The 288,358-nt window shown below is 43.1% G+C and overlaps 1 protein-coding gene across 1 annotated transcript; it reads right to left on the bottom strand.

Moving 5' to 3' along the window:
* Positions 1-192,680: 192,680 nt before the first annotated feature.
* Positions 192,681-196,215, bottom strand: LOC144791364 (zinc finger BED domain-containing protein 6-like). Its single transcript, XM_078666039.1, has 2 exons — positions 193,025-196,215; positions 192,681-192,748 (listed from the first exon to the last, which is right to left on the bottom strand). The coding sequence occupies exon 1, from the start codon at positions 196,131-196,133 to the stop codon at positions 193,353-193,355; it is 2,781 nt and encodes a 926-aa protein (XP_078522165.1). The 5' UTR covers positions 196,134-196,215; the 3' UTR covers positions 192,681-192,748; positions 193,025-193,352.
* Between the last annotated feature and the right edge of the window lie 92,143 nt (positions 196,216-288,358).

Genomic DNA, 288,358 nt, shown 5'->3' with positions numbered 1-288,358 from the left:
GCGTACCTGACGCGTAACGGAACTTCGCGTAGCGAAGCTGATTGGCTCTCCGGTGTCTGTCAACATTCTAAACAGTCCGGAGCGGCCGCCATCTTGTCTCTCGGTAGGATCGAGAGACAAGAGGAGGCCAAAACAAAGGGGGAAATGACCATAAGGGGGCATAGTAGATCCTCCCTGACCCCCTAGGTTTGATGTGGAGGCTTTAAAAGGGCCCCGCAGTGCAAAAAAAAAAAAAAAAAACATTTTTTGCGTGGGGAGCGCCCGGTCCGCGAACCGGGAAGCGTTCTGGGGAGCGTACTATAAGGAAAAAAGAATGATAGACTTTTCAAATACTGTATGTTAATTGATTGTTGGTTTTGTTGATTATTTTTTAATTTCTTTATTTTTTAAGCAATTATTTATTATTGTGATTGTGTTTCAAAATTTAATAACATTTCTAACATTTCACTGTCTGAAATGTCATCATTTTCATTGAACATAGCTTGTAATCTCTGAGTGTGTAAAATGTCCTCATTTTGAAGGAGGTCATCTACTGCTTGCACACATTGCAGTAGTTCTTGGTCCCAAGTTTCATCCATAAATTCTATATAATTTGGATCAATTAATTCTTGGCTGCTCTCTTGCAGGACAATTTGAAATGAAACTTTCTGTTCGCTTTCCATGTTGCCTGAAATTTGGATAAAAAAAATATATATTAGTAGAGATAGGGCACTGTTGGGATTAATTTTAGATAGGCAGTTTTTATCTGTGAATTTATCTTTGGGCAGTGTATAGTATCAGAGTGGAAGTAGAAATATAAAAAAGTGTATGTGATTTAACGTAAGTAAATTCATAATTATACAAGAGAAACCTAACTCTATCCATAACTATAACAGAGAAGTCTATCTAAATCTATAACTACTACAGAGGGATAGTATATAACTATCAGAAAAAGTTTACCATATTAACTGATAGTGCACAATATACTTCAGTTTTTAAAATAACAACTTACCTTTACAAAGAAGTTGAAGTGATTAGTGAAAATCCAATTGAAATGTACACCAGGAAGTAGTAGTCAAAATGGCTGTGTTTCCTTCTCTTCCTTTATATATATTCAGGTATATAACCAATCAAATGTCAGGTAAAAAAAGTAGAAAATGAAAGTAATATTTTCATTGGTTGTCAATTCCAACACTTCAGATGTGTTTTGTGAAGTAATTTACCTCACGGTATTTAGAGAGGTCTACAGGCTAAATGGCTAAATGGAATTTCAATCAAATTTGTGAAAATGATAGGGATTGGTATGTAGTATGAGCTAATCTATATTTGGTGAAAGTGTCTCCAGTCGTTTTTCTGTAAATTACTTTCCCACCTTTTTTGATGGAGCGCTTCCCGGGGAGCGCCCCGGTACGCGAACTGGCGAGCGCCCCGGTACGCGAACCTGAAGCGTTACGGGAGTCCACCATTTTGTGTTTCGGTCGAATTAAGATACAAGATGGAGGGCAACTAATGTTCAGAATGGGTAGAAGGGGGCACGGTAGACTTATCTTGACCCCCTAGGTTTTCTGAGGGTGGCTGAGGAGGCCCATATGTGCGGAAAAAAACATTTTTTTAAAAATTTCGCGAGGTTAGCTTCCGGTCCGCGTACCGGGTAGCGCCCCGTGGAGCGTACTTTGTTGAAAATTTGTGAAAAAAGTTAGAGTAAAATAATAATTGTGAGTGATCAGATGTAGGGTAGCTCTGAGAAGAGCTTTTGGGTTTATGGTACATTTAGGTACTTATAAGTAGGTACCAATGCACAGTCTTAAATTCAGAATGAAAATTCTGTTGCCCTCATCGGAGAAGTGAACTCCATCTCCTCTGTAGATATCTTGCATGTAGTAACGCAAGTTATTGTTGTACACGGAGCCCATTCCATGGTCTCTCATGTAAGCTGAAACAGATTTGTTTACATGCTTCCTCGACTTCTCAATTTGTGGACAAAATTGGTTTGACCACCTCCATTTCTGTCTTTGGCATATATTTGAATATACCAATGCAGTCTGAGGAAAAAGTGCCATTAATTGCTCAAAGGTGTCCTTTAAAAGCATTTCCAGACCTACCCCAGTCAAAGTGCCCAAGTCATTACCGCCACAGAGCACAATTAACAGGTCAGGTTTTGGCAAATGCATAAAGGTTTTCACCAATGGTATCAATTGGTGACATTTTAATCCTCTGTGGCCAAACCACTTAATTTCCACATCTTGTAAATTGAGGTTACGTAAATTTCTGTTATCAGCATACCTCTGAGCCCAGTAGATGTAACTATGTCCAACAATCCAGACAGAAAACATGGTGAGAGAAGGTTCTGCTGCAGTCAGATGAAGTGTGGCAATGAAATGGCAGTTGAAAAAATAAGAGTTTAAAATGAAAAAAACTGTGGAGTTTCTGTGTTAATGAAGCAGTAACAGTGATTGGTGGATTTTGATTGCTGAAAACAGAAAGTTAGGGTGCATGGATGAGTTCTTTGAAAGATGTATTTTGAATGGTCAAGAAAAAATCATTAAATGAAAGATTGCACTGGATATGCAGGTGCACTGAGAGTTCAGAGTTCAATTGAAACATTGTTGTGTGAACTTGCAAACACCAGAGGTCTTCCAAGAGGTGGTTGCTATGCAAAAAAGGCAGAGAGGGCAGAGGGGGGAAGGGTTTTGATTTGAAAAAAGTGAGGGAAGAGTTTTGATTGGGTGACATGAGAGATATGTGTGAAGAATTACAGCATTTCTGTGCTTTTGATAGCTGCAGACTCTGGAGTGCATACATTTTGCTCTGCTAAAGACAAAGTGGTGTGTTTCTGAGACTGTTTTGAAACTCATAAAGTATTTGCTAAGGTGAGAAAAGATTTATTTAATTTAGATAGAGAATAGTGTGCTTTAAGGAGAAAATTATGAAGAAAGTTGTGTTTTTAAAATGTTGCTTTGCCTCAAGTGTTTTACAAATAGATTTTGTTTCTTTGAGAAATTGTAATTGGAGAAAATGTGAAGTATTAGTACTGATAGGGTGTTTTTGTGCATAGGAGCTGTGCAGTGTTTTCAAATTATGACTTGAAAATCGTTTTTGAGGAAAAGGAATGCTTTTAACATTTATGAGAAGGACATAATGGTGTCTGCTTCTTTATAAGGCATTGGAGTGTCTCTGATGTTATTTTTCCCATTTTAATGTAAGACCTTTCCCCGTGGTGCAAATTCCTTGTAAATATGCTCCCACCTGTGCTTGGCAAATTTAGATTTTGAATGTTTGAGTTACATAGCCATGTTAAAAGTGACCCTAAAATGCTGCAAAGGCAATCAAAAAACGCTTCCATGTGTCTTAAGGACATTTTAAGTCATTTCCCCATGTGCAGTGTTTTCAAATTATGACTTGAAAATCGTTTTTGAGGTAAAGGAATGCTTTTAACATTTATGAGAAGGACATAATGGTGTCTGCTTCTTTATAAGGCATTGGAGTGTCTCTGATGTTATTTTTCCCATTTTAATGTAAGACCTTTCCCCGTGGTGCAAATTCCTTGTAAATATGCTCCCACCTGTGCTTGGCAAATTTAGATTTTGAATGTTTGAGTTACATAGCCATGTTAAAAGTGACCCTAAAATGCTGCAAAGGCAATCAAAAAACGCTTCCATGTGTCTTAAGGACATTTTAAGTCATTTCCCCATGTGCAGTGTTTTCAAATTATGACTTGAAAATCGTTTTTGAGGTAAAGGAATGCTTTTAACATTTATGAGAAGGACATAATGGTGTCTGCTTCTTTATAAGGCATTGGAGTGTCTCTGATGTTATTTTCCCATTTTAATGTAAGACCTTTCCCCGTGGTGCAAATTCCTTGAAAATATGCTCCCACCAGTGCTTGGCAAATTTAGATTTTGAATGTTTGAGTTACATAGCCATGTTAAAAGTGACCCTAAAATGCTGCAAAGGCAATCAAAAAACGCTTCCATGTGTCTTAAGGACATTTTAAGTCATTTCCCCATGTGCAGTGTTTTCAAATTATGACTTGAAAATCGTTTTTGAGGTAAAGGAATGCTTTTACCATTTATGAGAAGGACATAATGGTGTCTGCTTCTTTATAAGGCATTGGAGTATCTCTGATGTTATTTTTCCCATTTTAATGTAAGACCTTTCCCCGTGGTGCAAATTCCTTGTAAATATGCTCCCACCTGTGCTTGGCAAATTTACATTTTGATAGTTTGAGTTACATAGCCATGTTAAAAGTGACCCAAAAATGCTGCAAAGGCAATCAAAAAACGCTTTCATGTGTCTTAAGGACATTTTAAGTCATTTCCCCATGTGCAGTGTTTTCAAATTAGGACTTGAAAATCGTTTTTGAGGAAAAGGAATGCTTTTAACATTTATGACTAGGACATAATGGTGTATGCTTCTTTATAAGGCATTTGAGTGTCTCTGATGTTGTTTTTCCATTTTAATGTAAGACCTTTCCCCGTGGTGCAAATTCCTTGTAAATATGCTCCCACCTGTGCTTGGCAAATTTAGATTTTGATTGTTTAAGTTACATAGCCATGTTAAAAGTGACCCAAAAATGCTGCAAAGGCTTTAAAAAAACGCTTTCATGTGTCTTAAGGACATTTTAATTCATTTCCCCATGAATGTAGGTAGGCCTCACCTTAAACAAACCTCTGGATAGGCCACACCTTATCGTCATCCTGAATTATTCATTTAAAATGCTAGGGACAGATTTATGATAGGTGTATGCCTCTTTTGCGCCACTGTGCGTCACTTTTGTGATGCAGTGGCGGTGCAAAAGATTTGCTATGTGGCGACAAAATTACAAATTGATGCATCTAGGCAGATGTGTCATGCTGTAAAAAAACCGTGCCACATGAAACCGATGCAGCAGTGATGCAAAAGATGGACCATGTTGCAAGACAGGCCTCACTTCATCTCCAACAAGATAAGAAGCTTAGGGATAGATTTATGATGACTGGTGCATCCCCAGGGATGTGCCAGTCATCCTGCGCCGCTGTTCCGCCACCCATGGTGCGCTGCATTTACAATGCGGCGCACCATGGGGCAAAAACAGCACAGATGCATGACGCATCTGTGCCGTAAAGGTGGCGCATTGCTGGAGCTGCATCGCAAGTGCCATGCAGCTCCAGCAAGGCTCAGGGGTGCCCCATCTCCATTTAATCTGCAACCCTGAGTAGGCCTCACCTTAAACAAACCTCTGGATAGGCCACACCTTATCGTCATCCTGAATCAATCATTTAACATGTTAGGGACAGATTTATGATAGCCGTGTGCCTCTTTTGTGCCGCTGTGCGTCACTTTTGTGACGCAGCGGCGGTGCAAAAGATTTGCTATGTGGCGACATATTTAAAAATTGATGCATCTAGGCAGATGTATCATGCTGTAAAGTCCTGTGCCACATGAAACCTGCGTCAGTTTTCATATAGGTGTTTTGTTGCAAGGTATGCATTAATTTGCAAGAAAGCCCTGTAAAACTAACACAGTGAAATTTAGAAGATTTCACTGACTCAGCTTTATAGCATTGCTGAATGAAATCATTACGCCTGTTTGAAACAGGCATAAGGAGTGATGCACCATGCAATGTGTGGCTTGCTCCTGTGCATTGCAGTAGACATGTTGCGCTTACGACGTGATTCCTGCAATGTGCTGCTTTTGCGGCACAGATGCGTGACGCATCTGTGCTGTTTTCACTCAATGGTGCTCCACATTGTAAATGCGGCACACCATGGGTGGCAGAGCAGCGGTGCACATTAACTGGTGCATCCCTGGGAATGCGTCAGTTAACATAAATCTGCCACTTTACATTTAAGTATGAGCAGGGGACACAGAGTTGGTGAGGCTTATCCAAGGTTAAGAAGAGATGAGTCCTGTTCACTGAAAACTTGGACATAGGCCTTACCTCCTCAGCATCGCTGGTCATGGCTAAATAATAGCTGCAAAATGTTACTCTTGTTAAACAATTTTACTATTATAGTCTCTGAGATTTGTGCCTTACTCTGCAACATCTCATTGTTGTTCTCTTTCTTTAAAGATAACGACAACATCAACATGAGCGACAATCAGCAATCAGTTGATCTCGACCTCATAATTGAACTCGTAATTGAAACATCAGTGGAAGTAGATCCCTTGGATGATTTAAATCCTGAGGATGAAGAAGAACATGATGAGGATGCAGATTTGTCAGAATTGTATGACATAGGGTGGGAAGCTGACGTGCTTGAGCCTATGGAACTATAAACATTTATTTTTAAAAATTTATAATAAATGAAAAGTAAAAATGTAAACCGTTTCATTTAAAAATAAAGACACCTTCAAAAACAGGTTATGTGTAGTGTCTTCAATAAAATATTAAAATATGCTCATAAAATTAGATCAGATTCACATATAAAACAGCAAAGGTAAAATGAATATGAATTCCATTTCTTTTCTGCTATTTCTGTATTCTAAATTTGCCAAGCACTAAAAATGTCAAGTAGTGTGTTAAGTTTTTGATGACTGTTATTGATTTACTGTTTGGTAATAGTGGTTAATAACATTTTTTCATTATATTTTACCACAGATTCAACTGCAGATCATTTCAAGATTTCAGCATGCCAACTAAAGAAAGACTTAGAAAGGCTGCAAAACGTCAAAGACAGCAGGTAAATGATATAATGCAGCAGTCCTCTAAGAAAAAAACTTGTCAAGTCACCAAGAAAGCACCGGGTAAGAGCACAAAAACATTTATAAGAAATATTTGTAGTAAAAAAAATATTACTACAGAAAATGTTTCAGTCCAGAAAAAGAGAAGCATTTTAAACGGAAAGGAAAGGCCAATCAAAAATGTTACTGCTAAAGCAAGAGATAACTCTGTGCATGATAGTAGAAGGAAACAACAGTTTAGGGACATTCGTAAACGAATGTTCCGCAACAGGATAATTGGCAATTTGTTAAAAAATATTAAGAAAGGTCAACAGAAAGTGGTTTTTTATAAGAGAAAAAAAAAAGTTGAGAAAGTTATTGATCAGGCATTTGAAATTAAACGTAAGTTATTTATTTTGATAATCAATAGAATTAGGAAGCTAAAACAAGGCAATTTATGATTTCAAAAGAAATAGTAGATGGAAGAGAATAGTTAATCGTAGTAATTTTTGTGAAGTTTTTTCAGGAGAATGGATGCATAGTTCAAGTTGTGAGGCATTTTTTAATGAGGAGAGTTATTTCCAGGATAATGATTTGTTGCATGCAGTTGACACCAGTGGTCGAGCTTATGAAGTGAAAGATGGTTGTCCAGTTGAAAAAGAAAAACTTGTGACAACAGAGACAGAAGAGGTGTTAGGTAATGAGGTTTTAGGAAGACGTCCTAAGGGTCCTGTGTACACCTGGAAGTGTAGTAGTATTTGCAGTGTGCGACAGGATTCCATCAATTTGCTTTGTGATTTTGTACGGACATTTAATAAGAAAAGTTTGAAGCAGAAAATGAAGTTGTTGCAAGAATTAGATCCTTGCAGAGTGAGAGAAGTGACAGGTTTGCATGGTCATTCACTGGCTTGTCTTTCCAGGAGAGTATGCCAGAGTGTTTTTCATCATTTCAGGATGCTAGCAGTGCATCATAATAAAGTGAGGAAATTAGTTAGAATGTTGTATTATGCTAAGAGTCCAGCAATTATGCTTAAACAATTATGCGCTGCTCTTTTGCATGGTTCAGAAGTAGATGTAAAGAATATTTGTGCAGAAATTGAGTTTGGTTACTTTGGAAGTAAAGAGGAGAATGTTGAAATTGACCAAGAAGAAGAGGGTAATGTGGAAGATAGTGTACAGGTTTCCAGTACAGATAATTTTCAGAGGGAAATTTCGACGTTTCAGGTGAAATCAAGTGAGAGGCCTAATTTCACTTGTGTGTGTTGTCGACGCACTTATTATAAGAATCAGACTAAGTAAGTGGATTTATATGCAAAAAGTGAAAGGGAAAATAATAGTGAATGGAAGGATTTCACAACATATTTGATGGTAGAAAATTGTTTTGATTTGGGATCGGATCAACGTGTGTGTACTTATTGTTGTAGCAAATTAAATGAAAACCAGATGCCTGCTAGAGCAGTTCATAATAATCTGGAATTGGTTGAGATTCCTTCTGAATTGAAGGATTTAAATACTTATGAATCTATTTTGATTCAAAGTATCCATCCCTTTCAGGCTATTGTAAGAATGGAGCCAAAGACAGGGAAATTGCCTCTATCAGATTTACAGAGAGGATTAAAGGGAAGAGTTGTTTATTTGCCTCTAGATTTGAAGAAAAACATTAACACAATTGGAGTAGAAAAAGTGGAAGAGGAACCTCTGGTTATCTTAGTTAATGGGGTTCCGACAAAGAATAAGAAAATATGGCAAGATTTAGTGGATGTTAGGAAAGTCAAAAAGGCAACATTGTATTTGAAAAAAAATAATAAGTACTATAAGAATGTTTATGTTGCAGAAGAGGAAGTAAGTGAGGAAGAGGATAGCGATTTGTGTGCTGGTCAAATTGAGAAAGTAGAACCCTCTACTAGTGAAGAAATATATGAACATTATAGTGTTCATCCTTTGCATTCCAAGGAAGTCATGGGGAATGCTATTGAGTTGTTTCAAATGAAACAAGCCAAAGGGAGTCCCATTAGTGTTTGGGAGGAAAGTTTGGAAGCTCGGTGTTTCCCACAGCTTTTTCCAACAGGTCAGGGAGGAAGATATGATGAGCGACCTCATCAAATTCCTGCTTCTGAATACCGGACTTTGCGATTGTATGCAGGAGATGCTAGGTTTCGACAATGTATTCCCTATTTGTTTCATCTCCTGTTTGAAAGCGATCTGTCTGGACTGTCATATGCAGTGAACCACATCTTTAAAAGTGGTATACACATGCAAAACATCTCGGCAAGTGACTTTATGGATAAAGTCAATGTCCAAGACAGTATTTTAGATTCTCACCTGATTAATCTCATGGCATGTCAGCGTGGTACTAATGAGTACTGGTACCGTCGTCATGGTGATTTAAAATGTATGCTGAGGAACTTAGGAACTCCCACATGGTTCCTCACTCTGAGCTGGGCCGAGTATGGCTGGGAAGACTTACTTGAATTTCTACGAGAGGCAAATGGAAACATCGAAAACATCGAATTCAAGACACCCGGACAACTGTGCTCTTTGGATCCAGTCAATGTATGCCGGTACTTCAATCATAGATTTGAAGCTATGATGTCTTTCATCATGAATAAGAAGAATCCACCTCTTGGAGAGGTGTTGGATTTCTTCTGGAGAAAGGAGTACCAAGCAAGAGGTGCTCCTCACATACATATGCTGTTGTGGATCAAGGATGCACCTAAATTTGGAACAGATCCAGAAGACTCAGTGATGAGTTTCATACAACAGTATTCTACGTGTGCTGTTCCAAACGCAAAGGAGAAGAAAAGCCTAAGAGAAAAAGTTCTACGTTTCCAAAGCCATCGTTGTGGAAAGTACTGTCGTCGTAAATTCCGAAACAAGGACAAGTTCTACACCAAATGTCGTTTCGGCTTTCCACGAACGGTGATTTCTAAAGGAAGAGTAAACAGTTTGATGTCTTCGCTGCGACATAATGTGATGAAGAAATCACCTAAAAACACATACAATTTGAAGAGGAACGAAGAGTCCAAGTACATCAACGACTACAACTTGGTGATTTTGTCCATGTGGAATGCTAACATGGATATACAGTTTGTGGCTGATAACTGTATGGCTGTGGCTCGGTATGTGACATCTTACATCACCAAAAAAGAGAAGACAGAATTGAAGGATATGTGGGAGGACATTTCCCATGAAAAGAGCCTCAGCAAGAAGTTGTACAGTTTCAGTCTGAAGATGTTGTCGCATCGAGAAATCGGAGCTTACGAATGTTCTGACCGGTTGTCTTCAGCAAGTCTCTATGCCAAATCCAGGAGTATCGTTTGGGCGAGTCTTGGTCTTGCTGCAACGCGTAATCGAGTTCTGAAACCTGTGCGGGAAATTGAGTATTTGGCGGAAAAGGAGCCAAACAGTAACGACATTTTGAAGACCAACATGTTGGATACATATTATCCAAATCGAAGCAGTCACCTCGAGAATGTTTGTCTGTATGAGGTTCTTCAAAATTACATATTCAAGAGGAATATCAAAGAAGATACTGAGAAAGGAGTGTATGCTGTAATTGGAAGTGAGGGATGTCTGGTCAAGCAAAGAAAATGCCACTTGGTAAACCATCGAAAATTGAGTGGCGAATCTCCTGAAAAAAAGGAGTTTTTCTATTTAGCACTTTTACAACTTTTCAAGCCTTGGCGTGCAGAAGAGGAACTGCTTGGAGATTTCCTCTGTTACGAAGACTCTTTCACTGCCGCCAAGGAGACCATAGAATGTCCTGCTTTTCCCAAATATGTAGAAATGTTGAATGTGGAAATCGAGCAGGAAGCAATGATTGCAGCCGAGATTGCCAGAGACAGTTCTCAGGACAGTCAGAGTTCTGCTTCATTGAGTCAGGATCCACTAGGAGGACCTGTTATCGAAAATGAAGCTGCCACTGCTATGAATGAAGTGGAAAGAGCCATGGCACATGCTCAGGAGGATGCGGTTAACTTAGAAGAGTTGGAAAGACAACTCAACGTTGAGCAGAGGAAAATATATGACGAAGTTACCATGGAAATTGATCATGGATTAAGTCATGAGAAGAAAGAGTGCTCATGTACGTCGTTGAAGCCAGTCCGACTCTACGTGAGTGGAGAAGCGGAACTGGAAAAAGTTTCCTTATTAAAGCAATTTCATGTTATTTGCAGGAAAGGACTGAGTCATCGCTGTCTTGTGTTGTCACCGCTCCAACTGGACTGGCAGCACATAACATTAAAGGGATTACTTTACATCGTTTACTGATGCTGCCAGTGGAGCATGACAACAAATTACAATATCACAAGCTATCTGGAGATGCTTGTTGTGAAGTTTCAAGAATCTTGAGGAAAATGAAACTTCTTATCATTGACGAAGTAAGCATGGTTTCCAATGTCATGCTTGCCTTTGTGCATTTGAGAATGCAAGAAGTTCTCAAAACAGAGTATGATGTGTTATTTGGTGGCAAACACATCATTGTTTTCGGAGATCTTCTGCAGCTGACACCAGTGAAAGGGCAACCTGTGTTCAAAATGCTCACGCATGAAGATACCAGGAAGTGCCTAGGGAGCATTGGCAACGTCAATATATGGTTAAACTTCAATTATGCTGAACTGCATGAAAATATGCGTCAGGCGAAGGATGAAGTTTACAAGAATATTCTACAAGATGTTAGAATTGGAAAAGTGACCGAGCATGGGAAAGAAGCTTTACATGCACGATTACTGTCAAATTTATATCCAGAACAAGATGTGCCTGAGAATATTTTTCAGAAAATTACTGAGAAGAAATCTGGAATATGTTTGATGCCAACTCTTGCAGAATGTGCCATCTTCAACAACAAAATGTTGCATTTAGAAAAGCAAGAGATTGTGAAACTGGAAGCTATTGACAGAGTAGAGCATATGGGATCAACAATTATTTTGTCTGCGAATTTGAAATCAAAATTGGATTCATTAGAGAAGACTATATCTAAAACTGCAGGTTTTGAAAAGAGTCTGAATGTGTGCTTGAACTGCTGTATAATTTTAAGAAGGAATTTACATGTTGAAAGAGGTCTGGTAAATGGATCAATGGGTAATGTTGTTGATTTTGTGAAATACAGAAATAGAGATGGAATAGAATTTTTAAAAATTAAATTTGATGGCATTGAGGAAGTACAGCTAATTGGTCGTTGTTCTGCTAGATTTTTGCTTGTAAAAGACTTATATGTTCGCCGTAAGCAGTTTCCTGTTTGCTTGGCATATGCGGTGACAATCCATAAATCGCAAGGTTTAAGTGTAGACAGTGCATTGGTGAATATTGGCAGTTCTGTGTTCAAGGAGGGTATGGCATATGTGGCATTGTCAAGAGTTAGAACTTTATCGGGATTGTACTTGATTGAGTGTGATGTCACAAACATTTGTGCGGATCTAGATTGTGTTAAGGAATACAATAGGTTGAGAAGAGAGTGTGCGCCACATTTGCCTCAATATCCTTTGTTTGAGAAACGTGTGGTAGGCCGGAAACGAAGAAATGTGACCAATACTGGGGAGGTTGTAGCAAAAAGACGAAAAGTCGATGAACCTGAAATTATAAGCAGAAACAAAAAGGATTCTGTTGAAGATGTTGTTGGTTTTCAATTTGAAAACACTTCTGGTGTCAACTGCTATGCTAATGTAGTGGTTAATGTTTTGTTTTCTCTAGAAAATGTAAAAGAAGAGATTGTGGTCAATTCTGATCAAAGATTATGCAGTTTGTTAAATTCTGTGTTAGAGAAATGTAGCACTGATAGAACAAAAATAGAAAGTGTGTCTGAAATTCGAAATCTGTTAGACAGATGTTCAGGCCAAACACAATTCTCTCAAAATATTCAGCAAGATTGTCAGGAGTTTTTATTGTATATGCTTGATGTATTGCATGCTGAAGGTGTAGATGTAGATCACCTGTTTGGGCTTTCTTATCAATGGCAGCATGACTGCGAGAACTGTAGGGTATCAAGTACTACTAGTGTAGACTCAGAAAGATTTATATATTTAACTTTGCCAGACAGTAAATCAGTCTCCTTTAATAAGCTAGTAAAAGCAGCTGATCACAACATGGAATGTAGCCAATGTAAATCTGAAATGATGTCAACCTCATTTATACGAACATATGGCCAGTATGTCATTTTAATGTTCCAACGATGTAGGTCTGATGGAACAAAATTGACAACTTTAATTAAAAATGTTGTGGCTTCACAGTTGTCAATATCAGGAAGGACTTTTGTAACTGTAGCAATTATATATCATGACGGTCCTTCAATAACATCAGGACATTACACAGCTTATTTAAAGTCTAGAAATGGCTGGTCATTCTGCAACGATTCTGTTTTAATTTTAAAAAAAAAATTGCCGTATGACCTTAAGAATTCTTACCTTGTGTTTTTAAAACCAACATTTTAGGGAAAGAATCTCGGGATGCGCTCTGAGGAATTTCAAGAAGTTCTAATGGCTCCTACACGATTTGGCCTTGAGGATAAGTGTAGTACAGAGACATAACTTCTTACCATAACACTGGACGTCATGGAAAAATAAGTGCACTTTGAATGAGTTCAGAAAAACTATTTCTTTTTATAAGCTAATTCAAGCAGCCAATCAAAACATGGAGTAGAGGGAATGTAAGTCTGCAATGCTGTCTACTGTTTTATATTGCTTTGTGATTAAAAGTGATGTAGAGAATTAAATAATTGTAGTAGTCATAGAGGTAGTGTAAGTCTGCTTCATAGTAAGCAGTATCAGTGTCATAGGAAATGTAGAACATGAGTGAGCAAGAAGGGTAAGATATTAGTAATCCAGGATTGTGAAATACAACATGACGGGATCGGCTTACAAGAATTCCAAGAGTTATAAATGGCTCTGACATGATTTGGCCTTGTGGAAACGTGTGGTAGAGAGCGAGAAGTCATTTATTGTATGTAACATATTTTTCAAAACGATGGAGGTTTTCTTTCAGAAAGTGGCGGGCTGAAAGTAATAACAGCACGACAGAGTGTAAGCTGTTCATAGGACATCCTTCGACGTCATGGAAAGTAAGTTAACTTTAAGGAGTTCTGAATTCTGATTTGTTATGTTGTATGGGTTTTTTAAACACAATCATTTTGATTGTGTTTTTTTTCCCCGCTGTTATATGATGAATACCTTCAAGTCACTGTTTTTAGTGAAATTTGATACATTCTGAGAACAGCAAAAATAAACCATTTAACATGTATAATTAATTCTGTACTGTTTGCATTTATGATGTACATGTAGAACTGTGTAGGAGGCATGGAGAAGGTGAGGCTTCTGTAAGTGTCAAAGTTGTTGCATACAGTGCTGCACTTCTGGGTACTGTTTCATATGCTGGACTACATCTGCACTATGAGATACCTAAGCAAAGGCAACACAGGTGATGTGATTGTGAAATGAGGAAAAGAAACTCCACATTTTTCAATTACATCACCTGTGTTTCCTATGTTTACGAATGACATTGTGCAGATGAAGTTTAGGTCTGTCCACGGACACAGAAGAGGTCTGGCCCTTGTTCAAGAGTGAAGTGGATATGACTTACTTCATTGGTAGGCCTTCAGATGTATTATGTCCTCTGTTCTCTTCAACAACTCGAAATTTCATTTGGAACCCTGAGTAGGCCTCACCTCAAACAAACCTCTGGATAGGACACAACCTTTTGGCATCCTGAAACAATCATTTAAAATGTTAGTGTCTTGCGACACTTTTGTGAGACAACAGCAGTGCAAAAGATGCACCATGTTTTAAGATAGGCCTCACTTCATCTGCATCAAGATACTGTTAGTTTAAAATGTATATCTTTAGGACTGTGTAGGGGGCCTGGAGAAGCAGAAGCTTCTGTAAGTGTCAAAGTTGTTGAAAAACTGTTTGTCCTTCAATCTTTTCCCTTGTCTTTTCTAATTTTTAAATACATGTTTTAATATTTTTCAAATGTTTGTTCTCTCTTTCACAGATTGAAAGTATAAAAATAAAAAGTGAGTAAGTTAACGACAATTATAAGGTAAATGTTTTGTACTCTTTTTGTTACATTTCTATCACATTCACCTACTATTAGTTCCACAGCTTCATTTCTTTAACCCTCAGTTTCCTGCCTTTGCTACTTTCCTCATTCCTTTCTCTATTACCTACTTACTCAACTCCTTCCACTCTTTTTCTCAGTCCCTCTCTTCTCATAGTTCCTCACTCTTGTTCACTCACTCCGTCTCTATTACTCTTAGTGTCTTTGACTGATCACTCTTTCACTACTTGTTCATAATGCTTTCTCTGTGTAGTTGAAGCACACTAAGGAGCATATTATGAACACAGCCAATAAAATTATTGCTGTTTTTATTGGCAGAAAACTGCTTCAAAAGTGGTTTTAGCTGCAGTTTTCTGCCGCAAAAGCGGCTTTAGCGACACATTTCTGCCGATAAAAGCTGCAAAACGTTTATTGGCTATGTTGATGATATGGCTCTATGTTATTTACATTTCTTTGCTGTTTCAAATAATCTTTTTCTGTTATTTTTTCTTTTCTGTTTTCTGTTTTTTCTCTCTATTATTCCACATGTTTTAATCTTATTTTGAACATTCACTCACATTCTCCAAGAAACTCTTCTTTGTTATTGTTCTACTCTCTTTTTTTCTTTCACTTCCTTTTTTATTTTGTTTTTCACAATTATACCCTCTTCCATCTTTTCTTCGGTAAATAGATCTATTAAACAGTATCTCTGGTTTAATCCCTATAGCTGTCTTTCTTTTAACATTACTCTCTGTTTACTTCCCTTATACTAACTCTTCTTTTTTTTTTTTTTTTTTGGTTCGCTCCCGGTTCGCGAACCGGGAAGCGAACGGGGAAGCGAACCAAAAGAAATAGAGCTTGCCAGAGTGCTAAACATTCTAGCAATTTTTTTTGAAAGGGGAGGTAGTTCTGAAAAGAACTGTTTTTTTAATGTTTTTGTTGTTTTATATTTTTTTTTATTTTTCTGAACATTTTTTGTTTTTTTTGTATTTTTTGAACAGTTTTATGTTTTTTTTTGTTTTTGATGGAGGGGAAACAACAAAAAACAGGCATTGGAAACGGCTCAACAGGAGCAAAAAAAAAATTACTGTCTGGGGCGTTTAGGGCAATTATGATTTTCATAAGCTCGGTTGATTAAGGTAATACTCATATTACCACAAGACAATAATGCACCACAATACAAGCAGGTAAACTTCATATGGACAAAGTTGTCCTGAATGTTTGGCACGGTTTCCCGTGCCTCTGCTGGTGTCAAAGATATCTGTGATGATCTGGCCACAGGAGTTGTTGGGTTGTCCTGCTGGTCACGTATCTCTGCCCGGCTGTAGTTTAAAGGATGCCACCTGCTCATATGACGATGCATGGTGTAGTTACCGAAGCTGTATTTTTTTAAGGTGCCTCTAGATAACTTCTCCTTACATATGAGGCAGGTGACATATCTGGCATTTACTTTCTTCTGCCCTTCAGGGATCGAAAAAAACTGCCAAATAAAACTGGTTTTCCGATGAGAAACCCGGGGCTGCTCTTCTAAAAACTGTGGTCCTTCTGTCTCCTCTTCCTCTTGCTCATCCTCTTCCTCCTCTGTGTTGCTGATGAACTGGGGAGGTGGTCCTCTCTTCCCATGAGGAGGTGGTGGTGGTGGTGGGGGTGGTGGGGGTCCACCAGCTGAAGCTACCAATGAAGGCATTGCTGAACTATCAAAAAAGGTCTTCCTCTCACAAAGATGAAAGTCAGAGTGAGGAAAGAAGGAGGGGTTTTCATCATTTGGGAAAAACAATAGTTCTAAACCAATGAAAAGTGTTATTTTTAGGTCACCTGACCTAGCCTTACATCATTATGAAACCAAAAGTGAAATGAACCAATGAAAAGTTTTATTAACAAGTCACATGACCTGTTACGCTTATGTTACGCGCTGCGGAACGCGCCCCGGATTGCTTCCGGGTCGCTGCGCTTCGCGCCTCGGTTCGCGCTCCGGAGCACTTCCGGGTGCGCTAACGCGGCGCGTCATAAGACGCATTACGCGGCAACGTGATACGTCACGCTTTCGCAACGCACCCCTGATCGCTTCCGGGGAGCTGCGCTTTGCGTCTCTTTTCGCGTACCGGAGCACTTCCGGGTGCGCTAACGCGGCGCGTCATAAGACGCATTACGCGACAACGCGATACGTCGCGCTTCCGCGACGTGTCACGATGTTGATTTCTAACGCGGCAGTTGCGCAAACGGAACGTTTACCGGTTCGCGGACCGGGTCGCGGCATCAAATTGAGCTAACGGGAAGCTTCCCGGTTCGCGAACCGGGAGCGAAGAAAAAAATATATAAAAAAAAAAATTATTAATAAACATATAACATATATTTTTGGATTTAAAGAAGAATACATTTTACAGCTACAGATATTAGCTTTTAAAAAACCAATGAAATTCACTGAAAAAAACATAGGTTATAGACCATATATAGTTAGGAATTAGCATTTACAAAACCTTGAAAATTCACTGAAAAAACCATAGGTTATAGACCATATATAGTTAGGAATTAACATTTAAAAAACCTTATTTTACTCACACAAAACCATTGAAATTCCATATATAGTTAGTTGTACTAACTATATATCGCGCACCCGCAATCCACTGCTGATCATGTCACATATTACATCATTCATGACATGGTCAGTGACATCACTGATGACATCACTGATGACATCTCAAATGACATCACTGATGACATCACTGATGACATCTCAAATGACATCACTGATGACATCACTGATGACTACATCCAGTGACTGTATAATTCTGTAAAGTTAAAATATGTCTTACATATTGAAGAATGAGTGGATGTATAAGTGTCTTGATGAAGGATTTAGTAGGGGCATGACTGACTGTATGAGTGACTGATTAAATGTGTCTCACTGAGTGCATGGGTTAGTGACTAAACTGTCTTAATTTGTGCATCATTATGTCTGTTGTTCTGTAAACTGCTGCATGTGTTGATCAGTAGCTATATGATTAACTATATGGGTTATTGATTGGTTGCCCAAGCATTTGTATGGGAGACTGAGTGTGTGTGTGGGTGGCTGGGAGGTGTATGACTCTCTGCATAGATGTGTGAGCAGTTGATTCACTAGATGTATGGGTTCAAAAGTGCATGTGGACACAGCTGTATGGGCGGTTGACTGTGTGCATGAGTGTATTGGTGAGTGAATGGATATCTCAGTGCTACATGTCAAAGTAAGTACATATGTAAAATACAGTACATGTGAGAGTTGACATATATAAATAACTGTGCATAAGAGCCAGTGAATGTGTGAGTGGCTGTATGGATCATTGTGAACTTGTATCCAGGATTGTATAAGTGAGTAAATATGTTTTCGTATATGTTTGAATAAGTAAGGTGTGTATAACTGTATAGTTGAGGAAATGGAGGTGTGATTGATTCTTTGCATGACTGACTAAGTGTCTGAGTAACTCCATGGATGAGTGACAGTCTGTGAGTGTCTGTTTACACTGAGTGTATCTAAGGTTATATTAGAGTCTGAAGAGGTTCATCGTATTATCACATGAATGATGTCATCAGTGATGTGATCAGTAATGCCAAATGAGATGTCATCACTGATGTCATCAGTGATGTCATTTGAGATGTCATCAGTGATGTCATTTGAGATGTCATCAGTGATGTCATCAGTGATGTCATTTGAGATGTCATCAGTGATGTCATCAGTGATGTCACTGACCATGTCATGAATGATGTAATATGTGACATGATCAGCAGTGGATTGCGGGTGCGCGATATATAGTTAGTACAACTAACTATATATGGAATTTCAATGGTTTTGTGTGAGTAAAATAAGGTTTATTAAATGCTAATTCCTAACTATATATGGTCTATAACCTATGGTTTTTTCAGTGAATATATATATATATATATATATATATATATATATGTCATCCAAACCTTCATTTCGGAAATACAAAAAAAGGCGCTGACTCCATGGGATTCTGTCAAAGAGGAGTTTTTATTCACCCAACGATGATGGTTAACGCGTTTCGGCAGTACAACCGCCTTGGTCACAACAACTTCGAAGTGAAAGCTGCAAGAATATATATATAAGTTTATCGGAGCCTCCTGGTGACGTACATCGGTTGCTATGGTTACCCTCCCCATTGACATAGACATGGAAGAGGTGAGTTGCATTTGGCTGACCAGAACATTCATATTACGAGTAGTCTTTTCTCTTATCAATGAATGCATGACGAACTGCAATACATGATTTATATGATAGTAAATGAAACATAATGCATTCAATTAAAGACTTGGCAGTTTGTAAATGATTATACTTCATAATAGCTACCATTACTTTTTATATTCACTAACGCATCTATCGTCAATTCCCAATGCAACAACAATACATGTATACGCGACCATTTAACAAAAGTGCTGAAGAATAATATGTGCTGAACAGTGAAAAACAAGGAATGTGCAGTGAAATATGAAAACAACGTGACTTTTTCACAGTACTAAATCACAATGTAACCTACATTGTACCACCGTATTACAGTTTCAATAGACCATTTGGCATCATATCTCCATCAATTTCACAAAAAGTATTATGCCCCAGTGGGCTTTTGAACAATTGTGGACCATTGTTATACATTCATATGTACATGATAGTAATTTTAACCTCAAATATCTCACTGATATTGGATAATTTAGTACTGTGACTTGTGAAATGACTTATGTGAATTTTCTAAAAAGTTTGATTTACCCTATGTGCTCCAAATAACGAATTATCTCGCTATGAAAAATTAAATTCAATCCAAAGTATTAATACTGTGGTTTTTTACCAGTATCTTCACTACGAAGTTTCAGAGGAGTGAGATACGTGGCTTTGCATGGAGCAAACTATTGATAAAATTTACAGATGTAATTTCAGATACAGGGCTAGTCTTTGGTATATTGGGTTACAAGTGCACGCTTAAAGCTTCGTCAGAGTTTAAGCCATTAGGAGTCTTGATGTCGAGAAGAATAATATATCTCGATTCCAACCTCCTAAGTGCTAGGAGTCTATTACCTCCTCTTATATTCTTGTTGATGCTATCGATAACAAAGTATTGCAGATCTTCTATTCTCCCTCCATGAAAAGCATTAATGTGGTGTGCCACAGGGTAACTTTGATCATCATTGGCCACAGCTCTTAGATGCTGTAAGATCCTTACATGTAGTGGATGTAAGGTACTTCCGACGTAACGCTTCTTGCAAGTACATTGTAAAACGTAAATAGCATAATCTGTTTTACAATTGAAGTTCCCCCTCAGCTCCAATGGTGTCTTTCTGAGTGGGAGGTGTACTTTGCTGAGGTTAATGCCATGCTGACAAGCTTTGCACTTTGTGCACTTGAAAAATCCCTTCTTACTCAGAAGCCAATTAGTATTACTTGGTTGACTCGGAATGTTAGATACCAATTCCTGCTTCATTGACTTAGCCCTTCTGTATTTAATCTGCGGCAACTTGGCACATAATGTTCTTAACATGGGGTCACTGCGTACTACGGGCCAGTGCCTGTACAAAATTCTGCGTACATGGGTGTGATAGGCATTGTACCCTGTGATGATTCGTGGTGTCTCAGTCTTTTTGTTCGGTGTTACAGTTGTGGTATTCTTGAGTAACAGATTCTCTCTACTCTTGGTCATACATTTATTTTCTGCAGTTTTTAGAATTTTCTTAGAGTAGCCTCGAGAGCGCAATCTTTTGAACAACTGTTCTTTTGATGTTTCAAAACTATCTTGTGTACTACAGTATATATATATAAAATCTAGCAAGTTGCCGAATGAAATAAAGTTTGGAACACACAAGGGTGAATGTGATGCCTCTCCTTTGTTTGAAGACCCCATGAAGAAGAGTCGTACAAGCCTCGAAACGCGTCGGGTGCATGGCATAAATGGCGCATGGCATTAATAAAGGAGAAGCGAAAGGTCAGAGCTTACGAGGCGAGAAATGTCGGAAGACTAGGAGCGTTTGAGGTTGCCTGCTGAGAGCACAAGAGCCCTTTGCTAGATTATATATATATATATTACCTACTGGCGGTCGCCAGTAGGTATATATAGTTAGGATTTTTTCTCTATGGGATTTTTGAAAATTCTATGTCTAATAACTTTGGCGTTTGTGGACGGAATTGGCTGAAATTTTCAGGAAAATGGAACATTTTGTTTCTGAGCAGCCCCTAAAAATTTGGGGGGGGTTCGTCAAGGGGGGGCCGAGAAAAAAGGGGGGTCCCAAAACGTGTTTTTCCCATGTTAATTTCCATAGGGCGGTTGGCCTCACTTTTAGCCCGAACGGCTGAATGGATTTGCATGAAACTTGGCAAAATTGTAGGGACTGTTAGCCCGATGTGCCTTTGCTAGGTCTCAATATATGTGCTCCAGTGGATTTTGATAAATAAACGTTCAAAAAAATATATATATCTGTAACAGCGCTCCGGGTAGCGCTCCGGTTCGCGTACTTGACGCGTAACGGAACTTCGCGAAGTGAAGCTGATTGGCTCTCCGGTGTCTGTCAACATTCTAAACAGTCCGGAGCGGCCGCCATCTTGTCTCTCGGTAGGATCGAGAGACAAGAGGAGGCCAAAACAAAGGGGGAAATGACCATAAGGGGGCATAGTAGATCCTCCCTCACCCTCTAGGTTTGATGTGGAGGCTTTAAAAGGGCCCCGCAGGGCAAAAAAAAAATATATATATATTTTTTTTGCGTGGGGAGTGCCCGGTACGCTTTTGTGCAATGGGCGGTGGTAATCTAAATGATGCGGGGGGCAGCGTTTAAAGCACATCAGCGTGCATAAACACGAAAATGTTTTTATCTACCACGTACTTGACTTATCTCTAGCTTTATTAATACAATAATCAATAATGAAAAATCGACATCAATAGGGTTGTCCGTATTCCCAGTCAGTACCCTTCCCCGCCCGCCATGTGCACAAAGACCGCATACATCCCCCTTAACGTCAAGGCTAAGTAACTAGAACGTCATAAGGAGTTGCAAGTCGCTCCCATACTGGCGCCATTTTGGTTGAGGCCAGGCAGGTCCAGAGTATAGTTCAATGTCTCCAATAAGTAGCGGCAGGACCAGAATCCCTTTCGGCAGTTCTGGCTTCGTCATTACGAGCACTAGAAAACAAGACATTCTGGGCAATACCACTCTTGACGCATCCCTTTATTCTACAAGATGGTGTCTTTCAAAAGCCAGGGGTATAGGAGTATGTAACAAGCGAGCCCTTTAATTGAAAAAAATAAACGTGACAAACGGTTGCAGAATCAGTGAAGGTTGATTTTTTTATTGAAAGTATAACAGGATCAGTTACAATAAAATCGTCCATACGCACACCATGGGCGAGTATCATGGGTAACATTACTTCGAAGCTTTATTAATACAATAATCAATAATGAAAAATCGACATCAATAGGGTTGTCCGTATTCCCAGTCAGTACCCTACCCCGCCCGCCATGAGCACAAAGACCGCATACATCCCCCATAACGTGAAGGCTAAGTAACTAGAACGTCATAAGGAGTTGCAAGTCGCTCCCATACTGGCACCATTTTGGTCGAGGCCAGGCAGGTCCAGAGTATAGTTCAATGTCTCCAATAAGTAGCGGCAGGACCAGAATCCCTTTCGGCAGTTCTGGCTTCGTCATTACGAGCACTAGAAAACAAGACATTCTGGGCAATACCACCCTTGACGCAGCCCTTTATGCTACAAGATGGTGTCTTCCATTCAGAAAATATTGTTGGCAGCATTTTGAAAGGAAAGATAAACGGCCGTTCTCCTAGTGAGTCTCACATTGTTACATTTATGAAGAATGTTGAAGAGTAGTATGTTGAAAATCTGAAGCCATCGTTCTACAAACTCTCAACCAGCCTTGGATGGAAAAATCCTGAAGAATGTACAAACTGAAAACCAGTTTTTGTCTGCATAGCAGCAGCAGCAACACTTGAGTCAGCTTTGTGTGAAGCCGCCATCTTGATCCAATCAATACCGTCCCCCTGCACACATTCAGGGACCAGGCCGCATTGCGAGGGCACTGCAAGACGTGTCTTCAGGTCAAACGGATTGTGGGACAAGGTCCAGAATGAAGAGTCACCAAAAGGCAAAAAGTTCCGCCGGACCCCGGGAGCTGGCCGCCTATGTCGGGGGCGATCTCAGGCCACACCAGGGCAACAAGACTTGGGGAGGGGGCAGGAGCCAAGCGCCCCCTCCCAGTCCGTGCCACCACACCGCCCCTCGGGGGCCTCCGTCAAGCGGTTCAGGGAGGCACCGCAGGCAGCGGTTCTTCAGATCAGTGGCTCTCACCGGCAAGGCTCCCCTCCGTCAGCAGCGATCGTTGGCGCTGTGGTTGCGGCCGGAGGCCCCGCCTAGTCAACGCCCCGGCCTCTCCATGTCGTAGGCCGCAAGAGTGGGCGCAACTCAGCTGGATGGCGGTGAGACGCTGTAGCCGCAAGAGTAGGCGAAACTCAACCGGCCGAGTGAGGCACTGTGCCGCAAGAGCGGGCGGAACTAAGCTGGTCGAGCAAGGCACTGTGCCGCAAGAGTGGGCGGAACTCAGCTGGCCGAGTGAGGCACTGTGCCGCAAGAGCGGGCGGAACTCAGCTGGCCGAGCGAGGCACTGTGCCGCAAGAGTGGGCGGAACTCAGCTGGCCGAGCGAGGCACTGTGCCGCAACAGTGGGCGCAACTCAGCTGGCCGAGCGAGGCACTGTGCCGCAAGAGCGGGCGTAACTCAGGTGGCCGAGCGAGGCACTGTAGGTCTTCCTCTCACAAAGATGAAAGTCAGAGTGAGGAAACAAGGAGGGGTTTTCATCATTTGGGACAAAAAAATTGTTCTAAACCAATGAAAAGTGTCATTTTTAGGTCACATGACCTAGCCTTACATCATTAGGAAACCAAAAGTGAAATGAACCAATGAAAATGTTTATTAACAAGTCACATGACCTGTTATGCTTACGTTACGCGCTCCGTGCTGTGCCCCGGATTGCTTCCGGGAAGCTGCGCTTCGCGCCTCGCTTCGCGCATCGGGTGCGCTAACGCGGCGCGTCATATGACGCATTACGCGACAACACGATACTACAGTGTTTCTGGATGTTTCAGACTGAAGCTGGCATCAGCATGAGAGCACCCCGTGGCTACGTGGTGACCGTTCCGCGAGTAATCATGGCAGTCCCTCCCCACCGGAAGTCTGCGGGAGTCGGGGACCCCGGTGACTCTTGTAGAATCTTCAAGGCTGAGGGGACGCTTTTGGGAATGGGGCCCATGCCCTAGCAGTCAAGCGTCCGAGTTCCAGGGTTGCCCAGAGCCATCCTTGCAGGCCAGGCCCAAGTCTGTGGAGCCGACCGCCATTTCGTGAGCTCCGTGGCAGCCGCCTGTCGCTGTACCGCAAGAGTGGGTGCAATTCAGCCGGATGGCGGGTGAGACGCTGTAATAGCAAGAGCAGGCGCAACTCAGCTGGCCGAGAGAGGCACTGTACCGCAAGAGTGGGCGTAACTCAGCTGCCGAGTGAAGAGCTGGGGTGCAGCTGAGAAACCTCCACCTGGGGAGGTGGGGGAGGCTCGTTCGCGCCGCCTCTCCCGTTCAGTGCACCCCACGCCGTCTCCTGGCGCAGGTATATGTGATGGTCGGACCAGGGCACCGCAGGACGTGTCTTCAGGTCAAACGGATTGTGGGACAAGGTCCAGAATGGAAGAGTCACCAAAAGGCTAAAAGTTCCGCCGGACCCCGGGAGCCGGCCGCCTACGTCGAGTGAAGCGCTGGGGTGCAGCTGTGAAACCTCCACCTGGGGAGGTGGGGGAGGCTCGTTCGCGCCGCCTCTCCCGTCCAGTGCACCCCACGCCGTCTCCTGGCGCAGGTATATGTGATGGTCGGACCAGGGCACCGCAGGACGTGTCTTCAGGTCAAACGGATTGTGGGACAAGGTCCAGAATGGAAGAGTCACCAAAAGGCAAAAAGTTCCGCCGGACCCCGGGAGCCGGCCGCCTATGTCGGGGGCGATCTCAAGCCACACCAGGGCAACAAGACTTGGGGAGGGGGCAGTAGCCAAGCGCCCCCTCCGAGTCCACGCCACCACACCGCCCCTCGGGGGCCTCCGTCAAGCGGCTCAGGGAGGCACCGCAGGCAGCGGTTCTTCAGATCAGTGGTCTCACCGGCAAGGCTCCCCTCCGTCAGCAGCGATCGTTGGCGCTGTGGTTGCGGCCGGAGGCCCCGCCTAGTCAACGCCCCGGCCTCTCCATCTCGTAGGCCGCGGAGTAGTCGGGGAGAAATCCCAGGAACGGCGGCATGTATTTGGATCGATGTTGCAGCAGGCTGCCATGTAAATAGTTATTTAATAAAAACGTTTTACCCTGTTACTTTGCTGGTGTGTTGTATATATTTATAATATTTGCATAGGGTTTGTCGTTATTTTGGGCGGGGTGGGCGGCGGAGCCGAGCTGTCTTGCAGCCATCATGGCGTCGAGCTCGGTTCCTCTCACTAGTTTCATATTTCTCATGAGGGGTTGTTCCTAATGTTTCTATTTTAGCGAGGTCAAAAAGAGATCCCATTAGTGGCCTACTGATTTTGCTTGATTCCTTTTGTTTTTTCTAACAATTTTTCACTATCTGCAAAGACTAAACAGAGTATTGCGACTCTGTGCTTGTTTGTAAATAGAGAATGAACCAAAGAGAAGCAATTCCAAAACAGTAAATGCTTGGATAACAATCAATCAAATGGAGAGGGAAGCAGGCATGACGGATTACAACAGGGGCAAAGGCCTGCGTTACCTACCCTTCACAATCTGCAAAGAGAGAATACTCCTAAAAGAAAAGAGGGGGGGGGCAGCGTTCAAAGCACATCAGCGTGCATAAACACGAAAATGTTTTTACCTACCACGTACTTGACATTTTAAAGCTTTTGATATTTGCTAATAAAAAAACATTGAAATTCACTGAAAAAACCATAGGTTATAGACCATATATAGTTAGGAATTAGCATTTACAAAACCTTGAAAATTCACTGAAAAAAACATGGGTTATAGACCATATATAGTTAGGAATTAGCATTTACAAAACCTTATTTTACTCACACAAAACCATTGAAATTCCATATATAGTTAGTTGCACTAACTATATATCGCGCACCCGCAATCCACTGCTGATGATGTCACATATTACATCATTCATGACATGGTCTGTGACATCACTGATGACATCACTGATGACATCTCAAATGACATCACTGATGACATCACTGATGACATCTCAAATGACATCACTGATGACATCACTGATGACATCTCAAATGACATCACTGATAACATCCCAAATGACATCACTGATGACATCTCATTTGACATCAATGGTCACATCACTGATGATATCATTCATGTGACAATAGAATGCATCTCCTCACACTTTAATATAACCTCTGTTACACCCAGTGTTAAATGCAGAATATAATTTTTTAAACCATTGACACACCAATACTAGTTACTACATACGCACTCACTGATTCCTACGTCTACACACACATTCACTCATTCACCCATACAATCATTCATACATACAATCACTCATCTTTACAACACTATCATATGCACTCATACACCTATACAGACACTCACACTCTGCCACTCATCCATGAAGTTACTCACACACCTAGTCAGTCCTGTAAAGAATCAATCACACTTCCATTTTCTAATCTATACAGTTAAACATAGAGTACCTTACATTTTCAAACATATACTAACACATACTTACTCTCTTATACAATCATTGATACAAGAACACATTGCTCTGCACAGAGTCACACATCTCCCAGCCAGCCACACACACACTCAGTCTCCCATACAAATACTTGGACAATCAATCAATAACCCATATAGTTACTCATATAGCTACTGATCAACACATGCAGCAGTTTACAGAACAACAGACATAATGATGCACAAATTAAGACAGTTTAGTCACTAACCCATGCATTCAGTGAGACACATTTAATCACTCACTCATACAGTCAGTCACGCACCTACTAAATACTTCATCCAGACACTTCTACATCTACTCATTCTTCAATATGTAAAACATATTTAAACTTTACAGAAACACACAGTCGCTGGATGATGTCATCAGTGATGTCATCAGTGATGTCATTTGAGATGTTATCAGTGATGTCATCAGTGATGTCATTTGAGATGTCATCAGTGATGTCATCAGTGATGTCACTTACCATGTCATGAATGATGTAATATGTGACATCATCAGCAGTGGATTGCGGGTGCGCGATATATAGTTAGTGCAACTAACTATATATGGAATTTCAATGGTTATGTGTGAGTAAAATAAGGTTTTGTAAATGCTAATTCCTAACTATATATGGTCTATAAACCATAGGTTATAGACCATATATAGTTAGGAATTAGCATTTACAAAACCTTGAAAATTCACTGAAAAAACCATAGGTTATAGACCATATATAGTTAGGAATTAGCATTTACAAAACCTTATTTTACTCACACAAAACCATTGAAATTCCATATATAGTTAGTTGCACTAACTATATATCGCGCACCCGCAATCCACTGCTGATGATGTCACATATTACATCATTCATGACATGGTCAGTGACATCACTGATGACATCACTGATGACATCTCAAATGACATCACTGATGACATCACTGATGACAACATCCAGTGACTGTATGTTTCTGTAAAGTTAAAATGTGTCTTACATATTGAAGAATGAGTGGAAGTATAAGTGTCTGGACAAAGGATTTAGTAGGTGCATGACTGAATGTATGAGTGAGTGATTAAATGTGTCTCACTGAGTGCATGGGTTAGTGACTAAACTGTCTTAATTTGTGCATCATTATGTCTGTTGTTCTGTAAACTGCTGCATGTGTTGATCAGTAGCTATATGATTAACTATATGGGTTACTGATTGATTGTCCAAGTATTTGTATGGGAGACTGAGTGTGTGTGTGGCTGGGTGGGAGGTGATTGACGCTGTGCATATCAATGTGTACTTGTATCAGTGATTGTATAAGAGAGTAAGTATGTGTTAGTATATGTGTGAAAAGTATGGTGTTCTGTGTTTAACTATAGATGAGGAAATCGAAGTGTGATTGATTCTTCACAGGACTGACTAGGTGTATGAGTGCATATCATAGTGTTCTAATAATAACTGACTGTATGTATGAGTAATTGTATGGGTGAATGAGTGAATGTGTGTGTAGACGTACGAATCAGTGAGTGCGTATGTAGTAACTGGTATTGGTGTGTCATGATGTCATCAGTGATGTCATTTGAGATGTCATCAGTGATGTCATTTCAGATGTCATTAGTGATCTCATCAGTGATGTCACTGAAGTATGGTGTTCTGTGTTTAACTGTATAGATGAAGAAATGGAAGTGTGATTGATTCTTTACAGGACTGACTTGGTGTGTGAGTAACTCCATGGATGAGTGGCAGTGTGTGACTGTCTGCAAAGGTGTATGAGTGCATATGATAGTGTTGTAATAATGAGTGACTGTATGTATGAGTGATTGTATGGGTGAATGAGTGAATGTGTGTGTAGACGTAGGAATCAGTGAGTGCGTATGTAGTAACTGGTATTGGTGTGTCATGATGTCATCAGTGATGTCATTTGAGATGTCATCAGTGATGTCATCAGTGATGTCATTTGAGATGTCATCAGTGATGTCATCAGTGATGTCACTGACCATGTCATGAATGATGTAATATGTGACATCATCAGCAGTGGATTGCGGGTGCGCGATATATAGTTAGTGCAACTAACTATATATGGAATTTCAATGGTTTTGTGTGAGTAAAATAAGGTTTTGTAAATGCTAATTCCTAACTATATATGGTCTATAACCTATGGTTTTTTCAGTGAATTTCATTGGTTTTTTAACAGCTAATATCTGTAGCTGTAAAATGTATTCTTCTTTCAATCCAAAAATATATTTTATATGTTTATTAATAACTTTTTTTTTTAATATTTTTTTTTCTTCGTTCCCGCTTCGCGAATCGGGAAGCTTCCCGTTAGCTGACCTTGATGCCGCGAAATAGACCGCGAGCCGGTAAACGTTTCTTTACCGCAACTGCCGCGTTAGAAAACAACATCGTGACGCCTCCCGTCCGCATGACGTTTCGCGTTGTCGCGTGATACGTCATATGACGTGCTACGTTAGCGAACTCGTACGCTTACCGAGTCGCAAAGCACAGGTTTCTGGAAGCAAACCGGGAGGCCCTGCAAAGCGCGTAACGTAAACACAGCAGGTCATGTGACTTGGTAATAACACTTTTCATTGGTTCATTTCACTTTCGGTTTCCTAATGATGTAAGACTAGGTCATATGATCTAAAATGAACACTTTTCATTGGTTGAGAACTATTTTTTTTCCCAAATGGTGAAAATCCCTCCTTCTTTCCTCACTCTGACTTTCATCATTGTGAGAGAAAGACCCTTTGTTACCAGTGAGCAATGGCTTCTTTACTAGCTTCAGCTGGTGCTTCCCCACCACCTCCACCACATCCAAGGAAGAGTGGACCACCTGCTAAAGTTATAATTCAGCAAGAAGAGGAAGAAGAGGAACAGGACGACCTAGATAATCTCCCTATTATGGCCAGAAGATCTGTTGTACCGGAAGTAACGGGACCAGAGGGCAGGGAGATGGTGCCAAATATACAAACGAGATTTCGTGAAGTAAAACAAGTCTGCGTACATTGCAGTGGATTCATTTGCTACGGAGAAAGTAGCATCACTCTGATCAACAGAGCTATTGACAATCATGCTCATGTTTGTCCGAAACTCCCCAAACAATAAATTCTTTTTTTTTGTTTTCTTGCTCCTGTTGAGCCCTTTACAATGAATCGTTTTCGTTGCCCCCTCCGAAAAAAAAACAAAAAAAATATAAAACTGTTCAGAAAAATTCAAAAAAAGTAAAAAAATGTTCAGAAAAATAATAAAAAAAATATAAAACAACAAAAACAATTTAAAAAAAAGTTCTTTTCAGAACTACCTCCCCGTTATTAAAAAATTGGTACAATATTTGCAACTTTGCCAACCTCTATTTCTCTTAGTTCGCTTCCCAGTTCGCTCCCCGGTACGCGAACCGGAAGCGAACCAAAAATTTTTTTTTAAAAAAAGAACAGTCAGTATAAGGGAAGGAAACAGACAGTTATGTTAAAAGAAAGACAGCTATAGGGGAGTAAACTAGAGATACTATTACCCGTAATCCACTGCTGATGATGTCACATATTACATCATTCATGACATGCTCAGTGACATCATCAGCAGAGGATTGCGGGTAACAGTATCCCTAGTTTATTCCCTATAGCTGTGTTTCTTTTAACATAACTGTCTGTTTCCTTCCCTTATACTTACTGTTCTTTTTAAAAAAAATTTTTTAGATCAGTCAGAAACAGTGAAAGTAATGAAATATAAAAGACTACGTAGAATATGAGCACTGTATGCAACAACTTTGACACTTACAGAAGCCTCACCTTCTCCATGCTTCCTACACAGTTCTACATGTACATCATAAATGCAAACAGAACAGAATTAATTATACATGTTAAATGGTTTATTTTTGCTGTTCTCAGAATGTATCAAATTTCACTAAAACAGTGACTTGAAGGTATTCATCATATAACAGCGGGGGAAAAAAAACACAATCAAAATGATTGTGTTTAAAAAACCCATACAACATTACAAATCAGAATTCAGAACTCCTTAAAGTTAACTTACTTTCCATGACGGCCAAGGATGTCTTATGAACAGCTTACACTCTGTTGTGCTGTTATTACTTTCAACCCGCCACTTTCTGAAAGAAAACCTCCATCATTTTCAAAAACATGTTACATACAATAAATGACTTCTTGCTCTCTACCACAAGTTTCAACAAGGCCAAATCTTGTCAGAGCCATGTATAACTCTTGGATTTCTTGTTAGCCAATCCCGTCTTTTCGCATTTCCGCAACTTTCAGAATTAAAATGTTGAAGATCATTTACACAATCCTGGACTAGTAATATCTTCCCCTTCTTGCTCAATCATGTTCTACATTTCCTATCACACTGATACTGCTTACTATGAAGCAGACTTACACTACCTTTATGACTAGTACAATTATTTAATTCTCTACATCACTTTTAATCACAAAGCAATGTAAAACAGTAGACAGCATTGCAGACTTACATTCCCTCTACTCCATGTTTTGATTGGCTGCTTCAATTAGCTTATAAAAAGAAATAGTTTTTCTGAACTCATTCAAAGTGCACGTATTTCTCAATAACGTCCAGTGTTATGGTAAAAAGTTATGTCTCTGTACTACACTTATCCTCAAGGCCAAATAGTGTAGGAGCCATGAGAACTTCTTGAAATTCCTCAGAGCACATCCCGAGATTCTTTCCCTAAAATTTTGGTTTTAAAAACACCAGGTAAGAGTTTTTAAGGTCATATGGCAATTTTTTTTTGAAAATTAAAACAGAATCATTGCAGAATGACCAGCCATTTCTACACTTTAAATAAGCTGTATAATGTCCTGATGTTATTGAAGGACCATCATGATATATAATTGCTACAGTTACAAAAGTCCTTCCTGATATTGACAACTGTGAAGCCACAAAATTTTTAATTAAAGTTGTCAATTTTGTTCCATCAGGCCTACATCGTTGGAACATTAAAATGACATACTGGCCATATGTTCGTATAAATAATGTGGACATCATTTCAGATTTACATTGCCTACACTCCATATTGTGATCAGCTGCTTTTACTAGCTTATTAAAAGAGACTGATTTACTGTCTGGCAAAGTTAAATATATAAATCTTTCTGAGTCTACACTAGTACTACTTGATACCCTACAGTTCTCGCAGTCATGCTGCCATTGATAAGAAAGCCCAAACAGGTGATCTACATCTACACCTTCAGCATGCAATACATCAAGCATATACATTAAAAACTCCTGACAATCTTGCTGACTATTTTGAGAGAATTGTGTTTGGCCTGAACATCTGTCTAACAGATTTCGAATTTCAGACACACTTTCTATGTTTGTTCTATCAGTGCTACATTTCTCTAACACAGAATTTAACAAACTGCAAAATCTTTGATCAGAATTGACCACAATCTCTTCTTTTACATTTTGTAGAGAAAACAAAACATTAACCACTACATTAGCATAGCAGTTGACACCAGAACTGTTTTCAAATTGAAAACCAACAACATCTTCAACAGAATCCTTTTTGTTTCTGCTTATAATTTCAGGTTCATCGACTTTTCGTCTTTTTGCTACAACCTCCCCAGTATTGGTCACATTTCTTCGTTTCCGGCCTACCACACGTTTCTCAAACAAAGGATACTGAGGCAAATGTGGCGCATACTCTCTTCTCAACCTATTGTATTCCTTAACACAATCTAGATCCGCACAAATGTTTGTGACATCACACTCAATCAAGTACAATCCCGATAAAGTCCTAACTCGTGACAATGCCACATATGCCATACCCTCCTTGAACACAGAACTGCCAATATTCACCAATGCACAGTCTACACTTAAACCTTGCGATTTATGGATTGTCACCGCATATGCCAAGCAAACAGGAAACTGCTTACGACGAACATATAAGTCTTTTACAAGCAAAAATCTAGCAGAACAACGAGCAATTAGCTGTACTTCCTCAATGCCATCAAATTTAATTTTTAAAAATTCAATTCCATCTCTATTTCTGTATTTCACAAAATCAACAACATTACCCATTGATCCATTTACCAGACCTCTTTCAACATGTAAATTCCTTCTTAAAATTATACGGCAGTTCAAGCACACATTCAGAGTCTTTTCAAAACCCGCAGTTTTAGATATACTCTTCTCTAATGAATCCAATTTTGTTTTCAGATTCTCAGACAAAATAATTGTTGATCCCATATGCTCTACTCTGTCAATAGCTTCCAATTTCACAATCTCTTGCTTTTCTAAATGCAACATTTTGTTGTTGAATTTGGCACATTCTGCAAGAGTTGGCATCAAACATATTCCAGATTTTTTCTCAGTAACTTTCTGAAAAATATTCTCAGGCACAACATCTTCGTCTGGATATAAATTTGTCAGTAATCGTGCATGTAAAGCTTCTTTCCCATGCTCGGTCACTTTTCCAATTCTAACATCTTGTAGAATAGTCTTGTAAACTTCATCCTTTGCCTGACGTATATTTTCATGCAGTTCAGCATAATTGAAGTTTAACCATATATTGACGTTGCCAATACTCCCTAAGCACTTCCTGGTATCTTCATGCGTGAGCATTTTGAACACAGGTTGCCCTTTCACTGGTGTCAGCTGCAGAAGATCTCCGAAAACAATGATGTGTTTGCCACCAAATAACACATCATACTCTGTTTTGAGAACTTCTTGCATTCTCAAATGCACAAAGGCAAGCATGACATTGGAAACCATGCTTACTTCGTCAATGATAAGAAGTTTCATTTTCCTCAAGACTCTTGAAACTTCAAAACAAGCATCTCCAGATAGCTTGTGATATTCTAATTTGTTGTCATGCTCCACTGGCAGCATCAGTAAACGATGTAAAGTAATCCCTTTAATGTTATGTGCTGCCAGTCCAGTTGGAGCGGTGACAACACAAGACAGCGATGACTCTGTCCTTTCCTGCAAATAACAGGAAATTGCTTTAATAAGGAAACTTTTTCCAGTTCCCGCTTCTCCACTCACGTACAGTCGGACTGGCTTCAACGACGTACATGAGCACTCTTTCTTGTCATGACTTAATCCATGATCAATTTGCATGGTAAGTTCGTCATATATTTTCCTCTGCTCAACGTTGAGTTGTCTTTCCAACTCTTCTAAGTTAACCGCATCCTCCTGAGCATGTGCCATGGCTCTTTCCACTTCATTCATAGCAGTGGCAGCTTCATTTTCGATAAGAGGTCCTCCTAGTGGATCCTGACTCAATGAAGCAGAACTCTGACTGTCCTGAGAACTGTCTCTGGCAATCTTGGCTGCAATCGTTGCTTCCTGCTCCATTTCCACATTCAACATTTCTACATATTTGGGAAAAGCAGGACATTCTATGGTCTCCTTGGCAGCATTGAATGAGTCTTCGTAACAAAGGAAATCTCCAAGCAGTTCCTCTTCTGCACGCCAAGGCTTAAAAAGTTGCAAAAGTGCTAAATAGAAAAACTCCTTTTTTTCAGGAGATTCGCCACTCAATTTTCGATGGTTTATCAAGTGGCATTTTCTTTGCTTGACCAGACATCCCTCACTTCCTATTACAGCATACACTCCTTTCTCAGTATCTTCTTTGATGTTCCTCTTGAATATGTAATTTTGCAGAACCTCATACAGACAAACATTCTCGAGGTGACTGCTTCGATTTGGATAATATGTATCCAACATGTTGCTCTTCAAAATGTCGGTACTGTTTGGCTCCTTTTCCGCCAAATACTCAATTTCCCGCACAGGTTTCAGAACTCGATTACGCGTTGCAGCAAGACCAACACTCGCCCAAAGATACTCCTGGACTTGGCATAGAGACTTGCTGAAGACAACCGGTCAGAACATTCGTAAGCTCCGATTTCTCGATGCGACAACATCTTCAGACTGAAACTGTACAACTTCTTGCTGAGGCTCTTTTCATGGGAAATGTCCTCCCACATATCCTTCAATTCTGTCTTCTCTTTTTTGGTGATGTAAGATGTCACATACCGAGCCACAGCCATACAGTTATCAGCCACAAACTGTATATCCATGTTAGCATTCCACATGGACAAAATCACCGGGTTGTAGTCGTTGATGTACTTAGACTCTTCGTTCCTCTTCAAATTGTATGTGTTTTTAGGTGATTTCTTCATCACATTATGTCGCAGCGAAGACATCAAACTGTTCACTCTTCCTTTAGAAATCACCGATCGTGGAAAGCCGAAACGACATTTGGTGTAGAACTTGTCTTTGTTCCGGAATTTACGACGACAGTACTTTCCACATCGATGGCTTTGGAAACATAGAACTTTTTCTCTTAGGCTTTTTTTCTCCTTTGCGTTTGGAACAGCACACGTAGAATACTGTTCTATGAAACTCATCACTGAGTCGTCTGCATCCGTTCCAAATTTAGGTGCATCCTTGATCCACAGCAACATATGTATATGAGGAGCACCTCTTGCTTGGTACTCCTTCCTCCAGAAGAAATCCAACACCTCTCCAAGAGGTGGATTCTTCTTATTCATGATGAAAGACATCATACCTTCAAATCTATGATTGAAGTACCTACATACATTGACTGGATCCAAAGAGCACAGTTCTCCGGGTGTCTTGAATTCGATGTTTTCTACGTTAGCATTTGCCTCTCGTAGAAATTCAAGTAAGTCTTCCCAGCCATACTCAGCACAGCTCAAAGTGAGGAACCATGTGGGAGTTCCTAAGTTCCTCAGCATACATTTTAAATCACCATGACGACGGTACCAGTACTCATTAGTACCACGCTGACACGCCATGAGATTAATCAGGTGAGAATCCAAAATACTGTCTTGGACATTGACTTTATCCATAAAGTCACTTGCCGAGATGTTTTGCATGTGTATACCACTTTTCAAGATGTGGTTCACTGCATATGACAGTCCAGACAGATCGCTTTCAAACAGGAGATGAAACAAATAAGGAATGCATTGTCGAAACCTAGGATCTCCTGCATACAATCGCAAAGTCCGGTATTCAGAAGCAGGAATTTGATGAGGTCGCTCATCATATCTTCCTCCCTGACCTGTTGGAAAAAGCTGTGGGAAACACCGAGCTTCCAAACTTTCCTCCCAAACACTAATGGGACTCCCTTTCGCTTGTTTCATTTGAAACAACTCAATAGCATTCCCCATGACTTCCTTGGAATGCAAAGGATGAACACTATAATGTTCATATATTTCTTCACTAGTACAGGGTTCTACTTTCTCAATTTGACCAGCACACAAATCGCTATCCTCTTCCTCACTTACTTCCTCTTCTGCAACATATACATTTTTATAGTATTTATTATATTTTTTCAAATACAATGTTGCCCTTTTGAATTTCCTAACATCTACTAAATCTTGCCATATTTTCTTATTCTTTGTCGGAACCCCATTAACTAAGATAACAAGAGGTTCCTCTTCCACTTTTTCTACTCCAATTGTGTTAATGTTTTTCTTCAAATCTAGGGGCAAATAAACAACTCTTCCCTTTAATCCTCTCTGTAAATCTGATGGAGGCAATTTCCCTGTCTTTGGCTCCATTCTTACAATAGCCTGAAAGGGATGGATACTTTGAATCAAAATAGATTCATAAGTATTTAAATCCTTCAATTCAGAAGGAATCTCAACCAATTCCAGATTATTATGAACTGCTCTAGCAGGCATCTGGTTTTGATTTAATTTGTTACAACAATAAGTACACACACGTTGATCCAATCCCAAATCAAAACAATTTTCTACCATCAAGTATGTTGTAAAATCCTTCCATTCACTATTATTTTCCCTTTCACTTTTTCCATATAAATCCACTAACTTAGTCTGATTCTTATAATAAGTGCGTCGACAACACACACAAGTGAAATTTGGCCTCTCACTTGATTTCCCCTCAAACGTCGCAATTTCCCTCTGGAAATTATCTGTACTGGAAACCTGTACACTATCTTCCACATTACTCTCTTCTTCTTGGTCAATTTCAACATTCTCCTCTTTACTTCCAAAGTAACAAAACTCAATTTCTTCACATATATTCTTCACATCTATTTCAGAACCATGCAAAAGAGCAGCGCATAATTGTTTAAGCATAATTGCTGGACTCTTAGCATAATACAACATTCTAACTAATTTCCTCACTTTATTATGATGCACTGCTAGCATCCTGAAATGATGAAAAACACTCTGGCATACTCTCCTGGAAAGACAAGCCAGTGAATGACCATGCAAACCTATCACTTCTCTCACTCTGCAAGGATCTAATTCTTGCAACAACTTCATTTTCTGCTTCAAACTTTTCTTACTAAATGACCGTATAAAATCACAAAGCAAATTGATGGAATCCTGTCGTACACTGCAAATACTACTACACTTCCAGGTGTACACAGGACCCTTAGGACGTCTCCCTAAAACCTCATTACCTAACACCTCTTCTATCTCTGTTCTCACAAGTTTTTCTTTTTCAACTGGACAACCATCTTTCACTTCATAAGCTCGACCACTGGTGTCAACTGCATGCACCAAATCATTATCCTGGAAATAACTCTCCTCATTAAAAAATGCCTCAGAGCTTGAACTATGCATCCATTCTCCAGAAAAAACTTCACAAAAATTACTACGATTAACTATTCTCTTCCATCTACTATTTCTTTTGAAATCATAAATTACCTTGTTTAGCTTCCTAATTCTATTGATTGTCAAAATAAATAACTTACGTTTAATTTCAAATGCCTGATCAATAACTTTCTCAACTATTTTTTTTCTCTTATAAAAAACCACTTTCTGCTGACCTTTCTTAATATTTTTTAACAAATTCCCAATTATCCTGTTGCGGAACATTCGTTTACGAATATCCCTAAACTGTTGTTTCCTTCTACTTTCATGCATAGAGTTATCTCTTACTCTAGCAGTAACATTTCTCATTGGCCTTTCCTTACCATTTGAATTCTTTCTCCTTTTCTGGACTGAAACATTTTCTGTAGTAATATTTTTTTTACTACACATATTTCTTATGACTGTTTTTCGACTCTTACCCGGTGCTTTCTTGGTGACTTGACAAATCTTTTTGTTAGAGGACTGCTGCATTATTCCATGGTCCTGCTGTCTTTGACGTTTTGCAGCCTTTCATACTCTTTCTTTGCTAGGCATCCTAAAATCTTGAAATAATCTGCAGTAGAATCTGTGGTAAAATATAATAAAAAATGTTATTAACCACTATTACCCAACAGTAAATTAATAACAGTCATCAAAAACTTAACACACTACTTAAGTATATAATATACTGAAGCCTATCTCCAATTTTTCACTGAACAGGACTCATCTCTTCTTAACCTTGGATAAACCTCACCTACTCTGTGTCCCCTGCACATAATTAAATGTAAAGGGGCAGATTTATATTAACTAGCACATCCCCAGGGATGCACCAGTTAACGTGCACCGCTGCTCTGCCACCCACGGTGTGCCGCATTTACAATCAGATAGGACAAAGCTACATCAAAACCCTGCGCCTGCTTGAAGCAGGCATAGATCTTGACGCAGGTAGGCTGAAAGCTAAAGCAACAACTAAGTGTCGTGTGCAGAAGTTACAAAAAAGGAAAAATGGCGTTTAAACCAGTAATGAGACCATGCTAACGTAATACAGAGTAAAAATATCCAGGATCTACATCAGTTTGGGGTTCACAAACCTGGCAGGTACAAGGCACTGAGGCTTTCCACCGTGCATGTCTCATCCCAAAACATATGTTGTTTGTGAATGAAACAATTTCCCAGACCAAATGCTTTGGATTGGCTACTTCTAAAAAATTAAACACCCCTACTATCCCGGAGTTAGAGGAATATGATGGTTGGAGTAATTTTACTCGTTGTCTATTAAAGATTTACAGGCCCTACTCCGTAATTCTTCCTTTAACATTTCCAGTATAAATCCAAAAGGTTGACTGCTTTGGCAACGTGCCTTATCCACGGTTTAATAACGCTGCCTTTTGCTTTATATAAGTTTTCAAATTGTATGAAATATATACCAATAGGTCGTTATTAACCTTTAGGTAGTGGTTTTCTTCATGAAGTCTGGTCGCTTCCATACACATACAGATTTTCAAAGATGATCAAGAACTTTATCTGAATGGAGAGGAATGCACTGAGACGCCAGATCATTCACTAATGTGTAGGCACATACAGTTACACGGTTCATGCAACAAACACCGACCAAATATGGCTTGCGTGTTGCAAGGCACACCAGTTCCTGCTATCATCCCCACGTTCAAGTTCTTGGAAAATGGTAGTTATTTGATGCTCAATAATGAAGATTGTTCTGGGTTAATTAAAAGTATTCATTTTATCGTAACAGTAAATGAACGGGTTATTTGCTGCAGAAATGTTCTATTTCCTCCCACACATGAACATAGGGAGTTTTCAATCTGGCCACAAATACCAACCTTGGGAGCACATTTCAACGGCATGGCAAGAATAAGAGCTATTTTGTCTCAGAGAGAGGTGGCCTTGAGTTCGGCCCGTGAAACTTTCGTGCTTCACACAGCGAACACCCGTACAGAGGTGCAGACCCTTTTAAATACAGATTCGCCTTTCCATTTCAGCAAGATGGTTCGGACTATCTCTAACGCGTCCTCCACAAAGGGCCTGGCGCACTTTTTTAAAGTTGTTACCAGTGGTCTCGTGACTTCATTTGAGAAAATCTTTGGAGTCATCCCTGCTTTCTTACATTCTATTTTTTCCACTCTGCTTCGTGGATTCCCATTTTTACTTGCATTACCAGCGGACGCTCTTGTGCTTTTTTACATTTTTAAATATGGATGTCCCTCCTGTGCAAGCTCCCGCCCTGCAGCTGCTGACACTGTTCCGCAATCGCATGCTAGAATATTATGGCACAATGCCGTTGGCGATATTAAGCACGGCATATGGATTATCTTTTCTATGCTGATGTGATTCCTTCAAATCTAAGACACTAAAGTATCGGCACGCCCTAAACCAACACAAAGAGACCTTCTTAGCAAATAATATATTATGTGTATTAGGGAGGGTGAGATATAAGCAGCCGCGGGCCGTGGAGGGAGTTACGGTGGGGCAGGGATGCGGGGAGGGGGAGGGGCAGGGTGGAGCCCTCTCCACCCTGCCCCTCCCCCTCCCCGCCTCCCTGCCCCACCGTAACTCCCTCCACGGCCCGCGGCTGCTTATAAGTGTTGCTAACTCTTATTCATTTACAGCATGTTAACATACTGTCACCATTCGCTTTTTATGTACTAGTAACTATGCTGGTAATTTTGCTACTGATAATATGTGTACTTGTATTCTCCACCCTGCTTCTCCCCCTCCCCGCCTCCCTGCCTCACCGTAACTCCCTCCACGGCCCGCGGCTGCTTATAAGTGTTGCTAACTCTTATTCATTTACAGCATGTTAACATACTATCACCATTCGCTTTTTATGTACTAGTAACTATGCTGGTAATTTTGCTACTGATAATATGTGTACTTGTATAATCTAAGATACTACGCCTGAGAAGATGGCATTAGTAAATAAACATTTCAAATACACATGTGTTCTTCTTAACTCCATGTTCTGGTTTCTAAGAAATATATAACGACCGACTGTTCATGAGTTCCACGTATCCTGAGGTACTATAAGTTCATATTCTGGATTGTCTAAACATTGAGAGTTTGTTATATCCAATGTGACACTGTACCTAGCTTGCTAAGGGGTTTTGATTACTAAGGTGAGTTTTGGGACACCCTAATTCGCCGAGGTTCCAATCCTCTGTCCACAGTTCTGTGTCAGAACAGAAACCCTGCGACAGGGGCACCCCTCAACCTTACTGGAGCTTCATCACACTTGCGATACAACTCCAGCAATGCGCCAACTTTACGGCACAAATACGTCACGCATCTGTGCTGTTTTTGCCCCATGATGCGCCGCATTGTAAATGCAGCACACCATAGGTGACGGAACAGCGGCACAGAATGACTAACACATCCCTGGTGATGCGCCAGTCATCATAAATCTATCCCTATGCTTCTTATCTTGTTAGAGATAAACCGCCATATGTATCATCAAAGTTTTTTGCATTTCCTAAATAGCGAACTTTAAGGAATAAATAGCGATTCTTTACCATTCCTAGTTTGCGATGACCTATTTGCTAATTACTAATTACCCATTCATTTCCATGCAGCAGGAGGCCCATAGGAATGAAGGTGCAATTTGCGATTAGCAATTACCTCATCGCAAATTACGAATTTTTCCGACGGTGCAGGGGTGTCTCAAGAACACCCTGCTGCACCCCTGAAAAAGAAATTTGGGGTCATATGGCGCACATAAATTTTGAAAACATTCCTTTACCTCAAAAACGATTTTCAACTCATAATTTGAAAACACTGCACATGGGGAAATGACTTAAAATGTCCTTAAGACACATAAAAGCATTTTTTGATTGCCTTTGCAGCATGTTTCAGTCACCTTTAACATGCCTATGTAACGGAAACATTCAAAATCTAAATTTGCCATGCACAGGTGGGAGCATATTTACAAGCAATTTGCTCCACAGACAAACTTCTTACATTGAAATGGGAAAAATAACATCAGAGACTCTCAATTACCTTATAAAAAAGCAGACACCATTATGTCCTTCTCATCAATATTAAAACCATTGCTTTTTCTCAAAAACGATTTACAAGTCATAATTTGAAAACACTCCACAGCTCCTATGCACATAAAAGCCCTGTCAGTACTAATACTTCACATTTTCTCCAATTACAATTTCTCAAAGAAACAAAATCTATTTGTGAAACACTTGAGACAAAGCAACATTTGAAAAACACAACTTTCTTCATAATTTTCTCCTTAAAGCACACTATTTTCTATCTAAATTAAAGAAATCTTTTCTCACCTTAGCAAATACTTTGAGTTTCAAAACAGTCTCAGAAACACACCAATTTGTCTTCAGCAGAGCAAAAGGTATGCACTCCAGAGTCTGCAGCTATAAAAAGCACAGAAATGTTGTAATTCCTCACACATATCTCTCATGTCACCCAATCAAAACTCTTCCCTCACTTTTTTTCAAAGCAAAACCCTTCCCCCCTCTGCCCCCTCTCTGCTTTTTCTGCATAGCAACCACCTCTTGCAAGACCTCTCACACAACAATGTTGCAATTGAACTCTGAACTCTCAGTGCACCTGCATATCCAGAGCATTCTTTCATTTAATGATTTTTTCTTCGCCACTCAAAATACATCTTTCAACGAACTCATCCATGCACACTAACTTTCTGTTTTCAGCAATCAAAATCCACCAATCACTCTTACTGCTTCATTAACACAGAAACTCCTCAGTTTTTTTCATTTTACACTCTCATTTTTTCAACTGCCATTTCATTGCCACACTTCATCTGACTGCAGCAGAACCTTCTCTCACCATGTTTTCTGTCTGGATTGTTGGACATAGTTACATCTATTGGGCTCAAAGGTACGCTGAAAACAGGAATTTACCTAACCTCAATTTACAAGATGTGGAAATTAAGTGGTTTGGCCACAGAGGATTAAAATGTCACCAATTGATACCATTGGTGAAAACCTTTATGCATTTGCCAAAACCTGACCTGTTAATTGTGCACTGTGGAGGTAATGATTTGGGCACTTTGACTGGGGTAGGTCTGGAAATGCTTTTAAAGGACACCTTTGAGCAATTGATGGCACTTTTTCCTCAGACTGCCTTGGTATATTCAAATATATGCCAAAGACAGAAATGGAGGTGGTCGAACCAATTTTGTCCACAAATTGAGAAATCGAGGAAGCATGTAAACAAATCTGTTTCAGCTTACATGAGAGACCATGGAATGGGCTCCCTGTACAACAATAACTTGCGTTACTACATGCAAGATATCTACAGAGGAGATGGAGTTCACTTCTCAGATGAGGGCAACAGAGTTTTCACTCTGAATTTAAGACTGTGCATTGGTACCTACTTATAAGTACCTAAATGTACCATAAACCCAAAAGCTCTTCTCAGAGCTACCCTACATCTGATCACTCACAATTATTATTTTACTCTAACTTTTTTCACTAATTTTCAAGAAAGTACGCTCCCCAGAACGCTTCCCGGTTCGCGAACCGGGCGCACTCCACGCAAAAAAACTAAAAAAACAGTATATTTTTTTTTGCCCTGCGAGACCCTTTCAAAGCCTCCACATCAAACCTAGGGGGTCAGGGACGATCTACTATGCCCCCTTATGGTCATTTGCCCCTTCGCTTTGGCCTCCTCTTGTCTCTCGATCCTACCGAGAGACAAGATGGCGGCCGCTACGGACTGTTTGGAATGTTTACAGACGCCGAAAAACCAATCAGCTTCGCAAACCTCCGTAACGCGAAAAGTACGCGAAGCGGAGCGCTGTTACAGATATATATCTTTTTTTGAACGTTAATTTCTCAAAATCCACTGGAGCACATATATTGAGACCTAGCAAAGGCACATCGGGCTACCAGTCCCTACAATTTTGCCAAGTTTCGTGCAAATCCATTCAGCCGTTCGATTATTATTATTTTTTTTTTTTTTGCCCCGCGGGGCCCTTTTAAAACCTCCACATCAAACGTAGGGGGTCAGCGAGGATCTACTATTCCCCCTTATGGTCATTTGCCCCTTCGCTTTGGCCTCCTCTTGTCTCTCGATCCTACCGAGAGACAAGATGGCGGCCACTACGGACTGTTTGGAATGTTGACAGACGCCGGAGAACCAATCAGCTTCGCTTCACAAAGCTCCGTTGCGCGAAAAGTACGCGTCCTGGGACGCTGCCCGGTCCGCTGTTACAGATATATATCTTTTTTTAAACGTTAATTTCTCAAAATCCACTGGAGCACATATATTGAGACCTACAAAAGGCACATCGGGCTACCAGTCCCTACAATTTTGCCAAGTTTCGTGCAAATCCATTCAGCCGTTCGGGCTAAAAGTGAGGCCAACCGCCCTATGGAAATTAACATGGGAAAAACGCGTTTTGGGACCCCCCTTTTTTCTCGGCCCCCCCTTGACGAACCCCCCCAAAATTTTCAGGGGCTGCTTAGAAACAAAATGTGCCATTTTCCTGAAAATTTCAGCCAATTCCGTCCACAAACGCCAAAGTTATTAGACATAGAATTTTCAAAAATCCCATAGAGAAAAAATCCTAACTATATATACCTACTGGCGACCGCCAGTAGGTAATATGTATATGCACAGCTGTAGCCTCCCAGAGCTCCGTTTCACACGACCATGGAAAACCACACGAATCCAGCATAATTGAAGGCACAAAGGTTTATTTAAAAGCTGAGCCTCACAAAATCTGACGCGTTTCAGGCATCCGCTCTTGCTCACAGACAGTCAGTAAGTAAAACAACCACAGTTAAATACCCGGTGCTCCATAGTTTTTTTCAAGTTACATTTTTTTCTTTCTCTTGCATTACACCATGTGATCATAGAGAGTGAGGACATACTACATTTATAGTACTACGTAGTCTGTTTTCCAAACAATTTCTGCCAGATTCTTTTTCAAACAGTACAAAAATGGTTAAAATCCACATTTTGATGGTCCTTACATTCATCCTTATAAAAAACATTGTGTAACCAAAATATATTGAATTGGACACTTAATACTCCAAACCAAGCAAAGTGACTATATATGATGCTGAAATAGTCCATCTCTGTTGTACTTTGCTGAAATTAACATTAATCCAATGCAATATTGTGGATTAAACCTTACTTATGTGCAAATAAGCAATAAAGTGCAATTTGCCCTAATCTATAGAAAATATGGGTTACCAAGTTTAAGCAAATGATAAAAATCATGTATAAATATATATATATTTTTACGGTAAGATGGTGATATAATTTGTGAAAACTCTTGCCATTGTACAGGTAATATCCTAAAAATGAACCCAAGTAATAGAATTTAGATAAGTAAGATTAGATTTTGATTTTAAGTACCCTTATAAAGTGCCAATGCAAAGTGCAAATTACGCGACTATCTTTATAGTCAAACAAAGTGACAAATGCATTTTGGTGCACATTACGCAATAATGTAAACAGTAAATGCGATGCAGCAAAAAGAAAAGGGGAAGGATCTTTAGTAATCAAACGTAATACAGCAACAACATTATTTGTGCCTAAAATGCAAGTGAGGACAGTAGTCGAAAGCCAATTTGGAATAACTGACAAATTGTGGAGAGAGACCACTGTTGAATCTTATCAGAGCAGTTGTGGGTAAGGAAACAGAAATTCACATATAGTACCCAATGTCTATGTCCAAAAATTGAATAAGATAAAGTGCTACCCAAATTATAATTAAAATAAAGGGAAGCTTGTATGGTAAGTAAACGAAATTCTTTTAAAAATCAACATGGAGGTGCTTGAAGGCTCGCACTCCATCTAACCTGTAATAGTAAGTGAAAGTGTCTACAGGAAAACATACAAATCCTCCGTAGTATTAAGCCCATTGGGGAATCTGCTATCTAGTTCCAAAATAAATTGAGACTCCAATCTCCTCAGCATCCTGTCTCTATCCCCACCCCTCAGAGGCTTGTCCACTGAGGCGATGACGAAATAGTTTAGGCATTGTAGATCATTTTTGTGATTGATTTTAAAATGCCGGGCCACCGGGTATGAAGAATCGTTATTTACGATGGCTCGCAGGTGCTGGAGGATCCTGACATGCACCGGCTGTCATGTGATCCCGACATATCTAAGGCCACATGTGCATGTCAGGACATAGATAGCGAAATCAGTCTTGCAAGTGAACTGACCCTTGATGTTAACTGGGTCTGGGCTCAAAGGTGTATAATACTGGGTGGTTGTTTTACCAAATTCGCACGCCCTACAGGAGGTGCAGCGTTTGAACCCAAACCGGGATTTCATCCACTCCTCTTTTTTCCTAAGTTCAGGGAAATCATGACAAATGTGTGTCCTCAGGGAAGGGCCCTTCCGAAAGGTCACAGTTGGACCGTTAGGCAATCGTGTTTTAACACCCAATCTGTTTTCAAAACCGACCATCTCCGTGTTACAATGGACCTGATTTGTCTGGCTTGTCTACTGTAGGAAGTTATTAGTCTCGGTGCCTGGGTATTATCATCAAGAACGCTCACTGACTCTTTGTGGTGGGCTGGGTCAAGCAGGGAATCATGGGTTCTATTTTTACTTTTCTGCACTGCCAATTTCAGGACAGATTCACGATAACCCCTCTGTCTGAACCTATCCAGGGCTTCCATGGTGCAGTCTTCAAGATCTTTTTCAGTACTGCATATTCTTTTGATCCTAAGTAGCTCGCCAAAAGGGATGTTATCTACTACATGTCGTGGATGCGCACTGCTGGCTTGGAGGATACTATTGCCAGCAGTGCTTTTTCTATGTAGTTTAGTAGCCAAATGCCCATTGAGCACAAATATTTTAACATCGAGAAACTCTGCCTCACAGTTACTGATAGATTTGGTGAATTTCAGATTTTCAAGATTGGTATTTAAACTAGTAACAAAATTGTCTGCACTGTTCAAATCCCCGCGCCATAAAACAAAAACATCATCAATATAACGAAACCACAACAAAACATGTTCATCAAAAATGTACGCGTGTTGTCGCCTGAGGACCTGCTCCTCCCACCAGCCTACGTGTAAACACGCATAGCTGGGGGAAAAGCAGGCCCCCATAGCCACTCCACGCTTCTGGATATATAGCTCATTCCCAAATAGAAAGAAATTATTGTTGAGACACCAGGTGGTCAACTCCATCAATACTTTGTTATGACGATAACAATTCATGGGCCTTTTACCAAGAAACAATTCGAGCGCTTTAAGCCCAGATGTATGCTCTATGCTCGTATAGAGCGATTCTATGTCCAAAGTAATCATTTTTTTTTTTTTTAAATCTGTTTATTAGCATAGTAAGTAGAGCAGTTACATATATATTCGAGCGCAGTAGTAATGAGGGCGGTACATGCATGTGCTTGCCCAGAACATATAAATACATATTATCACTGATTTTACGTTTTGTTGTTTTCTGTAACCATATCAACTGAACAAACCCAAGTCGTTCCCGAACCCTCCCTCCACCCACGAGAAACCCTCCCGACACTCTCTCAATATGCACATATCCGTAGTGTTTGCAACTGGGTCACCCATGACACTGCAACAGGCAACGTTATCTACACACACAGGTAGTTTGAGGTAGTATGGTCGATGGTTCGGGATTCCCCGTACCCCATCACAGTGCACCACAGTCAGTGATGGTGCATGAAGGACTAGATCAGGACGCATCTATCTCGCGAGTGGCGAGTCATGTGTATCCCCATCGTCACTGTCATCCCCAGCTTCAAACGTTCCCATCACGGCAAACCAATCCAGCGAGATCTGAGTATTTCGGAGACCTCTGCGTTCCTCTCGCTGCAGTGCTTCGCCTTCTGCCTTACCCCACCGTATTACCTCTGCTTTCCATAATTCAGGGTTGGGAGGTTTGGGTGACTTCCATCGCATCGTGATGGCACGCTTTGCTATTAACAGGGCCAAGTCTGTAAAGCGTGACGCCACGGTTCTAGTGCGTGTTGGTGGTCCCAGCCCTAACAGTGTATGTTCTAGTGTAGGTGACCGGGACAGAATACCAGACCTCTCAAGCGAGTCATGGACCGTGGTCCAGTAATACCCCAACTTAGGGCATTGCCATAGCATGTGTATTAGCGATGCGTCGTCAGCGTCACATCGGGGGCAGTTGCTATTCGCGTCAGGGAACATCACGTGTATGCGGTGTGGGGTCAGGTAGGCTCTATGTAGCAACATCAATTGTATAAACTTGAACTTGGGGTTCCTAGCTACCTTTTTGGGAAACTGAAGGATACGCTCCCACTCTTTGTCTCGCAGAGGCCTACCGATATCTTCCTCCCATGCCGCCCGGAGTGGCGACAGTGTGAGTGCCCTCCCCATTTTGATGCTAGCAGTGAGCCATTTGGTCAGATGGCCGCCTGTGCCCATGAGGTAGTGCATAGTTATTAGAGGGTTTGTAACAGTTTCTTGGCCCTCAGGTGACCACTTGTGTGTTATATAATGGCGAAGGCCAGCATGTAAAAGGAATGAGCCCCTGGGAACGCCGTGTGTGGCTCTAAAGTCCTCAAAGGATAATAGGTGCCCTTCTGCAAACAGGTCACCCACGTGTGACACTCCTGCGTTGTGCCAGGGCACCAGTGTGTTTGTCGTAAGTGCTCCCGATCCCAGCGGGATATCCAAGAGTGGGATCGTGGGGGCATAAGACGTCTTGGGGGACGTGTATTTCAATGCCTTCCGCCAGTATGTTATCGCCAGCCTGAGGAGTGGCGGGCGCCTCTCGGTAAATCTGAGCTGGGTAAAAGTAATGTGTGTACTCTCCCTTTTGCATGTTCATCCTCCGACACATTGATCTCATGAAGATTGCGACCCGCCACCCAGTAGGCCAGCCACTGTAGCTGACACGCATAGTTGTAAGCCCTAAAGTCCGGTAGGCCCATTCCACCGGAGTCGGAGGGGAGCTGCAGCTTGGCGAGGCATATGCGTCTGCGGCCGTGTCCCCATATAAGTTCAGTGAGTAGTGTGTCAAGGGTCTTAAATATCGCTGCTGGGATCAGGAACGGCAGATTGGTGAAGTGGTAGATGAGACGGGGGAGCATCACCATCTTAGAGATTGCCGCTCTGCCGGCTATTGAGAGGGGCAGTGTTAGCCAGAATTGAGTTTGCGATTTCAGAGTTCCGATGGCCCTCCCAAGGTTGCCGGCTATCATCATGTCAGCCTCCCTGTAGATGTGCATCCCGAGGTATCGGAAAGTGGTTTCCGCCATCTGGAATTCGTGAGGGGCGAAGGGTAGGGGGGTAGAGAGGCCCGTAGCTGCAAAGGTGAACCCATAGGACTTGGATTCGATTATAGTGAGGCCGGAGATCGCCCTAAAGTCCTCGAATACTTGGGGTATAGGGCCCAGGTCACCCCGCAGGTCACGGAGATATAATATGATATCATCCGCATAAGCGGACACAACGTGCGCCGTCCCATGCCTCCGTACACCATAGCGGGGGGCCATCATCCTGAGATTACTGAGCAGTGGTTCAAGGGCGAGGATAAAGAGGAGGGGGGAGAGTGGGCAGCCCTGCCGGGTACCCCTCGCTATATCTATGGGTCCTGAGATGTGGGCGGAGGAGCGCACTCTAGCTGTGGGGAGGGTGTACAGTAATCTGACCCAGGCAATAAATTCGGGTGGTATCCCGAATTTTAGCAGCGTGGCAAACATATAGTCCCACCTGATGGAATCGAACGCTTGCCTCGGATCCAGAGATATGCAGCCTTCAGAGCTCGCGTCTGCTTGGTCGCCGAGCATCAGCTGGGCTAAGCGCCTGAGATTCATGGCCGTATTGCGGCCCGGTACAAAGCCACATTGGTCTGGATGGATCAGCTGTGGTATGTATTGCACGAGTCTCGACGCCAGCACTTTGCTCAAGATCTTGGAGTCAGTATTGAGGAGGGACAGGGGTCTGTAGTCGGCCATCCGTAGTCCGTCTTTGCCAGGCTTTAAAAAGGATGTGATTAACGCTTGCATGGATGATTGTGGTAGAGAGGCTGTCCGTAGAGCTTCCAAATAAACAGTGTGTAATCGTGGGGCCAGGAGGTCAGTGAATGTTGCATAGAATTCGGCCGGCAGGCCATGTGTTCCGGGGGCTTTGCTCTTCGGGAGAGCTCGTATTGCCTGCCTGATTTCCGCTACTGAGACGTTGCGCTTCAGTTCTTTGCATTGCCCGTCCGTGAGTTGGGGCAGGTCTAGATCTGTCATGAAGGCCTCGAACGCAGTCTCTGATAGGGGCTGTGGGGGGCTATACAGCGTGGTATAATAGTCCTTGAACGCCGAATTAATCCCTACTTGGGTGGAAATCGGGCTGCCTGTCTGGTCTAATATTTCCAGGATCGGGTGGCAAATTGGGGAATCACGTAGGAGGCGGGCTAGTAGGGGACCGGCTCTATCTGCCTGTGTATGCTGCCTATTCGTGTATTCTCTATAGTCTAGAAGCCTCAGGTCTTCCAGCAGCTCCGCATGTCTAATGTGAGCCTCCTGTAGTGGCGTGAAAGGTGCATTTGTGCCCGCTGCCTCATTCTCTAGAGACGCTAGTGAACCCTCCACTTCCTTCAGTTGACTGATTACCTCCCGTTTCCTGCCCACTCGAGTGGTCATAGCCGTCCCCCTGAGACAGACTTTGAAGGCGTCCCATTCTATCAGACGGGTGCTGGCTGTGTTCACATTAGTGGAGAAGTAGGTTTCTATAGTGTCAGACAGGGACGACCGGAAGACCGAGTCTTCAAGGAGTTCTGGAGACAGCCTCCAAGTTGGGATGGGGCCAGCCGCTTGCCCCACTGCCAAGTGAGTTCTACGGGGTTGTGGTCGGATAGGGTTTTCCCCATATGTTGTGTCTGAACAATTGAGTCTGTGAGGGAGTGGCAGCCGAAAAACCAATCAGCTTCGCAAACCTCCGTAACGCGAAAAGTACGCGAAGCGGAGCGCTGTTACAGATATATATCTTTTTTTGAACGTTAATTTCTCAAAATCCACTGGAGCACATATATTGAGACCTAGCAAAGGCACATCGGGCTACCAGTCCCTACAATTTTGCCAAGTTTCGTGCAAATCCATTCAGCCGTTCGATTATTATTATTTTTTTTTTTTTTGCCCCGCGGGGCCCTTTTAAAACCTCCACATCAAACGTAGGGGGTCAGCGAGGATCTACTATTCCCCCTTATGGTCATTTGCCCCTTCGCTTTGGCCTCCTCTTGTCTCTCGATCCTACCGAGAGACAAGATGGCGGCCACTACGGACTGTTTGGAATGTTGACAGACGCCGGAGAACCAATCAGCTTCGCTTCACAAAGCTCCGTTGCGCGAAAAGTACGCGTCCTGGGACGCTGCCCGGTCCGCTGTTACAGATATATATCTTTTTTTAAACGTTAATTTCTCAAAATCCACTGGAGCACATATATTGAGACCTACAAAAGGCACATCGGGCTACCAGTCCCTACAATTTTGCCAAGTTTCGTGCAAATCCATTCAGCCGTTCGGGCTAAAAGTGAGGCCAACCGCCCTATGGAAATTAACATGGGAAAAACGCGTTTTGGGACCCCCCTTTTTTCTCGGCCCCCCCTTGACGAACCCCCCCAAAATTTTCAGGGGCTGCTTAGAAACAAAATGTGCCATTTTCCTGAAAATTTCAGCCAATTCCGTCCACAAACGCCAAAGTTATTAGACATAGAATTTTCAAAAATCCCATAGAGAAAAAATCCTAACTATATATACCTACTGGCGACCGCCAGTAGGTAATATGTATATGCACAGCTGTAGCCTCCCAGAGCTCCGTTTCACACGACCATGGAAAACCACACGAATCCAGCATAATTGAAGGCACAAAGGTTTATTTAAAAGCTGAGCCTCACAAAATCTGACGCGTTTCAGGCATCCGCTCTTGCTCACAGACAGTCAGTAAGTAAAACAACCACAGTTAAATACCCGGTGCTCCATAGTTTTTTTCAAGTTACATTTTTTTCTTTCTCTTGCATTACACCATGTGATCATAGAGAGTGAGGACATACTACATTTATAGTACTACGTAGTCTGTTTTCCAAACAATTTCTGCCAGATTCTTTTTCAAACAGTACAAAAATGGTTAAAATCCACATTTTGATGGTCCTTACATTCATCCTTATAAAAAACATTGTGTAACCAAAATATATTGAATTGGACACTTAATACTCCAAACCAAGCAAAGTGACTATATATGATGCTGAAATAGTCCATCTCTGTTGTACTTTGCTGAAATTAACATTAATCCAATGCAATATTGTGGATTAAACCTTACTTATGTGCAAATAAGCAATAAAGTGCAATTTGCCCTAATCTATAGAAAATATGGGTTACCAAGTTTAAGCAAATGATAAAAATCATGTATAAATATATATATATTTTTACGGTAAGATGGTGATATAATTTGTGAAAACTCTTGCCATTGTACAGGTAATATCCTAAAAATGAACCCAAGTAATAGAATTTAGATAAGTAAGATTAGATTTTGATTTTAAGTACCCTTATAAAGTGCCAATGCAAAGTGCAAATTACGCGACTATCTTTATAGTCAAACAAAGTGACAAATGCATTTTGGTGCACATTACGCAATAATGTAAACAGTAAATGCGATGCAGCAAAAAGAAAAGGGGAAGGATCTTTAGTAATCAAACGTAATACAGCAACAACATTATTTGTGCCTAAAATGCAAGTGAGGACAGTAGTCGAAAGCCAATTTGGAATAACTGACAAATTGTGGAGAGAGACCACTGTTGAATCTTATCAGAGCAGTTGTGGGTAAGGAAACAGAAATTCACATATAGTACCCAATGTCTATGTCCAAAAATTGAATAAGATAAAGTGCTACCCAAATTATAATTAAAATAAAGGGAAGCTTGTATGGTAAGTAAACGAAATTCTTTTAAAAATCAACATGGAGGTGCTTGAAGGCTCGCACTCCATCTAACCTGTAATAGTAAGTGAAAGTGTCTACAGGAAAACATACAAATCCTCCGTAGTATTAAGCCCATTGGGGAATCTGCTATCTAGTTCCAAAATAAATTGAGACTCCAATCTCCTCAGCATCCTGTCTCTATCCCCACCCCTCAGAGGCTTGTCCACTGAGGCGATGACGAAATAGTTTAGGCATTGTAGATCATTTTTGTGATTGATTTTAAAATGCCGGGCCACCGGGTATGAAGAATCGTTATTTACGATGGCTCGCAGGTGCTGGAGGATCCTGACATGCACCGGCTGTCATGTGATCCCGACATATCTAAGGCCACATGTGCATGTCAGGACATAGATAGCGAAATCAGTCTTGCAAGTGAACTGACCCTTGATGTTAACTGGGTCTGGGCTCAAAGGTGTATAATACTGGGTGGTTGTTTTACCAAATTCGCACGCCCTACAGGAGGTGCAGCGTTTGAACCCAAACCGGGATTTCATCCACTCCTCTTTTTTCCTAAGTTCAGGGAAATCATGACAAATGTGTGTCCTCAGGGAAGGGCCCTTCCGAAAGGTCACAGTTGGACCGTTAGGCAATCGTGTTTTAACACCCAATCTGTTTTCAAAACCGACCATCTCCGTGTTACAATGGACCTGATTTGTCTGGCTTGTCTACTGTAGGAAGTTATTAGTCTCGGTGCCTGGGTATTATCATCAAGAACGCTCACTGACTCTTTGTGGTGGGCTGGGTCAAGCAGGGAATCATGGGTTCTATTTTTACTTTTCTGCACTGCCAATTTCAGGACAGATTCACGATAACCCCTCTGTCTGAACCTATCCAGGGCTTCCATGGTGCAGTCTTCAAGATCTTTTTCAGTACTGCATATTCTTTTGATCCTAAGTAGCTCGCCAAAAGGGATGTTATCTACTACATGTCGTGGATGCGCACTGCTGGCTTGGAGGATACTATTGCCAGCAGTGCTTTTTCTATGTAGTTTAGTAGCCAAATGCCCATTGAGCACAAATATTTTAACATCGAGAAACTCTGCCTCACAGTTACTGATAGATTTGGTGAATTTCAGATTTTCAAGATTGGTATTTAAACTAGTAACAAAATTGTCTGCACTGTTCAAATCCCCGCGCCATAAAACAAAAACATCATCAATATAACGAAACCACAACAAAACATGTTCATCAAAAATGTACGCGTGTTGTCGCCTGAGGACCTGCTCCTCCCACCAGCCTACGTGTAAACACGCATAGCTGGGGGAAAAGCAGGCCCCCATAGCCACTCCACGCTTCTGGATATATAGCTCATTCCCAAATAGAAAGAAATTATTGTTGAGACACCAGGTGGTCAACTCCATCAATACTTTGTTATGACGATAACAATTCATGGGCCTTTTACCAAGAAACAATTCGAGCGCTTTAAGCCCAGATGTATGCTCTATGCTCGTATAGAGCGATTCTATGTCCAAAGTAATCATTTTTTTTTTTTTTAAATCTGTTTATTAGCATAGTAAGTAGAGCAGTTACATATATATTCGAGCGCAGTAGTAATGAGGGCGGTACATGCATGTGCTTGCCCAGAACATATAAATACATATTATCACTGATTTTACGTTTTGTTGTTTTCTGTAACCATATCAACTGAACAAACCCAAGTCGTTCCCGAACCCTCCCTCCACCCACGAGAAACCCTCCCGACACTCTCTCAATATGCACATATCCGTAGTGTTTGCAACTGGGTCACCCATGACACTGCAACAGGCAACGTTATCTACACACACAGGTAGTTTGAGGTAGTATGGTCGATGGTTCGGGATTCCCCGTACCCCATCACAGTGCACCACAGTCAGTGATGGTGCATGAAGGACTAGATCAGGACGCATCTATCTCGCGAGTGGCGAGTCATGTGTATCCCCATCGTCACTGTCATCCCCAGCTTCAAACGTTCCCATCACGGCAAACCAATCCAGCGAGATCTGAGTATTTCGGAGACCTCTGCGTTCCTCTCGCTGCAGTGCTTCGCCTTCTGCCTTACCCCACCGTATTACCTCTGCTTTCCATAATTCAGGGTTGGGAGGTTTGGGTGACTTCCATCGCATCGTGATGGCACGCTTTGCTATTAACAGGGCCAAGTCTGTAAAGCGTGACGCCACGGTTCTAGTGCGTGTTGGTGGTCCCAGCCCTAACAGTGTATGTTCTAGTGTAGGTGACCGGGACAGAATACCAGACCTCTCAAGCGAGTCATGGACCGTGGTCCAGTAATACCCCAACTTAGGGCATTGCCATAGCATGTGTATTAGCGATGCGTCGTCAGCGTCACATCGGGGGCAGTTGCTATTCGCGTCAGGGAACATCACGTGTATGCGGTGTGGGGTCAGGTAGGCTCTATGTAGCAACATCAATTGTATAAACTTGAACTTGGGGTTCCTAGCTACCTTTTTGGGAAACTGAAGGATACGCTCCCACTCTTTGTCTCGCAGAGGCCTACCGATATCTTCCTCCCATGCCGCCCGGAGTGGCGACAGTGTGAGTGCCCTCCCCATTTTGATGCTAGCAGTGAGCCATTTGGTCAGATGGCCGCCTGTGCCCATGAGGTAGTGCATAGTTATTAGAGGGTTTGTAACAGTTTCTTGGCCCTCAGGTGACCACTTGTGTGTTATATAATGGCGAAGGCCAGCATGTAAAAGGAATGAGCCCCTGGGAACGCCGTGTGTGGCTCTAAAGTCCTCAAAGGATAATAGGTGCCCTTCTGCAAACAGGTCACCCACGTGTGACACTCCTGCGTTGTGCCAGGGCACCAGTGTGTTTGTCGTAAGTGCTCCCGATCCCAGCGGGATATCCAAGAGTGGGATCGTGGGGGCATAAGACGTCTTGGGGGACGTGTATTTCAATGCCTTCCGCCAGTATGTTATCGCCAGCCTGAGGAGTGGCGGGCGCCTCTCGGTAAATCTGAGCTGGGTAAAAGTAATGTGTGTACTCTCCCTTTTGCATGTTCATCCTCCGACACATTGATCTCATGAAGATTGCGACCCGCCACCCAGTAGGCCAGCCACTGTAGCTGACACGCATAGTTGTAAGCCCTAAAGTCCGGTAGGCCCATTCCACCGGAGTCGGAGGGGAGCTGCAGCTTGGCGAGGCATATGCGTCTGCGGCCGTGTCCCCATATAAGTTCAGTGAGTAGTGTGTCAAGGGTCTTAAATATCGCTGCTGGGATCAGGAACGGCAGATTGGTGAAGTGGTAGATGAGACGGGGGAGCATCACCATCTTAGAGATTGCCGCTCTGCCGGCTATTGAGAGGGGCAGTGTTAGCCAGAATTGAGTTTGCGATTTCAGAGTTCCGATGGCCCTCCCAAGGTTGCCGGCTATCATCATGTCAGCCTCCCTGTAGATGTGCATCCCGAGGTATCGGAAAGTGGTTTCCGCCATCTGGAATTCGTGAGGGGCGAAGGGTAGGGGGGTAGAGAGGCCCGTAGCTGCAAAGGTGAACCCATAGGACTTGGATTCGATTATAGTGAGGCCGGAGATCGCCCTAAAGTCCTCGAATACTTGGGGTATAGGGCCCAGGTCACCCCGCAGGTCACGGAGATATAATATGATATCATCCGCATAAGCGGACACAACGTGCGCCGTCCCATGCCTCCGTACACCATAGCGGGGGGCCATCATCCTGAGATTACTGAGCAGTGGTTCAAGGGCGAGGATAAAGAGGAGGGGGGAGAGTGGGCAGCCCTGCCGGGTACCCCTCGCTATATCTATGGGTCCTGAGATGTGGGCGGAGGAGCGCACTCTAGCTGTGGGGAGGGTGTACAGTAATCTGACCCAGGCAATAAATTCGGGTGGTATCCCGAATTTTAGCAGCGTGGCAAACATATAGTCCCACCTGATGGAATCGAACGCTTGCCTCGGATCCAGAGATATGCAGCCTTCAGAGCTCGCGTCTGCTTGGTCGCCGAGCATCAGCTGGGCTAAGCGCCTGAGATTCATGGCCGTATTGCGGCCCGGTACAAAGCCACATTGGTCTGGATGGATCAGCTGTGGTATGTATTGCACGAGTCTCGACGCCAGCACTTTGCTCAAGATCTTGGAGTCAGTATTGAGGAGGGACAGGGGTCTGTAGTCGGCCATCCGTAGTCCGTCTTTGCCAGGCTTTAAAAAGGATGTGATTAACGCTTGCATGGATGATTGTGGTAGAGAGGCTGTCCGTAGAGCTTCCAAATAAACAGTGTGTAATCGTGGGGCCAGGAGGTCAGTGAATGTTGCATAGAATTCGGCCGGCAGGCCATGTGTTCCGGGGGCTTTGCTCTTCGGGAGAGCTCGTATTGCCTGCCTGATTTCCGCTACTGAGACGTTGCGCTTCAGTTCTTTGCATTGCCCGTCCGTGAGTTGGGGCAGGTCTAGATCTGTCATGAAGGCCTCGAACGCAGTCTCTGATAGGGGCTGTGGGGGGCTATACAGCGTGGTATAATAGTCCTTGAACGCCGAATTAATCCCTACTTGGGTGGAAATCGGGCTGCCTGTCTGGTCTAATATTTCCAGGATCGGGTGGCAAATTGGGGAATCACGTAGGAGGCGGGCTAGTAGGGGACCGGCTCTATCTGCCTGTGTATGCTGCCTATTCGTGTATTCTCTATAGTCTAGAAGCCTCAGGTCTTCCAGCAGCTCCGCATGTCTAATGTGAGCCTCCTGTAGTGGCGTGAAAGGTGCATTTGTGCCCGCTGCCTCATTCTCTAGAGACGCTAGTGAACCCTCCACTTCCTTCAGTTGACTGATTACCTCCCGTTTCCTGCCCACTCGAGTGGTCATAGCCGTCCCCCTGAGACAGACTTTGAAGGCGTCCCATTCTATCAGACGGGTGCTGGCTGTGTTCACATTAGTGGAGAAGTAGGTTTCTATAGTGTCAGACAGGGACGACCGGAAGACCGAGTCTTCAAGGAGTTCTGGAGACAGCCTCCAAGTTGGGATGGGGCCAGCCGCTTGCCCCACTGCCAAGTGAGTTCTACGGGGTTGTGGTCGGATAGGGTTTTCCCCATATGTTGTGTCTGAACAATTGAGTCTGTGAGGGAGTGGCAGCAGAAAACATGGTCGATTCTGGTGTGGAGCTGGTGGGGTGGGGAGAAAAAAGTATATTCCCTCTCCTGTGAGTGTGTGCCGCGCCATGCGTCTGCCAATTCCCAGCCGTCGGCCCACCGTGTTAGAGCGTCTGCCTGTTTCTTGCTCTCAGCGGCCTGTAAAGGGGGATGTGACCTATCCAGTGTAACATCGAGCACAGCATTGAAATCCCCCCCAATTATCCAGCGGTGATCAGCCCAATCTGCAAGTACCCCGTTCACAGTTAACAAAAACTCCGATTGACCAGAGTTCGGTGAGTACACACAACCAAATACAATAGCATCCCCGTCCAACAGTCCCCGCACAAATACATAACGCCCTTCCTGGTCAATTCTCTGCTCCAACACCCGGAAGGGAACAGAGCCTCAAAGCCAAATTGCCGCACCTCTAGAGTACGCAGAATAGGAGGTAGCAAAGAGTTGCCCTCTCCATTTCTTGCGTAGTTTCACATTCTCAGCAGCGTTCAAATGAGTCTCTTGCAGGCAAGCAATCTGCGTCCCCCTGCGGTTGAGTTGAGCCAAAATTCTATGGCGTTTGTGTACTGATCCCATGCCACGTACGTTCCAGGTGTACAATTGGTAGTAGTGTAAGAGGCCCCATAACTATCTGTGTGGTGCGGCAAAGTGAAACACCCGGGTGACCATGTCAGTTCTGTTTTGCTATAAGGTGAGAGTGTCTTGCGAACATGTAACCCCTGAACAATAAGGTCCCCTGGCCAACGTGCCCGGGAGCCAAACCATGGTGCCCAACGTGGGCACAAGTCAGTTAAGTTTGTGTGCATACTGGTGGTAGTAGGCCTCTGGTGACTGTCACTTGACGGCCTGCATGGGCATGATAGCCCTCGACAGGGTGGGCCCCTGTGCAACCCACCTTACATGAAGAAGGGGAGCAGTTATACGTTACCACCCGGAGGGGATCAATCGTGTCGCCGCTCAGAACTCCGCCGCCATCTGGGCTGTGATCTTTGGAAATAGTTGTAGGCTGTCCACTGATCCGAATACCTCCGTGTGGGTGTCGGTGGCAACGGTGAGTCTGTCTCCGGATGCTCCCGCGAGGTGAGCGGCCAGTGCCTCCTCCGTTAACCGCAACTGTGGTGATGAGTGGCCCGCCGTCTGATCTTCGGAAGGGTGCGCCTTTGCCGGTGTTCCACGGGAAGGGTGATGCCTGGGGCTGGAAGTGTTGTTCCGACGGTCCGGTGGGCTCCTGTGGCTGCAGCTGCGATGGTGCTCGAATGGGTCCTGCGAGGTCGGCGGGGTCAGTGTGACTTCCATCCATTCTTCCGCCTCTTCCGGCGAGTCAAAGAAGTGAGATTTGTTGTCATGCAGTATTTTGAGCCGAGCGGTGAACAGAAGCGCATATTTCATATTTCTGTCTCTCAATTTGCGTTTCACTCCCAGGAAGGTGGACCTGGCTCGCTGCACAGTGGGCGTGAAATATCCAAGTATATAATCTAGATAGTAAAAAATATCGTTTTTTAAATAATATTTAATTATTTATAGTGTTTTTATGTTATAATATGTGTGAAAAGTGTCATTTTATGTTATAATTATTTTTAATTAATGATTTTTTTAAAATTATTGTGTCATTTTATTCTGTAGTGGGTTGTGGGTTTATAGGGGAATAGGGTGGGAAGTAATTTAATTATAATTAATTAAATACGTAAATTTATTAATTGGTAGTAATAATTAATTAATTGGTAATTAAATAATATTTGTTAATGATTTAAAATGTAATTGGTAATTAATTTAGTTTAATTGATTAATTGCTAATTATGTAAATTAAAATAATTTATTTCCTGTAGCGGGTTGTGGGTTTATAGGGGAATAGGGTGGGAAGTAATTTAATTATAATTAATTAAATATGTAAATGTATTAATTGGTAGTAATATTTAATTAATTGGTAATTAAATAATATTTGTTAATTATTTAAAATTTAATTGGTAATTAATTTAATTTAATTGATCAATTGCTAATTGTGTAAATTTTAATAATTCATTTCCTGTAGCGGGTTGTGGGTTTATAGGGGAATAGGGTGGGAACTAATTTATTTATAATTAATTAAATATGTAAATTTAATAATTGGTAGTAATATTTAATGAATTGTTAATTAAAAAATATTTGTTAATTAATTAAAATGTAATTGGTAATTCATTTAATTTAATTGATTAATTGCTAATTATGTTAAATTAAAGGGGTATTTTTAGGGTTCAGGGTCAGTTTTTGGTTTTTGGGTAAAGGGGTATTTTTAGGGTTCAGGGTCAGTTTTTAGTTTTTGGGTAAAGGGGTATTTTTTGGGTTCTGGGTCAGTTTTTAGTTTTTGGGTAAAGGGGTATTTTTAGGGTTCAGGGTCAGTTTTTAGTTTTTGGGTAAAGGGGTATTTTTAGGGTTCAGGGTCAGTTTTGGGGTTTTAGGTAAAGGGTTTTTTTTAGGGTTCAGGGTCAGTTTTGGGTTTTTGGGGTACAGGGGTACAGTGTAAAAATAAAGTAAAATTAAATTTACATTAATTTAATTTAATTAAATTAAATTAAATTATATTAAATTAATTTTAAATAATTTAAATTATAAAAATTATTATATACTTACCAATACTTACGTTGTAATGGTAGTGCGTTGTAAAAGTTGCGTTGTAACGTCATATATCCACTGTTGCACTCCTTGGAGTGGGAATAGTAATTTTAACCCCTACGCTATCCAACGCTTTCCCTACTGTTGCACCCACTGGAGTGGGAATAGTAATTTTTACTCTTTTGTATTTGTACGTTAATAATATTGGCTATTATTTAATTAAATTTTGTTACTATATATATATATGTTTTAAGAAATATGATTAAAAAAATATTATTTTTTTACTTTCATTAATTATTTAATTATTAAAAGTTATTTTAAGTATTGTTAAGTATATTTTAGTAATTAATTTTTTATATTAATGTAATTAAACATTGCTTTTATTAAAGTCGATATTTTTTACAACTATATTTTTGTAAACGATATTTTTAACTCGATATTTTTGTACTTACCTGTTTGTAGATAGAAACTCGATATTTTGTCTCTCGATATTTTGTCAACGATATTTTTGTTGGTCGATATTCTGTCCCTCGATATTATTTCAGTGATCCAGGGCACCCCTCCGCACTCCGGTGCCTCGGCCGATGTCGCGGCTTACTTCTGGTCCGGGGTTCCGACTGGATCGCGATAGCGGCTCGGGGGCAGGTCGGGCAGGCTACGCAATTTAGGCCGAGGCTTTACGCTGCCCCGTAGGCTGCAACAGGTGCCGCGGCCGTGATGCCTCTACGGTGCGGTTCGGGGGGAGTCACACTACACCGCTGCACGCCGCTCACTCCTGGAGGTGTCATGCACAGGATTCAGGTGGGCTGCAGGTAGGGATTACAGGATAAATCGCTGGTATGCAGGGCTAAGGACGGAGCTTGGAGACTACACGTCCACCATAATCGGCTCTCGGCCACGCCCCCATTCCAAAGTAATCATTAACATGTCACTGCTCCATGTGATATTTTTAATTTTAGCAATAAAAACACCAGTGTCCTTAACATAAGTAGGTAGATCTTTAACCAAGTCCTGCAGGAAATAGTCAATATATTGTGTGACATGTTCTGCCACCCCCGCATTGGCCGAGATGATAGGCCGGCCAGGGACAGGTGCCACCTGCTTATGGATCTTTGGGAGTAGGTATAGCTTGGGCAATACTGGGAACTCAACATGGAGAAATTCAAATTCCTGGGAGGAGATCATGCCATCTCTCTTGCATTTGTACAACAACTTTTTTAATGCGTCCTTTGCATCATTAAAATGTTTAATATTGGTTTTAGAGTAGCATGTTGGGCCATTCAGCTGTCTCCTCGCCTCCTCAATATAAGCTTCTTGGGGCCAAATAACTACATTGCCTCCCTTGTCTGCAGTAGTAACAATGATTTTATAGTCATTGCCCAGTTTTTTGATGAGTGATAGGTAATCTCTTTCATGCTTACCTTTGTATCGTTTTTTGTGTTTAATCTTGTGATGTAGTTGTTTAAGGTCCTCAACCACCACACATCAATTGAGTCCCTAGGCATAGTGGGATTAAATTTCGACTTAGGTTTAAATGGGCTGATGTTGGCTCCCACTTGTGGAATGGACGCAGCTCTAAGTTCATCCTGAGTAGATATTGCATCCAGATATTGTGTGTCGTCAGAAGCCAAGTGGTGCAGCGCCAGAAATGTTTTGGTGTCTTTAGCCGGCAATGCCGGAGAAAATATTGGCAATCTCCATGTTGCCTGGCAATTCTTTCTTATTCAAGCCTTCCTTAATGTTGAAGAATTTCTTGATTTTTAGTTTTCTGATGAATAGGTAAACATCAACACGGTTTTTAGCGTAATTAAGTCAGATGCTGGACAATAAGTTAACCCCAGGCTCAACAGTTGTTTTTCCGCCTCAGTCAGGGTAACAGTTGATAAATTAATAACAGTGTTGTCACTTATCTTTTTTTGCGCCAATATTGTCGCTTTGGTTTTTTTGGCGATTTTCCGCTTTTTCCGGCGCTCGCCCCTCCTTTTGTTGCATCTGGCTCGTTTTGCTGCTGTTGCTGCCCCTTTTGTTGATGTTTGGTCCGAGGCCTTAATGTCTGCAGCCGGTCTGAGACTAAAAAATCTACTTCCTAGCCGAGGTCAAGGATCAGAGAGTTTGCATCCCACGGAGTATTACCATCCTCATCTGATGTGAGGCCACTTGTTAGCGATTCATTATCGCTTATTTCCTGATTGTCGCGCATTGTAGAGGGTGCCTGAGCTGAGGTGGAGGCTCCCGCCTGATTCGAAGTCTTGACTTGTTTTGCCTGCTGAGCTTGTTGCGCAAATTTCGTACGTTTGGCACTGTCGAATTTGCACGCGAAAGTGTAAATTCGGCCTTGGGCATAGTCCTCCTTGTCTCGGGCAAACTTATAGATTTTTCTTGCTTTAATTTTCTCCTCTTGTTTAAGCAACCGATGATCAATTTCCTTACGGGTCTTGGTAATAATCTCGTGGGGTTCAAATTTAAGTAACAACTCATTGATTTCCTCGATCTCCTTCATTAGCATTTCTCTGTCAATGGAAGCATATTTCACCAGGATTTGTATTAGCTTGGTGGAAGATTCTAAGTCTGTTTGGCCCCACTCTTTCAACATATTGGGGTTCGGCCTGTCGTAACTAGGCGCTAATAGAATGCGCAATCCACGTGGCACACGATTTTCCTCTAGATACATTGTTAGGGATTTGTGCTCCCACCATTTTGACATCTCTTGGTACATACATTTCTCTAGTCTTTTAAGAGCCACTCGTATTTGACTCTCTGATGTATTGTCATTACCCGTTGGGTCCGCTTTGTCGCTTGCTCCCGAGCTTGGTGTCACTTTTGGCAGGTTAGAATAAACTGCAGCAGCCGCCACCTCTCTGCCACGAAGAACTTCGGCTGACTTGACGGTAGACTCAAAATTATATATATATACTAGCAGCCCGTCCCGACGTTGTCCGGGAGCAATTAGGCTTCAGGGCCCCCGCCCTCACCGACGTTGTCCGTGGGTCCCCCGGAGCCTTCCTCCATATATTGCAGTCTTATACCTCTATGTTTACTTTGTACGCTTTTGTAACCTGGCACACGTAACTTTTTCCTCCTGTAATGCACCGTTTGGCTCACTTTTTTAAAGCTCCGTTTGCTTCCTCTTGCTACCTGCACACGTCACTTTTTCCTCCTATACCTCTATGTTTACTTTCTACGCTTTTGTAACCTGCACACGTAACTTTTTCCTCCTGTAATGCACCGTTTAGCTCACTTTTGTAATGCTCCGTTTGCTTCCTCTTGCTCACGATGTACGCTTTTGCTTCATTTTTCCGCCGCTCACCGCTCCTAAATAAATACCCTACCTCATCCGCCGCTCACTGCTCCTCCCCGCCGCTCCTCACCGCCTGTCCGCCGCTCCTCACCGCTCCTCCCCGCGCCATGTTCGCCGGTCCTCCTCGCGCTCCTGGACGCCGCTCCTCCCCGTGCTCCTCACGTCGGGCACGCACGTCGCGGCCGGCGCTTCTTCCAAGGGACTACTTTTTTTCTGTAAATTTTTAAATAACGTATATTTATTACGCTTATATAGCCTATGTCCATCTGCACACCCTGACGATTACAACGATGTATCGGGTGTGTGGATGGGCGCTGTGGTTCCCGAGTTTACCCGCCTCAAAGGTTCAAAGTTCTTCCTTTATAATAGTAGTATAGATATATGTATCTAGCACCAGAGGAGCAAGCAATGAATTAAATATTCATGTCCAATAATTCAGGATCAGATAAAGAACAAATTATACAAAAGAAGAATAATAAGAGAGTGGCGATCCTCTTTTAAATAACAGGTAACAAAAGTAGAAACATAAATCATATAGTAAGATCTAGTGAGAAGATTTAAAAGAGAATTGTTGTTAAATTGTGTGTCCCAGTTTCCGAATTTGATCGCCCTGGACTTACCGGGCTAATCCTGCCGTCAGCGAGCCTTCCTTTTTTGGGGATAACGCGCAGGAAGTGCAGCACCTGTACCACCCATGACTGTCAGTACCCCTCGCCGCCGCTCTCTGACATCGAGCTGCCGCCGAGTAGGGGGACTACAGCCTCCACAATTCCTGCGCTGTCCTGCCACGCCCACCAACCAGCACTTCCGTGCCCGGAGGCACAAAACACAGCTGCCCCCTCCGCGTCGTGGGACGAGCCGGGCGAAGCCCGGGCAAAGGGCGGGCCCTCTGTGGCCCTCGGAGGCCAGAGGAGACCAGGCCGGGCCCGGTCTCTTTCACCTTTGAAATGGACTACCAGAATCATCATCAAAGAAGGTACATTGACCATCGGAACCATTATCTTGTGCCCCGTTCACCATTTTGTCCCTGGCTGCTTATACTAGCATTGTGTATGATCCCACATTGTATTTTAGTGCCAGAGTATTATTGACCATGTCTCCAAGGGGTGCCAAGGGCGCGAAGGGAAGGAAATCCCTAGCTGGAGGGTCCTTGAGGGGCACTATTGACCAGTATATAACAAAGGCGGCTACAGCGCTGGAACAGGAAATCGCAAACGCTGAACGCCGCCTTTCCACCGAACTCCAGTATAGGCGCTCCTCGCTAGGGGTAATATAACAAGCTACCACTCCAAACTCGACAAATGGAAAAGAAACATTAATAAATACTGACATTAGTATCCCCTCCATATTCCTTGAATCTACAACAATATCTGAGCCCAATAGAGGTGACATCAGCAGGGACACCAGCTTAGATCTTGCGCTGGAAATAATTCCTGAAGAATCACTGATGCTTCACCGCTTAATGGCTAATTCTAAAGAAAAACCCCAGACCCCATTACCATCCAAAAGGCCTACATTAAAGAGAAAAAGGGGGGGAAACAGTCAAAAGGGGAGGCAGGCCAAAATACCCAATACCTCTTGGCTTCAGCCGATTACTCACACTATAGGAACTGAGATTATAACTGCAGGTCAGCCATCGACCATTCCCCCCATACAGCAACATCCAAGTCTAGATCTAATGGGGAATATTGAGATCCTAGTAAGATCCTTATTATTGCCCCTAGTTGAAAGGGTTAAAAGGCTAGCAGCTCACTTGGGATCAATAGAGGAAGCTATTACTACTAACACAACTTTATTAAAGGAACTAGCAGAAGACAACAGAAAATTAATATTAACAGCAAACTCTGGCCCGCATAATCCAAGTAAAGGGAATAAAACATCAAAAGCGGCACTCCCGCAAACACACTCACTAATAGAAAATCCACCGATTGTAACGAAGACAATAAGTGACCTGAAAACATCCAAGACACTCACGACGAAAGGAACTGTTGAACATCAAAGTAATCCAATGGATACAAATAGAAAAATTGAGAGGGAGAAGGGAAATAGCAGGAACTTAAATGGTTCCAACTTAAATGGTTCCAATGTACGGATAGACCTCCCTCCAGAAGCAGCCACCTATGTTGCAATACTGACAGGGGTTCCAGAATTGAAAACAGGGAAAGTTGAAGGGTATTCGGACCTTAAAAATAAAGCAATATGCTGGCTAGGGCATAACAGACCCTTACCGCCTGACATCAATGGGGAAATTTTAAATGTTAGAAGGCTTGGCTGGGTAGGACAGAGGCCCAAAGACACGAAGGGCGACGCAATAATAATCAATTTTAGAGACCGTAGGGTCATCTCGTTTATCAATGATTGGTACCATGAGAGCGGAGGGGAAGGGATTAGGATACATGACCTTAGCTATTTCTACCCCAGGTCATTACTACCCCAGCAACAAAGATCAATCAACCCACATCACAACTTTCCGGGGGGCCCAATCTTTGACATCCAGACCTCAAATAGGTTTGCTGCCCTTACCAACTTGGATGGGGTTGACTGACTTACTGATGCATACCCCACGCCCATATGTGTATTAAATAAAATGGATACACTAAACCACCACAAGGGCCCACTATCAAGTTCCCTGGACTTAACAAGCCCAAGGACTACTGGAGATAATGGAGGCATATCAGATCGAACAAACCCACATAATCAGTACACCCAAGATAGTACCTGAATCAATGAACAGAGGGAACATTACACAATATAATTGCCCTACAGGAAACATGGCTAAGTACCCCAGTTCATTTGCTGGGCTACAAAACCTTTTTTTCTAAAGCCATTCCGTCAACATCTGGAAGAGCCAAGGGGGGCTTGATAATATTTATATCAAACACCCTCCCAGTTGAGAAAATTGAAGTTATAAGGCTGGGCTCCAATTATCAAGTTTTAATATTAGTCCATAAAACCTCTATTATCTCTCTTATCATAACTTTTTATAATAACTTGAACACGCTAGAATTAACTGATGTTTTAAACGAGATTTCCTGTCTAATTCAGAATCTTTTGCAGAAACACATTAAGAAATCGGTAACATTAATATGGAGCGGTAATTTTAATTTGACCTTGTGCAAAGACAGTGGCTACAAAAAATGTGGGATTAAGGACGAGGATGGTAAAAACCAGACACACTTTTCACATACGATTGTCGGAGACCACATGAATGAAATAATGGCAGCTACAAATCTGGGCTTTGCAAATGAAATAGTTTACCCACCTGTACCATTTAGTGCCAATAGTGTAATTGATTTTATACTCACCTCAAAAGACATCATGCCAAGCTTGGGCAAGTTTGAAACAATAACGAATGCAGTTAGTTACCACTTTCCAAATACACTCTCAATGACCATCCGCTCCATTATGGCAGAGAAATCTTATTGGAGTATCTTAGATCAGCAATCTCTCCACTTAGATAAATTAAATGGTTTTTCATTAAAATGGGGAAAGATTGACAAAAACAAAATAATGACCAATGTATTAAGAAAAGCTCTCCCTTGTCTGTTTAGATTTATCTACTACCCCTGAGTTGGTATTGTCTAATTATGATACCATCACTAAAACCATAAGAGATGAATTGCTATGTAAAAAGAAATCAAAAGGGTCCGTAAGTGAGGGTTGGTTTAACACAGACTGTACAAAAGCCTATACAAAATTAAAGGTAGCTCTAACGGGGGAAACAAGTTCCAGAAATGAAATAGTGGAGTTAAGAAAAAGATACAAGCTAGCCATAAAAACTCGCAAAAAAGAGATCAAGGACAATTTATGGAAGCAACTACATGAGAGCTGCTCCTTGGATGATAATATCACATTTTGGAGGAAAGTTCAATCTCCTTTTCTTTGTGATGGACATGAGTCACCGAAGTTGGAAGTGGCGATAGACGCAACCAAGTGGGTTGAACACTTCTCAAACATTTTTAGAAAGGATGATGACAGCCTAGTAGGTTCTGGAGAGCCCTTGAAGCAAGTCAGCTATCCATTACAACTAAAAATTACACACAAGGAAGTCAGTAATGCCCTTAAAAAATCAAAAAACGGTTAAAGCACCAGGCCCGGACGGTGTTCCGGTTGACCTTTTTATATATAACTTAGATCTGTGGTCCCTGATTTTAAGAAGGGTTTTGGCAACTAGCATAGGACTGGTTGAGCCATGGTCTACGTCCATTTTGGTGCCAATTTTTAAAATGGGCAATCGTGAAAGTCCGGCCTGTTACCGGCCCATATCTCTTTTGGATTCCCTCGGTAAAACTGTTGGACGAATCGTTTTAGACCTTCTCCAGATCTGGGCCTCTAACAACAAGATATTATCGAATTTACAGTACAGGTTCTGAGAAGGCCTGGGCACGGTCGACCAGGCTTTCAACCTAGCCTTATTAACAGGGAAGTTCTTTTCAGGGAAGGGAGGATATCTGCACATGGTCTATGTAGATCTAACTGCAGCTTTTGACTGCGTTAGTCACTCAAAGCTGTGGGCAATAATCTTAGATATGGGGGTAGATCCACAGTTGGTGAATTTCCTAAGAGAGCTCTACTCAGATGCATTAGCAAGGGTAAGATACGGGGTAGATGGAGAGCTGACCAAGCCATTTAGTATAGGAAGGGGGGTCAGACAGGATTGTGTTCTGGCCCCCTTTCTTTTTACACTCTATACTAATGGGTTGGAGCAGGAGATGGTCAGAGAGAGCCAAGATATACCATCAATATGGCCAGACCCCTCGTACAGCTACAGCGCTTGCTAAACATATATTGTAAATTCATGCATTCTCTGAATCTCAAAATTAACATAAAAAGACATTCACAATGCACATTGGTTCGGGAAGAAATACAACTAAAAGTAAAGCTTTATTTGTCAATAACTCAAGTTTAGAGACCACCACTTCTTACCCCCACTTCTAACCCTTAGTTAGGGATCTTAATCGATAATAAGATAAACTGGGTAAAGGCAATTCAAGTTAGGAAGCTATCATTCCTAAGAACCACGAAAGCGCTGGTGGCTTTTGCCCAAAAGTTAGGCAAAAGATCGCCCGAAGAGATGCTAAAGATATACCAGTCCAAATGTATCAGTGTGGCAACCTATGGTTCAGGGCTATGGGGTTACTCAAACATTGAAGCGCTACAGAAAGTAGAGAACTTTTTTATTAGATACCTTTTGTCAGTTTCCCAGAGCACAACGACGTATGGCTGTCACCTAGAATTAGGACTGGACTACCTAGCTGATATTATAAAGATCCAGCCCATAATGTTATGGCGTCGCATCTGGACTACTGAACAATGTGTTTTAACCCGCTCTCTCATAGAGGAATGCATGCAACTTGATAATAGCAATAAGATCAAATGTGTAGTTTACATAAAGTCCTTTTTCAAAGATTTAGGTCTTCAAAGATTTAGGTCTGCAAAGATATTTCCTTCATCCGGCCGCTATCACTGAAATATCGAGAAAAGACCTAAAAAGGATCTCTCTTCATCACTTGGGTAATCTTCGATTGGCTGACGAGATAGGAAAGTGTTCAGTTCAACATCTACTAACCATCCAAACCACCTTCTCAATTCAGTCATATCTAAAGTACAAATTAACCCAATATGAGAAATTCCTGCTTACTCGCCTCAGATTAACCATATTTCACAGGTTGATCTTGTTTCCTAAGCAGAATGATTAGACTAAAAACTTGCCACCATGTCCATGTGACAATAACTCGCTAGAATCCTCAATTCACGTCACCCTGTTCTGCAAATTCTATGAGGCTCCACGTAGACGATGGATTCTCCCATTATTGAGACAATTGGGAATTTGAACTTGTCGACCAGCATTTCTAGCACTCTTGATGTTAGAAAATGAACTATATGCTAAATCCATCGCCTGTTTTTTAAAGTTCTGTATAAACCACCGCCCTAATCTTAATTAATTTAATGTGTGTTTTACCTTAAATTATAAATGAAATACTTATTTTTAACTGGAATGATGTTCAATCTGTACGTTTATGGGTTTTTTCGAATAATGAAAACCGAATAAAGATTTTGAATGAATGTGTCCCTATTAAATTGTGCTAATCTGTTGTAGGTGCTCCATAAACCCTCCAGAGAGCAGTGTCGAGGGAAGATACAAGAAGCACCTGACAGGAGGAGTCTCTCTTTAAATCCCAATTGCCCTTTCCCCTGAGTTAGAGTTTCAGACCTATATTATAAATACAAAGATCGGCTGATAGTGCTGACAAGGGGGACTGGAGAAAGAATCTTCTGCTCCTGAGGAAGTCGAACTTAGTTATATGACACAAACACATATGACTACCCAGAAGTCCATGTTTTGAAACCACTTGTGGAACAGGGCTCAACAATCTACATAAAATGCATGCACTGCACCTTCTTGTAGGAATCAATTTTAAAGGCAAGGATTCCCTAAAATTATGAGTAGGAAATCTCTGAATCACCCTTTTCTGGGAAATGAGCGTGAAAGCGGTGCAGTCTCCATTTTAAAAAATGGTTTCGTTTATAACAATGTCCCCATAAAAGTGAACTTAGTTATCTGACAGATTGATGTGCCAAAACAAAAAATTAGACTTTCGCCTGAGAGTATAGATTTAAAAACTCTAACCACCATATTGGAGAACATGCAGAAACAATTAAATAAGGCAGTAGAAGAAAATAAAGTCTTAAGAGAAGAAATATATAGATCTAGTTAGGAATCTTTACAAATTAAACAAAGGATGGAGGAGTTGGTAGGTTCTGCAGGGTGTTCTTCGGGTGGGACTGTAATTGTTTCTAGTTCCTCTCAATCTGTAGCAATTTCCACTCATGTCATACATGCAGTTTCCCCAATCATACCCTTAGCTCAACCAGAGCTGTTCGCAGGTGACCCACACAAGGCCCAAATCTTCCTTACCCAATGTTCTTTACATCTTTTGTGTCGACCAGTAATATTTTCTGAGGACCAATCAAAGGTTGCCTTCATATTGTTGTATCAGACTGGTGATGCCGCACCATGGTCAATGCCCATAGTCAATAGAAATGATCCAATGTTATATAACTTTCAGAATTTTACAAGAGAATTTTTGAGGATATTTGATCATCGCACAGCAGCTCAGGTAATGAGTTATTGGAGCTTCAACAGAGATACCGGAATTTGGTGGCATATATTGCTCATTTTAATAAATTAATAGTAGAGACAAATTGGCCCGGTGAAAAAAGAGCAGCTATCTTTTATCGTGGATTAAAGGAAGATCTAAAGGATGCTTGAGCACGCGTCCATAGACGTCCTTCTGAGATTTCAGAACTAATAGATCTGGTCTTGCAGATAGATCATCGTCAAAATGAACATAGATCAGAAAAAAGGAGATATTTTCGACCACTTCCTCCGAGGTTTGACAGGGTCAAGATTGAAGTCCATAAAATCTCTGATAATATTCAAAATGAGGAGCCAATTTTGAATTTGAATGATTCATGGCCCTTTGTGTAAGAAAAAAAAGGAGAAGAGAAGAAATAATCAATTGAGTCTGTATTGTGGAGGCTCAGGACATTTTGTCAAGGAATACCTAAAGAAACCCAAAATTGGTGCACTGGCAAAAGGCAAGCTCCATCAGTCGAAGGAGTTGCTCTGGTGGAAGTTAAAGGTAAGTCAACTCCAAGCTTGCAACAGGTGGCAAATACTTTGCGATCTGACACTCCACATTTAATTTTGCCATTCACAATTCATTTTCAAGACTCAAGAGTATCAGGGGTGTCTGTAATGATAGATTCCGGGCATCTTTTGTGACATCAATTATGCAAAGAGACTGGGAATCTGATTTCTTAAAAAGACAATTTTAGAAGCTGTCAGAGCAGTGGATGGGACTAATTTGTCTTCAGGCCCCATAACACATGAAACTGAATCATTGCTCCTTATGGTATTGAATGGTCATAGACAACAAATCACCTTTAGTTTAATTGATGCACCACAATTTCAATTTATCTTGGGTATACCCTGGCTGACTGAGCATGATCCCCAAATAAATTGGAGTCAAAGGACCGTTGTGATGAACTCAGTGTACTGTCTAGAAAATTGTTTTCATGAAAATCCCAAGAGCATTGAGAAAATGCAAACAGCTTGTTTGGCGTCAGTTTCTCTTAGTATCTGCACTGCTGAAACTAAGGAAATTCCTTGTTAATATCAAGATTTGGCTAAAGTCTTTGACAAACAAGAAGCTGTGAAGTTACCCCCGCACAGGCCATATGATTGTCGGATAGAACTAGAACCAGGAGCAAATCTTCCTTGTAGTCGAGTATATGCGTTAACTGAAGCAGAGAACGCTCATTTGAAAGAGTACTTGACCAGTATTTGGCTAATGGTTTTGTGAGCCCTTCTAAATCTCCAGTTTCCTCACCTCTTTTCTTCATCCCCAAGAAATCTGGTGAACTTCGCTCTTGCATTTATTATGGTACAATCAATCGAGTAACAATAAAATATTGTTACCCTTTGCCCTTGATATCTGAAATGTTGGATCACGTCAAAGAGGCAAAAATGTATACTAAGCTAGATCTCTGAGGTGCTTATCACTTGGTTAGAGTGGCTTCAGGTGTTGAGTGGAAAACGGCATTTCGAACTTGTTATGAGCTGTTTGAATATCAGTTGATGCCCTTTGGATTGTGCAATGCCCCAGCGGCATTTCAGCACTCTGTAAAGGATGTGTTGCGTGAATTTTTGGACAGATTTGCTGTATTATACATAGAACATATTTTGATTCTTTCAAAAAATCAAGAAGAAGACGTGTCCCAAGTGCGAACTATTTTGCAAAGGTTATTGGAAAACAACTTTTATATCAAACTTTAGAAGTGCGCTTTTCATGTGAACAGGGTGCAGTTTCTGGGATTCATATTGTCTCCGGAAGGAGTTAGTATGGATTCAGCAAAGGTGAGAGCAGTTCAAGAATGGCCAGCACTGAAAAGTGATAAAGAAATTCAATGTTTCTTAGGGCTCGCAAATTTCTACAGAAGTTTAATTTCCAATTTTTCATCCACTGTCAGTCCAATTACACGTCTTTTAAAGAAAGGGGTCAAATTGATTGCTCCTGAGGCGCGAGCCGGGAGTTGCTCAGAACAATACCAAATTGCCACCGTTTCTGCTAAATTTTGCACAGGATATGTTTGCTGCTATTTAGAGGAGATAATTCACTGTTTTTACTCGTTTTTAAAAATGTTGCTTAACTTGTTGCTTTTGGCTCCTAATTGAGGACATAAGTAGTCCTAAAGTCCGGTCGCTATTTTTTAGGATTTTGAAGTTCCAGATGGGAGGGAAACGCGATAAGACACTCACCTGGATGGCCGCCATTTTGAGTGGGCCAAGGTGAGCGATCTAGTCTTTTCCCTTCCAGGCCTTCAAAAAGTGGGCTGGGGCGACCGCACAGCCTTGATTGCTCCTGAGGCGCGAGCCGGGAGTTGCTCAGAACAATACCAAATTGCCACCCTTTCTGCTAAATTTTGCACAGGATATGTTTGCTGCTATTTAGAGGAGATAATTCACTGTTTTTATTCGTTTTTAAAAATGTTGTGTAACTTGTTGCTTTTGGCTCCTAATTGAGGACATAAGTAGTCCTAAAGTCAGGTCGCTATTTTTTAGGATTTTGAAGGTCCAGAAGGGAGGGAAACGTGATCAGACACTCACCTGGACGGCCGCCATTTTGAGTGGGCCAAGGTGAGCGCTCTAGTCTTTTCCCTGCCAGACCTTCAAAAAGCGGGCTGGCGTGACCGCGCAGCAGACGCGGCAGCGGGCGCGCCGCTGGCTTGCCGAAGGCGTGACAAAGGCAAGCCTGTCTGCGCCCGTCTGCGCTAAGGCAGCGCCTGCCACGCTGCCCGTTATGTTGAGGGAAGGGCCTCTTCTCTAAAAACGGAGTCCAGACATTACTCTAGAGAGACCTTGCTTAATATTGGGGAATGCCATGCCAACAAGGGTAATCTTGCCTTTGCTGATTCAGCTCTCCCCTTGAGCGATTTCCTTGCTGAAAGTCTCCTATCGTGCGGACTTCTTAATGTAAGGTCTCTGCCAAAACATTGTGTTGAAATTCAATTGTTAGTAGATTCTCATCAGCTCGATGTTTTATTTATGACGGAGACCTGGACTCGCCCTGACTGTGAGATCGAGCCAGGTTGGGCCTGCCCGGCAGGTTGTAAAATTTTACACTTCCCCAGACCTAACGGTAGGGGAGGCAGAGTGGGGGTCATCTATAGGGCCTCCTGGCAAATCGGGACCATTGATATGGATCCGGTTAATAGTGTGGAGCTACTTGGCCTGGCTATAAAAAATGTCTCTGAGCTTATCTTTACTGGGGTAATCTGTTATAGACCCCCTGGGGCCTTTACTGTAATCGCTGTTAGCCACTCTCACTAACAATGCAGTCACTCACACCAAATTGATTATTAGTCTTTACTGGACTTTAATCTTTGGCTAAATGGTTCCCTTGACGCGGGGTTCCGTAATTTACTCCACTCGTGCAAAGGCCTCGGCCTTTTTCAGCATGTTATGGGTGCTACTCATAAGGGGGGACATAGCCTTGACCTTCTCATTTCGGGTCCTCATCTGCTGCACATGAGGGAAATCTCACCCATGGACTGGACAGACCATTTCCTTATTAAAGTTTATGTTAATTTTAATGTTGCCCAGACCCGGCCTGCGTGTACCACCACTGAAACTTTGTGTAGGGATTGGAAGTCCCTTGCACGACTGAGATCTTCAGACTCGGTGTTTAAGGTCGGAGACTGTTTTCCCCGGGACAAACAGGTTGACGAGAATTTTGCCTCGTTATGCCTTAGGATTACCGCGACGGTAGACTCTCATGCCCCTCTAAAAAAACTCAGCTGTAAGGGCAGAGCCTCCGCCCCTTGGTTTAATGATACTCTGAAATCCATTAAATTAGCATGTAAACAGGCAGAGAGGAAATGGAGGTGGGGCTACAAGCACTCAGACAGGCTGCTTTGGAAGCTCAAAATTGTTGAGTGTAAGACCTTGATTCATAAATCCAAAGCAGAATATTTTTGCTCCACGATCTGCAATGCTTCAAACAGCTCTAGGAGCATTTTTAACATCCTGAACAGCCTTACCAGTCCTGATTGTTCCAAGAACTCGATACCCCCTTCGCAGGAGCTCTGTGAGAACTTGGCTAAGTTCTTCAGAGAGAAAATTGAGATAATTATCAACGATCTCAAAGTTCCCACTGATTCCAGTCGCTCCCATACACTGAGAGATCGGGCCTTGGAGGGTGGGGATAATGGCCCCTTTTGGCAGCCTGCTGATCAACTATCAGAGTTTCCTCCCCTAGGGGAGGAGGACTTCAGTAGGCTGGCACGGGGCATTTCATCTGGCTCGTCCCTGGACCCCATCCCACACAAGATCTGGAAAGAGTATGAGGTGGAATTATTTCCTACTCTTCACCTGATTTGCAACCAATCTCTCGCCAGCGGTATAGTACCCGCTCGCTGGAACAAAGCTCTGGTATCCCCGCTGCTGAAAAAACCATCATTGGATCCAGAATGCTCTAAGAACTACAGACCAATCTCTCTGCTACCTTTTCCTGCAAAGATTGTCGAACGCAGGGTCAGTGTATCACTCTCTAAACATCTGGAGCAACATCAGCAGCTTGAGGAATTGCAATTTGGCTTTCGCCCTGCCCATGGGACGGAGACGGCACTGGTTACTGCCATGGATGAGCTGCAAATGCGTGCAGACAGTGGACAGGCAGCAGCTCTGATTCTGCTTGACCTGTCTGCCGCATTTGATACGGTCAACCATGAGACCCTTCTGAGCAGACTGCGTGAGGCTGGGGTGAGAGGCTGTGCCTTACGCTGGTTTCAGTCCTTTCTGGAGGACAGACAGCAGGCTGTGTCCCATCCCCCTTTCATATCCGCGTTTTTCCCTGTGCTGCATGGGGTCCCTCAGGGTTCGGCAATCATCCCCATTCTGTTCAATCTTTATTTAAAACCCTTGATATCTTTGATCAAATCATATAAGATCAATACGATTAACTATGCAGACGACACTCAACTGATCCTCTCCTTTGAGGGTGAGGATTAGACACCGGTGGAGGTGTTTCATGAGTGTCTGCGGAATATTGCCAGCTGGTTACAGGCAACTCCCTTCAATTTAATGCTGGCAAAACTGAGGTGCTTTTCTATGCGGAGAACAGGATCCCGTATCCCTTTCCTGACAATTTCCGGCCTCCAGAAACATTGATTACGGTTCTGCCAGTTAAAACGGTGCGTAACCTAGGCATTATGCTAGATAATAAGTTGACTATGGAGGCTCAGGTTGCGAAAACCATGTCCAGTTGTTATGCCTTGATTAGGTCCCTTTGCAAGATTATGCCATTATTACCTACCCACGCTTGTGCTTTGGTGGCTAGATGTACAATCCTGAGCAGACTCGATTACTGCAATGCCCTCCTACTTGAGTTCCCCAGCTTTCTGTTAGACAGACTTCAAAGAATTCAATCAGCGGCTGCCAGAATGGCCTTGGGATGGCCTAGAAGAGCGTCTGCATCTGCTGCTCTGGTCGAACTCCACTGGCTTCCCCTCAGGCAGAGTCTCTCTGCCTTGTGTTTAAAGCCCTTTATGGGCTAGGCCCTAGAGCATTGCAATCTAAATTTGCTTGGTACACTCTCACCAGGGCGCTTCGTTCTACTTCGGCCCGACTGGTGAGAGTACCTAGATTCAAGAAAGTCAGGGCAGGGGGTAGATCCTTTGAGGTGGCTGCAGCCAAACTTTGGAACAGTCTACCTAGGGAGATTAGACAAGTTGAGAAACTTCTCCTGTTCAGAAAATGTGTTCTTTGGTACCTTCTGGACACCTCTCTTCCTCACTTCAAATGGAGCTCCAGCGCCAGGATGCCTGCAAGGCGACAGTGCGCTTTATAGGACTTATAAATAAATAAAATAATAAATAAATAAATTTGATTGGACAAAAGAAGCAGATTCGGCCTTCCAATCTTTAAAGCAATCATGTGTCACTGCACCCATTTCATTGCATGCCAATTCTGAAGAACCCTATTTTGTTGAGACAGCTGCCTCAGATTTAGCTTCAGGAGGGATTCTATCACAGACGCACAAAGATACAGGTCAGTAACATCCAGTGGCCTTCTATTCTAGGAATTTTACTCCTGCTGAAATAAATTATTCTATCGCTGATAAGGAGCTTTTGGCAGTAAGGGAAGCATTTGGAGAATGGAGACATTATCTGATGGGAGCACGTCATAAGATTACAGTGTTCACAGATCATAGAAACTTACAGTTCTTAAAATCAGCACGAACCTTAACTGCACGACAGTTAAGATGGTCACTGTATTTTGCAGATTATGACTTTGTAATTACTTATCGTCATGGAATGGTCAATGGAAAAGCTGACGCTCTTTCTAGAATTGACACTGAACCAATGGAGAAAATTACCAGTAAGGAACCAGTTATTCCAACAGAAAAATTCATTTTGGCAGTTGAATACAATGATTTAGAGGCTGAAATAAAGAAGAACATCACTTCTAAAGAAATGGAGACATGGGTTAAAGAAGATCCCGGAAGAATCATTAAGGATGGTGTACCATATCATCAAGGATAGCTTTTTGTTCCAACAAAAGAAATTCAAGAAAGGATTTTGCATGCTTGTCATGATGTAAATTGATACTTGTATAGCGCACTACTCACCCGCAAGGGTCTCAAGGCGCTTGTGCGAATACCGCTGTGGAACCCATCCTGGCTTTCCCTGTGAGGTGTCCACTCCTGGGCACCCCCAAGGTGGAGGCCAGACATCCTTAGCGTTGTGGGGGCTGTTGTGGAGATTAAGCAAGCTATTGCCCAGAGTTGCAGAGTGGGACTCCATGATTGGAATAGGCACCGAGGCGAGAATTATCAGGTCCGTGGAATTTTTGAGGCCAAAACCCGCCGAGGCGGGGAATTGGACCCTAGTCCCAGGCTAGACCTCTGCATCAGGGTCTGCCGCTCTAACCATTGAGCCACACTTCTTCACTTCTTCTTAACAACTCTTAGCAGGTCATAAAGGAATTTATAAGACAAAGGAACTGATTAAGAGAACATTTTGGTGGCCAAATATGGAAACTCAGATACGACAATATGTCACCCCTTGTCAGAAGTGTGTTAAATGGAAAACAAGCAGGTCTAGTCCACAAGGGTTGTTAATGACATTACCCACTGCACCCCATCCTTGGCATACAGTTACAATGGATGTCATAAAGGATCTTCCTCCCAGTCAAGGCAATAACACCATTTTGGTTTTTGTAGACACCTTTTCTAAAATGTCTCATTTCATACCCCTGGAAGGTCTCCCTAATGCTTCCCAGTTGGCGCGGTTGTTCATTCAACATATAGTACGAGCTCATGGAATTCCAAAAGTATTAATTTCTGACAGAGAATCCCAATTTGTTTCTCATTTTTGGAGGGCTTTTACAAAACGTTTGGGGATAGATTCTCGATATTCCATGAGTTATCACCCAGAGACAGATGGTCAGACAGAGAGGGTCAACCAAGAGTTAGAGCAGTATTTAAGGTTGTATCTTCTAGATCAAGAACAAGAGTGGTCAGAATTAGTTTGGACTGCAGAATTTGCATACAATATTTCTATTCATAGTTCAACTGGGTACACACCTTTTTATTTAAATGATGGGAGGCATTCAAATGTTTTCCTAGGAAAAGAAGATGAATTAGTTCCAGCAGTAGAAGACTTAACTCAGGAATTACAAAGGTCTTTGTTAGCTGCTAATAAAATGTAGAACGAACAAAAAGAGATTACAAGATCCAGGCAGATAAAAAAAGAAAAGTAAGTCCAATATTTAAAAAAGGATACAAGGTTTGGTTATTAACCCGCCATATAAAATTGAAAGGAAACAGAAAATTCCTACCAAGGTTTATAGGACCTTTTAAGGTGAATAACATGGTGAATCCAGTAGCTGCTAAGATTCAACTGCCTTCTTATTTAAAAATTCACTCTGTGTTTCATGTGTCATTATTAAAAAGAAATCCATTAAATGTCAGACTGAATTCCACTCCACCCCCAATTCAAATAGACTCCGAAGATGAATATGAAGTCAATTAGATTCTAGACTCAAAGATTAAAAATGGGAAGTTGTTTTATTTGATTGACTGGGAAGGGTTTGGTCCTGAAGAAAGGTCATGAGAGCCTAGTTCAAATGTCCATGCATCTAGGTTGATCAAAAGATTTCATACAAATTTCCCAAACAAACCCAAGGGAGGGAACTTTTAGGGGGTGTACTGTCAGGAATCTAAGTCTCTGTTTAGTTGCAACTTTCCAGAATTGCGAAAGAAGAGTGAAATACCGTAGAATTAGTAGTTATCCTCATTGGAGAAGATTTTGCCCAAATAGAAGATTGCTAGACCGATTGATCTTTCAAGCTTTACAGGTTTTGCATTACCGGACTTCCAAGATAGCTGCCGATGCGCGGAATGTCAAAAGTGAGCGGTCTAGTTTTCTTGATCCGAAGGAAGACAAGTGTGCACGAGCGGTTAGCGCTCTTCGCACTTCAACTGTGACTTCAGTGTCAACGTCTGCGTGTTCATCGAGAGTCAGTCAATTTAGAAGTATGTGGAAGAAAATACTTTTTAATGAAAAGCACTAATGTTCAAGAAATGTAAATTGATATTAGCGAGAAACTATCATTCATAGCGTGAACTCAGTGATTAGCGTCTTCTTGATTTACGGTGAAAAAAGGTGAAGCCAAGATCCAGAGAACTCAGTGAGTAGTGTCTTATGTTATTTAAAGAGAGAGAGAAGGAAGACTACAAATTCAATGTGCACAATTTGAAGTATTTTAATATCGAGTGAAGACTTTGTAGTATTAGCAGTACCAGCAACTTTAGTTTGTCACTACAAGTTGAAGATAATTTTCAGGAAAAGACTTTAACAATTAAATAGAATTAAAGAAGAGAAAAGCAGTGATTGAAGGTATAACGAAAAGTTTTTTAAAGAAAGAACAATATATTGCTACAAGAGAAACACCTTTGAAATTTTGGTAAAAATCTAAATATATATATATATATCTCGAACACTCCACCTCCACCACCGTTGGTGCTTCTCTCCTTGAATAATGGAGGGCGGACCACAGTTAAGGTGCTGTAATGTTTTTTTATTTAATCCATCAGCAAGTCGGCCATTACGCGTTTCGGCTCTGTGAAGCCTTGATCACATGACGCGCTATTTAGTCAGCTGGTCTCATTTATACCATTTGTTTCCTTTTTTCCTTTTTTACCAATAGTTAAAGTGACAGTGCAAATGGTTACATATGGTGATGGTCATATCTTTAGCTATAACATCTCGTAAAGCACTACAAATTTACATGCATTTTTTGTTTGTTTGTTTCAATGTTCCTTTTGGCATCTGAGTCATCTTGTACATGCCATGCAGTTAAACTTTAAATACAGTATTTGTGCAAAATGTGCGTATTTTACAGTACTCAATATTTGATCAGATCTGAATAGATCATTTTTTAATACAGGTATAAATACCTTGTTTTTCACTTTCACATTGTATAACTGCTTTGTTAAAAACAAGAGAATGTCTCCTATAAATTATGCAAAAGGAGTTTTAGGTTAAAAAATTGTTAAAACCACTCTTGATATTACATAAAAAAAAGTCATCTTTCCTGTGCAAATCTCGCATGGTATACAATACTCGTATCACCTGGGCATTATCTAATGATTAACCAAATTGTAAACGCATTGTCTGTTATTTCCTATTTAAACATGTGACCAGAACATTAGATAAAGTGCATAGTGAAACTAAAGGGCTTGTGCAAATACATTTCCGAATGTAGATATCTTAATTGTGATAAAAAAGGAGGAATTTCTTAAATTCATTATTGTTCAATTAGCTTAGATATCCATTTGGCTAGTTAGCAGCGTTTCTTTCAATGATATGAGAGGCTCATTTGCAATTAAATCCTATTTACAGCTTAGATCTTTTCAGAGACATGTATGCAAATCTTCGGTGGTATTTAACCCTCCCAGATGTTAGCAATCAAGTTCTAATATATATTGTTTCAAGTTTTCGGAGTACGTTTTCCCGATCTCTGCCCCTTTTGGTCGCTGGTACACTGTCTTCAAGATAATACTTTAAATCTTTTGGGTCTGCATGATGGAATTACTCAAAGTGGCGGGCCACTGGGTACACAGGATCACAGTTTTTGATCGCTCTAATATGTTGCAGTATCCTTTTATGTCCCTGTAGCTTGGTACTTCCCACGTACCTAAGCCCACAGGGACATTCCAGGACATATACAACATATTCTGTCCTGCATGTTAAGGCCTTAGTTATCCTTTGCTCTGTATTGCCAAATGCCGCCAAGTACGATGTCTTATTTATGCCGTGTTGGCAAGCCTTGCAGGATCTACATTTGTAGAATCCTTTTCTCTGACTTAACCAAGTACTTTTTTGTTTATCAGTTGGGTTATTCTGTACCAACTGATCTTTCATGTTAGGGGCTCTTCTATGGGTGATAGACAGTTTGTGTGATAGATGATGGCCGATCACAGGGTCATTACATACAATTGGCCAATTTCTTTGGTTAATTTGTGTGATAGTTTTGTTTTGTTTGCTCTACATTCTGAATGTTTCTCCTGATGTGCACTGTTTATGTGTATCCAGATTTGATTGCAATTCATCAGGTTTCAATAGGGTAATTCTGTCTATCTTCTGACTTTTAAATATGGTGGCATCTATGCATTTTTTTGAGTAGCCCCTTGCCAAAAATCCTGAGCGACTGATCTCTTGGGCAGCCTGTCATTCTGTCTCAGTGCTATAGATTCTTTTCAAATGAATCATCTCCCCATAAGGAATACTCTGTATGAGATGCTTCGGGTGTGCACTCGCGGCATGTAAGACTGAGTTAACTGCTGTCAGCTTTCTGTATACCTTAGTTTCTAGTTTTCCATTCTCAATTTATACAACTGTAACTAGAAATGTGAGATGTCATCAGTGATGTCACTGACCATGTCAAGAGTGATGTCATATGTGACGTCATAAGCAGTGCATTGTGGGGGCGAGAGTTATACTTAGCTCAGCTAACTATAATGGCTGAATTTCTCTGGTTTTGTATGAGTGAAATGTTAGCCTAACTATAAAGTCCCTGTAACCTTTGGCTTTTTCCATGAAAAAAATAAATATACATATGTGTGTGTGTGTGTGTGTGTGTGTGTGCATATATATATATATATATATATATATCTATATTCACTGAAAAAACCATAGGTTATAGACCATATATAGTTAGGAATTAGCATTTACAAAACCTTGAAAATTCACTGAAAAAACCATAGGTTATAGACCATATATAGTTAGGAATTAGCATTTAAAAAACCTTATTTTACTCACACAAAACCATTGAAATTCCATATATAGTTAGTTGCACTAACTATATATCGCGCACCCGCAATCCACTGCTGATGATGTCACATATTACATCATTCATGACATGGTCAGTGACATCACTGATGACATCACTGATGACATCATCTAGTGTCTGTGTGTTTTTGTAAAGTTTAAATACGTTTTACATATTGAAGAATGACTGGATGGATGGAAGACTGAGTGTGTGTGTGGCTGGCTGGGAGGTGTGTGACGCTGTGCATATCAATGTGTACTTGTATCAGTGATTGTATAAGAGAGTAAGTATGTGTTAGTATATGTGTGAAAAGTATGGTGTTCTGTGTTTAACTATAAATGAGGAAATCGAAGTGTGATTGATTCTTCACAGGACTGACTAGGTGTATGAGTGCATATGATAGTGTTCTAATAATAACTGACTGTATGTATGAGTAATTGTATGGGTGAATGAGTGAATGTGTGTGTAGACGTACGAATCAGTGAGTGCGTATGTAGTAACTGGTATTGGTGTGTCATGATGTCATCAGTGATGTCATTTGAGATGTCATCAGTGATGTCATTTCAGATGTCATTAGTGATGTCATCAGAGATGTCACTGAAGTATGGTGTTCTGTGTTTAACTGTATAGATGAAGAAATGGAAGTGTGATTGATTCTTTACAGGACTGACTTGGTGTGTGAGTAACTCCATGGATGAGTGGCAGTGTGTGACTGTCTGCATAGGTCTATGAGTGCATATGATAGTGTTGTAATAATGAGTGACTGTATGTATGAGTGATTGTATGGGTGAATGAGTGAATGTGTGTGTAGACGTAGGAATCAGTGAGTGCGTATGTAGTAACTGGTATTGGTGTGTCATGATGTCATCAGTGATGTCATTTGAGATGTCATCAGTGATGTCATCAGTGATGTCATTTGAGATGTCATCAGTGATGTCATCAGTGATGTCACTGACCATGTCATGAATGATGTAATATGTGACATCATCAGCAGTGGATTGCGGGTGCGCGATATATAGTTAGTGCAACTAACTATATATGGAATTTCAATGGTTTTGTGTGAGTAAAATAAGGTTTTTTAAATGCTAATTCCTAACTATATATGGTCTATAACCTATGGTTTTTTCAGTGAATTTTCAAGGTTTTGTAAATGCTAATTCCTAACTATATATGGTCTATAACCTATGGTTTTTTCAGTGAATTTCAATGGTTTTTTAATAGCAAATATCATAAGCTGTCGAATGTCAAGTACGTGGTAAGTGAAAACATTTTCGTGTTTATGCACACTGATCTGCTTTGAATGGTGCCCCCCCCCCCTCATTTCTATTACGAGTACTCTCTCTTTGCAGATAGTGAAAGGTAGTTAACGCAGGCCTTTGCCCCCGTTGTAATCCGTCGTGCCTGCTTCTCTCTCCATTTGATTGATTGTTATCCAAGTATTTACTGTTTTAGAATTAGTTCTCTTTGGTTCATTCTCTATTTACAAACAAACACAGAGTCGCAATACTCTGTTTAGTCTTTGCAGATAGCGAAAAATCGTGTAAAAAAAAAAGAAAAGGAATCGAGTAAAATCAGTAGGCCACTAATGGGATCTCTTTTTGACCTCGCTAAAATAGAAACAAATACCAACCTTGGGACACGTTTCAACGGCATGGCAAGAATAAGAGCTCTTTTGTCTCAGAGAGAGGTGGCCTTGAGTTCGGCCCGTGAAACTTTCGTACTTCACATAGCGAACACCCGTACAGAGGTGCACACCCTTTTCAATTAAGATTTGCCTTTCAATTTCAGCAACATGTTTCCGACTATCTTTAACGCATCCTCCACAAAGTCCCTGGCGCACTTTTTTAAAGTTGTTACCAGTGGTCTCGTGACTTCATTTGAGAAAATCTTTGGAGTCATCCCTGCTTCCTTTCATTCCATTTTCTCCACTCTGGTTCGTGGATTGGCATTTTTACTTGCATTACCAGCGGACGCTCTTGTGCTTTTTTACATTTTTAAATATGGATGTCCCTCCTATGCAACCTCACACCCTGCAGCTGCTGACACTGTTCCGCAATCGCATGCTAGAATATTATGGCACAATGCCGTTGGCGATATTAAGCACGGCATATGGATTATCTTTTCGATTCTCCTACTTCACCTGTGTCCAGCCTGTATTTCACTGCCTGACCTGTGATTTCGATTGGGCCATTGATTTGTGTCTCTGCGGACCGGTTTCTCCTGACGTCGACTTTAATCAGCTGATGACTCCTATCATTACTCACGAGTTGGTTTGTCCTGGCGAAAGGATTATGGCTGTGGCATTGATGCATGGACTACTTGGTCCCTGGAATTTACTGGCGGCAGCACAGTCTTTCTTGGAACAGAGCTTTCTTGAAAACCCACCGAGCTGTCCTCTGATGGTGATAGAGGATCCGGTGCTGGGAGAGCACGTATGTTCTTTTCCGCTTTTAAATTGGATGGCTGAACTGTTTTCGGATGAAGACGGTGACTTCCTATTGGAGGCTGTTGCAGCTTATTTTGCATACACAGTTATGTCATAGACCTTTTTCATGTTTGATATGCTGAGTACTAGCATTTCATTGACAATTCATTGACTTATTTGTCAAGTTTTTATTATTTACCTTGCCTATTGGCTTAAGACTCGATAAAGTACTTGGCTGTTTTATTTTTCTTTAGCATTAAATTTTCCTAGTTTTTAATGCTTTACCTTGCGGACCGTCCACATATAAACTTGCAATCTGCTCTCATGAGATGGCACTTCTATTATCTTATTCAGTTCGTTTCCGGATCATGGGGAGGTGTCATCTAGGTCCTGGATATCTTTACACCGTGTTAAGTTAGCATGGGCTCATTACCGGTTTAAACGCCATTTTTCCTTTTTTGCAACTTCTGCACAAGACACTTAGTTGTTGCTTTAGCTTTCCACCTAGTAGTTCATCGTGGTTTACATGAGAATAATATGTTATTGGTCTACTATCTGCTTTACTTGTTAAACTATATCTGTACAGCGAGTGCTAAAGTTTCAAGAACAACACGATACAGAATTGTTATGAGGTCTGATCTCCACGACTTCATACTCATAACATAAGTGCAACTTCTGCCAATTCTGGGCATGAGGCGGGTTTTATATTGCTTTGCCGAACACACATACACAACAGTTGATGCGGTTCACATGAAGAGAGAGCTGGTGTATGCTGATGTGATTCCTTCAAATCTAAGACACTAAAGTATGGGCACGCCCTAAACCAACACAAAGAGACCTTCTTAGCAAATAATATAATATGTGTATTAGGGAGGGTGAGATATAAGCAGCCGCGGGCCGTGGAGGGAGTTACGATGGGGCAGGGAGGCGGGGAGGGGGAGAAGCAGGGTGGAGCCCTCTCTACCTTGCCCCTCCCCCTCCCCGCCTCCCTGCCCCACCGTAACTCCCTCCACGGCCCGCGGCTGCTTATAAGTGTTGCTAACTCTTATTCATTTACAGCATGTTAACATACTGTCACCATTCGCTTTTTATGTACTAGTAACTATGCTGGTAATTTTGCTACTGATAATATGTGTACTTTTATTATCTAAGGTACTACGCCTGAGAAGACGGCATTAGTAAATAAACATTTCAAATACACATCTGTTCTTCTTAACTCCATGTTCTGGTTTCTAAGAAATCTATAACGACCGACTGTTCATGAGTTCCACGTATCCTGAGGTACTATAAGTTCATATTCTGGATTGTTATGTTATGTTATGTTATGTTATGTTATGCAGGGGTTTTGTATAGCGTACGGCTACTCAGAAGAGTGTCCCGACGCTTTAGATTGCGCACTAATCTCATAACACAACAGGGAAAATAAGAGACAGAAATAAGAGAAACCTAAAAGGGGCCGAAACTAAGAGGAAAAGAGCCAGGTTTTAAGCCCTTTCCGAAAGGCCAACAAATTAGGAATGCTGCGCAGGGACACAGGAAGTTTATTCCATAACTGAGGTGCTAGTAGTTTAAAAGAGCGGCCTCCGATGCGGGCTCTCTTCACACGAGGAACCGCCGCAAAAGACAGGGCTTCAGACCTGAGCGGCCTAGCAGGCAAATAAAAGGCCAGCCTCTTCTGCAGGTATTTTGCTCCGGAGGCGTGCAAGGCTTTGTGCGCCAGAGTAAGCGTTTTAAAAATTATCCGCTTCCGGACAGGGAGCCAGTGCAGAGCCTCCAGAAGACCCGAGGCTCTGGCACGGCGCGATAGTCCAAAAATGGCCCGTGCTGCCGAATTCTGGACAACCTGTAGCCGTTGGAGCAGATACTCTGGCAAGCCGAGATAAAGGACGTTGGCATAGTCAATTCTCGAGCCTATGATCGCCTGCACCGTGATCTTCCTATGTTCCTCCGATAACAGGGGAAGGAACTTGCGTAGCATCCGGAGTAGGCCAAAGCAGGTACCAGTGAGACCGATTACCTGTGAACGTAGTGTGAGGCCATTATCGATCTTAATCCCAAGGTTTTTAGCCACCTGGGACGAACTTGCTGGTGGAAACATGTTCTCAGGCCACCACACTTTCCAGTCCGGATCCGAACTGCACCCAAAAAAGAGGACCTCGGATTTATCCGAGTTGCACTTGAGGCTATTGTGATGAAACCATTGAAACACCGCCTCAAGGCAACCCTGGATCCTACCTCCATCGAAGTCCGCACCCCTCTCACAGGTGAAGAGGAGCTGGGTGTCATCGGCATAAGAAACGATCTGGGCCCCGAAAGACTCCGCCAATGCCGCCAAAGGGGTCATAAAGATGTTAAATAGAGTTGGACTCAGGACAGAGCCCTGAGGAACTCCGACACCCAATGGCGACATCTCGGCGGAGCAAGCAGAAGCCCAGACCGTTTGTCGACGGCCTGCCAGGAAAGATCGAAACCACTGGAGCACCGTCCCTCGGAGACCAACCTCTGAGAGTCTTGCAAGAAGACCCTCATGCGGGACGGTGTCGAAGGCCGCCGACAGATCTAGCATCACCAGCATCGCTCTCCCGCCCGAATCCAGCACCTCCTTAATCGCCTCTGAGACTTCTAGGAGGGCTGTTTCGGTGCTAAGATTGGCGCGGAAACCCGACTGGGTAGGGTGCAGTAGGTCATGTGACTCCAGGTAATCGGCAAGCACCTTATGGACATGCTTTTCAATTACCTTTGCAAAAGCCGGCAGGAGCGAAATAGGTCTATAATTCGCCAACACCTCCACATCCAGGCCAGGCTTTTTAAGCAGGGGAATGATCATGGCCTGCTTCCAGGCCTGGGGAACCACATTGTCTAACCATTGAGAGTTTGTTATATCCAATGTGACACTGTACCTAGCTTGCTAAGGAGTTTTTGATTACTAACGTGAGTTTTGGGACACCCTAATTCGCCGAGGTTCCAATCCTCTGTCCACAGTTCTGTGTGAGAACAGAAACCCTGCGACAGGGGCACCCCCGACCCTTGCTGGAGCTTCATCACACTTGCGATACAACTCCAGCAATGCATTCGCCGAGGTTCCAATCCTCTGCCCACAGTTCTGTGTGAGAACAGAAACCCTGAGACAGGGGCACCCCCGACCCTTGCTGGAGCTTCATCACACTTGCGATACAACTCCAGCAATGCGCCACCTTTACGGCACAGATACATCACGCATCTGTGCTGTTTTTGCCCCATGATGCGCCGCATTGTAAATGCAGCACACCATAGGTGACGGAACAGCGGCACAGAATGACTAACACATCCCTGGTGATGCGCCAGTCATCATAAATGTATCCCTATGCTTCTTATCTTGTTAGAGATGAACCGCCATATGTATCATCAAAGTTTTTTGCATTTCCTAAATAGCGAACTTTAAGGAATAAATAGCGATTCTTTACCATTCCTAGTTTGCGATGAGCTATTTGGTAATTAGCCGAATGTAGCCCAATGAAGCCCAATGTAGCCCAATGTAGCCCAAAGATGGCCGCCAGACACACAAAAAAACAAATGTAGCCCAAATATCAGCCAGATGTAGCCCAACTATAGCCCAGTGACAGAATGACCAATCAGCTTCGCAAACCTCCGTTACGCGAAAAGTCCGCGTCCTGGGCCGCTGCCCAGTCCGCTGTTACAGATATATATCTTTTTTTAAACGTTAATTTCTCAAAATCCACTGCAGCACATATATTGAGACCTAGCAAAGGCACATCGGGCTACCAGTCCCTAATATTTTGCCAAGTTTCGTGCAAATCCATTCAGCCGTTCGATTATTATTATTATTATTTTTTTTTGCCCCGCGGGGCCCTTTTAAAACCTCCACATCAAACCTAGGGGGTCAGCGAGGATCTACTATGCCCCCTTATAGTTATTTCCCCCTTTGTTTTGACCTCCTCTTGTCTCTCGATCCTACCGAGAGACAAGATGGCGGCCGCTACGGACTGTTTGGAATGTTGACAGACGCCGGAGAACCAATCAGCTTCGCTTCACAAAGCTCCGTTGCGCGAAAAGTCCGCGTCCTGGGCCGCTGCCCAGTCCGCTGTTACAGATATATATCTTTTTTTAAACGTTAATTTCTCAAAATCCACTGCAGCACATATATTGAGACCTACAAAAGGCACATCGGGCTACCAGTCCCTACAATTTTGCCAAGTTTCGTGCAAATCCATTCAGCCGTTCGGGCTAAAAGTGAGGCCAACCGCCCTATGGAAATTAACATGGGAAAAACGCGTTTTGGGACCCCCCTTTTTTCTCGGCCCCCCCTTGACGAACCCCCCCAAAATTTTCAGGGGCTGCTCAGAAACAAAATGTGCCATTTTCCTGAAAATTTCATCCAATTCCGTCCACAAACGCCAAAGTTATTAGACATAGAATTTTCAAAAAACCCATAGAGAAAAAATCCTAACTATATATACCTACTGGCGACCGCCAGTAGGTAATATATATAGATATATATATATATATATATATTCACTGAAAAAACCATAGGTTATAGACCATATATAGTTAGGAATTTGCATTTACAAAACCTTGAAAATTCACTGAAAAAACCATAGGTTAGAGACCATATATAGTTAGCTGGACATTTTATTGACATAAAACCAATGAAATTCCATATATAGTTAGTTGCACTAACTATATATCGCGCACCCGCAATCCACTGCTGATGATGTCACATATTACATCATTCATGACATGGTCAGTGACATCACTGATGACATCACTGATGACATCACATTTGCCATAAATTCTGAATGTTAGCACTCTAGTTGCTCATTAGATCACTGTAGTAAAGCTAGTGCTCACCAGGGAAGTCTGCTGCTAATCATGATTTGCAGCCATTTTCCCGCATTTTTTATCCCGCAGACTTTCAGTCCGCATACCATTATCCCGCAAGGTCATTGACCTCGCATACCATTATCCCGCATTTTTTCAAAACGCATGTGCATTTATCGCGCATGCCTTTACAAAGAATTACGTTTTAAAGGCATGTATGGTAAATGCATTTGCGTTGTGAAAACCACGATGACGAGAGAGGTAAGTGGGTTTGTGTTAATTTTTTCGTGGGTTAGTGATTGTGTAGTGTAGTGTAGTGTTGTGTAGTGTAGTGTTGTGTTAGTGTAGTGTAGAGTTGTGGTGGTTGTTTAGTGTAGGGTCATGCTGGGGGTAGTGTTTTAGGGTTTAGGGTTGTGTTGTAGTATTTGCGTAGTGTAGGGTCATGCTGGGGGTAGTGTTTTAGGGTTTAGGGTTGTGTTGTAGTGTTTGCGTAGTGTAGGGTCATGCTGGGGCTAGTGTTTTAGGGTTTAGGGTAGTGTTGTAGTGTTTGCGTAGTGTAGGGTCATGCTGGGCGTAGTGTTTTAGGGTTTAGGATAGTGTTGTAGTGTTTGCGTAGTGTAGGGTCATGCTGGGGGTAGTGTTTTAGGGTTTTGGGTAGTGTTGTAGTGTTTGCGTAGTGTAGGGTCATGCTGGGGTGTAGTATTTTAGGGTTTAGGGTAGTGTTGTAGTGTTTGCGTAGTGTAGGGTCATGCTGGGGGTAGTGTTTTAGGGTTTTGGGTAGTGTTGTAGTGTTTGCGTAGTGTAGGGTCATGCTGGGGGTAGTGTTTTAGGGTTTTGGGTAGTGTTGTAGTGTTTGCGTAGTGTAGGGTCATGCTGGGGTGTAGTGTTTTAGGGTTTTGGGTAGTGTTGTAGTGTTTGCGTAGTGTAGGGTCATGCTGGGGTGTAGTGTTTTAGGGTTTTGGGTAGTGTTGTAGTGTTTGCGTAGTGTAGGGTCATGCTGGGGGTAGTGTTTTAGGGTTTTGGGTAGTGTTGTAGTGTTTGCGTAGTGTAGGGTCATGCTGGGGGTAGTGTTTTAGGGTTTTGGGTAGTGTTGTAGTGTTTGCGTAGTGTAGGGTCATGCTGGGGGGTAGTGTTTTAGGGTTTTGGGTAGTGTTGTAGTGTTTGCGTAGTGTAGGGTCATGCTGGGGGGTAGTGTTTTAGGGTTTTGGGTAGTGTTGTAGTGTTTGCGTAGTGTAGGGTCATGCTGGGGGTAGTGTTTTAGGGTTTTGGGTAGTGTTGTAGTGTTTGCGTAGTGTAGGGTCATGCTGGGGGTAGTGTTTTAGGGTTTTGGGTAGTGTTGTAGTGTTTGCGTAGTGTAGGGTCATGCTGGGGGTAGTGTTTTAGGGTTTAGGGTAGTGTTGTAGTGTTTGCGTAGTGTAGGGTCATGCTGGGGGTAGTGTTTTAGGGTTTAGGGTAGTGTTGTAGTGTTTGCGTAGTGTATGGTCATGCTGGGGTGTAGTGTTGTAGGGTTTTGGGTAGTCTTGTAGTGTTTGCGTAGTGTAGGGTCATGCTGGGGGTAGTGTTTTAGGGTTTAGGGTAGTATTGTAGTGTTTGCGTAGTGTAGGGTCATGCTGGGGTGTAGTGTTTTAGGGTTTTGGGTAGTGTTGTAGTGTTTGCGTAGTGTAGGGTCATGCTGGGGGTAGTGTTTTAGGGTTTAGGGTAGTGTTGTAGTGTTTGCGTAGTGTAGGGTCATGCTGGGGGTAGTGTTTTAGGGTTTAGGGTTGTGTTGTAGTATTTGCGTAGTGTAGGGTCATGCTGGGGGTAGTGTTTTAGGGTTTAGGGTTGTGTTGTAGTGTTTGTGTAGTGTAGGGTCATGCTGGGGGTAGTGTTTTAGGGTTTAGGGTAGTGTTGTAGTGTTTGCGTAGTGTAGGGTCATGCTGGGGTGTAGTGTTTTAGGGTTTTGGGTAGTGTTGTAGTGTTTGCGTAGTGTAGGGTCATGCTGGGGGTAGTGTTTTAGGGTTTAGGGTAGTGTTGTAGTGTTTGTGTAGTGTAGGGTCATGCTGGGGGTAGTGTTTTAGGGTTTAGGGTAATGTTGTACTGTTTGTGTAGTGTAGGGTCATGCTGGGGGTAGTGTTTTAGGGTTTAGGGTAGTTTAGTTGTTTAGTGTATGCTAAAGGCATATTCGTTCTAAAAGTTTTCGTTATTTTAATTTGCGGCCTAATAGTACATGCGGGATTTTTTTTGCGGACTGATGGTATGCGGGATTTCGTCATATATTCGCTAATCATACTTTCTATGGCAAAATGAACCCCCTCATTTTGTTCCTTTTTAAATTAAATGTTTTAAGAGTTACCACTTTATTCCAATCAAGATGGCTTCAGGTGTGCCATACCTTTGTAATAAGTAGGACTGTTAGCACTCTAGTTGTTCTTTAGAACACTCTGGGACATTCTGTCATTGGGCTATAGTTGGGCTACATCTGGCTGATATTTGGGCTACATTTGTTTTTTTTGGTCTCTGGTGGCCATCTTTGGGCTACATTGGGCTACATTGGGCTACATTGGGCTACATTTGGGCTCCAACATATATATAGCCCAATGTAGCCCAATATATATTTTTCAAAGTTAATTTTCGTAAAAACCACTGGAGCCTATATCTTGAGACATAGCAAAGGCACATCGGGCTACCAGTCCCTACAATTTTGCCAAGTTTGGTGTAAATCCATTCAGCCGTTCAGGCTAAAAGTGAGGCCAACCGCCCTATGGAAAATTGCATGGGAAAAACACGTTTTGGGACCCCCCTTTTTTCTCGGCCCCCCCTTGACGAAACCCCTCCAAAGTTTCAGGGGCTGCTCAGAAACAAAATGTTCCATTTTCCTGACAATTTCAGCCAATTCTGTCCTCAAACGCCAAAGTTATTCGACATAGAATTTTCAAAAATCCCATAGGAAAAAAATCCTAACTATATATACCTACTGGCTATCGCCAGTAGGTAATATATATATATATATATATATATATATATATATATTTACTGAAAATACCGAAGATGACATTATCACTAAACCACTCACACACCCACAGATACTTCCATACAACCTCTTGTAGATCCACTCCCACTGAACCACTCACATAACTATTCACAAACCCATACCAGTACTCACACACCCACTCACTCCTCTATAGAGGCACTCACACACCCACTCACTCATTCGCAAAGACACTGACACAACCATTCAATCACCCATACAACCACTCATATAACCAGTCACTCACCCATCCTGTTGAGAGCACTCACCTGAGAGAAAGCAGGCTCTCGCAGGGCGATGAACAGCACCCTAACCTCCTAGAACACCTCTTGGCATTCCTGAAGAGAGCAGGAGTTCTAGCAGGTGTCCCAAAAGTGAGGGGGAATTGGATGAGAGAAAAGAAAGAAGACGTAACTGCATCTGCCACCTAGTCCAACCGGTTTCTGAATCATCGGACAGCAGGGCAGCTCCAACCTAGTCTGTAGTATGATGGATGGAGGAACGGTTGTATTATATTAGCACTCTTAATGTCACAATGAACGTATAAAGATTACAAGCATTGAACCCCAATCACTTTAGGTAGGGAAGGATCACACATGTATGTATACAGGCAAACGAAATCTGCCAGTAATTAGGAACATTTGTTATATCTATAACATGCACATCCAAGACGCAAAACTGTAAAATCCCCAAATTGTCGTGCTATATGCAGAATAAAAGAAAAAGACATTTGTCTCACATTAGGCTGCAAACTGTCACAAAGATTCTTTAAATGCAAACATAAATTGTGTTGTTCATACTCCTTCTCACCTATGACTTAAAGACACTTAGTTTCAGCTGGGTGCAAAAGCAATATTCGGCCGTGCACAAAAAAAATAGTCAGGCAAAGAATAAAGAACAAGTCCAATATCTTGTCTCGATAATGGTTCGAGATCACGGGACAAATTACACCAAGCATCTCTCCGTCATTCAGGAAAACAAAACATGCTGTCCGAGCATTCATCAAGGGGCACTTAGCTGTGGCTCGAGGCTTCTAGCTTCCAATGTCTTGCCGACGAAGATGTATCATTGGAGCTGGCTTGTAGGAACTTGTGGAAGCCAATCAGCAAAGACGATGGCAATGCATGGAATCAAGAAGAAAAAACCAAGCGGAGAATGCAGTGGGGCAAGCTTTAATTAAGGCAGTCAGGAAATCGTTGCTGGGCAAGTTGGTATATGCATGACCCAGGAACCTGCTAGGGAAACCTGCATGAAGCCAGTAACAGCCGCACCTGACCTGGGGAATTCCCCACAACTTGCCGTTGTCATAGAAGCATAACAACAATGCCGGTGCGCATGAAATCTAGCGTGCAGGCATTCAAACAAGCAGTGGTTATTACAATCCTTGTTAAAAAAAAATGATATTGGCTGCTACAAACATTGTATTGTCATAGTCTTGAGCATTTAAACAAGCATTGGCCATTGCAATACACAATTAGTGTACCAAGGGGGCATATACTGTAATATGACTGATGCAAGTTCACCGCAGATGATGACAAAATAAGCAGGGTATGGAATGTACACAGGAACTTCTGACATGTACAGCCACTAACATTGCCACACAGTCACCCATACAGCTACTCACACTCCCACGTTTAAACCTACACAGTCCCACCCACTTACTCACCCATAAAACCTCTAAACACAGCCACTCACTCACCCATACAATCACACACTCACTGACACACCCAAACAACATTTATAGTATCTAACTATATATCTTTAAAACTCAGAAACTTTTCGAATATAATCATACTCACTGGATGATGGATGATATCATCACTAATGTCATCAGTGATGTCATTTGAGTTTCATCCTTATTGCGATATTTCTCTCCACCCACTTACTAGCTATCTGTAGAAGAACATTTACCGTCTAGGGCCTCTAAGCCCATTGTTCACATAGTAAAGCCCTCTTTAGGCAGATAAAAATTCCTTCTCAGGCAGAGCGTTCGCAGGCTAATATCGACTGCCATGATATCATGAGTGCTACAACAAAAAATTACAGATGCAATGCTGAATGAATCAAACATTCACCCCCATTCAAGAGATCTGGATTAAATCCATCATTCTTTTGCTCACTATGCCAACCCAGTTTGGACCCAGCCATGTGCAAATCACTCTTGAACCTCTTCCTCATGGGAACAGTCCACCCCAAACTGCTAAGCTGAGTCCTCCCTGGACTGAAAACAAGCATCCTGGGACGGGTTTCGGGGAAACACCCCTCATCAGCCATGCTAGCTTGAATCCAGTGGCACAGGGCCAAAAAAGAAATGTTTTTGGTGGGAGTCACAAATCTCTTGCGTTTCATTTAATATAGGCCTCTGGGTGGGTTAGGTCATGGGGGCATTGTGGAAATGTGATATCACTGTGATGTGAGATGTCATCAGGGATGTCACCAGTGATGTCACTGACCATGTCATGAGTGGTGCAATATGTGAGGTTGTAAGCAGTGCATTGCGGGGCGTGAGTTCTAGTTAGCTCAGGTAACTATAACTGCTGAATTTCTTTGGTTTTGTATGAGTGGATTGTCATTCTAACTATAACATCCCTGTAGCCTTTGTTTTTTTCAGTGACTATATATATATTCACACTGTTTTGGGAATCAGGCTGATGAGAAAATGTACTTGTAATCAGAGATCTTCTTCTGCGCCTGGATTAGTATCATTTTAAATTGTGGTAACAGACATGTGTAAACACAGATGATAGTAATCAACCTCCTAAACATTCTAAACATAAATTGCTGAAGTTTAAAACATGTCTCTTTAGCATAGTCTTAAGACAAGCTTTATGTAAAACACAAAAATATGCCATTTTGCCAATTACGGAAAAAAGTGAAACACCGGTGAAGGGGTTTGATACCTTAGTGAATTTGGCTAGCTTAAACATTACATTATTGTGGTTTGTGCACATATGGTTGTATATTAATGCTGTCAAATATATGCAGGTACATTTGGATTTCATAACATTAACACATTTTTACCTCGCACTACATATCTAGCTCGCATTCTCTTAGTCAAGTACATCCCGGTGCACTGTATCACTGCTTGCTTTTAATATGGAAGGGAAAAGTACAAAAGGATTTCATGAGAATCACATTTTTTTGAAATTCCTAGGTTAATGATGTGTCACATTCAATTACATCAGTCATGTAGTGTTGCATTGTCTACGATAATACAATGTGTCTGGTGCGACAAATGTAAAATATTCTGCCACGGAAATGCCATCCTAGGAAATTGAAAACAATGTGGTTTTCTTCAAGCTCTGGCTTTGAATTTGTTCAGTAAAGAATCTATTTTCAACCGAATGCAAATTTCTTAATGGTATTGTGGATGCTGTACAATAGTGGTATTGAGCACTTAAGTCCATTGATGGTTCTTATATTTGAGAATGTGAGCAATTATACACATTTATTTTCCTTTGCACAGAATGGCATTTATTTCATTCACTGCAATATTCCTTGTCTGTTGTAGTAATATCTTGACAGCCCTGGTAAAATGTGACAAGTTGCAATATTTATAAGACCAAGGTTACATTTCCTCTCATAAATCTGTGTGTTGATCTGGTTCATCTGGAAAATGTGTTTGTTCTGTAATTATCTCATTTGTAATAGATCTAACAATCTTTTTGGAGGATTTAATAAAGACCAACCTACTAATTCAAGCGACAGATAAAGGACACTCCTACATCACTAGAAAAGTAGAATCCTTGGGTTTTTACCCCTAAACCCTGCAACATGTTGCTGTTTGTTTTAATTACCTGCTAGCCAGATCCAAAGGGATTGGAGGGGCAAGAATTGCTTACTTAGATGATAGCCTAAGAGAGGGCAACCAAATCAGAGTCATCTTTGTTGTTTAGTCAAGTACATTAAATCAGATCTCTTCAACTATATGGGGATGTTGTTCTAGAGACTTGGTGCATGAATGGAAAAGGTCTATAGCCTTCTTTTTTTCTTACTCTTTTTTTTTTACTCCAGCCTGATGGTAGCTTGGCTGAAGGGCTGCTGAGAGCCACTAGAGAATGTGCATGTGTCTTCAAGATAACTGTGAGTGCTAGTCATGATGGCTTTGTAAATGAAGAAGCTGTTTTGAAGATGGTGCTTGCGGGCAAAGAGAGTAAATGGAGTTCCATAAGGATGGGGGTGTTTTGATCATATTTCTTCCAACCCAAGGTAAGATGTGCTGGGCATGTAGGATGCTAGTGTGGAGTCTGGGAGGCCATGGTGCATGGCGTAACTATCATAAGAATGAGAGAGTACAAAGGCCTGTGTTACTTTTATTGGTATATAAGACATAGAATAATTGGAAGAAAATTACTAGCTGATTTATTTCAGACATGATGGGATTTCATATGAAGGACCATTTGCCAGATTTTAGTACAAATGTTAGCTAGAGAAGTGATCTATTATCTTTAAAAAGGGTTTAACTGCTTCAATATCGTGCTTAATTAGAGAAGGCTTTCAACTGCGGCATGCTCAAGCAAGATCGAAGTTGTATTCAAAAAGGCAGGTATTTTTCAGCAGGAGAGGCTGAAAAAAAGAATAGGAAACTTGAAGGGTGTTAGAACTGGGGGTCTCTAGTTGGCAGAGGTAGGTACCCCAGTCCAAATAGGGACCCTTGCTTCTAGTCAGGGTAAGGAGGATACACTCTTTAGATAACCCCTGCTACCCACTTGGTAGCTTGGCACGAGCAGTAAAGGCTTATCAAAGGCAATGTGTAAAGTATTTGTATCAACACTCACAGTAACACAGTGAAAACACCACAAACTGACTCCAAAACAGTGTAGAAAAATAAAGGTATTTAATCTAAACTACACAAGACCAAAACGACAAAAATCCAACATACACAGTTCAAGATTATGGTTTCAAAAGAGTTCTTAAAGTTGTGATAAAATAATCCACAGTTGCGTGAAAAGTTCACAGTTGTATGGATTCCGGTGCGGAGGTTCCGTAGGAAAATGCTTGCAAAGGCACGATGCGACGATCTTGAGGGACTGTGACGATCTCCGGGGCGACGATGCGCGGCTCATCGGCGATCGTTCACTCGCAGTTCCTGGATGCGATGGCTCTGCGACGATTCTCGCAACGACGTGATGCGTTGATCTCACCCAGCGGCGATAGGCTCTGCGACGATGTTCGCAGCAACAGAAATCTTCCCGCAAACGAAGGATGCGACGTCTTCAGGCTGCGACGACAGGCGCTGCGATGATCTCGGTCTTCGTAGCGGCAGGAATTTTCTCGCTATGCCGGGGATGTGATAAAACTTGCAGAAAGTTCCTAAAAGCTTGGTTTCCAGCTTCCCAACCGAGGTACAACTTCCAGAGGCACCACAACTGGCCCAAGCACTTTAGGAAGGACAGAACTCTCTCAGCAGAGTTCAGGGAAGTTAGAGGTGAAGTCCTTTTGTTCCTGGGACTTTTTAACAAGGAGCCAGCTCTTCTTAGGCCCTTGGAGATTCCTTCAAGCAAGGGGACACAGCACAAAGCAACATCCTTCCCCTCTCCTTGGCAGCAACACAACAGCAGGTCAGTCCAGCAGAGCAACAGCAGGACAGTCTTCCTTCTTCAGTTTCAGCTTTCTCCTTGGCAGAGGTTCCTTCTTGATTCTAGGATGATCTAATTTTCTGTAGTCAGGGGTCCTGTACTTATACACCTAAAAGTCTTTGATCCCTTTGTGCAGAATAGCTCTGAGCCCGGTCTGAACCAGTTATGGGTGTCCCTTGAGCACTTTGTTTTCCTGGCCTCTCCTTTCCTTTCAGGGAGAGGGGCAGGGTCGTCAGCTGCCCAGCAGGAGGTGGAGCCAGCACTGTGGGAGGCAGGCACAGCCCTATTCAGGCCCAGGTGCGAGCTCCTCCCACCATGCAGATGCAGTCATTCAGCTTAGGGCTGACTCAGCCAGCCTCCTGGGGGCTCCCAGCCTCTGTCACTCTCAAACCAGACAGTTAATTCACAAACAGGACAAGGCACACAGAAAGGTCAGACAAGAGAAAAGCAACTTTCTAAAAGTGCTGTTCTCAAACACAGGATTTAAAAACAACCTTTCCTAAAAGATGTGTTATTAAATTCTGAGTTCAGGGATACCAGACTGTTCTGTCCTATCTTGCTCCTATGGGAAGATAATGCTGGTAGCCACTGTAGCCAGCATTCCCCATGATAGCCTATGGTGCAAGATAGCCTTACAATAGTGAAAAACTAAAATGGCTGTAATTCACTACCAGAGCATGTCACTGCACTAGTACATGCTCTACCTCTCACCTACATTGCACCCTGCCCAAGGGGGTACCTTAGGCCTTCCATAGGAGTGACCAATGTGTACAGAAAGGGAAGGGTTAGGCCTGGCCAGTGAGGACACTGACCAGGAGGACATGGCAGTTCACAGACTGCACACAGGCACTGCGGTGGCAGGCCTGAGACACCATTTTAGGGCTACAAATGTGGGTGGCACAATCAGTGCTGCAGACCCACTAGTAGCATTTGTTATCACCAGCCCTGGCAGACTCAGTGCACTTTACTAGGGACTTCTTGGTGACACAAATATGCCAATAATGGATAATCAACTACAATAACAATTTACACAGGGAGCACTTGCACTTTGACACTGAACAGCAGAGGCAAAGTGCCCAAAGCATCTAAACCAGCAACAACAAAATCCAGTACAGCATCAAAAATACAGGAGGTAGAGGCAAAAAGATAGGGTAAAACCACGCCAAGGATGCCAGGTATAACATAGAGGTATCTGGTTTTTCAAAATTTGGAGTCCTAAGTGACTGGCAGGAGAAAGAATTCCAAAGCAACATTATAAAGAGGCAGTATAGCAGTTCAAATGATTCTGGATCTGTATAATGATCATTGCTCAGGCAATGACTGGGGATAGTGAGGGGATAGAGAGGAGAATAGAATTCATTTAGGAAAGTGTTTAAGGACCCTTTGGGTTAGAAATGAATGATCCTAAGGATGTAAAACATCCAAGGAGTTAAAACAGGTGGTCTTTAAACCATATCAATGAATATATCAAACAAAGAATTTGGAAGCCCTTGGAAAAAGAAGAGAGAAATGTAATTAGAGTTGAATGTTTATGACCAGTTGTTCGTGAGAAGGAGACTATTGGCCTGATTACAAGTTTGGTGGTGTGGGAGCGGGCTGCCACTCCAGTGTCCCACTCCCACACCCCCAAACATGACCGGCGGCTGCCCCCAGATTAGGAGTTTTCTCCTGGTCTGCTGGGTGATCCTTTGGTGGTCCCATGGGGTTGCCAACTAGAAAGGCACCATAATGGGAGTGCCAAAGACGGTTCCTGCATGGCATGGACTGTGAAGTTCATGCCGTGCAGGAAAAGGGGATGCTTGCGCACAGGGGGGCACACCATTCAGTGTTGAGATGTATAAGCCCTCAATTGGCAGATTTAGCCAGAAAGGTTTCAACTTATGAAGGAAAGGGCTTGTTGTTTGACCCTTTACATACTTCCAGACTTTGAGGGTAAAGGTTAGGAAGATAGTCTATCCAAGCATTTGCAATGCAATCGGTCTCGCCTTTGGGACCTTATGTGTATTTAACTATGCAGCACATTAGCCTGGGTGCTGAAACGTCTACTGTTCTTTAACATGGAGGAAAAGTAAGCACCAAACTGCATGACACACCAGGTATGGGAACACATGGAGAGAAATATTGCCTTTCAATGGGAAATGGTATAGTCCAAAGCTCTGTTTTTAATACAAAATCAAGTCCTTCGGTTGTCATATCACTGAAAATACAAGATTTGAACAAAATATTATTGTCTACGGGTGCTCTTGGAAGACACTTTTTATGGACTGGAATCTAGAGAATGCCAAAGTGATTCTGGTATTTTACTGACCTGTGCTTGTCGTTTTCTATCAAAAAGTTAAATAGAGGAAGTTGCCTGAAAAATTTAATAAAAAGAAAATCCCTCAGCCAAAATGAAGTCTGGTATTTTACTGACCTCTGTTGTTTGTTTTCAATTAAATAGAGGCAGTTGAACAGAAAAAAAGTCTCTAAGCGGAAGCCGACAAGCCCTAGGGCTGATCTCCAGAGACCACTATGTGCACACATAGAAGTATATAAAAGGTATGTACTAAAGTATATACAGGAGGTCTCCAATGCTCAACCTAAAAAAGGGATGCCTGAGAAATCTAGAGTCTAGAGTAAATGCAGAAATTTTTGTAACTAGTTAGTGGGCATCTACCGACATTAAGCACTACTGTATTGTACTAATTTCAGCCCACTGCAGGTCCTCAAGAAAATGTTTACTTCTCCAACTCCAGGAGCCAATAATGGAAGATAAGTGCAGAATATAATGTATTTTTTTATTTATTTATTTTTATTTTGAAGGTTTTATATGGCGCGAACAAGACTCTTATGAGTATCAGAGCGCTTTACAGACAAGTATAAGAAAGAAACCGAAAAATGTAATAGAAACAAGGGATAGGTGCCAACATGGTACACAACTTAAGCATGTAAAGTCAGTTATCTTGCCAGAGCAAATGTCAGGTAGTTGAGGATAAATACCTAGACAGGAACAATAAAACAAAAGGTAGCAGAATGGACAGGATCACGTGAATTGAGCCAAGAGGATCGCTTTCACTTCCTCTTTAAAGGCAGGCGACCAATTCGTTCTTGTTTCCATGGGTAAAGCATTCCAGATCCTAGGAGCCATACCAGAGAATGAGCGAGAGTATGTTTTTTTCTTGGCAAATCGTTGCGGTTTTAGAAGAAGTGGCACTCCTGGAGGAATTGCTGCCAGCAGAGAGCTCCAGTTTCTGAGCTAGATAAAGTGGGGAATTGTGGTGAAGGGCTTTGTGAGTCATATAGGCGATTTTAAGATGAATTCTAGCTTCAAATGGTAGCCAGTTGAGGGCTCTAAGGTCAGGCGATATGTGTGAGTTTCTCTTTGAACCAGTGATGAGTCTTGCAGCAGAGTTGATAGTGGCTCTTAATGGGGCTGTCCAAGATCTTGGGAGGCCGCAAAGGTTTACAGCACCGTATTCCACTCTGGGTATTACTAGGGCTTGAACAGCTTGTTTGAAATCAGAGGCTGGTAGAAAGGGTTTCAATTTTCGCAGGGTCTTCAGGTGGAAGTTGGCTCGTTTAGTGGAGGCGCTGATGTGCTTCTGCATCTTTAGAATATTGTCAAGAATTATCCCAAGTGATTTAGCTGAATCAACGATGAGTGGTTGACTTATGAGAGCTGTTAGGTGCTTCAGCCAAACAAGGATAGTGGGAGTTTTGTTAGGGAGGGCGATTAGGAGGAATTCTGTTTTGAGTGAGTTTAGTTTCAGATGATTTTCGGCCAGCCAAGTTTGGGATTTTTGTAAGGTGGAGTGTAAAGATTTGATGTCCTCGAGTGAGTGGATCTTGATATAGATTTGGGTGTCGTCAGCATACATATGGAAATGAATCTTGGTGTAGCTGAGAAGATCAGTAAGAGGTTCCATAAAAAGATTGAAAAGGGTCAGTGAGAGAGAAGAGCCTTGTGGAACTCCAAGATTTACAGGCAAAGGATTGGACAGGGATTGGTTGACTTTGGGATCTCGTTTGAAGGAAGGAGGCGAACCAATTATTATATACAATGTCAGACAAGCCTATTCTTTGTTTAAGGAGTTCAAGCAAGTTGTCGTGTTTGACAGTGTCAAAAGCAGACAATAGGTCTAGTAGGATAAGTAGACAAGCATCATTTTGGTCCAGGATTTTTAGAGCGTCGTCAATTATGTGAGTCATGGCCGATTCTGTACTATGACCTGCTTGGAAACCAGATTGAAATTGGTTAAGCAAGTTGAATGTATCAATGTGTTTGTTCAGCTGTAGTTTAACAGATTTTTCCAAGAGATTGGCTAGCGTAGGTATGTTGGAAATTGGCCGATAGTTATTTAGGTCCAAGGGGTCAGCTGTTATCTTCTTTAGGATCAGCAAAACCTGACCAGTTTTCAGGATGTCTGGAATGATTCCTTGAAGGAGGGACATATTTACTATCATGGTCCAGAGAGGTAGCAGCAGGATAATGAAACCTTTTTAAGTAGTTAGCCGGGAGGGGGTCTGTGAAATGGTTGGAAGGTTTCAGAGAGGTTAGTGTCTGTAGTATAGAGTCTTCACTGTATGTGTTGAAGTGGGACCAATTTGCGTTGTTTTTGAGTTTGAATTTAGGGAGGGTGTTAGTTTGCGCATCAGCCGGGTCGGCAAATAGATTCTTATCCATGTCTGAGATGGATAAGAGGTCCTTGCGTAAATCTGATTTCATGGATTCTGTTTTGGAGGCAAAAAAGGTTGCAAATTCTTCACAATTTGGTAGTTTAGGAGGGATGGTGTTCTGGAGAATGGGTATGATCTTAGTTTGGGATTTAATAAGGCTCAAATGCTTTTTGGTTCTATTCTTAGCTTGGTCAAGTTGAGACCTGAAGAAGTCAGTTTTAGACTTTCTGATTTTCCTAAAATAGGAGTTTCTGGAGAGTCTAAGGAGCTTAAGGTGCTCAGCTGAGGGAGCAGCTCTCCATCGTCGTTCAATTAATCTGAGAGAGCGTCTATCTTCATTTAACCTCCTGTCGTACCATGGTTTTGAGTCTTTTGTGGAGTCTCTGTTCCATTGGAGCAGAGCAATGTTGTCAAGAAAATTGGTCATGGAATGGAAGAAGTGATTGGTTAGATCTTGGACATCGTTTAGGTCATCCGGGGGCCAAAGAGGGTTAGCGTTAGTTAAAGCTATAGGGATAGAATAGAGGTTTTTCAAGTTTCTCTTCCAGATCTTAGATGTCAGGGGTTGTGTATGGAGGCGTTTAACATCTTATAAGACTTGGAAAGTGATAATGTGGTGGTCAGACCAATCGCAAGGGATGATCGAGTCAAGTAATGTGAAATCCACATTTCAAATTACGAGGTCGAGAATTGCACCTTTGTTGTGAGTACGGATATTACATATTTGAGGTCAGCGAGAAAGGCTTTGAGACAGTTTACCCCAGTGTCATTCTGATCATCCCAATGGAGGTTGATGTCTGCCAGAAATATTTGCTTATGTTGATGGCTATTATTTAACGCCAGAATATCCATGAGTTGCTCAAAGAATGTGAGGTCATCTCCTGGAGGGTGATAGAAAGTGAGAAAGGAGCAGATTTTTTTGTTATTATTGGCGATGTTTAGGCAGGGGTATTCACAGGAGGACAAGGTTGGGGCATTGGAAATGGACACTGTAAGCCTGCTCTGATGTATACAGGCTATCCCACCACCAGGTCTGTCGGTTCTGTCGAACCTTGAACTCCCGGCTGTTTACTCCCGACTAGATTTAGCCTAGCCTCTGCCGTGTGTACACACCCCAGCGCCAAGACGCCTCAGCATTCGAGTGCTTAATAAGCTTTATCTCATCATCATCATCATAAAGTCAGACTTGATCTACCCATGAGGTATCTCAGAATTTGCTTTGATGATATCGTCAGTGAGGGTACACTGCTGCCATGTTCATGGTTAAGGGTACCATCTATTACGCCTTGTTTGCCCTTCAGTGTCACTGGCACTGCCCTTTTACTGCCCCAGAGCTATGCCAGGACATAATCATGCGGGTAGTCATGGGAGTGAGGAAGTGGTTGGGGGGAAGAGGGTAGGCATAGCTGTTTCCTGTCCCTATGTCATAAATACGAGTTTCACCACATCCTAGGTGCTATCATGCTCTGATTTATAGGCCTAGATTGTAATGCAGAAAGCGAAATTACAAGTCCCAGCATGCTTGGAGCTACAAGTGGAATACCTGGAACTAGGTGCATGTCGCTGTCCTGACCGACAGGCAGTTAACAGTAATTGACCCTTCACTGAAGTTATGACAGCCAGGAAAGGTGCGTTTGTTTAACAACGTTTGGCACAGGGTGGGGGTGCTTTGGGGTTGGGAGGGTAGGTATGGGGGGGTACACTCTTACTTCCAATGATTTGCATTTACTTCGTATTCATCCTTATGCGGAACTTGCACTGGAAGTACTGACTCAGCTAACTGTAGCCATCAACTCTCTTGCACTGTGGAATGCCATTTTGTTTCTGCACATGTGCATATTGGCCTAAAAAGTAGTGCACTTCATTCAATGTACACTTTTTTGTATATGCTAGCGGGTCAATACTAACTCTGGGCATAGTACTACGCTACGCTTGCAGAGCGTTCGTAGTGTGCGCTACTACACACTACGCAAATTGCATGTAGCACAGTGCAAAAACACATAGCGGGCATTTTTTGCTTGCTCGCGGTCCTCAACGTCAAGTTGGTGACCGCGAGCGAGCAAAAGAGTCCTTTTTTTTAAAACTTTTTTTCTAACAGGAAGGAAGTCCCCAGAGTCTCCAACTTCCTGTTCCTGTCCAGTAAGCTCCTTCCAATGCTTTGTCTATCTCCTTTTCACTTTTCATTTGAATTTGGAGCTTGAAGGATCACTCTTTGTGTCTGCTGCATATCCGATTGTATGAAAGGTAAGGACTTTGAATTTGAGATTTCACAAATGAGTTGAATAACTAGTGCTGTTTGTTTGTTTGATTGAGGCCGTGCACCTGGATTTATTTGTACTTTTAATGGATTTTCAAAATGTTTTGTAGTGAGTGGCCTGTTGTTTCAGTAGGGGCCTTGTGATTTCTTTGCATTTAATTTTTCTTCTTTTGTAAAGGAAAAGTTTGCACAGTTTACTACATTATCTTAATTTTTTTAATACATTTGCAATATTAATTTAGTTCTCTTTGTGGCCTAGTCTGCCAATTGGCCTTCCAGCCAGTAGGCCCAGTGCTAGTCGTGGGTGCATGAAACAACTGTTTCTGTGGTTTCTGTTGAATTTGAAACATCAATTAGGCCATGGCTGAATTTGAATTGAAATACAGACTGTTTTTTGTGGTATTTCATGGTTTTTTTTCTCTCCCTTAAACAGTGTATGGGACTAGGTAAGGTAATGCCTTTGAAGGATGTGTGTTGTTGTAAGCATTTTACTTTAGCCCTGTTAATTTCCATTTCTGGCTTTGCTGAATTAATGCTGGATCTTCTGTTTTACCATGCCTCCTTTGTCTGGCCAGTTGTGTGTGTGTGTGTTTGCCATTAGCCATTTTTTGCTTTTGTTCCACATGCCATGTGGCCACTGGCCAGGGACCAGTTTGTATAATCAATGGCCTGAGTTTGATCTTTGTTTTATAGGCCTCCTTCCTCTTTTTGTGATAATGTGGCTGGTGGCCAATGTGTATATCCAGCCTGTCAGGACTCAGTCTGGGACACTGGCATGTGTCAGGGACTCTGGTAGCGACTGGTGCCATTCAAGACAAAGTAGGCAGAATATTGGGTACAGTGCTGCCCAAGATCACACAGCGAGTCAAAGGAGAAAAGGAATCCTAAGAGGAAGCTCAGTGCAAGAGAATAGGAAAGTTAAAGCTCAGAAAGAACAGGCCCTCAGAGGTCATTTATTGTATTGTATTATATTAAGGATTTATATAGGTCGAACTGTCACCCTACGGGTATCCTGGCGCTTAGACTTGAAGATAACCACCACGTCAGCAGACCAGAATGTCTGTGGAAGTGTCTAGTTTTCAACCCTAGGGAACAGACAGGTTTTCAGACTCTTTCTAAAACAGGTCAGAGAATTGGCCTGCCTAATATTCTGGGGCAGCTTGTTCCATAGGCATGCAGCAGCTACGCCAAAGGCTCTGCCCCCCATCCTGGATCTCCTAAATCTTGTAGTCATTATCAGATTTGTACTAGATGAGCAAAGCTGCCTCTTGGGGTTATACCAGGTAAACCTCTCCTGCAGTAGGACTGGGCCTAAGTCGTGTGCTGCTCTGTACATTATACAGAGAGATTTAAAACAGACTCACTCCTTGATAGGCAACCAGTGTAGATCTCTCAACGCCAGGGTCGTAGAAGACCTGCGTTGCCTTAGTACCAGCTTTGCTGCCATAGACTGGACTCTCTGCAACCCCTGCAAAGTATATTCTGGTGCTCCCAGATATAGGGAGGTGCAGTAGTCCACTCTGCTCAAAATTATGCTCCTTACTATAAGAGGACGGGTGTCCTTAGTCAATAGCGGAAGGATCTGCTGTACCTTGCACAGCAAGGAGAAGCAAACACTAGCAGTTTTCTTGGCCTGTGACTCCATTTGGAGATTATTATCCACCAGAACCCCTAAATTACGCACCGTTTTGACTGGAGCCAGGGGTCATTCTCTGGGGTGAGCTTGAACTCCAGGGAGAGATGTTGATACAGTCTGGTAGTCGAGCAGTATACCACCTCTGTTTTTTCCCCATTAAATAGCAGGAAGTTTTTCTGAGCCTTCCAGGAAGAACACCAATTTGGGGTCTTAAGAATAGTTGACCAGGTCAATTCTGCAGGATTTAATAATTGGGAACAAAGGGCGCAAATAGGTATTGAAAAGAATAGGGCTTATCGCAGAGCCCTGCGGTACCCCGTGGTGTACTGGAGACTTAATGGAAGTGAACAGTGTCATGGTCAGAGCCTGTTGTCTCCCTGACAGATAGGATTGTAACCACTGCAAGGCCCCTATATTTTTCAGTCTTTCCACCAGTACCGTGTGGCTCACCGTACCGAATGTGGCCGACATGTCCAGTAACACTAGGACAGTAGAATTCCTGTTGTCGGCACGCATTCGTAGATTGTCCATTACGGTTGCCAGGGCAGTCTCAGTAATGTGGCCTGGGCAAAAGCCAAATTGGTACCTACCCAGCAGATGGTTATCCTCAAGATAGCATGACAAAGTCTTGCTGACTACTTTTTCTAAGATTTTTATCGGATATGGCAAGACAGAGATAGGTCTAAAATGTTCCTGGATTGTGGGGTCCACTGAGGATTTATTGAGCAGGGGAGTCACTACTGCCTGCTTCCATGCCTCTGGTACCACTCCTTCTTCCAAGGACTGACCCCAAATCTGTTGCAGCCAGGGAAGGGTTTCTTGCCCAAATTCTTTCCAAATTTTGTGTGGGAGTGGGTCTAAAGGAGAGCCCGAGGTGACACTTTGGGCAAGGTTATTAAAGGAGTCCTTTGTAAGAGCTTGAAAGCATTCCAGGGAGGTACCTACCAGGGACTCTTCGTCTGGCTACCAAGGTGAGTCATCTTGACCACTGATATTATTGGGATAGAGATCACCAACAATCTTAATGATTTTTCCTGCAAAATGTGACGCAATCTGATCGCAAAGGTACTGTGATGCAACCACCTTGTTGCTTGTACAAGCTGGGCGAGAGATGTCCCTAAAGATATTAAAAAGTGATTTTGTGCTATTTGGTGCTTGCAGAATAGATTTGGCACAAAAGTCTGCTTTTGACCTAGAGATAAACTCCTTGTAACGGGCCTGTGCTAGTTTCAGTTCTTTATTATTCAGAAAAACTACACACAGGACGGATATGCAAGACATATATAAAACAACATTAACAATAAAGGGAATGTGGGGTAAAGCACTTGGGAGCTCCACACGGGAAGACTGAAGCTCAGTAAGTTCCACACCCACAATTGCTGTTACAGATACTGACTGCAAATACCCACATATAGGCTATGCATGCAAAGGCAGGGTCTGTGGAGCTGATACCTATGGTGATGTTATTAATGTAACTCAAAAACTATATGCACCGTGAACAAGATATACCACCTAGGTTGTCAGTTGTGCCCACAGATCCTGGTGATCAAACAGGAACACACATGACAGTAACAGCAAGGGGTAGAACTAAACACACGCATGATAGACAAGGAGCTAGTAAGGAGGAGTACGTAATAGGAAAGGGAGAGAATCACAGGACAAACTTGGCAGGAATCAAGTAACAAACATACACGGTATTTACAGCAGGAATAGAAAGACAGCAAACTAGGAACTTTCTTCCGAAAGGCAAGGACTGGAAAAGGATATAGAGAAGTGGAGGCTACAAGGGTATACTAGAATAGTGCACGTTCAGGAATCAAGAAAACAAAGTAGCATTGAAGGCAGTGCTGCGGCAGAAACAAGAATTGAGCTAAGTCTCAGAAGTCAAGGTAGTTCTGTAGGAAGTGCTAGTTCAGGAACAGGGAATTACTAAAGCTCAGGAGTCAAGGTAGCACTGCAGGCAGTGCTGGTTCAGGAACAGAGAATTACTAAAGCTGCAGGAGTCAAGGTAGCACAGCAGGCAGTGCTAGTTCGAGGAAACAGGAAATAGCTACCAATCAGGAAACATGGTGTCAAGAGAGCACTGCAAACAGTGCAATTCAGGAACAAAAAAAATCTGAAGCCCAGGAACAGGAACAAAGAATAACTATAGCTCAGGAAAACAAGAAACAAGATAGCACTGCAGGCAGTGCTAATTCAGGCACAAGGAATAGATATATTTTAGGAATCAAGGAACAAGAATTGACTACAGTTCAGGAATCAAGGAATATTAAAAGCTCAGGAAACAAGGATCGGTCTCACCGGAACACAGCTACAATACCAACACTGGACTGAAGGGAGCTGGGGCTTAAAAGAGCTCAGAGTAATTACATGCATCAGGTGTGAGTAGGCTGTCAGCACCCAGCCACAGGTGAGCTGAATTCCTCCACCCGTCCTTGGCCTGAAGGGGTGCATACGAAGCAGTGTGCAGGGAATTCTAGGTAATGTAGTGTCAAACATAAGCAGGCTGGCTTCAAGCATGCGCAGGCTGGCTTTCACAAAACCCAGCATGGATTGGGAATGGATGACAATTTGCAAGTAGAATCCAAATAATAGGAAGTCAGTATATTCATGAATAGGGGGTCTGGGAGCTTATTAGAAAACTGGAGAGTCCCACAATTCAGCCCCTGGTGGTAGGCATGAGAATGCAGAGTGCAAATTGTGACACAGCCAGTGTGCTTTTGTCATAGGCATACATGTTTTCTTTGTTGTGCCATGCCATCTTGCCGGTTGTTGTTGTTGTGATCATGTGGCTGGTGACCATTTTGTGCAGGCAGCCAGTGTGATTTTTGCCATAGGCCTACATGCATTCTTTGTTTTCTAGGCCTCCTGCTTCTTGTTGTGACCATGCGGCCGGTGGACATTTTGCGTAGGCAGTCTGTGTAGATTTGCCATAGCCTTGCATTTTTTCTTTGTTTGTGGCCATGACTCCTCGCTAGTTGTTGTTGTTGTTATGCATGTAATGTTTCTTTTTTTTTGTACAGGAAAAATGTTGCACAGCTTAGTACATTTTCTCCATGTTTTCTAATACATGTGCATTATTCTTTTGGTTTAATTAACTATGTGGCCTAGTCTACCAATGGGCCTTCCAACCAGTAGGCCCAGTACTAGTCATCAGTGCATGAAATAACTGTTTCTGTGTTGTCTGTTGGATGAAACAGCTTTTTTATGCCATGGATGGGTTTGGATTGAAAAACAAAATTTGTTTTTTTTCTTTGGTATTTCATATTTGTTTTTTATGCAAACAGTGTATAGGTGGGGTAAAGCCTTTGGAGAATGTGTGTTGTTGAAAACACATTTAGCCCTGTTAATTTTCATTTTTTAATGCTGTTTTCTATGTTTTACCATGCCTCCTTTGTCTGGTCAGTGTGTGTTTGAATGTGTGAGTTTGCCATAGGCCACCATTTGCCTGTGTTGTACATGTCATATGGCTAAGGGCCATTTTTTATATAGTCAAAGTCCGTTAGCCTGCATGTGTTCTTTGATTTCCAGGCCTCACCCTCATGCCCCTTTGTTGTTGTGACAATATGACTGGTGCCCATTTTGTGTTACCACTCGCCAGCCAGTGGGCTTTCCTCATAGACCTGCATGTGTTCTCTTGTGACCATGTGGTCCGTGGACATTTTGTGTAGGCAGTCAGTGTGCTTTCCCCATAGGCCTGCATGTCTTATCTTTGATCCGAATGCCTTCCTTTTCAGTGTTGTTGGTGATGACAATGTGGCACTGGCTCACAGCCATTTTGTGTGTCCAGCCAGTGTGGCCTTTTGCCATAGGCTGCATTGGTGGTTGAGCAATGAGATACCAGTTTAATAACGTATTAATATATCTTTGAGGATAACTTCAGTTATGTTTAATTTTCTTACATTTTAATTTTTTGTTTTTTTATTACTTTGTAACTTATATTTTGTATTGTTTGTCCCAAAAAATAGTTTTTTTTGTTCATACGATTTTTCACTACATCTGGCATCAATCAACCCCATGTCTGCAATAGGTGCACAACAGCATTCATTGTCATGGGATTATTCCTTCCATTGTCATTTGTCAGCTGCACCTCCGAGTCTCATATCATATGCAAGTGACGTCACGTGATGTTTCATCTGTATGTTGTTGTTGTTTTTGCTCTCCCTTATTCTTCCTAAGTGGTCAGTCAGTCACCATGAAAGTTTATATACTGTATTGTTAATAAAGGGAGTAACAAGTGACCACACTAATTATATATTTTTTTTTGTACTACTAATTGAACAGCAACAATTCCCTATTTCACTGATGTCCTTCTTTATTCTTTTCTTTCAGGCACACAACAAGAGACAATATCACCCGCAGTACTTCCAGAAAGAAGGCCTGTGCACAGCTTGATGCATAAGTGACCCACACATCAGAGACATCTCTTCAACTTGTTACGCTAGGTGCCACTGCTAACTGACAGCTTTAAGATGGCACCAAAGAAATGTGCTACCAAGAAAGTGGCCAGTGAGAAGAAGAAGGAGCTTACCACCACCACTGGTATGTCGCCCCAGATCTTTTTCAGAGAAAAAAAAACTGTGCCTGCCGAACTGGTCTCTAGGGAGCAAGCTGGGAGCAGCACCCCCACATCAGTGGACCCAATCCAATCTAGGCCCAAGCCCATGTCTGTCACAGAGGCTGCCAGTCTAATCATGGCAACGCCCACAAGCAGTGATGTTGAAATTGACTTAGCGCATAGTAGTAGCAATCAATTGTCACAGGAAACTCAGAGAAGTTACAATAGCAACAACAGACACAACCACCAATAGTAGTTCCTCCCGAAGTAGGAGCAGTTCAAGAGACTTAGCTTCACACTGAGGAATTTTAGCAATCTGCTCTAACAGAAGATCCATTGCCTTCCAGGTCTCCAGCTCGAAAAAGGAGTGTTAGTGGTGCATCATCTTCTTCTTCAAGCCCCCCTTCTGATGATCTAGACACTACTTGGCTCCCACCTTAGTTCGAGAGTGAGACATGCCATGAGACAAGGCTAGGGAAAAGGAAGGTTTCAGAAAGTCTTAGAGTAATGGAGATGACAAGCCATTCATCATTGATATTAGCCCAGCCCTAGTGGAGACCAACGTTGCTCGATCCCAACTTCCCAGGGGTGATGTGACAGTGGCACCACAGACCCAACCACATCCAGATGCCATATTTGCAAAGTCACCTACATCCACAGCCATCTCAGTAGAAGTAGGTACTGCAGAGAGCCAAATGCCAAAATGCCCACCTACTGCCAGGTCATCTGACATTGGCAGTGGTACCAGCATCAGAAAGTTGAGCTCTCCAGTTTGGGAGATCTTTTCAGTTAACAAAAAGGAGGTGAACGTTGCCATATGCTCCCTTTGTGTAGCAAGTGTTAGTCAGGGTAAGTTTGGTACAAACTATTGTACCGGGGGTCAAAAAACCCAATTGAGAAAGCATCATACGATCCATTAGGAGGCGCACCTTAGCAGCCATAAAACTGCAAGTGTTGTTGGTGAAAGGGTGAATGCCGGCTGAGGAGGGAATCTGAATCCAATCCAATCATGGTGGAAGGTGAAGAATAGGAAGACAACTTTGTAATGCAAAGCAGCCCTCTCCCCAGCAGTGCAGTAGTATCGCCCACATCAGCAACATCGCAATGGTGCAAGACTCAGGTTGAGAAACCAAGGCAAAATAGGACAGTGACTGCCCCACGGAAAAGTACATTAACCCTACCCCTGCCTGCTCGCAAGAAGTCACTTACATCAGTGGCATCAGGAAAGAAAGAAATTCAGGTTACTGTTCCTGCCATTTTTAGGCCGGAGAGGCAGTCTGAGCGCAACCACCCAACGGCATGTTTGTACAGCACGAAGCTGGATAAATTGTTACAGCTGGACCTCCTAACTTTTTCTTTTGTGGAAGGGGTGGGTTTTCTTGAATTTGTGGCAGCCATCTGCCCGAAATGGAAGGTTTCCAACTGGTCCGTTTTCATCAGAGTTGCTGTTCCAGTGCTACATCTCAATGTGCTGGAATTGCTTGGACAAGCTTTGCAGCAGAGAGCTGTTCACAGTATTCACCTGACAACAGACATGTGGACCAATTGCCAAGCCACTAATTACATGTGCATCACTACACACTGGATCTCTATTGTCGGGGCTGGAGAAAAAATATCTGCAGGTGTTGAAACTGCTGAGCTTTTAATGCTGCCCCAAAGCATGTTACAGTAGCCATGTTCGCCATGGAGAAATCCCATACTCCTGCAAACATTTTGGAAGACTTTACAACAAGGTCTTTGAATGGCTGCAACCAATTCAATTCAATGAAATTTGTATAGCGCGCTACTCACCCGTGAGGGTCTGAAGGCGCTGAGGGGGGTGGGGGGGGGGGGGGTTGCTACTGCTCGAACAGCCAGGTCTTGAGTTGTTTCCTAAAGGAGAGATGGTCCAGGGTCAGCCGTAGGCGAGTGGGGAGGGAGTTCCATGTCTTGACTGCCAGGTAGGAGAAGGATCTTCCTCCGACGGTGGATTTCCGAAATCGTGGGACGGAGGCGAGGGCGAGGCTGGCGGATCGGAGCTGGCGGGTGGGTGTGTAGAATGTGAGGCGGCTGTTGAGGTACTTCGGGCCCGTGTCGTGGGGAGCCTTGTGTGCATGGGTGAGGAGTCTAAACGTGATCCTCTTGTTGATGGGGAGCCAGTGCAGGTCTTTCAGGTGGGCAGAGATGTGGCTGTGGAGAGGGATGTCCAGGATGAGTCGTGCAGAGGCGTTCTGTATGCGCTGGAGTCTTTTTTGGAGTTTGGCTGTGGTTCCAGCGCAGGGGGTGTTCCCGTAGTCCAGGCGGCTGGTGGCGAGGGCCTGGGTGACCGTCTTCCTGGTTTCGGTGGGGATCCATCAGAAGATCTTTCGGAGCGTGAGCAGGGTGTTGAAGCAGGATGACGAGATGGCGTTGAGTTGCTTGGTCATTGTGAGGGAGGAGTCCAGGATGAAGCCCAGGTTGCGTGCGTGGTCTGTTGGCTTGGGTACAGTGCCCAGGGCAGGGGGCCACAAGGAGTCGTCCCAGGCCGAGGGAGATGGTCCGAGGATGAGGACTTCCTTCTTGTCAGAGTTCAGTTTCAGACGGCTGATCTTCATCCATTCTGCGCCATCTTTCATTCCTTCCTGGAGGTTGGCTTTGGCGGTGGCGGGTTCGTTGGTGAGGGAGAGGATCAGCTGGGTGTTATCGGCGTAGGAGATGATGTTGGCGAGCGATGGCTGCGAGAGGGCTCAGGTAGACGTTGAAGAGGGAGGGGCTGAGTGAGGATCCTTGCAGAACGCCGCAGATGACTTCGGTGGCCGTGGATCGGAACGGGGGGAGGCGGACTCTCTGGGTTCTTCCGGTGAGGAACGAGATTATCCACTCCAGTGCCGCTCCTTAGATTCCGGTGTTGCTGAGGTGATGTATCAGGGTGCGGTGGCATACGGAGTCGAAGGCTGCTGAGAGGTCCAGGAGGATGAGGGCAGCTGTTTCCCCGTTGTCCAGCAGGGACCTGATGTCGGCGGTGGCTGCAATGAGGGCGGTCTCGGTGCTTTCGTTTGCTCGGAAACTAGACTGTGAGGGGTCAAGGGATCTATTGGTCTTGAGGAAGGCGGAGAGTTGTCTGTTGACGGTCTTCTCAATGACTTTGGCTGGGAAGGGGAGGAGCGAGTTGGGGCGGAAATTCTTGAGGTCCGTGGGGTCCGCGGTGGGTTTCTTCAGGAGGGCGCTCAGCTCGGCATGTTTCCAGCTCTCCGGGAAGGTGGCGGATGCGAAGGAGCTGTTGATGATGTTCCGGAGTTGGGTGCAATGATGGAGTCGGCTTTGTTGATGTGGGCAGGGGTCGGTAGGGGAGCCGGAGTGGATGGTGTTAATCAGGCGGGTGGTGTCTTCGGTGCTGACAGGGGTCCAGGTGCAGAGTGTGGTGGTGGGGGGCGCTGGTTGGGCGGTTGGGTGCGTGGTCAGTGCGCCGAAGCTGTTGTGTATGTCGGCAATCTTGCGGTGAAAGCACGAGGCGAGTGAGTCGCAGAGGTCTTGCGAGGGTGTGATGTCGTTGTTGCAGGCGCTGGGGTTGGAGAGCTCTTTAACGATGCTGAAGAGTTCCTTGCTGTTGTGGGTGTTGTGGTCCAGTCGTTCTTTGAATGTTGTCTTCTTGGTGGTGCGGATCAGATGGTGGTGTTTGCGGGTGGCGTTCTTGAGGGCTGTCATGTTTTCTGTTGTCTGGTCGTGGCGCCAGGCTTTCTCAAGGGTGCAGCAGGTTTTCTTGGAGTTTTTGAAGTTGTTGGTAAACCACGAGGCTTTCGTGCTGCCGGGTCTGCTGGGAGGATTCTTCAGTGGTGCGAGTTCGTCGGCGCAGTTGGAGAGCCACTGTGTGAGGTTGCGGGCTGCTTCGTTGTGGTCCGTTGTGTTGGTGGGCGGGTTCTGGCTGAGGGTGGTGATGAGCTGGTCGGCTGTGATCTTGCTCCAGCTTCTGCGGGGAACCTGTTGCGGATGGTGGTGGGTCGTGGTACTCCTGAAGTTGAAGTGGACGCAGCTGGGATCTGCCAACCAAGAGTGCTTAAGATTGGATTTGTTGCCATGGACAATGGTAGTAATATAATTAAGGCCATGACCAATGGTGGCTATTTCAGGGTCCTGTGTTTGGCACACTGCATCAACATCATTGTACAGGACTTTCTGAAAAAAGAAGACCAAGTGAGCAACTTTCTGTCCACCTGCAGAAGACTCTGCACTCATTCCAGCCATTCATTTAACGCCCAGAAATAGTTTGAGTCATTTAGTGTGATAATAGAATGCTAGTTAAAGCACTCACACAGGAGGTGCCAATGCGTTGGAATTTGACTCATTACATGCTTGAATGCCTATTTGAGCAGTACTGACCTATTAATGAATATGTCATGAAAAGATGGGATGCAACTGTGAAAGAAATGATCTTTAAGATAGACCAATGGGGCCTAAGCAACTGCTTGACAGAGATGCTGCTTCCTTTTGAGGTGTTCACACTGGAAGTCAGAAAAAAGGACAGCTTTTAGCTATGCCAACGCAGTGGTCTCAGCCTCCTTTTTTACGGAGGAGCGTCGCACTGCTGCGATGCAGAAGTGAAAATAAAAAAAGAACACAAATGATAATAGCTAAATGTTATTATCATGTTATTTTCTTCTGCTGCAGCAGCTTTGCAGGCGGTGCTGGGCTGCTCAGAAAGGAGTGGGGGATTGTTTGGCAGATCGTCTCAGGCCAGCGAAATATTCATGCACTCTTTGCATTTTCTCTACCCAGGCTACATTACACCCTGGTTGAAGAATATACCCAGGCTCCCACTGCCTGTCTGAGCACGGAACTAGGGTGCTCAGACCAATCACAATGGTGCAGTGTTGTGATTGGCTTAAGGGAGCCAATCACAATACTACATTGCAGTGTTGTGATTGGAGTTGGGGACCCTGGTGCTTCCTCTGTCCTATTCTGGCCTGGAGGGATGACGAGGGATACAGAGGATGAGGCATGGCAAGTAGGTACATTTTTTCCAGTTTTTTTTTACACATAGGCCCTCCCATTCCTGATCAGTGTTGGCCGCCACTGAAGAGGACAGTAGCATAGGCCATGCAAACCAATTTATGAACATGCTACAGGAACTGCTAAAGGAGGTGTCTGTAATGTACACAGGTGTTAAGCAAGAAAGAGATGCATGTGACTTTTGTTGAGAGTTTAATCCTTCACTTGTTTGCTAATAAAAGGTTCAAAGATACATTGTGTCCTCCCAACATTACACCTGTGCCTGAAATCTTGATCTATGGTACAAACCATTACTCTCCAATTTCATTCCTTTTCTAAGATGGGGATATTAGAAAATGCAAAACATGGATAGCCGAAAAAGGCAGTGAGCTAGAAAAAGAATGGCAGGGAATTAGAGACCCAGTCATCCAGGGCACAAGTCCTGCGGGACAACCTTCAATTTCATTGCCTGAAGGTACTGCTATTGGCTCACATTAGCCACAACCAACAACAAGAACACCATAAACAACAAGACCAGGAGCATCAGCCCCAAAATCTGCAACTGAGTGGTTTCTACTTACAGGGCCGAAGTCCAGTGCAGAGGCGAAGGCAAAATAATTACAGCAAGGTGGAGCAACAGCAATGATCATTGAGTGAGAGAATGGTTCATGCCTATCTTAAACAAGCAACAGAGGTCTACCTTGATCAAAACTCATTGGTGTATTGGTATGGGAAGCGGCACCAATGGCCAGTGTTCAGCAGTCTGGCAATAAACTATCTGGCTTGCCCGGTAGTCAGTGTCTCTGCTGGGCATGTTTTCAGTGCTGCTGGTGCCATTGTCACAGTGAGAAGGACCAGTCTCTTGCCCCAAAACTTGAAGTTAACCATAAGCAAAATTAAACAGCACTTAATACCACCGGATTACTCCAAACCTGAAGTACCACAGGAGGAAGATGAGGGAGACTCAGGTCATCGAAATAGTGGGTCAGATGACCTAATTCTGGATGAACCACTAGAGTTTGAGGATGAGCTCTACTTCCCTGACAAGTAATAAGCCTGGGCCAACAACCATATAACTTTGCATTCTTACCTTTATTGACTCAAAAAAAAGAGATATAGCTACTGGACCATTTAATTATTTGCTTGAATTTGTTTGTGTCTGGTTGACAAATTCATCTCCTCCATCTTATTCTTAGAGACATTTTATTGCTGGGTTGGAGTTGCAACTGTGTTCAGTGAAGAAGCCCCGACTAGCCCAAACACATGTCCCTCAAGGGCATTGAATGGAGAATACAAACAGATGTGTTCCTGCCTCCAACCCTCTGCCGTGACTGCCTACCCTTTCCTACCCTAAAGGGACTGCCCCACATGCAACATTATCATTTGATTTACACTGGGCCATTCTCTGCTTAGTGAATAAATGGTCTGAATTCTGCAACGTCTCATGAGTAGATCATGGTGAGCACGCCAAAAGAACAGATAAATGGCATGCATTGCATGCTGAGTGATTGTTGTTTGCTGTGAAATTGTGATGTATGTTGAGAGATCATTTGTGTGCTGGCAGTCAGTGTGACACTGAGTGTTTGTTCATCTATTACTGTTAGGCTTAAAATGTATGTTGTAATGATTTACAATGTTGATGGCCTACCGACAGCTGATCAATTTTCCCCTGAAGGTTTTTTTTTTCCTTCCCCTGTGAGAGATAGTGAGACTCCTTCACCGGGTACACTCCACAGTCCACACTGCTTTGTTTTATTGTTTTCCGCTTAATACTCTTCAAAGAGTCAAACCCGATCAGTCCCTTAGATAATGCAAATACAAATCTAGTCTACAAAAAAAATGACTCAATGTTTCTCTTCTTGTTGTACAACAACAAAATTGTACTACAGGCTGATATATAGCATTTTTGTCAGGCCTTATGACACCGTTTATACAGAGTTGGACACCATACTCAGAGTCAGACTCAGGAGGATCATGGATGAGGGAATGACTCAGAGTGTGGGTGTGACTACCTCAAGAACTGCCACCAGAAGAAGACAAAAGTTTTCAAATTCACTGAAACTAACTAATTTGGTGATGACTTTGAAGTGGCCTAAATGTAAAAAACAGGCATACACAAATCTGTGTAGTGGTGGTGAGTGGTGAGTGGCAGCGGTGTGTTGATTTTACTAGATTGGGAAAATGCTATGTTGCTGGATTTGTGTGTGTGCTCAGTGCTGTCTGGCTCAAATTCGAAGCTAAGTGGTGGTTGGGTGGGGCCCAGACATTTAGCCATGTTGCCTATGAGTCTTCTTGGTGCACTCCATATGCAGTTGAACTTTTTTCTCCTAGATTCTTCAACATAATTATTCTATTTCAATCTACAGAGCCTCTCACCCTGCGCCATACTGGAAAAATGATAAAACATACTAACGCATCCGCCAAACACCCAAGATTGACAGACAATGTAAAGAGACTGCAGATTCAACTCCCAATTTGGCAGTACAGTATAGGTTTTTTGTCTTTGCACTTTGTGTGTTGTTTAAGTTTACTTGACTCCAACAGATATTTTAATTTTATATAGTTGCTATCTTTGAAAACTCAGTAACACCGAAAATAATGAAAATTGTGTCTATCTGGGGGCAGGCAGACAATTTGACTTGTTTTACCTGTACTACTCATCATGACTCCATTTCCTTTTCCTCCCATAACAGATTTATGATGGTTGGCTGCCAACATGATGAATGTTGTCCTTGTGTAGTGTTTGTCTTTGTCAAATCTTTCCCTCAAATTCACCTCCCCATTGAACCCCTAATCCTCTTTCTCCAGCCTGTGTGATTTCTTGAGGTGTAACTAAATTAAATGCACACTAATAATTGATCACACACTTGGTGGGGTGGATGTGGTGAAAGCAACACCAACTCAGTGCATGGCGAGTAACTTCTTCAGCCAGCTCTAAGTATAGCTCACACTGGCAATATTATATTTATATTAGCCACCCAAGCACAGTAGTCAATATTTTTTCAGAAGAACATAATTGCCAGCATCATCCTTCAGACATTGTATTGCGTCAACGTTTCCGCTTATCCACTTTGGAGCTCGAGTCGACTTCATTTGGTGACTTTTACTAGCTCACCATTAGGGGTGGGTGGAATTTGCGTAATCGCGTTACGCAAATCTCTGCCAAACAGTAAAACATCTTCCCGAACATACAGAAATTCTGCGAACACACGGAATTGCTTATTCGCGACGCTTTTTTACTGTTTGCAATAGCTGTTTGCGTGCTCGGGGAGAAATATCTTGCAAACACCCATTTGAGAACACGAACAAGCGAAAAATTTCACGAAATTGCGGAATGCAGAATTTTGGGCAAGTTCGCGTTCTCCGCGGAACACGAAATTACCCAAATTCTGCAAATTCCGTGCACTGAACACATTTTTTCTATTTTCTCTCTTCTTATTGTCTACTATATATCCTTGGTGACTGCCTCATTTAGTTTGTAAACCTTGGATATGATAAAGGCATGAACTCAGCTTTTATTTCAATGTAATTAGTTCCCTGCAATGAATATTCCTTATCCTACAGGAGACAAGTAAGTGTCCCGCATAACTATTTTGATGTTGTTACACTTCAGCAGATTTTAAAAACTGTCTGCAGCAAAGGCAGCAGTGCAAAGTAAAACAGTAACCCCTCAAAAATGATTTAAATCATAATGTACAACTATAAAAAGTTATTCCCTAACAAATATAAATAAACTAGTCAATCCACAACTAGCCCACCCCTCTCTCTAACCCCAACCAATGTCCAAAGTAAAAGTCCAAAAAGGAAATTGTACATGAACAAATAAAACAATCTCAGAAATGCTCCAACTCCCTCATTCCCACCCTCTTCCCAACAAGGCCCACCCACCAAAAAAAGGGGCAAAAGAGGTCTAGCAATGGGGTAGGAGCTTCCTAGTGTCCATGTGCTACTCCTTCCTTGGCTTCCAGGTGTGCCAGCCTCTGCAGAATGCGGTGCTGAAATACTCTAAGTGGGAAAGCAGCAGTGGTGAAATGTCGGCGAGAGGCTTCCTTGTGACCGCAGCAACGGGCTACAGGAAGCAATGGAGCCTGGCTGGGGCCCAGGGTATTTGAAGTTTCAGCTGCTGCCTCTTCCTCCTCCTCCTCCTCAGCCACCAGCTGCTGAGGTTCAGCTCTGATAGCCTCCAGCTTCATCTGCCCGGTCCTGGATGCTACCTCCTGCATGGGTTGTGTCAGATAGGAAGGAGTAGCTATATCAAAAATGAAAACTAACAAATTGTAAACAATACTCTTAGCAAAATACATTAAATGATATAGCAGCACAGTAGCAGTACATTTGCTGGTTCCTCTGGCCATTCAATTTTAATGTGATTAGAGTTTATAATCCACATTTGTAAAGCGCGAACCATCACCCGTTAGGGTCTCTAGGCGCTGGGGGCCGTCGGGAAGATTAAGCAAGCTATTGCCCAGAGTCACATGGTGCTGGGCTAATCTGCTGCCGGCCCCGGGGATCGAACCATGATCCTCAGATTACGGAGTCAGTCACCCTGGCGCCACACCTCTCCCCTCTCCCATCAAGCACTATGCACTATTGAGTATACAAGTATTCTTCTCTCTCTTGAGATGTAATGTGGGCATAAGACTGAAGTCAATGTATCCTGGCTGATGAGGGGGTGAAACCCCGATACCAGTCCTAGGTTGCTTGTTTCCAGTCCAGGGAGGACCTGGTCTGGCAGTTTGGGCTGGACAGTTCCCATTTGGTGCAGAATCAAGATTGATTTGCATATGGCTGGGTTCAAACTGGAATAGCATGGAGAGCAAAACACCAATGGATTTAGGCCCATATCTCTGTACTGGGGTGAATGTATGACATTGCTCTACATTCTGTGTATCAATAGTTCTTTTTGCACTTGTCAACCAGAATGGGACGGGTACGCCGAGATGTGCGTCCCGTGCTCTGCATGCCACTGTCAAGCTATACTGGCTGATGAGGGGTGAAACCCTGAAACTGGTCCTATGATGCTGGTTTCCAGTCCAGGGAGGACCTGGCCTGGCAGTTCGGGCTGGACTGTTCCCACTGGGTGCAGGGTCAAGACTGATGTGCATATGGCTTGTTTCAAACTGGAATGGTTTGGGGAGCAAAAACACTATGGATTTAGGCCCAGATCTCTTTGCTGAGGTGGATGTATGACATTGCTCTTCATTCTGTCGATCAATTGTTCTGTTTGCATTTGTCAACCCGAGTGGGACGGGTATACCCAGATGTGGGTCCCGTGCTCTCCATGACACTCAAGTCAGGCTATCCTGGCTGATGAGGGGTGAAACTACTAGGCAATCCACAAAATATATAAGGGGAGAGCGAGAGCTGACAGACAAGGCTGAAGAAAGGAAGCTACAGACAGACTTGTACCAAGACCGTCTGAGGTAAAATACAGACACTAGGAATATAGAAAATAAGTAAATAGTATAATGCAGAGATAACAAGAATTTGGAAATGGATAGATCAAAGAGGATTTGGAAAATAATACAATTAGGAAACGGGTAGAAATAAATAATTCAAAATAAGGAGCTGTAAAGGTTAGGGAAATATATATAAATATAAAAAAGAAGAGGGCTTATTGGGACCAGCAGAACCATCAGCCGAGGAATGTTCTATTCACTGGGAGGCATCTCCAACTCCCTCACTGACCTCGGATGAACTCTTATCCCTGGATGCTGATGTAAAAAATGATTAGTGGTAAAAAAATAATCTCATATAAACACAGAGAGAGAAAGGGAATTTGTTGTGGAGCCACTCTTGGTCACCGTATAATCAATCCATAAACAAAAGTAAGAGTGGTTCCAACTGGAAAGCATTACCTGAGGAGTCACACAGTGTTTTTTAACCCTCATCCACCAACCTAGTTGGTGACATGCTTCATCATAGGGTTCCCAACCGAAGGACCAAGTGCCTCTTGGATTTGCTAGGACTCCCGATTACAGTTGTGCAGGTTTTTTTGACTGTGCAAGGAGTGAAAAATATCACAGTTAATTTTAAAATTACCTTTACTTATCCAGAAGAAACTTTTAATAGTGGAGAAGTAAGGTAAGATTAAAAGGTGGTAAATATGGATGTTTCAATTGGCTTAACTGTCCAATTACATCCTGAGTGAGTAAGCGGTGGCCGGTCTACATGTTTCAGCCTCCTTACACAATTAGCAAGGCTTTCGTCAGGACCAGATTAGCCACGGGGGTATGCACACGCTAAGGTGCACCCTCTCCTGTGGCAGGGTTTACCGTTAACATACGGTTTTGGACCTTCAGTGTTGTCTGAAGGGAAATAGATCTGAACGAGAAAGCACATATTAAAGTGTAGTGTAGTTCCTATAGTCCCAATAGGCTCTGCGCATTGGAATAATATATTCAGTAGTGTAGACGTAGGACTGAGGTTAACTAGGTCTCTACTGACTATATTAGACTTAAGTTTTATGCCAGCTAGCTCAGAGTTCACTAGAAACTTTCTCGAATAAGCGAGGAGGAGTTTAACCTCCCTGGATAGACAAGAAGGGATTTAGTTTCTGACAACCATAAAACATGACAACTTTGCTCTTCTGAATAAGAGTATATCTCTAGAGTCATGTGAAAACAAAAGACAGCTATTTCACTCAGTCAATAAGTGCGTACTTAGTTTCACCAGATTGCAGAGAAAAAGAGAGACGGTCGTTTTCAATAAAAGGTGTTATTTATTGAGCAGTCTCTTTCCTCATACAAGAGAAATGAATTGCTACAATTGCAATACTTATAGTTAAGTAAAGTGCATATAGTAAAAGCAGGATTATGAAATAATACTGTAAAAGCATTGATATGGTTTCTTAGCCATATGATACTTTAAAATGGATAAAATAGATACATACATATATACATTGACTAATTGTACTCAACTGGTGCTTCTAACTACGCCTACCCCGGTGTACCAGACCTAAGCCTAATACATGGGAGGGAGTAAGTAAGTAGCAGTTTAAGTTAAGTTTGTTTTGCCAAGAATCTGACTCAAGAATTCTCTGTAAGGGTTTAGTCAGTTCAGTACCTGGGTATTAGAAGGCAGGAGGGCTGGTATCTCTCTCTCAGGACTCGGTATCCCAGTCACCCGCAAGGGTAAGCTGGAAACGCCAGAGGCTGGATTTCTCGGCAAGAGAAAAGACAGCGTCTTTCTCAGCACGTCAAAAGGGAGGGGCAGCGTCCGTGGGCTCTCGCATCAGCTGGGCTCTTCGGAAGTAGTAGCTGCTCTGCTCCAGGATTACCACCGTGTGTTTGCTTAAGGCAACGTTGGTATATTTATACCTGAAAAGGTGCCGGGGTTGACGTAAGGATGGACATAAGACGTCAATAAAGATGTCACTAAGGACTGGTCGTTCTTACAGTGCTTTACAGGAGTTCTCGGACGAAATCAAAACAATAGCAGCTGGGATTTCCCAGGTTGCTGGAGGCTTGGATTTGTTTAGGAACTTGGTGTGCTTTCTAGGAGGCTGGAGGAATAGGCTTGCTTAATGTGACAGCATGCGCTATGACCGAATTATGAAAAAGGTTTCTGTGCCGTTGCAGGGATATTATTGATTTATAACCGGACAAGGGCAAAGAATAGGATATTGATTCAGGTACCTAGATAAAACACACTACAAAAGTACTTACTAGGGGTGGGTGGAATTTGCGTAATCGCGTTGCGCAACTATTTGCGAAAATCTCAAAAATCTCCGCAAACATGCGGAAATATTGCGAAGACGCAGAAGTTCTTTTCCCCCCTGTTCGCGATACTTTCTTTGGAGCCATCTTCTTCAAATATCAGGATGGATGCAGGTGCACAAGTTGTGGTCACACTTGGACGTGATGCGCAGCAGTACTTCTGTCTGGCAGTGCAACGGGTGATGATGATGACACCTCCTCCTCTGGCTTTTTGTGCACCTAAAAGCAAATAAGCCAGGAGAAGAACATCAGTGAAATGTTGCATTTGTTGTTGTGGTTCAGTTACTACTGTACAAGTACAAACAAACAAACAAACAAAATATATAGTCTAGCCATTTCTGAGACTTTGTCAACAAGGGCCATGTTATACTACGGTGTACACACCACACTCTCAGGAAGGATAGGAAAGAGAATAAGAACCACCAAAATACAAATGTAATGGAAGTGGGTTGGACCCTGTTTGGCATTAAATTATTTGACCATCACATCATTTATGAAGCTGCTGCTGGCAAAGGGGATGGATGGATGGAATCAGTAAGCCAATAGGAAAACCATGCAGGCCTATATGGCAAAAGCAGGACACTAATAACTCCCACCACAAAAAAAGGCCATCAGCCACATGGACACTCACAAATCAAAAGTAACAAGCAGGAGGCCTGGGAAACACCATGAACTGATTAAAGGCCTATAAAAGCAAGACAAAGGATGCATGCTAAAGCTCTGCCTTTTTAATGCAATAAAATGCTAAAGCTAAAATACACAGGCCAAAAAAAGTCTGCATGGACACCAACACACACCAGACACACACAACACAGACATTTCTTTAAGACACCCAACAACAGAAACCCCACCCCAAAAAAACACATTTCCCAACTCAATCCAATGCCATCCATGCCATAAATGATGTCTAAATTAAACAAACCTCACAGAAACACTTGTTTAATGCACCTGTGGCTACCTGCTCTGAGCCTACTGGATGAAAGCAGGCCTGTTTGCAGACAAGGCCAGACAAGCTTGCAGGCCTAGGCTTCAAAATGGCCACCAGCCACATGGCCAGGCCCACCCAAATACAAGAAACAGAAGACAGACAATGCACTGAAGGTCTATTGCAAAAAGCACACTGCCAGCCTTTAAAATGGCTGCCAGCCTCATGGCCAAGCCTACCCACAACAAGAAGCCTAGACCACAAAGGAATAGCATGCAGGCCTATATGGCAAAAGCAGGACACTAATAACTCCCACTACAAAAAAATGCCACCAGCCACGTGGACACTCACAAATCACAAGCAACAAGCAGGAGGCCTGGGAAACACCATGAACTGACAAAAGGCCCATAAAAGCCAGGCAAAGGATGCACGCTAAAGCACACTGCTCCGCCTTTTTAATGCAATAAAATGCAAAAACAAAAATACACAGGCTAATAAAAGGTCTGCATGGTGCATGCATTGCACACCAACATACACCAGACACACACAATAAAGGCATTTCTTTAAGACACCCAACAACAGAACCCCTCCCCAAAAAAAACACATTTTCCAACTCAATCCAATGCCATCCATGCTCTAAATGATGCTTGAAAATTAAATACATTCAAAACACAACAAAGAAACAGTTGCTTCATCATGCACCCAACCATGACTAGCTCTGGGCCTACTGACTACTTCTACCCACAACAATATTAAAAAAAAGAATGATAAGTACCAACATAAAATTGTAGCTGCAACAACTGCAATGCCCCCAATGAAACAGACACAACACCAACTTACTTGTAAAATATCAAATTCAAAAATCCTCAAACCCAATGGTAATGATGCAGCAGACAAAAAGACTGATCTTTCCAGCTCAAAATCCAAAGGCAGAATGAGCAGGAGATGGACAAAGCACTGGGAGGAGCCTGCTGGAGAGGAACAGGAAGTTGGAGATTTTGTGGCACTTCCTCCCTCGCCCCATTTAAAAAAAGTACTTCTTGCACAAAAAAGGACAGCCAAATGTCAATCTGCGGAGTTTTTTTCATCCAAATCATTATTTACAGAAGGTTTTATGCTGCTAGAGATGATATAAGTGGAGTAGTGTGGCTCACTGGTTAGAGGCGGCAGGCCTGAGAGCAGAAGTCAGCCTGGGACCAGGGTTCAATTCCCGACGCGGCAGGGTCGTGGACCTTGGTCAGCGGACTCGATAATTCTTGCTTCGGTGCTTACTCTAATCAGGGGTTCCACTCTGCAACTCTGGGCATTAGCTTGCCTAATCTCCACAACGGCCCCACCAATTCCGGGGATGCCTGGCTCCACCTTGGGGACTCCCAGCAAGGGACCATCCCACAGGGAAAGCCAGGACGGGTTCCCCAGAGTTATACAGCGCCGGGACGCCCCGTTGCTGGGGCAGCTGTGCGCTTTACAAGTATACTACATTTACATTTACATTTACATATTCTTCTCCTGATTGAAAATTTTACGTGTTCAAGTTCTCGAGCTTCACCTTACTTCAGCCGGATGTCGATGGCGCGTCCAAAATGACGTGTTCGTGTTCGCGTTCTCATGCTCCCTATCGCGTTGGATATGACGTGTTCGCGTCCTCACGCACTCGCTCGCGGTGGAGAATGACGTGTTCGAGATCTCATACACGCGTCGTGCATGATCGCGAGACGAATGACGTGATTGCGGGAGTGAGATAGCACATACGGCTACCAACATCTCGTGGAGCACGCAACCAGATTGGGAAAACTTGTCGGCGAACGCGGGAATCCCGGTAAGGCGATCGCGCGCACGAGAACATATTTTCAAAGCGTGAGCATGAAAAAAATCTCCGGTACCCTGCAGAATGCTGACTTTTTGGCATTTTCACGCTCTCCGCGGAACGCAAACATGTCAAAATATCGTAATTTCTGTGAGCGGAACGGAATTTGACACCCACCGCCAGTACTTATGGCATTTGTTTAGTTGACTATGGCGCGCTAACATAGAAGATGCAGTGACACACGTGCTGTTATATGTGCTATTCAACTGTGAACTCAACAGACTGTGGTATCTATCAAGATGATAGTAAAGTGCATTAAACTTAACAAATAACAGGTCTAAACCTTCTGCATTTGGCATCAGTGACCTTTGAGAAGAATCTGCGGTGGATGGTCTTTCTTCTAATTGAAATCCAAGGACAGAAAGACCTCCAAGCATCATAAGGTTGATCCCTGGTGGTGGATCTAAGATGTAAAAAAGCTTAAGAGAAGATTCCAGTGGAGAATATCAGGTTATCAGTGGCAACTGCACCTGCACTGACTTTTACTGTTTCCATTTTCTTGATGCTGTGAGTCTCTCTGAGTGCCATTCCTGAGGTCCTGGGGGCCTTAAAATTATACTCTTGTGGTTGTTAGTGCATCGACAGAAATTTAGGAAAAGTTTCAAAACCTTTGCTCCAGAACTTCAGACCTTGAAGGGGACAGATTGAAAAAAGTAGCCAACTGGAATTAACACAGGGTTAGATTGCATTTGAGGTTTTTCCCATGTGGAAAAGAGTTTTTCCTAAAAAAAATGACACAACTCCCTTTTCAGACTAGAAACTTTTTCAAATGTTTACACTTCCAGGGCTAATCCACTTGCTGTATCCAACCACGCTAAATTGTGGTTGGCCTCAAATTGTGTCTAGGTCCTAGTATGCCATGATCATTAACTATTATCAGCACTTTGTGCTTTTTGGCATTATTTTCACATAAACCTTTAAAAATTCATATCTCCGGTTCCTCTGATTTTGGTTTGGTGTTACTTTGTTTCTTCACTTTTCTAAATTTTTATACATTGTAGTGGGATTATACATTGGAGTGGGGTACTTTGGAGTAAGTCCTTGAACCAGTTCTCCTGTCCAGCTTTCCTGCAATCTGCCAAGCTCTGCTGCTTGCCTACTGGCTGCCCTCCGCTTTTCCTTCCTCCACTTGTTTCATGCTTTGTTTTGCTTTTTCTGCTCATTTTCCGCCCTCTTTTTTGCCTTTTCTGCTTGTTTTTCCGCCCTCTGTTTTGCCTTATCTGCTTTTATTCTGCCCTGTGCTTTGCCCTCTTCTGCTCTGTTTTGCCTTTTAGCTAATTTTTTAGTTCTCTGTTTTGCCTTTTTCTGCTTGTTTCTTCCCTCTTCCCACTGTTTCCGTTCTCTCCCCACTCAGCGCCCTGCCTTCCCCCCAGGACCAACTTAATGGGGGTCACAGTGCGACCCCAATGAGTAGGTCCTCGTGCCAACTGCCCCTGCGACAGTTTTCCAGTCCACCTTGCCCACAGTCCCTTACCATCTGCTGCCTGTCTACCTGCTGCCCTTAGCTTGTGCATCCTCTGCTCTTTCTTGCTCTGTTTTGCCTCTTCTACTCATTGTTCTGCCCTTTGATTTGCCTTTTTTATGCTAATTGTTCTGCCCTGTTTTGCCCTCGTTACTCTGTATTGCCTTTTCTCTGCTTTGTCTTCTTTGCACGTTTTTTCTGCCCTCTGTTTTGCCCTCTTCTTTTCTACTAATTTTTATGCCCTTTGTTTTGCCTTTTGTGCTTGCTTCTATGCCTTCTGGTTTGCATTTTCTGCTCATTGTTTTTCTGTGCTCTGTTTTGCCTTTTTTCTGCACGTTTTGTCCCCCTTTCAGCTATTTCCTCAAGACCCAACTTTTCAACTGAGACCTCGCACCCCAGTGCTCCGATATCCCCAGGAGTTGAAACTCCATGCTCTACAAATTGATTTGTATTGTGTTGTTTTTGATGTTTTAAATTTTTAGGTACTTCTAAATGTACATATTTTTGTAAATGTAAGCATTCCTGCTCTGTGCCATAGCTACCAGGGGTTGAACTCATGTTAAATTATTGAAACCTTAGACTGGACCCAGCAAGATCATGACCGTATTACTTGTGGCGGCCACCAGTCCACCCCAACTAATAAACCACTTTCTCATAATGAATCAATTATTAATAACATTATGACATAGTTATATTCTTTCAGAGGAATTGCATATCTGGTGCAAGTCCACTTGCAGCCTTGATCCATTTTAAGACTAGGAGCATATGTACCACACCCAAGAGTACTTTCATTCAATCAAATGCTTAGGTGGTGTGCTCTTCTGGGATCAAGCCTTCACTTTATAGTGCTTTGCAGCAAGAGTTTACCACAACAGGTTGTAGCTCTAGCACCAAGTAGAGCTTGGATTATTGGTAAGTCAAATGTCAATGCACAATAAATAGTATATGTATTATTTTAAATGATGTAGACAAATCTAATGATTATAAAAAATTTTTTATTTAAGGGGGTTTATCGTACTCAAGCACATCATGACTTGTAACAACTTTAAGCAAGTCAACAACACCAGAGAAGAATTGTTTGTAATGAAGCAAATGTCAGTGCCTGACGGCTTGTGGCCCACTTCAGAAGTTTAGAAAAGACTAACAGTGACTTTTTGTATTCTGATGGGGAGCTCTGCTCTATGCTGAACAACAGTACCCTACAGAGAAACACACCACCCATCACTGATGAGCAATACACCACAGTGCCTTAAGGTGATGTTGATATTGGACAACAGCGTTTTGACAGTGAGGAAGAAGATGGCTTTGAAGAAGAAGTGATTTCTCACACCATTAACAGTAAACTCATCTATTAACGATCATTTTTTGTGTAATAAATAGATAAGTTATTTAAGTAATTAGCAACATGCAATTTATTTTAATTGTGCATCTTGTTAGATATTACAGTCAATTTTAGTTCAGGGGTGGAAAGAACTCACAGAGTTTTGCTCCTTGGAATTCCACGGAGTTGTATAAAAACTCTGCAAGATTCACTGGAGTTGTGCCAACAGGTGGAAAATATGAAGCTCGTACTGCAATTTAGTGCCAGTACCACAAACATCACAAAAAAAACATCCCAAACTGCACCAGACGTTGTGCTAGAGCGCACAGCCATACAAGTTTACTTTGCAGTAGCTCGAGTCTAACTCTACTTGAGCACCAGCAAATCCACTTGAGCTTGCCCAAACCCACCCACCACTGCATTCCATGTTAGAAAGACACAATGGAGGACGCCATATCTCGCTCACGCTTGCATTTTCTGGAGCCTTGCGTCAGGAAAATTCCACCATAGGGCAATTGGCAGAATTTGGCCAGAACTCGGCGTTAAAGAGTAATGTGGCGTAGCCAAAATTCCTCCATTTCTCCATCTCTATATTAGATATTTACATCATGGCCCAATTTATTTTCAGATGTAACTTTTGCAAAAATTATGAAATGTATTGCTATTAGGCAATTGTATATATTTTATTTTATTTTCAAATCAGTGTACTTGGCATATATACAAAAACATACTGTAATGTCCATAGTTAGTGTGTTGTTATATATTTATGTATAGGCCTCTTCATCATGTCATCTGCTATCATACAATTGAGTCTTGTGTGGAGCCATTGAACTTCGATCAAACACTGAAAACGAAACAAATTCACAAGTATTACGTGCAAACACATTGTTTGAATGAAAGTGCTTATGGGTGTGAAATTCGAATTCTCGGTCTTGCTAATATGTATATTAACCATGTTTATAATTAAGCTATTCCTAAAAAATGCAAAGTCCTTCTGTAAATGTAGAACTTAAGCTTTTGGAGAGTCAACAACCCAAATTGAAAATTGAGAAGAAAATGTTGATCAGAAATGCAGTACAAAGATGATCTTAACAATTAATTTAATGTAGAATTCCTTTGCATTATACTGAAACATGTTATTCTATGTCAATAATAGACAATTATTGTGTTGTATTATAATCTGCATTTTTATCTGATTTATTATTTCTACTTGGTGCATGCAAATTAAAGATTTAGGGCCCGATGTAGGTAATCTCGATTTACCTACTCTTAAATACCGAATTATACCGATTCGGTATTTAAGAGTAGGCAAATGGGATGTAGGTAATTTCTATTCTTAAATTACCGAATCTGTAAGATTCGGTAATTACCGAATCTCTATTTACCGATTCGGTAATTGCCATTGATTCCTATGGGCCTTGAGGCCCATAGGAATTAATGCCAATTAACGAATCGGTAAATACCGATTCGGTAAAAGTACCGAATTTACAAGGGGGACAGGGTGTCACTTTGACACCCTGTTGCACCCCTCAATTGTGCATGGGTGCACATGTTGCTGACATACATGCCCTTAGGGCATGTATATTTGCAACATGGCACATTTTTAAAGCAAAAAAAATACTTTTTGAAGGGTTTTCATTATTTACCACCAACTTCTAGTTGGTGGTAAATAACGAATTCTTAAACCCTTGTAGCACTGATTACAGTGCTACCTACATGTAAAATTACAGATTCGGTAATTTTACCAATTCGGTATTTTACCGAATCGGTAAAATTACAGATTCGGTAAAATTACCGATTCTGTCATTTGACATGCCCCTACATCGCAATATCCACATACCGGTCGGAAAGGGCCGAAAATCGGTATTTTCGTCCATTTCCGACCGGTATTTGCCTACCTACATCGGGCCCTTGATGACCTAAATGACGCATGCCACCAAAGAATTTGTGTAATTGGTGATAAGGAAGCTGTTTTTATTTAATTAAAAGTAGGCATTTTCAGTGAATGTTTTTTACCAATAAAATATAATATTTACTTGTTACTATACAAAAACTTTTTCTTTAGTAAGTTTCTGCTTTTAGATTTTAATTTGAAATGATTCATCATTGTAAACAATATTTAAATGTAAGCTATATAATATGAACAGCAACCTATTAGAAATATATTTTTAAAACTATCCTGACTACACATCTCACAAATGCCTTCTGTGTTCCATATAAGTATATAAATACATAAAAAAGGTGTTTGTGTGTACCATAAAGCAAACATGTATTTTTTTTCATTGATGTTATGTTTTGTAATGGTTCTTTTATGATTAATGTGTGAAAGTGATTTTAGTCGTGCTACTAGCGCGTCAGTGTCCAGTGGGGCTAGCAGAACGCTGATTGACTGTTAGGGGTCCAATCAGCTTCCTGATTGATGAGGGGCTGGGGAGAGGGCAGGCTGGTCATAAAACTCCACGCAGGCATGCCAAAGGCAAGCCGTTTGCACCCGGCTGTGGCCGGACAAGCTCTGGGTAAGGAGTGTCAACCCCTTGGCGGAAGGGAGTGAGAGGGCTGAAACCAAGGTCATCTACCTTAACACACGCTCCTTAGCTAAACATCAAGATTGAATCTTTCATCTTCTTCAGTTGGAGCCCCCATATCTGTTGTTACTTACCGAAACGTGGCTTACAGAGGAATCTTCCCCTGACATTCTGTCAGCGCTCCCTAGTGAGTACTACATCTTATATGCCAACAGGGAACCAGGGAAAAAAGGGGGGTGTAGCAGCTATAATCAAAAAATTCATCCAATTTGCCACACTACCAGCGGTAGAGACCTTAGTGATCCGGTTAAAGTCCTCCAAGGAGGATTTTGTGTGTGTTTTAGTTTACAGTCCTCCAAACTATATGCAGGAGTTTGCTCAGGAGCTTGCAGAAGCAAGAGCTCCACCAGTAGTAGACCATGCTAATGTTCTCCTGGTTCGAGATTTAAATTACTGGGCCAGTTAGGAAGATGGGGGACCTTAAGCCTTGGACCTTACCGCTACTTTATTTGAATTGAACCTGGAAACAGGTGGTGAACTCACCTACCAATATCAAAGGCCACTTTTTAGATCAAATCTGGACCTCAAAACTACCCATAAAGAACCTGAGCATTGTCCCATGCGGGTGGTCAGACCATCATCTTATCTCCTTTTCGGTGACCAGACCAAAGAATCTATGCCCCTCTATGGGATCAGTGGTTTCATTTAGAAACAGGGCCCAGGTTAATCTCACGGAGTTCTGTGTAGACCTGGGGGAAATCTCCTCTGGTTCCTCGGGTAGACATCGATGACTATGAGCAAAACATGTCTAACTGGCTGAAGGAGACTAGTAATACCCATGCCAGCAGGCATAGCTCTAACAAGACAAGAAACCACGAGGCTGACAAATGGTTCTCCATAGATCTGAGAAAGCCAAAACAGATTCTCCGACGTGCAGAGAGAAAATGGCGCAGAGTATTCACCAGCTACGAGAACCAGTAATGTCAACTATTTAAAATGTATGAGGCTCTGGTAAACAAACTAAAATTAGCGATTTTACGAATAAAATCCTTAAGGCACCTAGTAAATCCAATAAAATTTTCAGAACTGTCAACAAACTATCAAATCTACAAAGGGTGACCCTCCCTATTACACCTTCATAGAGTCTCTGTGATACTCTAAATGAATTCTTTGTGGACAAGATTGCCGCAATAAAAGGGAGCATCGGGGGGAGGAGCTACGCTAGCAAACAAGATGGCTGCTTAGGCTCCCGGCTCCGCCGACCTCCGTCTCCTGCCAGATGATCCTGTCGATAATCCTGTTTTTACGCCCGACCTCCGTGTGGATTCCGATGGTGCAATCCCGAGAACTTAACCGGCTTGGTAGACGGAGTTACGTCAAGTTAAAGTTTGCGACCTAGTCCAGCTGGAGAGCCGGGGCCTCGAGTACTGGCCCAGCCGGGTTGCAGTTGAACAACATCGGCCGTGGGAATCAGGCAGGGTCCGGTCTATCGCAGTGGAGGTCGTTTTTGCCCGATTTTGACGGCGGTCATTCTGATTGACTATCATTGAGGGAGAGGTGACGTGGCACGACTGCGGCTGTGGGCGGAGGTCCCTGTCCGATGGACCCGGTTTGACGCCGCCGGGGTTCAGTGGGTCGGGGTCTTCGCTTGCAGCAGCGGAGTACCGGTCGCTGCCGCGGAGAACAATCAGTCACCCTCCGAGGCCGTCCGTTCCGCTCTTGTCTGTTCCCCCGGAGAGACCGGGCTCTCTGGAGGAAGTGAATATGGTCTGTACTGCGCGAAGAGAGATGGACCAGACGGAGCGTGAGCCGTCGCTGAAGACAGTATTTGCAGCCATTGGGGAGCTTCATTCACATGTGGTTGCCCTGGTTCACATGATTGCGGGCCTACTTGAGACGGGGTTTGTGAGACCGGACTCTGCTCCACTGCAAGAACTGCAACTAGCTAAGATTCCCACGATGACCATTTTGACTCCGGACGAGGACCCCGTGCGACAAGAGGTGTCGAAGCCCTTGGTCAGTGCATTGGAGGATCGTAAACCTGGTGCTTTGAACGTATTGTTACGCTTACCATCACTGCTGACTGTGGGAGAATTGATTGGCGTTCCCTTCCCGGAGACTCCTGTTAGTAACTGGTCTTGGACTACAACAACATCTTTTCCCTTTCTGGTTACAGTACGGTAGTGGAGGAAACAGCATTGGGACTTTCCGTCAATGAAGGAGCTTTTCTGTGCGGATGGGGTTCTTAAAGACTTAATGTTTTTGATTTGTCTCGGGCAAAATTTTTTTGGACTCTTTTCGCACTTTGATTCTCCTGTGGACGCCGTGGTCCCACCGGGAGGGGTTTGCATGATAGATCGGAAGGGCCAAGGCTGAGATCGATTTACTGGGTTTGATACTATGGCCTTAATGGATGTGAGATTTGTTACTGTTGGACTCACGGGAGGTTGGGTGGTGTATTACAGCTCCCCCTGATTTGCTTTTTATGTATTTTCGGATAGAATTGTGTTTTCATCGCAGGGGTTGGTTGTTTCTGGCATGGGGGAAAGGGGACCGGGAGCCCTTACGGAAATGCCCTCCCCAATTTTCTACTTTTAGAACTTAGTTAGTTGGGGTGACAGGCACACTGCTAGTTGGGGTTAGGCGGCAGCCATATGCAGGGGTGCAGGGTGGGGGGATGGGTTTATTGTTTTGGCTTTGTTTTCGTTTTTATGTTCAAAATCCGATTTATATCCTGATATTGGGTGCCTTCCTGAGGGGTTATCCTGTTTGGTGGGTGGACGGGTCCTAGGGGTGGTTGTGTTTACGAGATCTTCTAGAATGTATTGCCTTTAATTGCTGCGAGCTGGTAGCGGTCGTTGTTTTGCCCACTGTTCTATCATGTTACGCTTTCCTGCCACTCGAAATTGCCATATTTTTAAAATCCTGTTCCTATGGGTGGTGGACTTGTGAATAATGTCGATAAGGTTGGACTGATATTTATTGTATTTTATACGGCCGCACGCCACTTCCATCTTGAGATTCAGCTTTCACCTTGGGGATTATCCGTCTATTACTTGCCATATGTTTGAATAACTGTTGCTTACTCCATGATGTAAGGCATCTGCCGTTGGTTTTTCTTGTTTTTTCAATATTAAAAAGATTTATAAAAAATAAATAAAAGGGAGCATCCCTTTGGGCTTCTCTGCTTCCGACCCCCCGCAGGGAAACACGAATAGCGTTACGCTCTTGCACTTCCCTAATATATCGCAGGACGACCTGATGGAACTTATGAAGAAAGTTAAATCAGGGTCACCTAATGACATCTGCCCTCCAAGAGTCCTTAGAGAGGTGGGGAAAATCTCCGACAATTTCTTAACTATTCTATCAGCTTAGGCCTGGTAACTAAATCCTTCCAAAAAGCAGTCATCATACTACTCCTGAAGAAAGAGGGGCCAGACCGCTCAGACATGAACTTTCACCCAGTGTCCCGTCTACTGCATTTAGCCAAGATCGTGGAAGCCTACGTGGCTTACCAGCTCTACGACTTCTTGGAGAAATCAGAATTTTTTGGACCAGTGTCAGGCGGTGTTTTCCCCAGCACACACCACGGAAGCAGTCGTTACTTCGGTGTTGGGCGAATTGCGAAGGGAGGTAGATAAAGGAAACACCCAGGCTTTAGTGCTGCTTGACTTGTCGGCGGCCTTTGACACAGTGGATCACACTCTGCTGGCCGGGCTACGGGTCTCTGCATTAAGTTGGATGACATCATTCCTGGAGGGTAGATCCCAATCAGAGCGACTTGCACCTTACTCCTCTAAAGAGGTTAAGGTGAGCTGTGGGATGCCCGAAGGGTCCTCTCTCTCCCCCTACTTATCCCCCTACTTATTCAACATCTATATCCAACCTTTGGTCAGATCCCTTAAGACAATGGAAGTAAACATCTTCAACTACTGCTGTTCGCGATTGACAACAGTGATGCAGCTAGCCTGCACTATCAAAACACCATGCAATTCATTAGGGGATGGATGAATCAGATCCAACTGAAACTTAGCTCAGATAAAACTGAGATAGAACGGTATGTTGGACCCAGGGTGGTGTCCTAGTGAGATGGCCTCTCCTCCCTCTCCAAAAAGGGCAGTAAAAAGCTTGGGTGTGTTTATCAACGAGGATCTATCATGTAAACAGCATGTCAGTGCAGAAACCTCTGCTTGTTTCCTGCAACTACACCGGATAAAAAAAATTAGTAAATTCCTGATGAGAGAGGCCTTGATCGAAGTTATCCTTGCACTGGTTATGTCCATACTGGACTACGTGAATTCTCTCTATCTGGACCTCCTGAAATCCGTCTTGCGAAAGCTTCAATTAATTCAAAACCAGGCTGCTAGGCTAAAAGTTCAGCTTCCAAAACGGGGTTCTATCACGCGGGTGACTAGGGATCTACATTGGCTGCCAGTGGCACAGAGATGCAGATTTAAGTTATGATGCACAGTGTTCAAGGCACTGCACTTGAGATGCCCGGGCTTTGTGAAAGCTCGCATTGTAAAATACTGTCCGACAAGAGAACTGCGATCAAGACTCCTTCACTATTTTGTCACCCCCACCTTCAAGAAACTCAGGATTGGAGGTCGTAGGTTCTCTATCGCAGCCCCTTCCTTCTGGAATACACTTCCTTTGGAAATGAGGCAGGCATCTGTCTACAACAAATTTAGGCAACTTCTAAAGATATGGTTGTTTACTCAGGCTTATAAATAGTAGGGATCCCTGCCTTTTCATTACCTAGCACCAAGAGACCTAACCGGTGAATGTGTCCTCTATAAATAACCAATAACATAACATAATATATTTCATTATTTAGCAATGTTAATTTAAATTTTCTCTTTAAAAAACAATTATTTCATGTTCATGAAAGTCAAAGAAAAGAATAAAATGCTGGCAAACATTTTAGACTAGTACATATTTAGAAGTTTATTTATGAATCATCCGTAAGCAGAGAAAATAATAAAAATATTTTTGGAGTTGAAGAAAAATGTATATACTACATTTTTGAGGGTTCATCCTAAAGCTTATTCAGAGAATTCCTTAACTGAAATGGTGAAGGAGTAATTGAAGTCCGATGCTAGAGGCTCACTTGATGAAATTATTCCCTCCGTTTATTCATGGTGGGTTCCTCTCTGCATTAAATTGACCTTCATCGTCGTTGTTGAGGAGCAGGATCTTGAACAGGGACTTGATTGTCAAGGGCAGCAATATGTGGCACTGATGAGCTGTCCTTCCCTATAGAGCCATGAGATTTTGTAGGGTAGGCTGCGGCAGCAGATGGTTTTTGGCCACGAATAATCAAGATTATATCCGTGATTGCTCCTGTCAGTGTCTTAAAGACCTCAAAGGTTATGCCACACTGCTGTGTCCTGACATGGAGGTGGTTATTCTGTGCCATGTCATGATTTTTTCCATCTGCTACTCCTGCAGCATTGTTATACCAATCTTGTTTTCCTTTATTTGATTGAGATTTACACATGCACCTCTCTCTCAACAGAAGACATGTCCAGGGACCCTTGAGTTGTGGCGGTATGTCTCCCTCATTTTGCTGATAATGATGTCAAATGAGGCAAGACAGGGTTGACTAGAGAAGGTTATGGGAATTGTAGGAAATCTGCCTGTTCTGCATGATCACCACATTTTTTCTTTCCTCTGGAATCTCTTTTTGGTGGACTTAAAACTCTGTCCACACTTACCCATGCTGAATGTAAGCATAGGGCCAGATGTAGGAAGCATTTTACTGGTCGCAAATGGCCCATAAAGAATATGGCGCATTACAGCACCTAAGCTTGAAAAGTTATTATTGTATTAATTTGTTGAGCCTGGTTATTCAAGGGAGAGTTGAGCAAATGAATGACTGATTCTTCAAAACCCATGCACGCTTTGAGAATCCTAGTGAGGTATAAGGATGGTTGATACTGTCTGTTGCGGAGTCAAGATGGTGTCTGTGTAAGCGGTCAAGTCAGCCGATCCTCTGTCGCTCGGAGCATTATTCAACATGAAAAGTGGTACTGGCTTGACGCAGATGGCGCTAGTAGTACCGAGAGATAGATGCCCTACCTGCGGTCTTGGGACTCAGCCTGGCATCCTGGCTCTGCTGTTGGCAGCGGTTTCGGCATCGGGCGTGCTTGTGACCTGCAGCGCAAGGCAATTCCTGCTGAGGATTGTTTTGCTTCTCAGCGGAGGGGCGGTGCAGGTCGGGTGGCTCATGGCTAAGGTTTGCACCAGGGAAAACAGTGATGACAGGATGCTTCCCAAAGTGGCTCGCATGGCGTGTTAAAAGACAGCTGATGCTTCAGCGCTGCCAGCCAGCAACAGTTTAGCCTGACCCCAGTGCCTCAAGTCTGCCAAAGCTGGCACTTTAATGATTAACTTCTGACCCTGACCTGAGCGGACCCTGTTGGACTGTGTGAAGAGCTGGTTGTCCCTTAACTCTGCGCTTTGAACTCACACCTCGCAGGACCCGCTGCGCGGGTTCCGCTTCGTCAAGGGAGTCTCCGAGGGACCTGTCATCTGTGTGGCGGCTGGGGAGTGTTGGGGCTGCACACAGGGCTGAGAGCAGATCTGCAGGGACTCCATATCCCATGAGTCCCTGACTGGCCAATTGATTACACCTGGCCTGCTCTCCCTGTTTGCCCTGCCCCCTCCGTGGCGCTTAACCCATAATAGAAGAGCTTACTGCCGCTGCGCGGGAGCGCGCGGGAGCGTCCCGGGAGAAGCCCGGGACAAGGGCGGGACCGTCTGAGGCCGTCCGAGGCCGGATGAGACTGGACTGGGCCAAGGCACTTGGTTGCTTGCAGTAGAAAGAGGTTATCTATTTTGTTGCAATAATTTTGCACTGCTGAGGCTCATGGAGTGCCGTGAAACTAGAAGTATGGTTGCGGCAGGCAGAAAACAATTGACTGGAACTTTAGATGACTTCATTGTGCGTACCAACTCCTTAATTAACCAAGGCATTGTACTTATGGAAAGGAGGGTTTCCCAGGAACTAGCAATTGCTAGAAGATCGTCTTTGGGTCTTATTGGCTCCGCCCGCACACCTGATACTTCATTACTTATACCCAATCCAGTACAGGTCCTCGCTGATATCCATGAGAAAGACCGTAGTCACCCAAGCATATCAGACCCATTACCCCGCGACCCTCAGGTTGATATTCACGATCCAATAGTGACTAGCCTGGAGTACAACCAGCTTAATTCCCAGGTTGATCTTTTGGTAGTGTCTACCGATGAACAAAGGAGGGGGAAGAGGGAGGGGGCAAGCCCTAAACGAAAGCAAACTAATGCTAACATCACCAGAGCAAAGAAAGCTCGTGTTGACTCTCTAAGGAAAAACAGTAATGAACCGAATGAGAAGGGAGGATCTGTAGAGCCGAGAGTCTTGGGTATTGAACTTATCGGGGAGAAAACAGGGGCAGTAGTAGCTCATTTAGAGGCGGCGAGCTTACCCCTTGCTATTATCGATGATACGATCCTGGATGATTCCATGGCGGACATCCTTAAGGGTAGCATCATTGCTGATACGTTAAGGGAGGATGCAACTGGGATGGCTAATGGGGAGGAGGAGCCCATAGGCTGCACTATAACTAAAATCATTAAAACTTTACTTGCTCCTCTAGAAGCTAGGCTTCATGGCATCGAGAAAGTCCTTCATGACATACATAAGGACATAAGGTTTCATGATAGTAGCCTTGCTAACAGGGTCACTAACAACATCGCTCCAGCCAGTAAATCTCGACCCGCGGCTAAGCCCATTGCTGGGGTAAAAAATAAGACGCTAAAGAATCTGATATTAAACCCCCCAAATCACCTGATTAACAAAGTTAGCACCCAAACCCCAACAGTAAACAAGTCTAGTGACCAAGCTGACCCGAACAACCCTGCCATCCCCATCCCTAAAATTGGTCCTGCACCAACCCAAAAGAACCTGACACGGAAAAACATTCACCTACCGCCAGATGCCTCTTCTTACGTGATTATCCTGACGGGGGTCACAGAACTGGTACCCCCTAATACAGAAACATTTCAGGCGCTCAAAAATAAGGTATGCCACTGGTTAACTAATAATTACCCATTACCCCCAAACCTTCGTGGTAGTATTCTAATGGTGGAGAGAACGCCTTGGGTAGGACATAATAAGAAAAGAATCCAGGGAGACGGTATTGTAGTGACCTTTGAGGATCCTCGTATGGTGGATTATATCTGTCGGGGGAACCCTCGTAATGATCATAAAGGTACTTTGGTTACGGCCAGGCCCCTTTCTTATTTTTATATGTCCAACGAACAGCAGGATTGTAGATGGAGTTGGCTCAAAGATTCGAACCACCGTAGAGGAGAAATAAGCCAAGAGACACCCAGGGAAAGGAACATCTATAACTGGGATAGGGGTGGCAAGGAGAGGTGGATCTTAGCCCAGAGACGAGGAGGCAGACATAGTCGTGACATTAGTTATCATGTAGATAGGTTTAGGGGCAGTGGGATGAATGTCGGTCACGCTTACAACCATGCCCAAATCCCCCATCACTTAGACAATCTTTATAACATCCCATTGTCAAACCAGTATGAATGCCTGTCCGATTTGGGCTGGGTTGATTGACAAGAGGCGGTAATAGTACTAGGAACCGTTGAAGGAAATAATACTTATCCCGTCTCCCCCGCAAACTTAGGCGTGGATATTAGGGTCCAGCCTAATATCGCCTGTGAGTTCGGGAATAGTAAAGATCTAGAAAATAACCCAGCGGGTAGGAATGTCCCTAGAGATATTAGATATATCAAGATAGGAACTTGGAACATCGCAGGGTTGAGAAATAAAGTAGATGACCCCATCTGGAGGGAATTTTTGGGAACGGCTGATATCATCGCCTTGCAGGAGACGTGGGACACAAATAATACATTTACCATGGATGGATACACCACCTATTCTCTCCTCGCGGTCCCTACTACCAGAGGGAGAGCGAGGGGAGGGTTGGTAACTCTAGTGGCAGCTAATATTATAGGAAAACACACAGTGATTGATACGGGCTCCCCCTATTGTTTGGCAGTTAATATCGTTTGCAAAGGGGCTTATAATGTTCTGATTGTCAACTTTTATAATTCATTCGACAGAGCTACCCCCACTAGTAATTTAACAGCTTTACATTCCTTTTTAGTAGATTATAGGGAGTTAGCTGAAAACGAATGTAATATAATACTATTAGGGGATTTTAATATCCATAGATGCCCAGATAAATGCCTGCCCAATGATCCCTTTGCTCCCATCGAACAGGCTGACTCACATTTTGAGCATACGGAGCAGGGGACCTTATTGGAATATATCTTAGCTGAAAATGGCTTAATGTTACCCATGGGGGATGAAGTGAACATACCAACTTTCAAGGGAAATGCGGGGGGTCAACCATTGACTTTATTTTTTCAAGCCTAAAATTAGGGAACAACTTGGTAGATTATTTCCCTGTCTGGTCTCATTTTAGTGACCCTAATCCCGTTTTTTTGCGTGTTGGAGGCATTTTTAGTAGAGCCGGGACGCAACTGAATGGGGTCGATAAACAAGATATTAGGGCCACAGATCAGGCACGGAGAATTAAATGGTGTAAAATCATTCCTGAGGATTTTCATGGCAATCTCTTAAATAGTAGGGGGGTGGAGTTGCATACATGTATGGACAAGGAAGCTGGGGATAGCGAGGTAGTGGAGGCATTCCAAAAGGTCTGCCAGCAGATATTGTCAGACTTAACGCATCAAGGAAAACTAAAGAAGCAGGGCCAGTTGGCTGGTTCAATAATAACTGCTCAGTAGCCAACCACAAACTGAAGGAGGCCTTGAAATGCAAGCCTGTTGATAGAAAATGTGTGGCGCTTTTAAGGAAAGCTTACAAAGCAGCAGTTGAACAGAGGAGGCGGGAGATTAGGGAAGATGCTTGGGCAGAACTGACATCTATTGATGTTATAAAAAACAGTGCTAAATTTTGGGCAGTGATAAATCAACCCTACTTTGTAGATACAAGTAACAATGTTTTAGACTGTGGTATACAGGAGGATAAGTGGTTCTCCCATTTTAAGTCAGTCTACGAACATGTGTCCGTAGGGGTTGACGACCTAACTTTAGGGGTTACTCGTCAATACACCTTAGTAGTAACCGAGGCTGAGGTAGCAGAGGCCATCTGTAAAATGACAAGTAACAAGGCCCCCGGCCCTGATGGCATACCAGCCGATCTTTTTAAGTCTAATATAGCAATATGGTCGAAAGTTTTATCCAATGTTTTTAACAGAATTTCTAAAACTGGTATCCCAACGACTTGGTCAAGGTCGGTAATTGTACCCATCTTCAAAAAAGGGAATAGGGGCGAGCCAAGTAATTACCGGCCAATTTCCCTTATAGATTCTGCAGTGAAGGTCCTGGGCAGAGTGGTCCTGTGTAAATTATCTGATTGGCTCGAGGACACGAACACTCTGTCAGCATTACAGTACGGGTTCCGAAAGGGGCGCAGTACCATTGATCAGTGCCTTAACCTCCACTTATTGATTGGGAAGTATACCCTAGTGAAGCAAGGTTGTTTGTATATAGCGTTTATGGACCTGTCCTCTGCTTTGACCGGGTAAACAGGTCCAAGCTATGGGGTCTGCTTTTAAAGATGGGCCTTGATGAAAACATAGTATATTTTTTAGCCGATCTACATAGGGAATTGCACGGGGAAGATTGGTATAACTAACGGGGTCAGACAAGGCTGTATTTTAGCTCCTTTATTATTTACACTATATATTAATGGGTTAGCTACTGTTTTGGGTGCAGCCTGTAAGGATATCCCAAAGGCGGGTAAGTTCTGTCTTCCCGCGTTATTATATGCGGATGATGCCGCACTTATAGCGCGCACACCAGTAGGTCTACAAAGTCTGTTAAATGCTTTTTATGAGTTTATGTCTTCCCCGGACCTTAGTGTTAATTATACCAAATCTCACGTCATGGCTGTGGGCAAAAAGGGCGGGCACAGGAAGCTTATGTCACTCCATTGTAATGGGAATAAGCTAACTAGGGTAACCAAATTCCCATTCCTTGGGGTTGTTTTTGATGAAAGTTCCACCTGGCTTCCCCAACTGTCCGAGAAAAGAAATGTGTTTGTACGGTCCATCTCTGCTGTTCTGAGTTTTTCCCGCAAACTGGGGGTAAAGCCGCTACAAGCAGTGTTAAAAGTCTATGACGCAAAATGTGTGTCCATAGCTGTGTATGGCGCAGATCTATGGGGTTTTAAAAATGTTAAGCAGTTACAGGTCGCTGAGGACAAATTTTTAAAGTCCATTTTGTCTGTACCACATTCGACTCCAGGATTTATAGTTCATCAAGAATGTGGGGTGGGATATTTAGAAGATCGGATTGCCATCGCGCCTCTTTTAAAGTGGATTATGGTCTGGCTGAATCCAGAAGTGGATGTGAATCACGAGATTCTGGCGGATTGTCTTAAATTAGAACAGTGGCAGTCTATCCCGTGGTTAAGCAATGTTAAAAAGGTCGCAGCCTTACTGGGGCGGCCAGAAATATTTGAGGAACAATTTAAACTGGTTAAAGGAGACATAAACTGGGTCAAGTCAGCCTTTAAACGGCACAGAGAGATGGATAGAGAGGGCTTTGAATTGAGTAAGCCTACTGTGAGAGCCCACCAGTTGACTGTAACATCAGACAATGACCTAGAGTTATATCTGAAGATTGTTAATAATGCAAACCACAGATATTTATTAACCAAGTTCAGATTAAATTAAATTCATCTACTTATCTCAGGCCGCCCCTGTTGGACTAAGGCCACAGATCTGAAAATATGCACTTGCGATGGTTTCTCTATAATGGACACTGCTCACTTCATGTTCTTTTGTGGTTTTTTTAAGGATATACGGAAAAAATTCATTGTACCCCTTCTGAAGGATAAAGGGTTCAAACAAGTGAAACCTGCATTATTATATCTCCAACTGTTGACCAATACGTGGGAAATTTTTAATGTTGCTACTTTTTTAAATATAGCAATGAGACTGAGGAAAAAATTAGTTAGTCTTAGATAAATATTCTTAGTGTCAATTTCTGAATTTTTAAATTGAGATGAAATGTGTAGGCTTTTAAACTTATTCATGAAATTGTTATTTAAATCGAATTGTTTGTGTTACATTTCTTTTTTTTACTCGATGTGCTGTCATTTAACCATATTGCGTTTGAATGTTCTTTCCCTTTTTTGCACCCATGTATACTTTTGTAGTTTTTGTTATGAACCGAATAAAGTATTTTGACTGACTGATTAACAGCAGAAACTCAATTCAAAGGAGCACAAAAGGTTCTGAGACTGGTATCACAGTGGAAGGGGGGAAAAAAGGTTAATCACATACCATCTGGGGAGAAGTTCCTCCAGCAAAATCAGTTACAGCCAAAACCGTAGGAACAGCAGTGCATAACAGATTTTTTTACAGCAGTAACAGCAACTTTTGCGGCAACTGCAGGAATCCCCCCCGCCCCTACAGCCGGTCCCAGCGCCGAGAGCCGTGCAGGGCGGAGCGGGGCTAAGAGCGGAGCCGCCGCCCAACGCACACTGTCACCCCACAGAGCACGGCCTGTACCTTGCAGTCGGAAAAACACCCAGGAAGACCCCGGAACCCCCGGTATGTAGTTTGCAGCCGGAAAAAACACTTAGGAAGACCGCAGAGCCCCCCAGAGCCCCCAGGAGAAGCAACAGAAGGGTAGAGGAGTAGAGCGATCCGGCGGTAGAGCGGTAGAGCCCCAGCCTTGCTTCTGGTTGGCTTCTGCTCCTCCTTTCTGTTCCCCCTCCCCCCGCCTCTAAAGCTGTGAGGTGAATTATAAGGAGTGAGTGTTGCTTTGGCCTTGGAAATCCGGAGTGGCAGCGGCAGAGCCCGTAAGCTATGGCTAGAGGCATCTGAGTGGAAGCAGACGATTGTTCTCAGAAACATCCCACGAGTGGGACCAGGAGACACTTGCAACCTAGACTACGACTCTAACTTCAATTCCCACCCAAGCCCCCTGACGCAAGGAGGCGAGCAGGTGAGCTGGTCTGCAGGTGAGCGGGAAGGGAAGGGAAACGAGTGGGGGATAGTGTCCCTGTGCTGTTGCCACCAAGACCAACCCAGACCAACCCAGACCAGTCCAGTGCAACTCGATCCAAGTCTCCACTCAGGCTTAGTACATCGTACCCATATTTCTTCTCCGGGTCAGCCGAGCAGTCATTGGGGGAGACACCGGCGACACAGGAGAAGGGTCAAGCAGGACAAATGAGATCGGGAAGAGAAAGAAAACCCCCAATAAGGTTACCATCCAAACGGAAAAGAAACAAAATGGCTACAAGCCTAGAGATCACAGATAAAAATCATGCAACCACTAACAACAAAAAAGTGTGTGACAACATCATGGCACGAAAATTTAATCTGGGAGAAACCGACAACTGCACTGACGGAAGCGCGTTAATAGGCAAAGCCCAAAGGCCAGTATCACCACCACAGCAAGGCAACGCGAAAGCACAAACACAAACGCCTAGGAACGAAAAAAGGAAAAACCCCCATGAATTAATCAGTATAGAGTTTTCCAAGAAATAAGGAAAACATAAATATGTCCAGAAACCTGGAGAGGCTCCATAATAAGCCCGATTTACAAAAAGGGTGAAAGGAATAACCCAAGCAGCTATCAACTAATAACGCTAGTCGATATAGAGGCAAAATATTATGCTGCCCTCTTTCTGGAGGATTTAACATCTTGGGTAAACAAAAACCATATCATCCGGATTCCGCAGAGGTCAGGGGACAACGACCAACATCATGGCGCTAACTCTTTTGACAGATGCAGTAAAATCCATCAAGAGCTCACTATTCCTATGTTTCATTGACTATAGCGCCACATTTGACCATGTAGACTGGAGCAAACTCTGTCAGAAGCTGGAAAGATGGGGGATACCAGGCCCACTCCTACAGCAGTTGATCATGCTACATGCCAACACCTGGGTTAGGATCAAATTGGGCTCCGGCACACACATTTCAAGGCAAATCAGTACCACCATAGGTTTGAAACAAGACTGTTTCCTAGCCCCTACACTGTTTAACCTCTTTTTAGCAGACCTACCGGGGTAACTAGAGAAAATCAAATCCCATGCCCCGCGATTAGGCGACATTACACTCTCAAACCTCCTATACGCCGACAATCTGGTCCTTATCAGCCGGTCCCCTATTGGTCTCCAAAATCTTCTGGATACAAGCAGCATATTCTCCATAAATAACTCACTAAACATCAACTTAAACAAAACAAAAGTTATGACAATGAACTACAACAAAAAAAGGGAAATTGCTTGGTTTCTGGATGGACAGAGGCTAGAACAGGTAGCAACCTATAAATACCTAGGCGTCCTTATTGACAGCAAAGGCTCATTCAGGCCCCAACTAGAGGCCACTCGCCGGAAGGACATGACTTTCTACTTATCAATTAAACCCCTGAAGAAAGTTCTCCCAGACCGGTCATTTGGCCCCCTTTTGCAGGTGATAAGAGCACGACTGCAACCCATGCTTACGTATGGCAGCAAATCCCTGCAAGGAAAAGACGCCACGACATTAGACAACACCATCAGTCATGCATATAGGGCAATATTCCAACTCCCCACCTACAGATCGCCCGCTCAAATTCGTCTTGAATTCGGGATCCAGACACAAATGGTGGCGGGGAGGGGGGCATACATTAAAACGTGGCCGAAAATCAGAGACGCCAACCACGGATCCCTAAACGCCCATCTCTGGAGTGAATTAGCCACCAGAGGCAACTCACAGGAAATACCTTCAAGATTCATTGCAGATCCTGGATATAACAAACCTCTGGGAGTCACCAACGGATCTTAAAACCTTTAAAAAAGTGGGTAGGTTTTTAGAACTCTCACATGCCTAACGGGAGACAATGGGTTAAATGATATGTGGCTATATTTAAAGTCTCACGACCCTGGTAGAAACAATTTTTTAGCCCCTCATAAACCCATAGCATAGTTTTGGAAGTAACCTTTATTGGGGTGGAAAAAGCAAAGTATACTTGGACATTTGAATGCAGTTTGCTGCAAAATCAGGGCTATAGCACACATACGAATAAATGGATTTGGGAGTTTATGGATATTAACAGAAACAGCACAAGTAGTGGTATGGTCTGGGATGCGTTTAAGGCAGGAGTCAGTGGGGAGACACTCAGCTAAAGTCTGCATCATAAAAAGAAGGAAACTCAGCACCTAACAGTAATATATAAAGCGTTGGTAGAAGTTGAGGAGAAACTTGTTGGTGCTATAGCTTTGGGGGCATACACAGAGAATATACTGCTTAAATTTACTCTGGCAAGGGCCACAATAAGAGAAATCCCGGCAGCTAGAACAGCTGAAAAGTATCTTGCATAGCAACAGGATTGTCATGAGCTTAAAGAACGGGTCGAACATATGCTGGCAGTTCGGTCTAGACAGAAGGCAGTCAATGGTGAGATCCATGAGATCAAAAATGAGAAGGGCAATTTAGTAACTGGTTCCACGGGTATACAGGAATAATTCTGTAAGATTTATGAGACCCTATACGACAAAGATCATCAAACTGAGAAAAGCTTAATTAGTGAGTATCTACATTGTATACAACGGGAGCAGTTTTCCCCAGAAGACGCTGATTTCTTAGAAGCTCTGTTTGCAAAAGAAGACATATATAGAGCACTCAGTGATATTCCCCCGGAAAGGCTGTTGGACCCGACCAGATTCCTCTGGAATTTTTTTAAATCTTTCCCACTATCTTAGTGCCAGATTTGGTTAAAACACTTAGCCAAGCACAACTGGGGCCCCCACCCCGAGTCATGAGCTTTGGCTACCATTATTATTTTTTTTAAGAAGGGGAAGCCCCCAACTGAAGCTGGATCTAACAGGTCCATAAAGCTTATATAAAGTGACACAAAGATATTCAAGAAGGTCTTAGCCTCACGGCTAAGCCTAATTATTGGCAACATTATTTCCCCCGGCAGCAAGGTTTTATACAGGGGAGAGGCACCACTGATCACACACTAAGGCTGGTGAAACTGTTTGATGCAGTGGCAACCTCAGGAGACCCTATGGCACTGATCTTGCTTGATGCCGAAAAGGGGTGCAATAGGTCTCCTGGGACTATCTTTGGGCTGCCCTCAAGTGGTTCAGTATTGGAAAGGGTTTTAGTGATGCAATATGGGTCATGTATCTGGCCCCAGCTGTGTGGCTCCATCTCAATGGGGACATGCAGAACCACTCTTGATTACAAGGGAGACAAGACGAGGCTGCCTCTGTTCCTCTTCTCCTTGCATGCTATATAGACCACTTGATCGGGAGGATTGAAGCGAATAGGAGTATCATACCTATGTGTTTCCAAGGGCGCAAAAATCCTGTGTTATGCTGGCATTCTGGTGGCAGTAACATCTGAGCCTCAACCAGCGATTGCGGAAATATCGGAGGAGGCCCAGCTATTTGGGATGATCTCAGGGTATTCACTCAATCAGCAGAAAAGTGAAAACGTAGATAGTTATAAATAGCTTGGTAGGCCTGGAGGACCCCCGGGTGACACATCAGCAGAAAAGTGAAAACGTAGATAGTTATAAATAGCTTGGTAGGCCTGGAGAACCCCCGGGTGACACAGACCATCAACCTATCTAGGGTTAAATATAACATCAGAGTTGGTGCAAATTGTTGAGCTAAACTTAGCCCGGTCATTCAGAAATGCAAGAAAGATTTTGATAGGATGAATAACCTTCATCTATCTATTGTTGGCCGTTGCAATATAATCAAGATAATTTTCCTACCCAAAATCCGCTACTTCTTCAGGGCTATACCATTAAAAATTTGAAATGTGATGGTTCAAGGGATTTGAGATATCTTTCATAGGTTTATCTGGGCTTCCAGGAAGACAAGGAGAGCACTAAGGTTTATGACTCTTACAAGAGAGAGAGAGGGGGTTGGGCAATGCCAGATCTTAGGATGTACCACTGGGCCACAGTTCTACAGTACATGCGGGGTCTCGTGGGAAGTAACTCAATGGACCGTTGTAGTAGGAGGGGGACACCAGATACGAGATGAGGCTCAAAAATTGGTTCCTAAAATATAATGAACCTAGCTATTACAAGAGAACTAGATTCAAAGCTTTATCAGCCGCATTTTAGGTATGGGTGGCATTTAAAAGGAAAATATGGGACTCAGTAGGATGAATTTTTACACTCCGCTTTTCAGGAACCCGGTGCTTCCAGTAATTCTTTATGATACGGTTATGTCACGCTGGGAATCTCGAGGACCTTATGGATGTGGATTGAATTCAGTCATTTAATGGTGTTCAAGCTAATTTTGGGTTGATAGGAAAGACTTTTTAAAGTATTTGCAAATAACGAGCTTTTGAGCAAAGAAGAAAGGGGGACAAAGGGATTTAGTAAAGATTCTATCATTGAGGTGCTTGAGGATGATGAGGGATGTACCATCAGTCATATATATATATATATGGGGGGCTGACCCAATTAAAGCAGGACAATCTTGAAAAGCGAGTGGATAAATGGAAACAATCACAACACTACAAAACAATTGTCTTGTTGTAATATACCCCGCAAAGCTAGCTCAATGGGGGGGTCAAGAGGGGGTCAGCAGTCTCCGTTGCAGTAGTACAGAAGAAGATCAAATACATCTATTCTCAACATGCACCCTGCTAGGAACCCTGAAGAGGGATATACAAAAGCTCTTAAATCAATCCTTGAAAATAAAAGCAACTTTAACTCCAGAATTGTTAGGGGTCAGTAGCAATGGAACGCTTGGGGCACATCAATATTTTTTGTTTTTGGCTATGGCAGTGGTTAGAATCTGTATATCTTCGGCTTGGTTGGATTCACTTGCTCCAATGTTTCAACAATCGCTTGGGAGCTGCTATCTAATTTTAATCTAGAAAAGGGGGTGTATGAAAGGAAGGGCCAGAGGGCTAGAAAATTAGGCACATTTATAGTTGGAAAAAAGACAAAGTGGTAGGCTACAAATCCTTGGACTTTAAGTATGCCATATGATATAATTTGTTGTTTTTAAATCGATGGCATCTGATGTCCAAGGTCCCATTATATAATATTGTATTATTTTTATTTCTTTTTTTCCCACTGAATATCCTCTTGAATTATATTTGTTTTTTATCTATATAATGGTGCTGAATAAAAAAACAAATAAAAAAAGAGAATCCTTGTGAGGAGCATGTGATTTCACTGTATCAAATAACAATGAGAAATCTTGAAAAATCAGGAGGCAAGAGTTGGGGGGATAAGGAATCAGGAATGCATTATATACTACTGAGACAAGTCAATTTTCAAGCCACATTTCTGTCTAAACCCAAACTGGAACTTATTAAGAATATTTCTATCTGAAATGTGTTGTGTAAGTTGTGTTGCATCATAACAAGGACTTTTGCCAATAGGGGAGGTATATACAGGGCAATTATATATATTTTATACATGGTTTCTTCATTAGAGAAGAAGCCTGGCCACTTTTTAGCCAGTCAGGAATCTCTCCTTATGACAGAAAGAAATGTACTTATGTAGTGCAGTGTGTTATAAGATGTACAATCATGCCTTCATCAATAGTCCCAGAAAGGTGTCCATGAAGTGATTTGAAAGCTTTATTTTAGTTGTGAGTGAAGCAGATCCTTTACACAATGTGGGTTGTATTTAAGCTATTTTGTATTGGCTTTTCAGAGAATGTTTAAGTCATTCTTAGTATCTGTGAGAACAAACAGACAAAGTGCAATGGATTTCATTTTCTGATCAAGGCAAACTCTTCAGATTTAAATTCTAAAGCTTAGAGGAGGAGCAGCTTTGACTATATCAAGGAGTTATTTCAGTAGGTTCCTTTAATTGTCTAAAATGTAATTGTATGGTTCAGACTTTTATTTGTAAACAGAAAAAAACTATGTTCTAATTGGATTTTAGATTGGTTTCACCTACAAGATTGTCACACTATTTACAATAATGCCATGTCTTCACCCCTGTACAGAGTGGGGCAGTGTGAGTCTGAAGTGCATACTATAACTTTGGCTGCTTTTATGCATGACTGAAGTCTGAAAATAATTGTTGTACTGTGGAAATCATTGGTAAATGACACTCCAAGACCATTTTTTATTACACCGAGGAACATATCAGCAGCAATGTGGTTCATACATGTTCAATATCTGCTTAGAATGCTGAGTGTATGATGAAGGTATTGAGAACTTCCCTGGGATGTTAGGTCTCTTTCTTATTTTTCCTATGGAAATGAGTGTCAGAATTTCACAATATTAACAGAGGGAAGCACTTAGGTACTGAAGGTGTGACTCCTCACATAAATTTCAGAATCACCAAATTCCAACAGGGAAGATAATTGAAGCTTGGCAAGACTGGTCAATGAATATTCAGAAAGCCAGCCTTTCAACTACCTCAGGGGTGGGAATTTCCAGGTGGTCCATAGAGGCAGTAGCATATTTGAATAGCAGTACACACAAAACGCCTTACCTTGAAATGACTCACAGCTGTATTGACTCTCCATTTTCAAAGCTAATTTACACTATACTGCTGTTTTTCCCTACCTGCCTACCTTCTATGTCCTTCCCTGTTTGCTAGTTTGTGTTAACTTGTGGTTGAAATAAGAACGTTGCTGATATTTGATCTCTGATGTCTGGATGTCTAGCAACACACCTTGGATTCAGCTAATCTTGCTGAATTTGCACTGGCTGAGGTAATATATAAAAATACATTCATAAATCTGTTTACTGACTGCTACACTTTTCTCACAGTCAATTAGCTTACTCCCTGCACTGTCTAGGAGCGAGGAACTGGGTCAATCCGTAGGCATATCCTATACTACCCCGGGCTTTACTGACACCCACCTACCACATAAAATTAACCCTCTGAGAGAGCCTGGGACAGCCACAACTTAAAGCTTTTGAGCACACAGTATAGGTATTTATTATGGTCACCTGGAATGCATCTGTACCCCCGCAAGAGCCTGGGAGGACAGACTATGATCACACAGAGATATAACTTTCTCCTCCTGCTCTCTGTAAGAAATTGGTTATTTAGTTGGAAAGAATGAGAGACGTCTCAAATAATAAGTCCAATGTCTTGACAGGCCCAAGTCACAAGTTCCATAAAATAAACTTTGATTCAACCCCTGATAACTATGGCCCATAGGAGTTAGAGTTAATCTAAGTCAATTGTGTCAGAAATTTCGCAGTACCAAAACAATGTAATAGTCAAATAACAAAACAATGAACATTCCACCACCAATAAAAAAAAAATCAGAAAACAGTAATAAGAAAAAAGGCACACAGTTGATTAAAATCCAAGAACACAAAGTGCCAATCCAAGGTCACTGTTTATGGCTGACTGGGAGCTATGTGCGCTTTCAGACCGATTGCGATAAAAAAGAAGTTGAATACACTGAGATTGTCAAAGTTTTTACCTCTTGGGCTAGTTTTACGTTTTAAAAATGAAAAACCACTAGCAGGGCAAGGTTAAAAACTGTATCCCACTAGATACACTTAAAGCCAAATAACCTTTGAACGTGGTTGCGCTATAACCGGTTTTGATAGGTAAAGCTCTGATTGGTAAAATTCTAATTACAAGCCCTGCAAATTGCTCCTGTTATCTGGGTACTTTCATGCGGATGTATGACGTTACAACGCATACTTTTACATTGCATGCCTTTACAACGCGGTTTTTACATTGCATACCTTTACAACGCATAGCGCTTTGGGGTGCTGGATAGTGAATAGTTTAATTTACTATTCCAACTCCAGTCCCCGTGGAGACTAGGGAAGGTGTTGGACAGTAAATTAAACTTATTTCCTATCCTAGAGCGCCCCCCAGCGCAATGCGTTGTAATGGTTTGCGTTGTAAAAGTTGCATCGTAAAGGCACTGCATGGTAAAAATTGCGTTGTAAAGGATGTTTCCCCTTTCATGCCTTCAACTGGTCAAGATGTCTACCTTCAGACTCTCTTTTTTGGAGTTAAAAAATCCCTTGAACGGGACAAGACTGCAGGCTTTATCGAGGATGTCACAATTAATTTGTATATTTGTACCAGGAGGTTTCACTGGAACTTTGGAGGTCTTGGAATTCTCACTTTTCCCAGTTTTCTGGGTTACATCTAAAGCTCCCTTGAAACACCCTGGTCATTCTGCCCAAGCCACTGTTTCTACTCTAGGAGCACTTTTCACACATCACCAAGGGGAAAGAACTGACAGGGAGGGGTGCTTCTATCGCTGCTAATTTTAATTAGCTTACTTGGGGATTCGGCAGGGAAAGTTTAACTTTTTGAGCATTATGTTTCCTGTAAATTGATCAAAAATCCAACTTCACCATGGAATTGGATTTTATGAAATATTAAGTTAGAAATTGTAGCTTATTTCAAACCAAAGTTCCCAAAATAATATTTTAAATTTAAATATTAGCTGTTCTCACAGAAACAGAGACAGTTAACAACATTTTATGGAGTCTAGTCACTGTAAGAGTATGCAAACCTTAAATTATTACACATTTCACTTTTTAATACGAGACACAATACCTTATGCGCTACAAGGCCTACTTAGGGGGGATTCAATATGTAGTTAAAGTAGGATTCTTTCCTGCAAACAGAATTATATTTTGACAGGTTTACCTGCAGATTTAAAGGTTGCAGCAGTCAGGCTACACAAGTAGACCTAAAGATGTGTTTTCTCTGTCACCCTAGTGGATGGCACAATATTTCCTGTAATCCACAGTGACATTTAACTTTCATGCAATTGGTGTAATTCCTACAAAATATGCTATGGCCTTGCTGTATTGTGAAATATACCAAATGTGAATGAGCCAATGTCATTATTTGTATGGCTTCCAAGCACATCACCTGTGAATGATTAGCAGTGACCCCATGCAGAGTTCAAAATCCAGCAGTTACAGGTAGCACAAAATGGGAGTGGCCTTGCAAAACCAGGCATCTTCTAACACTCTCCATTTAATTTGATAAACAATATTCTTTTTAAAAGAAATTAGATCAATGTATGCATGTAAATATATCTGAATCCAGGCCCAGTGTTTATGCACACATGTATTATGCCAAGTCAGCCAGCAGAAATAATGTAAAGGAACCATAAAAGTTTTGCTAACTTTTTAAATACACTTAGTCTAGTTACACCCGCAGTTTCTAATTTGCAGTTTGTTTATTAAAGCTTATGAGGTTCATGTGCATCCTGTGCAGTCTGACCAATCACTTAGAGTAAAACATTAACAACACTGCTGGATGTTTACTAAAATACTACAGTATAGCTGAATCTGCATAGGATGCCACAAATACACTGATTTGTGCAGATGAAATTGTGACTTCAAATGAAAATGTATATAGTTAACTAAGAATAATACTAAATTATATTAAATGATACGATTATGTTTATCACATGTAGTTTAACGAATGTACCATTTGTTTTCTCACACTCTTCAAAAACATGTCCTTCCATCGCACTACTATAGACAAAGCGCCAGACGTACTTCCAGGCAGGTTGCAAATAGTGGTTGCAAATTTAGTACCAATCATTTTTGTGACCTTCCTGTCATTTGGCCATTTGTCCTAAGTCATAACACAGACTTCCCATTCACAGGATTCACAGAATGCCTAATGAATATTCATCTGGGTGATCTTTATTCATGAAACCCAATGAGTGGCACTAAACACAAGGATTGTGTCCTGCAGCATACCACTATCCATGCATTCAAATTCTCAATCAGGAATATATTCTTTTAAAGTAGCATTTATTTCTGAAAGGAGTAGATGCTACTTGAAAAATTTATTTCTAACTTAAAAAGACATCAGGGAGAAGAGAGTTGTGTTATGGACCACTGATAATTTCACCAAAGACTTCTGGCACAATTCCCAAAAGGACAGCTTCCCCTTTGTGAATGACTTACAACCTCTTTTGGCATATTGGCAAATTTCAATAGTTTGTGAATTCCAAATAGGGGAGGATGCCCTTTTCATGCTTTTTCATAATTTTAATTCAGCAGAAGATGCAAATCCTCTTTTGTGATTGAGAATAGGCCTGAGAGGAGTTTGGGGGGTTACGCTATGTGGCACTCCGCAAAGTGACTGGAGTAAGATTTTCCTTGATTGCCAATTTAACGTGGACAAGCACCAGCGGGGATACGTCTCTGCAGAATTTTTCCGAGCTCTGCAAGCTAAGCGGAGCCGGGAACTTGGAGTGGGAAATACCCCATAATCTCTGCAAACAGAGCAGAATTTCATGCCTAATTGAGAAACATTATAAGATTTTCATAACTGCAAGTTCAGCAGGGCAAGGTAAACACATATGTACAGGTTGAAGTAGCTGTTCCATTTCATGGAGGATACCTTTGGTTTATACTGATGAGCTTTATCTTTCTGTTAGTATGTTGAAGTGCATTACTACAGTTTAAAAACTCAACCAGTCAGGCTTGAGAATATTTACGCACTTCACAGAGGATGATGAGTACACAGGTTTTGACCTGTTCCCAGTCAGTGTGGTGGGGGCTGGTGGACCATGACATCAGAAAGGTACATTTTCCAGGTTCTACTGTGGTTTACCCTTGTGTTATCCCTCCTGCCATGTAATGGGAACAAAGGAGTAACAAGTAGGAACATGTTGGGGAAGGGTGGACATTGCTGCTCCTCTGTGGGCAGTAGGCACACCTCTGTCTGACATTGACTTTTCATAGTACAGATTTTCACAGTCACCTATGGGTAACCTTGATCACAAGTGTATAGAAGTAGTCAATCTTCTGATTATATTTGCAATGATTAAAGTAAATACAATCTAAATATGTTTTGCAAAAATATATTTTTCAAAGAAATACATACAAAAGGTAACAGTTTACTAAGGCCTACTTAGCATAATTTACAGAAAGAGGCCTTAAAATAGTAAAAGAACAGGAAAGGATATGACATTAAATACAATGTTAGAACTGGGGTTTCTGATTTGCAGAGGTATGCACCATGTCCAATCAGGAACCACCAGTCCAGTCAGGATAAGCCTTCATGTAATAACCAACATACTGCAGGCCCAAGATTGGCCTTGGCAAGCACCAGTAGAATGGATTATGACATTAGCACATCTAGCACCGACAGAAAACTTCTTCAAATTTGAAGATCATATCTATTTACAACGACAGAGAACTTTCATGGAGAGTACATTCGCCCAAAGCATAGCCTGCTTCTACATGAGCTGGTTCGTGGAAGAGAACATCTGGATGAAAAACCCATGCAAAAATTAGATACGCCTGTGGCGCCGCTACACAGACAACATCCTGGTAATATGGCTCGGGATGAAAAGAGCCCTGAAGGATTTAAAGGCTAAACCAACTTAATCCATAACTATGCTTTACTATGACCACCAACACCAACATGGTTTCTTTTTTCGATGTAAACATCACAGCTAAAAGAGGTAAATTTGAAAGCACATTGTACACAAAACCAACGAACAGCAACAACTTTCTCCACTTTAACAGTGACCACCCACGATCTTTAGGAGAAAATCTCCCAGTGGGACAATACCTCAGGATCAGAAGAAACTGCTCGGACATACACATTTTCGAAGAAGAATCAGGAAAACTGACAAAAAAACTGAAGGAGAAGACCTATCCATAGAGGATCATCGAACAAGCGCAGAAGATTGTCCACCATACTCCATGGTCGGCATTGCTAGAAACCAATGAAAAGGAAGAAACCAATTCACTGATATGTGTCACTACTTGGAACTTCACCTGGAATACCATAAAGAGAATAAGAAACAAAAAATGACAAATTCTCACTTCAAACCAATTGTCCTTCAAAAAAACATAATAGGAGCATTAGGGATGTACTGGTACACATCAACAGCTGGAAAGGCCCACAGGAGAAACAATTACCCCATGGGAACAACCACGAGTCAAAGAACTCTTTCCATGTGGCTCCCGTACTATATGTCCATTGACTGCACAATCAAATTCTATTGACCTAGGCCTTCATATTCTTTGGGAACAGAGACATCACACTAATTGCAATAGCAACAACATCATTTATGTGATTGCATGCCCTTGTGGTCATCCCTACAGAGGGATGACCACCAGGAAGGTAAAAGTACGTATAAGTGAACATAGAAGTACTATACAATGTAAATAAATTAACAGTACATTACATAGAGAAGCGGCACACTGATCAAGATATAAAATGGACAGTGATTGAGAAAGTAAACTACAGCACTGGACAAACACATAAATTACTGGAAATAGGACAACATAGGGTCTACAGACATAATGTACATATATCTGGACTCAATGATGAGATCCCTTGGAGTCAGTTGACTCTTAACTGAAAAGCATATTCTTTTTTTCACTTCAATGCATGTCACACATTGATTACAGTGACAGAAGAGTAAATATCACTTCAATAAGTATTAGTAACATACAATATTTGCCCCAATACTACAAATACTCAGACATAATACTTACACAAATCGAACTGTACAACACTATTATGCATACCAATCACTTCCGCCTATGGGATGTGCAGGAAAATCAGCACAAGACACCAACATGGTTCTCCATATAAATATTATGAAGTCCTATAAATGCAGCACTTCAGACATTCCAACATGTTCTCAGAAATATTGTGCTATTGGGAATATCAGAATCTTTCCCTTTCATGCCATGCACTGTTGTACCTCCTCCCCTAATCCCCCCCCCCCAAAGGCAGTATTACCGGTGTCAGCATTCACAGAAAATGGACAGAACTACAATTCTCATGAATTCTGTAGTCCCTCTATGGCCGTCCGGTTGCTCTTGACAACCTTCCAGAATGTCTGCGGCCAAACCATTATACGTCATGGTGATGTTACATCACCTGACATCGGCTGGGCAGGAGATCCGATCTGCTGCACAGTATTTGGTAATCACAAGCTCGGAGACGCAGAACCAAATAGGATTGGCAGTAAGGTAAGATCCTTGACGAAGTAAGTCTTTGTATGTGGACGCATTGGAGCAAGGATATTGTGTGTGTCACATTAAGAGAAGGCATTTACTCAGTCTCACGTTTGGTTCTTCTTTTTCCCCTATTTTGATGCCTTTAAAAGAAAAAAAAAGAGTGTTACTACAGGGCGACCCTCAACTCCTCTCTCTCCCGAGATACAATAAGGTCAACACCAACGGGTAAGTGAGAATATGCATCATGTATCTGTGTTTCCATCACATGAGTAATTTATGTAATCCTCACAATAAATATTTGTAAAGAAAAGAGGTACCCCCGACTAATATTTCTAAACCGGGGCAAGTAGATCATGTGTGAAACAAATACATTTAGGAAGGTGAAAATAATACTTCTGGACCTAAACAACCAGCACGATACAACCAAATCAAATGCAGTGTCAATGTTCAGTGGACAACAACTGACTCTATATGTTTTTTTATAAAGATACATTTTCTTTTTATTATAATTAAAGAATCATAAAATTGTCTGGCAATTTAACTTATCAAATTTGGTTGCCTAATACAAAGATTTGTACTGTGTTTAAATGTTATTACTTATTTTCACAGTTTTTACAGTACTGAATTAATTGATTGATTCACATAACACATTTAAAATATAAAAACAACATTCAGTGATGACATGGCTTTGAGTTCTACTATATCCTACGCGTGTTCCGGCTATCAGCCTTCATCAGAAAGCCATGAGTAAACTTGAATCAGAACCTTGTAGTGGGTGTGAATCACTCTAACATCCGGATCGAATAGTATCAACGACTGAGGCCTTGCTGCAAGTCTATAAATGCTCAAAACGTAGCTATGCTGATTGAGCTATCCAGATGGTGGGGGAAAAGTACCAGGCAACCAGTACCTAATGTGTCAATATAAATAAACTGGATACAACCCTGATAAATATCGTGAATATCTAAAAAAAGTGTATCTTCAAATTCAATCCCGTAGTATATCGATGAAATACCCTCTTAGCTCATAGATCTCTCCACGGAGAAAATGGTGTACACTGGTAATATACGATCGCTTCAAAATTACAGCAAAAGTGCACTGGGTCCGTCTGACTCCAAACGATGCACTATGGGGGTCTGCTTAATCCTATGTACTCCGACGCCGGAGACAAGTGGTCACTCCTTGCAAAGCTTTGGTGTCCTCACAATAAATAGACATACCTGCTATGACTAATGAGGGCTACCCAGTGCTCTATCTGGGAACATATGGATGTTTGTATCACTGAAAAGGCATTCACTGCTAAAGCTATTATGATGGAGATGATTTGATATATGAGTGCTACACCAACAGGTCTTGCTACACTCGGGCACTCAACAGATGTTTGGCTGCGGGAGACCTGATGAGAAAGGTTCACATTCAGGCACTCCATTAATGATATTTTAAGTGGCTAATGGACCCTCCCACCCCGTTACCACAGCGTGAGCATGCACTGGGTGATGCATGCTACCATATAGAATCTCACATTGGGATTTGATGTAACGCACTGGCCATTCATAACTTGAAAAGATACTGTGAATACCGGTACCAATATGGCCTTTTTAAGTACAGGTTGGACTCAAGAAAAATGAAAAAAAAAGTAACAAGAAGGGAAAATATACACTTTGCCTCTAGATGCAGTTAGTTACCTCCATATTATCTGCATCTGTAAGACACCAGGCAGGTGAGCCTAATTACCCTGATGAAAGACCCGGACCTATCTGGGTCATAGAGTAGGGCTGAAACATGTCATTTTAGGGTCATAGGACCATTATATCCTAAATACCCTCCTTATACACTTTTATTTTTAACATCATGACTACTCCACCAATAAAGGAGTAAGCATGAGGATTTTCAATTTGTATGCCCCCTGGAAGATGGTCAACCCACCCTGACCTTTAGGAGTCAGTGTGAACCGGATAATGAAGCATGACACTATTAGAGTGTGTGAGGGTTATTTAAAGAACAGGAACACTTTCCTTCCCCGCCCCTAGGAAGGCTGTGCTCCACCTGAAAATACTATTGCCCAGCACATCAGTAAAAAATATTACGTGGGATACTCTGTGTTTGTATAAAGTAATCAGGGAGGATGTTTCCCTCCTGTCTTCCATGAGATGGAAATACCTATTTACTCTAGAGATTTGCAAGAAGGGTCATCCATCTCTCTCCCAGGCCTCGTATATACTAGGGTAAGCTACAAACACAATAAAAGATAACCTGCACTCGTTTTCTGGAAACCTTGGTGCAGAGCAGTCAGGCTTATTTAAAGAGGCAATGTGTAACGTATTTAATGCAACACAGTAACACCATGGAAACATCACAAAAATACTCCACATAGGGATAGAAAAAAGAATTATATTGTTATGAGTAAAACTATACCAAAACAGCAAACATCCAATAAGTAGAACAAGAGATTAGATTTCTTTAATATTAAATCAAAATATACTGCTTAGAGCGAAACCGCCCTTAGGGGTTGTTCTGGATGGGGTTAATCCAAACTGCATTCTGACTGTGATGGAGGGCAAACCAGCTACAGGACTCATGCAGGTCCCGCTGAAAAATTAGCTTGGATGTAGTAAGTGTCGCTGTCAAAGACTTGATGTGTTCATTCTTGTCACATAGGCGATTAAGGCTTCTTTGGCTAATCCCTTTAGGATGCAGGTACTGCATTACTTTTAAGCTGCACTATCTGTTGTCGTCGAGCCGTGCAGTCTGTTAAGGTGTATTTGATAAGTTCCTGCATAAGCGCCGAAGGGCAATGGGAACAAAGTGGTCACTGTGTTGATTTTGATGGTCTGTACAGTAGAAGTCACCTTTCTAGGGCCCAGGACTGAATTTTCCCCACTTTGCAGGACAGGACTCACAGATGGCAGAGTCCAGGTGCGGTTGCAGGGTTGAAGGAGGTCTTTGATTGCCCTGAGACTTCAGAACAGGGATCAAGCCGCAAGTCCTTGGAGTCACTCTGGGTTCAAAAGAGATGGGTCCAGTTCTTGTCCTCGGCAGGACAGGGATCAGAAGGCATCAGGGCAGCACAACAAAGCAAGATTCAATATTCAAGATTTTTATTTAATTTGATTTAGTCCTCTGCTGAGATCAAAAAATAGATAATTTATTTTTTGACTTATCCTTTATAAAAAACAGTTATAATGTATATTCTTTAAAACATTTTAAAGAAAATCTTAAAAATGTAAACAAATGACAAAGCAGAAAAACATTTCTCACAGAGCAGAAATCAAGCAGAGCAGCAATCCTGGTAGCACAGCAATCTTTACTCTTGGCAGAGTTTTTGAAAGGCCCAGTATTGTACTGCCCTGGTAGGGTCAGAACCCCAATACTTATACCCAGTTGTCCCTCTGATGTGGGGGTGACTTCAAAGCAGGCCCTTGAAGTACACAGTTACCCCTTTCATCCCAGACGTGGCTCCAGACTATCAGCAGGGGATAATTAGCCCTTTGTGTGGGAAACAGGACACTGCCTATTAAGGTGTAAGTGTCAGCTCCCATGTCTCTTCCTGCCCAGAAATAGCTATCAGAATGCAGATGAATGCAGATGACCCTCCCACCCACCCTTCACGTTTTTGTGGCAGTTTAGAGAGAATGCACAAAGTATAGATGTCATCCACCCCAGACATCTATTAGAGACAGACTGCAAGATACACAGAAGACAAAAAAGCAGGAAATGTCCACTTTCTAAAAGTGGGATTTCTAAAACAGTAATTTTAAATCCAACTTTACCAGTAGAGAGCATTTATCATTATCATTCCAAAGATATGAAACATGATGCAACTACTCCTTTCTAATCAGGAATTAAAACATAAAACTCTGTTAAGGAATTCCCAATGCTAGCCTATAAGAGGAGTAGGCCTCGCAGTAGCGAAAAACTATTTTAGCAGTCTGTCACTACCAGGACATGTAAAACGTATTAAAAGTATGTGTCCTACCTTTTATTTCCCCAGCACTGCACCCTTAGGGCTACCTTGGGCCTACATTAGTGGTGACTTATGTGAGATAAAACTGGAGATTAAGGCTTGGCAAGTGGTTTTAAATGGTAAGTCGAAGTGGTAGTAAACTTCCCATACAAGCCCTGCAGTGGCAGGCCTGAGACAAGTTATAAAAAGTCTATTGGTGTGGGGGGGCGCCATCAGTACGGTGGACTTACAAGTAGCATTTAGGTTACAGGCCCTGGGTATATGGTATATGTTGTAAAGTGGTTTATTAGCAGTGATAAGTAGTGGCTTACCTCTAGTAATAAGCCCATAAACACAATAAAAGGTTCAGTTAGGGTCTCAATAAATTGTTCCATTTCTCAACCCATGGTAGCTGGCAACGACCAGACAGGCTTAACTTACAAGACAAGGTGTGTAAACATTAAAAAGTAAGACACAACACACAATACAAATCCAAAACCAATATATAAATATAGATTATATTTTAGGAACAAATAGACACCGAAACAACAAAAATCCTAAAGTAGGGAACCAGAGATATGCATTTTTAAATATTAAAAGTAAAATGAGCACTTAGAAGCAAATAGCTTTCAAAGGGTTAAAAAGGTTGTGCTGGACTGGGACACAGTCAAGAGTTCATCCAGAAGTGTTTCTTGATGCACAAAAGTGGTCCACAGCACCAGTCAAGGGTTCCAATGCTTTGTATTACCTCTTAGGTTATGGAAATACAACTCCAACAATGGCTCTGGTCAGCTTGTGGAGCTTTTTGAAAAAGTTTCTCCAAACTTCTGGAACTTCTTCCTGAAGTTCCTTTTTGAGGGTTCAAAGTGTCCACAACACCAACCGGGGGTCTAGAATATCTGAGATGGTCCTTGAGATGCTGAGACAACATTTCCCACAATGCACCTAGACAAATCATTTAAAATCCACTGGACGCACTCCAGGATGGGGATTTCTTGGTGGAGATGATGCAGATGGACTCCTTAGCTTGCAGGGAGTCCACTCCTTAATTCTTGTGAAGCCAGGTAATGTCCTAGTGCTGTAGTTCCAGATTGTGCAGCAGTTGCAATCCTTCAGAGTATAATCCTCTGGATGCAGGTCAGGGTTCCAGGAGGGCAGTCCTTCTCCTTGTAGTTTCAGGCAGAAGATCTATGGATCTATGCAGCTTTCTGATATTCATTCAAAGTTTCTGGCCATCAAGGTGAGGGGATACCCATGACCAATGCGATGCTGGGTGCCACCCAGGTGTATAATCACTTCCTCCAAAAAGTAGCATATTCTTGTCCTGGAAAGCACTATTCTCCTAAAATCCAACACAGAGAAAGTCTCTCCTTTGGGGTTAGATCTGGCTAAGCCAACCCACTGGTGTGGCTAGGTTTCACCAACACACCCCTTCCAACCTTTTGACTAATCTTATTAGTGAGGCTACTGTGTGGCTGGGGGTGCAAGACGTGGTGGTCAGCATTTGCTTGTTCCAAACTGTCATTCTCTCTTTGAAGACCAGTTTGCCCCCCACCCCACCTTTTCCAGCCTTTCGGATTCTTCAGCTAAAGTTCTACACCCACCGAAAATCCATTGTTTACTCTGACAGGACACCTCACACCTCATCAAGCAGCTCTGGCTCAGCCTGGGAAAGGCTGGCTAATTAAATGAAGGCAGCTGGAAAGCAGACATGAAAGTTTAATAACTTATTTTATGTGATAGTGATTATAAATCTAACAGGGGCAAGTTGTTAGATTTATCATCATTATCATTTTAAGTCCTTGAATGACATTTGTAACTATGGTATTGTGCTTTTTTTCTAATTATCTTCTTGGGCATAGCACCCTGTGTATACATTTGAGCAGCACCATGGTAATGAAACCTGGTGATGCGAGTGTTAGGAGTAAAATGATCAGTTGATGTTACACAGCCTGCTGGATGGATGAGACCCTTTAACTTGGATTCAATTTTACTTCTTTATCAACACTGGAATCCTCATTATTTAAGAATCATCTATTTTACACTGGCGACGAACGAAGGAAACGATCCCAGCGTATTTCTTTTTTTTTAAAAACTAACTTTTATTGGTATTTACACAGTACACGTTGTGACATATAACGAATAAGAAGTTCCACGGGCATACATGTAGGGATATACGATTTGCGGTGGTGTCTGCCCCACAGTTTTGCAAAACATTTAACATTGAACATATAGGTTTTTGCGATTGAGCGTGTGTCACAGTTGTACATACAACGTAAAAACAAAACATAGAAGTGTTTGACTGTTGCTTAGTGTTAGACCACCTAATCTACATTTGGTTGCGTATAGCTGATCAGGCGTCTTCAGTTGTTTATGGAGGTTTGTATGAACTAAGGAAGTTTTTTAGTGTTGACCACATCCCTCGGTTGGGATTTCTTCCTGGTGTGTGTCTTAATGCAGTGATGTCTGCCCCTCTGAGAAATGTAACTCAATTCAGCCACCCCTTGAAAGTGGCTTTGGTGGTGTCCTTCCATTTGGCTAGCACTGTTTTGACTGCTGTCGTCAGGAGGAAGTCCAGGAGGTTTCTATCTTGTTGTGTGGCTATGTCTGCTGTGATGTGAGCGGTGGTGGTTGTGGGAAATGTTTGTTCTAGTGTACAGCCTAGGGCTTTGTTGATGAAGCTGAACACCTTCCCCCAGAATTTGCTGACCTTACTACAGTGGAAGATGAGGTGTGCGATGTCTCCCCTTACTGTGCCGCAGTTCCAGCAGCTGTTGTTGTCTCTCAGGCCTAGCGATGCTAGGCGAGCTGGTGTCCAGTATGCTTGGTGTAAAAGCCAGAATTTAGTCTGTGCTAGCACTGGGGATATCATGTTTTTTGATGGGGTTGCCCAGAAGATTTGTAGTTCTTGTTCAGTGAGATTGGAGCCTAACTGTGTTACCCAGTAGCTGCTGGTCTTTGAGTTGAGTTTGGAGGACACTGGGCGGAGGAGTTTGTACACGTGTGAGACCTGGTGACCTGCTCTGTTTATGTTTTCCATGTACTGAAAGATTGAGGGTTTGTGCTTGGTTAGCATAGATTTTGTTAGGGCTGTTTTGATTGCTAAGGAGTTTTATAGTTCCATGCTGGGAGGTCATGTCATGTTTTCAGGCTATTGAAAGTGTGGGGCGACCCTTCCTCTTCCAGCTGAGCTGGATATAAGAAACCTAGCTCTCTCCATGCCTGCATGTCGAGGGTCTTCCCTCTGTATTTACCTTGGGATTAGCCCAAAGTGTTTCCCAGTGCAAGTTTTTGATGCTATATTCGAGCTTCTGTTCTACTTTGAGCAGCGCGTGCCTAGTGATCTTGAAGATCGGGTTGTTCCTTAGTGCTTGCTTGTTGGCGGTGAGGAGAGTTAGAGGGTCTGCATTATTTAGGATGGCTTTCTCTATAGAGAGCCAGGTTGGTATGTAAGGCTGTTTTGTCAGTACCCAGTGCATCCCTTGTCTGGCTATGAAGGCTGTCTGGAAGGTTCTCATGTCCGCCACATTCAGACCACCTTTTTCCCTAGTCTTAGTTTTTGAAGGCTAATTCTTGGTTTCTTGTAACGCCATATACATTTGTTTAACATTCGGTCCATCTTTCTGTGGAATTTGTCTGTGTGAGTCGGGGGAGCATATCTGCGAGGTAGTTTACTATGAGAGTGATCATCATCTTTACTGTATCTATTCTGCCCCACCATGTGATGAACTTAGGCGACCAGGTTTCTAGTAGCCCTTTGATCTTTTCTAGAGTGGTTTTCTCATTCTGTTCTAGAGTCGTACTTAGGCTTCTCCCAAAGGGGATTCCTAGATATTTGACAATCCCAGGTTGCCAAGCCAACCCTCAGGAACCCATTACCTCTCTGGTTGTGTGGATGTTGAGGCGCATACATTCTGATTTGTCTCTGTTAAGTTTGTAGCCCGAGTGTTTAGCGTACATTTCAATGGTGTGCATGAGTGCTGGTATGGAGTTAGTGGGGTCCCCTGTTATTATGAGTAAGTGACCTACGTAGGCTGCGAGTTTAGCTGTGGTGTTGTTAATGGTTATGCCCGCTATATTTCTGTTAGCTAGGATGTCTCTAATCAGGGGTTCAAGAGCTAGAAGGAACAGCAGCGGGGATAGCGGATATCCATGTCTCGTCCACCTTTGGAGGTTAAATTGGGCCGATGTTGCACCGTTAATCGCTATCTGTGCTTTAGGGATCTTGTTAGTGTCATGACTTTCTGAGTGAAGTATTCTCCTAGGCTGTACTCTTGCATGCTTTTCTCTAGGAAATGGCAGGATACTTTGTCAAAGGCCTTCTCTGCGTCTAGTGTGATAGCTACCGTTGAGTTATATATTTTAGAGGAGTGCTCTATGACGTGGCAGAGGAGTCTTGTGTTGTCATGGGACATGCAGGTTTTCAGGTACCCTACCTAAGTATTTTCAATTAGCTGTGGGAGCACTTTGTTTAGTCTTGCGGCTAGGATTTTGGCGTATAGCTTGCAGTCTAAGTTTATTAGTGAGATGGGGTGGTAGTTTTTGGGCCATTGTGGGTCTCTGCCATCTTTGGGTATGACAAGTATGTTGGCTTGTGACATAGATTCTGTTACTACCCCCTCTCTTCCGCAGTGGTTGAAGACTTTATTCAAGACCGAAAGTAGCTGGTCTTGAAGGTTTTGTAAAAGGGTGCTGTATATCTGTCTGGCCCTGGGGCTTTGTTATCTTTTAGTGCCTTAATAGCTGTAGTGATCTTGTTTGTTTTTATGTCTTGACCTAGCGCCCTACTTTCCTCTTTCGTTATCTTTGGTAGATTAAGGTTGTCCAGGCAGGCTGAGCAGCCCTTCTGGTCCAGATTGACGTCTTTTTTGTAGAGTTCTTTATAGAATTCCATGAATGTGTGTAGGATATCTTTGTTGCGGGTGTGTGACTTGCTGTTTGCATCTGTGATTGTAGAGATACAGTGTTGCCTTTGTTTGTATTTGAGGTATGACGCTAGCGCTTTCCCCGCTTTATTAGCCTTGTATAGATTAGTTTGTTTATATTTTCTCATCCATAGGCCAACTCGTTCGCTCAGAATCCTATTGAATTCATACTTTTTCCCTGTGAGTTCTACCAGGGTGGCTGTGTTCGAGGTGTCCCCAATGTACTTAATTTCTAGTTGTTTGATGCCATTTTCTAGTTGGTTTAGCTGTGCTCTTGTTTCTCTGTCTCTCCTGGCCTCTATTTCTATCAGTGTGCCTCTGATGGTTGCCTTAAGGACGCCTTTCTCTATTCTGTTTTTGTCTTCCTTTTTTGCCATGGTTATGTTTTTGAATCGCCATCTGCGTGTGAGGTGCTCATTGTGCCTACCCGTAAGCTGTAGGCTGATGCAAGAGTGGTCGGAGATTGTTCTTGCCGCAATTTCTGTGTGTTCTATCAGGTGTGTGTGTAAGCCTGAGATGAGGATGTAGTCTATTCTACTGTAGGAGTTGTGTGGATTAGAGTAGAAGGTGTAGTCTCTGGTGTTGGAGTGTTGTAGGCACCAGGAATCTTCTAGGTTGAATTTAATGCATATGTTTTTTAGAACATTGAGGGAAGCAGGGGGTCGGGTTTGTGATCCTGATTGTCTATCTAGGGTGTGGTCCAGAGCTAGGTTGAAGTCTACTGCCAGCACATTCATGTTGTTTGGCTGGTAAGCCTCTAGTACTCTCATTAACCCCTCTCAGTAATTTGTGTGATCTGTGTTTGGTGCGTAGGTGTTTGCTACCAGTATGGTTTCATCACCGCTTTTCAGCTGGGTGATCAGTAGTCTCCCGTGATCGTCATACTGTTCTTTCTCAATAGTTATCTAGAATCCCAGCATATTTCTGACTTTGAGGATTTAAAAAAAAGAAGAAAATCCAGAGTCTCAACATCATCATAAAAGAAGTTCCTGTTGAAAATCCAGAGAATTCTACCGTGGAAAACTTCACTGCACTCATCACTTTATCCACTTTAAAGTGCCACGTGAGTTTTTCCTTTGACTATCTCCTTCTTTCAACCACTATTTTAATGTGACTATTATACTTGGGTATTTTATTTTTTACTGTGGATTGGGAGCGTTCTCCGCATATCTCACCCTTTCAATTTTATGACTGTTGTTGGGAAGTGGAATGGAATGGAATGGAATGAAGATTTATAAAGCGCGATGGCTACCCAAAGGCGTCCCAGCGCTGTAGGCAGACTGGTGGGTTGAACTGTAGGGGCGGGAGTGAGGGGAGCAGAGGGAAGGGTTAAGTGTGGGATTTATTAAAAAGCCAAGTTTTTAAGAGTTTTCGAAATATGAGCAGGTTGGGTTCTGACCTGATTGTGAGGGGCAGCGTGTTCCAGATCCTGGCCAAGTTGTAGGAAAGCGAGCGGCCTCCGCATCTAGCTCTTCTTATACGTGGTACGGAGGTTAGGTAGGAGGTTGTGGATCTGAGGGCCCGAGGAGGATGGTAGGCTTCAACCAAACGTTGATTTATGGCGGGGCCTGTTCCCCAATAGGAGCGGTGCGCGATGCACATGCTCTTGAATTCTATTCTAGCTTTCATAGGGAGCCAGTGGAGGTCCTTCAATCTGGCTTTGACTGAGGAACGGCGAGGGAGGTTCAGGAGGATTCTTGCTGCGCAGTTTTGGATAACTTGCAGTTTGGACAGTGTGGACTGTGGGGCGCCTAGGTATAGGGCGTTGCCGCAGTCGAGGCGTGACAGGATTAATCCTTGGACCATGATTCTTCTAGAGTGAAAAGGGAGAAGGGGAAGAATCTTGCGGAGCAGTCTCATCAGTCCAGCAGATAGCGGCTAGTTTGGTGGCTTGGTAGTTGAAGGTGGGATTGCGGTCGAGCCAGATCCCAAGGCTCTTAATTTGATCCTTAGGTTGGGGGGGCTACCTAAACAGAGGGGCCAGGTGGTGTCGATGGATTTGGAGATGTTATTTCCAAGGAGCATCACCTCTGTTTTGTCCCCGTTAAGTTTTAGAATGGAGACCGACATCCAGGACGCAACAGCTTTCAGGCAATTGTGTAAGCTGTGGTTGGAGTTGAGAGGGGGGTCCAGTCCTACCACCAGCTGAGTGTCGTCCGCGTAGGTGACAATTTTCACCCCAAAAGGGCGGACGACATCAGCTAGGGGGCTAAGGTAAACATTAAAAAGGGTGGGACTCAGGGAGGAGCCCTGAGGCACTCCACAGTTAAGAGGTTTACTAGAGGAGGTAAACTCCTTTTCGAATACCTGGAAAGATCTATCTGTAAGGAATGATTCCAGCCAGGTGAGCGCCATGCCTGACACTCCAATCCTACTGAGGCGATGGATTAGGATGCTGTGATTTACAGTGTCGAAGGCGGCACTGAGATCAAGTAGGACGATGGCCGTAGAGCCGCCACCGTCCAGGATCCTTCTTGCCTCCTCCGTCACTGCAATCAGGGCAGTCTCAGTTCTGTGGCTGGGCCTAAAACCGGTCTGGGTGGGGTCCAGTATGTTGTTGGATTCTAGAAAGTCTGTCAGAATAGAATTAACATGTTTTTCCAGAAAGTTACAGAGCCAGGGTAAAAGGGAGATGGGTCGGTAGTTGGAGGGGTTGGCTTGGTCAAGGGTAGGTTTCTTTAATAGTGCTTTGACCGTGGCTCTCTTCCATAGGGGGGGACAATGCCAGTATCGAGAGAGGAATTGAGTAGGTCTTGGATGGTAGGTGAAATCTGGCTGGTTATTTGGGTGAGAACCCGATGGAGGAGCTGGGTCAGTTGGGGATCCAGATTTGACCCTTCTCATATGCTTTTCCAGATTGAGTTTGCCAAGAGCTGGGAAGTTGCTGAGAACACTGGGTGGGGCTACCATAGGGTCAATGTTGGTAGGGTCTCTGGGCGGGGAGGTGGGGTGGGGGAAGGAAGAGTTGATCAATTCTATTTTTTGAAGGAAGAATTCCGCTATTTCCTCGCAATGGTTCTGGGTGTTATTGTGGACTTTAGGAGTCTCAGGGAGTCGCGGAAGGGTTTTGGCTATACAGTAAATCTCCTTGGGTTTATTCGCAGCATTGTCTATTTTTTGTTCGTAGAATGAGGCCTGAGCTTGTTGGATGTCTGCTTTATAATTTTTAATAGCTGCTCTGTAACTGACTTTATCTGCTGGGCAGTAGTCAAGGCGCCATTTCCTTTCCATCTGCTTACAGGCGCGTTTGGCCTTCCGTAGATCGTCTGTGTACCATGGGGCTGTTGGATTGCCCCGTTTGGGACGAAGACTTTTCATAGGGAGTACCTGATTTAAAGAGTTGGTGATCCACCTATTGTAGTTATTGTTCCCCTGGATAGGGTTCGATGAGTTAGGGGGGTTTGTGCATTGTAAGGAGGTTTGCCATTTGGGGGAGGGTTTTTTTTGCCAGTTCCTTGATAGCAGAGTCGTCGGGGGTTTTGAAGGAGGGAGATGGGGGGGGTCCAGGTGAAAGGGATGAGAAAATGATCAGACCAGGGCAGTGGGTAGGGGTTTTTGGTAAGAAGGTTGGGACAGTTACTGAAAATGGGGTCTAGGAGATGCCCTTTTTGATGTGTGGGCCCAGGGACAAGTTGATGTAGATCCAGGGCTTGTAAGCTTGATATAAGTTCTCTGGCGGAAGGGTCGGTCAGATCATCCAGGTGGATGTTGATATCGCCCAAGATTGTGTAGTTAGCAGAGCTGAGCGCCAGGTCTGCAATTGTAGGAGCGAGGTTTGAAAGGAAAGGACCCAGACGCTATCTGGGAGGTGCACCGGGGTGCTGGCAACTTCATAAATAGCTTTATGGATTATTGCTAGGCCACCTCCATTTCCCTTTTTGCGGTCGAGGCGACAAATTTGATATTCAGGCGGGAGAGCTTGTACCAGATCAGGTTCCGAGTGGTCCTGTAGCCACGTCTCTGTGGCAAAGAGAATGTCTGGGTTAATTTCCTGTAGCATTAGGTGGATTTCCATAGAATGTCTGGGGATTGAACGACAGTTGAGCAGTAGCATAGAGAATGTTTTTGGTTTCAAAGGGGGGTGGGGGGAAAACTGAAAACTGCAGTTACTGCATGCAGGAAGTTTTATAGACGGGTCCCATGCGTGTAGACAGGATGGCTCCGAAGGCTGGTACAGTTGCCGAAGGGAGTATGAGCTGTAGGTAATAGTGTAGCTCGGTAGTTGGGCAGGGGGGATGGCCTCTGGCCTCGTGCGGTCGCGGACGGGCGCAGACGGGCTTGCCTTAGGCGCGCCTTCGGCGCGCAAACGTCGCGCCCGCTGCGCTCGTCTGCTGCACGTCCGGAATATGCACATAATTTATGCAGCTTCAGGAGGGGTCCGTGGGGGTGTGGCCTCGGAAGGGGGCGTGGCCTCCCGTTTTAGCGCGAGGGCGCCAAAGGGTGTTTCTGGAGAGCGGTGTCGCAGCAGCAATGACTCGGCTGCTTAGGACAGCAATTTCCCCAAAAGCGTGAGTATTTTAAAAATGCACAAGTGAATCTGTGACACAATATTTAAAAACAATACCCTGCTCCCGGCTTCCGCCTCAAGAGCACAACAAGCAGTGAGTTACCTGGCGCCTTAGATCGGCGTTTTAAGTAGTGGTTGCTAAGGGGGCGTGGCCTCGGAAGGGGGCGTGGCCTCCGGTTTTAGCGCGAGGGCGCCAGAGGGTGTTTCTGGAGAGCGGTGTCGCAGCAGCAATGACTCGGCTGCTTAGGGCAGCAATTTCCCCAAAAGCGTGAGTATTTTAAAAATGCACAAGTGAATCTGTGACACAATATTTAAAAACAATACCCTGCTCCCGGCTTCCGCCTCAAGAGCACAACAACCAGTGAGTTACCTGGCGCCTTAGATCGGCGTTTTAAGTAGTGGTTGCTAAGGGGGCGTGGCCTCGGAAGGGGGCGTGGCCTCCGATTTTAGCGCGAGGGCGCCAAAGGGTGTTTCTGGAGAGCGGTGTCGCAGCAGCAATGACTCGGCTGCTTAGGACAGCAATTTCCCCAAAAGCGTGAGTATTTTAAAAATGCACAAGTGAATCTGTGACACAATATTTAAAAACAATACCCTGCTCCCGGCTTCCGCCTCAAGAGCACAACAACCAGTGAGTTACCTGGCGCCTTAGATCGGCGTTTTAAGTAGTGGTTGCTAAGGGGGCGTGGCCTCAGAAGGGGGCGTGGCCTCCGGTTTGAGCGCGAGGGCGCCAAAGGGTGTTTCTGGAGAGCGGTGTCGCAGCAGCAATGACTCGGCTGCTTAGGACAGCAATTTCCCCAAAAGCGTGAGTATTTTAAAAATGCACAAGTGAATCTGTGACACAATATTTAAAAACAATACCCTGCTCCCGGCTTCCGCCTCAAGAGCACAACAACCAGTGAGTTACCTCGCGCCTTAGATCGGCGTTTTAAGGAGTGGTTGCTAAGGGGGCGTGGCCTCGGAAGGGGGCATGGCCTCCGATTTTAGCGCGAGGACGCCAAAGGGAGTTTCTGGAGAGCGGTGTCGCAGCAGCAATGTCAAGGCAGGCTCTTCCGGACTTGAATTTTTGCCCTAATAAGTCACAGTCAGTGTTTATCCTTTTGGCACGACTCTTAGAAGACTTTTTTTTTAATTTGTGGATTAGATTGGGAGCAATTGGCCGTGTAGTCTCACTTTATGTTTGTAGTTGGGAGACCTCGGTGCGGGCTCATCTACTTGGATTATTTTATTTAAAAAATAACACTTACTGTGTTTCTCAGCACAAGGCTTCTTGTAGAGTTAGCAACGCATGCCCCAGAGTGAACCTCTTGAGCCATTTTCAAAATGTGCTGTGTTTTTTGCCTGCTCTGGAGTTCTACAAGCGCTGATTTGAGTGACATCATGCCACACGTTTCATACTTTATGTTCCCATCGTGGCGGTCATTTTGGGAAAGTCTGAAGTCTATACTAGAGTCTCAAGCTCTCCATTTAGCATGATTGACATTGGCAGTGCTCATTAATTCACTATGTTTTTCATGCAATGGGCAACTTGGTGGCAATATTGGGATTGTTTTAAACGATCTCTCCTCTTGTTGGATTTTCATCGATCTCTCATCTTGTTGGATTTTCAGTGTGTTGCAAGTCATGTCTTCATTTAACATTGGCAGTGCTCTTTACTTTTCTATGTTTTTCACATTATGTGCTCAACTTGGTGACAATATTGTGAGTTATTTTAGCAATCTCTCCTATTGTTGAATTTTTAGTGTGTTCAACATTTCCACAATTTTAAGGAATTTATGTAATGCATTCAAGACCACCAGTTAATTCTAGATTTCATTTCTGTGCTTATTTACTTACAGTCTGGTTTATACACTATTGATAGTGTATTACTCATACATTCATAATATTTAAATCTATATTTAAATATTTCTGAAAACATACAATTCTGAAACTGGATCCTCATTATTTAAAATGAGATCTTTTTTTAATGATTTATTGATTCTGTAACCTCCCGTATTTTATACATTGGCATTCATTTTGCTATTGTTTTTGTTGTTAAATTGTTATTTTTGTATTCTTGTTTACTTCACCATGCAAAATGTTACAACCCCTCCTTTCTTTTTAACTTCTCCTGGTCACCTTCCCATAAAATGGCAGAAGTGAAAGAGGTGTTTGAAAGATATGCAAATGTTTGTGGAACTAATCTCGGTGCTAAGAGAAAACAGCTTTCTTTTGCATTGTCTTGATTCAGAGGTACAAGAGGTGTTTGATCATTTGCCAGAAATAGTTGATGACAATTTGAACACATTTGAAATTTGCATGTTAAAACTTGATTGACATTACTTACCCAAAGTAAGTATGATTTTAAAGCGCTATCTTTTTGGTTGCAGGACTCAAAAGAATGGTGAGTCTGTAGAAAAACTATGTCACTGCATTAAGAAAGTTGGGATTGTCATGTAAGTTTGGGGCTTTGTTGCAAGAAAGAATAAGGGATCAATTCCGTCTTTGGATGAAGTTCCCATAACTGCAAAGCAAATTGAACATTCTCAGAAATGTGTGGATGTAGTTCATTTAGTGAAAAATTCCTCTAAAGAGAAGAATTTGAAGAAAACAATTTACGTTAAGTTTGAGAAGAAAAATATTTTTCATCCCAAGTCTTATAGATGTGGCAATGTAGGTCACTTTGCCAATGACAAGAAATGTCCAGGACTATAATCTACATGCTCAAATTGTAAGAAAGTGGGACATTATACTGCAGTGTGTAAAGCCAAATTTTACAAAGGAAAAGTTAATGTTATTTCTCATGGAAGTAATAGTGAAAGTGATACTTGTTCTGATTTTGACTGTGGTCAAATTATTTAACAGGTAACTGCTAATAATACGAAAGCTCCTTTGGATGAGATAATAGTAGAAGGGAGAAGGACCTAAGCAGTATTTGATTTGGGTGCAAAAATCACTATAGTCTCCAAACAGTTCTATTTATGCAATCTTAACCCATTCACTGTGGGTGTCGGCAACGGCCATCGCGAACACTACCTCCGTAGTGCTGCACACATCCTTTGGCCGACGTGGCCCCACCTGCTCAATGGAACGCTCCGCACTGGCGCGGAACATTTGAAGCAGCAAAAGGGTTAAAAACAAGGTAGAGATTTTAAAGCCTGACATTAAACCCAGTGCTTATGGTGGAGAACCACTAAAACTTCTAGGATATTTTTGGGGTCTGATATAATATAAAGGAAGGTATCTTTCTGTAAAAATCTATGTTTCTCAAAAGGATAATAGTATCCTGAGTTGTATTCACCAGAGAGATTTAGGTGTAATACTTGATCTCAATAATGACCCCCCCCGCAATAATTTTGAAAGAGAATTTTCAAATAAGTGAGGTAAAAATCAAACAATGATGACAGCTACTCCTTAATATTAAAAAGAGATATTCCTAGAGTATTTAGGAGTGAGCTAGGATGTCTTCGTGATTATGTTCACAGTATATGACTGGTTAGTGGCACAGTGCCTGTGTCTAGTAAGGTGTATGGTGTGCCTCTTGCTGTGACAGCTGAAATGAAGTTAGAGTTAGAGAAACTTAAAGCTGAGGGTATCATTGAGGAAGTAGAAGGAACTCAGTGGTTGGCACCAGTTGTAGCTGCCATGAAGGCTACTGGAAGTCTACGCCTATGTGTTGACTTAAGGGGGCTAAATAAACAATTCATAGTGGATAAATGCCCTCTTCCCAACATTTCTGACATGCTTATGCTGTTAAAGGGGCTAAGGTCTTTTCTACTGGTGACCTTAAATCTGCGTATCACCAGATAATGCTTGATGACAAATCCAAAGGTCTTACCTCTTTCACAACGCCCTTCGGGACGTAGAGATTTATAAGGCAACCATTTGAACTAGTGTCTGCAGCCTCAGTACTTCAAAGAGCTCTAGAAAAGGTGCTGAAAGGTCAGCAGGGAGTAAAGATTTATCAAGATGATGTTCTAATTTTTGGAAAAGATGAACGAGAACAAGATATGAGACTTAGACAGGTGTTACAAAAGTTTGATCAATTTAATCTCACAGTTAGATTAGACACGTTTAAATTTAGAAAATTTTCAATTGATTATTTAGGTCACACCATATCTGGTGAAGGTGTGGCACCTAAAAGTGACTTGGTTGATGCCATACAAAAATTTGCTTCTCATACTAATAAGGAGGAACTTCTGAAGTTTTGTGGTGTGGCAGAATATTGCAGTAAATTTGTAAAGGGCTTTGCTGAAAGGTGCGTCAACATGAGAAAGTTATTTTGTAAAGGTGTCGAATTTATTTGGACTGAAAAGTGTGAAGCTGTATTTAATGAAATTAAGGAAATGCTAAAAAAATGACGTTAACAAGATTTGATCCCTCCAAGAATTCAGTATTCATAACAGATGCTAGCATGAAGGGTTTAGGTGCAGTATTACAGCAAGAAGATGAAAATTCCAAAAACGTCATTCTGTTTCTCTTACGCAGTCTCCGAGGAGCAGAGTTACGTTACTCGGTTATAGAGAGAGAGATTCTGGCAGTACATTGGGCTGTTAAAAACACTAAAGAATCTTCTGAGTGGGACGAAGTTCGAGATACACACAGATCATAAGCCTCTGTGTGAGATCTTTAAGAAAAAGGGTATTGATGCCATTTCAGGCAGACTCTCTAAATGGGTGGTGGTGCTACAGGAGTATAATTTTCAAGTGAAATATTTACATGGAGCCAAGAATAAGATAGCGGATTCCCTTTCAAGATCAGTGCAAAGTACTGGAGGAAAGGAAGATCTTGAAGAAGATGAGCAAGATGAATGCCTGTGCAATATTGAGTGTGATGGTCTCAAAGAAAGCAGATGGCATGAAGAATGTGTCTCGGATATAGAATTACAAGAACTATTACTGTTACTCAAAGAAGGTTGGAACACCAAAATGAAGGGAGACTGTGAGAAATATTGGAATGCTAGGAGTGAGCTCTCTAAAAGTAAGGGACTTTTATTTAGAGGGACTAGACTTATTTCACCTGTTTCACTTCGTAAAGAGTTGTTGAATTTGGCGCATACAGGACATCAAGGAATGTCAAAAACTAAGGAAAGACTTAGATTCAACTACTGGTGGCCTGGTATGAATTTACAAGTTGAACGCTTGGTAAGAGAATGTGTTCCATGTGCTTTGAGTGAGAGAGTGTGAAACCCAGAGTAAAACCCACGGTGGTCAGGGATCATCAAAAAAACCATGGGACGAAGTAGCACTTGATATAAAGGGTCCCATACAAGGAAATGGATGTGATGTTTATATCTTATTTCTCATTTACATGTATTCTAGGTGGTCGGAATTTAAGGTCACTAGAGGCATTGAAACACGACATGTAATTTTTGAAAGAAGTGTTTGGGAGAGGATACATGGTATTTTACTAACTGATAATGGAGTACAATTAGTGTCTAATGAGATGGAAGAATTTTTGGAATGTTGTGCCATCAAACATAAAAGGCGTTCTCTATGTCATCCTGAGACAAATGGTGTGGTAGAACGCTTTAACCGAGTATTAAAAGAAACCATTGCCATGTCCAAATAAAATAACCTAGAATGGAAAGAAGAGATGATCAAGAGGGTGGAAGTTTATAGAGTTTCCCCACATGCCATCACAGGAAGCACACCTTTTGATTTGTTTAAGGGACAGTACCCTAACGCTTTTATTGCACCTAATTGGGTGAATAAAGCAGAATCTAGAAAGAGTTTACTGTTGTCTGGTGGGGAGTGGAAAATCAAAGAAGCTGAAATAATGAATGCTTGTAAGTTAAATTTGGATTCTAGAAAATCTGTTAAAGTTACTTCTGTGAGAGTTGGAGATTGGGTAATGATTAGAGCTCCTTTTGGGAGAAAAGCATCTAGTTTGTTTCAGAAATCGCATAAAGTGATCAAAGTTTTGACCAATGCTATTAAAACTGAAGATTCAAGCATTTGAAATCGTAATAGAGTTGTGGTTGTTAGGAGGGATGTGTTAGAACACAATGAGTGTGATACTTATCTTTCAGACTCTGCTCCACTTTGCCCTACAAACTCAGCTCCACAGAGAGAATAAAGAAACTGAGCTCCAGAGAGAAGAAAGAAATGTGAGACCTACAAACTCAGCTCTACATCACGGTTCAAGGACTTTGTTGTGAAGATATTAATTATCTTCATGTTTTAGCCTTCATGTTTATCTTTCTTTTCAGGTGTTCTTTACTTATGCTTATAATTAGGGAGGGTGTGTGGAATTGGGCTTTTTTGCTATGTATCTTCCTAAGCATAGCAACCTGTGTATTCATTTGAGCAGCACCACGGTAATGGAACCTGGTGATGCGAGTGTTTGGAGTAAAATGATCAATTGATGTTACACATCCTGCTGGATGGACGAGACCCTTTACTTGAATTAAAACTTACTTCTTTATCAACACTGGATTCCTAATTATTTAAGAATCATCTATTTTACAGTAACTCCTTCCTCTCAATATTTATATTTAAATGACATAGTCCAATGTTAGCCTATGGAGCTCATTATCGATAGTGGGGAAAAAAGAAATTGGCAGTTTTATAAAACATGTTTTTTAATGTCTCTGCTTATAGGTAGAAGGTACCCTAACCCTGGGGCACCTAGGGGAGATGTTAGGGGTGAATTATATGTAAAAATAAATAGATTATAACTTTGGGGGTATCTTTATTTCAAAGTTGAATTTGCATATATTTACAATTTAAAAGCAGCCTGCAATTCGGGGCTGGTTTTTAAAATAACAACAGGCAACACAGCAGTACACACTCTAGTGCAGGATACTTACTGGCCCTCTAAATCTCCCTGCCATATTATATCATTGGGACTTATCTGCCCAGCCTGATTATATACTAGGAATTTACAAGGGGTCTGTCATTGTCAGTTAAAATGATAAGTAACCATGTATTTTTAATCACAGCACAAGCCCTTAGTCTGTTCAGCAACACCAAGGGCACAATGAGAGTCAGAAAACCAGTACCTAGTAGTCAAAATGGGGGCACAAAGTGGGGGGATACGGCAAACAGGTCCTGATTTCTGACAGTATACCTCTTTACAAGGCACTTCTGGTAAACTAAATATGCCAATTGGGTATATATCAATGTCAACATCTTTAAGGAGAAAAGCACATGCACTTTAGCACTGGTCAGCAGTGGTACAGTGCTCAGAGTCCTCAGGCCATGAAGACCAGTATGGCAGGAATAATACACCACAAGACTGAAAACATAATGGATTGGTAAAGTCAGGAAGAATACAGCCATAAAGGAAAGGGAAAAGAAAAGAGAGCGAAGACCTTGGGTCATATTACAGAAGTACCCCAATTTATGTGCCCCCGGGGCACTTTGGTACTACAGAAGGGGCTGCAGATGCTTGTATAACCCCTTATGTAATACCAAAAGCACTGGCAAACATTTAGAGCCATGCAAATGAGGGAATCCCTTTGCCTCTACACCTGTGCTGTATTTTAGACACAGTGGTACAAAAGGGGGTGGTGATGGACAGAGCATCTGAACCAATCAAACACTCACACCCAGTCAACAGATCTGGGTTTAATCCATCACCGTTCTTTAGCCCACTCTGCCACCCCAGTTCAGACATGGCCATATGCAAATCAGTCTGACCCTGCGCCTCATGGGAACAGTGCAGCCCGAACTGCCAAACCATGCCTTCCCTGGACCGGAAACAAGCTTCCGAGGACCGGTTTCTGGCATTTCAGCCGTCTTCAGCCCGGCTTGCTTGAATCCAGTGGCAAAGTGAGCAAGGGACTCAGGTCTGAGCATACCCTGCCAACTTATGGCGAATAAAGTGGTACAAAAGGGGGTGGTGATGGACGTAGCATCTGAACCAATCAAATGATGCTGGTCAGGGCGCTGTTAGTGAAGAAACCATCTAAGATATGTCCAGCAACATGCATGGGTTTATTAAAAGTTTGAGATAATCCTAACATACTCATGGTATCTAGAAGGTTTATGGTGTTATTATCTGTTGTTGCCTGAAGGTGACTGTTAAAATTGCCCAAAATAGGCCTTTGGGACCACAAGGGTGAAACAATAGCATGCCTATGAAGGTAAAATTATTAATTATTTTCAAATTAAATAGAAATTTTTGCAATCTTTAAAAGATGCCCTGAAGATGTCATGATAGATCAGCGTGAGTACACCCCCTCATTTAAGTGCGCGTCCTGTCTATGTACTGAAACGATCAACGGCACTGCTATACCAAAATCTGGGCTAGCTGTGGGGTCTGCCCAGGTTTCTGGGCAGACCCCACAGGTTGAGTTTCTGGGAGTCAATAAAGTCTGCAATTTCCAGTTTATGTTTAGGGAGAGAACGTGATTTAATGAGTGTATAGTGCGTTTGTGCAGTCATTTTAGTTTTGTGACATGACTGTTTCTTAACATTGGGAACGGAGGAGGGAGAGTACATGCGGGCGGCAGGGACCAAAAGATTACAACCGCAATTGTGGCATACAATTATGTTCATAAAAGATTGTATGGCTAAATAAAGACAAGATATCAAAAGATCAGAATAGATCGTGCACTGCTTGTACTTTTTCTCAATTCGACGGTGTACCATGCTCCTGGGAATCACTCCCTGCTCAGGAGTGTAAATGATAAATTATCTGGTAGCAACCCCAAATCCTTGGGGTGTCTCCCTGGGCACAAGTGTAAGATGCTGATTATACAGCCAGTTTCAAATGCAAAAATTCTCTTTCACTCTTCAGGTTTGTTGTTTAACTCTTTTAACGTGTTTTATTCACACATATTTCTTCATGGGTTATACGTGAAACTCCATATCCCACAAGAGTGGAGAAGTGTGGCTCAATGGTTAGAGCAGGCAGACCTTGATGCAGAGCTCTGGCCAGGGACCAGGGTTCGATTCCCGGCTCATTAATTCCCCTGACTGGATATTCTCGCCTCAGTGCCTGTTCTGATCATGGGTCCCACGCTGCAACTCTGGGCAATAGCTTGCTTAGTCTCCACAACGGCCCCAAAAGCACTGGGATGCCTGGCTGCACCTGGGGGGTGCCCAGGAGTGGACATTTCCCAGGAAAGCCAGGAAGGGTTCCTAAGTGGTATACGGACAGCGCCGGGACACCTCCGGTGGAGTTAGCTGTGCGCTTTACAAATTCTGACATTTTACATTTTTATTTTTACATCTGCGCTCATAGTATTGCTTCCTCACAATGCATTCATCCGGTGAGTATCTAGAGATCAAATTCAACATAATATATTCACATTCTTGCAGAGCCATACCCCCGAAGTATATCCTCCACCTTGTGATAGGTGATTACGTGCGGTAAAGAAAAGTAATCAACATCTGTTCAGTGTGCTTTCTAAGTTGAGGTTAAACGTGATTTGCTAGCGTTTAATGAAAAAGGTGCTTATTTTTCGCTGTGCTCTTAGTGTGCGTTAAACTAAGTTCGGCGTTCTGTGACGTTAATATCCCTGGTGCTCCCATCATTTAGATGTCGCGTGTTAGCGCATATTTACTCACGGACAATTTACAAACTGACAATTTACAAAAAAGAAACCATGCATTGAACTACTCTAGCATTCGATTATGTCTTACCGGTTTCCCGATAGCGGAACGGTTATCTCCTTCTCTGCTCGCGTGTGCGCATGCCTGTGTCAATTAGTGATTTAAAACGTAAACATATGTTGTTACGTACTTCCTGTTGTTCGAAGCGCATGTGTTAGCTTCTATAGGTTAGTCAATAAAGATGTGAGAAAAAAAGCCTTAACGTCAGAAGATAGAGATCGCGGTTTATGCCACCATCATAAAGACGGTTGATTCATTATTAGCCATACTACTAAATTGCAATACTATGAATAAAGCAATAAAGAAATAAATAAACAAGTTGTGAAAACATTAAAACAAACATATATAAATTAGGCCACTGAATATTGCGTGCTGTGTGCTATGTCCATACTGATTTTTATGTGGTTGGCTGCAGTCCGATAGGTGCCACCTATTCAGGAAGTGAATTATTGGGTGTACTTGTCATGTATCTCCAGGTGATCTTCTTTATAAATAGCATTGGAATTCTACCCTTTCGTTCAAACCATTGGGTTTTTGAGTGTTCAAATAATAAATCCAATAATTCTCTCTTTTGAGTAAGGTGTTTCTGTGTTCTGTTCCTTCAGCCCGTTCTACTATTTCCAACGCACAAGCTTTTAATTGGCTGATGTGATTTTGAGCCTCTATGAAGTGAGATGTTACAGTGGACTTCATGGCTTTTGTTCTAATGTTACTCTTGTGTTCATTCAACCGAGTTTTTACTTTGCGTTCCAATTGACCCACATGGGCATCTGAGCATGTAAATAGTGTTAGATGTGACCCATGTAGCATTAACTCGTAAATTGATTTTATATCCTTTCATCGGGTGGGTAATATAGCCTCCTCTGATTATATTATGCCAATTGTTGCAGTTCCAACAAGGAGTTGTACCACTGTATCCTTTTTTGTTAATGATTTTTAATTCCAAATCACCCAATTGTCCCCTCCCTCGTATGGATGGCATTGCACTCGAAAGAGTTTCCACCTTCGAATACTTAGGGGTAACTCTGAATGATAAGATGGAATGGGGAACTCATATAGCTAAGGCTAGCATGAAGTTGTCCCAATCTATTGGAGGTATCCTCAGGGTCCATAATGAGTGCCCGTCTAAAATTTTAGGACCGCCGTTAGAAATTTACAAAGCACAGGCGAGAGGGGGTGCGCTCTATGGGGTTGAACTCTGGGGCCATGCTAATGCCACAATGCTCTCCATTACGGAGAATAGTTTTATTAGGCGTCTAATGAGACTCCCACAGAGCACTCCCCTGATTCCACTTCGGCTTGACCTGGGGTTGGTCCCGCTACATGAAGTCATCCCTAATCGACCTCTATTTTATTGGAGGAGGCTTTGGGCAACACCGGAGCTCTCTAGCTACCGGGAGGAATTAACTTACCTTCTGACGCTGAGAGGTGTGGGAAAAATCCCTTGGTTTAAGCACGTAAAACAGCTTTGCCAAGACCTGGGGAGGGGGGACTTGTGGCTTACTCTGGAATCTTCCTCCCTCTCAATTCATAGGAAATTACTGGCTAAAGTGCTTAACCAATTCCATTTGGACCAGTTGGTAGTGAAACCATCCCTTGGTAGGCTCACAAGAAGTTTTTGAGAAATAAAGGATGTGTACCTTTTTGAGAAATTCTTGGATAACATCCAGGCCCCTCTGGCGAAGAAACTATATGTCCAATTTAGGCATGGTTGCCTTCCTGTGAGGGCTGTAACAAATAAGTGGTCTATGGCTCAACACGCATTAAGCCTATGCCCGGGGTGCGAACAGGCCAAAGAGACAGATCTGCATGTTCTGCTCTTCTTCCCCCTGTACTCCCAGGCAAGAGCAAAACGGATCTTGCGATTATGTAAGTCTAAGGGTTTTAGGGACTATAGAGAGGTGTTTAGATTGTTAAAATATGATTCTTCTGCTTTGGTTGTGTTTGCGACCTCTAGATACCTGTTTTCGATGTGGTGTACTAGAGGAGCCAAAATTAAATCGTATATTGCCCTAATTGATTTTACACCCCCTTGAATTTACTTGGGATCTGTAACACACAATTACCGATATTATGTCTGTATTTAACCATCTGTTTTAATTTTTCATGCTTATATATATATATATATATTTTTTTTTTTTTACTTTTATATTGTATATAATGTTTTGAATGTTTTTAGTGTTGGCTAAACTGTACATTTACCAATGTGTTCTGCTTTTAAGTTTTCAACCGACAATAAAGCTTTTTGACTGACTGACTGACTGTTAATGATTTTAGTTGGATACCTTATACTTTCTCCTATGTTTTTAGCTCTGGTGTATGCAAATAAAGGCTCTTGTTCGAAGATGTTTCTGAAGTCTTGTTCCGTTTTCAATAGTATCCAATGTTTTTTAATTATTTTCTTGTAGTATCGGCTCATGTTGGAATACTTGCTTACACATGTCACTCTCTCTTCCTTAGTTTTTGGTTGTGAAGTGACTATGCATCAATGTGAATTCTAATAGTTCCATCAAAAATACTTTCATGTTTTCATTATATTCAGTGTGCAGTAATGCCTTTTCTACCTCTTCAATGCCTTGTTGTTGAGGGATTGATGTATATAGGGTTTTTACATCAATGGTGCATAGCACTGTTGGTTCTTCTTCTGTTATGGTGATGGTGTTGAGTTTATTATGGAAATCTGTAGTGTCCTTGAGAAACTATCTCATTTTGATTACACACGGTTGCAAATATCGATCCAGAAATATCCCCACTGGTTCATGCAGACTTCTCCTTGTAGATATGATGGGACGACATGTTGGTCTTAGATGGTCCTTATGAATTTTAGGTACCATGTAAAATCTCGGACACATGGGATTATTCTTCGTCATTTCTTTGAAAATGTGAAAACAGAACAAAGGATAGAGGAAGAAGATCAGTTAAATGGATTAATATCAGTTAGTACCTCTATGGCACCAATGAGTCACAAGACTTTAAACCTGTTCGAACAGGTAGTGAAACAAGATTTATCTAAACTAAATTTTCACTAGAAAAATAAAAACACAAATTTATCAGCCAAAGAATTTGGTATTCTACTGTCAATTGCAGACAACAAGGAAGTAACCTGTCAGAAAGCTGACAAAGGGAGTGCTCTAGCACTACCAAACACTGCATACTATTTGGAACAAGTGAATAACCATTTACAGAATGAAATGATCTACATTAAATTGGATTTCAACCCAACCTCAGAAATAAAAGCTACATTGGAAAGTATCATTCAGAAAGCAGTAGACGGAGGTACCATCAAGGAGAAAGTTAAGAAATGTCTCTTAACTGAACAGATGTTGATTACTTTTCTTTACCGCACGTAATCACCTATCACAAGGTGGAGGATATACTTTGGGGGTATGGCTCAGAAAGACTGTGAATATATTATAGTTGGATTTGTTCTCTAGATACTCTCCTGATGAAGGCTCACACCGAAATGCATTGGGAGGAAGCAATACTATAAGCATAAGATGTAAAAGCAATGCATTGTAGGATATGGAGTTTCCAGTATAACCCATAAAGAAATATGTGTGAATAAAAAACGTTAAAAGAGTTCAACAACAAACCTGAAGACTGAAAGAGAATTTTTGTATTTGAAACTGGCAGTATAAACAGCATCTTACACTTGTGCCCAGGGAGACACCCTAAGGATTTGGCGTTGCTACCAGATAAATAAAAACAAGTACACTTAAGGTATGGGGATGTGGTGTTGAGTGCTCAGAGTTCCATAATGTTGTAGCTTCAACGATTTTGAAGATGGGAGGCAACTTGGCTTGGGTTCCTAGCGCTCAGACGCGCTCTCAGCTGAGTTAATTAGCCCTCCATTAAAGGGGACGTGGTCATAGCAGGAGCAAAAAGATTCAAGCAAACAAGTGGATAAAGCAAATGGGACTGAAAACCAGGGTCCAGCAACCCCTACAGCTTTCACAGGCTCCCATGTGAGGAGTTGTATCCTGGTGAATTAAACCAACAGAAATTAAAGGTGAGAAAGATAAAATCAGAAAATTAGTGCTCCCTCTAATATGGTGCCTGACTAGCTGGGATCCGGGCACCTCCCAAAATGGCACAACTGTCTACAAGGAAAGCAAAATGAGCAGGTGTTGCTCAGGAGGCAGTGCAGCACTGTCGGTGTGCCTCCTGATTGCAGCACTCTGGAGTGGGTGAAGGTGGTCCTATGGACCTCCCAGACATTCTCTTACAGGTAGGCTCCGTCATTCACTGCAGCCACCTGAAAGGGCATCTCTCCTTCTCTCAAAAGAATAGGCGGGTTGCTGCCCACACAGTGAAACAGAGAGTGGCTGTTTCAAAGCCCCTCTGTATTTCACTTGAATGAACTGCCCTCTATCAGGAACCAATCTGGGAAGATGAACGTTGGAATGTGATCTCCTCTCTGCTAGACAAGCAAAGGCAGCTGGACCCCAACAATCACCAGAAATCATCCGACGAACACTGAACCAGAGACACCAGTACTCATCCGATAATCTCAAGGGAAGGGGGTTTGGAAACAAACAATAAACTAAGATAAATAGTTAAAGCAAAAGGCTAAAGTAAAGAAAGAAACAACTGTTACGTGTTTGTGCCGGTGGAGAAGCAAACTCTGGGTTACAGAACAATCTGGGTCATCTGTCCTGAAGCTAGGAAAGAGTATGGAGAATAGCTCCTACAGCAGAAGTTAAAGACATCAATAAGAACGCAAATAATCAATGACATATATCATGCATAAACTTCTGTATTGGGTCACGATAAAAGAGGTATTTTAGAATGATTAGAATAAATAAGAACTGCACTCACACGATATGGCACCAAAGATAAATACACATTCACAATATTGCAACAGATATCAATACACACTCGCACAATATTGTGCCTCCGAAGATTACACATAAGCACACCATACATTCTTATTTAAATGAGATAAGACATATTCTGAATCCTTCGGCTGAAGTATGTCCAAGGCTTGAGAGCGTTACCAAGACCTTTCTTTCAGCAGGAAAAAACAGAGACGTAACAGGATAACAATAAACACTTCAATAAGAATAAACACTTCTATCAGCAATAACTATGCACAAATTACATAAATGAAATGAGGAGGAAATGACCCAATCCCTTGCAAGTAGCGTAAAGTGAGCTGAGTGGGAACAAGAAGGAACTGTGATATAGGAAATGAAGTCAGGACGTCTCAGACTATGAAGAGTTTTGTGAGCAGTTACCCAAGACCTACCTGATAACCAGAAATGAGCAGGGAGTCAAAACAATGGAATTCCACAAAGCACAGGAGTATAATGTAGCCCAAAAAGGATTTAGACCTATCTGCAAGTAGTAACAGCAAGGATGGAACAGAACTCGTCCGACCAGCACCTGCAGAGAAGAGCTGTCACTCCGCAAGATCTTCAACAGGAAACTTAATGCGAAGCACTGAAGGAAAACACCACCACATATCGGAGCAGAGAATTAAAGAAATATGTCATCTTTTCTTCCTCAGGGAACACAGTGAGTAAAAGAGGGGACAAGCCAAGGGTGAGAGGCATGTGTTGAGAACCTGCTAGGAGCCCCCCACCCAACAGGCAGACTTCCTAGGTAGGATGTAAGTGAGTGAAATGCGCTTAGCGCCCTGGGGTTCACCCTGAATAGTTCCCCCACAATTGCTGGAGTGTGGAAGGTGGTGGGCAGTCCGATGAATCCTGACAACCCCCAGGGCAGCACACATTGTTAACTACCCTGGGGGCAGCGCATTCAGTGTAATAGGGTGCACTTTCCCTGTTTGTATCCAGCGTACCTGTTTTAAAGTGCACCGTGGCACAATCAGTGAAATTGCAACCTCTCCATAATACAGCCCTGGAAGTGGACTGGTTGCTGAGTTGCCTTAAAAGGCAGGTGCAAACCCTCAGGTAGGTGATCACAACTTTGGAGTTGAGGAGAGAAGGAGTAGCAGCCAGCTGCCCAGGAGCAACATAAGAAACAGACTGAGGTGAAAGACTCTTCCAGCCTCCACCTACTGGCTTCTTACGGAGCCTTCTGAGCTCTGATAACCACCAGACATGGCAAAGTACTACAGTTCTCGGGCACTCAGATGCCAAGAAAACACAGATGTAACACCCTACGATCACATGTACGTTAGAGATGTTCCTTTCCCTCTTCACACTAAGCATGGGCGGATTTTGCGGATTCGCAATCCGCGAATTTGCGGATTTGCGTATTCGCGGATTGCGAAAATACGCGAAATCCGCGAATTCTCGCGGATTAGCGGATTTTTTGGGGGTGTGTATGTTCGCACGTGTTTCTGCAAGTTCGCGAGGGTTTTGTACTATTTCGCAAATTGCGAACTTACTTGTCGGGTCGCCAGTTTAGCGAACTTGTTGTTTCTACGTGCCCAGCCTGTTTGCTAAGCTTTCTTCATCACTGCCACCCTCTGTCACCACTGGCACTCTCTTTGGTCACCCATGCCACCCTCTGGCTCACCCATGTCACCCTCTGTGTCATCACATCACCCTCTAGTTCACCAGTGTACATTATTGGGGCAAAGCAAAGCACTGCCATCATCTGTCAACACTGGCACTCTGGTTCACCCATGCCACCCTCTGGCTGGCACACCCATGCCACCCTCAGTGTCATCACAACACCCTCTGATTGACCACTGAGTGAACAAACACCTGCTAAGTGCCTTAAGTTTTGCAAACAACAACACCTGCCCTGCCCCAACTGACATTAATGAAGGCTGGCACCTGCTTGTCTGCTCCCTTTCCTTTTTGTTGCAAATGCAAAGTAAATAATTTTTTTTAACAGGATGCAATGGCATACTTGTAACTATTCTGTGACTGTCAGAGCAGGGTCACACAATAGTTGCAAGTAGGCAACCGGATTCTGGAGGGCCCCTTCAGGAAGCACTACAGGTAAATGGTTACAAATGATGAGCTCGAACTTTTGCACCTGCTCGTTCGTTTTGCTTTTGCAAAACTCGTTTTTCGGTAATTTCGCCCTATTCGCGGGGCGCGTCGTAGTGCGAACTGGCCCGTGGAGGCCGCGAACTCGTGCGAGTTACCTCAAGGTTGAGTATGGGCGCCGCCATTTTGTTTGCGTGACGTATTTCCGTTTCCGCCCGCTAAGTGTAATCTCGCCCGACTCGCGCCTTGCGAATACAAGTTCGCACGAGTTCGCGAGAGAAATCGCGTGCGAACTTACTTACGCGCACGTGATCGGGCCGCCATCTTGTTTTTCATTCATTCCTATGTGTCTGGGTATGGTGTTTCTATCCTCTCTATATCTCTGCCATCCTTTGCTTGTTTTACTATTTTTTTGATCTATTTAACTTATTTTCTATCCCTGTATTTTTCTAGATCTATATTTTTGTGTTTTAGGCTATTTTTGTTTACTTTTGAACTACTTTTTTAAACTTTTACTTTCCTTCTTCTCTACTCTTATTCTTTTTCATTTTATCTCCTTACCTGCCCAGAACATGGTGAAGACAGCAGTCAAGCTGCCCAAGACGGGCACCGCAGCCCGTGCCCGGCTCCCGTGTGGTCGATTGAGGGCGGAAATGGTGGTGCCCCGGGAGATTTTCAGCCCTGAGGAGGTGGGCGCACTTGTTTTTTACGTGCAGCGCCGTCTCCCCAGGACCATCGCGGCAGGCGGCAGGATTGCTGCTGGTTACACCAACAGCCAGGAGCGACGGAAGCGGTGGGGGCAGGTGTGCCGGGCCCTTTTTAAGATCACGGGGGTCCAGCGCACCTACAATCAGGTCACCCACCGCTGGACCGACATCCTTGACCGAGAGCGTGACCTGCTAGACGTGCTGGGAGTGGAGGTCCCCGGTCTTGGTGAGTAGTAGTAGCAATTTTTTCATTAATATTTCAAAATCTTCTGTGCATTTCAGGTGCACTGTTCTCCTTCTCTGTGCCGGTGCCACTGCTTATTTGTTATCTATTTTGTGTTCATTTAATTGGGCTGAGTATGAGTGTATTTTACAGAACTGCGTAATGCTAGACACAAAGGGGCAGATTTACAAGCCCCTTGTTCCACGTTTACACTGCCTTACCTGACGCACAGCGACGTAAACGTGGCGCATCCCTGCGAGTCATGTACAACGTTACGTGATGCATCTCTAAGGAGATGCGCCACGTGAATGCCTGGGCCTGCGCCTCAATGGGTGCGTTCCCACGCAGGGGGGGAGTGGGGGGTGGGTGGTGCCGGTCAGGCAGATGTGTGCCTCGCAAAAGTGCCTGCGTAAAATCTACAAGATTTAGCGCAGGCACTTCCGCGACGCTGCTATGTCAATTCTTTATGCCTGCTTGCTTGAAGCAGGCGTAAGGACTGATGCGGTATGTAGAGTATTGGGCAGCCCTGAGCACTGCTATAGTTGCATTGCGCCCACGAAGCGACTCTAGAGATGCGCCCCTATTTCGTCACGAGATGCGTTACGCATCTGCCTACCCTTGCGCCAGGGTTTGCCGCATTGTAATAGCGGCGCATCTGCCGTGACGCAAGGTTAGTTTTGCGTTACGTATTTGTTCTGGTGCACATCTGGAGGTGTCCAGCTCAGAACTCGTAAGTATGCCCGTAAGTGTCAGATTAGCAATTACCTGCGCATCCCTGCAAAGTGTGTGGCACGGCAGCACCACCCATGGTGCGCCGTATTTACAATGCGGCACACCATGGTCCCAAAACGTCACCGAAGCGTTACGCATCGGTGCCGTAAAGGCGGCTCTTTGATGGAGTTGCGTTGCAACGATGGCGCAGCTCCAGCAATGCTGCGTCAAGCCGTAAGTCTGCTTCATGCAGGCGCAGGGTTTCAGTGACGCATCATTGTCCTAAATGACTGATTGAAATTTTATATATTCCCCATAGCCACTTTTAGCATGCGTTCCTGCGCAGGAACGCCATCCCTTGCGATGGAATGCTCCCTAATGGCGCAGGGTTTTAGAATGGGATGCATCTCCCATATGCGTCACGTTGTTAATATACGCCAGACCATGGCGCCTCTCTTGTGGCGCTGCGTCACAAAATTGACGCAAGAATGGAGCAGAAGAGCTGCAAGGGGCTTGTAAATCTGCCCCTAGAGTAGAGGCTCAGGTGCAGTCCTTCCATTGTAGCCCTCTTTTTGGCTGAAATAGTAGGTTCTTGTTCTTTCTAAATGTTTGATTTGGTTGACAAGGACATCGGCAAGCAGCAATCATCAATGTTTTCTGTTATTTCTTTCATGTTGTACGTCAGGTCCGCCCAGGGGCAAGCGGGCGGAAAAGGAGGATGCAGCAGTGGCTCCAAAGGAGGAGGATGCAGGCCAGGGCGGCGAGTGCTCCTTTGCTGGCCCCAGTAAGTTTTCATTTAAATATAGAGGACCTATTGTTGTCCAAGCATTCCTAATTTAATTGTTTCGAAATAGTGTTTAGATAGGAGCAAAATCCATAATACTACTGTTGCAGGGACACTTCTCCACAAACCGAACTATGGACACCAAAGACCAGAGTAATAATATTTCAGAGTGGCGTGTTTGGCACACTGTATAAATAAACCTGGTAGTGTCAGCAGCACAGATTCCTCCTTCCAAAAATTGCAAAACTTTTCGCTCAGTCACTCTAGTCTGGACTCTCTGGAGGAAAAACTACAGAGTCAATTCAAGTTTAAAAGCTTTATTAAAAGTTTAAGTAAACACATATATTAAAATAAAGTTAGTTGGAAATGGAAAAGTGCTTGGTGCAGAGTTGATGAGTACTGGATTGGTAGAAATTTCTTGTGGTCGAGCCGAGCTTTCACCTGGTTTCAAGTTGATGTTCCTCTTGTCCTTAGAAGTCCAGTTTCTGTCTGTTCAGAGAAAAATAATGTGTGTTAAAATTAAGCAAGCATTCAACAATTGTGACAAAAAAATTAAGCAAGACAACAGCTTTCCCTGGAAGGAGGGACATTTACTTTAGACTAGAGTAGACAGTCAATTACTTTTTCAGTTGTTTTCACATTTTTTCATTCATAGACCAAATACTAGTGGAGTGGTGTAATCTAACATTCTTAAATCTACTTTGTAGGTGGAACATCTGGTGGCGGGGCCAGCTCGGATGTGGTCATCATTGACTCGGAGTCCGAGGGTCAATCTGGGGAGGAGGCGGCGCTAGAGGAGTCGGACCAAGAAGAAGTACAGACTGTGAGGAAGGAGACAGTGGCGGTGGCGAGTACAGGTAAGCTGGATCATGGTACTATCTGACTCTTAGATAGGATATGATGTGTATCCAGTGGTGGCCCAGTGACAAATTACAATATGGTAATTACAGCAGGCTGGGACCGAAAGACAGATAGAGGCAGAGACAGAGAGAGAGGAAGACAGAAGGAGAGAGAGAGAGAGAGGGAGGGAGCCAGAGGGAGGGTGAGGGAGGGAGACAGAGAGAGAGAGACAGCGAGGTAGAGGGAGACAAAGGGAGACAGAAAGAGGGAGACAGAGAGAGAGAGAGAGAGAGAGAGAGAGAGAGGGAGGGAAACAGACATATCGCCTGGGCCTGGTGCAGATGATACGGTTGCTGGTGTGGTTAACGGCTCAGAGGAAAAATCACTCACTTCTGCCACATCTCTTTCATATGAAAGAGCACCAAACCAAGGATACAAGAGAGTTGTGGGAAGGGAAATGGTGATTCAAGCGCCCCTCCCTGCGGACGCCCATGATACTGGCCTGAATAGTTTTGTACTGCCCTGGCTAGTTGCTAGTTGTACTGTGACACAACTTCCTGCTGAATCATTTTGTGTTAATCATATTCCTAAAGAGCATTGCTTACAGATTATGTCTTTCTTTCTTCATATAGTTGGCAATACTAAAACCTCCAAACCAACGAGGAGTATGCTGGCTGTACTGGCCCGGCAACGGAGGCTGGAAGCAACTGTTGCGGAATATCGGCGACTGGTGGAACTCGAGGGGGATGACACGCACTCCAGTGCATCCAACTTAACATCGTCTACATCCTCCTCTGTTACCCCACGTTCTGCCGGTAAGCACAGTGCTCCAGCGAACCGGAGCCGTGCCGGAAGACGCCACCGCCGAGCAGCAAAAGCTGCACCTCGCAGCACTGTTAAAGGTCGCTTGCGCCGTGCACTCCGCAGAGTGTCAGACCTAGAGGCGGAGGTCCAGAAATGGCACAAATTTCAAAATGTGGTGGAGGGCCTCCGCCTAGAGCAAGCCATCCTCCAAGAAAAATATGATGCCCTGGCCCTAAAGCATGATGCCCTGGAGGCCAAACTTACCAGCTTGCATCCCTAGAGTGTCCCTTGCCCCTTTTTTTGAGACTTTTGGGGGGTGGGAATTGGGAGTTGGGTTTTTTGGGGACTTTTGAGGACTATTTGTTGGGGTTAGGGAGGGTCTTGCGGGAGATTATTTTGTTAGGGATATAAATATACTTTTTCAAACTTTATCTGAGCATACCTGTTTTTTTACTACTTTTGAGCTGGGTGGGTGGTGGTTTTGCAGTAATTTCATTTAACTGAACACTGTCATCGTGTTGGTTCACGTGCAATAGGCCAAATGTTTTCCTAAGTAAATGCCTGTCACAGAGTTTGTTAATTCAAGAGCCCTAGGACTTTGCTGCTAGTACCACTGTCACTCTCTCGCCTCTCCGAATACTCCATTATACTACCTCCCATCCAAAAGCTTATCTTACCTGTAATTTGTGTTTGAGGGCTGGCTCCACCTGGAATTCACAGAGTCCTAACGCGTTCTGCAGCAGGGCCACAACTGGAGTTTCCCGGCGTGGATTTTCTGCAAAACAAAAACAATCAACATTAGAAATGTGGTAGCGGTGCTGACACAATCCTAAAACCTAGAAGCCCCAGAGACAGCACCCCTGAGACAGGCAAGCGAGCAATATAACGCCTACACGTTCACGTGCAATAGGCCAAATGTTTTCCTAAGTAAATGCCTGTCACAGAGTTTGTTAATTCAAGAGCCCTAGGACTTTGCTGCTAGTACCACTGTCACTCTCTCGCCTCTCCGAATACTCCATTATACTACCTCCCATCCAAAAGCTTATCTTACCTGTAATTTGTGTTTGAGGGCTGGCTCCACCTGGAATTCACAGAGTCCTAACGCGTTCTGCAGCAGGGCCACAACTGGAGTTTCCCGGCGTGGATTTTCTGCAAAACAAAAACAATCAACATTAGAAATGTGGTAGCGGTGCTGACACAATCCTAAAACCTAGAAGCCCCAGAGACAGCACCCCTGAGACAGGCAAGCGAGCAATATAACGCCTACACGTTCACGTGCAATAGGCCAAATGTTTTCCTAAGTAAATGCCTGTCACAGAGTTTGTTAATTCAAGAGCCCTAGGACTTTGCTGCTAGTACCACTGTCACTCTCTCGCCTCTCCGAATACTCCATTATACTACCTCCCATCCAAAAGCTTATCTTACCTGTAATTTGTGTTTGAGGGCTGGCTCCACCTGGAATTCACAGAGTCCTAACGCGTTCTGCAGCAGGGCCACAACTGGAGTTTCCCGGCGTGGATTTTCTGCAAAACAAAAACAATCAACATTAGAAATGTGGTAGCGGTGCTGACACAATCCTAAAACCTAGAAGCCCCAGAGACAGCACCCCTGAGACAGGCAAGCGAGCAATATAACGCCTACACGTTCACGTGCAATAGGCCAAATGTTTTCCTAAGTAAATGCCTGTCACAGAGTTTGTTAATTCAAGAGCCCTAGGACTTTGCTGCTAGTACCACTGTCACTCTCTCGCCTCTCCGAATACTCCATTATACTACCTCCCATCCAAAAGCTTATCTTACCTGTAATTTGTGTTTGAGGGCTGGCTCCACCTGGAATTCACAGAGTCCTAACGCGTTCTGCAGCAGGGCCACAACTGGAGTTTCCCGGCGTGGATTTTCTGCAAAACAAAAACAATCAACATTAGAAATGTGGTAGCGGTGCTGACACAACCCTAAAACCTAGAAGCCCCAGAGACAGCACCCCTGAGACAGGCAAGCGAGCAATATAACGCCTACACGTTCACGTGCAATAGGCCAAATGTTTTCCTAAGTAAATGCCTGTCACAGAGTTTGTTAATTCAAGAGCCCTAGGACTTTGCTGCTAGTACCACTGTCACTCTCTCGCCTCTCCGAATACTCCATTATACTACCTCCCATCCAAAAGCTTATCTTACCTGTAATTTGTGTTTGAGGGCTGGCTCCTTCATTTCTTCATTGTGCAGAATCCAGGCATCAGCATTATGGGTAATGGATAGGGTGAGTCTGGAGGAGGAGGACTCAGGATAGACGACCAGGACTGAGTTCTTGTCAACTAACTGTTGTGAACCTGAGGAATGCTGCGGCATCAAAATCAAGATAGTTCTGTTGATGGGCTTGTTGTTTTATTGGTTGATTACAGTTTTGTTGGGAATGTGATGAAGCACTTGCTAAAGAAAGGCAGACACACAGGAATAAAAGTGAATAAGGAGGACTATTTACAATTAATGAATGATTGAGTCATTTTCAGAACTCGCTGTCAGGGAAGCAGAACTCGTCCTCATACTCTGCTAACTCATCAGTCGGGGTTACTTCTGGTAACTGAGGAGAACTTTCCTCGGGTAGGGCGGTGTCCTCTTCTTCCTGCGTGCATTCTCGTACTCTGTAATCTGGTGGTATGAAGTGCTGGTTCATCTTTATCAAGGTGAGCCGCTCCACATTTGCGGGCAAGAGGCGGGACCTTTTGGAAGTCACAATGCCACCAGCAGAACTAAAAACACGTTCTGAAGACACGCTTGCGAGTGGGCAAGACAAGTAATTGATAGCCAGGTTGGTGAGCTCTCGCCATATTTTTCTTTTCCCATGCCAATACGCCAATGGGTCCTCAGTAATATTGACCTCTGTTGAGTCATCCAGATAGGCCTGCACCATTGAAAGAATGTCCTCCCGGATTCCTGTACTTTGCACTTCTGTGTCCTTTCTAGGACCAGGAAACCCTAGCTGAGTTAGCCAACTCGCTTCAGACATATCGCATGCGCCTGGTGGAGATGATACGGTTGCTGGTGTGGTTAACGGCTCAGAGGAAAAATCACTCACTTCTGCCACAGGCACAGATGGTGAAGTGCTTTTTTGGGACGCCTGATCGCCTGCTGATTCACTAGTAGTACTGTCTTCTCCTACAGTTTCCTTCCGTTCTATTTCAAAACGAATGGCTGACTGAGCTAGCCAACCTTTGTACTCTGTAACATCCGATGTTTCAAAAGGAATTATTACTTTGCCAAACAATGGCTTTTTGTAACGTGGATCCAGAATAGTAGCACAAATGTAGTGCTGTTGTTTCTTGATATTTACAAGCCGTTCATTGCTAACTAGGCGTTGTAATAATCTCTGCGCCAACTCATGTGCTTCGTTCTTTCCAACGTCCTTTAATTGTGAAGACACCACCTTGACTTGGTGCTCGAGCTTCAGCAACAGTGGGATAGCTTTGCTCAAAGAACAGTCCTCCCTGCTCACGTCACGCGTGAAGACCTCAAAAGGCCGAAGCATGTCTGTCAGGCTTTTAACTAGCTGCCATTGCTCCACCGCTAGTATCATTCCTGTCGTATCACCACCCAGGTTGTAGAAATACTCATTGACTACTGGAAACAGCTCATGCAGACGCTCAAGCATGTAGAAGGTTGAGTTCCAACGTGTTGCCACCTCCTGGATAAGTGCTTTCACTGGCATTCTACGTTCATTTTGCTTGCGCCTCAGCTCCTTCCGGGCCTTAAAAGAATGGTTGAAATGTGTGCATATTCTTCTGCAGATGGTCAGTGTTTTGTCGACTGCAAGTTCTTTTTTCAAAAAATTTTGCACAACAAGGTTGATACAGTGCGCCAAACACGGCACTCTGAAATAGAAACCGTCCGCCATGGCCCTAACTACATTGCTGCCATTATCTGTAGAAACATAACCAACCTTGCAATGTCTTGGGCGCAGCCATTGCAAGACCTTTTTGTTAAAGTCAGCCAAAATGTTGACTGCAGTATGACTTTTCTCCATGCCAAACATGGCTAATGTTGCATGTTTACGAGCACCCTTAAAAATCTCGACCAAGTCACCACCTGCATTTATCTGTTTAATAACCCCTGAAAAAGAGACCCAGTGTGCAGTGATGCACATGTAATCAGTGGCTGCGCAACTGGTCCACATGTCTGTTGTCAGGTGTATAGTGTGAACAGCACTCTTCTGCAAAGCTGCCCCCACCAACTCAAGCACCTCTTTGTGTAGTGCTGGAACAGCAACCCTGGCAAAATAGTACCGGCTAGGAACCTTCCATTTAGGGGCCAATGTTGCCACGAGTTCAAGGAAACCCACACCTTCGACAAACGAAAAAGGGAGAAGGTCCACCGCTAGCATTTTTGCCAGCTTAGTGTTATAGAGGCGTACAGTTGGGTGGTTGCGTTGAAATTGCGCATCTGAGGAGAACATGGCTGAAATGGTGCGCTGGACAAATTTACGGGATGATGCTGATGCCTTCTTCGACCCACTTCTGATCAGTGTTGACATTTTCCGCATTGGTGTGTCTCCCAGACTCTCAGTGTGCCTGCTATGTGTTACGGAGGGTGTGGTGCTGCAAGGGGTACTGGGTGCAACCGGACACATGTCTGACGCTTCTTCTACCTCCCCATCATCTTCAGATGAAACACCTACTATGGGTATATTTTGGCCACTTGCCCTTTGGGATCGCTTTCCCTTGACGTTTGCTAGGTGCGGAAACCATTCGACAGCGTGCTTTCTTTCAAGATGACCTATCTGGCCTCCGGTTCCATAGTTGGTACCAGTCTTACCACGGCTAACGCTAGTCTTACAAATGCAACAAACGGCTATGTTATCATATTTTTCATGGACACTAAAAAAGTTCCAAACTGGGGACTGGAAACTTCTGGTTTTGCCGCACGAGGTGATACTGCTGCCAATGCCAGATGAAGCAGTGGTGGATGAGCCTTGCAGACATCTACTGGGTTGTGCAATTATTGCAGCAACCTTACTTGAGGGAGTCGAGCTGGATGGAGTCCCCCTCCGGGGAGAAAATATGGGAGCTGTAGGTTTTGTTGAACTTGTGGTACTACTTGACTGCGTTGGTGGTGCTACCAGTGGCACGTCGCCAGGGTCACGCTCAGCATGACGTCGGGATAGGGTGTAAATGTCTGTCTGCTGCATGGCCGGTGTGGCTGGACTGACATGTGTGATGACTAGGTCATTGCTGTCATCCTCTTCAACAACATCAGAATGCACCACTTCATCAAGTCCGACGTTCGGATCCATAAGTATGAGCTTTCCGGGGCCCTTCCTTTTAACATTTGATACCTTTCGCAGCTCATGGTGTGCCTCCCTCTCAGACGTCGGAGATGGTTGCCAATCTAGATCCAGATCATCTGATGGAGCGGGGCTTGAAGAGGAACTTCTACACACCCTCCTTGATCTTTTCCTTGCTGGGGAGCTGGGAGAAAATGAATCATCAGGAGGAGTGGCTTCGTCTTCCTGACATGATACCCCGGCTCCAAAGTCAATTTCCTCCTGTGCCCCTACTTCTGGAAGAACAACCATTGTGGGCACTTGCACCGCTCCATGGCCATCTTCACTGACCTCTACTTGCAAGTCTCCATGGACCTCTCCTTCTCGGCCTTCTCCTTCTCGGCCTTCTCCTTCTCGGCCTTCTCCTTCTCGGCCTTCTCCTTCTCGGACAGCTCCTTCTCGGCCTTCTCCTTCTCGGCCTTCTCCTTCTCGGCCTTCTCCTTCTCGGCCTTCTCCTTCTCGGCCTTCTCCTTCTCGGACAGCTCCTTCTCGGCCTTCTCCTTCTCGGCCTTCTCCTTCTCGGCCTTCTCCTTCTCGGCCTTCTCCTTCTCGGACAGCTCCTTCTCGGCCTTCTCCTTCTCGGACAGCTCCTTCTCGGACAGCTCCTTCTCGGACAGCTCCTTCTCGGCCTTCTCCTTCTCGGACAGCTCCTTCTCGGACAGCTCCTTCTCGGACAGCTCCTTCTCGGACAGCTCCTTCTTGGACAGCTCCTTCTCGGACAGCTCCTTCTCGGACAGCTCCTTGCGCATGTACTTCTGCTTGTACTAGTAGCCCATGCAGTTGTTGTTGCGGCTTTGGTTGTTGAATAGTACTTGTGAGATGAGTTAAAACCTGTGTTGATGGCGTGCTGCTACTTTCTTGCGATGATCCAACATCACTGGTCGTTGGTGATTCAACAACTAAACAGGCTACCTGTGCAGCACTCATGGTGGGCCTTTGTTTTTTTGGTTGTTGTTGCCCAAAAAATGTCTTGGTTGAGCAACCAGTCACCTTGGTAAGTGGTGCCACTTGCTTCTTCTTCTCCTTAGTAGAGACATCTTTCTTGGAAGAGGACCTACGGGCACCTCTTTTTGGAGCCATCTTCTTCAGATGTGGGAACAACAGGCCGCAGCAGCACTTCTTCCTGGCACTGATGCTCAACGATGATGATGCGTAGTTTTGTGCACCTAAACGCAAACGAAGACAGAGGAACATCAGTAAATATAAATGTTGCATATGTAGCGCTTGAATAAACAGTTAGCAAGTAGGCATTTATGAATACACACGTGCACACCACACAATATGGAATTTTCAAAATTAGGATTTGCTAAATTTTTGGGAAACAGGAATTTAACATTGATCCAAGAGAGCACACACACAGAGGGTTGTGCTTTCATGTACCCCTGACTCCGCCTGGGCACAATGGGTGAAAGCAAGGCACAATGGGTGTAGGCCTATGTCTCAAAGCTCACTGCCTGCCTTCAAAATGGCCGCTTGACCCCCCCATCCACATGGCCAGGACCATGCCTCAAAATGGCCACCACCAACATAGCCAGCACCCAACCCCTACTCCAAAAAGTGAAAACACACAACACAAATCAAATCACCACAATCCAATGCCATCCATCCATTTTCAGAAGGCTTATGCTGCCTGCTGGTGGTTTTCCGGTGCAAAATTGCATTTTTTACAATTTCGCGAGTGCGAGATTGTTGCTTCACGGAGCGAACGTGGCAAAAACCCACAAAATCCGCGAACAGACCGATTCTGCGCCCCCCTGGGCATAATGGATGACATCAGAGCACAGTGGGTGCAGGCCTATGGCACAAAGCACACAACTTACAAATGGCCCCTAGACCCCCACCCACACGGGACCAGACAATAAAATGGCCCCCACCCCCATAGCAAGCCCCCAACACCACCCCAAAAAGTCCTAAAACACACAAAAATCAGCACAATCCAATGTCATCCATGCCCTGGCCAGAATCATGTTAACAAAAATAATTTCAACAAAACAGTTGTATCATCCATGCACCCATAAATAAGCCTGGTGGTTTTCAATTCATGTGCAGCAGAATTGTAATTTTTACAATTTCGCGAGTGCGAGCTTGTTGCTGCGCGGGACACGAGCAGTGCGAACACAAGCAAAAACATCCTCAGCTCGCGAACTTGCAGATTTTCCCCCCAAAAAAGTCGAAAAAAAACAACACACACAAAAATCACCACAAACAAACAACATCAACTTACTTCTTTGTGAAATCAAAATTCGAATCCAAAAGTAATCCAAAAAGCCTCAAATCCAAATATCCAGCAGCAACCACAAAAAGTAATCCTTCCCAGTCAAGAATGATCGAAAAGTGGCCAGGAAATGGAGGAGCTTGCTGGACAGGAACAGGAAGTTGGAGACTGGGGCACTTCCTTCACCCCACCCCTATGGGAGGAGCTTGCTGGACAGGAACAGGAAGTTGGAGACTGGGCCACTTCCTTTACTAAGTAATTTTTGTACTTTCGCTAGTGCGAGATTGTTCCTGCCCGCGCCGCGGACCGCGAGCAGCGCAAGCAGTGCGAACACAAACAAAAAATCCGCTTCGCGCGGATTTTGCGTATTCTCGCCGCATCCGCGAGAGTTCGCGGATTGCGGATTCTCCGAAAATACGAAAAATCCGCGAGCGTAACGGATTTTACGCCCATGCTTACTTCACACCTAGAAGGGGAGCTACTCCAACTCCTTGCTGGAGTACATTTCTGAGCATTTCCAGGGTGAATAAAGGTCGAGGAGGGGTTTACGAATGGCAACAAACTGACAAGTTTTTGACATTTATAAACTATCAATTCAATCCATGCCATCCTCACCTCACTCCCGACCTGCTGTTTGTTGTTCACTCTTGCATAATATTACATAGTAGTAAACCATTTACATGTGCCAGGCATCCTTTACAAATTGTTGGCATGAGTGAATAGATCAATTTTTGTCCTTAACCGTAGTTTTATGGCAGTGAATAGCTTTTTTATAATTTATCTCGATTATATGTGTACTGTTGAATATTTGAACTTACCAGAAGATGACAATGGTATCTGATTTCTGTATAATAAATAAATAAATTCAATTTAAGATTGATGCAAATAAGAACATTCAGTCGAGTCATTTTGTTTTTCCATGTCAGCTTAAACCCATGCAGATGCTATTCTTTAGGAAGACCGCCAAGTAATTCTGTGAAATCTCATAAACAAAGACACATTTATTGAACTTTATTCTCATGGGTGCATGAAATAAAAAAAAAACGCTTCACGCATTTTCAGTCAAAACGTATGCAGTAAAGAACTGTTTACACAATCAGTCAAAGCTGGATTTCCTGCAAAGCCCTGATGTCATTTAGTTTTACAAAGAAACATAAGCATTTTAAAAAGGATGATCTAGTGAGCCAAAGTATACCAAATGTGGAAAAAAGTGAGGCTTGCAATCCAAATCTTTTAAAAATTGGCTTGAGTGCAGTTCTTCCCTATAATAATAAAGAAAGGAAATATTGATGTTCATGATTTTTGCACAGTTTGCACTGAGAGGAAAATATATTTTTCCTGGAATCTATTGCCTGATGGATCACTTAAATATGTCCAGTGTCCTTGTTAAAACCTTTCCTAAAATTAAAAAACACATAATTCTGTCGTTACAGTGCAAATTTCATTGCATTTGCGCATCAGCATTCAGCGCGAAATGTTTACGAACAGAAATATCAGTGTAAAATTACACCAGCACCCCTACAATTAATTTGGTTCATGTAAGCCAACGTTTAATCAGTAAAGTCTGGTAGAAGAAGTCAAGTGCTCATATTATTCTAAATGGAAACAATTATTACCAAGGTTGATAGCTTTTCTATCTCTTTATATTCACTTTTTTTGCTTTTCTTTGTAGAAACGTGTTTTTTTAACATATTAGATCACACTTTAGAGTGAACATCACAAGACACACTTGTTGTGGACGATAGCAAAGCTAAACACAATCATCTACCTCTGCTTAAAAAATAAGAACAAATAGGAATGCTGAATACAGGTAAAACAATAACAAACATCAAATTAAGGCTCAGCTATTGACATTGCTGAGCATACTATTGTACTTTTTTCGATTACTATTCTGTATAATGTTATACAGTAGCACTGGGTCCAATGTATTTTTCTCTTTTTAAACTTTCATTTTGAGAGCCAATAAAAGTTAACAACAATAACAATAACATACACAAAATGTGCTATTTAGTAGCGTGATTCATCCTCTCCAGAAACATCTTTCTTAATATATGTGAGGGGTCTCATAAAATCGGGTACACTTTCTAAAAAAAAAGTGAGGCATATTATCAAGAACGGCGATAAAATTATCGCCGCTTCAGCGGCAGGAAAATGCCGCTAAAACGGCGATAATGGGCTTGATAATATGCCCTTGTGAATTCCCATAGCAGCACAGGTTAACACCAGAACCTGGGCTGCTAAAGAGCCCATAATTTTATCACCGTTCTTGAGTTTTCTTGTTTTCTTGTAGAATTGGTAGCTTAGAATGCTGCTTTATTTTTATTATGAAGTTGTATTATGAGGTTGCCAACATAGAAAAAATGTATAACCTTTAACATTTGAGGCTTCTAAACGTTCTGTTCATTTTCATCCACTTATCCCATGCACCTCGTTTTTCAGTCGTGCATTAACATCCGCTGCCCACCTTGAGCAGCCAACTTTTCTCCTTAATTTCTGCCTATTAGTTCACTAGTATAATGTTTCTAATATATAGTGGGGCACACCCAGCATCTTTGTAGTTTATGTTTCTTCTTGCCCTTTCGTGCCCTTACCGTTACCCATTGTCTGATAGAAGATATTGTCTCTCTGCTCCTTAGTAACTTTTAATCCCACCTACTTTCTGTTGTGTATCCCTTCTTATTTATTTGGAAGTCAAGTACCATATTCACTACGGGCCCTCTAACATTGCAGACAGATAATGGGAGCTACGCCCACATCACACTAGACTGCAGATCATACAAAAAGAATGCTAGATCAAGAACGTTTCTAGCCCACCTGAGAAAATTATACAGCAGTGGTGCTGGAACAATTTCCAGAGTGGGAGTGCTGTCATTACTGTTATATCACTAAAGTCATATGGATTGTGAAAAATCCATGCATCACACAAAAAGCAAGTGTAGCAAATCCATCACATCTATTCAGCAGGAGGGTGGAAAGGTGTGGTCTGTAGCGGGTGGTGCATTTGGAACACTTGTGAGTTAGTGCAGAGTCAATAGAATGTACATTTGTGCATCACCATTTAGAGTGTCTTGATTGCTTCGACCCCAGTAAATTTCTGTTTTGATCACACTTCAAAATAATTACACAAATGTGCCTAATTTCTGCTTTTCTAATTGTGACATATTTTGAAATATGTGCATAGTTCATTTACAGGTATTTAAATGTTGTTGTGTGTTAGAAAACAAGACATCCTACTGCCTTTCCTTTTACTTTCTGTACCACACCAAGATTGCCACCTAGGTTACTTTTACAAAATTCTCAAACTTTACTGTCAGAAAAATAAAAGTAAAAACAAGTTTATTGCTGCTTCCACTTCTGTAATCCCGCATGGTTATTTTTGGGGTTGCTGCCGATCACCCCTTTCAGTGCCTATGTTATAAACTTGTTGCTGGGCACAAATTATTTATTTACAAATATGTTTTTTGTGCTATTCTTCAGCCATGATTGATCCAGCTGAGGTAATTACCAAGGTGATTACTGACTGGCAGAAAATAATTTGAGCCCTATATTACCTATTGCTCAGTAATTTGATAAAACTCTGAGAGAGCCACTTTGAAAAAAGAGTAAGCATGCTGTTTATTGTTTCAGAATAAATTACTCTACTGTCTATAAAATAAAGCACATTGATAACTGAAGTTGTGTTAGAATCTTACTAAGGTTATCATTAACACATTAGCCTATAGGTGCAATTCTTTTGCCTAGATAACATTAGTTTTTCTAGGCTTCCTAATCCTAACCCACATATGTTCCTGCAAGAGTGTATGTGTGTAAATGTATGACATGTCTATTAGGATGAACATAGCCAAAAAGTAGTGGAGCACTGTTCATGTTCACAGAACAGCATAAATTCACTGATCAAGAGAAAGGAGAGTGGGTTGTGAACGATTGATGCATTATGATTAAGCGTGGGCGTAAAATCGGTTTAGTTCGCGGAATTTGCGGATTTTTGGCAAATTCGCGGTCCGTGAATCGCGTGAATTTGTCCAAAAATCAGCAAATTCGCAAGCTGCAGATTTTTTTGCTTGGTCGCGCTTGAAAAATACAATATAGCGGCGCGCGGCGTTGACTTACCGTGATTCTGAGTCTGCCGAGTTGTTTTTCTCCCGGTTTGCGTGTGCTGCGCCATTTTGGATCTTGCTGCGTGATCGCGCAAGAGTTTTTCGAACGCAATTACATCATCGCGGCTCGCCAACTTGCACAGCGAGAGTTTGACAACGCGAGTATGTCATAAGGGCCCGCGATTACGCATTGCGGGAGTAAACAATGCCGAACACGTAGACGCGGCGCGCAGCTGACTTCCGGCGGGAGATTTGAACAGCTCGCTTTCCCGAAATTGCAAAAATTGCAATTCTGCACAAGAAATCCACCGCAGGAAGTATAAACCTTCTGAAAATGATGATTTTGATCAGAATAACTCCCCATTGACATTTGGCTGCACTTTTTGGTGCAAGGAGTCCATTTTTTTGGGGGGTGGGAGGAAGGAAGTGCCCCAAAGTCTCCAACTTCCTGTTCCTGTCGAGCAGGCTCCTCACCAGTGCTTTGTCCATGTCCTGGTCACTTTTGATTTGGATCTGAAGCTGGAAGGATTACTTTTTGTGGCTGCTGCTGGATATTTGTATTTGAGGACTTTTTGGACTTTGGAGTTTGGATCACTCTTGGACTTGAGATTTTACAAGTAAGTTGGTGTTGTTTGTTTGGGGCATTGCAGTTGCTGCAACTACAGTTTTAAAAATGTGTTCACACGTTTAAAACAATATATTGTGGGTGGCCACAGTATCAAGTAGGCCCAGGGTCAGTCATGGGTGCATGATACAACTGTTTCTGTGATTTGTTTTTTAACTTAATTCTCATTTATGTCATGGAATTTTAGCTCACTGTTATATGTTGATGTTTTCATTTTTTTTGGGGGGTGCCTGTAAAGCCTCACTAGCCAGTAGGCCAAGGGGTAGTGAGGGGTGCATGGACCAAGTCTTTCTGTGGGGTGTCTTGAATTTAAACATCATTGAGGGAATGGATGGCATTGGAGTGTGGTGTTTTTTGTGTGTTTTTCGACTTTTTGGGGTGTTGTTGGGGCCTGGCCATGTGGGTGGGGGCCATTTTGAGGCCTGGTACAGGCAGGGCCTGGCCATGTGGTGGGGGTCAAGGGGCCATTTTGAAGCCAGGCAGTGTGCTCAGGCCTGCACCCAGTTTGCCTTGCTTTCAACCATTATGCCCAGGGGTAGTCAGTGGTGCATGGACCTAGTCTTTCTGTGGGGTGTCTTGAATTTAAACATCATTGAGGGCATGGATGGCATTGGATTGTGGTGATTTGTGTGTGTTTTTTTACTTTTTGGGGTGTTGTTGGGGCCTGGCCATGTAGGTGGGGGCCATTTCGAGGCCTGGTACAGGCAGGGCCTGGCCATGTGGTGGGGGTCAAGGGGCCATTTTGAAGCCAGGCAGTGCGCTCAGGCCTGCACCCAGTTTGCCTTGCTTTCAACCATTATGCCCTGGGGTAGTCAGTAGTGCATGGACCTAGTCTTTCTGTGGGGTATCTTGAATTTAAACATCATTGAGGGCATGGATGGCATTGGAGTGTGGTGATTTTTGTGTGTTTTTTGACTTTTTGGGGTGTTGTTGGAGCCTGGCCATGTGGGTGGGGGCCATTTTGAGGCCAGGTACAGGCAGGGCCTGGCCATGTGGTGGGGGGTCAAGGGGCCATTTTTAAGCCAGGCAGTGTGCTCAGGCCTGCACCCAGCTTGCCTTGCTTTCAACCATTATGCCCAGGGGTAGTCAGTGGTGCATGGACCTAGTCTTTCTGTGGGGTGTCTTGAATTTAAACATTATTGAGGGCCAGACACCAATGCAAAAAAGTACATCAATGAGCCTAACTGGTTTGAAGTCTGCATCATCATCATCATCACGTAAAATGGTCCAGCCCACCATTAGAAGCAATGTCGGAGACGCCATTTGAACGCAACCACCCAAAGGTACGTCTGTATAATGCAAAGCTGGTTAAAATGCTAGCGCTGGACCTTCTCCCTTTTTCTTTCGTGGAAGGGGTGGTTTTCTAGAACTTGTGGCAACAGTCTGCCCTAAATGGAAAGTTCCTAGCCGGTCCTATTTTGCCAGAGTTGCGGTTCCAGCACTACATCAAGATGTGCTGAAGGTGATTGGGGCAGCTTTGCAGAAGAGTGCTGTTCACACTATCCACTTGACAACATACATGTGGACCAGTTGCCAAGCGCTTTAATTACATGTGCATCACTGCACACTGGGTCTCTTTTGCAGGGGATAGAGACAACAAGACAAATCCAGGTGTTGACCCGGACACAGTTTTTCAAACTACTCGGAAACATGCAACATTAGCCATGTTTGCCATGGAGAAAACTCATACTGCACCTAACCTTTTGGACGAGTTTGATAGGAAGGTCTCTGAATGGCTGAATCCAAGAAATCGCACAGTTGGTTATGTTTCCACAGATAATGGCTGTAATATAGTTAAGGCCATACATCAAGGTGGCTATTTCAGAGTGCCATGTTTGGCGCACAGTATTAACATTGTGGTGCAAGATTTCTTGAAAAAAAAAACACAGTCATCAAGTTACTGACCACCTGCCGAAGAATCTGGACACATTTCAGCCATTATATTTGAGGCCCGAAGCAGCTGAGGAGCATTCAACATGAACATAGACTGCCAGTCAAAGGACTCATCCAGGAGGTGGCAACACGTTGGAACTCAACCTTTTACATGCTTGAGCGTCTGTCTGAGCAGTGGGGGGTAATAAATGATTATGTCTATAAACTGGGTTCTACTATGAAAGACATAAGGCTAGAGTTGGAAGAATGGAAGCTAATTGCAAGCCTGACAGACATGCTTTGTCCTTTTGAGGTCTTCAAGCATGAAGTCAGCAGGGAGGACTGTTCTTTGGGCAAAGCTATCCCATTGTTGGTCACGCTAGAGCACCAACTGAAGGCGCTGTGTTTAACGTTTCGAGATGATGCTGAAAAGCAAGACGCATATCAGTTGGTGGAGAGGTTATTAAGCCGCCTAGTTGACAATGAAAGGCTTAAAAACATACATACAGAACAACATTACATTTGTGCCACTATTCTGGATCCACGGTACAAAAAGGCAGTGGCCAGCAAAGCATTTATTCCTTTTGATGAAGCAGATATTTCAAAGTAAAAAGATTGGCTAGCTGTGTCAGCCACTTGGTTGGAAAAAGAGCGGCAGAAAATTCAAGGAGCTGGCAGAAGTACAACTGAATCAGCAGGCCATCCGGCGTCAAGTTCCACTTCTGAATCTGTGGCCGAAGGGAGTCACTTTCCCTCACAGCCGTTAACGACACCAGCAGCAACCGTATCATCACCCTCACCTGCACCAGGCCCAGCCATAATATTGTCAGAAGCGGATTGGCTAACTCATCAAGGGTTTGCTCGTTCCAGTGCTGCAAAGGCCACAGATGGTACGCAAAGCGGAGCAATCGTGGAGAACCTTGAGTCGATGGTGCAGGCCTATCTGGATGACCCAACAGAGGTCTTTGTTAATCAGAACCCATTGCTGTATTGGTATAGGAAAAGGCCTCTATGGTCACTGATCACCAACCTGGCTCTAATTTATTTGTCTTGCCCACTCGCAAGCGTCTCTTCTGAACGTGTTTTCAGTGCTGCTGGTGCCATTGTGACTTTAAAAAGGACCAGCCTCTCACCCAAAAATTTGGAGAGGTTAACACTGATCAAGATGAATCAGCACTTCATACCACCAGATTACAAAATATGTGAATGCACGCAGGAAGAAGAGGACACCGACTTAGGTGACGGAAGTTCCTCTCTGTTAGCAAATCCTCTCCAGAAACATCTTTCTTAATATATGTGAGGGGTCTCATAAAATCGGGTACACTTTCTAAAAAAAAATCGAGGCATATTTTCAAGAACGGCGATAAAATTATTGCCGCTTTAGCGGCAGGAAAATGCCGCTAAAACGGCGATAATGGGCTTGATAATATGCCCTTGTGAATTCCCATAGCAGCACAGGTTAACACCAGAACCTGGGCTGCTAAAGTGCCCATAATTTTATCGCCGTTCTTCAGTTTTCTTGTTTTCTTGTAGAATTGGTAGCGGAGAATGCTGCTTTATTTTTATTATGAAGTTGTATTATGAGGTTGCCAACATAGAAAAAATGTATAACCTTTAACATTTGAGGCTTCTAAACGTTCTGTTCATTTTCATCCACTTTTCCCATGCACCTCGTTTTTCAGTTGTGCATTAACATCCGCTGCCCACCTTGAGCAGCTAACTTTTCTCCTTAATTTCTGCCTATTAGTTCACTAGTATAATGTTTCTAATATATAGTGGGGCACACCCAGCATCTTTGTAGTTTATGTTTCTTCTTGCCCTTTCGTGCCCTTACCGTTACCCATTGTCTGATAGAAGATATTGTCTCTCTGCTCCTTAGTAACTTTTAATCCCACCTACTTTCTGTTGGGTATCCCTTCTTATTTATTTGGAAGTCAAGTACCATATTCACTACGGGCCCTCTAACATTGCAGACAGATAATGGGAGCTACGCCCACATCACACTAGACTGCAGATCATACAAAAAGAATGCTAGATCAAGAACGTTTCTAGCCCACCTGAGAAAATTATACAGCAGTGGTGCTGGAACAATTTCCAGAGTGGGAGTGCTGTCATTACTGTTATATCACTAAAGTCATATGGATTGTGAAAAATCCATGCATCACACAAAAAGCAAGTGTAGCAAATCCATCACATCTATTCAGCAGGAGGGTGGAAAGGTGTGGTCTGTAGCGGGTGGTGCATTTGGAACACTTGTGAGTTAGTGCAGAGTCAATAGAATGTACATTTGTGCATCACCATTTAGAGTGTCTTGATTGCTTCGACCCCAGTAAATTTCTGTTTTGATCACACTTCAAAATAATTACACAAATGTGCCTAATTTCTGCTTTTCTAATTGTGACATATTTTGAAATATGTGCATAGTTCATTTACAGGTATTTAAATGTTGTTGTGTGTTAGGAAACAAGACATCCTACTGCCTTTCCTTTTACTTTCTGTACCACACCAAGATTGCCACCTAGGTTACTTTTACAAAATTCTCAAACTTTACTGTCAGAAAAATCAAAGTAAAAACAAGTTTATTGCTGCTTCCACTTCTGTAATCCCGCATGGTTATTTTTGGGGTTGCTGCCGATCACCCCTTTCAGTGCCTATGTTATAAACTTGTTGCTGGGCACAAATTATTTATTTACAAATATGTTTTTTGTGCTATTCTTCAGCCATGATTGATCCAGCTGAGGTAATTAACAAGGTGATTACTGACTGGCAGAAAATAATTTGAGCCCTATATTACCTATTGCTCAGTAATTTGATAAAACTCTGAGAGAGCCACTTTGAAAAAAGAGTAAGCATGCAGTTTATTGTTTCAGAATAAATTACTCTACTGTGTATAAAATAAAGCACATTGATAACTGAAGTTGTGTTAGAATCTTACTGAGGTTATCATTAATACAGTAGCCTATAGGTGCAATTCTTTTGCCTAGATAACATTAGTTTTTCTAGGCTTCCTAATCCTAACCCACATATGTTCCTGCAAGAGTGTATGTGTGTAAATGTATGACATGTCTATTAGGATGAACATAGCCAAAAAGTAGTGGAGCACTGTTCATGTTCACAGAACAGCATAAATTCACTGATCAAGAGAAAGGAGGGTGGGTTGTGAACGATTGATGCATTATGATTAAGCGTGGGCGTAAAATCGGTTTAGTTCGCGGAATTTGCGGATTTTTGGCAAATTCGCGGTCCGTGAATCTCGTGAATTTGTCCAAAAATCCGCAAATTCGCAAGCTGCGGATTTTTTTGCTTGGTCGCGCTTGAAAAATACAATATAGCGCGCGCGGCGTTGACTTACCGTGATTCTGAGTCTGCCGAGTTGTTTTTCTCCCGGTTTGCGTGTGCTGCGCCATTTTGGATCTTGCTGCGTGATCGCGCAAGAGTTTTTCGAACGCAATTACATCATCGCGGCTCGCCAACTTGCACAGCGAGAGTTTGACAACGCGAGTATGTCATAAGGGCCCGCGATTACGCAATTGCGGGAGTAAACAATTCCGAACACGTAGATGCGGCGCGTAGCTGACTTCCGGCGGGAGATTTGAACAGCTTGCTTTCCCGAAATTGCAAAAATTGCAATTCTGCACAAGAAATCCACCGCAGGAAGTATAAACCTACTGAAAATTATGATTTTGATCAGAATAACTGCTGGTTGACATTTGGCTGCACTTTTTGGTGCAAGGAGTCCATTTTTTGGGGGGTGGGAGGAAGGAAGTGCCCCAAAGTCTCCAACTTCCTGTTCCTGTCGAGCAGGCTCCTCACCAGTGCTTTGTCCATGTCCTGGTCACTTTTGATTTGGATCTGGAGCTGGAAGGATTACTTTTTGTGGCTGCTGCTGGATATTTGTATTTGAGGACTTTTTGGACTTTGGAGTTTGGATCACTTTTGGACTTGAGATTTTACAAGTAAGTTGGTGTTTGTTTGGGGCATTGCAGTTGCTGCAACTACAGTTTTAAAAATGTGTTCACAAGTTTAAAACAATATATTGTGGGTGGCCACAGTATCAAGTAGGCCCAGGGTCAGTCATGGGTGCATGATACAACTGTTTCTGTGATTTGTTTTTTAACTTAATTTTCATTTATGTCATGGAATTTTAGCTCACTGTTATATGTTGATGTTTTCTTTTTTTGGGGGGGTGCCTGTAAAGCCTCACTAGCCAGTAGGCCAAGGGGTAGTGAGGGGTGCATGGACCAAGTCTTTCTCACTTGTTGTTTTTGTGTCTTGAATTTAAACATCATTGAGGGAATGGATGGCATTGGAGTGTGGTGATTTTTGTGTGTTTTTAGACTTTTTGGGGTGTTGTTGGGGCCTGGCCATGTGGGTGGGGGCCATTTTGAGGCCTGGTACAGGCAGGGCCTGGCCATGTGGTGGGGGTCAAGGGGCCATTTTGAAGCCAGGCAGTGTGCTCAGGCCTGCACCCAGTTTGCCTTGCTTTCAACCATTATGCCCAGGGGTAGTCAGTGGTGCATGGACCTAGTCTTTCTGTGGGGTGTCTTGAATTTAAACATCATTGAGGGCATGGATGGCATTGGATTGTGGTGATTTGTGTGTGTTTTTTGACTTTTTGGGGTGTTGTTGGGGCCTGGCCAAGTAGGTGGGGGCCATTTCGAGGCCTGGTACAGGCAGGGCCTGGCCATGTGGTGGGGGTCAAGGGGCCATTTTGAAGCCAGGCAGTGCGCTCAGGCCTGCACCCAGTTTGCCTTGCTTTCAACCATTATGCCCTGGGGTAGTCAGTAGTGCATGGACCTAGTCTTTCTGTGGGGTGTCTTGAATTTAAACATCATTGAGGGCATGGATGGCATTGGAGTGTGGTGATTTTTGTGTGTTTTTTTACTTTTTGGGGTGTTGTTGGAACCTGGCCATGTGGGTGGGGGCCATTTTGAGGCCAGGTACAGGCAGGGCCTGGCCATGTGGTGGGGGCTCAAGGGGCCATTTTGAAGCCAGGCAGTGTGCTCAGGCCTGCACCCAGCTTGCCTTGCTTTCAACCATTATGCCCAGGGGTAGTCAGTGGTGCATGGACCTAGTCTTTCTGTGGGGTGTCTTGAATTTAAACATTATTGAGGGCCAGACACCAATGCAAAAAAGTTCATCAATGAGCCTAACTGGTTTGAAGTCTGCATCATCATCATCATCACGTAAAATGGTCCAGCCCACCATTAGAAGCAATGTCGGAGGCGCCATTTGAACGCAACCACCCAAAGGTACGTCTGTATAATGCAAAGCTGGCTAAAATGCTAGCGCTGGACCTTCTCCCTTTTTCTTTCGTGGATGGGGTGGTTTTCTAGAACTTGTGGCAACAGTCTGCCCTAAATGGAAAGTTCCTAGCCGGTCCTATTTTGCCAGAGTTGCGGTTCCAGCACTACATCAAGATGTGCTGAAGGTGATTGGGGCAGCTTTGCAGAAGAGTGCTTTTCACACTATCTACTTGACAACAGACATGTGGACCAGTTGCCAAGCGCTTTAATTACATGTGCATCACTGCACACTGGGTCTCTTTTGCAGGGGTTTGAGACAACAAGACAAATCCAGGTGTTGACCCGGACACAGTTTTTCAAACTACTCGGAAACATGCAACATTAGCCATGTTTGCCATGGAGAAAACTCATACTGCACCTAACCTTTTGGACGAGTTTGATAGGAAGGTCTCTGAATGGCTGAATCCAAGAAATCGCACAGTTGGTTATGTTTCCACAGATAATGGCTGTAATATAGTTAAGGCCATGCATCAAGGTGGCTATTTCAGAGTAGATACTGAAACGTGAGGCCAGAGGGTCTCTGGTCTCATCCCTTAGTTGGCACACAAACTGTTGTCCCTCCTTGAAAACAAGAAAGTGACTTCCATTCAATGTTCATTATAGTTCATATTTATTCCATATTGAAGTTCTTTTTTTTGCAAAACTCATTGATGGTTTTAAACAATCATTTGCAGCGTTAAACTTTTAAGCACTGTCTTTCAAGGCGTGTCCAATGCATTTCGGGCATTTTTACTATGCCCTTCATCAGGGAATTGACACTAAAAACAACAATATACATATATATTAGAATCGTAATAAATGATATGTCAAGCATCATGTAAAATTAAACTTTCTACAAAACATATTGGTCGATGTCTATAAGTGATTAAAGGAAAGGATAAATCAAACGAACGATAAGCCATCTTATAACAATGCGTGTCCAAAAACATTCTACATGGCTACCTATATACATGGAGGTTTGGAAAACGACGTCTCACTTACGTGCTTCTTGTAAGCAATATGTGAAAATCTAAAAAGGAAAAGTACACGAAACGGTATTACACTCCGTGGTATAAAAAACCACGTTCTACTGTGTGCAGTGTATCGGGACGGTAAAAACTAACCTGAGCGGATACGTCAATGTGCTTAGGTCCGATGATTGTTTCTGAAAAAACGCCGGCGGAAAACCTTCGTTTGCCGCGTTTCTTAAATTCAAATGGGAGAGTGTCACAGGTGTGCTCGCGGTCTCATGAACAGAGTAAACAGACTAGACTTAACAGTTTAAGCTGTTCGTAGCGGGGTTTTCGGTTAGAAGCTTCAAACCATTGTATTAACATTACCAAAAAACATGGTAATGTAGTGTATAAGATGCTAACGAAATATAAAATGTAATGTGAGTTTCAAAAAAAATTTAAAAGAACAATGAAAAAAATTTGGGCCATGTAAATCTAAACCTAACGTGGGATCGAACCCAGGTCTGTGAGGATGTAAGCGCAAACAACTAACCAGATGGCTACGTTAAACGGTGTTAAGAGTATGCTGTTTTTAGACAGTGTCAACATGCTAATGAACGGGAATACACACAATAACATCACAAACAGGTATTTAGAGCAATTAAATCATAAGTAACAGGAAAATTCAATTCTTTCATTGAGGCCCATTGGCTTCTGGGTCGATAATTTGTAAATCCAATAGTTCTCTCTTCGAAGCAGAAATTTGTTATTGTCTCTTCCTTCTTGTTTTGTGACTGTCTCAAGAATGATAAACTTGATTTGAGATACATTATGTTGAGCTTCAACGAAATGCGATGATGGAGCTGACTTGGAATTTTTGAGTCTGATATTAGACTTATGTTCCGTGAGTCGAACCTTCATGCGGCGCTCGGTTTTCCCCACGTAGAGCTTCCCACATGGGCATTTGATTCCGTATATTAAATTACTGGAGTCACAGGTGGCATTAACATGTAGTTTGATGGAGTTGCCATATCTCGGATGTTGGATTGAATTACCTTTTATAATATTATTGCAATTGCCGCAATTTAAACAGGGTCTAGTTCCATGGAATAAAGTGTTCTCTTTAGGTTTAAGTTGTACCATTTCACCTAAATTTTTGGCCCTAGTGTAGGCAAATATTGGTGATTGGTTAAAAGAGTTCCCAAAGTCTGGTTCTAAGTTCAGGATTGACCAATGTTTCATGATACTTTGTTTGAATTTCCTGCTTGAAGTCGAGTATTTAGAGACTACTACCGTCCGTGTTTGTTCAGGTTTGTAGGTTGGTGTTAATAACTTATCTCTATCAGTCTCCACAATCCTCTTTTTCGTATCTTCTATTAAAGATTTGGGATAACCTCTGTTGGTGAACTTTTTGGACATTTCATTAAGTCTCACTGTCAAGGTAGTTGAATCTGACGAAATTCTTTTGACTCTCGCCATCTGAGAGTACGGTAAGTTCCGTATAAGGTTAGGTTCATGGAAGCTAGAATGTAATAGCATATTATTCCTGTCTGTAGGCTTCACGTACAGATCAGTGATGAAGCCTTGTGGAGTTGCACTAACTTTCACATCAAGGAAGTTAACCGAGGTATCTGAGATCTCCCAGGTTAATTGAAGTCGTTGATCAATGGTATTGAATTTGTTAAGTTGCAATCTTAGTGACTCTTCAGTGTCAGTCCAGACGATGAAGTAATCATCGATGTATCGAGTTATCATTTTGAGGTGTTTAGTCCAATCATTATTATTGAGAATGTGTTGTGTTTCATACCATTGCATAAAGATGTTCGCATATACAGGGGCTGCTGAATTGCCCATTGCCATCCCTGTAAGTTGTTGGTACCATTCGTCTTTCACTCTAAAATAGCTGTGGTACAAGGTGAAGTACATCAGTTCCATGAGGAACAGTTGAAAGTCTTGATCTAGATCGGTCTTCAAGAGAGCTGCTTCTATTGCTTCAATCCCCATGTCGTGTGGGATGCTGGTATACAGACTACAGACGTCTGCCGTACATAATATCAATTTCTCAGTTGGATCCACTGGTAATTTACGTAATTTAAGTAAAAAATCGATTGTATCCTTGATATATGTTTGCATTTTTTGTACTGAAGGTTGTAAATATTTATCAATCAGTTGTCCTATGGGTTGATGCAAGCTGCCTATAGTGGAGACTATGGGTCTCATGGGTGGGTTTTTCAAATCCTTGTGTATCTTGGGTAGCATTCTTAAGGATGGACTTTTGGGGTTGACGGTCGTGAGAAAGTTTTTAGTTCTTTCTGTGATTGTACCATGTCGCAATGCTCGTTCAATGATGTTCCTCAAGGTAGTTGAATATTCCATGGTGGGGTTACAAGTTAGTTTGCTGTAAGTATTCAGGTCGCTGACGTGTTCCATTACTTTGGCATCATACATGTTAGTGTTCAGTGTGCAGCTTGCATCAACCCATAGGACAACTGATTGATAAATATTTACATCCTTCAGTACAAAAAATGCAAACATATATCAAGGATACAACCGATTTTTTACTTAAATTACGTAAATTACCAGTGGATCCAACTGAGAAATTGATATTATGTACGGCAGACGTCTGTAGTCTGTATACCAGCATCCCACACGACATGGGGATTGAAGCAATAGAAGCAGCTCTCTTGAAGACCGATCTAGATCAAGACTTTCAACTGTTCCTCATGGAACTGATGTACTTCACCTTGTACCACAGCTATTTTAGAGTGAAAGACGAATGGTACCAACAACTTACAGGGATGGCAATGGGCAATTCAGCAGCCCCTGTATATGCGAACATCTTTATGCAATGGTATGAAACACAACACATTCTCAATAATAATGATTGGACTAAACACCTCAAAATGATAACTCGATACATCGATGATTACTTCATCGTCTGGACTGACACTGAAGAGTCACTAAGATTGCAACTTAACAAATTCAATACCATTGATCAACGACTTCAATTAACCTGGGAGATCTCAGATACCTCGGTTAACTTCCTTGATGTGAAAGTTAGTGCAACTCCACAAGGCTTCATCACTGATCTGTACGTGAAGCCTACAGACAGGAATAATATGCTATTACATTCTAGCTTCCATGAACCTAACCTTATACGGAACTTACCGTACTCTCAGATGGCGAGAGTCAAAAGAATTTCGTCAGATTCAACTACCTTGACAGTGAGACTTAATGAAATGTCCAAAAAGTTCACCAACAGAGGTTATCCCAAATCTTTAATAGAAGATACGAAAAAGAGGATTGTGGAGACTGATAGAGATAAGTTATTAACACCAACCTACAAACCTGAACAAACACGGACGGTAGTAGTCTCTAAATACTCGACTTCAAGCAGGAAATTCAAACAAAGTATCATGAAACATTGGTCAATCCTGAACTTAGAACCAGACTTTGGGAACTCTTTTAACCAATCACCAATATTTGCCTACACTAGGGCCAAAAATTTAGGTGAAATGGTACAACTTAAACCTAAAGAGAACACTTTATTCCATGGAACTAGACCCTGTTTAAATTGCGGCAATTGCAATAATATTATAAAAGGTAATTCAATCCAACATCCGAGATATGGCAACTCCATCAAACTACATGTTAATGCCACCTGTGACTCCAGTAATTTAATATACGGAATCAAATGCCCATGTGGGAAGCTCTACGTGGGGAAAACCGAGCGCCGCATGAAGGTTCGACTCACGGAACATAAGTCTAATATCAGACTCAAAAATTCCAAGTCAGCTCTATCATCGCATTTCGTTGAAGCTCAACATAATGTATCTCAAATCAAGTTTATCATTCTTGAGACAGTCACAAAACAAGAAGGAAGAGACAATAACAAATTTCTGCTTCGAAGAGAGAACTATTGGATTTACAAATTATCGACCCAGAAGCCAATGGGCCTCAATGAAAGAATTGAATTTTCCTGTTACTTATGATTTAATTGCTCTAAATACCTGTTTGTGATGTTATTGTGTGTATTCCCGTTCATTAGCATGTTGACACTGTCTAAAAACAGCATACTCTTAACACCGTTTAACGTAGCCATCTGGTTAGTTGTTTGCGCTTACATCCTCACAGACCTGGGTTCGATCCCACGTTAGGTTTAGATTTACATGGCCCAAATTTTTTTCATTGTTCTTTTAAATTTTTTTTGAAACTCACATTACATTTTATATTTCGTTAGCATCTTATACACTACATTACCATGTTTTTTGGTAATGTTAATACAATGGTTTGAAGCTTCTAACCGAAAACCCCGCTACGAACAGCTTAAACTGTTAAGTCTAGTCTGTTTACTCTGTTCATGAGACCGCGAGCACACCTGTGACACTCTCCCATTTGAATTTAAGAAACGCGGCAAACGAAGGTTTTCCGCCGGCGTTTTTTCAGAAACAATCATCGGACCTAAGCACATTGACGTATCCGCTCAGGTTAGTTTTTACCGTCCCGATACACTACACACAGTAGAACGTGGTTTTTTATACCACGGAGTGTAATACCGTTTCGTGTACTTTTCCTTTTTAGATTTTCACATATTGCTTACAAGAAGCACGTAAGTGAGACGTCGTTTTCCAAACCTCCATGTATATAGGTAGCCATGTAGAATGTTTTTGGACACGCATTGTTATAAGATGGCTTATCGTTCGTTTGATTTATCCTTTCCTTTAATCACTTATAGACATCGACCAATATGTTTTGTAGAAAGTTTAATTTTACATGATGCTTGACATATCATTTATTACGATTCTAATATATATGTATATTGTTGTTTTTAGTGTCAATTCCCTGATGAAGGGCATAGTAAAAATGCCCGAAATGCATTGGACACGCCTTGAAAGACAGTGCTTAAAAGTTTAACGCTGCAAATGATTGTTTAAAACCATCAATGAGTTTTGCAAAAAAAAGAACTTCAATATGGAATAAATATGAACTATAATGAACATTGAATGGAAGTCACTTTCTTGTTTTCAAGGAGGGACAACAGTTTGTGTGCCAACTAAGGGATGAGACCAGAGACCCTCTGGCCTCACGTTTCAGTATCTAGTCTGACGTCGTTGGGCCCTCGACGCCACCTTGGTGAGCACCTATAAAAACCACAAGAGACTTTTGATCCTCATTTCAACTTTTTTAATCAAAAGCTGTGCATCTATCCGCTAAACAGTTGGCTATTTCAGAGTGCCATGTTTGGCGCACAGTATTAACATTGTGGTGCAAGATTTCTTGAAAAAAAAAACACAGTCATCAAGTTACTGACCACCTGCCGAAGAATCTGCACACATTTCAGCCATTTTTTTGAGGCCCGGAAGCAGCTGAGGAGCATTCAACATGAACATAGACTGCCAGTCAAAGGACTCATCCAGGAGGTGGCAACACGTTGGAACTCAACCTTTTACATGCTTGAGCGTCTGTCTGAGCAGTGGGGGGTAATAAATGATTATGTCTATAAACTGGGTTCTACTATGAAAGACATAAGGCTAGAGTTGGAAGAATGTAAGCTAATTGCAAGCCTGACAGACATGCTTTGTCCTTTTGAGGTCTTCAAGTGTGAAGTCAGCAGGGAGGACTGTTCTTTGGGCAAAGCTATCCCATTGTTGGTCACGCTAGAGCACCAACTGAAGGCGCTGTGTTCAACGTTCCGAGATGATGCTGAAAAGCAAGACGCATATCAGTTGGTGGAGAGGTTATTAAGCCGCCTAGTTGACAATGAAAGGCTTAAAAACATACATACAGAACAACATTACATTTGTGCCACTATTCTGGATCCAAGGTACAAAAAGGCAGTGGCCAGCAAAGCATTTATTCCTTTTGATGAAGCAGATATTTCAAAGTACAAACATTGGCTAGCTGTGTCAGCCACTTGGTTGGAAAAAGAGCGGCAGAAAATTCAAGGAGCCGGCAGAAGTACAAATGAATCAGCAGGCCATCCGGCGTCAAGTTCCACTTCTGAATCTGTGGCCGAAGAGAGTCACTTTCCCTCACAGCCTTTAACGACACCAGCAGCAACCGTATCATCACCCTCACCTGCACCAGGCCCAGCCATAATATTGATGGAAGCGGATTGGCTAACTCATCATGGGTTTTCTCGTTCCAGTGCTGCAAAGGCCACAGATGGTACGCAAAGCGGAGCAACCGTGGAGAACCTCGAGTCCATGGTGCAGGCCTATCTGGATGACCCAACAGAGGTCTTTGTTAATCAGAACCCATTGCTGTATTGGTATAGGAAAAGGGCTCTATGGTCACTGATCACCAACCTGGCTCTAAATTATTTGTCTTGCCCACTCGCAAGCGTCTCTTCTGAACGTGTTTTCAGTGCTGCTGGTGCCATTGTGACTTTAAAAAGTACCAGCCTCTCACCCAAAAATTTGGAGAGGTTAACACTGATCAAGATGAATCAGCACTTCATACCACCAGATTACAAAATATGTGAATGCACGCAGGAAGAAGAGGACACCGACTTAGGTGACGGAAGTTCTTCTCTGTTAGCTGACCTACTCCCTTCTCAATTCATAGAGTTTGAGGACGAGCTCTACTTCCCTGACACCGAGGCCTGAAAATGACTTCCTTTTTTCGTCCTTATTCACTTTTATTCCTGTGTGTCTTTCTTTGTTTTGCAACTTTTACCACAACAAAACTCTAATCACCTAATCACAACAAGTCCACGAGCAGCACTGTCTTCATCTTATTTTCCTTATTGATTTGAAGGTTCCACAGTCTGCATTCCTGAGGTTCACAAGTTCACAACTCAATCATGCTCCTCTATCCTCTTCCTCCAGACTCCCCCTATCCATTTTCCTCAAGGCAGATGGATAGATTACGAAGAAGAAAGAAACTTTGTCTTCGTAGACGAGTCCCCTCAAGTGGGACTGAAATTACTGACTGACTACATGCTTGCTGATTGCTGACAGAGTTACTTCTGATATTGACAGGAGAGGCTGCCCTGTGGGCCCTCACTTTCCGAAGAAGATGCAGACAAAAAGTAGAACAGGTAATGAATAATTGAGAAGATGGCATGCAGTGGACAGCAATGGCTGTCTGGCTCTGATGAAACTAATTGCTGTTTGTTTTTTGTGCATGAAATGAATCATATATTTTGTCTTAGTTATTATTTAATCTTTTACACAGTAATTGTAACTCATGTCAACTACACTGTTTTTTTTACCTTGTTTAATTCAAATTGTACTTTAAATTCAGGGGCAACTATGTTGCATTTTACAATATGCAAAATGTCCTTGGAGTGGACTCACTTGCCAATATACCATGATAATTGATTAAGTAATATATATTTTTTCTTTACAGTCACTCACTGGGATGGATGGATCATCAACGTCAGATTACGGAAGAACTATGGCCAATTTGTGAGTGGCAAACAGGTAAACCAGTCTACAACAACTAGTACAGCAGAACTACATGTCTGTATATTCGTGGTATATAGTGGTCGAGGGTGAGGCAGTGTACTGTTGTTGTGTTATGCCAGGCAGAGTCCACTCCAGACAGCATTTCATGTAAAATTGGGGCTATATGGCTTGATGCATACAATTAGATATGCTTTGTCTGTCTGACAAAGAGCCTAGGTATGCTACATCAGGTTGCTTTACTCAGTAGTGCCTGCCTTGACTGTCTGCATGGCCCTGCCTCAAGCTTGGGCCAAACATCCGTTATGTTTGCGAAATTTGCTGTTTTTCGGTTTTCACGCGAATCTCGCGAAATTCCTGAAAAATCGCAAATTCTTGGGCGGGACAGATTTTTGGCCCATGCTTGCGTAAGGGTCATGCAGACGGTCAAGGCAGGCTCCACTGAGTGAAGCATCCTGATGTAGCATACCTAGGCTCTTTGACACAGACAGACAAAGCATATCTAGGGTTTAGGGTTCAGTGCGATTTACTAGGGTTTTTTGGGTTTAAGTTGGTAGGGTTCCCGCTGAGTCTAGGGCTCAGTGTCCGATGCAGGCTCCTTCATAATGAGGTTGGCAAGGTTTTAGGGGGGTTTGGCGTTCTTTGGTCCAGAATTGGCAGAATTTTGGCCTTTTTTGGTGTTTTGCGGGCGTGTGTGTTTGTGTGAAAACTAGTCGTAGACCTACTTCTTCTTCTTCTTCTTCTTCAAAGAGCGCAGTGGTTCAATTTTGTTCTGCCTTGCTGAGATTCTTGGGAATCACTGGAACAAGTGTCCAGGTAAGTTTCAAGAGGATCGAAGTAGTGGAAGTGCTGAAAAGTTGAACAGCAATTTTTGGTGAACAGCGCAATTTGCCATGTTTTGAATATACTAATATTGCATGTTTTTGGGGGGCTGTTTGGGGGTGTTCTAGATTTGCGGGGTGGGTTGGGGGGTCTTGGAGCACTGCTGGGCAGGTCTAATTTTGATTGCAAGTGGTTTGAAGAAAATCCATGGTGGAAAAGGGGGTTTTGGGCCTAGTTGCAGACAGCTTTTTGGCACAATTTTAACTGAGGCCTAGCAGTATTGTGTGTTTTTGGGGGGCTGTTTGGGGGTGTTCTAGATTTGTGTGGTGGGGTCTGGGGGTAAGCATGGGCGGATTTTGCGGATCCACGATTCACGAATTTGCGGATTCACGGATCGTGGATCCGCAAAATCCGCGGATTTAGCGGATTTGCGGATTTGGGGCGGGGCTTCCTCGAGTGTGTGGGCGGGGCCAAACGGACGGGGCTTCCATGCGAGCGCACATGCCTCTTGTGTATATTAAAGGTCAGAGATCGATCAGAGCAGCAGATTAAGAGACAGAAGCCCCCTGGTCACAGGAACAGCACGGGGGTTGCGCTCGTGAAAGTCAAAGATGCAAATGCATCTGGCCAGCATCACAGCGGATTTTCGATGGTATATTTGTGAAGAAGGCACATCTGCCCAGCCTCCCAACGCTCACAATTTTTTTTTGGGCTGATGAATGAGTCACTGCATTTGCACTTCAACTAGTTCCAGCGACCAAGTGTGTGTTACTATGCAATCGCGCCGAAGTGCGCAGGGGTCCCTGGAGTGAAATGGCCATCATAGTGGATAAATGGCGGGAAGACGGTGCACACCTCGAGTGTGTGGGCGGGGCCAAACGGACGGGGGCGCCGGCGCTCACGATTATTTTTGGGCTGATGAATGAGTCACTGAATTTAAGCTTCAACTAGGGCACATGCGTTATTGATATCTGCAAGTGTTTCCTGTTGAGGTTTTTTTTTTGTGCCAGGACCGTCGTGCCAGAATGAACCCTGCCCTTCATATTTATTCAAGAAGAAGACACCATGTAAATACTTTACGATGGCGCCGGCAAGCTGCCAGCGCCATCCTGCAAAAGTTACTTAATTAGCTTCAACAGGAAGCTCCAACTGATAAAAGCTGTTAGAGCTTCCTGTCGAAGCTAATTAAGTAACCATTTGAGGATGGCGCTGGCAGCTTGCCGGCGCCATCGTAAATTATTTACATGGGGCTTGAACTTTTGACCGCAAAATCCGCTCCGATCGCGGATTGCGGATTCTCGGTAAATCCGCGAGAGTTCGCGGATCGCGGATTTACCGAAAATCCGAAAAATCCGCGATCGGAGCGGATTTTGCGCTCATGCTTATCTGGGGGTCTAGGAGCACTGCTGAGATAGTCTAATTTTGATTGTGAGTGGTTTGAAGAAAATCCATACTGGGAAAGGGGAGTTAGGGCCTAGCTGCAGAGTGCGTTTGGAGTGATGTTGACTGGTAGGCCGAAATTTATCACATTTTCCATTTTTGCTTTTGGCCTGTTTGGGGGTGTTCTACTTTTTTGAGAGTGGGTTGTCGGGTCTGGGGGCATTGCTGGGAAGGTCTAATATCAGGCGCAAGTATTTTGGATAAAATCCATGGTGAAAAAGTGTTTCCATTTTTGCTCACTTGCCTGTTTTTGGGGGGCTGTTTGGGGGCTTCTAGGTTTTTGGAGGTGGGTTTGGGGTCTGGGAGCACTGCTGGCACAGTCTAAATTTGATTGCATTTGTTTTTAGGAGAATCCATGGTGGAAAAGGGGAGTTAGGGCCTAGCTGCAGAGCGCGTTTGGACTGAATTGAAGGTAGGCCCTAAATTTTCTAAGTGTGAGTTTTTCCATTTTTGTTTTTTGGCCTGTTTGGGGGTGTTCTACTTTTTTGCGGGTGGGGTAACAGGTCTGGGGGCATTGCTGGGAAGGTCTAATATCGGGTGCAAGTGGTTTGGAGAAAATCCATGGTGAAAAAGGGGGTTAGGGCCTAGGGTTAGGGTTAGGGTTAGGGTTAGGGTTAGGGTTCTAAAATCGCAGTTTACACTTTACACCTAGCTTGAGAGGAAAGATCCGCAAATTTCGGCCACACTTATTTATCCTTGAAAAGGAGACTCAGAGTACGCACTTTTGAAATGATGCTTCTATGTTTTGTAATACTGTAGACTCTGAAACTGAAAGTGTTATTTTTGCACTACACATCGTACATTATATTTTTTTCTCGGTGGTGTTTTAATATCACTTCCTGTTTTTCCATCAACAATTACAGGTTGGCTTTTGGGAGGCAGATGATTTTTGGGCTGCTTGGCGGTGGCGGGTGGCTGCGGTACCATGGCTCCATACCGCTGGAGGCTTGCGCTGACTAAGTGACCCAGGGAGCCCTCTTCCCAATACCAAGTACTTTCCAGTCCTCAATTTGGTAGGGTCATGAGGGGTTAACTAAAGAGGTCCATCATGAAGTCTATAACACCCCAGTCTTCAATGAGGGCTCACTCCATTTATGCCAGGATACTCCCCAGTCCCCTAAACATATAACAATTATTAGTGTTCTCTCCCCTTTCAGGGTTTTTTCTGAGTCTTGGTGCGGTCCTGAGTGAGTCATGTCATTGTGTTTTTTGCTCCACAGGTGATCCTTTCAAACTCTCTGCTCCCTCTCCAGTCACCTGGTTCGCTGATAGGTCAAAGAGCTGCAGGGCCTGCTAAAGATCTCTGACTTGCTGTGATTTGTTGTGTATCTCAAAGGATTGTCTGAAGTGTTATGTCCATCGGTATCTAATACGATCCTGCTGCAGTTTATCGGTCTCTGGTCAGAATTGCTGGCAACTTGTCAAGGTAGCTGGGACAACATCCTGAAATATGGAGTAAGAAGACCCTTAAAAGGATACCTTATTTGATATGCGGGCCGCCTGTATAAATGCATCTTTGACCTTAAAGGAGTGGAGCTTGGAGAGCACATCCCAGCACCCAAATTCTCATTTGCCTGTTCCCCAGTGGTTCAGAGAACAGCCCAATGCCAAAGGCTTCTAGGTCCGGTCCTTCAGGCCCCTCTGCCAGGTTCCGAATTGTTACATCGTCCCTGGGTGACCTGTTTTCCAGGTGTTCGCACTTCAGGATGGACGCCTGCAGTTGAGAGTTAAAAAGAGTGGCCGATTACTCAGCCCTCTGTCTCTGGCGGACGCAGTAAGCAGAGGCCCCACGTCTCGTCACGGGGCCTCCCAGGATCGCTCTAGCCTTTAAGGTAGAAAGTTCTCCACGAGTGTGCCCCCTTCACAGTGGTAGAAGTGGGCGGGATCGGAAGGGCACGGCGTGCCCCTACTTAAAAAAATATTTGAGTCCGTTCCCCTACTTCTGTCTTTCAAAAAAGCAAGAATATTTCTACTTTAAAACGATAACTTTTTCATTCAGCTTCGTGGGACAGCTCGCACTTCTCTTGAACTCCAGAGGCTGCAGCAGCCCCTCCATGAGCTTGCACCGGCTGTGGGCTGGGCCATTGTCATTCCTTTAAGGCTGATTACCCTCTTTCGAATGACAATGCACCCGCCCTCTGCCTTTAGCATGTCATGTGCCAGTGAGATCTAAGTTAGTGATTACAGAGGAGCTTTCCCCAAACAGAGTACTGTGGGGAACTTGCCCCCTTGTGTATTTTGTCAATATTGCACACAGATTGAACAGGGCAGGAGCAGTGACAAGACAGAAGAGGTGACAGGAAAGGAGAGGTGATGGGGCAGGAGAGGTGACTGGGCAGGAGAAGTAACGGGCAGGAGAAGTGACGGGCAGGTCAGTGACGGGACAGGAGCAGTGACGGGGCAGAAGAGGCGACAGGAAAGGAGAGGTGATGGGGCTGGAGAGGTGAACTGGCAAGAGACGTAACAGGCAGGAGATATGATGGGGCAGGAAAAGTGAGAGGGTTGGAGAGATGACGGGGAAAGGAGAGGTGATGGGGCTGGAGAGGTGACCATGCAGAATAAGTAGCGGGCAGGAGAAATGACGGGGCAGGAGAAGTGACGGGGCAGGAGCGGTGATGGGACAGGAGAGGCGGCAGGAAAGGAGAGGTGACGGGGCAGGAGAAGTGATGGGGCAGGAGAAGTGATGGGGCAGGAGCGGTGACGGGGCAGGAGCGGTGATTAGGGATGAGTAGGAGCAGTAACTGGGCAGGTGCAGTGAACAGATAGGGGCAGTGAACGGATAGGAGCAGTGAATGGGGCAGGAGAACTGATGGGACAGGAGAACTGATGGGGCAGTAGAGGTGATCAGGCAGGAGTGCTAACCAGACATGAGCAGTGAACGGGCAGGAGCAGTGAATGGGCAGGAGCAGTGATGGGGCAGGAAAAGTGACGGGGCAGGAAAGGTGATGGGGCAGGGGCAGGAGCAGTGACGGGGCAGGAGAGGCAACAGGAAAGGAGAGGTGACTGGGCAGGAGAGGTGACCGGGCAGAAGTCGTGACCGGGCAGGAGTCGTGACGGGGCAGGCGAAGTGACGAGGCAGGATGACGGGGCAGGAGAAGTGATGGGGCAGGAGAGATGACGGGGCAGAAGCAGTGATTAGGCATGAGCAGGAACAGTGAGCGGGCAGGAGAGGTGGACCGACAGGAGCGGTGAACGGACAAGAGTGGTGAACGGACAGGAGCGGTGAACGGACAGGAGCGGTGAACAAAAAAACAATGGATTTAGGGCCAGATCTCTGTACTGGGGTGAATGTATGACATTGTTTTGCATTCTGTCCATCAGTTGTTCGTTTTGCTTTTGTCACCCCGAGTGGGACGGGTATGCTGTGCTCTCCATGCCACTGGATCAAGCTATCCTGGCTGATGAGAGCTGAAAGCCCAAAACTGGTCCTAGGATGCTTGTTTCTAGTTCAGGGAGGATCTGGCCTGGCAGTTCGTGCTGGAATGTTCCCATTGGGCGCAGGATCAAGACGGATTTGCATATGGCTGGGTCCAAACTGGAATGACATGGTGAGCAAAAAAACTAAGGATTTAGGCCCAGATCTAAGTACTGGGGTGAATGTATGACATTGTTCTGCATTCTGTCCACCAGTTATTCTTTTTCCTATATTATGATTGAGCAGCTAATTGGCTGACATGAATATGAAGGAGCCTTTGTGGATTTCCGTGAGTCTAGATTCTCCTGAAGAGTCCCTTTCTCTTCTGACCCCTGCTTAACACATGTGTACAGGAGACAAAAAATACTCATGGATTTCTGAACAATGAGAGTAAAAGCATTAAGGTAACATGTTATTCCTGCTTATATTTTGCATGCTTTACATAAACCTGTATTCCCTATGAGTGTTTTTTTTTTTCTGAATTAAACCTCAAATAAACATGTTGATCCATTGTTTGAATTAAATAACGTTATATGCTGTAAGTGGTCAGTGAAATGCTAAACGTACAAACAATTGGTATTTTTTGCTATTTCTAGCCACACCCCTGACTCCGCCCACTGATTCAATCTTTGGGTATTCCTGCCCCCTGATTCTCCACCCACAGTTCCCCTAATTTTTTTCCCCACTTCGACCACTGCCCCCTCAGCATTAGCAAGCATATGAAAGGTGGGGACAAGCAGTTCAACTCGCTGGGTGGGTCTTCAATCAATCATCGTTACCTCATCATAAGCCCCTAAAGTGCTCCTCCAGCGATTCCCTACCCAACAGCAGGTGCGTCACAGCTGCGCTGAGCCTCCAGTCGGTGGGCTCAGTTTTCTGCCGCCATCTTGAGGTCAGATATAGTGTGGCCTCAATGCACCAGCGCTCCATCCTCCCCAACGAGCCAGCAGCATTTCTTCAGGGTCTCGCCCCCCAGCTTGCCTGGTTTATGCATGTCTACAGGCCAGCCACTGTTTTTTGTGTAGAGCTCGACACGCGGCCTAGGCCCGGTGGGGGGGCCACTGTCCCTCCTCCAGGACATTGCAGCAGCCGATGGGTGCAGGCTCCCCCGGTACTTTTCCTGGCACCAGAGGGGCTTCTGGTGTCCTAGTCCAGCTCACCCTTCCTGGCCCAGTCGCAACACCAGTCCTTCCTGCTCGGATGCGTCACAGTAGGCCTGCTCCTCGCCGCCATCAGGTCTCGAGGTCTTCTCAATCCATTGGCAGCTAAGCATACCTCTGAGCCCCACAAATTTCTCCTCAGCACAGCATGCTCCTCATGGGTACGTTGATGCATTTAAATCATTTTGTTTCCGAAATTAATTGCAGATCCTTGATTTTTGATTGACGTTGCCACTGAGCCCTCTTTGATAAGGTCGACTCAGCAAGCTTGATTGGCCATGCCCCCTTAATGTTTTTTACTTTTAATATAACTATTGAGTCCATTCACATTCCAGGATAAAATTTGCAGATATTTATGAGACATGGCAAGCACACTGGCAGGAAGGGGTTGTGCATAACTCTATGGAGGTTTTGGTGATGCAAGGATAGGCAATCTAAAGAACTCAATAGGTTTTGAACTTTGGTCGAGACTATATAGCCTTCCCCAGCCAAGAGTCAAACAAGATTCTAGGAAAGAGCGTAGAAAATGCACCAGCCTCTATTTCCTGAGGGTGGATTTTTCAGGGTGTGTTGGGGACCTGAGGTGATTGTCACTCTGTTGTGTAGTGCAGGGAGATTTTGGGAGTTTCTTTCTCACCCCATTAGTCGTATTCCCACTCGGACCTGCAGGGTATTGGCTTTTCAGGTTATCTCTGCCCTTCGGTGGTCATTGTCATAGCCGTCTCCAATGAATGATTCCAGGGATTTGGGGTCAGTTAACTCTTGGGTCTTGCCATACACTGTAATAATCATTGTAGCAGAGCCCAGCAACCTATAACATATATCCTTGTATTTTAAGAAAAGCTGTTACGCTGATCTGATTTGTGACCACTTTACAGAAAGAAGGATAGTTCTTACATGATGACGACGCAAAAGACATGCAATTATGGGAATAGGTTTGTCTGGGGTGGTGTCTCAATACATCCGCAGTCTATATGGCCTGTGAAATTCAAGGGGAGGATCCAGTTTCATGCAAATTAGTTCATACCCATTTAGTCAGAAAAAGCTTCAGGTCCGACCCTTCTTCCATCTCTGGACCACCATAAATGTAAATGTTATCGCATTTACTCTGGTTCTCCAGATCCACCACCATACATTGGAGGTTCTAAATATCAGTGTCCCAATCTGGAATTAAATACATCCTTTGCTCCACATCAAACAGTCTGACATCGATGTGCTCGAGCTGGGATTTAAAAGTCCGAAGAATCTTAAGCTCTTTAGTGGTCTCCACATTTGCATGCTCCATATTGATGATGCACAGTGTGGTGTCATTGAGCTCTGATATTATCGTTTCCAGAATGCCAGAAGCCATGTCCAATTCTTGTGGGGAGGAGAGCGTTGTTGTCTTACTGAAAGCAACTCAGAAAAAAGTAATTGTCACAATGCCTTATTGCCAGGAATGGGTGGATTCAGGCAGCTATTGTGTCCTCAAAGCATGAGAGAGGCTGATCCAGTGTTTACCAGGCCACAACATATTACTCCTCTTGATCAATTCTTCTGTAAAACAATTGTTTAACCTTTTGCTTGGCGTTTCAATTAATCTTGCTCATCACATTTAGGAGTGAGGGAGCTTAGGGTTGTTTATCATTGGATGGCCAGCGAGGACTACAAATTAGTAACCAATTTGGAAGTTACTCATTAGATTTTAATATATAACCCTCAGGACCATAGTGTAAATGTAAATGATGGCAACTGGAAGTTCCAACTTTCTAAAGAAGTTTAAACTGGTTAGGATCACACAGACTAATGACTCTGCTACTGCTTTGCAAAACAATAACACTAAGTCTAGGTGCTCAGAGAAAAATCTATGGCTATCTCTATTATGTAGTTGTATCTAGTAATCCGATACACAGAACATGTGGAAAGAACATTCATAAATAATCAAGAGACTCAGACATTAAAGGCGTTTCAGTTTTTAGATTTATAATGAGTTGAATTATTTATGAATGTATTATCAAGAATTAAATAAGGCAGTAAAGAGTCTCAATTCAGTATGGTACAAGTGTAGTGTAAAACCAAACATTAAACAGAGTCTAGGAAGTAAGAGTTCATAAATCCATAGGACAGAGACCTTTAGGAAACTGTTTGCGAGCACAGGCCCAAAGGAGAAAATCTCAGCAGGGCATTACTGAGCTATGGTTCAGCCACACAGTCCAAGGAAACTTCATTAAGGAAGAGGTTGCTGCTATTATCAAAGCAGGGCTAACGGTCTGCTAGGTCCTCTCGGCTTGTCAGTTAGTCCGTATGTCCACCGGGACAAGATAGCATCTACTCCAGCAAGGAAAAGGTAAAAGAAAACAAACTTCCAACAAGAAATTTCAGTAATATAGTTCATCAGTCTGGATGTAACACCGACTTTGTCACACCATCATTGTTATACCATCAGCGCATCATCTATATACTGTGCCCATAAGAGAATGTTCTACTCAAGGTATTAGAAAGAAACATGAAGATCATTTTTCACATACATCATGGGAACCAGCATCCATTGCAAAGGACGCAGGGTAATCCACAAAAGGCTATTCTTTACTGAAACTTTCTGTACCAACAGTTGAAACAATTCAGTCCTCAAGTAAGTATTGATATGTTGGATATTTGTGTAGGTTCTCATGGGAAAATGGTACATTGGCAAACTGTAATGAATACGTTTGCAGTGATTTCATGAGAAAGGTCAGGCCTATAAATTAATGTCAAGTTAATGGCATTCAAAAGTAATAGTAACATAAGCAATATCAAATATTTATAAGCGAACGTATTTAAAGTTTCATTTATGCATTTGTTAAGGCATTCAGTGTCATAATTTGACTCAGGAATATTCAATTTTAATTATAGCATATTGCTGCTATACAAGGTATATACATGTAACATATATGCATAATCAGAATTTTATAGGTTTAGGAAATCTAAGAATCTTTACATATTGTGAATATCTTACGAAAGATTCATCTTTCTAGCTATTATAGTGACAGTTTTGAACCAAGTTTTCATATTCAATGGTGCATTATAAACATGATTAAAACAAACGGTTTTTGAAACACTAGCACATTTATATTCATCATAGTCGTGCATTTTAGTTTCAAATAAGAACTTAGCAATGCATCACAGTTATGCCTTTCATATAAAGGCTTTAATCAATTAATTAATTAATTAATTTTGATGATGGTTTTAGAACTACATGTAAATGAAAAGTTTCACAATTATGCACACAATAAATGTGTTCTCCATAATTCTAGAATTTAAGTCCTCTTTTACGATGCATTTACTAAATGTTTTCGTGTTCATTGTTATTTTCGAAAAACATGTGCAAGGTGCACATTCATTTGATGTCAGTTAATACTCTCATCATATGTTTGTGTGTCATGCAGAGAATGATTATTTTCCAAGCTACAACAATACTATAAAACCAGCTGCACCCGTTTTCAGCAACCAATGGCTCTAGGAGTTGTAATGATGCTTCAGGACAAAAAAATCACATTAGGTATTGCAGGAAGTTATGGACAATGAGGTAAGATGTGAGAGAGGAGAGGAGTCAAAAATGGTGGCACCCAGTGAATGCAAGGAAATAAAGCCCAATCCAAAATTGCTGTCTAGAGTCCCAGCATCAGGAGTGGGAGGCCCGGTTGTCACAACAGCAAAGGACTGCGGATCAGGGAGTCGCAAGGGGAGATCTCCACACTGCAGAGCAGGCAGTATAAAGTTCTGTGGTGCGGGTCAGTCACACCAGTTCACCAGCTTCCATTTCTGGTGTAATCAGCAGGCTGCACTGCACAGTCAGGTGGCATGCTGTAGTCAGTGCCCGGGAACACAGCACCCATCTGCGCTCCTTACTGTTGGAGAAGCGGTCACACTAGATCGGGTGTTCGAGGCCCCTGGGGAAATATCTCTGCTAAGCGTGATGGAGCATGGTCGGGCAATAAGATCTTGTATGAATGACAGCAATGCCGGATTGCCAACTCCCAGCTTTGGCGTAAGTGACTGTTGGCCCTGCACAGTCAAGCGGCTTACTTAGAGTCGTGGTCAAACCCTCGGCAGCACTACCACTCAACTGCACTCCTCACCATTGGAATAGCTGTTTTGGTAGGAGCCGAAGTCCGTGGCTCCCAGAGAACAGCCTCCTTGAGCGTCGACAGATACGTATGCAGCCGGTGAGCTTCATACACTGCTGAATCACTACTCTGTTACCTTTGATAACCTCTGGCAGTAGTGTTGGTAAGATCTCGCCATCATCTCCAACCAAAAACCTACTATGTCGGGTGAATAACAGCTCAACGAATTAAAGAAAAGCACTGGCTTTATCGTGGCCCTTTGATCAAGCTCCCATCTTGCTCCAGTGTGACTCTGCACCTCCAATATGAAAACTCCTGCCGTATTCTGCTATTGATGGTGCAGGGTTTTGAGAAAATAAAACCTGCTCGGATTAAGTCCTCAGTAATATTTACTAACAGTGTGCTGTAAAAATAACGTGCAAAAACACGAAAAACATGGGGGTATGCTTTGCACATGCATGCACTAATGCAGGACTAAAGCATAAAAGACTAGGCCGCATTTGCGTTCTGCATTGCAATCAAATAAAAATAATGCCGCTTTTGCATATTAATGTTCTTGCTAGGAATATAATGTGGGATAGTGCAATGGTGGGTGGTAAACAGTGAGAAGTACATTTCGTGAAAATAATAATGTGTGTTTTGTTCATCGTAGTGAAACAAGCATGGGCCTACATTTTTGCATACCAGTAGTGGGTTAAAGAAAATAAATAAGCTGAAAATCGAGGTCTGAGAGAGAATGGAGAACAAAAAGGCAGATAACCTTCAAGGAATATTGTATGTCTTCCAACTAATGGAAGGATGGCTGTGAGAACAAACGGAAATGTACAAACTTCTTCCGCAGAAGCGGCAGAAATGAACAATGGAAGTGTAGAGACTTGCAACATGTTACTTGCTAGAGGAAATGTGTATTCATGAGATGTAATGGGAAAAGTGTAAAACAAAGAACTTCATGAAAAGTATGAACGTGACTGTGGTGGTGTGATTGAACAATCCCTAAATCAGCCAATGAGAGACTGAGTTTCTGTAAATGGTTCAACAAATGTGGGCTGGATATGTAAGTTTTATGGATATAATTGAGGTGCCTCAGGGGGTGTGGTTGGAGCTGTTTGGGAGAGCGGTTAGATGAGGAGAGTGAGAGAAGGAGATTGTCGCTGTCCGTCGGTGTGCTGATAGAGGCCTACCTGTTTCCTGTTCCTGTCCTGTATCCATTATCCTGATAAATCTTTGTTTCCTGAATCTGTCTCAGGGGACCCCTGCTATCCCTGTGGCCAGGGGGTGGCCTTTCCCTGATTTCTCCTTAAGTTAGCATAGCTAAATGATCCGTACTTTGCATAATAATTTGCAAATGTATTTTGTCTCTTAATCTACTGTCTCTTCAACTATCCACTCCTTCATTTGCATTTATTCATTTTGATATGAGTTTGACACTGTTTGCATTTATAATGTTCTCTCTCTCTCTGTGATTGATGCATTGTTTGCCTTGTAAACCTGTACATGTTGAGTTTTTATCTTCACATTAATTGGTGATAAATATTGTTAACCTTACACTGAGTTTGTGAGTATTTAGTAATATAGATAGATAGATAGTACTAATTATTGCCATCAACCTCTCAACTATAGGGCCATGGACCAGAGGAAAGGGGTAGATATGCAGGTTCAGTTATGTATTTATAGTGTTAGATACGAGTCTGTATTATGAACAACTAATTTTGTCAAACTTGAATCAGAGCGCAACAGGGATTTTGCATTAGTTGGGTGAATGTGTATGGGCCTGTATTTGTGTTTTTATTGAATATCGATCCTTGATTGGCGCTGGATCACTATTGAGTTTCTTACTGTCCCCCAACAAGAGACAACATTATATGCCACTATTCTCTGCTAACCTTTTTTGTCTTTTATTTGTATGAACTCAGTCTTATCTGCCTATTTCCTGTTCTGGTGTTGCATCTTTTTACTCTTGATATACTTATATCTGTTTTTTACTCTTCTAATTTCCAAAATCGTTGTTCCTACTCATATAAATCCAGCATAGTCCTAGGAGATGATCATGAAACCATTTTAGGTCTTTTCTTCCCATTTGAGAATAATTGAGTTACTACCAATCAAAATATCACTTATCATTTGATAACAGTTTGCCGTATGTGCACAATATACTATTTAAATTGTCTTCATCAGGCCAAAGAACTATAGGCCAGACGTAGGTAAATTCAATTTAACGAGTCCTTCATAGCGATTTTTACCAAATCGCTATTAAGAACTCGCTAAATTGAATGTAGGTAGGAATCGCAAAAATATTTGCGATTCTTTAATATTTCTTAATTGTGAATAGCAAATTGAGATTCGCAATCAAGGAATACCATCCCATTCATTCCTATGGGCCAAGAGGCCTCTACGAATTAATAGGATTTGCTCCAGCAATTTGCGAGTAACCAAGAGGCGCTCGCAAATTCCGGGCGCAATTTCAAGGGTGCAAGAGTTCCAAAAGGACACTCTGTTGCACCCCTGAAATGTGCATGTGTGCACATGGTGCACACATACATGGCTTAAGGGCATGAATGTGTGCCACATGGCACTTTTAAAAAAGCAAAAAAGTGTTTTTTTAAAGGAAAACGCTAATTACCACTAACTTGAAGTTAAAGTGCACTTTCTTTTGTGCTACTTACATTGCATTTAAGGAATCGCAATTTGCGATTCCTCAAACTCAATAGCAAAATAAGGAATCACAATTTTTGTGATTCCTTATTTTGCGAGTAGGTTTAGTCTTACCTACATTGCTCAAAGCCAAATTGAGATCGCAAAGGCTGAAATTCTGCGAATTTTAGCATGTGCGGTCGCTATTTGGCTTCCTACATCTGGCCCTAAGTTAACTGATGGAGATTTTGTGTGACCACTTAATTTTCCCACTACTCCAAGGCATCATCTAGCAACAAGAGGTTGGTTGTAACCACTGCCAACTTTGATTTTGATGCCCCTCTAGTAGCTTTAGTTTGGCAAACCTGCTACTTTTTCCACTGATAGAATAAAGAGAGTACTTCTTTGGCTGCAATATGATGTATTTGCATTTTCCATTTCGCCATACATGCTCTAAAATAATCATAAGGAACCAGCTATGGCTTTTGTGCCCCCTGAGCGATACAAAAGGGGATGATGGACGGAGCGCTTGAACAAATCAAACACTCACCCCCAGTCAACTGATCTGGGTTTAATCCATCACCATTCTTTAGTTCACTCAGCCACCCCAGTTCAGACATGGCTATATGCAAATCAGTCTGACCCTGTGCCTCATGGGAACAGTCCAGCCCGAACTGCCAAGCCATGTCTTCCCTGGACCGGAAACAAGCATCCTGGGACCGGTTTCGGATTCATAATCCTCATCAGCCAGGCTATCTTGAATCCAGTGGCCAAGTGAACAAGGGACTCACGTCTGAGCATACCCTGCCACACTTAGGGCGAACAAAGCGATACAAAAGTGGATGATGGACGGAGCGCTTGAACAAATCAAACACTCACCCCCAGTCAACTGATCTGGGTTTAATCCATCACCATTCTTTAGTTCACTCCGCCACCCCAGTTCAGACATGGCTATATGCAAATAAGTCTGACCCTGTGCCTCATGGGAACAGTCCAGCCGGAACTGCCCAGCCATGTCTTCCCTGGACCGGAAACAAGCATCCTGGGACCGGTTTCGGATTCATAATCCTCATCAGCCAGGCTATCTTGAATCCAGTGGCCAAGTGAACAAGGGACTCACGTCTGAGCATACCCTGCCACACTTAGGGCGAACAAAGCGATACAAAAGGGGATGATGGACGGAGCGCTTGAACAAATCAAACACTCACCCCCAGTCAACTGATCTGGGTTTAATCCATCACCATTCTTTAGTTCACTCAGCCACCCCAGTTCAGACATGGCTATATGCAAATCAGTCTGACCCTGTGCCTCATGGGAACAGTCCAGCCCGATCTACCCCCTTTTGTACCGCTTTGGCCGCCATAAGTGTGGTGGGGTATGCTCAGACGTGAGTCCCTTGCTCACTTTGCCACTGGATTCAAGCAAGCCGGGCTGAAGACGGCTGGAATGCCAGAAACCGGTCCTCGGAAGCTTGTTTCCGGTCCAGGGAGGGCATGGCTTGGCAGTTCGGGCTGGACTGTTCCCATGAGGCACAGGGTCAGACTGATTTGCATATAGCCATGTCTGAACTGGGGTGGCAGAGTGGGCTAAAGAACGGTGATGGATCAAACCCAGATCTTTTGACTGGGTGTGAGTGTTTGATTGGTTCGGGTGCTCCGTCCATCACCACCCCCTTTTGTACCGCTTTGGCCGCCATAAGTGTGGCGGGGTATGCTCAGACGTGAGTCCCTTGCTCACTTTGCCACTGGATTCAAGCAAGCCGGGGTGAAGTCGGCTGGAATGCCAGAAACCGGTCCTCGGAAGCTTGTTTCCGGTCCAGGGAAGGCATGGCTTGGCAATTCGGGCTGGACTGTTCCCATGAGGCAGAGGGTCAGACTGATTTGCATATAGCCATGTCTGAACTGGGGTGGCAGAGTGGGCTAAAGAACGGTGATGGATCAAACCCAGATCTTTTGACTGGGTGTGAGTGTTTGATTGGTTCGGATGCTCCGTCCATCACCACCCCCTTTTGTACCGTTTTGTGCCCCCTGACACAGAGAATATGTTGATATGGCATTGAAAAACACATTTAGATCATCAGTATTTCTTAGAGATTTCTGCCGTGCTACATTGAAAAGAAGCTAATAAGCACGACAACTGTGGAAAATATGGAAAGTTGAAAGTCTGTCAACTTTGTAAAAACCTTAATCATTCTCTAATATTAGCACTGGGCGAAAGTTGTGATGTTTAATAAAAGGTTTTTCTTTTTACAAAAAAGGAACTTATTTATATTGTTGGAAAGGTTGAGACTTTTTTTATCAAAACATTAAAATTTCAAAACAATGCACTGCTTTTTGGATTCAGTGACATTACATTTCCCCAGTGTAAATAAAAGTCTAGTAGCATGTATTGAGATTTTTTTAATAGATGTCTCTATTAGGTTTCCTATCAATCAGTAAAACATGAATAACTGGCATCAGAAAAAAAAGTAAGCATATATATTACAAACAAATTCGGGGGCATATTACCAACAACTAGCGATAATTATCGCTATGTTGGCTTAGCGGCAATATTTTTATCGGCGAGCTGCGGAGATTTTTATCGCTTAGGAACCTTGCTATTATTAAGGTTTATCTCCTAAGCGATAAAAATCGGCCGAAATGCATGAATATCGCTGAAAATTCAGCGATATTCATGCATTACCAAGGTAATGCTCTTACCCATGTTATCCACCTACCATTGGATAACATGGCTAAGAACTGCTCAGGGGCAGGTGTTAGCTTTTGGAGATAATCGCGCTTAGCGCGAATATCTCCAAAAGTTGGTAATAGGAGATAGCGATGTTAGCAACTGTTTCCAGTCGCTAACATCTTGGCACGCCCACTTTGCATGTCATTAGTGATAAATTTCACTAACATGCAAAGCGGGGCCCAAGATGGTCGCTATCTCCTACTAGCTGTCGCTAACTGGTGTTAGCGACAGCTAGGTAATAGGGAGATAATTTTATCTCCGCTTTCTTGGCTTTTAAAGCCAAAAAAGTGGAGATAAACCCCCTTGATAATATGCCCCTTGGTCTTTATGTCATGGTCCTCCCAGTCGCATTGTCCTGAAACAGGTTAGCAAATAAAGATCTATTTTCTTCCTGATATCATCTCGTGTCACGGTGCCCTTACGTTGCGAATTACCGGGTCACATTTAGCCCTCGTGTTCTTGGTATTCTTTTCTGTTCCCCAATATCTACCAATACTTGAAAAGATATCCCTGGTTTCATACATGGGGAGTTCAAGTATGCAGCTTCTATCTATGCCTTGCCTCCATTGAGTCAGACTGGAGTGTGATGTATCCAGTTCTGAGCTACATCTCGTATGTCCATTGTACGTTCTAGTCTCAGGAAAGATTTCTGACCACCACTAAAGCCTTCATCATCGTGTATGGTGAATAGTTTAGGGTTCACGTCCAACCTGTTGAAAAGTACTGTATATTCCTGCCCAAAAGGATCAAACAGTGTGAATGAAGTTACTTACTTCTGTCTGGCACCTAAGGCATTCTGGATAGAGACCTGGTCGAGGTGCCCGAGTCTGTCAAGGGTTAAATATAGTCAATGGAGGCATTTTAACCGTATCAGGCTGAATGTATTTGAAATGGCAGCCTCTTAAGAGGCCATATGTGTGAATGTTCACTCTTCATTGTCTAATTTAAATCCTCTTGTGAAGCATCAATGCAGTTTTCATTTTGACCTAGATTATTTGGACCAATATTGGTGTTTCTGAAATAATTTCTTCCAAATTGTATGTCTATTTTATAGTTCCCTTATTTCTGAAATAATACTTTAGTAAACCAGGGATATAATGCATGATTTATGGTAAGAATAATTGAATGTGTCCTCTCTACATATCTATTCTCGCTTAGTTAGGGTCTCAAATTTACATTTAGCCTTATCTTACTCCTTAGATCATCACTTCTACCTCTTGTTTTGTGTTTATTAAATTGTACATTTTTATACATTTGTTAGTAGACCCAAACTGTTCAATACATTGTGATCAATTGGCAATTTTTTTCCATGTCTAAGTTAAGCATATTGGGACTAAATAGCATCTGCATTTTAATTTATGTTTTTTGCTCAAAGCTATATAAAAGGAACATTTCTGTGGGATATATGATTAATTCGAGTAGTATTATATTATGTATACAAATATTTTGCAGACATGGGGCAAATGTCTTAATTTTGACACACTTACATGTAACATAGGCGAGCAGAAAACAAATGTTATCTTCAAAACACTACATCCTAAATTCACAGAATAAGACGTGAAGTAATTTTCAAAGTCCATTCTCTTTATTGGAAAATTAAAGAAAGTTCTCTACTGGCATTAATTTCGGGTTAGGGTGTGAATGAGGCTTTTCTTAGTCTTCACAAACTTGTTAATTACAGAGTTTTCCAAACATTTTGCTGGACTTTCCCCAATCAAGAATAATATACCTGGTGGCTTGCACGCCGAGGTAAGATGGCGGTCTCTGTGTGAGCTCCGCCGCATCACGGGTCTCGAGAATTGAATTCGAGCCTTATAACGAAGTTTGGCGTCTGTAGAGTGATGGACTTTGTCATCTGAAGATGCGGTAAACCTGGTGACCAAATTTCAGCAAGACTGCTGTCTGCTTCACTTCGTTTTGAATCGAGGTAATTTCTCTCTCTCTCACAGAACAGGGCGGCTGCCATTTTAGGTCGCTGCGCTCGCGTCTGCATCTCCTGTCGGACGTTACCGATTTCTCTCCTCATAATGGCATAGCTCCACAAATGATGCTTCTTTAGTTCTCTCTTCGTTCCTGCAAGTGGCATTCTTTATTTACAACGCTCAGACGAGTGTTTCTTCACATATAATTTGCATTTGCAGTGATCTTTCGTGTAAAACATGGGCGGACGCCTTTTTAGGTCGCTGCACACACGTTCATGTTAATTGCCCAGTTTTGCCGCTCCTACTGTTAATATCACCACAAGAGTACCTCAATTTTGTTTTCTCTTTCTTCAGTATTACAAGAGACAGGCTAATTCTCTCTCCTAAGAAGCATATGTGTTTCTCCTTACTGCGAGGATTCCACACATAAATTGCTGCTGTTGACACTCTTCTATTACAATCCCAACATCTTCCTTGAGTTGCTGCTCCCAATACAAGTTTCTTCGAATTGGTCATCGGCAATGTCACAAATAGCTATACTTATGTGTATAGTTTATGTAAGTTGTGTCACAGGAAGAGCATGTAATATGGAAGGATGTGAATTCTTGGCAAATTCACTCATCTACTCCTATTAATAAGCAGCAATGGTTCTTTACTGATTCAGTATAAATTGTTACATGTACTCCTTTTCATATTGTGAAAAATATATTGAGAAAGCAAGTAGCCTCCTCTTTCACCAGTGCCAGCCTTTCTTTTTCTCTTTTCTGAGAAACTTTTCAACAGGTGTTTGCAAAAAACTTTGTGATTATCCTTTCAACATGGCTAATGAAACTCACTCTGCTAGATCCTCTGTTTCTGGCACAAAACCAAAGAGACAAAAAAATGATCCACCTTCTCCTATTCATTCCTCTCAGAACCCTGTTTTAGACTCTATATTAGATGAAGTCCGTGACCTCCAGCCCTTTATGACCATGACAAACGAAAAACTGAAACAGATTGAGGAGAGATGGATTGTTATGCAAGGCAAGGTGCTGGAATTGGAACAACGTGTTAGTGATATACAGGATGTAGCTACTAAGATTCCCCTCTTAGAACAGGAAATTCACAAGCTAAAGATCCATACTGAGGACCTTGAAAATCAAAATCGTAGAAATAACCTATGTCTTTACGGTTTGCCGGAAAACATTGAAGGTTCTAACATGGTAGCATTCTTACAAAAACTCCTTCCAGAACTCCTTGAAATTCAAATTTCAACGAACCCTCTCAACATACAAAGGGCACATCATCTAGGTCGTCTACACCCTAATGCTACTAAAGCACGTGGAATCATTATGCTTTTTCTTCAATCTACTGAATTGATGCAAGTTCTGAAGGCTGTGAGACTTAAACATTGTCTTATTTGTTCTGGTCATCATCTCTTCATCTCTCAGGATATTTCCAATGCAACAAACGGACGTCGCAAAGAATTTCTTGCACTACGTCGTCAGATGAGACATCTCAACATCCAAAAGGGTATCCTCCATCCGTGTCTCTGCAAGATTACTCATAATGGTCGGTCCCAATCGTTTGATGATCCGAAAAAACTTAAACTTTTTCTTCATGATTTTTCATCAACAGGAATGGTTACTAATAGTTGACTTTTCTCTTTCCTAAGAAATGTTGCTCTGTATTCACCATGCATAAGTTGAATTCATTATTCAGATTCTATTCAATGCTCTCAGAGTGTTTGTTTACTGTTTATTCATGAAGTTGTTCTTTTTTCTTCTTTGTTGTATTTTGTTCTGGGGTCCATGACCTCTGGCGTCACTATGCTTCTCTTCTTCCGACTTCTTTTATTTTTACAGATCTGGATGATTTTGCTTGATCTGTTTTCTTATTTCTTTCTTCTATTTCCTTTCTTTTCTTTCTTCCTTCCTCTTCTTTCCCTTTATCTATTGATTCCATTTTTAGTCCTATCTTTTGGTAACTGTGTGTCCTTTACATCTTTTCATATCTTCTTGTCAATTTTTCTTCATTTGTTTACTATACTCAACTTGATGTTTGTGTATATTGGTTTTGTGTGTTTTTTTTGCAATGTTCTCATTGTATGCATCTCACGTGTGCTGTTTTATTTTTTGTAGCGGTACTCCTTCTGTGCATCAATGCCACATGTATCTTACTCTCCTAACCCTCCATTAAGTATACGTTTGTCACGTGGAACGTTTGTGGTCTTGGAAACCCCGTCAAAAGACAAAAGGTTCTGTCTCATTTATCCAAGCTTGACTCTCAGGTTTCTTTTCTCCAAGAAACTCATTGTACTGATGCAGAACCACTTACGTTGAAAAGGCATTGGGTGGGGCAAATTGTTTATTCTCCTGCATCTAGTAAAAAAGGGGGTGTTGCCATATTATTTCATAAGTCATTATCTGTACAAATTTTGTCTACACAGAGTGATGATGATGGACGTTGGGTAATTGCAAAGGTTGTTATACACAACAAGATTCTAGTTTTGTTGAATATTTATGGTGCTGTTAAACCAGATCCCAAGTTTTGGAATGACATTAAACTTTTAATCTCTTCCATAGATTGCCCTAATGTTGTTGTTGCTGCTGAACTTAACCAATGGATAGACCCTTTTTCTGATAGATTATCTAAATGCAAGTCTAATCCTGATAAAACTGACAAAGCATTTCAATCGGCCATTACCTCTCGTCTACTCTATGATGTTTGGAAGACATGTAATCCTGACTAGCTTGAACATACTTTTTTTTCCAATGTCCACCATACTCGTTCTAGGATTGATTATGTTCTGGTTAGTAAATCCCTGCTCCCTTCTATTCAATCTTCAGAAATGGGATACATTTTTATCTCTTACCATGCTCCCTCCCATGCTGTCCTTGACCTCTCCTCAATTTAGTCACTGGAAACTTAATGTTTTTTTATTATCTGACACTGTTTACATTAAAGAAGCCACCACGTTTATTAATGATTTTTAAAAATTTTAATAACCCAATGGATACCTCTGTTTCTAATACTTGGGATGACTTTAAAGCCTCTTTTCATGCTGTCACTATTTCATGTGTCTCAACTAAAAAGAGGGCCATGCGAAAAAAATACGCTGACCAATTACTTCATCTCAAATTACTAGAACACACGTACTTCACCTCCAAATCACCTGCTACGCCTTGATTACATTACTCAGGAAAATCCTTAGGCTCCTCCTGTTCGAGGCGAGGAGGATTTTAGTACAGGCCCTGATCCTATCTCGCCTTGACTACTCCAATGCGGTTTACCTAGGGGCCCCACAGGGGACAGTCATGATCTTACAGACCGTACAAAATTGTGCAGCCCGGATGTTATTAGACATCCCGCGAAGGACCTCGGCCAAACCAGTGCTGCGCCAACTTCATTGGTTGACAGTTCAACAGAGGATTAAGTTCAAGGCCATGACCATTGTACATAAAGCCATGACCAAGGCTGGTCCCGCCTTGATCCAACCTATGTTTTGCCCCTACCAAACCTCCCGAAACCTAAGATCCAGTAAAAAGAACTTACTGGCGATTCCTAAGATAAAGAGAACCCGCATGGGCGGCAGTTTTTTCCCAACAGGAAGCAAAGCTCTGGAACAAGCTTCCCACACCATTCGCTTGGAAGCGAACCATCTTAGGTTAAGGAAGCTACTTAAAACCTTTCTGTTTTCCTAAATCACCGGAATGAATGGGTCTTTGAAGCACTGGGATGCCTCCGGGTAGCCATGCGCTATACAAATGTGTAGTCATTCATTCATTCATTCATTCTACTCTCCATGAATTAATTAAGGCCAAATCTGAACTCAGTAAACTAGCAATGATTGAAGCTTGTAATATTCTTCTCAAAATTAAATCCAAATATCATGGTGGTCAAAATAAAGCGGGTAAAATGCTTGCCAATTATCTGAAAATTAAATCTGAACGTAAAAATACTGGTCCCATCTTAACGAGTCTACTAAAAAAATGGTGTCATCAGATGAAGATATTGCAGAGTTTTTTCATGAGTTTTATAGATCGCTTTATTCTGATGATACTTTTCCCTCTAACCAAAATGTAAATATCCTTTTCTCGGGCCCCCCTTCCAGATGAATTCAATGCATTGGAAAGAGTGATCACATCTCAGGAAATAGTGAATGCTATTAATTCTTTTAAAAAATCCAAAGCTCCCGGACCTGATGGTCTATCCATTGAATGTTATGCTACTTTTACCTCAATTTTTGTCCCTCACCTCTTAGCACTTTTTAACTCTTTTATTAAGGATGCCAAAGTTTCTGGCTCTTTTATGGATGCCTTAAATATTATCATTCCCAAACCAGATAAAGACCATTCTCACTGTAAAAATTGTTGTCCTATATCTTTAATTAATTATGATTGTAAAATATTTGCCGAAATTCTTGCGTCAAGACTTGAAACAATTATTCCTTTTGGTTAAAACTGATCATGTCGGTTTTGTGAAGGGTAGATTGGCATCAGATAATGCACGAATGTTCGCAAATATTATTTCATATGCTAAAAAATATATATCTCCCCTTGCAGCATTGTCACTGGACGCTGAGAGGGCATTTGATTGCATTAACTGGCAATTTATGTTTAAAACTCTTCAATGGTTTGGTTTCGGCCCTACTTTTTTTCCGTTTATTAAATTATTATACTCCTGTATTTTTGTTATTAATCATTTTTCTAAAAAAAAAGTTCTTTATCCAGAGATACAAGATAGGGGTGCCCACTTTCACCTTTACTTTTTGTCTTATGCCTTGAACCTTACCTGGAACGTATCCGTATTAACTCACAAATTTCTGGATTTATTCATAACTCCATTGAGACCAAAATATCTGCTTATGGAGATGATATCTTAATTTACATGTCAAACCCTACAGCATCACTCCCGCCTTTTCTGGAAGAGGTCCAATTATACTCCAGTATTTCCGGTTATAAATTAAATCTCTCAAAGACAGAAGTTTTACCTTCAAACTCCATATGTTATCAGTTTATGTTTAGTGATACTAATTTTACTTGGTGCCCTACTAAAATCAAATACCTTGGTATTTGGTTTTCCACCTCACTGCACGCCACACTTAAATACAATTTAATTCATTACTCACTAAAATCCACGTACTTCTTCTTACTTGTTTTCCCCTATATGTTTCCTAGTGGGGTAGGTAGATACTATTAAAATGATGATTGTTCCTCATATACTCTACACATTATCTATGTTACCTATTCGAAATTCCTAACTCCTTTTTTTCTCAAATTAACTCTGTGTGTATAACATTTTTGTGGAACAAGAAACACCCGCGTATTGCTCTTCCTGGGCTTATTCTACCTAAATCTGCGGGTGGTGTTCGTTTTCCTAATTTTAGAGCTTATCATACAGCTTTTTTAATTAAGCAAGCCTTTGCTTTATCCCATGATTTTGCGGACATCCCTATTCCCAGATGGATTGCTTTTGAACGCTCCTTACTAAAAGATTTTTCTTTTCAAAATGTACTTCTTATGTCCAACAGCACTTTCCTGTCACATATCCCTATTTTAAAATATTCTCAGAGTTTCTTATATAATATATTTTCTAACGATTTCACCCCTTATCAGTGTTTTTTATCATCCACAATTTGGTATAACAAATATCTTAAATATAAAGGTAAATCATTCTACTACAAATTTTGGAAAGAGATGGGAAATATTTTTGTTCACCAATTGGTTTCCCAACATTCTGTTATCCCTTTTTCTACTTTACAAGTACAACATCATTTACCTGACTCATGTATTCAAGAATATAATATAATTAACAACACTGTTATGTGGGAATCTAGGACCCTAGTGTAATTTTCCTGATTCATTCCTATCATATGCATTGTACTTCTTAATTAGCGTTTCAATTGTAGCAGTGCATTTCTTATGCTTACGAAATGAGACTGTTCAATAAATACTTTTATTGAAAACGCCCGTCTCTCTATTTATACGCAACTCTGGTGAAACGAAGCGTGCACATCTGACTGAGTGAAATATCCGTCTATTGTTTCCGCGACTCTAGAGATACGTTTCATTCTCGGGAAACAAAGTTGTCATGTTATATGGTTGTCAGAGACTAATCCCTTCTTGTGTCATATAGTTACTGCTTACCTATACACCGTGTTAAGTTAGCATGAGCTTATTAAATGTTTAAACGCCAATTTTTCCTTTTTGCTTCTTCTGCACCCGGCACATAATTGTTGTTTTAGCTTTCAGCCTAGAAGAGTGATGTGATTTGTGAGAGAATAATATGTTATTGCTCTGATATCAGCTTTGCTTGGTAAACTATGTCTGTACAGTGAGTGCTGAAGCTTCAAGGATAACTCGACACAGTATTGTTGTGAGGTCTGATCTTCGCACCTTCATAGACATAACATAAGTGCAGCTTCTGCCAAATTCTGGCTTTAGGCGCGTTTTATATGGCTTTGCTTAGCGCACACATACACACTTGATGCGGTTCGCATGCAGAGAGCTGGTGGAAGCTGATGTGATCTCTTCACACTAGGATCTTGAGGTATGGGGCCGCCCTACTAAAACCCAAAGAGACCTTCTTAGATCTTAATATAATATGCTAGTTAGGGAGGGTGAGAATTAGGTGTTGTTAACCCTTATTCATTACAGCATTTTAGCATGCTGTCACCTTTTGCTTTCTATGGACTAGTAACTATGCTGATAACTTTGCTTCTGATAATATGTTTTCTTGTATTATCTAAGGTACTGCATTTGAGAAAACGACATTTGTAAATAAATATTTCAAATGTGCACGTGTCCTCATTTACTCCACGTTTTGGTTTTAAATGATTGTATAGCGAAAGAGTGCTCATGTGTTCCACGTGACCTGAGGTATTGTAAGTTCATGTTCTGGTTTGTCTAAGCATTGGGAGTTTGTTATGACCTTATGAGACACTGTAGCTAGCTCGGTAAGGGGATTTTGGGTACTAAGGTGAGTTTTGGGCCACCCTAATTCACTGAGGTTCCAAATCTCTATGCACAGTTCTGTAGGAGAACGGAATCCCTGCTACATGGCGCCCGATCGTTGGTGGTCTTATATCATGACACTCGAGTAGTATATCATTCAAACCTTAACCCCTTCACTGTTGTTTCCGGAAAACGGTGGTGTCGGACAAAATCTACCTATTTTTGCAATAGGTCTTTTCAAGCTTGAATCTTTCTAAAACGGTTTCCTTGAATTGCTACCCAGTTGTGCTACAAAGTTTACTTTGTTTTTCTACATTCTTGTGCTGTCATGGCCCAGCCAGTGGACATTCCGCAGCATAGTTGAATTGCGGTGCTCAATCATTTGCAGACTTACAATGTACCCGTTGAAGGCTTGGCTGTGATTTTGGTGGTGAGTGCGGAAGCAGCTTACCCATACGAACTCTTTTATTCGTGGGTGACATTTCCGGCTGTGGACGCTAATTCTGGTGTGTTCCACACTTACACTCCCTCACCTGTACCGGCTGAATATACTCCATACAGGGCACAGGAAGTACCTATTGATACTTGGCAGCATCGCTTTTGGTTTGGTGGCGCCCTACCCCATTCTTTAACCGCTCCGAGGTTAGGTCCTTTGTCCATTCCAGGCGCAAATTGGCCTGTTTTGGTTGGATTTACTCCTCACCCTCTACACGGCAATTGTGCTTTAGCCAAAATTCGTAGACTACACGTAGTCTCTATTGCCGTGATTAGAGCTTTAGTGCAATACATAGCACGCAATCTTCCGGGTGGGCCCCCAGGGGGTGCGGCGCTTCCTGCCGGACAGGGCGGATTGAAGCTCAGTCCTGTGATGGTCAATGCTGTGATGGGCAAGCGTCCCCAGGAAAAGGATGATTTTCCTTTCTGGCTTGCCGAGAAATTTGACCAGCTGGAAGCAGTATTTCCTAATACAACTCCTGGTGACAAACACAGGATTTTAACGATTAGTTTACCAAAGGATTTGGCTCCTGAAATCGGTGACTGTGAGACCTGGGGTAAAACATTTGCGGCGGTCTATGCGAGGTGTTATGGCACTCCGTCTATGGCTGTCCTGCCTACGATCATTAAACGTGTTCAGGGTGATCACGGACCGGAGGCAGCGGTTGAATTGGGTATGCGCCTGTGTGGCTCCTTTGATATAGTTTGCAATCTCATTCTTGCTAATGTCAAGGGGGATGCAGTGAACTTTCAGGTAGCTAATGCTTTGGATGCGATTCCCGATAAACCCAGACAGTTAGCGAGGACTATTGTGGCGGCTTATAATTCAGTGGGTCGCAATAGCAAGGGTCTAAAGCCTTTTTCTGTCAAAGAGAAGAAGCAACCCCAAGGGTAGACTTCGGATGCAGAAGTTCAGCCCAAGTCCAAGAAATAAAATTGGCCTAAAAAACAAAAACAGGGAAAGCAACAACAACAACAGCATGATCGCGCGACGATTAAATCACCTGATCGATTTCAGGTTTCTGATCAACGCTCTCCTCGTTCCTTTCAGGACTCATCGGCCCCGAAGACCGGTGGAGGAGGAGGCGGCAGGGGACGGGGTGGTCAGCAAGGACGTGACCAGCCTCGCCAGACAGACGGTGCGGGAAAGCAGGACGGCTCAACGCCGAAGAGACCGCAGTTTGCCAAGAAGAAAGTCGCGGCTTTAACAGCGCATCGATATGCCACAGATAGTGAGAACGCGGCTTCGGAATCTGACATGGGGTCTGACCTTGCTGGACAGCGCGGCGGAGATTACCATTGTGAGAGAGGCCCTGCGTCCACTACTGAGGGTGACAGCAACTGATATTTATGTTGTGATAGAAACAGCTGATACGAGAGTTTCTCCCCCTGATAGACTTTATGAAATTGTCCTGTTAATCGAAGGAGACATACAACGTACTGTAAAAGGGGTATTTTGGGAAAATCTTTCGTCTACGTATGACATTTTGCTTGCGGAGGCTGACTGGCCCCCACCTTTTGTTCTCGCAGCGCCGCGAGGGGAGGAGGTAATCCTCCCCAGTTTCGCGAACACTGTCTCGAAAGTGCATGCGCTGCATTTTGCAGAGGAGTGGGCTAAGGCTCTAGCGCCGGCTCTGTACCGCAACCAATGTGGTTGGGATAAATTGTCCCCAAGCCACGAGATTCCTTTACGGTCTCAGCCACAGCCTCAACCTCAATATCCCATTCGGCGTGAAGCCAAGGCTTCCGTCGCGGCAATCTTTGAACAATTAGAATATCAGGGAGTAATTGAAACGTGTGTGTCTCCAATGAATAACCCTCTTTTTACTGTAAACAAGCCTGACGGGTCATATCGTTTGGTCTTGGATTACCGGCATTTAAACTTGCATTGCCGTAACTGTGCAGTACAGAATACTCACGGCTCTGCCCTATTGGATAGTCTTGTGCGTAAGCATTTTAAAACCACGCTTGACATTTCCAACGGTTTTTATGCCCATAGATTGGATGGTCTTAGTTCCCAATGGACCAGCTTTACTTGCGGCGGTGTCCAAAAACAATTTCGGCGTCTCCCAATGGGCTATAAGAATAGTCCTGGGATTTTTACTGCCCGCATAGTCTCTCTTTTGGAGAGAGTCGACCCAGATGCATGCTCGTATGTGGATGACATATATCTCACGGACGACGAAATTTGGGAGCATCTGTGTCGAGTAAATAGCATAATTTGTAACTTTGCAGACATGGGTTACAAATTTTACTTTGTGAAATCGCACATTGCAGAGTACACAGTGTTGTTCCTGGACTATGAGCTCAACAATGAAGGTAGAGATTTGGCACCTCACTTCCTGGAGAAATGCGCACACTGAAAAAATTAGTCTTTGCTGGGTTTCCTAAATTTCGGGAGGACTTACATTCCGGAATATGCCCAGCGTATCAAGCCTTTGTATGCTTTGATACAACCAACTTTTTCCAAATCATGCTGGCTGCCTGAGCACTCAGCCATCTTGCAATCCTTGCAGGCTGATCTGCTCGCTTCTAAATTCTTACTGACTTGTGATAACCACACTAACCTGGTGATAAGAATTATTCCTGGGACAGTGGGTTTCACGTACCTAACTTTTAATGAGGGAGACACAGTACCTATTGCTTACAAGTCACACTTGTACACTTCGGCTGAAATGCGGTTTTCCACTGTGGAGAAAGTTTTAACGGCTGTACAGATGGCGATTCTTAAGGAACATGCTCTGTCACAGGGAAAACGCATGTTGGTTGTTACACCCTGTCCTCATATGGAGGTAGTTACAAAAGCCAGTGTACCAAATTCTAAAGCTTTGCACCCTCGGTGGATTCAATGGGCTGCTTCCTTGACGTCCACGGACGTCACGTTTATTTTTGATGCCTCATTACGGTCGCAGAAGTACTTGCAGTATGAATTCGTTCATCCTGCTCCTCTAGCAATGCGACCTTTGGAGGACTTCCATTGCATCATTTACACTGATGGTTCGGCGCAGGTTGCGCATGGCTCTAAACACGCCTACGTTTCCGCATGCGCCATTGTTGTCGGTGCCATGGTGAACGATGAGTTCAAGTCCAGAGTAGTGCACACTCAGACTCTAGGGGACTGCACCGCACAATTAGCAGAGCTTCGTGCTGTTTTACTCGCGTTGGAGTACGCTGATCCTAGTGTGACTACTCTTATTGTGAGTGATTGTTACTACTGTATTCAGTCTTACAATGAAAACTTGTTCTTTTGGATTCAGAATGATTTTCGTGATTCCAAGGGTAGCACAATAAAACACAAGATGATCTGGGTTAGAGTGGCTGAGCTTAAGGCTACTTTGCCACTCGTTTTTGTGATTCATACTCTCGGCCATCGGCGTGTGGGAGTTCACGCTGTCGGTAACTCGCTTGCTGATGAAGCGGCGAAATCAGCGGTATCTACATATTTGGTTGCAGCAGTTACACGGTCCAAAAGAAAGATTGATGATGACAACTTGGCGGCTTTTGCTGCCACTGAGAAGGGAGGTAAACATCCTACGGGGTTCCCTTTGAAGTACACATACCACTTAAGTTCTGAAAAGGTTCCTTTTGTGACAATTCCTGAAGTTGGAGAACGTTTGATTCCCAACTCGGATCGCAGAGCTAGATTGATTACAGCGGCGCATGAAGGTGTGGCGTCTGCGCAGTGCGGGCGTCTCGGCCACTGTAGATCATTTACAACAACGTTTCTGGTGGCAGGGACTGTACAAACAGACGCGAGACTATGTCCTTCAATGTGACATTTGCCAGCAGATTAAACCTTCGACTGCTGCGCGTCCGCCACAGACACAGGTGTACATATCTAATAAACCACTAGGTTGTGTTTATTTAGATCACTGCGGTCCTTTTTCCTCTGATACTGCGTATAAGTACATCTTAGTAGCAGTCAGTTGATTCATGCACACGCTTTGTGTGGGTATGGCCCCATCGCAGCGCTGATTCACGGACTGTCATAAGAGATTTGCGTGTCTTTGTAGGGATTTTTGCCTGTGGTACCTTCCATTCGGATCAGGGTCCGGCTTTCGCCTCTAAGGCGTACAAGGATGCCATGACTTCGATGGGGGTCCAAGTCAAGTTTTCGTCTCCCTACAGACCTGAGGGTAATAGTGTAGTGGAGCGAATGAACCGTGACTTAAAGCAATCTTTGACAGCTCGAGTTAAAGGCACTGGCAGAAACTGGCTGGCCCACCTCAATGGCATTGCAGCGTCCTCTAAATAATCTCTCTAGAAGGTCTCTGGGTGGGCGGACCCCATACGAAATGCTCTTTGGCATCAAGATGTACTTCTTTGACCTTGATGGTCTAGATTGCGTGGCTCGCGCCACAACCTTTGACGTAGATGAACATTGCAATGTTTTACAGAATCTACAAAAGACCAGAGACAGTCTTGCAAAGAAACATTTGCCCTCCACATCAGATGATGCGTTGCAGATCCCGGTAGTTGGCTGGCTACCCCAAATTGGAGAACTGGTTCGAGAGAAGATCGACAACAAGAAAGAATTTGGACCTTCCTATCGAGCTCCGGTTCCAGTCCTTGGAGTGAAGGGCACGAGAACAGTCATTTTACCACCGCTTCCAGGTCGTAAAGAAAACAGGTTTATCTCAATTGACAATGTCAAGATACACAGAGTGGCCGATTCTTCTTAGTATGACACCGGCAGTCTCCTGTCCTTCCATTGTGCGAAATTCTGTTTTGGCCACTGCTTCTAATCCTGAACCAGAAGTGACCATTGAGTTACCTGCAATTTCCAGTCCTTTATTAAGTACTTTGCCTGGTACAGACCATGATGACATTGATTACACTTACCCCACTGACTTATCTATGCCTGATATGCAAACACGTTTGGCCACAGAATACAGATTTTCTTTTGACACTGTTTCCAATGCCTCAAAGAAGCCCTCACGGTTTGCAGTTTATGCCAGTTTATTTCAAAAAAATGTTTTGATTCCCCCTTGGACATATATTTGGCTGGTACTTTTTTTCGATTTACCTTTTTATGTCAATTGGTTTTGTGTTTTATTTTTTTCGAATTGTCAATGGACACTACGTCGAGGAAAGAACATGCATTCGACATCTCAATGGAACTTTGGCCCCCCTTTCCTCGTCGCATTCTGCACACAGACTGAAGAGAGACTTGACATTTGTTAACATCACTGCTTGGCCTGTCCTTGATGGGATGGTGTGGGATGCCGTTAAATTTCAGATTCATGGCCCTACTGAGGTTGTTAATGTCCCTAATGTGCTTAGAGTTAACATGGGGGATGTATTGAAACAAAACATATGTTCTGATGATTGGGATGTTCAGGCCGTAGAGACTTTGTTTTCTGATTTGAAATACTATGCTGACTTTGATGCTGAAGATTTGTACTTAGAATCTGCTAATTATGGTGATTTGTTTTGTTTTCAACATTTTGGCAATCACTTCCTACATAAAACTACTTCAAGAAGGAATACTGTAAATTATACGCAATGGGAGCATTGCCTAGCTCCTTTACAAGGCAGTTCAAGTACTTTTCTGAAAAAGTACACTTATTTTACCGACTTCAATAAGTCCAATCCCGAGTCCTTTTATTTCAAAATGACACAGAAGCCGATGTCCAAGGTTAGACTTACCGATACCAAATTATTGTACTCGAAGTCCTTTCTTGATCAGCTGGCTGTAGGCGGCTACGAATTGTGGAAGGAAACTATTGATCTTAAATCAGTTTGGGGTTCTAAAAGCTGGCAGGTACAAGGCAAGGAGGCTATGCACCGTGCATATCTCATCCCAACTCATATGTTGTTTTTGAATTCTTCTATTTCGCAGACAACATGCTTTGGATTGGCTACTTCTAAAAAATTAAATACACCTACCATCCCTGAGTTAGAAGAATATTCTGGCTGGAGTAATTTTACTCAGTTTTCCATTAGGAACTTGCAGACCCTATTGCTGAATTCAACCTTTAACATATCCAGTATGGATCCAAAAGGTTGGCTGATGTGGCACAGAAGTGCTGATTCAACCCAGCACCGTTTTTGGGTTTATCTGATGGATTTAAACAGGTCAGACCTGATCCACATTTTGAAACTGACCACTCTGTCACGACTTATTCAGTAGGCAAATTATGTCAAAATTGGCTGAAACATTCTACCTTGGCTGCGGTTAAACTGCATCTATCCAAGCTGAATGAAGATGTGGATTTAAATGATTTCATAAAAGGCCCGGCTAGTGGTAGATCAAAAAGATGGATATATGCGATTTACAATGAAATCTGGAAGACATCACAGATTGAGGCGGCGACACGCCTTAGAGCTATTGCTCAAGCTAATCTACAAAAAGTGCTTGCAGTTGTTGATAATAGTATTAACATGCTTTCTTCCCGCATTTACACGTTAGATAACATTGTGTCCTCTGTAGTGGATATAGTGCAGGATGAAGTGTCTGTGTTGTACCATGGTCAAAACCAGTTGTGTTCTATTATGCAATTTGCATGGACCCTGCAGACTCTGAAGGCTGGCAAGGTGCCATGGACAACCATGAATGTGTCCTCCCTTTTTGCCCCTTTTAATTTTACTGACAAGCAGTGCTTGCTTTCTATGCGAGATGCCTCTTTTTCCATGTTACATATTGAAAGATTGGAATCCTTGCCTTTCTCTGTGGCAGAAGCCGCTGCAGCAACGTGGCTTATCCACGGATTAATAACATTACCATTTGCTTTATATAAATTTACAAATTGTATGCGTTATGTTGCTATAGGTCGATATGAACCATTAGGTAATGCATTTCTCCAGGAAGTCTGGTCCCTCCCATTTACTTACAGATGTTTAAAAGACAGACAAGAAGTTCATCTGAATGGGAACGAGTGTACAGAGACACCAGATCACTCTTTAATGTGTAGACACATTCAATTGCACGGTTCTTGCAACTAGGACCACCCTAATCTAGCCTGTGTTTTGAAAGGAACACCAGTTCCCGCAATCATACCCACTTTTACATTACTGGCAAACGGCAGTTATTTACTTTTAAATAATGAGGACTGTTATGGGTTAATTAAAGGTGTTGCTTATGTGGTGACTGTATCTGAACGTGTGGTGTGCTGCAAAAATGTTCTGTATCCACCCCCACATGGGAAAGAGGATGTTTCCATCTGGCCGCGCATCCCAACCTTGACGGCGGAGTTCAATGGCATTAGTAGAATAAGAGCTCTTTTGTCCCAAAAAGAAGTGGCCTTGAGTTCGTCTCGAGAAACATTTGTTCTTCACATAGCTAACACCCGCACAGAGGTTCAGGCCCTTTTAAATACTGATTTGCCATTGCATTTCAGCGAACTGGTTCATTCAATCTTTAAAGCGTCCTCCACGACTGGGCTCGCGCACTCTTTTAAGATGTTTAGCAGCGGTCTTGTGACTTCTTTTGAAAACATATTTGGGGTCATTCCTGCTTTCTACCATTCTATTTTTTCAAGTTTGTTTGGTGGATTCCCGGTTTTGCTGGCACTGGCGGCAGGCGTTCTGGTGATATTTTGCTTTATTAAAAATGGATGCCCTTCCTGTGCAAGAAGCCGCGCAGCCCCTCCTGGCACTGTTTCGCAACAGGATGCTTGAATACTATGGCACACTGCCGCTTGCGACTTTAAGCACGGCATATGGTTTATCGTTTCCATTTTCCTATTTTACATGTGTCCAGCCTGTGTTTCATTGCCTGAGCTGCGATTTTGACTGGGCCCTTGATTTGTGTCTCTGCAAGACGGTGCCTCCTGACGTCGATTTTAATCAGCTGATGAGTCCCGTTACTCACAAGTTGGTTTGTGCTGGCGAAAGGATTATGGCCTTGTCAGCGATGCATGGACTAATGGGTCATTGGAACATACTCGCAGCAGCGCAAGTTTTCTTGGCACAGAGCTTTCTTGAGAACCCACTGAGTTGTCCTCTGATGGTGATAGAGGCTCCGGTACTAGAAGAGCACGTATGTTCTTTCCCACTATTAAATTGGATGGCTGAATTGTTTTCGGATGAAGACGGTGACTTCATGTTGGAGGCTGTGGCTGCATATTTTGCATATTCGGTCTTGCCCTTAAAAGATTTCCAGGTTTCTGATCATCACCCCTTTTTCTACTGACAAAACTTTTTGCAGATTGTACTTGAATTTTTCAACGCCCAGAACTATTGGCTTGAGTAAAAGTGAACACTGTATTGCCACTTTCGAATTTTGACTTATGAAGATTTTTCCTTCAAATTTTTAGATTTTGACATTGCTCATCGTTCTTGAACTCTGCCTTCATGAGGAGCCCCTTATCTTATCTTATCTTATCCGTGCTCGGATCATGGGGTGGTGTCATATAGTTACTGCTTACCTATATATTTAGGCGCGTTTTATATTGCTTTACTTAGAGCACACATACACACTTGATGCGGTTCGCATGCAGAGAGCTGGTGGAAGCTGATGTGATCTCTTCACACTAGGATCTTGAGGTATGGGGCCGCCCTACTAAAACTCAAAGAGACCTTCTTAGATCTTAATCTAATATGCTAGTTAGGGAGGGTGAGAATTAGGTATTGTTAACCCTTATTCATTACAGCATTTTAGCATGCTGTCACCTTTTGCTTTCTATGGACTAGTAACTATGCTGATAACTTTGCTTCTGATAATATGTTTTCTTGTATTATCTAAGGTACTGCGTTTGAGAAAACGACATTAGTAAATAAATCTTTCAAATGTGTACGTGTCCTCATTTACTCCACGTTTTGGTTTGAAATGATTGTATAGCGAAAGAGTGCTCATGTGTTCCACGTTACCTGAGGTATTGTAAGTTCATGTTCTGATTTGTCTAAGCATTGGGAGTTTGTTATGACCAATGAGACACTGTAGCTAGCTTGGTAAGGGGATTTTGGGTACTGAGGTGAGTTTTGGGCCACCCTAATTCACTGAGGTTCCAAATCTCTATGCACAGTTCTGTAGGAGAACGGAATCCCTGCTATACTTGTACATTAAAGAAAGTTTCTAGTGACCTATGAGCTAGCTGGCACTCACAATTAAGTCTAATATATTCGGCAGAGACCTAGTCGACTTAAGTCCTGTGTCTAAGCTGCAGGATATATTATTCCAATGCGCCGAGCCAATTGGGAATATAGGAACTACACTACATGGCGCCCAACGTTTGGTAAGGCGATAATTTAACGCTAGATACTAAAGTAACTAAGTCGTGCTTTTCACACAGACCCCTTTTCTCCCGTAAAAACTCTAAAAGACGTCTGGGGTGGGTGAAAGGATAGTATCTGCCAAAACTGAGTAGGACGAAAATCCTATGTATTAGTTTTTGGCTTGTACAACGTTGAAGGATACAGTGTTCCAAAATATTGTGCATCTAATCTTTGTTTCCTTGAAACTTATTCTGCAAACTCGCAGCCGACTAAAATGCCGGATAGTGATACCGAATTGGAGAGAGCTGCAGTAGCAGCTCAAGTGGTCTTAGATGGTGCTGCTATCCTAGAAAATGATACAGATGCTATAATCATCCCAGTAAATGTAAGGAAAAGTATAACTTACAAACTAATAAACAATGGAGTATCAGCAAGAGGTGGTAGAGTAATCTTTGTCATAGAGGCACATGAATATCGGCAGACAGAGGTATTCTATTCATGGATTCAGTTTCCAGCAGCAAATACGGGAACACGTGAGTTCCACTACTACAAAGCAGAGGAACCTCTAGCGGAATACGTTCCTTTCGAGGACATTGAAATTCCATTAACTTACCAAAAGCATCAGCTCTGGTTTAAAGGCGCCCTACAACATCAAAATCACATTACCAGGCTTGGTTCACTAGGTAGACGAGGAGCAACATGGCCGGTACTAGCCAGCTATACACCACATCCAGACATTGAAAGGATGTCAGATGCAGAATTGTTAGCTCAGCTAAAACAGTTAATTAAAATACATAGACAATTGGTTCAATATGTCATGAGGACATTAACAGTCCAACCAGCTGTAAGAATTCTACAGCACACCCCTCACCAGGGGAACACAAATAAAATCACACCACAGACTATACAGTCAGTCATTGGTAAACTACCAGCAAAATTACAACAAATACCGTTCTGGTTAGCACAATAAATTGCTCAAAGAGAGGCGGCATTTCCTGATAGTACGCCTCATGAGAAACACAGGATTCTGACAATCTGTTTACCTATGGGGATTGCACCACATATAGAGAATTGTGACGTGGGGCACAGTCTTTGCTTCAATCTACACTAAAACACATGGTGTTCCGTCCATGGCGGTAATACCAGATGTTCTAAGACAGATTCAAAATGAATACGGTCCAGAACCGGCTTTAAATCTAGGTATGAAAATACTGAAAGATTTCAAACAGGTTTCAGCTATACTATTAGCCAACATTAGAGTTGAAGCAGCATCAGTGGCAATCTTCCAGAAATTAAAAGAAACAGACATTACTGAGCAACCTTATGAGCTTGCCAGAAATATTAAAAAATCCTATGAAGAACTAGGTAGAGATAGATTGGGTGGGAAACCACTAAAACCACAACTAACAGAGAATCCTGAAAAAACTTTTATAAAAAATAATCTCACTACTCCTAAAAAGAAGTTGGAGAACACTAAACATACGCTTCCTAGAGAGAAGCATTCCCAGTTCAGAGGAAGATCTCCTCAACAAGGAGCTAGGTCTCCCCAACGGGAGCCCTCTGAAAAGAGGTACAACCTTAGAAATAGGGATACTTTAAGAAAACCTGATCGATATCAAGATAATGATACACGTTCCTCTCATACCTTTCAGACTTCACCGCAGAAATCAGAAAGAAGAGGACGGTCAGAACAAAAAGAAGAACGCGTGAAGTCCAAAGACGAACAGCACGTTCCAAAAAGTAAGAAAACTCAATTTACCAAGAAGAAGGTAGCAAGTGTAAAGATCAGACATGCCGAAGTTTCTGAGGACACAACTCAAGAACGGGGAATGGGCTCAGACAATGCTAGACAGCGCAGCAGAAGTAACCATAGTTGGCAAGATCCTGAAGGATCATCTGGAGACAGTGGACTTGAATGAATGCATTCAAGTTGAAACTGCCGACACCAGGGTTAGTGTACCCCACAAGTTATATGAAGTAACACTCCGGATGGAGGGGGACATAACTAGAAAAATAAAAGCTCTCTTTTGGGACAAGCTTTCCAAGGGTTATGACATTCTTCTGGCTGAAAGAGACTGGCCACCTGCAGTTGTTAGGGAGTACCCACATGGCGAATAGATAATTATGTCAGCCTTCTCAAATCACATTCCAATTCATAAAAAATATACATATGCCAGAAAATGGGCTGTGGCCCAAGCTCCAGCATTATATAAAAATCACATAGGATGGGATGAGGATCCCTTCTTGTACTTTCGAGAAAGTTTCTAGTGACCTCTGAACTAGCTGGCACTCACAGTTAAGTCTAATATATTCGGCAGAGACCTTGTCGACTTAAGTCCTGCGTCTAAGCTGCAGGATATATTATTCCAATGCGCAGAGCCTATTGGGAATATAGGATCTACAGTACAACACCTTACAATCACAATTAAATACTTTTGCCCTTCCAGATGTTACACCTTCTCTTACCCCTATCCTCTCATTTATATCTTTTATTTACCACAAACAGACCTAAAGCTGCGCTTGTATATAAGTTATTGTTATCAAATGTTACTGAGAGACCTACATCCCCTATTGAAATTGCATGGGAAACTGACTTGTCATTTTCTTTTCCCATTACAACTTGGGATAAATTGTGGTCTAAATTGTTTAAAGTTTCTGCTGCTGCTCGTATTACCCAATCTTTATATTTCATATATATTAGAGCTGTTATAACTCCTGTTGGAATTTCTAAGTTTTCTCCCTCTTCTTCTCCTCTATGCTGGTCTTGTTCTACTGATATTGGCACATTGAAACATCAGCTTTATGAATGCTGTAATGTTTTTACGTTTTAGAAATCTGCTTGGTCTATATGCATAAAAAAATTTGAGTGCGATCTTATATTAACATTACGGAATGTATTTTTAGGTTCTTTATCTCCTGATGTGATGACTCATCTCCTCTTTCCTTGTTATTTGATCTTTTTATTGCATTAGCTTTTAAAGTTATCCTATCATCCTGGAAAGATAATTCTACACTATCTTCATTAACCTGGTGGAATCTTATTTGTGACGAGCATAGAATTGCAACTGTTTCCTCCCTTTCTATCTTGCAAAAAGTAAACTCTGATCTTCTTTGGCTTCCCTTTTCGTCATATCTATCCACTCATACTCCTGTACATGAATTCTTTCTTTTCTTTCTCTTTTCTTTTATATTATTCTTCTACACCTTTTTATACCTTTCATACCTTTCTATCGCTCCTTTTTTTTTTTCTACCTTTCCCCTCTCTTTCTTCTGTACTTTTGTCTTATTCCCTAAGGTTATGCTTATATTAAGACTAAAAAACAAAAATGTGTGGAGGGTCGGGGGAATATTTAACGACCTGTCTGCTCGCTCCCCAATAATGCCCTGTTATTGTAAGGGCTCTATTTTCTAGCCCAGATAGTCTTGCATGCATGTGTTGCAGTTCCATTTATTAATGCCACTATACTGGACTGCTCGTATGGAACTTTTATAGATCATGATAACGCTCACCATCTAGTCTTTTACATATACGATTGAACACGAGTTTTACATACCGCCAGCTGATTTTTCTGGTTATCGTGTTTCTAGTCATCCCTCTATGTCCGCACTATGCCAGCTTCATTGCGACACGTGGGCAGCTGTGATATGGAAACTTAGTTTGACAGTTGATTACATGCTACAGACACATTGGGTTTGTGTGTAGAGCAATTGGCTTGGGCACAGTGTACCTATGGATTTATTGTGTCCTTTTCTACACCACAGAGCGGGGCCTTATTCTCCCGAGCGGTTGCCGGGTGAGGTGAGGTCTTCACCCACATAATGCTGGGTGAGTATCACTTTGAGGAAAATCCTCGAAATGATCAAGCAATAATATTGTTGCTAATTATGCAGAATGTAAATTATTCATGCAGGTGTCTATGTCCACATATTGTCTTTGTGTACAAGGGTTATGTATTTGTAATCTAAAGTTGTTGTGCAACATCATCTTATTTGTTGATAGGAAGAAGACATGCTTCTTTCCCTCAAGTGGACGTTGAACCGCTGAAGTTCATGGTAGATATGTATCTCGCTACTAGTCTTCTTATTGTTAAAAAATGTTTATCACATCAATTGTGATTATGGCTGCAGTAGCTGATTTTGAATAGGTCCTGAAGAATGCCGGGGTCATGTCCCCTTTTGGCTGAAACATGTCGACCACACTGCACATAGCGCCATCAGGTAGACGTTCTACCTGGCGCGGTTTTTATCCATTGACACACTTACCTCTGTTAAAATGCTGTTTCAGAGTTAGTGTAGTCAATTTTATTTTTTCACTTTATTGAGAGCACTGCACATTATTTAGTCCACTACATGGCAAACATCTTGCTAGTCTTCTGTCATCCAGTTCTACACCGGCACTATATGGTCGGCTGAGACATGGATAGATTCACAACTCCCACATGACGCAAAATCCACCGTAAGGGTGGTCTGATGGGATTTGTACTAGCGTAATGTTTACCAATAACCTCCAACAACTTTGAGTTCATATATATGGCTTACTGTCCCTTAGTCCCTGTGATGGTCACACACCACATCCGGACTTGTTCTGCTCTCTTGTGTTTTTGTATGCTTATATTAAACCATTATAATATTTCTTTTATCTTATGTTTTTGATATATGCTGTATATATTATGACTTTTTCATTTTATTGTTTTTATTTTCTCTTGTATTTCTTGTAATTGAAAATCCAATAAAAACTTCTTAAACAAAAAACAAAAAAGAATAATATGCCCACATATTTCCAGATTAGCGCATCTGATATGGTTGCTCTCCTAGCAGTTGGAGATGGACTGAGGGCCATAAGGGTTGCTGATGGGCTGGCCTCCATTTCAACGTATGGGACATTAGCTTCTTCAGCTTTAATTCTTTTTGACATGTTTTGGGTGTGATCTTTGGAAATGCATGTATATAGTTCATGTAAATACATGGTTAATACCTGTTCATAATGTTGTAACAGTGCTTCATGTGTGACAGGCTGGTGATGTACTGATCTGTACAGTGTAGTCTTCAGCACACAGTAAAGCATGCAACTATGGTGCACCACAATTCCCATGATTCATTGGAGTCAGATTTGCTGTGATGTTTTATTTGAGGAACTACAAACATTAAGTTAGTTAAAGTAAGTAAAGGAGAATTACTTACCGTGACTAGTGCCTGCAGCAATAGAGGTGTCATTGTCAGGCACTCCCACCACGCTTTCTGGTTCCAGTGTCCCCTCGATGAGTGTCTCCACTAGAGTGAGAGGAAGTGTTTTGAGGATCCACCACCTGTGCCACGACCCTCTGCCATCCAGCTGGCCACCTTCTCCTTTGTGCGAGATCTTGGGTTGTACCACTGTTAGAAATGGGGGTCTCTAGTTGGCAATGGCTTGCACCTTTGTCCAAATAGGGACCCTTGTTTCTAGTCAGGGTAAGGGAGGTACACTCCTAAAATAACCCCTGCTCACCCCCATCGTAGCTGGGCATGAGCAGACAGACTTATCTCAGAGGCAGTGTGTAAAGCATTTGTGAACACATACAGTAATACAGTGAAAACACTACAAATGGACATCACACCCATTTAGAAAAATAAGTAATCTTTACTAGACTTAACACAAGACCAAACAACAAAAATCCACAATATATTATCAAGAATATGACTTTAAAATGGTAGAAATAGCTTAGTTCAATGTAGATGGTACATGCAACACTTTACTCTCAAAGTACCTTAGATGCGTTTCGCAAAGCAAACAAAAAAGGGTCGTAGGCAAGGTGATGCACCGTTTCTTACACTCAGGAGAGTGGATGTGTTGGTTCCTTACTGCTGCTCAGGGGAGTCGACGCGCCGCTTCCCTACTGCATGGGGAGTTGATGCTCGGTTTCTTACTGCGTCCCGGTACGATGGGACAAGATGGCACCTCGATACGATGCGACGATCTGGTGAAATGCAACAAGATGGCGTCTTTGATGCGATGTGACAACTTGAATGCGATGCGTGCACACCCGACGGCCGTGTGGCGAACTCGGTGGACTCTTGAGCCAAAAAAGGCACTACGAAATGCTTTTTGATGATGCCATGGCAGCCTCTGCTGCGGCATCATGCTTCTCTGGCGATGCAACACACTTCTTTGGCGATGCGTTGGCAAACAGCTGCAGCGGCGGCACCCTTCTGGGTTAATGCGACACCAAGAGGTGCGGCAGCGACATGCCTCTTCCTTGTTGCGTTGCGCCTACAGCTCCCAGCAGCACGCAGTTTCTAGAGGTCCCAAAAACAGCAGCAGGCACCTCTCTGCAGGCAGAATTCCCAGCAAGGAAATTCAGGGGAGCGGTTGGTGAAGTCTTTGTATCCCTGGCACTTCAGAACAGGAGGCAAGCTCAGCTTCAAGCCCTTGGAGATCTTCTACACAAATTTCCATTTCACCTTTCCTTGGGAATAAGTAACCACTGCAGGACAACCCCAAACAGCACACAGCACAGGGACAGTCTCCTCCTTCAGCTTTCTTGGTATCTCTCCTTGGCAAAGGTTTGTCTTGATTCCCAGAATTGATTTAAAGTTCTAGGCCCCAATATTATATACTACTAAATCCTTTGTTCTGTGAAGGCAGAGAGTGTCTGTACCCAGTCAAAGCCAGCTCTGTCCTCCCTGGTGCAGCTTCCTGGCAGGAGATGTAGACAGCATTGTTGAAAGCAGACCTGGCCCAGGTAGCTAAAAATAAATTTCCTCCCCCTAATATCTATTCTATGGAGGCTCAGGCAAGTGAAAGGAAATCTCCTCCCCATACTCTCTATTCAACCCAGATCCTATTCAGCCCAGCCCTGACTCATCAGACTGCTGGAGCCAAAGCCCTCTCCAGCCCCCTGTCACCCACAAACAGGACATGGAATACACAAACCTAGCAGCGTCATACTGGATGGTTAGGCAAGAATATACAGACTTTCTAAAAGTGGTATTTTCAAACACAGAATGTAAAAATCACCCACACTAAAAGATGTATTTTAACATGCTGAGTTCGGGCATACTAAACTCGTTTTCTACCTTGTTACCTGGGTCAGTTAGGATAACAAGATGTTATAATCAAACTGCCCATCTGGCCTATGTGAACAGGTAGCTTTGCAATAGAGAAAACCAAAATTGGTTGTAATTCACTATCAGGACATGCCATGCACACCAGGTCATGACCTACCTTTGACATACAATGCACCCTGCCCATAGGGGTGACTAACATGTAAAAAAAGGGAAGGTGTGGGGACTTGCAAGTGGGTGCACTTGCCAAGTAGAAATGGCAGTCCCAGACTGCATACAGGCTCTGCAATAGTAGGCCTGAGCCATATTTTACAAGCTGCTTTTTGTGGGTTGCACAACCAGAGTTGCCAGCCCACAAGCAGCATTTGATTTACAGGCCTTGGGCACACATGGTGCACTGTACTAGGGTCTGACAAGTAAATCCAATAAATTACTCATGGAGTCACTAATTCCACCATTACAACACAAAAGGGAGCACTTGCGCTTTGGAACTGAACAGCAGTGGCAAAGTGCCCAAAGCATCTAGACCAGTAAAAACATGGCAAAAACACAGGTGGCCACAGCAAAAAAAATGGAAGGGAGACCCACGCCAATGGTGCCAGGTCTAACACGTGCCCTCTCCAGCTGAAATGGGGGAGACCTACCCAACATCTTGGGAGTTCTCTTCACAAAGCCGGAAAAATCGGACAGACCATCAGCATTGCCCTGTAGGGAAATGGACCACCTCAACAGCTTTGAAATCTCACCCCTCATCTGCATGAAACCATCTGAGGGGCCTGTGGTCTGTCTGAACCCGGAAGTGAGTCCCAAACAAGTATGGTCTTAACTTCTTCAGTGCCCAGACTACAGCAAATGCCTCATGCTCAATTGCACTCCTCCTCTGTGCCCATGGAAGTAACCTCCTACTCATGAAGGCTACAGGTTGGTCTAGGCCCTACTCATTCATCTGTGAAAGTACAGCCCCCACACCATGCTCTGAAGCGTCTGTCTGCACAATGAATTCCTTTGAGAAGTTGGGTGTCTGAAGCACGGGTGCCGTGCACATGGCAGTCTTCAGGGATTCAAAAGCTTTCTGACAGGTGTCAGTCCAGTTCACTTTCTTGGGCCGCTTCCTGGAAGTCAGCTCTGTCAAGGGTGCAACAATGCCGCCATACCCCTTGATAAACCTCCTGTAGTACTCTGTGAGTCCTAAAAAGTCTCTTACTTCTGTCTGGGGGCATCCCAAACCGGGATGGTATAAATCTTGTGCTGTAGGGGTGCCACCTGGCCGCTCCTGACCTGGTGTCCCAAGTACACCATGGACCCTACCCGATCTGGCCTTGATCGTGAGGCCTGCCCTCCGCAGCACCATCAACACTTCCCAGAGGTGGTGCAGATGTTCTTCCCAGCTGGGGCTGATCACTGCGATGACATCCAAGTAGGGGGGCACTGGAATCCTCCAGCCAAGCCAACACCTGGTTGTCCAACCTCTGAAAGGTGGCGGGGGAATTCTTCATCCCAAAGGGCATAACCCAAAATTGATAGTGCCCATCTGGTGTGGAGAATGCTGGCCTCTCCTTTGCCCCATCAGTTAAGGCAATCTGCCAGTACCCAGACGTTAATTCAAATGTACTGAGGTACCGTGCAACCCCCAACCAATCGATGACCTCATCAGCTCTGGGGATGGGGTCCGCGTTAGTCCTGGTGACTGAATTGAGCCCTCGGTAATCCACACAGGAGTTCTGGCGTGGCACCCGGTGCGGCAGCCTTTGTGACCAAGACCACTGGGCTGGCCAAGGACTGATTGAGGTCTCAATCACTCCTAGTGCAGACATCTTAGAGACCTCCTCCTTTATGCAAGCTCTTACCCTGTCAGTCAGTCTGTTCATTTTGTGTCTTACAGAAGGACTGTCCCCAGTGTCCACATCATGGACGCACCACTCAGTGACACCAAGATTCAGGGAGAATAGATCAGGAAACTGTCCTAACGGTTGGTGACAGTCATCTTGCTGCTCAGGGGTCTGGGCGGGAGAGAGGTTCACACTGTCCACTGACCCATCTTGCTCTTTTTCAGACAGGAGGTCAGGAAGAGGTTCAGTATACTCCTTCATTCCATCATCTGTTGCAAGGAGCATGCCCACTTCGGACCTCTCCAAGTGGAGCTTCAGGCGGTTTACATGCAGGACCCGCAAAGGGTTCATAGGAGACCGCAAATCCACCTAGTAGGTGATATTACTCTTGTGCTCCAAATGGTCCAGTCCACTTATCCTGGAGTGGACACAGCTGCACAGGGGCCATGACCAACACTTTCTGTCCAGCCTGAAACTCGATTAGAGTGGCATTCTGATCATACCACCATTTCCTCTCCTCCTGGCTGGCTTCCAGATTTGCCTGAGTGAGTTGTCTGAAACGCCTAGTTTGGTTTCTGAAGGCCAGCATGTAGCTATATACATCCCGGGGAGGTTTACTGGGAGCTTTCTCCCAGCCTTCCTTTACCAAACTCAGAGGTCCTCTTACAGGGTGACCATATAGCACTTCAAAGGGACTGAACCCTAAGGACTTCTGTGGCACCTCTCTGTAAGCAAACAGAAGGCATGGAAAGAGGACATCCCACTTACGCCTCTTAAATTCCTCAAGACCCACAATCATGCCCTTCAGGTTCTGGTTGAATCTCTCAACAAGCCCATTACCTTGAGGGTGGTAAGGAGTGGTGAACTTGTAGGTTATACCCCACTCCTGCCACCGGGACTTCATACACTTGGATATAAAGTTGGTACCCCAGTCTAACACCACCTCTCTGGGGAACCCCACACAGGAGAAAATCCGCATCAATGCACGTCCCACCACGAGGGCTGTCACAGTCCGGGGAGGGATGGCTTCCGGGTACCGGATGCGATGGTCCACCAAGACAGGATGAACCTGTTGCCCATGGCTGTCTTAGGATTCAGAGGCACTACAATGTCAATGCCCACCCGTTCAAAGGAGGTGCTGACCACAGGGAAAGGCTGGAGAGGAGCCTTGTGCTTCCTCCCACTCTTACCACTTGTCTAACAAGTCTGACAGATCCTGCAATGAGTATCTAAACTCATGTGCATTTGGTGTCAATAAAAGTGGATGACAAGATGTTCAAAGGTCTTGTCTTGCCCCCAATTTCCTGCTAAAGGCACATTATGAACCAGACCCAGTAGGAAGGCTCTGAAGCGCTGGGGTACCCCCAGCACACGGACTGACCCAGACTTGGCAACCTTAGGCTCACTGTACAAGAGACCATACTCCCAGTAGATCCAATGTGACTGATCACTAGCTGCCTGGTTTGTGGCCTGTTGCCACAAACCCACAAGTGAAGGGCACTTCTTTTGCTCCTCACAGAATTCTTCCCTGGAGGGTCCTTCTTCCTGCTGCCAATGGTTCAGCTCAGGCAGGTCCTCCAGCTCAACTACTTGCTCACCTGTAGGTTCCAGGGCATCCCCCTCAAGGTCAGCCTCCACCTGGAACGTGGGAACTTCGGGGGCCAGTTTCCCGTGCCCCCTGCTGTCATGACGCTCACTGCATCATCAAAATAACACAGTAAAGTGCTCCAAAAAGAGCTTGACCCATCAAGAAACCCACCCCTGTCCCGTGCATCCTGCACACCAAAGTGATAATGTAATTGATATGTACTGTTTGAATTCAGGTCTGGTTAGTGTTTCAAACTTATGTAAATTAGCTCTGCTCTTTGACATATCCAATGTGTACAGAAACGTTTTATTGATGCATGATTCTTGTAGTGAATTCGTACTGGGTTAAGGATTGAGAGGATGCAAGATATGGGTTATTGTCAGGTCAAAGATTTGCAGTTTGAACGCCGGCAACCGGAGACACTCTTTAGATTCAGAACATTTGAAGGCATAATGAAAAACACGGACTCAAGACGCACGTAATGAAAATGTGCGCAATGCGTCAGCGGCTGTTTGGGTGTGGCAAAGGTATAAATAGCCACACCCAATGATGCTAAAATGCTTTGTCTTCCTCTGCGCTCTCTAGAAGACTTACCTGAGTTCCTGGATCCGTTCTTCCTTTGGATATCACGGGAGCCTGTCAAATTTGAAGACTTCTTCCTTCACGAACCTGTAAAAAGAAAAGAAGCTAAGTAAATGTTTTTTCTTACACAATTTCAGGCGCCCACCGCAAGCAAGCTACAATCAAGGATTAGAACACTTAATTGATAATCTTTCTAGAAGGCAAATCTTTGGAGTTGAATGTAAAAGACAAAAGACATTTAAAAGACTTGAGTACTTGGTGCTTACAAGATTTTCTTTTGTCCTCATACTCCATTATATGTACCCAGAGTCCACTTTAGTTTGCTCTGCGGGCCCCCTTTTGGTGATTGCCACCTGTGGCAGGGAGGCTCTGATCTGAATGGGTGCACTTTACACAGCCTCTCGTACATGGTCATTTCAATTCGTCTAATTGGATGACCCCTGGAACTGACCCGAGTGGTAAGTAAGTTTGTGCAAAGGCATAATCATAGGACTGATGATTCTCTAGTGTCACAAATTATCAAGCTAGCACATGCATGGCAACAAGGAATCCGTTTTCCTCTTCCAAATAGCCCTATCCAATTTTAATGAATAGTTAATCAAATGTACCCGTTCTAACAAAGTTGGGGGGTGGGGGGTGCTCTGAATCTAACATTTACAAATTTCTCTACGGGCAAGCAACATTAAATAGAGAGACAACTTACTTATATCTCGGGGAAACAGATCATAATTCGAAAGGACTAAAAAAAATACTAAAATTATGCTCACCTGTATATCAAAACCAAACATGGCTTTCACACCTTAAATAACCGGCCCCCAGAACAGGTGTAACTTAGGACATCTTAAAAACACGTGCATATCATCAGCTTTTTCCTGCTGACACTTTGGACAGCAAGGTGTGGGTCCTCTCGTGAATTTAGAGAGCTTGAGAGGGGACCAGTATACTCTGTGGAGAGAGAAGAGATGATTTCTCTTTAAATTGGCAGCTGATATTGTAGAGTGTAGTCAAAAGCTACTTGCCAGATTTCTTCTGTGCTGGAGTCTGGCAAGCATTCTCCCCACAGCAAAGATGGTAAAGTCAGGTAGCGTCAGCCAGGTCAATCATCATCCAATATAGGTTAGCTGTCTCTTTCTTTTTCTGCATACTCATGTTTAGGGCCCTCTCCAGATCATTTCAGCCACCCACCTTTCCACCTATTGCCTGGCTCCAACTTCTTATTTGGAGATATTTAAATTTTGATAATTTACTGTCTGTAATGTTACTCAGTTCTTCCCATGTTAGCAGGGAGCCCTTCGGCATGAGTTGAGCCCAGCGTTCAAACCCAACCGATTTGAATGGAATAGCCAGAGTATCTTTGGCCCACTCCGGTGACCCCGGGGATTCCCATATAGGAGCATAACGCTATAATAGCTGATCTTTAAAAGCTTTCTAACTTTCGACCAGGTAATCGCTATATCTCTTAAAGTCTTCAGACGTACCTTCTTGAAAGGCATGATCACCTCCTTTTATGTCCCATAACATCACTTTAAACATTTTCCGTATGTCTGAGTCGTCTGGCTGATTCATAAGCGTTTTGCCTGCCCTTGTTAGAAAAACGCATGCATAACAAATTAGATCAGGTGCACATAATCCCCCCTTCCTTTTCTTTCTACATAGTTTTTTCCATGAGATTATTTTACCCTTAGAGGCCCAAATAAAGGAGTTCATCTTTGATTGCATTTTCCTTAGACCCTCCTCCTTAAAAGCTAATGGAACGTTTTGGAACAAAAATATGAGTTTTGGTAAGAGCATAATTTTAACTATATTTAACCTTCCTATTAGTGTCAGGGATAGATACACCCATCCTTTTAGAGAATCATTAATTTCTTTATCAATTCTCCACAGATTTATGTCAAGTATGTGTTCAATATTTTCTGTTATTTTAATGCCTAGATACCCTATCTCATTTTTCATAATAGGGAGGCTAACATTCATATTCCAAGCCATGCATTCAGTTTTTGACTCGTTGATCTCATATCCTGAGATCTGTCCGAATTGATGTGCTAAACTGTATATTATTGGAATGGCCGTGATTAAATCGGATCTGTGAATAATCATATCATCGGCATATAGGGATACTTTCTTTTTCCAATTTTTGTACTTAAAGGGGGTTATGTTGACTTGCTTTCTGATCCTTTCCGACAATGACGCTATATATAAATTAAAAAGCAGTGGGGACAGGGCACACCCCTGCCTTGCCTCTCTTTTAATTTTTACTGCTGCAGAGAGATTACCATTTACCAGGATTCTAGCTGTGGGCTTTTGATAGATTGATAAAACGGTCCTGCAAAAGTTTTTTACCCAGATTGCATCTATCTAAGACGTTGGCTAGATACACTCAGTTCACACGGTCAAATGCCTTTGTGGCATCAAGTGTGATGATGGCCAATGTTAAATGATGCACTGTTGCTAGATCTATAGCACCGACTAGGTTATATGTCAAATCCTGAATGCCCCTACCTCTGACAAAGCCTTTTTGATCTTTATGTAATAAGTCGCCTATGATTTCCTGTAATCTCTCTGCTAAAATCTTGGCAAAGATCTTGTATTCAAGATTAAGGAGAGAGATTGGCCTGTATGAATCACATTGGCTAGACGGTTTGATGGTTCTAAAAACAAGGCGACCATAGCTTCATTCCATGAGGGGGGCATGTTCCCACCTTTTTCAAAAATATGAGCAAATAATGTATGCATCACAGGGGCAATTGGTTGCACTAAAGCTCTGTACAGATTGGCCGGTAAGCCGTCTGGTCTAGGTGTCTTTCCTTTTTTACGGACTCGATTGACTTTATTATCTCACTAGAGCTGATCGGTTTGTTAAGATTGCTGGACATTGCCTCATTGATTTTATTTGGAGGGAATTGATCAACACATGACTGTATCATCTAATCTTGTGGAGTTAGATCTTCCCTATATACCTTTTTAAAGTGTTTTTGAAAGGTATCTTCAATTTCTTTAGTGTAACTTCCCAGAGATTTCACATAATACTCCTTATATATGTTTTTTTACTAAGTCCTGTTTAGTTTTTCAGGCTAGGAGCTTCCCACATGATTCCCCATACTCAAAGTGGACCAGCTTACTAGCCACCCACCTTTTCCTCAGCCTGGTGTCAAGAACCCCTGCCAATTCCAATTTACATGATAACAGATTCTCATAAATGCCCCCCTGAGCTGTATTCCTCTGGGCAATAAACTCTTGTTCCACTTCCTGGATTTTTACCTCTATTTCTTCTATCTCAGCCCTGTATTTCCTCTGATTAGCAATTTGCATAGATGTAATATGCCCTCTCAGAAAAGCTTTATAGGCATCCCATACTGTTTCTATAGAGATAGTCTCAAGGTTGATCGAGAAGAAGTTCTCTGTTTCTACTGCTAGTTGATGGATTACTTCTTCTTCTAATAAAATAGTTTGATCATGAGTCCATCTTTTGATGCCTGGCTTTATTGGGAGTGTCAAAACTAGCGTAACGGCGGAAAGATCAGATAAATGCCCCCTAGGTGTTTCGTGTCTTTCACCCATGTTTTTAACTCCATACTGATTAGAAAGAAATCCAGTCTGGATTTATGTCCATGCTTTTTATTCAAAAAGGTATACCCTCTCCTGCTCCCGATTTTATTCCTCCATATATCTTTCCAACCCATTTGTCTCATTGCGCTTTTTAAAGAAGATTTCAATTTGCAATTCTGTGCTGATCTGTTCTTATAAGTTCTGTCCAACAGAGGGTCTAAAACCAGATTAAAGTCTCCTGCCAGGATTAAAGACTCTTGGAAAGTTAATAGCTCTTCAAATAACTCCCTCATCGGAAATGGGTCATCTAGATTGGGACCGTAATAGCCAGTCACTGTGAATTTATGCATATGGAACCTGATCTTTGCTATAACCCATCTGCCCATCTTGTCTACTATGAAACCTTCCACTGAAAGAGCAGAATTTTTTTTGATGAGAATAGCCACTCCCTTCATGGTCAACTGATGTGTCGTGTATATAACTTCCTGAATCCAATTTTTAGTTTTACACATATCCCTCATCTCCTTTTCTCTTAAATTTGTCTCCTGCAGAATGAAAATCTGCTCAGGAGTGTCTTTTAAATATTAAAAGATTCTCTGCATTTTGTGTTTAACCCTCAACCCATTCAAGTTACATGATGGAGCCCTTAGATATAATGCCTGATCAGACATAGCTTGTACAGTTTCTGATAATATAGGAGATAAGTAGCTTCAGAGGACCTGTTTTGGCACATCAGACTTATTTTTTTTATTTTTTCCCAGTGCTCCTTACCCTGTGATTCCTTTGAACGCCCCCCCCCACATTCCCTCCTTCCCCCTACCCTAGTGCTCCCCTGGAGAACCACCTGTCTTCGTCTTATGGCCCTACCCTGGCCTTTGGGGCATCCATCCCGATATCTAAGACGGTAAAAATAAATATATCTCCTTATGTAGAGATGGGACGCAGCAAACTGCAACCCAAGGAAGCATCTACTCCTAGTCCTGGAGGGGAAAGAAAAAGAAGAAGAAAGGAAACAAAACCATATATACAAATTGTGAGATTTGGGAGAAAGCTTGAAATACTAACAAGCTGCTGCTTCATTGGCAGGGCCCGATATAGATTGTAGGAACATTTCTGCTTCTTCCACCCGCTTAAATATCCGCGCTTTATTGTTATACATTACTTTTAGAGTGGTGGGAAATTTTTTCTGTGCTGTTGCACCTTGCTGCCTGAAAGGGTCTAGTAACTGCCCTAGCTCCCATTGTTTGGAGGCTGTTATTGATGACACATCAGACCTAATTTGGAAAGTTATCCCTTCTGCGTTTAATGAGTTTTTCTTGAGAGCTCTGTTTAGTATTTCATCTTTCAGGCAGTATGTTAAGAAGTGTACTAGAATTTTCCTAGGTCTAGTTTTGTTTGGGTTTAACCTGAACGGGCCCCAATGTACTCTCTGAAAATCGATCATGAGATCTTGCTCTGAGCAGTCTATTAGAGGTGATTGCTTAATCAGCTTCGCCACAAACTCTTTGATGTTTTTTCCTTCCGCCCTCTCTGGTACTTTGAACAGGCGGAGATTGTTTCTTCTCTGAGAGTTCTCAATCGATTCTAACTTCTCCTGAACCCCTTGTTTGCCCTCTTTTATTTTAGTGAGTTCTTTTGTATTTTCAGCAGTTTGGGCTGATAATTCTGCCGCTGTAGACTCCAACACCGAGGCTCTGGCTGCCAAAGAGTCAAGCTTATCTTAATTGTTCACAGAAGATCTCAATTTCCCTAGGAACCTACTCTTCATCTCTTCAGTTAGAGATTGCAATAGATGCGGAACAGACAAAGGAATTGGTGAGACCGTTAAGTCTGTTCGGTTCTCACTATAGGAAAGAGTATTCTCTGTGTCCTTCACCATGGTTGGTTTAGTCTTTTGTGCATTCCCGTCTTTGGTCTCTATACTCGGAATTGTGACCTTTTTCCCTGCGTCTGACATCATGAATCCTTCTGATTGGATTCTTTCTGAGTGTCCCTCAAGTGCTTGAAACTTATTTGGAGTTAATACTCCTTCTGGGTAGTAATAATGTCTCTCTAAACTTTTTCCTGAAATATCTGGTATCTAGTCCAGAGGTTTCAATGTCAGGGTGGTGGGCACCCCTTTAAAGTAGTTTTTTAATGAAGTTGTGAGTTTTGGCCTAGATTGGGTCTGCTGATTACGTAGAGTCAACTTCTATTTTGTATCTTTTTTTCTCGACTTTCCAAACTTTGCAGTGTTTACAGGCTTTGCGGGGTTTGCTTCTTTGAAATCCCTAGGAGGCCTATCAGTAACACCAACAGCTGAGTTAACAGAGTTTGTAACAGCTTTTTTGCTTCTTAGAGCATATCGAATGGTAGCCCTTCATCTGTTATCGCGCCTTTGCCCCTTTGCCGAGATCTCACTAAGGAATCCTCAACAGAAGCTCCTCTCAGTACCGGATATGTTTCACCACCATTTACTGAGATCTTTAAGCATCGCTCTAAAACCTCTGGTTGCTTAGCTTGAGCCATTTGCACTGCTTGGTTTCTGACGGTTCCTTCTGAACCCTGGTTGTTTCTGGGGGATTGTGGGAAACGAAGTCCAGTGCAGCCCCTGCCTTTACCACTGTGAAAGGGCTGCCCTAGTCCACAGTGCAACCCCCTCCTCCTGCGTCTCCCATATGTCCTGGCCACCGCTGCGCCATTCGCCCGCGGCCGCTACCGCCCCAGGAAAAACCAGACCCTCCACCTCCACTGTCAGCCCTGGAGGGAGCAAAGTAGAAAGTGGGATCCTGAATAACTCACTGTGGTTGCTACCGCAATCGCCGCAGCAAAGTGATTTCAGCGTTTTGCCACCTTTGATTTTTTTTTTTCCGGTAGCTTGTTCCCCGCTCCACACCTCTTGTCGCCGCGTCTTCTCCTCTCGTGAGGCTTTGTTTCCTTTCCTTTTTCCCTCTCCGCCGCCCTACTCGAGACCCACGTAACTTGCAGCCTGAACCATCTTATTGCACACAAAAAGGCATTTTAGGAGATCACTAATACGCCGTTAGTACACCATTAACCACCCTGACCCGCTGGAGCCTCCGTGACCTGTTAGTCACTGGCCGCCATTTTCTCCCCGCTGAAGAACTTAGAGCAGTCGCTTACAAGATTTCTTGGCAGATGCCACTTCTTGCACGTTTTAGACAACAAAATTAGCATAACTTAGTTGATATTTTTTGGTGTATGTTTTTATTTATTTCTTATGAAAATACAGGTTGTGAAGATAAGCAAGTATTTTGGCGCTGAAACCACAGAAGAAAAAAAACAGTAACATATTCAAATGTTTAATTCTTCACATAGGTGAACAAAACACTTCTTCTTCAAACTACTCTCCTTTGATTACAAGTGAAGACAATCCACACTTCACAAGGACAATACGGACGCGACGTCAGACTTCCCAAGACCCCAGGTAGGGTACACTTTGCGTGAAAAATTAGCAATAACTGTACAGAATTTAGTGTAAGAAACTAGATAGATAGGGGGATTGTTACTAAAATCCTCTTTCCTTGTTGCCTCTCAGGTCTACAACCAGGAGCAAGTAGCATCCCCGATCCGCCCATGTTCCCTAAATCCTACCTAATTACCTTAGTGTTTAAGATTCATCACAGGGTGTTAGTTATGAGTTAAGAGTAAAGGGAAGTTGGTACATAAAATCTCTGCAAATTCTACCAACAAGCAACCAACAGATAAGATTGCTTGTAATACTGACACCTGCCTCTTCTCTTTAAGACAGGCGCCTGGGCCACTCTTTCAGGTTCCAGGTCCTCTTGAATACCCTTACTGGCTATCATTGAAGGAGTGGTCACACACGCCCAATCTGGCAGACCCAACATCTCCTCATGAGACCTTCGCTCTACCTTAGCCCAATGGGAGCTTTCCAAATTATTGCCTAGCAGACAGTCAACAGGCATGACTGGCCTCACAGCTACTTGAAAGGTACCTGAGACCCCCACCCACTCAAAGGGAACCTGGGCCCCCTTGCAGTGGCTCTCTGTGAATTGTCAGCAGCAACTATAGGGTAAAATGCATGGGGGATCACCTGCTCTTCAGACACCAGCCGACAACTGACAGCTATCACACTGGCTCCGGTGTCTCTCAGAGCCTCCACCCTATGGCCATTGATGGTCACCCACTGCCTGTATTTCTTAGTGTTATCAGGCACCTAGGTCCTAGGGACCATCTCACTATCTCCTAAAGAGACTAGGGACATCTCTGTGGAACCTCACCCACCTTGGGCACCCAACTCCTCACCCAGGGCTACACCAGCCTTCTGCCAGGGTGGTGCATCAGTGGGTGCTGCATTCGCTTTCACGGTACACCTAGGATCCCAGGAGCAGTGCCCACTTGACCACAATTATATTATGTCCTGGGCCCCTTCTGAACAGGCTTATAAGTCAGGCCCCTGACTTCTTCTCAGGGGAGGCTGGGAACATTGGTCCCCTTGGGATTACTTTGGGGCCCTTTCTGGAACTCCCTCTGTTTACCCTTGTCCCCCTCCACCACTCTTCTGCTGGGGACCCTGCCCACCTTTGGCAAAGTCTCCCACATGACTCCTGTGGACCCGGGTACTAACCCAGCGGTCCGCCTCCTCAGCAAGCTTCCTAGGGTTAGTCAGCTTACTATCAATCAGGTGCTGGCGTAGCTCTGGAAAATAATTACTAGACAAGTGCTCACATGCAATCAAATCATAGAGCTCTTCAAAATCATTCACTTTGCTACCCTTCACCCAACCATCCAATGCTCTGCTAAAAAAAGGCACATATTCTACCCAGGTACTTGACTTCAGCTTCTTAAAATTTCTAAACCTTCGTTTATAAAGCTATGGGGTCAACCCACACCTGGTCATTAAGGCTTCCTTCATGTGGATATAGGAATCCTGATCCTCAGAGGGCAAGTCTAACAAGGTTTCCCGCCCATCACTGAGAAACCACCCCCACAATCCCGCTCCCCAATACTTCTCAGGAACCCGGTGGGAGGTCATAACCACTTTATAGGTCTTAAACCATTGCCCAATATCTTCATGCTTGTGGAACTCCCTAATTACATCTTTGGGGATAAATACTCTTCCTTCTACAGGCTCGGATGGTGCGCTGCCACCAGAGGGAGTAATTTCTAAGCTCTTGGCTTTCAACTCCAACTCCCTCAACATTCTCTCATGCTCTAAATGCATTCTCTTTTCTTCCAAGGCTAACTTCTTATTTTCTAATTCCATCTGACCACCCAGTTTGAGCTTGGCTAGCTCCATCTTTTGCATGCTATCATCCCCCCTGTCCTCCAGCTCCCCTGGGGACAGACCCTTTGAATAAACACTGCTGCCTGCCTTGGAAGGGAATTTCTTCCCGGTCAGGCCCAATGGCCCATATAGCTGCCCATCTGTATTCTTTGCCTCCTCCCTAGGCTCTTCAGGATGCTCAGGAGCATTTCTAACTTACAACTAGGCCCTCTGCGACTTTTGGAACTCCTTCTTCTTTGTGAAGCCTTTCACAGAGACTTTAAATCTTTTACAGAGGGTTTTTAAGATGTGGCACAGTGTAGGTATCAATCCGCTCTTCTTCAAATAGTAGATTCATAGATGTGTTGGATGCTGCTTTGCTCATGGTAACATGGACTGGCAGTTTTGTGCAAAAATAGAAGTCCAGAGGAAAACATTCTACCAAAAATGTATGTGGTCAAGTTGTGGTTTGCACTCACTAGTAGTGTATACCAATAACTGTAAAGGAATCACAAATGCAAGTCCAAATCCTCACCACTGACATGGGGGTCTCTAGTTGGCAATGGCTTGCACCTTTGTCCAAATAGGGACCCTTGCTTCTAGTCAGGGAAAGGGGGATACATTCCTAAAATAACCACTGCTCACCCCCTTAGTAGCTTGGCACGAGCAGACAGGCTTATCTCAGAGGCAGTGTGTAAAGTATTTGTGAACAGATTCAGTAATACAGTGAAAAACACCACAAATGGACACCACACCAGTTTAGAAAAACAAGTAATCTTTACTAGACTTAACACAAGACTAAAAGACAAAAATACATAATACAATCTTAAGAATAGGACTTTAAAATGGTAGAAATAGCTTAGTTCAATGTAGATGGTAAATGCAACACTTTACTCTCATAGTACCTTAGATGCCTTACGCAAAGCAAACAAAAAAGGTCGCAGGGAAGGTGATGCGCAGTTCCTTACACTCAGGGGAGTGGATGCATCAGTTCCTTTTAGATGCGCAGGGGAGTTGACGCGCCGCTTCCTTACTACGCGAGGATTTGATGATCGGTTTCTTACTGCGCTGCGACGTTCCGGTGCGATGCGACAAGATGGTATCTTTAACGCGATGCCACAACTTGAATGCGATGCGTGCATGCCCAACAGTCGTGCGAAAAACTCTGTGGACTCTTAAGCCGCGACAGGCCCTGCGACACGCTTCTCTGGTGATGCGACAGCAACATCTGCGGTGGCGACACTCTTCTGCGGCGATGCGACGGCAAGGGTTCAGGCAGCGACACACTTCTTCCTCGTTGCGTTGCACTTTCAGCTCCCAGCAAAACACAGTATCAAGAGGTCCCAAAAAACAGCAGCAGGCACCTCTCTGCAGGTAGAATTCTGAGCAAGGAAATTCAGGGGAGCTGGTGGTGAAGTCTTTGTATCACTGAGTCCACAGAACAGGAGACAAGCTCAGATTCAATCCCTTGGAGATGTTCCTCAAGATGACAAAGTACATACAAAGTTCCTTTTCTCCTTTCCTTGACAATAAGTAACCACTGCCGGGCAACCCTAAACAGCACACAGCACAGGGGAGGTCTCCTCCTTCAGCTTTCTTGGTTTATCTCCATGGCAAAGGTTTGTCTTGATTCCCAAAAATGATCTAAAGTTCTGTGGCCTGGGCCCCAATATTTATACTACTAAATCCTTTGTTCTCTGAAGGCAGAGAGTGACTGAACCTAGTCAAAACCAGTTCTGTCCTCCCTGGTGCAGCTTCCTGGCAGGAGGTGGAGACAGCATTGTTGAAAGCAGACCTGGCCCAGGTAGCTGAAACGAAATCTCCTCCTCCTACTCTCTATTCTATGTAGGCTCAGGCAAGTGAAAGGACATCTCCTCCCCCTACTCTCTATTCAACTCAGGTCCTATTCAGCCCAGCCCTGACTCATCAGACTGCCGGAGCCAAAGCCCTCTCCGGCCGCCTGTCACTCACAAACCAGACATGGAATGCACAAACCTAGCAGAGGCATACTGGATGGTTAGGCAAGAAAATACCTACTTTCTAAAAGTGGTATTTTCAAACACAGAATGTAAAGATCACCCACACTAAAAGATGTACTTTAACATTCTGAGTTTAGGCACACTAAACTATTTTTTCTACCTTGTTCCCTGGGTCAGTTAGGATTATAAGATGTTATAATTAAACTGTCCATTCTGGCCTATGGGAACAGGTAGCCTTGCAATAGTGAAACACTAAATTGGCTGTAATTCACTATCAGGACATGCCACACACACCAGGGCAGGTCCTACCTTTCACATACAATGCATCCTGCCCATAGCGGTGACTAACATGTTGAAAGGGGAAGGTGTAGGGACTGGCAAGTGGGTGCACTTGCTAAGTCGACATGACAGTCCCAGACTGGAACGGCAGGCCTGAGCCATACAAGCTGCTTCTGTGGGTGGCACAGCCAGTGCTGCAAGCCCACCAGCAGCATTTGAATACAGGCCCTGTGCACACATGGTGCCCTGTACTAGGGTCTAACAATTAAATCAAAGAAGACAATCATGAAGTCACTAATCCATTGCAACAATTTGCAATCGGGAGCACTTGCACTTTGGCACTGAACAGCAGTGGCAGAAGTGCCCCAAGCATCTAGACCAGCAAAAACATAGCAAAAACACAGGAGGCAACAACAAAAAAGAAATGGAAGGGAGACCTACTCCAATGGTGCCAGGTCTAACAACCACCATTTGGGGATCTCTGGGATATTCCTCTGTGTTAAGCCAAGGGAATTCTCCAAGATGCTGCTCCATATCTTGGTCTTCTGGCTCTTAGGATCAGTGAGAAAGGCCTTCCTGAATAGCTGGTCCATATGGACCATAAATTACTCTGTTAGGAGCTCCAGCTCCTTTTCGGAGAATTTCACCTCTACTTCCTGCTCCCAGATTCCTTGTCCCTATCTTCCTTGGACATGGTGCAGTGCCGTAAGTGGAATTTCCGAGTTAGTAGTCAGGCAGGTGCACTCCTCCCTTCCAGGACCTTCCTAGGCTTCTGGGTTGTGGTTACGCCATGTATTTCTGAAGTTTCTGATCTGTCTTCATAATTCTGCATCCAGAATGTAACTTTTCCCAATATGCAATTTTCCTGGTAGGAAATTGCAATTTTGCAAATTCCATAATTGCGATTTCCTAATTGCTATTGCAAATCTGTTGGAATTGCTAATAGTGGAATCTGCGGTTGCATACATCACATTTTGCGATTCCCTAATAGCAATTTCTACAGATTCGCTATTTGGAATTCGCAAATCCTGAGTTTTGTACATATGACCCAAAGACCTCTCTGACACCTCTGACTTGGATTCTGTCTGGCCTTGTTACAAAAAACATGACATTTAGATGTTCACGACTTCCATGATACCTTTAAAACTGTTTTCTAAGAGGAAATTTGTATTTTTAAATATGAATAAAAAAGCACATTTTACATTCATACCATGTTTCTCATTCCAACTTTGACTGGAGAGTATGACCATCCATCTGTATATCGGAACACCTGTTTTTCTGTTGGATTTATTTGCCATCAAGTATAATTATACTCACCTTGCACAATACTAATTATCAACTGTGTGCAAATGTGCATTTCCCACATGCACAGCAGGGTTGACTCGGTGACAACTGGAAATTTCATAACACCACTGCCTGACATAACTGATTCCTGACATTACTCCGGTCAACTGGTGCTAGCACTTTCATTACTCTAACTTCAATTTACTCTTCCTTTGTCCAGGAACCTGAAAGAGAATTAAGTAAGAGAATTAAGTAATACATTCCATGGAAAACCCTTATGGTTTATCTAAACTACAGCAATAATCTAGTCTTTATTGGCCATCTAATGGCTGCAGCCCTAAAAGGGATACCTTCTATCTGACTGTGTTTGCCTCCATATTCCATATTTACCAATACTCTGCAAATACCTCAATATATTCAGTGAGAACAAGCCATTTATTCCGATATGAAAGACCCCCATCATAATATTATAAAAAAAATTTGCCTTTAAAGGAGATGATGATCTAGACATGGTTTGCTCCCCTAAGCCAAGTGTCCCCTAGATGGAAGGCGCTTCCTTTACATGTCTTAAGTTAAGTAATACTACCTTGTTCCATTACTCAGAAGATTTCAAAGAATTTTTAATAACTACGTTTTTAAACAACGTAATTGAAAGGAATAACAGCTGTCCAACTGCAGTTCAGATCTGAGGTGTTTTTTCTATTTGAATAATCTGATAAATACCCAAGCATTAAGAAGATATATCTAAAATGATACTAGCGAATCATCATTTAACTAGATTCTTTTAACATTTGTAATTTTCTTTTAAATAATTGCTTTTGGAGGGTGTGGCCGGCAGCCATCACCCAAAATCCTGCTACAGTCTGCAAATTATCCATCATAAAAGGCACATACATGAAGTTAATAGCCCTCCGACATCATGGGCTACTAGGTACATGGGTCGGAACTACCCTATCTCCAGAGCACAAAGGAACAGGCCCTGCGGCAGCACAAGTGAGGATGAAATTGACCATACCTGGAGCTCCACCTGGGCTGTGGTGAAGAGGGGAGGAGTCCTTAATGGCGCAGGAGGAGCCCATGATGATGTTCTGAGCACACAGAGGCCAATGAGTGGAGGCTGGAGTGGAGAGAAAACTACTTGGAGCAGTTAGCGGAGGTCCGGAAGGTTCAGAATACCAAGGGCCAGGGAGGAGACAGCGCGAGAGGCAAGCGCCGGAGCCTTCAAGAAGCTGCCTGCTAGTTGCAAACCAGAGATTTGACAGCAGTGTCCAGCACGGGACAGCAAGAACAAGTGAAGAGACAGGGTGCTGCCCAGAACTCGATGCCTGAACTCACTGGTGGCGCCCAACATGAAGCACAATCAAGAACCACCCTGAGTCACCAACATCGGTGTGGGAAGCTGGGGCCCTGGAGGAAGACGATGGAGTCTGGAGTTAGCGACCTACTTGAAGCATGGGGGTTGAGTGAGGGGATGCACTGCTGGCAAGCAGTGACAGACAAAATTGTGCATCTACACAGCAGTTGCTGCACAGGGCACTTTCGGTGGTCACACCAGGGAAGGAGTGTCTCTGGCCCGCTCGGAAAACACATCACAAGCCCCCTTCATAATATCACAATAGAGTCAGCCTCGGACGTTGTACATCTGCCGCCACCCACCAGGACATTAAGTAGGACAAAAAGGGGTGGGGGTGGTGAAAGAAAGCAGGAAAGTGCAAGGGGACAGCAAGATCAGAAGGGGCTAACTAAACCCCAGTTAAAAGTGACTCATTGTGCATACAGAAGCAGCAAGTGAGGTGCACTTAGGGAGCAGGAAACGGAGTGCACGGATATAAGCAGGCACCGAACGAAGAAGGTGAGAAACTAGAGAAGCTGAGACCCATGGGCCCCAGCACTGGAGGTAATCACATAGATTAAAAAGCAAGCAAGGTATCTCTCTCACATCAGGCAATGCTTGACGTCTGTAGTCCTCTCAAGAGCCTCCTTCCCCTACCCCAATCAGAATCTTCAGACAACCAATACGACTCTAACCTGGTGCAATGAAAGTGAAGGACATCCCTAAATTTGGGGATAAAACCCTCTACTATCCAGAGGCTATGCGGCTTGAGTGAAACAATAAGGGAAACTCGACAAGCCGTATAGGGCGCATTCACCTTAAAGCAGATAACTACATTACTGCCATACATGAACAGCCACAAGCAATAAGATGGTGTGCGGACAAGGTGGCAAAGCCGCACTCCATACCAAGCTTCATAAATACAATTAGGCCAAAAGTGGTGAATAACCAGAGACTGAAAGCACAGGAGCACAAGCACAACCACAGACTCCGACTAAACAATCCACACTCACACTCCAAGATATAAAGGCAGTGAATAACAATGTAGGGACTTCTCTGGAGTTGAAACTGGGTACAGTGAATATCGAAATCTCATTAGTGTGAGCAGACCTACGCAATGTGGATGCTAGAGTCAAAGATTTAGAAGAAGCAAGCAATACAATATCCACCGACACATCCCATCTTGAGCAACAAGTACAACTGCTCCAATCTAAACACAAGTTGTTGGAGGCACAACTAGATGATTATGAAGGTAGGGCATGCCGAAACAATGTGTGCATCCTTGGCGTGCTGGAGCGGGCAGAAGGGCCAGTCATGGACCTCTTCGTAGAATACCTTATTGCAAAGCATCTACAACTTAATGGCTTCTCACACTATTTTGTGATCGAAAGGGCACATGGAGTCCCATGTGGAAGATTGAAGCCGGGCGACCCCCCCAGACCAATATTAGACCAATATTAGCCAGAGTCTTCAATTTTTGAGGTAGAGACGCCATTCTACAAATGGACTGATGTGCTCCACCGATTAAATTTGAAAACAGCACAATCACCTTTTTCCCTAACTTCACGATGAGAGTACAGCAACAATGGAGAAGTTTCTTAGAAGTGAAGGAAGCGCTCAAGGAAAGGAATATCAAATATGCCATGCTCTTCCTAGCAAAACTGAGTGTCGAAGCAGAAGGAAAAACATGTTTCTTCTTCACTCCAGATGAGGTTTGGGACTGGTTTGACGGATGGCTCCAGGTGGGGGCCTTGAAAAATGTACGTTGATCGAGGTAGGAATAGAATCGGCTGAAACGATCACATGAGGCTCTCAAAGACTCACTCCAAGGGGCAACAGACTCAGAACCAAAATGAAAAGAGACTTTGTAACTCCAGACTCAAGAGTAGGGACAGTTCCACCAAGAGTACAAACATCCCGATGCCATGATATTTCTAAGTTGTCCCACACAGCTATCTGCCAGACACGCAATACACCGGCAGCTGACTTTCCAGGAAACCGCGCCGAGCGGATATATAACCAACAGTTCGATGTTACACTGGGAGAAGGTGATCGGATAGAGAAGACCAAAAAGTAATTTGCATTATTGCCTAAAATAGGGTGTGTAAGGGTGGGTGAAGGTTCTGTGAGACTACGGACCCCTCTGTTTCCTTCTTGGGGTGGGCGATGGGTACTCTGCAATGTTAGGGAGGCGGGTAGTTCCTAGCCCGGCGAGCAGGGCTTCGGGGAGGGGGGCTAAGTTCAGAGTTGGGAGAGAATGTTTTGAGTTTAGGCGGGTCACAGGCTAGATACAATCAACTTCACTAAGTCGCCCACACAGGCACTTAAAGGATTATGCAGCTCTTACATTGGGGGAAAGAGGAGAACCTAGTGGGTGGCATTGCTTCTGTTAACAAAGTCACAAGATCGGCGCCACACCCAATTGGCAAACTTCTCGCCTGGTTAGAAAAGCGAGAACAATCAGAACAATGGGCTCCCACGTTACAATTATATAGCACCACGCCTATCACAGACCCACATGAGATATCAGAGGCATTTTCTGATTACTTAAAAAAACTATACACACCAGCCGTCGAAACCACTGCCGCAGATACATGAGAACTACTAGCTGACAATCCCTTACAGACACTATTCCCCGATGACTGTGATTTGCTCGAGGGAGACCCCACAAAAGAGGAAATTTACTCAGCTATTGGTAATATACGATCTGGTAAGGTGAAGGGACCCAACAGTCTCCCAATCGAATTCCTCAAACTTACAGCATACCAGATTACACCCTATCTCCAGAGCATTTTCCTAGAAAGTAACCGGAAGGGGCCCTACCAGTAGATCAAAGATTTGCCCATATAGTCGTTATACACAAAAAAGACAAACCAGTTGGTGAATGTGGCTCCTACCGGCCAATCTGATTAATAAAAGCAGAGGCCAAAAATTCTTGCAAAGATTCAAGCAACTTGGCTTGCTCCCATTATAACAAAATTAGTGCTCGCGGACAAATCGGGATTAATGCCCGGCCGCAACATGGCTCTGTATATACGATGACTATATAATGTTCTCAGTAGGAGAGATTTTATAGCAGAAGACGCTGTGGTTCTATCATTAGATGCTAGAATGGCTTTCATTACCATCAAATGGCCCTACATGTTTCATGTCCTGCAACGATTCGGGTTCGGCCCAAAATACATAAAGTGGGTTAAATTCCTAAATAAAAACCTCAAGGGACAAGCAAAAATAAATACCCATAGGTCCCCGACGTTCCCACTAAGGAGAGGTACACAGCAAACAGTAATTTGGTCTATGCAGTTTTATTTTACTTCTTTGGTCTGTAAACTGAAAATAAATGTGTTTTTTTTGCCCAACACACTTAATGGCTTTGCATCTGAAACAAAGCAAACACAAGGAGATGATGGACGGAGCGCAGAGACTTTTCAGACAGTCAAACCCTAGTCACAGATGTGGGATGAATCCATCATCATTCTTTAGCTTACTTCGCCACCTCAGTTCAGACCCAGCCATATGCAAATCAGTCTTGCCCCAGTGCCTCATGGGAACAGTCCAGCCCGAACTGCCAAGCCAGGTCATCCCTGAACCAGAAACAAGCATCCTGAGACCGGTTTCTGGATAACAACCTTCAACAGCCAAGTTAGCTTTATTCCAGTGGCAAAGTGAGTAAGTGACTAACGTCTGGGCATACCCTACCAACCTAGGTGAACAAAGCAAACACAAGGAGATGAGGGACGGAGCGCTGAAACATTTCAGACACTCACCCCTAGTCACAGATCTGGGTTGAATCCATCATCATTCTTTAGTTCACTTCGCCACATCAGTTCAGACCCAGCCATATGCATATCAATCGTGACCCTGTGCCTCATGGGAACAGTCCAGCCCGAACTGCCAAGCCAGGTCATGCCTAAACGAGAAACAAGCATCCTGGGACCGGTTTCTGGGTAACACCCTTCATCAGCCAAGCTAGCTTGATTCCAGTGGCAAAGTGAGCAAGAGACCCACGTCTGGGCAAACCCTGCCAACTTAGGGCGAACAAAGAAAACACAAGGAGATGATGGACGGAGCACCAAAACCTTTTAGAGACTCACCTCCAGTCACAGATCTGGTTTGAATCAATCATCGTTCTTTAGCTCACTTTGCCACCCCAGTTCAGACCCAGCCACATGCAAAACAGTCTTGACCCTGTCCCTTATGGGAACAGTCCAGCCTGTATTGCCAAGCCAGGTCTTCCCTGGACCGGAAACAAGCATCCTGGGACTCATTTTGGTGTAACAGCCCTCATCAGCCAGGCTAGCTTTAATCCAGTGCAACGTGAGCAAAGGACACACGTCTGAGCATGCCCTGCCAACTTAGGGTAAACAAAGGAAACAGAAGGAGATGATGGACAGAGAGCTGAAATGTTTCCGATCCTCACAGATCTGGGTTGAATCCATCAACATTCTTTAGCTCACTTTGCCACCCTAGGCCAGACCAAGCCATATGCAAAACAGTCTTGATTCTGTCCCTCATTGGAACAGTCTAGTCCGAACTGCCAAGCCAGGCCTTCCCTGGACCGGAACCAAGCATCCTGGGACCAGTTTTGGGGTAACACCCCTCATCAGCTAGGCTAGTTTGAATCCAGTAGCAAAGTGAGCACTGGACCCATGTCTGGGCATACCATGCCAACTAAGGGCGAACAAAGCAAACACAAGGAGATGATGGACGGAGCGCTGAAACTTTTCAGATACTCACCCCAAGTCACTGATCTGGGTTGAATCTGTCATTGTTCTTTAGCTCACTTTGGCACCCTAGTTCAGACCCAGCCATATGCAAATCAGTCTTGATCCTGTCCCTCATGGAAACAGTCCAGGCTGAACTGCCAAACCAGGTCTTCCCTGGACCGGAAGCAAGCATCTTTGGACCTGTTTTGGGGTAACACCCCTCTTCAGCCAGGCTAGTTTGCATCCAGTGTCAAACTGAACAAGTGACCCACGTCTGGGCAGACCCTGCCAACTTAAGGGGAACAAAGCAAGCACAAGGAGATGATGGATTGAGCACAGAAGCTTTTCAGACACGCATCCCAAGTCACAGATCTGGGTTGAATCCATCATTGCTCTTTAGCTCAATTCACCACCCCAATTCAGACCCAGCCCTATGCATATCAGTCTTGACCCTGTTCTTCTTGGGAAAACTCCAGCCTGAACTGCCAAGCCAGGTCGTCTATGGACCAGAAACTAGCATCCTGGGGCCTGTTTCGTGTAACATCCCTCAACAGCCACACTAGCTTGAATCCAGTGGCAAAGAGAGCAGGGGACCCATGTTTAGGCATACCCTGCCAACTTAAGGCAAGCAAAGCAACACAAGGAGATGATGGGTGGTGGAATGAAACCTTGCAGACAGTCATGCCCAGTCACAGATCTGGGTTGAGGCCATCATAGTTGTTTTGCTTACTTCACCACCCCAGTTCAGACCCAGCCATATGAAAATCAGACTTGACACTGTCCCTCATTGGGACAGTCCAGCCCGAACTGCCATGGCAGGTCTTACCTGGCCTGGAAGCAAGCATCCTGGGAACGGTTTTGGGGTAACAACCCTCATTAGCGAGGTTATCTTGAATCCAGCGGCTAAGTGAGCTAGGGACCCACGTCTGGGCATACCCTGCCCATTTAAGGCGCACAAAGCAAACACAAGGATATGATGGACGGAGCGCTGACGATATTCAGACACTCACCTCCCATCATAGAGCTTGGTTGAATCCATCATTGTTCTTTAACTCACTTGACCTTCCCATTTCAGAGACAGCCATATACAAATCAGTCTTGCCCCTGTCCCTCATGGCAACGGTCCAGGCCGAACTGCCAAGCCAGGTCTTCCCTGGACCGGAAACAAACATCCTAGGACCAGTTTCAGGATAACAGCCTTCATCAACAAGGCTACCTTGAATCCAGTGGCAAAGTCAGCAACGGACCCATGTCTGGGCATACCCTGCCAACTTAAGGCAAACAAGGCAAACACAAGGAGATGATGGACGAAGCACAGAAACTTTACAGACACTCATCTCTAGTCACAGATCTGCATTGAATCCATCATAGTTCTTTTGTTCACTTTGCAACCCCTGTTCAGACCCAGCCATATGCACAACAGTCTTGACCCTGTTCCTCATTGGAACAGTCCAGCCTGAACTGCCAAGCCAGGTCTTCCCTGGACCGGAAACAAGAATCCTGGAACCAGTTTTGGGGTAACAACCCTCATCAGCCAGGCTAGCTTGAATCCACTGCAAAGTGAGCAAGGGACCCATGGCTGGGCATACCCTGCCAACTTAAGGCGAACAAGGCAAACACAAGGAGATGATGGACGAAGCGCAGAAACTTTACAGTCACTCACCTCCAGTCACAGATCTGGTTTAATCCATCATCAGTCTTTTGTTCACTTTGCCACCCCAGTTCAGACCCAGCCATATGCACAACAGTCTTGACCCTGTTCCTCATTGGAACAGTCCAGCCTGAACTGCCAAGCCAGGTCTTCCCTGGATCAGAAACTAGCACCCTGGTACCACTTTTGGGGTAATAGCCCTCATCAGCCAGGCTAGCTTGAAACCATTGGCAAAGTGAGCAAAGGACCCACATCTGGACTAGCCCTGCAAAATTAGGGTGAATAAAGGAAACACAAGGTGTTGATGGATGGAGCACTGAAACTTTTCAGACACTCACCCGCGTCACAGATCTGGGTTGAATCCATCATCGTTTTTTAACTCACTTCACCACCCCAATTCAGATCCAGTCATCTTCATATCAGTCTTGACCCTGTTTCTCATTGGAACAGTCCAGCCTGAACTGCCAAAGCCAGGTCTTCCCTGGACCAGAAACAAGCATCCTGTAACCAGTTTTGGGGTAACAACCCTCATCAACCAGGCTACCTTGAATCCAGTGGCAATGTCAGCAAGAGACCCGTGTCTGGGCGCACCCTGCTAACTTAATGCGTACAAAGCAAACACAAGGAGATGATGGACGAAGCGCCAAAACTTTTTAGGGACTCACCTCCAGTCACAGATCTGGTTTGAATCAATCATTGTTCTTTAGCTCACTTTGCCTCCCCAGTTCAGACCCAGCCACATGCAAAACAGTCTTGACCCTGTCCCTCATTAGAAAAGTCTAGCCTGAATTGCCAAGCCAGGTCTTCCCTGGACCGGAAACAAGCATCCTGGGACCCGTTTTGGTGTAACAGCCCTCATCAGCCAGGCTAGCTTTAATCCAGTGCAACATGAGCAAAGGACACACGTCTGAGCATGCCCTGCCAACTTAGGGTAAACAAAGGAAACAGAAGGAGATGATGCACAGAGAGCTGAAATGTTTCCGACCCTCACCCTCAGTCACAGATCTGGGTTGAATCCATCAACATTCTTTAGCTCACTTTGCCACCCTAGTCCAGACCAAGCCATATGCAAAACAGTCTTGATTCTGTCCCTCATTGGAACAGTCTAGTCCGAACTGAACCCTTTAACCATAATCATGTCAACATTATAAAACATTTTAGGTGCTTCTAGAAACATGGACTACATTTCATTGGCATCAGACATATTGATTTTGACTTTTGTTTGGGCCATAATATTCCAGCACATTAAATCATTAAAACAACAAACATATATGTTAGAGCATTACTTCTAAAGCAACACAGTTGCTTATAACCACATAAAACATGGCAACAAAGATCCATCTATCGAGGTCCTCTAGATAAAAGCCTTAGCGCCAGGAGTGGTGCTATAACCATATATCTCCCATGGGATAATGAACTTAGTGACCTGGGAGTCTAGGTTGATTCTTAAAACTTTGAGAGGCTCCTTTCGGTTGTTGGGGGCCTGGCTCTCAAAATTAATTCATTCATTTGGGGGTTCCCATGCCTTTGTGATGACCCACATGCCAAATAGGTAAATCAAGGAGCCAACTGTAGATCTCTCTTCACCCTCTCCTTGTCTGGGAGAGCGAGGTGGGAGAATGTGATGACACTGCAATTGTCTGGGGGAGCCCATCCCCTGGTGTATATGTTCCTAGGGTTACCAGGGCTCAGTGACAGTCAGCAGCATGTACCGTCTGAGGGAAATGGGAATACTAGACACAGTTGTGCTTTATGTGGGTTGGTCCCTTTGGGGCACAAGCTCTTTGTGAGTATTTGGGCAGATGAAGTGCAATGCACTCATTATGGTTTTTGTGTCTTACTTCTGGTGGTGGGCACCAGTCACCGTTTGCGTTTTTAGGTCCTATGAAAATTTGGTAATTCTTCCTACAGGTTTGTTTTAGACTGAACTTCCTCTGTTGAAGGAAAGCCCCAGGTACCTGCTCCTCTATCCTCAGATTCCAGTAGTCTATCTAAGGGTTTCTCAGCAGCAGCACCATCAGTACATCAAGGCTGAATACACCACCTGCCTGCGTTCCTTAGTTCCTATGGCTTCCTACCCACTTGCAGGGTACACATGTGTCTTATGTGATTCTATGATACTCTTTCCTTTGGCACCTCTAGCCAGAACGTGTCCACAGAAGCCTCAACGGTCCCTTTCCCCCAGGGTAGTCCACAAATCCACTTTCTACTGTCCCTTAAAAGGAACAGTAGGCCAGTGCCATTGGCCCTATAAACAAAGTCCACAGAGTCTCAAGACCACAAGTCCAGCATTCCCTGCAAGCAATCATCAGCACACCAGTATGTCCTGTTCTTCCATAGTTCTGTTGTATCTCAAAGCTGAAATTGATAATTCAATAAGGTGGTTACGTCTGCCCAATCCAGAGATGATACATCACCCATCCATCCCTGGCAGACATTTCCCAGGGGCATCTCACAGGCTGGTTCACTGCATGCACAGTTTCATGGGTAATTCCAAAATGACAGACTACAACAAAGGTCTACAAGGGCTCTCCTCCCTATACCTTAATTTTGTCTCACACTGACACAGTAAAGCTAATTCCTTGCCTCCAAGACCAAGATTATGAGTTAAGCAGAATTTTATGAGGATAATTTCTTTGGTTCAAATTTCTTTGACATGGCCTTTTTTGCTCTAAGGAATTCCTCCTATTATGAGTTAGACTCCTTGCAATGGGTAATAACAATGATAACACAGAATTACTGTGTGGTATTCTATTTTCTGAGGGCTTTAACTCACACATTTACTACCTGCCTAAAGTAAGAGGTACATTTATGAACAAGCTTCTTTATTGGACAGGGAGAGAAAGTGAGCAGTGAGAAAAGTAGGAGAGGGAAATAGAAGATTAGTTACAGGAGCTGGAACATTGAATGCTGCCTCCTTGCCAGATATAATGTCAGGTTGGAGCATATGAGAAGGCTTGTCTGCTGCTTTTTGCCAAAGCCTCATGCAGTTTTAATAGCCGGAATTACAGGCCACAGAAGTCATGCCTGTTGTTTCCACATCTGTGAAAAATTAGGCGTGATAATAAGGCCCCAGGTGGAGCAGAATTCATAAAGCAGTGAGGTTCAAGAACTTCAAAGGAAACCTCTTGTATAACTGGTGCAACAGCTCTGCCTATTCCCCTTTTGTTGTTCCAATGAGAAGGGCATCCCATGCTCCCATGCTTGTCAGGCAGTGTTAGTTTGTAATCTCATGAACATTTCTCCACCAACCTCTCTCTCCATTAGAAGAAAGTTAATGCCACTCAAATGTACCTATTGTGTGGGGTGGATTTGATCATCTGCCAGACGGCCAGCAGAGCAATTAATTTGGTCCAGAATGGTAGTTCAAAACCTGAATAACATTAAAGGTGGCTGTGAGAAATATTACAAAAACCAAAAAAACACAAAAAGGTGCAAAATAGACAAGCTAATATTTCTAACTCCTTTAAAACAAAGAAAAAGTTATTTATTGTCTAATGTTGAGCCACTTCAAAATTATAATTTGGCCAGCTTTAACTCAAATGTTAATATAGTCAAGCATAACAGACTTACAATCTAGTCAAAAAGAAGGGGACTATTCGCTTGAGGAGCCAAAGTCAATAATCAGCACTAAAAATGGAGGACCTCATTTATGGAAAGTGTTGCACCGCTGTGTGGAAACAGCGATGCAGCACGTTTCAGTGTGCCCTTCTGGCGATGCCATGGATGCGCCGTATTTACTGTACAGAAATTCATGTCGCAAGGATTTACAGATACAACAGGAATCATGATGTATCTGTAGGCGCAAAAGTGGCCCATTGCTGGGGTTTGTCTGAAAACAGATGCAACTCCGGCAATGTGTTCTGTCGCATGGGGCGAACCCCATGTGAAAGTGCCTTC

The sequence above is a fragment of the Lissotriton helveticus genome, chromosome 11 (assembly GCF_964261635.1).
Source record: "Lissotriton helveticus chromosome 11, aLisHel1.1, whole genome shotgun sequence".
Taxonomy (NCBI): Eukaryota; Metazoa; Chordata; class Amphibia; order Caudata; family Salamandridae; genus Lissotriton; species Lissotriton helveticus.
Note: the sequence above shows the minus strand (reverse complement) of the source record. Positions and strands in the feature narration are given on the sequence as shown.

What these genes read in the sequence shown, in the direction of transcription:
- LOC144791364 (XM_078666039.1), bottom strand. Translation starts at nt 196,133, where the DNA reads ATGGATCCGAACGTCGGACTTGATGAAGTGGTGCATTCTGATGTTGTT.